A 288358-nucleotide genomic window follows, 5' to 3' on the forward strand; every position below is an offset into this window, starting at 1 on the left:
AGTTTGTTCAACCTCTCCCCTTGTCTCAGTCCTTCTATACCAGGCAACATCGTGGTAAACGATCCAAGACTCCAGATTCTTCCTGTGAGAGGGTGACCAGAATTGCACAGTGTATTCTAAAGTTGTATAAAGCAGCAACTTAGGCACTCACTACCCTGCCTAATGAAGACAAACATACCATACATCTTCTTTACCACCTTATATAATTGCGTGGCCACTTTCAATGAGCAATAAACAATGCTTTTAAGAATCCTGCCATTGACTATACATTCCCCTTTCATTTGACCTCCCAAAGTGCAATAGCTCACATCTGGATTTAACTCAATCTGCCATTTCTCTGCTCTTATAACCTATTGTACTCTTCGATGCACAGTTTACAATTCCATCGATCTGTGTCATCTGCAAACTTACTAACCCACCCATCTACCTTTTCAACTAAGTAATTTATATATTTCAAAACAAGGATCCCAACCAATCCCCACGGAATTCAACTGCTCACAAACCACCACCCACAGACCATTGATTGCTAACTTCAGGACGAGAAAACCAGAAGTGATCATTGGGGGATCAGAGGTGGAGGGGGTAAGCAAATTTAAATTCTTTGGAGTCACTATCTTGGAGGGGCTGCAGGTTGGTAGATATTGCAGGCACTGGAAGAACTTCAGGGCTGAAGACCAAATGCTCCAATCCTGAAAGAGCATATTAACTCCATGGAGCCTCTGTTACTCTGGGTCAGTGTGTCAGTAAACATGAGTGTTGTAAGACAGGTTGTCGTGACACTCTACAAACCCTTTGAATCCACAGTCATGATAAGAACGGTCTTATCACCAACAACAACCTTGCACTCGATGTCACCTAAACCAAGGAGCTGATTGTTAACATCAGGAAGGGAAAACCAGAGGTGTGCAATCCAGTGATCATTGGGGGATTAGAGGTGAAGGAGGTGAGCAAATTTAAATTCTTGGGAATCTCTCAGAGGACCATTCCTGTACCCAACAGTAATGGCATCGTGAAAAAGCATGTCAGTGCCTTTATTTTCTCAGGAGTGTGTGGGGGGTTTGGTATGACATCAGAAACCCTGGCAAATTTCTACAGATGCGTGATGGAAAGTGCTGACCAGCTGCATCACGATCTGGTATGGGGACACCAATGCCCCCAAGCATAAAGCCCTACAAAAGATAGAGGACACAACCCAGGCAAAACCCTCCCACCGTCAAGAACATCTACAGGGAACACTGCTGCCAGAGAGCAGCAGGGATTATCAAGGATCCACACCATCCAGCCCACTCTGTTAACACAGCTACCATCAGGAAATTCTAGAGTTGTTAACTATGCCAGCACCATCACAGGCACCAGTCCATTCCATCAGGGCATCTACAAGAAGCACCCTCTATCCTCAAGGACCCCCACCACCCGGGCTATGTCCTCTGCTACCGTTGGGAAGAAGGTACAGGAACCTGAAGACGAGCACTGAACGACACAAGGACAGCTTCTTCCCCTCTGCCATCAGATTCCTGAATGGACAATGAACCAGACACTCCCTCACTTTCTCTTATTTTCTCGCACTATTTATTTATTTACTTTGAAGTATAATTTATAGCAATATTTGCACTAATGTTGATGACGATCCTTTGAGATGAGTCCAAGAAAACACAGCGACAGGCCCTTTAGTCACGATGTCTGCACCAATCACAATGCCTAAATAAACTAAATCTCTTCTGCCAGTCCCTCCACTCATGTGGCTATCTAACGGCCTCTTAAACACTACTGTGGTGTCTGTTTTCGTCAGTAACCATGGCAGCGCATTGCACGCACTTAACACTGTAAACAAGAACTTGCCTCACGCATCATTAAACGTACCCCTTTCACCTCAAATGCATGCCCTCTAGTATTTGAAATTTTTATGCTGAGGATTCGATGAACCCCACGTGTTACTATGCATGAATAATAAAGAACTACATTTCCCCGTTAGCACTGCGCGCAGTTGGTGCGGGAACCAAGAGTAGACCACGACAGAAGTCGAGTGCGTTGGTTCAAGTAGCTCAAAAAATAAAGTTGTTACCCAAGCAAGGTTTAGTTCTTCAAGGAACAAGCGTAACATGGGGTCAGAAGTGTGTGAGTAAGGAAGAAAAGACAATAGTTCCCATCATGGACAAGTTGTATCCTGCCAATCTAAGTATTGATGTGGATTGAGAACTGGCTGGCAGGTAGAAGACAGAGAGTTGGGATAAATGGCTCGTTTTCTGAGTGGCAGGTGGTGACCAGTGGGGTACCACGGGGATCTGTACTGGGACCCCAGCTGTTCATAATTTACATTAATGAGGGGATTGGATGTAATATCTCCAAATTTGCAGATGACACTAAGCTAGGAGGGGTTGTGTGCACGGAAGAGGGGGTCAGGAAGCTCCAGTGTGATTTGGATAAATTGAGGGACTGGGCAGATACATGGCAAATGCACTACAATGTGGATAAATGTGAGGTTATCCACTTTGGTAATACAAACCGGAGGGCAGATTACTATTTGAATGGCAATAGATTAAGAGATGGGGAAGTGCAGAGAGACCTAGGGGTACTTGTACACCAGTCTCTGAAGGTGAGCATACAGGTACAGCAGGCGGTTAAAAAGACAAATGGTATGTTGACCTTCATATCAAGAGGGTTTGAGTATAGGAACAAGGATACCTTACTGCAGCTGTACAGGGCCTTGGCGAGACCCCACCTGGAGTATTGTGTGCAGTTTTGGTCACCTTATCTAAGGAAGGATGTTCTTGCAATGGAGGGAGTGCAGAGGCGATTCACCAGGCTGATACCTGGAATGGCAGGAATGACTTATGAGGAAAGATTGCGTAAATTGTGATTGTACTTGCTAGAGTTTAGAAGATTGAGAGGGGATCTCATAGAGACATATAAAATTCTGGCAGGACTGGACAGAATGGATGCAGATGGGATGTTTCCAATAATGGGAAAATCCAGAACCCAGGGCCATGGTTTGAGGATAATAGGCAAACCATTTAGGACCGAGATGAGGAGGAATTTCTTTACCCAGAGGGTGGTGGCTCTGTGGAATTCATTGCCACAGAGGGCAGTAGAGGCAGATTCATTGAATATATTTAAGAGGGAATTTGATATATTTCTTCAGTATAAGGGAATTATGGGTTACGGAGAGAAGGCGGGGACGGGGTACTGAACTTTAAAATCAGCCATGATCTCATTGAATGGCAGAGTAGGCTCGAAGGGCCGAATGACCTACTCCTGCTCAGATCTATGTTTCTAACCAATAATTGGAAATGCTTCAAAAACAGCAATTCAACATTTATTTCAAGGCTGGGGGAGTGGGAGATACTGATGAGAAATGGAAAGTATCTATGTTTCTGCACGTGATGGGTGAAGGTGCCTTTTTACATCTATTACAGCTTTCACATTGGACACTCTGATGACAAAATTTGAGGAGTATTTTTTCCAGGCTTTAAAAAAAAAGTCACGTTCGAGAGATTCAAATTTTTCTCCTGGGACCAGAAACAAGGTATGAGCTTCGACCAATACTTAGCCGAGCGTCATACACTCGAATGTGAAATGTGGAGGTTTGGAAAACTCACTCATTTGAGACAATTTGCAGATAACGGGCATAGAGAAAGATTGTTGCATGAGAAAGGTTTGACATATGTGTAGGGCAGCAGAGACCACATGAGCACAAGCTAAGGAGCTGCACAGGTGCATGCGATGAAAACAACCAGGAGTTTCCCAAAGCTACGGCAAAGTGGTAAGCTCAAGCAGCAAATGCAGCAGGTGCAGAGGTAAACATATTGCAAAAATGTGTCCTCCCTACTGAAAGTCCTGCTATAACTCTGGGAAGAAGAATCACTTTGTAAAGTGCTGCAAATTAGGGGATAGCAAGAGAAATGTGCACACTATGGATGAAGAAATGTAGGAATTCTTTGTGGATTCACTACAGACTGCTGCTGGTAAAATGGAATGGATTGTTCCAATGACTGAATGAGACAGTAATTCCATTTATAATCTCAACATCAAAGCTCAGTTGAATCTGTTATCTATGGATGATTGCAAGACTCTCACTGTAAAGAGCAAGATTTATCCAGAGAAATTAAAAGTAATAGTTCCGGTATGTTCCATAAAAGGGGGATGTTTGGTGACCTTCAAACACAAAGGACGGCATCTAAAGTCAGAGCTACTGATTGTGGAAATGAGGGTACAGCCAATATTAGGTCTGAGTGCATGTGAAGAGCTCGACCTGGTGAAAAGAGTTTTCATAGTGGCTTCACAGACAGAAGAGCACACGACACTCATGGGCAAGTACGCACGTACTTTGACAGGCTTGGATGTTTACCCGGTGTATACAAGATCCATGAGGATGAGACAGTGGCTCCTGTTGTCCATGCATGCAGGAAAGTTCCGTTTCCACTTAGAGACAAACTTAAACAAGAACTAGCACGCATGGAATGGATGAAAGTCATCCAGAAAATTGAAGAACCTACAGATTGGGTCAGCTCACTGGTCATTGCACAAAAGAAAAGTGGAGCATTGCCAAGAGATCGCAATAAAGCCATCAAGAGAAAGAACTTTAAATTGCCGACATGGGAGGAAATCATGTCCTGGTTTGCACATGCCAAGTGGTTTAGCGAGCTTGATGTGTCATCGGGGTTTTGGCAGATGAAGCTCAATGAGGCAAGTTCGAGAATACACACTACAAGGAAAATCCTGCTTTCTTCGGCTACCATATGGGATCTTGTCTGCACCAGGAGTCTACCATAAAACCATCCACATGATCTTTGAAAGGATACCTGAAGTTGAAACCATGAGGGATGACACCATTGTATGGGTGTCCACCAAGGATGAACATGATACATGACTAAGGCAAGTGCCTGACATGACACGGAATGTCAATTTGAAATGAAATAAAGAAAAATGTGAGTTTGGTGTAAAGACACTGACCTTAATAGGAGATATCAAATCTGAATGGGGAATGAAGCCTGATCTAAGAAAGACATCAGCCAGTGAGAATTTTGTGAAACCCCAAAACGAAGAGGAGGTGAGACGTTTCTTGCCTGGCTAAGTTCATCCCTCATTTATTGACTGTTTCAGCACCACTTAGGTCACTCCTTGAGCAGAAAAATTAGTGGATCTGGTCTCACAAGCAAAAAGAGTGCTTCCAGGCCTAACAGAAGACCTTGTACTATAATTTTACGATCTGGATAGACACATCAGGATCTCGGCTGATGCATCCTGACGTGGCTTTGGCGCAGTACTATGGGAGCAACATAAGGACATGTGGAAACCTGTGGCCTATGCATCAAGGGCTTTAACAAGTGCAGAAGCCAACTATGCACAGATAGAGAAAGGGCGCTTCTTGCCAGCATTTATGCATGTGAAAGGTTCCATCAATGCATTTAGGGACAAGCACTTGAAGTGGAGACAGACCATAAACCACTGGTCTCAATTATGTCTAAACCACTGAATGACTGTCCCATGAGAGTACAACGCATATTGATAAGGCTGAAAAAAAATGATGTGAAAATTATCACGCCAGGAAAATGCATGTTTGCAGCTGATGTACTGCTTCGAGCCGTTCACAAGAAAGAAGAGCGACCAAGAGGTTAATGCGGAGATACAGACTGCTGTTGACATGATTATCACCTCACTTCCAGTACCCCAGGACAGAATCGAGCAGATCAGGAAAGTAACAGAGATTGATGAAACAATGAAAGAGCTCAAAGATATAATACAGAAAGGATGGCCAGCAGGAAAGAATGACTGTCCAATGGGTATGAGGGATTACTGGGCATGCAGAGATGTACTGTCAGTTGTGAAAGATAAAGTCTTCAAAGGGAACAAGTGTGTGATTCCAGTGTTACTATGCAGGGAAATGCTCCAGAAGATACACGGAGCTCGAGATGTGATGTACTGGCCAAGAATGAAGCAAGACATAAGCCAGGTCGCTGCTTCATGCGAAATATGCCTTGCCTGTAGTCCAAAGCAGCAAGGAGAACCACTTACACCACACCCTGCACCGGACAGGCCGTACTTCAAAGTTGGAGTAGATTTGTTTGACTGTAATGAGAAGAGTCATATAGTAGTAACAGACTATTTTTCCAATTACCCAGAGGAAACAACACTACAGTCAACCTCCAGCAAAGCAGTCATAATTTTCATGAAAAGTGTGTTTGCGAAGCCTGGAGTTCCTTGTGAAGTTGTATCAGGCAATGGTCCACAATGTTCAAGCAGTGAATTTGAGTCCTTTCCCAATATTTGGAGGGGGGTGGCATGTTTGACATCAAGCCAACATCCCCCAAAGTCTAATGGCCAAGCAGAGAGTTCTGTCAAGGTGGTGAGCCTTATGAAGAAAGTACATGATGGATGAGAGGATTTCCACCAAAGGATTTCCACCAAAGTCTAATGATTCACTGAAGTATGGTACGACAGAATGGCCTTTCTCTTGCCAAAATGCTGATGGCTTGACGCATATGACCAACCTTCCAATACGTGAAAATCTGTGGACAAGGTCAAACAGGCTAAAATGGAAGAGAAAGTAAAATAGAAACAGTATCCTGATAAGACAGTGCAGTGAACTGGGATTCACTGGTAGGGTGTTGTGCTGATGGCTGGCCCTGCCTCCTAGCTCTGTCCTCAACTGTTCACATATAACCCTGGTTTCCCGCCAAAACCCAGAACCCTTCTGAAGACGACTGTGAGAATCTACCCTTAGTTATGAGCTAATAAAAGCGTTTGTTCTCCCTCCAGTCATGAGACCTTTTATTTACACTACAATTTTATTTGCCTATTCCCTCACGATGGAAGCGCTACTCATGCCAGGTATGCTACTGATAGACCCTCTGTCCCCCAATGTGGCTGTGGAGTTACATACTGGCTAGACTGCTTCCAGGCCTACTTGAACGTGATCACAGACGTCTTCCACACCAATGAACTCAGAAGGTCTGCACTCGTTGGGTAGGAACGAAAGGGTGTGCAGTCATCATGGACTGCTCTATGCATGACGCTGCTATCGAGGCGTTGAAGGCTAAGTACCTGAAGTCACAGAACGAAGTCTTAGTTGAGGCACTGACTCGCTCTATGTCTCCAACAGCCAGGAGAGACCATGGATGACTACCTGCTGGATCTGTGGGCACTTGCCAAGAAATACAGGTATGAAGCTGTTACGGGCCACATTTGTGAGGAAGAACAGATCCGGGACACTCTCGTGGTGGGGATCTGCTCAAGGTACGAGTCATCGACTGCTCGAGTCGGGTTAGAACAACCTGTCTAGTCATGCTGAATTTGCCAAATCATTGGAACAGGCCAAGCTTGAGAACGATGACCTCAAAGCCAGCGAGCTCGCTCACCCAGGTGACCCTTCCACGGCAAAAGACTCAGTGTGTTCCAGCTTTGGCAAGAAAGGGCACTGGACAGGGGTGGGGGGGGGGGGGGGGGCGTGCCACGTGATTGTTTAGATTTATAATCTCTGCTCACCTCAGAAGTTGAGAAAAAGTAACAAAATAAGTTATAAAAGTTATAATATATGAAAGAGTTGTCTGAAGACATTAACAATGCCACCAAAGAAGGACAAGGGACTTATTACTGTACAAGAAACTGAGCAAGAAACTGAACAAGAAAAGTAAGAGAGGACGACCTTGAGAAAGGATCCTGGAGCTGTTCATCAGGTAATATCCAAAGGAGAGAGGCCAGAAGCCGGGGAGACCTTGGACACTGCCAGTGATCAAGAAGAGGACCTGGAAAAGCAAAGGAAAGAACAAGAATGACCTACAATCAAGAAAAAAGGTGCAGAAGCTTCTTCTGGTGAATTAAAGCAAATGTTAGACATTTTTCGACAATCCATGGAAGTGTTAACTGATGAAGTCAGGAAGAATGGTGATAAGATGGAAAGATTAATGCAACAGGTGGACACTAGATTTGAAATAGTGGATGGAAAGATTAAAGGGAATGAATTTGAAATTCAAAATCAGAAAGATCAAATGAAGGAAGTACATGCAGAAGCAGCTGTAAAGCACGACCAGTTAATGCAAAAGATGGACGTTTTGGAAAGTTTCAGTAGATGGAACAATATCTCGATTGTTGGACTTAAAGAAGGGGACAAGGGTCAAGACTTGAAAAAAATTTCTGCAACAGTGGATACCGGAATCTTTGGGATAGGCTGCATTTCAAGGGGATTTGGAGATAGAACGACCCCATCGGGCACTGAGACCTAAACCTCAGCCTGGCCAAAGGTCCCGTCCAATACTTGTCAGATTCCTTTGATATGAAGTAAAAGAGGAGATATTGGAGCTGGCAGCAAAACCAGCTAAAGAGAGGCAATCATCTTTGATTTATAATGGAAATAAGATTTTTTTAAAAATTCCAGATATAAGTTTTGATTTGTTGAAAAAGTGAAAGGAGTTTAATCTGGTTAAAGATGTATTGATGGAAAAAAGGCTCAGCCTTTGTTTTCAGATATCAAGCTGTTCAGAAAGTATTCGTCCCGGGAGGGAGGAATAGATTTTTTTACTGAGCCTAATGAAGCAAAGGTATATGCCAATTCATTGCTTGCTAAAGATCAGTAGATGGTTGTAAACACCTGAATTTATTATATAACTGAGAGGTTTTGCTGTAACTGAAAATACATCGTTTTGAGAGGGTTAAAAAGGGAAGGAAGGTTTAATCTATACTGGGCATGATCTGATATACTGGATAAGATTAATAGATTAAAAGGTAGATTGTTAAGTTTATTGTAAGGGATGGTATGATGTTCTGAGTGAGTTAGTGGGGAATGTGATGCTGACCACTACACTGTCATGGACACTAATGTGACTAGTTTTGCATCCTGTATAGATCAGGGTGATAGAGGCACCTTAACATCACATGACTCTGCGGTTTTCCTTATCTTTCTTATCTTTTTTTTTTGGTTCCTAGCTTGGACTGTTTATAGATGGAAGATATGGAGAGGGTTGGGTTGGTTGGGGAGATGGAGGGGGATGCTGTATGGATAGGTTTTAAATTGGATGTGTCTTTTCTTCTTCGGCTTGGCTTCGCGGACGAAGATTTATGGAGGGGGTAAAGAGTCCACGTCAGCTGCAGGCTCGTTTGTGGCTGACAAGTCCGATGCGGGACAGGCAGACACGGTTGCAGGGGAAAATTGGTTGGTTGGGGTTGGGTGTTGGGTTTTTCCTCCTTTGCCTTTTGTCAGTGAGGTGGGCTCTGCGGTCTTCTTCAAAGGAGGTTGCTGCCCGCCAAACTGCGAGGCGCCAAGATGCACGGTTTGAGGCGTTATCAGCCCACTGGCGGTGGTCAATGTGGCAGGCACCAAGAGATTTCTTTAGGCAGTCCTTGTACCTTTTCTTTGGTGCACCTCTGTCACGGTGGCCAGTGGAGAGCTCGCCATATAACACGATCTTGGGAAGGCGATGGTCCTCCATTCTGGAGACGTGACCCATCCAGCGCAGCTGGATCTTCAGCAGCGTGGACTCGATGGTGTCGACCTCTGCCATCTCGAGTACTTCGACGTTAGGGATAAAAGCGCTCCACTGGATGTTGAGGATGGAGCGGAGACAACGCTGGTGGAAGCGTTCTAGGAGCCGTAGGTGGTGCCGGTAGAGGACCCATGATTCGGAGCCGAACAGGAGTGTGGGTATGACAACGGCTCTGTATACGCTTATCTTTGTGAGGTTTTTCAGTTGGTTGTTCTTCCAGACTCTTTTGTGTAGTCTTCCAAAGGCGCTATTTGCCTTGGCGAGTCTGTTGTCTATCTCATTGTCGATCCTTGCATCTGATGAAATGGCAGGGAAATTGTCATTTATTAGTATTAATGAAATTGAGAATCCAATAAAGAGAAAAAGGTTATTGAATTATATGAAAAAAATTAAAGTAGATGTGGCTTTTATACAGGAAACTCATTTAACAGAAATAGAGCATGCAAAATTAAAGAGAGATTGGGTAGGAGAGGTATTCTCTTCATTTAATTCTAAAGCTTGAGGAGGAGCAATATTAATAAATAAAAGTTTACAAAATGAAATACTGGAGGTAATAACTGAAAGAGGGGAGGTATATGATGATAAATTGTAAAATATAATCTGAATGTTGGACTTTGAATATATATGCACTGAATGTTGAGGATGAAAATTTATGCGTGAAGTTTTTATGCAGTTAGCTAATGCAAAAGGGAAAATAATTATGGGAGAAAACTTGAATTTTACTCTGGATTCCAAGTTCGAATGGATTTTAAGGAACATCTCCCCTCCTCAAATGGGAACACCTTCTTCCTCTCTATCATTGACGAGTGCTCCCATTTCCCGTTCACCATTCCATGTCCAGACATGTCCGCTTCTTCAGTCATAAAGGCCTTCGACTCCAATTTCGCCCTATTCAGGTATCCCAGCTATATTCATAGTGACTGGGGCTCATCCTTTATGAATGACGAGCTACGTCAGTACCTGCTGGTGAGGGGCATCACGTCCACTACTAGCTACAACCCCCAGGGAAACGGGCAGGTTGAAAAGGAGATCACCACGGTCTGGAAGGCTGTCAAACTGGCCCTGAAGTCAAAAGCCCTTCCAGACTCACTGGCAGGAAGTCCTCCCTATGGCGCTCCATTCTATCTGGTTGCTACTATGTACAGAGACCAATGTCTCTCCTCACGAGCACCTATTCATTGGGAACTACACTCCCAGCCTGGCTCACCACTCCTGGTCTGGTCCTTCTCAGGAAGCACGTGAGGAGAAGCAAGACCGACCCCCTGGTGGAAAGGGTGAAACTGCTCCACGCCAACCCCACGTACGCCTATGTGGAGTACCCGGATGCCAGAGAGGAGACCGTCTCCATCAGGGACCTGGCACCTGCTGGAACAGAGGGTCCATTGCCTCAGGTGCCCTGCGAGCCATGGAGCTCATTCTCACCACCCCCAGTCAGGGCCTCGGGGGATCCGGTTCAGGAGGAAAGTGCATCCCCCTCCACCTTTGATCCAGAGACCAAGTCCATCTCTCCTCCCTCACAAGGGGACCAGGAGACCCAAGGAGTCCAAGGACCTCCGATGCTAAGGCGCTCCACCAGGATCTCCAGACACCCAGACCACTTAAATCTGTAAATTTGTAAATAACTGTATATTTTTCAACTTTTTTTTTTCCTGAATCCATGTTCTCTGTCTTTTCGCAGACCTTAATTCTCCAGGAAGGGGTGAATGCAGTGAACTGGGATTCACTGGGAGTGTGTTGTGCTGATGGCTGGCCCCACCCCCATCTGCCCCCATATAAACCCGGTTTCCCGCCTAAACCCAGAACCCTTCTGAAGATGACTTAGAGAACGTACCCTTAGTTGTAAGCTAATAAAATAAGCTAATAAGAACCCACCTCACTGACAAAAGACAAAGGAGGAAAAACCCAACACCCAACCCCAACCAACCAATTTTCCCTTGCAACCGCTGCAACCATGCCTGCCTGTCCCGCATCGGACTTGTCAGTCACCGACAAGCCTGCAGCAGACGTGGACATACCTCTCCATAAATCTTTGTCCGTGAAGCCAAACCAAAGAAAAAAAAGAAAGAATAAAAGCATTTGTTCTCCCTCCAATCATGAGAGCTTTTATTCACGCCACAGACTGTGAAAAGCCGACCAGTCCTGAAGCCTGGAGATCGTGCGAATTTGACATCACAATTCTGGCGCGTGGTCCAAGCATGAACATGTGCAAGAGGAAACAGATCCACATTCCTACCAGATCCAGACAGAGGGAGGGACACCTCTGAAAAGGAACCGCGTGGATCTACAACATCAAACTCCAACCCATGATCATGACCTATCACCTCTCAATACACATGTAGAAAAGGAACATGTTGTTCAGAGGTCAGAGCAAACACAAATACTAATGCAGCAAATGCAAGCAGTACAGCAGTGGAAACACATTGCAGACCAAAAAGGACTGTGGAACTTTCTCAGAGACTGATTGAAAGCTACTGAGTGGAAAGAGATTGGCCATGTAGATACCCTTGTTATGTAGATATAGATTTGTGTTGGTGTTTTTTCTTTTCTTAAAAAAGGGGAAAGATGTGTTATTATGCCTGGATAATAAAGAACTAAATTTCCCAGAAGGCAATGCACGCAATTGGCTTAGGAACAAAAAGTTGACTATGACAGAAGTCGAGTGCGTTGTTCAAGCAGCTTGAAAAATAAAGTTGCTTGAGCGTTAAAACCATGCAAGGTTGTTTATCTTCAAAGAACAAACATAACAACCCATCTATACCTCTCATAATTTACTAACTAGCCCAACAATGGACTTCAAGGCCCATCTGTTCCGACTCCAGATTCATGCCAGACATCAGGTCATTGGAATCTACCGCAGACTAAGATACACGACAGTAAGTCTGAAGCCATGATCAGGTTTTTTAGTCATTCCCTTTGGAGTACGGGCTGTTAACAGCATGCTGAAAATGGTCTGCTCACAGTTGCAGTTTCTAGTATTTACCATCATTCATCAAGTGCCTTTGGATTTTAAGAAAAGACAACAAAACAGATCGATGTAAGTGTTCATCAAGGCTCGCAGCAGGATTGGAAAACGTCAGCAGAACATTGATGAAACTGAGATTTTCTCCAACCTGATAGCACTTCAAAAAATACTCAAGTTTCACTCTGAATGTCCACAATGTACAAGTTATCAGTACGGTTATTCTAATTTTTCAATAATCTCAAAATATTTAGCAAAATAAAATTGTCCAAAGCAGTACAGTGATTTGCAGAATAAGATCTGCATCCAAGAGTGCACCTGACATCTTCCCTGCACAGTGAGCTTCTGGGGCATCCATCTGCTCCACTTTAATTATACACTAGCTCCCAGCAGCAGACAGAAGTGGTGACTAAATATTTCTGCTCGTCATGCATCTTCCCAGATCCAGAAACCGCTAACAGTTCACCTCAGTCGGTACCCATTTTGTGATTTTTACTTCACCATGTGCTGTAGGGATTGTTTGATTTTGTTTTGGTTACTGAATTTTAAATGTTTCTATTTTCTCCTTGCTTCATAAACAGGTGATGCTCATGGGCTAGTAATTCTGAGACCAAGCCTAAATGATAGTTAAATTCCATTGCAGCTGTGGAAGTTGAACTACTTTTAAAAGTCTTGTGTGAATAGTAATGGTGACCATGATTTTCCAAGATTGCGGTGAAAAGAATCGTTGTGTTCATCTGTATACTTTGGAGGATGAAATCTGACTTGCTGACCTAGCCTGGCCTATAGTGAGTTTGTTTCTGAAATGGCTAAGAAGACACTCAATGGTTGGCAATAAATAGGGACTTCCAGTGACGTATTATAAGAATTATAAGAAAAAGCTTAATAAGAACAAGAACAGAGGAGCAGGAATTTGGCCTCTTGGGGATGTCAGAGACATATGTGGCTGATCTATGCTGATATCAGCTCCTCTCTCTTCTGGCTGAAACCCCTTAATCTTTAATTCTTTGATCTTCTAATTATTTATCTATCCTCATCTTAAATTTATCTAAATGGTTTGGCCTCTTATCACAAGCAGGGGCAGAAGGCCAAGAGATTCATTGCCCTCAAGAAGAAATTTCTGCACACCCCATTTTAAATGACCTATTGCTCCTTCAATACAATGTTGGTGGCACCTCTGCTCATTATAAGAAAGCTTTCCTCCTTTAATTTCCAGACTACACATAGGTTGTCCATGTTCATGGGACTGTATGGCCAACTCCTTTTTCCTCTACATTTTGCAATGTTTTGCTGACTATTTGATCCAATTTTTAAATGAGTAAATATTTGTGAAGAAAGATTTGAACGTTTGACAGATTGCCAGGGTTCAGTGAACCATATGTTACTGTATTGTTTAAATCCCAAGCCTAATTTGGGAAACTCTATTTCTCCTCCTTAATTAAGGTTTCTCTGATTAGCTGGTTTTATGTAACTTATTCCGTTTTGCAAAATCTTCAAAGATTTTAGTTCTTAAGGCACATGCTTTAACCATCTGAATTTTCACCAAATTTTGATTGTGCTTCAAGTGCTAAATATTGGGCATTGCTCTTTCCTTTCTCATGATTCAATTTAACTAGCTTTTCATTAACCATGATCTTCAGCGACAATGCACTAATGCTGTTTGTACCTGAGACTGATGTGGTTTTGTTGCTAGTTTAAAAATGGCTCAATTGAATCAAGAATTGGTAGCTTCTTAAACAACAAAGCAACAGAATTGGATAATTACGGATAAACCCAGTACAGACTGTTAAATCTATTGCATGTGTGTTCAGATCAGTGGATTAAATAAAGGTTGGATGATTCTTTGGAAGAAAAATTTGTTATTTAAGTAAGGAAAGTTTGTCAGGGGAGAAGTTGCATTATTCTTGCTGAAAAGTACACATGAGTGAGATGTTTGAATGTCGGCATAAAGAAGAAATGTTATTCAGTTGTCAGGTAGGACTCTATTCTCTTCCTTCTCGACAACTCATCCAGAATAACTGAAATATAAATCCCACATGATAAATAAAATCTTTAAATTTGCAATTGTACAGAAAATGGGATAGTGCAGCACCTTGTTCTTGTGTAGTTTCAATCAAGAACATTTGCAATGGAAAATCATAGCAAATTCCTTAACGCCTGTGATCTCCTCCTGCATCCACTACATCGTTTTATGGAATGTGCTACACACCCTTGGGTGGCACTTCTGGAATTTTATTAAAGCAAGTGTGACTTTGCTTCCTGCATAAAATATTCAAAAAACCTACCACAATGTTAATTAAAGAGGACCTCACCCAGTAGATCTTCAGACCCAGGCCAAGGAGTCCAAGGACAATATTAACTCCTCAGTTCTGTCCTCTTTACGTATTGTAGAAAATCTCCCTTGGGCTTCTCCACAAACCCCTTTCCTCCCATTCTCTGTTACGATTCACACTTCCAGATCAACTTATAACTCACGTTTGACCTCCTGATCGCACCCCATCCCCCTGAACACTTACTTGAACAACTGTTTAAAACACTGTATCTCTGTTATGAGTGAGAAACAGATTCAATGGGTCTCAAAAGCAAGGAGTCTGAATGCAGTTTTGTAGTAAATGATTTTATTTACAAAAGGCAAGTGTGGGGAAAATGATAACAGGGATCACACACACACACAGACTTTATAGCGAGTGTAGGAGAATCATACCGGCAATAAAACATGCGTACAATTTATAGATAAACATGGGAAAATCGCACCAGGATGAAATACACACACACACACACACACTGAAATGGCTACATTGAATAATCAAAGAAAAACCAATACAATACCCATCACCCCTTGACTCAGTGCAGGCATGTCTCTATGCTGCTTAGGGACGTTAATTAAATGCTCCCAACCCTTTAACAGTGCATAGCTTACCAACAATTTTTCCAGCGCTATTTCACGGTTTTAGGCCTGGAGTGAAGCAGAGTTGTCACAAGATGGTAAAGAGAAAGAACCAAGCACACGTGGTGCCCTTTATAGTGCTGGAGGGCTTGGTGGGGGGGGGGGGGGGGGTCCATCCCAGGTAATTTACATCGGATAATGGTTTGGTGCTAGCAAAGTTAAGTCAATTGCAAAGGCCAATGGCCCAAGGCCAAATACAAAGGAATTTAAATTAGCCAACAGCAAGGTGTGCATTAAATTGGTGGCAGGTGGTGTGTCTTCCGACCAGGTAATGGGCAGTGTTGGACTTACCCCACCTCACCATCTCCTGATCCATAAATGCCAATGCTAACTCCTCCAATAATTACAAAAGACGTGCTGGTTAAGATGACCAGGACCCCTTCAACCGAGTGCCTTTGGAATGCCTTTTAAACCATTTCAGCAAGAGACAAGCCGCATATGGGTCAAACTAAGAAAGAAAAGATCAGAGAGAGATTAATTTTGGTGCTGTGGATGTCGGAGAAGATCAGGGGCGCAGCAGATGATGGTGGGTGTGAGTGTGGTCATTGCCAGGTGGTGAATTAGGGCAATTACTGACACCAAACAATTCTAGAGGAAACCTATCTGGAGGAAGACTGATACCTTGGAACTCCTGGCAGCGGCCTGTGTATATGAGGGACATTTTAACCATTTGCAGACTGCTGTGTTTGAAAGTTTCATTGTCTGCGGGCCTGCAGGTGAGTAGAATTTTGCAAAAGTAATGCTAAATTATTTAGATAGAATAGGAGGATAGGGATATGGGCCCAAGGCAGGCAAATAGGAGCAGCATCAACGCCATGGTATGAAGTGAGCAGAATGGACCTCAGAAATTTGCAGAATCATATGATGAAAGAAAAACACCCCAAAAAAATGCAAAGGCTGGAAATCTGGAATAGAAAATTATCTTCATAGTTAACTCATAACAGGATTCCCCTTGTCCTCACCAGCCTCCCCATCCAACATGTTTTCCTCTATTTCTATCACCTACAACATGGTCCCATCATCAGCCAAAAGGTACCCTTTTAAACTGATATAATCCCCCATCAGTCTCAAAGGCTGTATAGGGTCATTCCTTTTTATTAATGGGGATTTGGTGGTAAGCTGCTTTGAGGTCGATAGTGGAGTACACTTTGTATTTCACTATCTGATTAATCATTTCATTGATGCGTGGCAGGGGGTAGGCATACAGGTTAGTGTAACGGTTAATTGTCTGGCTGTAGTCAATAGCCAGTCCTTTCTTGCTGTGATTTTTCATAAATTCCACCTGGGCTCGCCACATACTCTTACTGGGTTCATTTACTCCCCCTTTAAGCAATCTCTGGGTCTCAGCTTTGATAAACTCACGATCCTCTTTGCTGTAAGAATGGCTCTTAGTGGTAAACGGCCGACACTCGGGGGATAAATCACTGAAAAGGGAGGGAGCTTTGATCTTTAATGTGGACAGACCGCAGTAACTAGCGCAGGGGATGGTAAGTGTGGGTAGTGGCCCACCGAAATGTAACACTCCACGGTTCATCTGAGATTGAATATCTAACTCCAGTACCACAGGGGCGCAGAGCTCCGCCATAATAAAGAGCCACACATCAGCCAGGCAATGTCCCTGCAAATTTAAAGTAACTTTACACTTGTCCCATACAGTTTTTGTAAGTTCACTACAAGCCATCGATATCTTTCGGTTCGCTGGATATCTCCGCAAATTTAAGGCTCTGGCAACTCTCTCGTGGATGTAATTGTCAGCACTCCCCGAGTCTATTAGACAATCAAGAGTCTCACCATTCACCTCCCCCTTCATATTCGACCATTCCAGTCCGTAACATCCCCCAAGCTTTGGAGTCAATTGAGCTATCACAGGGGATCTCACCTCGTCGTCACTTGAAGTCGATTCAGCCTGCTCGTCTGAAGATTCCCCCTTTTTGCAGATGTCTTCCTTTCCTGCAGCTCCAGGATGCATTTTCTTGGAGTTTCTCTTCTTCTTCTCAGTGGGAGTACTTTTCGCCTTACATGCTTTAGCAAAGTGGCTGAGTTTCCCACAATCGGTGCAGGTAGCAAATCGAGCCAGGCACTTCTGTCTGGGGTGCCAGCTCTTATCACAGAAGTAGCATTTTTCAGGAGTTCACCCTTTTCTTTCCTTCAGGGTTCCAGCACTCCTGGATGTTTCCTTTTCAGTTTCTAGCATTTCACTGGACTGCATGGCACTTCTCAGTGTTTTGGCTAGAGTGACTGCCCGGTTGTAGGTTAAGGGCTCCGTCTCCAGCAGCCTCTGTCAGATGTAACTGGAGTCAATCTCGTTGACTAAAGCATCCAGCTTCAAGGCATTGCAGTGTTGTTGCACATTGACTGCCCTGACATCACATTCATTTGCCAGTGAGTTGAGAGCCAGTGCATAGGCAGCATCACTTTCCTCGAGTTTCTGGCATCTAGTCAGCAACTGGTGTCGAGCAAGCACCACATTCCGTGGTACTGCATAGTAAGTAGTCAGACGTTCCTGGGCTACAGCCAGAGTGGTAGCTCCTTGCGTTACAGCGTAAGGGGCTTCAACCAGCAAAGAGTTCAGATGGCCCCACTGTATCACCTCATCGACCACGTTGTTTCGAGCCATGTAGTAATCGAAACAAGCAATACCATGGTTGAAAATTTCTCTGGCTCTTGGAGCAGACTGGTTAATTGTCAGCTGCTCTGTCTTGAATGCTGCATCCATTTCTGCTAATAAAAATGAAATGCCAGTTGATGAAGAAGACAAAGACAATGTGGTCAAACAATAATCATGGCTTTTATTAGCAGAAATTCATGGTACCATAATGAAAGACAATAGATGCATATACAGTTATACCCAAGGGGTGTGTCCTTAACAGTAGAGATAATGCGCAGCCAATGTTAGTTCAGCAAGGCTCGCCAGTGGGAAGTCAGGCAGCTTGGCAGATATTCACCACACCTCCCCATCCAATATGTTATCCTCCTCCATTTCTGTCATCTACAACATGGTCCCACCATCAGAGATATTTTCCCTTCTCCTCCCCTCTCTGCCTTCCGCAGGGACCACTCCCTCCAAGACTCCCTCATCCCTTCCAACTCATCACCTCCTTGGCACCATCCCCTCCGACCACAGGATGGGCCACATTTGCGCCCACATCTTCTCCCATATCACCATTCAGGGCCCCAAGTCTTTCCAAATAAAGCAACACTTCAGACGTGAACCTGCATGAGTCATCTACTGCATCCAGTGCTCCCATTGTGGCCTTCTCTACATTGGAAAGACTGAGCGCAGACTGGGAACTTGCTTTGCCAAGCACCTTCGCTCTGTCTGCATCAGGATCTCCCAGTGGCCAACCATTTCAATTCCAAGCCCCACCCTTTACTGACATGTCTATTCATGGCCCCGGGCATTGCCAAACCAAGGCCACCTGTAAATTGGAAGAGCAACACCTAATATTCCATCTGGATACTGGATGGCATTAACATCCACATCTCCGGGTTCTGCCAGGCCACTCCCCATTCTCCCTCTCTTCCGTGTCCCTCTGTCTCCTTTCCTTCAGCTCTCCACCCATTTCCCTCTCCATTCACAGAGCAACCTACCCTGCCCCCCCCCCCCCCGTTTGCTGTTGTACCCTCCCTCCCTTATCCAGCTATTACACCCTGTGTGTGGGAGCTTGCTCCTCCCTCTGCCCATCCTCCCCCACCATTTTTTTCAAGTGCCTGCCGACCATTTGTTCATACCTTGATGAAGGGCTCAGGCCTGAAATGTGGGTTATGTATCTTGACCAGCTGATGTTACTTCTATTTCTCTTTCCACAGATACGTGCTGAGTGGTTCCATCCTTCTTTCATTTTCCTGATTTCCAAACATGCGCTTTTGTGTCTATATTTTGTCTACAGCTTCAGTCTACATGCATTGTACATGTGGACACCACTTGACCCCCCCTTAACTGTCTCCCAGCTCTGCTCTGATTTTTCACTCTTCCTACTCCAAACCCCATCCTGACCTATAATCTCCTCTCCCTCTCCACGCATTAGACCTTTCCCCTCGACCTGCCCTTGCATCATTTGTGTTATTTGAAAATCCAGACATGTTTTTCCCCATTAAAATAAATTCTATTATCTTGTGCGTAGATATGTAACAACGGAATCGAAATGTCTCCACTACAGTTCTGCTAGGGGGCAGAGCAAAAGGAGTGTCCATGGGAACAGGACTGTAGTCCAATCCATGTGATTCCCGAAGGATCCGGGCATTAGGAGTTGACTTACTCCACAGTTAGCAACATTTCTTTGGAGGTATGATTCCACATTCCACTCTTCAACTTGAATAGTTCCTTCAACTTCTCTTGTATTTATCCAATTCAGGACTGATTGTAAATGTAATTTTCTTCATTAATTGGATTTTTATTTTAATTGTGGCTCAGGGTCTTTAACTCCCCAGTGTAAAGAAATTTTAACATTTATTTTTCAGCAAAAACTTTTAAGCTGAGAATTCACTCTAGCTTTGAAAACATTGAAATAATCCATTGAAAAACAATAGCTTTGGGGTTATCAGCCTATTAATTATCCAGAGGGCAGCAGATATTTGAAGGCCTAAACTTGCATTCACCCAGTGGGAGAAAGGGAAAGTGGAACTTAGTCACGTCCGTGGGTGTGCCACCTGCTGGTTTGTCAGCAGAACACAGTGCATGTCAAGAGTCTTGTTTTTAAATCTTCATCAAATCACCATAATCATTTTAAATGGTCATAGTGTGCTTGCTTTGCTCTTAAAATTTCAAGAACAGTCTGCATATCAACATTTCAGCCAAAGATTGGCTGGCTAGCAGAAGACAATAAAGGGGCCTTTTCTGACTGGCTTCTGGTGTTCCGCAGAGGTCAGCACTGGGACCAGTACTCTTCACACTGTATGTAAATGATAGAGATTTTGCAAAGGGACCTGACAGGTTGGAAGAATGGGCAAAGAACTGGCAGATTTAATACAGTGTAGTGAAATGCATGGCCATATACTTTTGTGGAAGGAATAAAGAAGTAGACTATTTTCTAAATGGGGAGAGAATTCAGGGATCAGAGTCCAAAGGAATTTTGTAATGCAAGATTCATCTTGCATTCATCTCGAGGACCAGAATACAAAGCCAAAGATGTAATGCTGAGACTTTAGAAGGCATTGGTCAGACCACTTTTGGAGTCTTGTGAGTCATTTGGGTCCCATATAGAAGGAAGGATGTTGGAGAGAGCCCTGAGGAAATATACGAGAATGATCTGAGTTGAGAGGGTTAACAAATGAGGATCTCTGGATTTTAGAGGGATGAAAGTGATCTCAGTGAAACACACTGAATGTTGCAGGGGCTAAACAGAGAGGACATGGAAATGTTTCCAGTGATGGGAGAATCTAGACCAGAGGGCACACCTTCTGAAGGAAAGGATGTCCCTGTAGAACAGAGATGACAAGACATTTCATCAGTCAAAGGCAGTGACTCTGAAATTTATTGTTACGGAGAGGTGTAGGGGCAAAGTCAATGGGTGTTCAGGTACTCCCCAACTTGCTACCTGTGCGACTCATGTCCATCCACACATATGACCAAATTTTAAAAAATATATAAATGTGTGTTCCGAATTTTGGATTTTTCCAGATTTCAGAACAAGAGCCCCAGATTTAAGCCCACCCGAATGGTGCTGCCATATCCACCCCCTTTCAGTTGCGCTGGCATCTCTGCCTCCCCACCCACCAGAGTCGCACTGGCGTCTCTCCCCCACCCGCCCACCCGAGTCGCGCTGCCATCTCTCTCTCCTCCCCGTCCACCCAAGTCGCGCTGCTGTCTCTCTCTCCTCCCTGCCCACCCGAGTTGCACTGCCATCTCTCTCCCACCCCGCCCAACCTAGTTGTACTGCTGTCTCTCTTTCTCTCTCTCTCTCTCTCTCTCTCTCTCTCTCTCTCTCTCTCTCTCTCTCTCTCTCTCTCTCTCTCTCTCTCTCTCTCTCTCTCTCTCTCCCTCCCTCTCTCTCTCTTCCTCCACTGTACCAGCACCAGGAAAAAAAATGCCGGTTTTTTAGAACTTTCTGGATTTTAGATGTTCGGATAAAGGATTGTGTACCTATAGGGGAACAATCCTTCCCTTTTACAGGTCATTCTTTATCGAATCCTCTCTTCCCCCCCCCCCTCATTTTTCACCCTCCCTTCTGCTCCCACCAACAAAGACAAGTAAATCAAATTACTAAATGTAACAATACAGATACAAAAAAATGGCGAGACTATCTTGATTTCTTGCCACACACGAGTCTTCGGTTGGCGCATGTGCGGTGGGTCGCGTATTGGAGTTCAGTTGGTGTGTGCATGTACAAGAGTTAATGCACAAATTGAATATCTTCAGGGCATGCACGCACCAACCGAACTCCAGTACGTGACCCACCGTGCATGCACCAACTGAAGACTCGCGCATGCGCACAGGAATCAAGATGGTCGCACCCAGCCTACGGACCCCGGGACGCCGACGAACAAAGTATGTACGCACATTTTGGCTCTTACATGCCCTGTATCCCTGTTACAGCTTGTCAAATACAACATTTGATTAAAATGTTGGCTTTAAAATTTTGGTCCATCACGCCCGTGGGCAAAATGTCCATTTCAAGATATGACCTATCCTTCGGTCCCAATTATGGTCATAAGTCGGGGACGACCTGTAGTTGAAGCAGAGGTTGATGTGTTTTTGATTAGTGTGTGGTGGTAGGGGATTGCCCTATAGACGAGATTAAAAATAATTGATCTGTTCTCAATAGTTTAGAAGAATTCGAGGTGGTCTAATTGAAACAGGCAACGTTCTAACACATTGACAGGCTTTTATTTTGCACAGAGTAATGTTTCCTTTGAGATTCTAAAATCAGGGGTCACTGTTTCAAAATATAGAGATGAGAATGAGGGTTATTTTCACTCAGTGTGTGGTGAATCTTTGGAATTTATGTCAAAGAAGGCTATGGAGGATTAATCAATATTAATCAATGATTAATATTTTTGGATATTGAGGGGGATTAAGGGATACGGATTTGACACAGGAGAGTGGCAATGAAATAAGAGCGGGCTGAGAAGGGTATTCTTGGTTTAATTGTTTTGTTGTGGGGAACTAAATTGATAAATAATAGCCCCGCCAGGGAATGGATTGTAATGTGGTGGTTATGGTGAACAAATCTGGAAGGATTTGCCCATGATCAGCCAATCACCAGTAAAACCCAGACCTGCTGTATGTCTCCATGAGTCCAATGTGGAGTTTTGAATAGCTGAGATGCTCCAGCATAAGGTCCTTCACTTCCATCCCAGGTCAGTGAAATCTGTCTACAGTCCCCATTCAGTAGAATAGGGTCCCGTGGCTTGGATTTTAAGAGGGTGAAGGTAAGTTAAATCACTTTGAGAAGTCATTCTTTTTTAAATGAATGTAGGTACCAAATCTACGCTGGGTAACCAACTCAGGGGAGTCAAACTCCCACCGACTATTCAAGAAAATGGTCACCAGGGCAACAGAAGATGGTAAATAAGCACACCCGCATCTTGAGAACAAGTTTGATTAATTATTCTCCACTAGCAACTTATTTTTAAATCATCTGGTTCTCATTGTGCCATTTTGCCAGCATGGCTTGACATCAAATGTTTGATACATTAGATGAGGGATCAGGAAGAAGATATCCTTACCTCGACCACAAGCTTATTTTAAATCACTAACTGCATTTACTGGTTACAATTATGGCTGACAATAACAATGAACTCAATACCCTGCATTTCCTTAATGATAGATTTAAATGTAGAAACTTCGTCTATAATTTTGTAGTCGAATGCATATGCCCATTGTTCCCTTGCACCTGCTACATCACATTACTATTGTACATGCTGTCAATTGGAGCTCCAGCTGTGTATTCACTTTGCCCTGCTGAGTGCTTTACATAAACTGAAAGAAAAAAATGCTAAATGAACAGGTGACGTTGTCTGAAAGTGTGCCATTTCCCCGCAATGTTTTGAGGTTTGTTTACTTATTGAGGTGTCATTCCTCTTGCAGTTATTGCTGCAAAAGGCTATGGGTGCATTTACCCTGTTCAGTGCTGGTTTGATATTGGGTTTGGTACCACTGTGACAATCATCAAAGGGAATTCTTCACTAAATTCTTCATATCATCAAGGCCAGGCTGGGAGGATCTTGCATCTTTTGCAATTGATGGAATGTGGAAAAAATATCTAATATATGGAGATAGCACAAGAGCAGTGATAATCTAGAATGCTGGTTTCACAAGATTTTTAGACTGGTAATTACCTCTTCTATATGTGCCCGACATTCATTAATCCAATTCAAAGTGGTGCATCTTGTTTACACATCCAAAGATAAACTGGCTAGTATTTTTTCTAATATTAACCCTATTTGTAACAGATGCAAATGTGAAATTGCTACATTGATACATATGTTTTGGTCTTGTCCATCCTTAGAAATCTATTGGAATATAGTTGAATATCTTTTCAACTGTGTTCCAGGTGGAATTATGACCCAATCCAATAACTGTTCTTTTTGGAGTTATTGACCCAGATATAGGGTGTCTTTGTGTACCTGTTCAATGGGTTGTGGCCTTCTCTACATTGTTGGCTAGAAGAGCCATTCTATTCAAATGGAAAGACTCGAAACCTCCAACAGTATTTCAATGGTTTTCTCATATTATGTCTTGTTTAAGAATAGAAAAAATTAGATATCATGTATTTGATTCATCAGTGAAATTTTAAGATACACAGAGACCTTTTATGTCTTAATTTCATATGATGTAAATGTTTCTAATGTGATGAGATGTGCTCACTCTTCCAGATGAGATATGGCTTTACCTTTGTTTTTTATTTATTTACGGTGGGAACCAAAAACTACAAAGTATTTGTAACCCTCAGGCTGAGCTGCTCAGCTGTTTTTTTTTGTTAGTTGTTTTTAATTAGAGTTGTTGGGTGGTTTTTTTTACACAATATTTTTGATTTTTTTGATTTTCACCCAGTGCAGTGGAGGAGGGGAATCAAGTTTATACTGTTTGAAAATTTTTAAATAAATTATTTATGAACAGGTACACAAAGACACCCTAAATCTGGGTCAATAACCCCAAAAAGAACAGTTAATGGATTGGGTCATAGTTCCACCTGGAACACAGTTGAAAAGATATTCAACTATATTCCAATAGATTTCTAAGGATGGACAAGACCAAAACATAGTGTGTGTGTGTGTGTGTGTGTGTGTGTGCGTGTGTGTGTATAAATTATATGTATATATTATATATAATTATATGTATATATTTATACATCATACACACACACGCACGTGATAATGTATTTTCAATTTCATTCCCTCTTCTTCATTGTATTATATTTCCTATATAAACCAATAAAATAGCTTTAAAATGAAAAGAATGGTGAATTCAAAGGGAAATTGTCAGCTTTACCTTTTGAATAAGAGACAGAAAAATGTTTAAGGAAATGGCAGAAGAATTAGACAACTACTTCATGAAAGGAAACAAGAAACGTTTCAGAAACACTGTAAATCAAAGGTCTAATATAAATGAAGAAACGAGAAAATGGTTATTACTTTTTAAAATCTTCTAGAAAAATTATTAAGCTTAATAATCTTTATCCCAAGATTTGGAAGAGCAATTTTTTGACATGATGGATGCTCTGGTCATCATTTCGCACATTTTTGTTTCAACCTGGGGCAAGAGCCGAATGCTCGTTGTTTACCATTGTCGGTTTGGCTGCTGGCATTGGCAGTGTCCCGGGGTCTGGAGGCTGCGCGCGTTTTCTATCTTCCAGTGCACACCCACTATTGACTGGAATTGTTGCTGCATGTGGTTTGGGGGTGTGGCGGTTTGTTCGGTTAGTCCACCCACATTGACAAGTATGGCGGGATAGAGGATGGGTGAGTGAGGTGCCAATATTTTCTGTCGACCATGACACATCACGTTACTGAAGAGACTGGTCATTACCGTTATTCATGTTCGCAAGGACATCATCATTACCACATTACAATGGTCGTTACCACATGTATATCCTTTTGTGTTCACGAATAAACAGTATAAAGGCATCTGGACTTTGTTAAGAAATCATTTGAACGTGTCACAGGAAAGAGCCCAGTTGGCCTCCGAGAGGCTTTTTTTTATGGATATTTGTCACTATATTTTAGTCAATAGAAAGTATTGAGCAGGATTGAATTGGGCATTTTTGAACATCCCTCTTTGGTTTGGAGCGACATTGAAAGCAATAGGTTGGAAATGCCGAGCACAGGTCACTGACAGCAATCCACCTCCATCGGTCTGACCATTGTCTACAAAGGGGTCCAGGGCTTCTAATCCTAGAGCAGAACATCCTACAAACACGTTGGCACAGCCATTTGCTGATAATCACAGCAATATAATTGACTCTGCCATGGTGGAAACTCGCTCATTGACAGTAGCGCATCGCAGCCATCCGAAGCTGCGGGATTACACTTGTGGATTCCTTCTGTATATTTATTTAGTTTGAACAAAGTTTGGATGTGCTGCCGCTTGTCCATTGGAGACTGTTGATTTTGTGCTCATGTTGTGCATGCTTGGTGCTCAAGCTCGGCGGATGGTTGGATAGAGACACGTAAACTGGCCACCGCCGCTTCTGCCAACATCACCAATGAGGCACGATTAAAACCACTGCAGAAAATACGGACTAAATTTAAAGTCAGAAACGTTTTTTTGAATATTTTTGATTTTCGAAGACTCGTTTCAATCCAATAAAACAGCACATTCTTTTTCAACAGAGTCCACTTCATCCCTTACCCCTCTCCCCTCCCTCCCAGACACTAACATAATACAAAAAAAAGTTATATAAATTAAACGAATACAAGGAACAAAATATTGATAAAGCCAGAAATCTTTAAAGGAACTTAAGGAGAGCCCAAAGAGTCCTAATGAACAAAATAGAGCAGGTCGCCTGCGCCACAACCCCCTTCACTGATCTCAAGCATTCCACCACTGGAATGTTGTATTTACTTCATCTTAAAGGGGTAGAATTACATTTGTGTATAAATGTGTTCCAGATAGGTTTGTCACACCCTAACAAATGTGTCATATTTCCTTCTTAAATTGTACATGAATTTCTCCAACTCTGCATTTCCCTATTCCACTGTGTAATATTTAGTTGGGAGTCGGACGTCCACGTGACCACTATACACTTCCTGGCTACTGACAAGGCAACCTTCACAAACTGAATTTGGTATCTGGACCGTTTAAAACAATGTCCATGAGGTTTCCCAGAAAGTACAATTCCGGAAAATCCACCTTTGTAATTTTTTTTCAGAATGTCCCTCAGGTTTAAAGTCAGCAACTTGGAAATGGCTGCAGACGTGTCACAAAATGGTGGTGGTGAAGAAGATGAAGCTGCAAAGGATGTGTAATTCCAACTGGAGGAAGAGTCAGGTATTAAGGCAACATTGAATGTGCAGGATGCTCGACTAGACATAAAACATACTCAAGGATAGACCTATTCCTGTTATCAGCCCACATACAAGGGAGAGTTAGGAAAACGGAATATAAAGCTAGACTATTATCGGACCACTCACCCCTGTTATTGGCAATAGAGCTAGAAGACATCCCTCCAAGAATGTATAGATGGAGATTAAACCCCATGCTACTTAAAAGACAGGATTTTAGAGAATTTATTGAAAAACAATTAAAAATGTACTTTGAAGTAAATACGGAATCAGTGGAAGATAAGTTTATACTATGGGACGCAATGAAAGCATTCATTAGAGGGCAAATAATAAGTTATGCAACCAAGATGAAGAAGGACTATAATCAGGAAACAGAGCAGTTGGAAAGGGAAATAATAAACATAGAAAAAAAATTAGCAATAAAGGAAGATACAACCAAAAGAAGAGAATTGGCGGATAAAAAAATAAAATATGAAACATTACAAACATATAAGGTGGAGAAGAATATAATGAAGACAAAACAGAAATATTATGAACTAGGGGAAAAAACACACAAAATCCTAGCATGGCAGCTTAAGACAGAGCAAACTAAGAAAACGGTATTGGCAACAAGGAAAAAAGACAAACAAATTACATATAATCCAAAAGAAATTAAGGAAAACTTCAGAGAATTCTATGAACAATTATACCGAACCGAAAACGAAGGGAAAGAAGGGAAAATAGATGAATTTTTGACTAAAATTGAACTACCAAAACTACAAATAGAGGAACAAAATAAATTAACAGAACCATTTGGAACAGTAGAAATACAAGAGATAATAAAAAATTTACCAAATAATAAGACACCAGGAGAGGATGGACTCCCAATAGAATTCTACAAAACATTTAAAGACCTAATAATACCGCCCCTCCTGGATGTAATCAACCAGATTGATGAGACACAAAACTTACCAGATTCATGTAAAACAGCAATAATTACAGTGATACTAAAACAAGGGAAAGATCCACTCTCACCAGCGTCATATAGACCAATATCTTTGCTAAACACAGATTATAAGATAATAGCTAAACTATTAGCGAACAGATTGGCAGAACAGGTACCGAAAATGGTAAATTTAGACCAAACTGGATTTATCAAAAAAAGACGCACAACAGACAATATTTGTAAATTTATTAACTTAATTCATGCAGTAGAAGGAAATAAAGCACCGGCAGTAGCAGTTGCTTTAGACGCAGAGAAGGCCTTCGACAGAGTAGAATGGAATTACTTGTTCAAAGTATTGCAAAAATTCAGTTTACCGGAGAAGTATATTAATTGGATTAAAGCATTATATAAGGGACCGTTAGCGAAAGTGACAGTAAATGGACATGTATCAAAGCAATTTAACTTAAGCAGGTCAACGCGACAGGGATGCCCACTATCACCATTATTGTTTGCGCTAGCTATAGAACCACTAGCAGAATCGATAAGAAGAGATAATAATATAAAAGGAATAAAAATAAAAGACAGGGAATATAAAATCAGTCTGTTTGCGGATGATGTGATAGTGTACTTAACAGAACCAGAACTATCAATAAAAGAACTATATAAGAAATTGAAGGAATATGGAGAAGTGTCGGGATACAAGATAAACGTAAATAAAAGTGAAGCAATGCCTATGAATAACGCGGATTTCTCAAAATTTAAGGAGGAATCCCCATTCAGATGGCAAACGCAGGCAATAAGATACCTAGGTGTGCAAATAAACAAAAATCTAGGCCAATTATATAAACTCAATTACAATCCACTAATGAAAAAACTACAGGACGATTTAGAGCATTGGAAAGAGCTACCACTAACACTGATAGGAAGGATAAACTGTATTAAAATGAACATTTTTCCAAGGATACTATACTTATTTCAGGCATTGCCAATACAACTGACAGAAAAATTCTTCAAAGAGTTAAAGAAAATAATAAGGAGATTTTTATGGAGAGGGGGGAAACCGAGGATAGCACTAGACAAATTAACAGAATGGTATAAACAAGGAGGCTTACAATTGCCAAACTTCAAAAATTATTATAGAGCCGCACAATTAAGGTACCTATCAGATTTTTATCAAACAAGGGAAAAACCAGACTGGACGAGACTAGAATTAGATAAAATAGGGGAAAAGATACCTGAACACATATTATATAAATGGGACGAAAAATTGGTACAACATAGAACTTCTCCAGTATTACACCATCTCCTCAATATATGGAAGAAGATACATGTAGAAAGAAATAAAATAAATTACCAAATACCAAAACTAATATTGACGCAAAATAAGCTACTCCCTTTTACAATAGACAACCTTGCCTTTAGAAAATGGGAAAAAAAAGGGATTAAAAGAATAGAAAATTGTTTTTCAGGAAGTAGATTCTTATCCTTTGAACAAATGAGAGATAAGTACAATATAACGGGAGATACAGCGCTGGCATATTACCAACTGAGATCCTACTTGAAAGATAAATTAGGAAGCAACTTGAGTTTACCAGAGGGAAGTAACCTTGAATATGTGATTACAGATACAATGTTAATCAAAAGATTTATAAAAAATATGTATATTAAACTGCAAGAAAAGGAAAATGAGGAAACAAATGGTAAAACTAAACAAAAATGGGAACAAGATTTAAATATAAAGATAAAAAAGGAAACATGGGAGAAGTTATGCTCTGGAACGATGAGAAATACAATAAATACGAGGCTGCGTATGATACAATATAATTGGTTACACAGACTATACATTACACCGCAAAAGTTAAATAAATGGGACCCAACAGTATCTGATAGATGTTTTCGATGTAAAAAAGAAAGGGGAACAACAATTCATGCAATCTGGACATGTGAGAGAGTAGAAAAATTTTGGGATGATCTCAATCAGATATTAAATAAAATAACAGAAAACAATATACCAAAGAATCCAGAGATCTTTCTCCTAAGTAACATAAAAAATAAAGAATTTGGAATTGACTTGGAGGATGCACAAAAAAGATTTGTTAAGATAGCCCTAGCTGTAGCAAAAAAATGTATTATGTCAACCTGGAAATTGGAAGATAATTTGAAAATACAACAATGGTATATAGAAATGAATAAATGTATTCCATTAGAAAAAATAACATATAGTTTAAGAAATAATATTGAAATATTCGAACAAGTATGGGAGCCTTACATTAAATACAATAGCGAAAACCTACCGGGAACAAACATTACCTAAGTTGATGGAAGGAGAAGAGAAGAAAAAAATGGACTCAGTAGAATTTCTGGTGTATTTTTGTTGAATGACAACATTGTCTAACTGAATTAATGCAACCTAGATTGTATAACTAAAATGGATGAGAGGGGGGAGGGATGGGGGGGTGGCTTGGGAGGAGGGAGGGGGGAGGGAGAAAAAGTCACTGTAAATGTGTGGAAAAGAAAAAGTGTATATCATGGCTATTGTGATTTATGGTGTGAAAAATAAAAAATTTAAAAAAAAAAAAAAAAAAAAAAAAAAAAAAAAAAAAAAAAAAAAAAAAAAAAAAAAAAAGAATGTGCAGGATGAAATACAACCAGGTGAGACTGTCAAATGTTGGAAGCAGGAGAAGCAAAGGAAGTTCTTCTGTATCAAGCTCCAGAGTTTCCAGTACTGCATCCGCACGGATAAGGGCCAAGGCTGAAATGGCTGCTCTTGTTATGCAACAGAAATTGTTTAAGGATAAACATGCTTTGGAAGAGCAGGAGGAGCAGCTAAGGAGGAAAAAAGGGCAAACATTGCTGCTATGAGGGCCAAAGTGAGGGTAAGAGGAACCTTAAAGGGATCCAGTGTTCGAAGTAACTTATCTAAAGTGTCTGATGGTATGGAGTCATAATTTAAGAAAGGACAACAGGAAAAGAAAACATTTAATGTTAAGGCAGATTCTTTTGTACCACTTGCATACACATGGCCAAACCCTCCCAAAGCATGGTGTTACCAATCCACAAACAGCAATAACAACAATCGCAGACAGAGCTGTAGCTCAATTCCAATCTCTCCCCACAGCTCCCTTGATGCTCCAGTCAAGCATCAAAAATCCGAGTGGACGTGCACAGGTGACATCTCCAGCTACATTACCTGCTACAAGCCACGCTGAACAGAGCCAATTCTCAGCCACCGAAAGGCAAAATGAAATCACTGCATTAATAATCGAGCCACCGTGTCTCTCTTCCATGCCCAAGTTCGAGATTCAAGTTTTTCATGGTGACCCATTTCATTAACTCCTTTGATCACAGTAAGAAAGTAAGAACAAAAAAACCCCAGAGATTGTTTCTATCTGGAACAGTACACAAAAGGACAGCCAAGGGAACTTGTAAGGAGTTGCCTACATAACATAAAAACATAACATAACATAACAATTACAGCACGGAAACAGGCCATTAGGCCCTTCTAGTCTGCACCGAACCAAACACCCCTTTCTAGTCCCACCTCCCTGCACAATGCCCATAACCCTCCATCTTCTTCTCATCCATATACCTGTCCAACCTTTTCTTAAATAATACAATTGACTCCGCCGCCACTATTTCTCCCGGAAGATCATTCCACACGGCTACCACTCTCTGAGTAAAGAAGTTCCCCCTCATGTTACCTCTAAACCTCTGCCCCTTAATTCTTAACTCATGTCCTCTTGTTTTAATCTTTCCTCCTCTTAACGGAAATAGTCTATCCACATCCACTCTGTCTATCCCTTTCATAATCTTAAATACTTCTATCAAATCCCCTCTCAACCTTCTACCCTCCAAAGAATAAAGACCTAATCTGTCCAATCTCTCCCTATACTCTAGATGCTTAAACCCAGGTAACATTCTGGTAAACCTTCTCTGCACTCTCTCCACTCTGTTTATATCCTTCCTATAATTAGGTGACCAGAACTGCACACAGAACTCCAAATTAGGCCGCACCAACGTCTTATACAATCTCAACATCACCTCCCAACTCCTATATTCCATGCAATGATTGATAAAGGCCAGCATACTAAAAGCCTTCTTCACCACCCTATTCATGTGAGTTTCTACCTTCAGGGAACGATGTACCGTTACTCCTAAATCTTTCTGCTCTTCTGTATTCCTCAATGCTCTCCCATTTACCACGTATGTCCTATTCTGATTCTTCTTACCAAAATGAAGCACCTCACACTTATCAGCATTAAATTCCATCTGCCATTTTTCAGCCCACTTTTCTAAGCAGCCCAAATCCCTCTGCAATCCTTGAAAACCTTCTTCATTATCCACTATTCCACCTATCTTAGTATCGTCTGCATATTTACTAATCCAATTCACCACCCCATCATCTAGATCATTAATGTATATAACGAACAACAATGGGCCCAATACAGATCCTTGAGGCACACCACTGGTCACCGGCCTCCAACCTGACAGACAATTATCCACTACCACTCTCTGGCCTCTCCCTTTCAGCCAATGTTCAATCCATTTGACTATCTTAAAATTTATACCTAAAGACTGCACCTTCCTAACTAACCTTCCATGTGGTACCTTATCGAAGGCCTTACTGAAGTCCATATAGACAACATCCACTGCGCTTCCCTCATCCACATTCCTAGTCACCTCTTCAAAAAATTCAATCAGATTGGTCAAACATGACCTTCCTCCCACAAATCCATGTTGAGTGCTCCTGATCAGACCCTGTCTATCCAGATGTTTATAAGTACTATCTCTAAGAATTTTCTCCATTAATTTACCTACCACAGACATCAAACTTACAGGCCGATAGTTGCCAGGCTTCCTCCTTGAACCCTTTTTAACTAACGGAACCACATGCGCAATGCGCCAATCCTCCGGCACTATCCCCATATCTAATGACATTTGGAAAATTACCGCCAGAGCCTCTGCTATTTCCTCCTTCACTTCTCTCAATGTCCTGGGGAAGATCCCGTCTGGTCCCGGAGACTTATCCACCTTTATATTCTTCAAAAGCCTTAAAACTACACCTTTTGTCATCTCTATATTCCCCATATTTACCCAATTTGCTTTTTTTATCTCACATCTCCCAATATCCTTCTCCTTAGTGAATACCGAAGAAAAGAAACTGTTCAATATCTCCCCCATTTCTCTAGGCTCCACACACAGTTTTCCGCTCTGATTTTCTAAGGGACCAATTTTGTCTCTAGCTTTCCTCTTACCATTAACATATTTGTAGAACTCTTTTGGATTAGTTTTCACCCTGCTTGCCATAGTTTTCTCGTACCTTCTTTTAGCTTTCCTAATTCCTCTCTTAAGATACCTCTTACATTCAATGTATCTTTCAAACATCTCCTTAACTCCATGCTTCTTATATCTAATGTACGCCTCCCTTTTTCTTCAAACCAAGTTTCCAATATTCCTTGAAAACCACGGCTCTCTCAAACCTTTTGCCCCTCCTTTTAACCTAACAGGAACATAAAGCTTTATGGCCTCGGACAAAGGATTCAGGGAGGCTAAATCTTTACTACAGGGACATTTTGGCAATGAGCATAAAATTGAAACAACTTATTATGGAGAAGGTTCTTTCATGGTCTTCAATAAAACTCGTGGACACAAAGGCTCTACAGGCACACACTCTCTTTCTAAGAGGATGTGGTCGTGCCATGGAAGATATCAACTACATGCATGAGCTTGACATGCCTGCTAATATACTAGTCGTCATAAAGAATTTGCCCTACTGACAGAAGAATATATGGAGAATTGAGGCCTATAAATTTCAGGCAAAACACAGTCAGAGCTACCTTTAAGGATATAGTGGATTCCCTGGAAAGGCAAGTGAAGATTGCAACAGATCCAGTTTGTGGAGATATCAAAGAGACTCCAACAGTGACCAAAGATGTAAGGAGGTCCAAGTCCCTGCCTCATCCAAGAATAAAAGGAAGTTTGCCACCACTGTGACAGTTGCAGATAAGGAAAATGATAAAGGAAGTAAGGAAAAGTTTGCCTGCTGTGAAGAACTGTTTGTTCTGTGCAGGTAGACAAGCTTTGGAGAAGTGTCCACAGATGGAAAAGAGAGCACATAGAAAAATTGCTTTCCTAAAAGAGAAAGGAGTATGTTTGGGCTGTCTGCGTAAAGGACGCATCAGCAAAAACTGCAGGAAGCAACTCAGCTGTAGCGTGTGCGGTTTAAAGCAACCCAGAATGCTTCATATCCTCCAAAGAAAGGAGGAAATGAAAAAGGAGGAAGCAGAACGAAAGGAAGCAGCTGGAAACGGAGCTGTAGCCTCTATTCTGTCAAGTGGTCTTACTGGGGCCGGTGACGATAGCTGCAAACTCTCAATAGTGCCTGTAGAAACTGGGCCCGCTATTCCAAAGTCCAATTAGCTAAATTCTATTCTAATCTTTCTTCTAAATGTGATAAATGTATAACTGAAGAAGGTTCACTGTATCATATGTTCTGGTTATGTCCTTCTCTTTCCAATTTATAGGAAGGTATATTTCATACCTTGTCTTTAGTTCTCAACATTAATTTGACTCCAAATCCTTTTCTTGCTCTTTTTGGAATAAGTGGGCCAACACATCTTTTATTGATGGCTTCACAAACCCATGTAGTTGCTTTTGCCACCCTTTTTGCGAGAAGGGCCAAATTAATGAGATGGAAAGATGTTGTCCCTCCCACTCACACTCAATGGTTGTCTGATATGATGGCATGTCTGACTTTAGAAAAAATTACATGTCCATGACTGAAATGAATCTTAATTTTGTTTCTTTGTGGGGTCATTTCTTAATTATTTTCCAAATGTATAAGGTTAGTTAACTTTTCCCCAATGATCACCCTCCTTTATGTGATCAGGAAGCCATCTGTTAAGTTTAGCCAGTGGCCTCTTGTAGGGAGGGGCTTGATAATTAGGATAGTGTTTCTTTAGGTTTTTGTTTCTACTTCTCAATGTCAGTCTCAGCACCATTTTTATTATATGTGATTTATTAATATTTTATTATTATATAACATCTACTTGAAACCAATAAAAATATTGAAAGAGAAACATTTTAAAAAGTGCCTGTACAAGTCAAGGCCAGGAAGGGGAATGCAACAGAATGTATTTACGCATTTCTTGACCCAAGTAGCACTGCATCATTTTGCACAGTGGGGCTAATGAATAAGCTTAATGTTCAGGGAAGCAGATCAATGATTCTACTGAGAACTAAAGGTCAAATGAAGGTTATTGAAACTAGCATTGTTTCAGGCCTAGATGTCGCTGGACTGGACTTGGGATCTCCCAGGCATATACACTCAGAAGTCTATGCGTTTGCACAACGGAAACATCCTGCATCAAAATGATATTGATTGGTGGTCTCATCTAAGGAATGGTCAACTACCTGAAATTGGCTCTGAGTTAGAGCTGCTGATTGGCTCAGATGTATCAAAGGCTCTGGAACCACTAGATGTAATACGGAGTGTGGGAGACAGACCTTGCACTGTCAAAACCATGCTTGGTTGGATGATTAATGGACCATTAGGAGGAAAAAATGATAATGCTCGGGAGCCATCAGCGACAGGCATCAACAGGAGATCGGTTGTGACTTTTCTGAGGACCTCGGTGATGATCAAGAACCTTCAAGAGAAGACCAGCAGTTCCTGGATTTAGTCTCAAAATCTGCCAAACTAGTTGATGGCCATTATTGCATTGGAAAGTCCTGTGAAGGTGTTGGTTAATCCCTTGGATGCAAAGTCTGATCTGGAAGTTCCAACAACTAGAAACATTATGGATCTTGAAGCTGGATCTCTTCTTCCCATCCTAAACATTCAGCTGAATGCTCTTCATATAGATCAATATCTTTACTCAATATTGATACTAAAATTCTATCTAAAGTTTTGGCTCATAGTCTTGAAAATATTTCACCACTTATTATATCTGATAATCAAACTGGATTTATTAAAAATCAGTACTCCCATTTCTATATATGCTGTTTATTAAATATTATATACTCTCTTCTAAGGAAATTTAGCACTGTGTGATATCTCTCGATGTGAAGAAGGCTTTTGATCGGGTAGAATGGAATTATTTATCTAAGACTTTAATTTTGCAGCTGGCTTTATTCAATGGATTAAATTACTATATTTATCCCCTTCTCGCCTGTGTGCTTACTAATTTTTGGATTTCTAAACCTTTTAGACTTCAATTTGGAACCAGACAAGGATGCCCTTTACTGCTTTTTGACTTGGCTTTAAAATCCTTATTAGCTATTGCTTTCCGAGAATCTAATGATATTACTGGCATTTTAAGGAAGGGCACAGCCCATGAAGTTTTGCTGTATGCTAATGACATGGCTTTATATTTCTAATCTTCAAATTGACTTCAAAAAGTGCAGAGAAAGTTTGAAATACTTCGATCCAATATTTCTCAAGACGCTGACATGTCCATTTATTACAATGAGGAGAGACATCACATAAAAATCAGATAGTTTGACTCTGGACATGTGAGCCCTATGGACTATTTTAAATTGTAGGAGAGAGTGGTGAGCACATTAACTAATTTGAAAATTACATTCCAAGTAAGATGTAGGTCCTGTTCCAGGATTAAAAACAAATTTTATCTGAGGGAGTTTCTCTTACTCCCAACGGCATATCATAAATTTTAGATAATGCACCGTTATAGAAAGGTTGTAATTAAAAAAAAATACATCAATTAAATTCTTAACAGTTCTTCTTTTAAAATAATATAATATTAATACAATATAATCTATTTGATTAAAATGTGGGATGCAATGATATAGATGTAATGTATCTGTTTGAAATTTGACATATATCTGTATTTTTGGATGTGAAATTTCAATGTTAATAAAAACACTAAAAGTGAAAGAAAAACTTTATGGAGCAAAGATAAAGATATATAACCAGCGTTTCAGGCTTGAGCTCTCCATGAAAGTATAAAAGAATGTGGGCAAGTGCCTGAACAGTTAGGGGGGGGGGGGGGCAGGGGGAGGAACACAGATACTGAGAATGATTCTTAATCAACTCATAAAAATCTACAAGGAACTGTTAAATCTATCTTTTTTCTGAATTGTTCTCTTTTGTAGATTGCTGATAGCAGGGACTACATCCACCTTCTCATCTAACACTGAAGCAGGCCTAAGGCCTTTTCACACTGGCTAACTAGTAGATTGGCTATTCAGTGAACTAGTTAAGGAAACCATTTTTTGCCATTAACATTGGACCACTGTCAACCCGGTTCTCTGTATCCTTTCACACCTACCTCAAGGCATCCCCATGGATAGGGGAGTCTATCCTCCACCAGTGATGTCTGAGTGACACATTGAGTGATGGCGGACCTGCCCTAAACCCTGATCAATGTATTATGATCTTGTATTTAATCAAAATTAATCAGGCCTAATTATAACATAATTAAACTTTATGTACAGCACAGTATGAGCCTTTCAGCCCTTGTTGTTGCGACGACCTATATAAACCTTCATAATTTTATAAAATACCATGGGAAAGTATAGCCGCACAAGTTAAAAACAACACCATGGGCAAGTTCCAGTGGCAATAGTGCACCAATTTAAAGACCATGGGAAAGAGAGATGGTGCACCTGCCCTCCCAGAATTCTGTGCAGCAGGGAAAGGGCTGTATGCATGAAGCATTCATCGAGCACTCATGGAGGGGATTGTCTTCCGCACGGAATTCTGGGAGGGCAGATCTGCTATCTCTCTCCCCCCACTGCAACTTTCCCATGGTCCTTTAGACATTTATAATCTTTTTAATATTTTGTTTCCTTCACATCCCTGCACTCATGCAGAGACATAATCAACGTGCTACTAGTTTATCCCAGGATACCCAACGTACCTTTCACATTGGGCTAATTGAAACACAGGCATCATCAGATGCCTATTTACCAATTAAAGAGCTTTCACAATTGACTCTTAACTGGTTGACTGGCAGTCAATTACTGGGACAAGGTGCTAGTGTGAAAGGGGCTCAACAGTGGAATGAAATCTCTGGCACCCACATAATTTCTCACAAAGTTTACTCTTGGAATGCAGAAAAGTTATCCATTAGCCATGCAGTTTAAACCAAGATAAACCAGCATCAGGTCTGTGTTCGGTGACTTGAAGCCCCCATGTAAAAATATGTTGCAGAATTCTTTCTGATAATCTGCACCATCATTTTTTAAGCAACCCTATCAGGTAAACTACCCTGATCCTGAGATGAACATAATAAATGAACTGAAACTTCAGTCTAATGCTGAGGGACTGCTTCACCATTGGAGATCTTGTTTTATACACTTTGACTGTCCTCTAAATTGGAGCTAAAAATCCCACAACATATTTTTAAAAAGACCAAGATAGTTGAGGTTCAATCCATCCCTCAACCAATGTAACCAAGACATATTATAGGGCTATTATAAAAACACACTGAAATGCTGGAGGAACTCAGCCGGTCTCGGAGCAGCCATAGGAGGTAACGATATATTTCTGACATTTCAGGTCCGAGCCCTTTTTCAAGGCATAAGCAAAGAACAGGAAGGTGTCAGAATAAAGACTGAAGACTGGCAGGGGTTATTATTACTTTACTACATCTGAAAGCTTGGCCTGCACAAAATCTCTGGCATTTTGATGACACTTCAATGGGTCTTTTGCAATTTGTGAAGTTCTGAAAGGAACATGAAACATATATAAATTGAAGTCCTTCAGTTTTTAAAACAAATTCTCAAATAGGCTCTAAACCAGCATAAAATCTGAATATAATGTTATAATCAAGAGTTTTAATAATCCACAGGTATATCGAGTGTCTCCCAATCCAAAATGGCAAATGCCTGAAAAATTAGTGCAGCATAATAAAATTTCTATGCCTTGTATTTCACCCTACAGTTTACATCAGACCTGACGGTTGATGGGACTAATCAAGGGGTCAATAAATTCCTGGGGGTCAAAAGGAGGTCGATAATGTCGAAGGGGCGATTGAACTTTTGGGGTCAAAAGTTGACATTTGTTTGAGAAATAAAAATACATAAAAATCAACTTGCTGATACACATTTCTGATTTACCATATATTTTGGTGTATGATTCGATAAACAGATAGGTTGGCCCCTTTTTTTAAGCCTCATTTTAATGGTTTTATGTTATATCTGGTGTATAAGTTGACCCCAATTTTTTGGTCTCTCTGGGCCTTTCAGGAAAACCCAAAATTTTTAAAAACACCCCAACTGCAAGTAACAAAGCTGTAAACCAAGTAAGTAAAAGAAAAAAAACCTCAGCCTAACAGGCAGGAGCAGTGATAGCCCACAGAGCAGGAGCAGCGATGTCATGTTCCCGGTGGAGCAGGAACCTCCACCCACCAGGCAGCAGTGGTGATGGTGACCTCAGGGACCCAGGTAGGAGTGGTTATGGTGGAGCCCAGTGGTGGGGAGATGCCAGGGAACAGTGGTCGGGAGGTGCTTCCAGCATCAACTTATATGCCAAATCAATATCAATCTGGTTGTTTTGGTGAATTTAAGGTCTCAAAAGTATATCCGGTGTATAAACTGCCACACCCTCTTTTTGAACAATTTTAAGGATTTCACAATGCAAATTATACCACCAAAATATATGGTATATATAATTAGTTTTTATTGTCTATTTATTTTGTATTCTGTTTACTGAAATGTATAATAATTTATTATTAGTTGGAATCACAAGACAATGGACCATTGTAATACCTGTTTCCACATGGCTGAATTGACTTGGATTTTCTTTACTCGTATGGTTAATTTTTAAAAAAATACTCGATAAACTTATAAACTATATTATTCATCATGTGCATTCCAGTCTTGTAACATTTTAGCTTAGCCTTAGCTTAATTTTTATGTACGTAATGAAAATGTGGGTTGTAGCAATGCTAGGCTGAGTATCCCAGCCGTGTCATTTCCTGTCCAATGGCGCTGACCAGTCCAGAGACAGCCAGTGCATACTCAACACCCACAGCTATGGGAGAGGTATCGGTGAACCGTTAGCTGTGTATTTACTGTGTAAATTTGCCACATTTCTAGTAAGCACAATGGCGGCTGCGAATGCTAAGAATAAGTGCCAACAATATTCACAAGAGTATTTGAAGTTTGGATTCGTACCTTTGTTTACAAATGAAACAATACATAGGTGCATGTTATGTGAAAGTAATGATGCCATAGATCCTACGAAGACAAAAGACCACTCAAAAGGATTCACTCTGATAAGAAAAACACAGATCTTGATTTTTATTTCTTGAGGCGCTGAAAGAAAATAATTGAAAATCGACCAAATTTTTTTTTTTAAATTTTTTATTTTTCACACCATAAATCACATTAGCCATGATATACACGATTTCTTTTTCACACATATACAGTGACTTTTTCTCCCCCCCCCCCCTCCTCCAAAGCCACCCCCCCACCCCCCCTCTCATCCATTTTAGGTATACAATCTAGGTTGCATTAAGCCAGTCAGACAATGTTGTCATTCAACAAAAATACACCAGAAATTCTACTGAGTCCATTCTTTTCTTTCCTTCTCCTTCCATCAACTTAGGTAATGTTTGTCCCCGGTAGGTTTTCGCTATTGTATTTAATGTAAGGCTCCTATACTTGTTCGAATATTTCAATATTATTTCTTAACCTATATGTTATTTTTTCTAATGGAATACATTTATTCATTTAAATTTAGTAGTTTCTTCCTTTTAATTTGGTTATGTATTCCATTAATATTTAAAGTCATATAGTTCAGCGTAGCCCTTTTATATTTTGTTTATCTTCTCTTTCCGTTTTTCCATCATTACCTTTCCTCCTTTTCCATTTCTGTTTTCTTATTTTCAACTCTTTATAAGACAACATTCCTACAACATCCAACATTTTCCTTATTCTCCTATTTCTATCTTATTTATCCCCAATCTCCCCTTCCCCTCCTGAGTTGTCCTTTATCCCTTGTCGGACAACCACATCTCCCCTCTCCATTTGGATTTGCGAATCCACTCGCAAGCGTCAACTGATTTTGCAGTGACCGCTATTTCCCCTCACCCCGCCCCCCCCAGAAAAGATTTCACTTTTCATATGTCACAAAAGTCACTCTTTTAATTCCCTCCTTATTCTCTCTATTCCATTACCTTCCCTTATTAATTCTTGTCTATACTATCTATATTTTCCTCTAAGTACAGATACATTCACGTATGCACATTGTCTCTATTCACTCTTATACCTCTTTACCCGCATACATATCAATCGTGATCATTTTTACTCTCATTACCCGTCTTCATCCCTCAGTCTATTTTTGTCTTTACCCACATACATATCAATCGTGATCATTTTAACTCTCATTACCCGTCTTCCTCCCTCAGTCTATTTTTGTAATTGTTCTGCAAATTTTCGTGCTTCTTCTGGATCCGAGAATAGTCTGTTTTGTTGTCCTGGAATAAATATTTTCAATACCGCTGGATGCTTTAGTATAAATTTATACCCTTTCTTCCATAAAATCGCCTTTGCTGTATTGAACTCTTTTCTCTTCTTTAGGAGTTCAAAACTTATATCTGGATAAATGAAGATTTTTTGCCCTTTATACTCCAGTGGTTTGTTGCCCTCTCTTACTTTTTCCATTGTCTTCTCCAGTACCTTTTCTCTTGTAGTATATCTTAGGAATTTTACTACAATAGATCTTGGTTTTTGTTGTGGTTGTGGTTTAGAGGCCAATACTCTATGTGCCCTTTCTATTTCCATTTCTTGCTGTAGTTCTGGACATCCTAGGGTCTTAGGGATCCACTCTTTTATAAACTCCCTCATATTCTTGCCTTCTTCATCTTCCTTAAGGCCCACTATCTTTATGTTATTTCTTCTGTTATAATTTTCCATTGTATCTATTTTTTGAGCTAGTAGTTCTTGTGTCTCTTTAGTTTTTTTATTAGATTCCTCCAATTTCTTTTTTAAGTCTTCTACCTCCATTTCTGCTGCTACTGCCCGCTCTTCCATCTTGTCCATTTTCTTTCCCATTTCTGTTAAGGTCATCTCTATTTTATTCTTTTTCTTAAATCCTTAAATTCCTGTGTTTGCCATTCTTTAAATGACTCCATGTATCCTTTAATAAGAGAAAGTATATCCTTTATCTTGCCTTTCTTTTCTTCTTCTATTTCACTGTACTCTTCCTCTTCCTCTTCTTCTTCCTCTGGGTTGGCCATCTGTTGTTTCTTTGGTGCCCTTTCCTTCTCTTCTTTCTTGTTTCTATTGTCTTCTGTGGTCTCTTCTTGCTGCAGGTGTTCTGCAGCTGTCGTTGCCGGCTGTGGAGATCGACTCCCCAGCTGGTCCCCCCTCCCGTCGGTGTATTTTTTTTCATTCGCATCGCGCATGCGCGAAGTATCGCGCATGCGCGATTGCGCACTTTTACTCGGCTCTGCGAGCCATTTTTGTAGTCCATTATTTACCGACCTGAGGGAGCGGGTTTCTCTCTCCGCAGCGGGCCTCTTCGGACAGGTAAGGCCTTCACCTTTTTCCTCCTTTGTCTTCTCTTCCTCTCTTCTTACCGTTGCTTTCGATTTTTCTTTTTTTGTCACCATCTTCTTTCCACCTTTATACTCACTTTTCTGTAACCTTTATTTCTGTGCCTTTGTGTTTTCCTTTGTTTTTCCCGACTTTTCTGGAGAGGGCTGAAGTTCACCGTCCGGCCACTACTCCATCACGTGACTCCTCCAAAATCGACCAAATTTAAGGACATTTTTTAAAGCACTGCTGATAATGAAGGAGGACTGAAAGCATCATACAGTTTCTCCTTTAATACAGCAAAGAAAGGAAAATCATATACCATTGGTGAGGAGATTATAACAGCTGTAATCAAAGAAATGATTGAAAATGTATGAAGACTCTCAACCTGTTCTAAAATGCATGCCGATAAGTGCAAATACAGTGCAACAACATGTTGACGAGATGACCAATGATGTGGAGAAAACCTTGGCATCTGAGCTTCACTGTTGCAAGTTTCCCATCCAACTCGATAAAGCAACTTTCGGCAGTTCAGATATTCTCAGGGCCTATGTCAAGTATTATTGTCCCAGCCCAGAAGTGCATTGGTGACGAGTTTTTGTTTGCCAAGGACCTTGAAGGTAATGTGAAAGGTGAGACAATTTTTCGACATTTGGAGATTATTTGAAGAAACACTATGTTCCCCTTGGGAATATTACTACAGTGGTTACCAACAATGCACCAGCAATGGTTGGCCATTATAGAGGATTTTGTGCCTTACTCAAGGAAAATGTTCCCAATGTTTACCATGCACTACACAGACACCATCTTGTAGCCAAGAAACTGAGTGGTGAATTGCATGATGCATTAAAAATGTGTATCAGGTCCAGTCAATAAATTTAAAGTATATCTTCTCAATTCACGACTGTTTGCAATGATGTGTGGATAAAAAGATGAAACTTTGAATCAATTACTTTTGCACACTGAACTAAGATGGTTGTCAAGAGGTGATAGCTTGCAAGGACTTGTTGACTTGTATGAATCAACTGTAGAGTTTCTTACGGATGTGGACCCATCACTATATGACGAGTTGAAAAGTGTGAAAACCATCTGTTCTATTTGGCAAGAATCTAGATTCAAAATTTAGTGAAGTACAGAAATGTCTTCAAGGTAAAGATGTTACAATTATTCAAGCCTGAACCATCCTAATATGTTTCCAAGTCAAAATAGGCCTATTTAAATCTTCAATGGCATGAGGAGATTTTAAGAATTTTTTTTCAAAGTTACGTCAGTTGGAAGAAGATGAAAACATTTCAGACTATGATCTGGAGATCTACATAAAGCACCTTGAAAAATTAAGGGAAGGCTTTAAAGTACATTTCGAGGACCTGGAGAAAATGCATGTACCTGTCTGGATTGTTTCACCGTTTGATTTGCAAATGGAAAATGCAGACATTGAATCTCACTTAGAAAATGAACTCGTTGATATGTGTGTGGATCTCGAAGCTAAAAGCCTCTGTGACTATTGGAGCGATGTAAATACTGCTACTAAATACCCCAAGCTTAGTGGCCTGCGGTTGAGCATTCCCGAGCTCATACATGGTTGAAACTGGTTTTAGCCACGCAAATGTGATTACAGCAAAGCCGAGGAACAGACTGAACCTGGAGGAGCGTGGTGACTTATGACTAAAATTCACCAGTCTCCACCAAATATCAATTCCCTTGCTGATGCTCATCGAACACATCCTTCCAATTAATAATGTCAACCAATTCAATAAAAAGGTATATTAATTTTATTTTTTAATGTGTTTAATATTACCTATATTATTTATGATGTTTTTCTCATTATTATTGATGCTAGGTTTGGTTTAGAAACTGGTGGTGATGAAAATGTAGCATGCGTGCATAGCATAGGGATCTGGGAAGTTCAGTTTGTCTGACTATCTGGTCATGAAGCTCCTCTGACACTATGGGATCAATTGTTACCAAAATTGGAACATAGATTGATTATTATACCTATGTCAAATGACGGCTAACAGACTTTCTCTCTCTCTTTCTTTCAGTTTGCTAGGAGTGTTGGAGAGAAATTGGGCGTTGAATGATGTCATAGTTATGGCATCTGTGCCAAATGGCAGCAAACAGATTCTCCTCTCTGTGTATTTCCCTATATTTCATGCTGTATATTCATGATTCATGCTCTATGACCATCTATTTTGGTAAGTTTGAACACGTTTTTGTTGAATTCCAATTTTCTTTTCTTTGGCTTGGCTTCGTGGACGAAGATTTATGGAGGGGTAATGTCCAATATTCCAATATTATATTTCAATTATATTGTACCTGTACATTTCTCATAATTTGTACAATGACAAGATACAGTTTTTCCATCTGGTGTCCATATATTTCATGAGAGAGGGGAGAGGATACAGAACAACAGTCCCACAGTGCTTGGTATGCCGTTTCCCTCACTATCGTCCAGTATATAGAAAGCAGAGTTTGGTAAACTGCCCGTCTAATTTATTTGTACATGTCTGTGGGGGGGGGGGGGGGGCATGATGGAGTCGATTATCTAAAAAGTTTGGGGGGGGGCCTGGTTTACATAAACTTTTTTTTCTTTTGATATATTTATGTGAGACATTCCCTATCTGTGTCTCACTTTTTCAGTTACTCCAACATTTTCTGCGTTCATGTCAAGTAAAAGTACTTGATTACAAATATAAAATGACAACAAATCATGGTGACTTTGAAGTATTAAAAGAACCCCAGACCCAAATTAATGGAATATTCATACCACCAGCTTTAGGAAGCTTTCCTTTGAACAACATTTAAATTTTACTCTGCTCATGGGGTGCAATTCCAGAGTCAAATCTGATTTACAAAGTACCTTGCGGATCACAAATTAAATCTAACACAGTTCGTATTAAATCATTGAGGTGTGTGGGCGGGGGGGGGGGAGGGGGGGGTTATGTTAAAGTTCTTGAATCCAGCCAGACAGATATTTGGGAAGAGCTGCACACTTCCAGGTCGGCAGGGACTGGACCAGATCCCGACGCTTTGGCTTCGCTGAAAGTGGAATTGGAAACAGTTGTCAGCAACTATTTATTATTTATGACAAATGTTCCCTGAACATAGTTAACACTTGCGGAGTGCTTTGGAACCGGTGTTAGAGATCAACAAAAAGTTTAGCAAGGGTCATCTGCGAAGGAAAAAACCCCATCAATTCTCGCATTACAAATGAACGTTTAATCGTATGTATCTAAATTGCGTGACTTTATTATAACTATTTCCTGGGTCATCTAATTTTTAAATGTTTTGTTCAATATTTCCCCATCTCAAGTATTTCCTCCCCCCCCCCCCCTTTAAACAGCATCTTCTGATTGGAACTTCTCGCACTATTTTTCAAACGCGTAAGGCACGAGTCTTCCCCCCGGGTAAATCCATGATAAACAATAGCTTTGCGGAGCGGAGAAGGTCCTGGGGCTGGATGAGTTGAGTGTCTGTACAGTAACGCCTCCCACAACTGGGGCAAAAGATGGTGTTTCACCCCGCGCCCGCCCGCCGCTTTGAAGTTTGGAAGTGACAGCGCTACTGAACGAACAGGCCGCTGTTACACTGTAGCCAGGGCAGGCTGCGCTGCTGCCAATATGTAGCAAAGCTCGGCGCGAGCCGCTGACGTAATAATGCACTGAATGGATACAGTCCGCTCGGTACAGTAGCCAAGTGTCAGGCGGGCGGCGGGCGGGCGGCGGAGCGCATTGTGGCCGCAACCGAGAGACGATGCGAGCAACCTTCGGGAGCGGGGGCCGTGTGAGCGAGGGGTGCGCTGGGGAGAGGAGGAGGAGGAGCAGGCAGAAAGAAAGGACAGAACTCTCTCTCTCCCCCCCCCTTCCCCTCCCCACCCTCCCCCTCCCTCCCTCCCTCCTCCTTCACTGTCAACGCTCGGCCGACATCGCAGAAACACACAGAGGAAGAGGAAACCTTCGGGAGAATTTGGTGAGCAGGAAGAAGGCGCTCGCTCTCCCTCCCTCCCTCAAGCTGGAGCCAGCTAACATGGCGGCTGTACCAGTCTACTGCATCTGTCGGTTACCTTACGACGTAACTCGATTTATGATTGAATGCGACGCGTGCAAAAGACTGGTTCCACGGCAGGTAAAAGGGAGTTTTTGTCCCCCCCCCCCCCCCCGGTGTTTCTTCCCCTTTTTCCCTCCTGCTATTTGTTGACTTGACTGTTGGGGAGAGGGGAGGGGGGGGGGGAGGTTCCGAGTTTGGCGGGAGGACACAGGCTCTTCCGAGCGTTGTTTATTTTGATGAGGGAGGGAGGGGGTTTATTGAACGCGGGGGCTGCGGGCAGTGCGGGTGACAGGCGCCGCTTGTCATTGTGGAAGTGGTGGCCTTGTGCGAGCGCTGCCTGCCCCCTGGGCTCGGCGGGCGGGGAGGGGAGGGCTGCTCCTCCAGGCTTCCCGGGTTTTGTTTGTGACCAGTGATCCTTAAAGCAGGGAGCCACGGATTGACCATATGCTTCACAAGTAAGGAACCCCCCCCCCCCACACTTTCTTTCCCCCCCCCCCGCCTCTTTTTTTCTCCCCCGTCGAACTGCTGGACTATTTTTTTCCTTCAGTGTTTTATCTGCGCCCTTGGGGAGGAGGGGTTTCTCGCTTTTGTTTGTTAATCAAAGAAGCGGGGTCTATTGACGATTTTGCACGGGGTTTATTTCTCGTATTTGCACGTTGTAGCGGCCTGAAAAGTGTCAGAAAGCTCTTTCATTCTATCCTGCAGTTTATTCAAAAAAGAAACCGTTTCGCCGCTGACAAATGTCACCTGCTCGGTTTTCTGGAGTTTGCAAAAGGGGTTGATTTTGCTGCGACCCGTTTGAAAGGGAAGGTGGGCTTGCTCGTTGTGGCTCGGACCCCCGAACCGCCTTGACTTGCTCCGAGACCTTGGAGGACCACGAGGAAAGTTTCTCGGAAGTTTGCGGGTTTTTTTTGTGCGTCAGTGATGCCAATGGGAATGTTCTTCCTCCATTTCAAAATGTCATGTTGGTTTGAACCTCTTCTTCCCCCCCCCCCTCCCCGGCCATGAGAAACGGTGTGCCCGCTACTGATCGCTTCCAGTGTCTGGCCCCTTTAAGAGTGTCCACCGTGGACTTGCCGGGACGTTTGGTGGGGACAGCCCTTCCTCCCACTCACTCGCAGCCGCTCCCGAGTGAACTGACGGGTTGAGCAGGGTGTCCACTCTGACATTTCACTGTCCACCTGCAAGGAAACGTCATGTCGTGGGGGTTGGGTGGATTAAAAAAAATGAATCAGTGACATTCTTCATTTCTTCATTCAGGGGGCAAGAGATGTGGTTCAAGAGGGAGGGGGGAAGCACCCCCCCCCCCGCAGTCCCCCCCTGCAGTCCGCACCCCCCCCGCAGTCCGCACCCCCCCCCCCCGCAGTCCGCACACCCCCCGCAGTCCGCACACCCCCGCAGTCCGCACCCCCCCCGCAGTCCGCACCCCCCGCAGTCCGCACCCCCCCGCAGTCCGCACCCCCCCGCAGTCCGCACCCCCCCGCAGTCCGCACCCCCCCGCAGTCCGCACCCCCCCGCAGTCCGCACCCCCCCGCAGTCCGCACCCCCCCGCAGTCCGCACCCCCCCGCAGTCCGCACCCCCCCGCAGTCCGCACCCCCCCGCAGTCCGCACCCCCCCGCAGTCCGCACCCCCCCGCAGTCCGCACCCCCCCGCAGTCCGCACCCCCCCGCAGTCCGCACCCCCCCGCAGTCCGCACCCCCCCGCAGTCCGCACCCCCCCCGCAGTCCGCACCCCCCCGCAGTCCGCACCCCCCCGCAGTCCGCACCCCCCCGCAGTCCGCACCCCCCCGCAGTCCGCACCCCCCCGCAGTCCGCACCCCCCCGCAGTCCGCACCCCCCCGCAGTCCGCACCCCCCCGCAGTCCGCACCCCCCCGCAGTCCGCACCCCCCCGCAGTCCGCACCCCCCCGCAGTCCGCACCCCCCCGCAGTCCGCACCCCCCCGCAGTCCGCACCCCCCCGCAGTCCGCACCCCCCCGCAGTCCGCACCCCCCCGCAGTCCGCACCCCCCCGCAGTCCGCACCCCCCCGCAGTCCGCACCCCCCCGCAGTCCGCACCCCCCCGCAGTCCGCACCCCCCCGCAGTCCGCACCCCCCCGCAGTCCGCACCCCCCCGCAGTCCGCACCCCCCCGCAGTCCGCACCCCCCCGCAGTCCGCACCCCCCCGCAGTCCGCACCCCCCCGCAGTCCGCACCCCCCCGCAGTCCGCACCCCCCCGCAGTCCGCACCCCCCCGCAGTCCGCACCCCCCGCAGTCCGCACCCCCCCGCAGTCCGCACCCCCCCGCAGTCCGCACCCCCCCGCAGTCCGCACCCCCCCGCAGTCCGCACCCCCCCGCAGTCCGCACCCCCCCGCAGTCCGCACCCCCCCGCAGTCCGCACCCCCCCGCAGTCCGCACCCCCCCGCAGTCCGCACCCCCCCGCAGTCCGCACCCCCCCGCAGTCCGCACCCCCCCGCAGTCCGCACCCCCCCGCAGTCCGCACCCCCCCGCAGTCCGCACCCCCCCGCAGTCCGCACCCCCCCCGCAGTCCGCACCCCCCCGCAGTCCGCACCCCCCCGCAGTCCGCACCCCCCCGCAGTCCGCACCCCCCCGCAGTCCGCACCCCCCCGCAGTCCGCACCCCCCCGCAGTCCGCACCCCCCCGCAGTCCGCACCCCCCCGCAGTCCGCACCCCCCCGCAGTCCGCACCCCCCCGCAGTCCGCACCCCCCCGCAGTCCGCACCCCCCCGCAGTCCGCACCCCCCCGCAGTCCGCACCCCCCCGCAGTCCGCACCCCCCCGCAGTCCGCACCCCCCCGCAGTCCGCACCCCCCCGCAGTCCGCACCCCCCCGCAGTCCGCACCCCCCCGCAGTCCGCACCCCCCCGCAGTCCGCACCCCCCCGCAGTCCGCACCCCCCCGCAGTCCGCACCCCCCCGCAGTCCGCACCCCCCCGCAGTCCGCACCCCCCCGCAGTCCGCACCCCCCCGCAGTCCGCACCCCCCCGCAGTCCGCACCCCCCCGCAGTCCGCACCCCCCCGCAGTCCGCACCCCCCCGCAGTCCGCACCCCCCCCGCAGTCCGCACCCCCCCCGCAGTCCGCACCCCCCCCGCAGTCCGCACCCCCCCGCAGTCCGCACCCCCCCGCAGTCCGCACCCCCCCCGCAGTCCGCACCCCCCCGCAGTCCGCACCCCCCCGCAGTCCGCACCCCCCCGCAGTCCGCACCCCCCCGCAGTCCGCACCCCCCCGCAGTCCGCACCCCCCCGCAGTCCGCACCCCCCCGCAGTCCGCACCCCCCCGCAGTCCGCACCCCCCGCAGTCCGCACCCCCCCGCAGTCCGCACCCCCCCGCAGTCCGCACCCCCCCGCAGTCCGCACCCCCCCGCAGTCCGCACCCCCCCCGCAGTCCGCACCCCCCCGCAGTCCGCACCCCCCCGCAGTCCGCACCCCCCCGCAGTCCGCACCCCCCCCGCAGTCCGCACCCCCCCCGCAGTCCGCACCCCCCCCGCAGTCCGCACCCCCCCCGCAGTCCGCACCCCCCCCGCAGTCCGCACCCCCCCCGCAGTCCGCACCCCCCCCGCAGTCCGCACCCCCCCCGCAGTCCGCACCCCCCCCGCAGTCCGCACCCCCCCCGCAGTCCGCACCCCCCCCGCAGTCCGCACCCCCCCCGCAGTCCGCACCCCCCCCGCAGTCCGCACCCCCCCCGCAGTCCGCACCCCCCCCGCAGTCCGCACCCCCCCCGCAGTCCGCACCCCCCCCGCAGTCCGCACCCCCCCCGCAGTCCGCACCCCCCCCGCAGTCCGCACCCCCCCCGCAGTCCGCACCCCCCCCGCAGTCCGCACCCCCCCCGCAGTCCGCACCCCCCCCGCAGTCCGCACCCCCCCCGCAGTCCGCACCCCCCCCGCAGTCCGCACCCCCCCCGCAGTCCGCACCCCCCCCGCAGTCCGCACCCCCCCCGCAGTCCGCACCCCCCCCGCAGTCCGCACCCCCCCCGCAGTCCGCACCCCCCCCGCAGTCCGCACCCCCCCCGCAGTCCGCACCCCCCCCGCAGTCCGCACCCCCCCCGCAGTCCGCACCCCCCCCGCAGTCCGCACCCCCCCCGCAGTCCGCACCCCCCCCGCAGTCCGCACCCCCCCCGCAGTCCGCACCCCCCCCGCAGTCCGCAACCCAATCCCGATAAACACACACTCTCCTACACACATGTTTTAATATTGAAATCAACTCTGCATAGATATTTTGAATCCAGGGTTACAGTAATTTGGTGCATGCTAAGAATGGTCAAATGATGGTTTATTTCACGGACAAAATTTTAATCATCTTTTTTAATGAACTTGTTAATCTGCTGTGGGTGCATCTCTTCATAATTGGGTATTATGAATGTAACAATGGGTATTTGCCAAGCAGAGTTACTGTTTTATGTCTTTGGCTACAGCCAATATATTTAAAAATAAATGCAGTAATTTGCCAGACCACTTAAGGTAAGCAGAACAAGGTCCAGCATTACTTTGCAAAAGAGTATTTGAATTTATCATAACTAACTTTATTAATGCAGTAGTTTTCTTTGACAGTTAAATGTTTAGTGAATTTGCCTTAATCCTTTTTTCCCCCTTAAGGATGATGTAGGATGCTGCAAGTATACTTGGCAAAATAGCCTGGAATTTGTGCTTGGTTGCCTTGATTTATTTAACACAGTACCAAAAGATTTTTTTTACTGGTTTTAAAGATTCCATAATTTTTAGAGAGAGATTATTATATGTTCAGTATCATTATGTTCAGGAAATTGTTTTAAAGGTTGCTTTCAGTAAATTAACATTTCCTTACCATAATGTGGTGAATTAATTTGATTGACCAATCCTTATTTTTATGGTTGATTAATTTTAGCAAAATTAATGCATGAAGAATATTTTAAGTTTCTATGATCCGATCTTGCACGTTATATATTTTGGAGATGGTGGTTATTGAATAAGCTTTGGCAGAAACACACAAATAATTTTAAATTTGGGGCACAAACTTTTGCCTGTGAGGCCCAAAACAGAAGCTCAAATGTTTTTGATCAAGCAAAACTATAATGAACGATGACTTTTCCATTAGCTAATATTGATTATGTGTTTTCCTCTAGTATCAAAATGAAAATTCTTTGAACATAATATTGAATTTGGGGGGAATGCTAGACTTGCCACACATGCAAAACACTTTCCTGATTTGGTTTTATGTAAATTTAAAAATGCTCTCAGATGAATAAGAATTATTATAGAAACAACATATTAATTTTGATAATATACATGAAGTATAGGTAATAAAATTGTTGTGGATGATTGAAATCCTTCCCTCAGCAATATTTTTAATGGTGGTGAATTATTACCATCTTCCCAATCAAAACGAAGCTTCTTTTATTCTACAAAGATCTATCAGACTTTTAAAATGGCAACTAGTTTTCTATGGGAATTAAATTGACTGTGTCAAGCCTTGTGTGACCATCGTTGGATCCACACTACACTGATTGTGGAATGTTTTATTCCACCCATGTTCACCGAACTCATATACACACTTGGATAGCAGCAAATAGATCCACCAACTTTAACTCTTGATAAGTGAGGCCTTGTGCAGTAGAAGGACTTTCTCATGAACCTGTAAGGCACCTCTCAGAGAACTTTTGACAACCAGCCCCTAATTTGTTTGTCAATCTGGCCTCTCTTTGAAACAATTGAAATTGATAAATTGAATTAGTTGCCGAATCTTTATCCTAGTCCAACCGGCCTAATTACAGCCTTTTGGAAAATGTACCTTCTTCTTCTGTTATTTTTTTAAACACTGGGAAGGCTATTAAACCCCTTTGCAACTTGCCTGTGCCTGAAATGATTCAGTATTATGTATTTGAACCTTTTGCACTTTCTGTTCACCCATATGTTCTGGTCTTTTTCGGCTGCCATTTCATTAACTCTCCCCTTTCAAAAGTCACATTTCCTCACACCTCTGAAGATTTAATTTTAGATGTCATATGACTTTTATAATTCGAAACTTTGATAGTTTACTTCACCGCAGAACTATAATGTCAAATTCAGATCAGCTATATCTAGAAAAAGAAGTTCGGCACTGAACTCTAGGCCAAACGGCATCCAGTGTTCTCCAACTTGAGCTGCATCCATGAACGTAAACTGTAGATACTGAAAATTTGAAATGAAAATAGGAAATACTCAGTCGGCCAGGCAACATCTGTGCAGACAGAATAAATTTCTTGACCAGCAATACACTTCATTATTTTTGTACCTTGCACCTGGATTTCTGTCCTTCCAAATTTGTATGTCAACAAATTCACATTTTCTATATTATCAGTCACTTTAAATAAAAAAAACTTTAAGTTTATCTTCTGTAAGAATGGATTTTGATTTCAACGTTGCTTTGAAATGAACGTTAAAAACTTTCAGATTTGGAATTCTGAAATAAAAATCAATAAAAGCTGGTAACATCTGTAGGTTAGACTAAAACAAGAAACATTTGATCTTTTTAGGTTGCCCTTTGTCAGAAGAGGGAAGGAAAGAAAACAATTTCATCTTAAATTGTCAAGGCAGGATCTCAGCAAGGGTCGGGCCTTTCTTGAACCCTTGATCTGATCACTCCCTGGAATTGATACTCGAACCCTATGTTGGTCCATGTCTGCTTCTGATCTTTCTCTGCAATAATCTCTGGTGCTCACTTTATTCCCCAGCAAACTCCTTATTTGTTGGGTCATTCTTTATAGTTTCTTTCATCTTTGCGATGAAACGCCCAACAGACCTTCTTTTCCCCTGAGGTTTCACCATCCTACCAACCATTCCCTTCTCACACGTTTCCATGCTTTGAAGGAAAGGAAAGCGCATGCTCTTCTAATTCATTCTTTCCCTTCTGGTGGGAACCCACCAAATAGTACATGTGAAGCATTCGCAGTTTAAATCTATTCTACTCCATTCAGAGCTACAATGTGGTCTTCGCAGCCCTGGAGGAATCAAATACACGTTGCTGAGCTCTGTGGTTCAGTTTGCAGAGGTGACCCTGAACCTCCAGCTGCCTGTCACTTTGCTGTTGTGCTCTCACCCATCTGTCTGTGGCTTCTTGCACTGCTCCGGTGTCACCCAAGATAAGCTGAGAAGCAACGTCTCATCTTCCAGCTGCACACCTTGCATTGTATATTGGGTACATTGACTGTTTTTGCTCTTGGTCACCTGTTTTAGAACATACAATAGAAGAAATCTACAGCACAGTACAGATCCTGTGGCCTATAGCATTATGCTGACCTAATAACCTACTATAACAACTGTCTAGAATTTCCTCACTGCATAACACCCCATTTTCCTCAGTTCCATGTACCCGTCTAACAGTCTCTTAAAAGTTCCAATTGTACTTGCCACACAACCATTGCCATGCATCAACCACACTCTGTGTGAAAACACCTTAAAACTATGCCCCCTTGTGTTAACCAATACAACCCTGGGAAAAAGCCTCTGGCCATCCACACAATCAATGCCTCTTGTCACGTCGTACTCCTCGGTCGGGTCACTCCTCATCCTCCATTGCTCCAAAGAGAAAAGGGCCAAGTTCACTCAACCTAGCCTTACAAGGCATGCTCTCCAATCCATGCAGCATCCTTGTAAATTTCCTCTCTCTGGCATCCACATCCTTCCTGCAGTGAGGTGACCAGAACTGAGCACCATATTCCAAGTGGTTTCTATCCAAGGTCTCGTATAGCTCCAATGTTCCCTCACAGCCAAGACACCACACAATATTATTTAAAGTTTTTCCTTTTTGCTTTGGCCAATGTTCACAGCATTTCCTACATTTTGCAGCTTTTACATGTCTTTTTTTTCTCTTCTTTCAATTGCACTTGATAATCTAATAACCATCTGCCTTCTTCAGAGCCCATTATCATGAGCTATCGTGGCTTCACCTTGTCAGAGATGCTTCTTTTGACCTATAAATCCCTTCTTTATATTCTCTGCAACTTGAAACTAACTCGCGTTTGGTTTGACAAGAGGATGAAATGCAAACTAACTTTATTCTTCCCACCACTGCTGCCTGACTAACTGAGTGCTGCCAGAATTTGCTTTTTTTAAAAATATGCATTTTGAACTAATGCTCACATTAGCTGTTGTGATGAAACAGCCTTTTAATTCAGGCTCCTGCCTGCTTTTACTAATAACTTGATGAAGGGCTCAGGCATGAAACATTAATTATACAGTGCCCTTTGGGACAAAGACGCTTTTTTTTCCTTTGTTTGCCCCTGTGCTCCACAGTTTTAAATTTACAATCAAAACATTCCCATGTAATTAAAGTGCACATTCCAGATTTTATTTAAGGTTATTTGTTTCAAGTGCACATTCCAGATTTTATTTAAGGTTATTTGCATGCATTTTGGTTTGACCATGTCAAAATTAGAGCACTTTTTATACATACCGATAGTTCTACCATTTCAGGGTACCATAATATTTGGGACATAGCAATGGCAGATATATTAAATAAAGTAGCCTAGTTTAGTAATTTGTTGCATTCCCTGCATGAACTCTGTGATTCATAGACATTGGCAGGTATCTTCTCTGGTGATGTTCTGCCAGGCCTCTACTGCAGCCATCTTCAGCTCCTGCTTGTTTCAGGGTCTTGGCCCCCCTAAGTTTATTCTTCAGCATGTGGAATAAATGTCTAATTGGATTTAGATCAGGTGACTTGGCCATTCAAGAATTTTCCTGTTTTTAGCTTTGAAAAACGTTGTTGTTTTAGCAGTGTGTTTGGGATCATTGGACGGTGCTTCATCCTACATTAAGACAATGATTTTGGAGGCATTTAGTTGTTTAGAGTGGAATCGTGAGAGTTTTGATTCGTCTGGTATTGCGACTCATCGCTTATCGCCCGTGCCATGTGCAGTCATCTCCCCTTTTTTCCCACTGGACCCTTTGGCTTCTGAATCCACGTTCTACTGCACTCCTCAGTATCTTGCATGTTCACTTCATCAGTCTTGGGGACAATGGAGTTGCCAGGTGGAGTGAGAATTGGGAACCCCTTTGCCCAGTGGGGTGTGAATATAACTGTTCTACTACCTGATGGGGCACACTGAGCTACCCCTGCAGACCATTAACCCAGATGCCTGTGGGTGGTCGGGGATGCGCAGCAGGCCATGAGATACCAGCCTCCACTCCCCCATTCTGTGCTTTGGCCCCAGTGAAGTGTGAGCCTTGGTCAGATTGTACCTCCATTGAGATTCCATAAATGGAGGAGAGGTTCTATAATCCCCTGATGGTGTTGTCCAGGTTGGCCCTCTCACAGGTCACTGCCACCAGGACACCCAAGTAGGTGTCCACCATCATCAACAATAGCACTTTTTATTTTGGCGTGGGAGAGGCCCGATGTTGCCAATCTGCCTGATCTGCTCCCGTGCCATGGTGAATGTGATCCGGTGGATCCATTGTCTACCCCCGTGGTTTGACCTGCTGGCAGGTGGGGCAATTGTACACCGCCATTTTAGCCTCATCATTAGTGAGAGCCACCCCTAAATTGCTCACTGTCATGTGCCATCAGACCCCAGTTGCCCGCTCTTGTGGGGCACTTGTATTGCCAGTGCACTAAGGTCAGTGTGATCAAGGTGCAGGGTAGATGAGCTGATTTGTGCTGCACGGTCCATGTCAGTATTGTGGTCAGCCTTCACCGTGTCTCGCTTAGTGTGCATGTCCACATGGTGGACTGTGAGCACACTCTGCACAGCCTGCGCCCAGATAAACCACTAGTTCTGCTGGCACTAGAGCTGGTGACTGAGTTTGCCACCCTGTGTCATGCCACTGGGCCATCCATACAGCCATGCCCCGGGGTGAGGGATGGGGGTGGGAAGGTGTCAGTGTATATACAGATAGGCCTGTAGTTTCTCGGAAATGCCACAAAGTACTAAACATGACGACTTTAATATACATGTCATTGCTACATCCCAAATGAGGGGACTATGTATAAAAAGTGCTGTCATTTCTACATGGTCAAACCAAAATGTATAGAAATAACCTTGAATATAATCTGCAATGTGCACTTTAATTACATGTGAATTTAAAACTGGAGCACTAGGGGAAATACAGGGAAAAGGTGTCTTGGTCCCAAACATTATTGAGGGCACTGTACACCTTTACCTCCGATGGACACTGTGAGATCTGCTAAATTGCTCCAGCATTTCTGTATTTTTATAACATTAAACATGAATCTTGTGAGTGTAGAATGTGACATAATGAATTTAACAAAATGCCAGTAATTTGTTGATTTAGAAGTGTATTAGTGTAAAATTGTCTATATTGACATGAAAAATATTGGCCTGAATTTTGTTCCTCAGGGGTGGAAGATGAAGCACTGATATCTTTGACATTCACTCATTCTTTCTGCGTGTGCTGTTAAACTTGGAAATCAGGAACTTGGTGGAAGATATCCAGTTCCATGAAATGTGCTCTATGGCTATCACTGAGTGATAAAAGAAAAGTGTGATATTCTGGTGGTACATACTAATTCATCAGAAAAAGTTAAGATTTGCCTGTTGCCATAAATCTTTGGCGTGGCAGTGTTATGTCACAGACTGGCAGCAATCGAAATTCACCAAGAGACTTGATGTTTTTCTTTTAAAACAGTATATTTATTAGTAACTAATAATAATATTACAACTTAGCTCACTTAACCACAACTGTACACGCACGCTTGTGTGTATGTGTGGAATAACCAAACCATTACAGCTTAGGCATAATTCTGAAAAGTCAATTCCAAAGTTCAATCTTAGAAATCCTGCGGATTTTAAACTGATGCCAGAAGTAATTACAAAGAGGTGAGAGACTGTCAGTTCTATATCTTTACTGTTGCTACATAAATGACCCTGTTTGAACTGCTGAGCTTTACCAGCATTTTGTGTTTTTACTTCAACCACAGTGTCTGCAGATTTTTGTAATTTACCAGGTGAGAGACTGAGTGATCAGACTGCTGAAAACTCACGAATACTTGTCAAGTTGCTTCCAGAGAAATGTCCTTTTATACGAATGGTTGCCACAACTCCCCTCTTCCTTGTGTTGGGGAAATGAAATGTGATTTCCACAATGCTTCCAAAACCCAGGCATGGGTCAGATGAAATGACCATCACAATGGTCACGATCCAATAAAGCTTGCTTGCTTTTACCCAAATATGGGTTAATCAAAATGACCATTCCAGTGGTCACAGTGGTTCAGTTATTTCCCTGACAAGGAGAATCATCAGAATTGTCCATTTCACACAGGGTAATTCCACTTCTGTGTTCATTAGATGACTGGCTGATCAATAATGAAATCTGTTTCTTTAGATCTCCCAATCACATGACTCTCTCACCATCTGATTTTCCTGAATAAACAACCATTGTTCTTTTCTGTTTCTAGAGTATCAACTTCTGTTTATAGTCAATACTTGCTGGTGCCTCTCCATCTCAACACAAGCTGCGAATGGTTGCAGCTTGCACAAATCCTTAAAATGACAGTCACACTAAATAAAATGTGAGCTTGTAACTGCTGCCAGGCCATATCATTGGAGAGGTTGTAGATCATTTTGGGCACAGGTCACACACTCCTCCTCTCCCTCCCATCGAGCAGAAGATAGAGTTTAGAGTCGTGCACCTCCAGATTCAAGGAACTTCATTCCTGCAGTTATTGGACCATTGACAGACCTTCCTTTAGTGTAAGATGATGCCTTGAACTGTTTGTGTGCTTTTTTTTAACGTAGTATCCTGCACTTTTGTTTCACATGGCACTAAATGTTCTTTTGTTTTTAATCTTGTGCCACTTGCTGTACTCTGTAAAGGTTCAATATGAAAAACATAAGTATTCACTGTATCTCCATGCACTTGACCAGAAACAATTCAATTCAATAATACTTCAATTAAACTAGCCAATTAAGAATTTCCAACACTGCCTGAAGCCATTTTCTTCATCCAACGTTCATGTCCTCCGATTGGATGCAATTCTTTCCTTAAACAGGATTTTTAAGATAATTGGGTGACATTTGTGAACAAAGTCCTGGCATATGTTTCCCCTAAATTCTCTCATGATTTTACTACACAGTTAAGTAGTGAACTGGATTCAATAATGGCTGGACGAGAGAAGCCAGACGGTAATGGTGGGGGTGCAGATTGGGAGATCACTTCGCTGAGCAGCTCCTCTCCATTCGCAACAACAGCGACTTCCCCAATAGCCAACCATTTTAATTCCGGGTCACAGTCACATGCTCGTGTGTCTGTGCATGGCCCTGTGTACACTATCCCACCCAGACCACCCACAAATTGGAGGAACAACACCTGATTTTCTTTCTGGGCACTGTCCAGCCGGATAGCATTAACATTGACTTTACTGCTTTCCACTTAACCTGCTCGCCTTTGCCCCTCCCTTCCCTTCCTCTTGTCTTCTTTCCCTCAGCTCTCCACTCCCTTCCCTCTCTATTCACCTCGCTCCCCTTGCTTGCTACCATGCATTACCTCCCTTCTCCACCTATTACCTCCTACATTGACAGCTCACCTCTCCCCTTACTTTTTTATTTGGATACCTACTGACATTCTTCCATACCCAAAAAAGTTGATTATGTATTTTTACCTTTGATACATAAAAGATGCTGTTTAAACTGCTTAGTTTCTCCAGCATTTTACAGTAATGGTGGATGATTGCTTCTCATACTGGAGGCCTGTGACTGGTGGTGGGCCTCGAGGATCGGTGCTGAAACCATGGTTGTTTGTCATCTATGTCAATGATCTGGATCATAATGTGGTCAATTGGATCAGCAAGTTTGCAGATGACACTAAGATTGGATGTGTTGTGAACAGTGAAGAAGGGTTTCAAAGCTTGCAGGGGGATCTGAACCAGCTGGAAAAATGGGCTGAAAAATGGCAGATGGAATTTAATGCAGACAAGTGCAAGGTGTTGCACTTTGAAAGGACAAACCAAGAAAGGACATTCATGGTAAATGGTAGAGGACTGAGGAGTGCGGTAGAACAGAGGAATACAGATGCATAATTCCCTGAAAGTGGTGTCACAGGTGAATAGGGTCTTAAAGAGAGCTTTTGGCATATTGGCCTTCATTAATCTGAGTATAGGAGTGGGATGTTATAGTAAGGTTTTATAAGACATTGGTGAGGCCAAATTTGGTGTATTGTGTGCAGTTTTGGTCACCTAACTACAGGAAAGATATCAATAAGATAGAAAGAGTGCAGAGAAAATTTACTAGGATGTTGCTTGGATTTCAGGAACTGAGTTACAGGGAAAGGTTAAACAGGTTGGGACTTTAATCCCTGGAGTGTAGAAGAATGAGGGGAGATTTGATATACATATGTAAAATTATGAGGGGTATAGACATAGTAAATGTGGATAGACTTTATCCATTGACAGTAGGTGAGATACTAACCAGAGGTCATGGGTTAAGAGTGAAAAGGGAAAAGTTAGGGGGAACATTTTCACACAGCGAGTGGTGGGAGTCTGGAACGAGCTGCCAGCTGAAGTAGTGAATTTGGGCTCAATTTTAACATTTAAGAGGAATTTGGACACATAATGGATGGGAGAGGTATGGAGGGCTATGGACTGGGTGCAGGTCATTGGGACTTGGCAACAAACATGGTTCGACACAGACGAGAAGGGCCGAAGGGGCCTGGTTCTGTGCTGTAATGTTCGAAGGTTCTATGGTTCTTTGGGAGAGTAGCATAGCACTAATTCATTGCTTTAGTGTCATCGAGGAAGGTCAGTCCATGTGTCACTTGTCAGGGCCTTCATCTTTGCATGAGGACTGGGAGGAGGAAATGAAGGTCAACTTGCTGCAGGGGAGAAGGAGAGGAAGGTGTGGAGAACTCTCTTCACGTGACATTTAGTGATATTCCTAATGCACGTGACCCCAGACAAGGTACCTGAAAAAGCTTCACTTGTTAGAGTCTTTCAGACTTTGATAAGAGCATTTGACGTCTTGGCCAATTCGGAGATGACCTTCAGTACGAGCCGAGGAGATTTAATTGTTACTGCATACTCCGTGGTTTTGTGATTACCAGAGGCAGTTGTGTCAGAACATCAAGTTAAAGAAACAGGAGGAAGGGAAGGAAAAAGAGAAAGAATGGTAAGAGTAATTTGGCAGACACTTTCAATGACTGATGATCCACCAAGATGTTCACCAATTGCAATTGATCCTTTGAAACCCTTCACAGCCTCTGAAGTACAAAATAAAAGGTTTAGCTCTTCTACTAGTATATAATTACCATCGTCAATTTGTTTAATATAACAAAGGCAAACAGTGGAAATGAAACAGAAGTAACAGTTATGTTTTTTTTACATACAAGTAACATTATTTTTCTGTTGTCAGTTTTCATGCTTACCTTCCGGATTGGTCATTCACACAGATCAACTTGAATACAGATATCACTGCGTTGTTTAGACTAAGTACCATCTTGCGGTACCGATGTAGGCTGGACGTGGGTTGACGTCGCCTGTTACATTGTATTCATTACCCCATTGTTGTGGACTGCAATAATGCCTTGGGGCGGCACAGGTAAAATTCCGGAACGGGAATAATTTTCCAGAATGCAATGGATGTGTAAAAAAAAAAAAAAAAAATTATAAATCTCCTTACCCTTGAGTTAATCCCTAAGTGGCTATCCTTCAGGAGACTTGCCCTGATGCTGAGGCAGATATGAAGTAGGCAGTTCAGCCACCCCAGTGATGTGATGAATGACAGATCCATGAACATTTGGGACTTTAGTCACTATGGGAAAGCTTTGAACCTATGGTGTCGCACATTCTAACTTCATGGGAGTGGTTCAACATTTACTCTGAAAGAACTGTTATTACAATTAAAATTGTAGCTCAGTGGTGGAATGCTGCATATTGTCAGGCTGGATAAGTCACTGGCCAGGACTAGCTAACCTCTTCGTGGGTGGGTCTAAATCAAGATGGAGACAGACTCCCCAGTCTGCGTCACTGCCTTTGCAGCCTGTCTCAGAACTTTTATCCTGCAGCTATTTATCGGCCTCATCCAAAACACACCCCACAGGACAGATACAATGGTGTAAGTAATTCAGTAAATTTGTGACAGCGTAAACACAAAACAATTCAGCTCCAGTTAATTTCCAGAGTTAAAGATGCATACTGGCATCAAAAAGTACATCTTCACATTTGGCATTCCAGCACCCTTTCGAAGCAACTTTATTGGTTTGGCACACATGCTCTATAACCCCATTGATGATGCGGAGGGAGCTGGCTGGGAATCAAATGAACCTTTCAGAAAGGCTGACAGACGGAAAACAGACGAAAAAGCTACAGTTTGATACATTTCACTTGGATAGTTTTTCAAAGCATTTTGATTGTTTAATTATTTGTATCAATTTGAATGGTGATGAAATGCACCTGAATGTTAGGCATGTAACAAGATTTGAACTATCACACACCTTGGGCAAAAATCTGTCCCCATCTTTAACTTCTGCCAAGACTGGGGAATGGGCCTCCGCTCTATGCCATTCAAGGTTTACTCATCTCTCTGCATTTCAAATGTAGAGTCAGTGGGATTGGGTGAAGGAGCATCCAACTCACTTAATTAAAAGTTGCACGCCAAATCAGACTTTGAATAATATTGTTCATGATATTGAGTGCTGGTCTTTTCTCTTCACTGTAGTTGCTTCTAACTTCACCTCTGCTCCAGTATTGATTCTTCACTTAGATTGATGACTGACTGCTGCTCCTCTAGTTCAACATGGTACCAGATCTCCTGTTGAGGCTGAAGGTTTGATAGAACTTTCAGACTGCAGCAAAATTCAGTGCAAAATGGACATAAATACCTGTGGGTGAAGAGAATGTAATGCTTAGTATTATTTATATGCTGTTGACTGCAAAACCCAGTCTAATCAGCTTGATCCCTTAACTAATTGACCCCAGCTGAGGCTAAGTTCAATCTTAATATTTTGTCAAAATATTGTGAAAGCAAAATCTTCTGAACACTGGCGTGAAGTGATGTCATTTCATGCTGGGGATAGACGGCCTTGACCCCTACTGCCGTCCCTGGCGTCTCCCGAGGCTGATGTGCAGATTAGCCCAGCGTGAAAGTGAGAATTGCATTCTGGGATAGAAATGATGCACGTTTTTGTGTGAGTGAAGGAAAGAAAAGATTAAAATGAAGGTCATAGTGGGAGAGAGGAAAATGCAAGCAATAAATAGCGATAGTGGACAATTTATAAAGACTGTGGGGGGAAAAAGCGATGGTGGACCTGCCCTCCGAGAATATGTGTTTGCCACTGATTTGAGGGGCGGGCAGGTTTAAATTAAACACAGTGGGGGCTCTGTGCCTTCTAGCAGGAGGCACAGCAAACCAACGTGCTTGTTACTCAGCACGCAACACAGCGCATGCGGTGCATTAACCAGTAGAGTACCCAGCAGTCTGACTTATGGATCCACACGCTGGCGATGGTTTGTGATACTGCACTGTGTAACGACTCGGCCCGCTACACCATCATAATGCATTGATCAGGATTTAGGGCAGATCCACCATCATTCGATGTGTCATGATGTCACGATAGAAAGTAGAGGACTCCTATACCAGGGGATGGCTCGTGGCGAGTATGAAAGCGTGCGGTGTCCTGGTTAAGAGTGGCCAAGTGTGAACAGCAAAAACACCATACCTAACCTGGACAATGAATGGTTGATTTACTGGGACACAAGTGTAGAAAGGGTGAGTGATAATATTTTTACTCACCCAACCTTGCTAACCTCATTTATTACCTCTTCAAAACAATTGAACTTATTCTGAACAAACTAATACTAGCTTTCTCAGATAACTATATATTCAGTGATTACATCCTTGAGGTTGCTGCAACCTCCTTTGAAGAAGACCGCAGAGCCCACCTCACTGACAAAAGGCAAAGGAGGAAAAACCCAACACCCAACCCCAACCAACCAATTTTCCCTTGCAACCGCTGCAATCGTGTCTGCCTGTCCCGCATCGGACTTGTCAGCCACAAACGAGCCTGCAGCTGACGTGGACTTTTTACCCCCTCCATAAATCTTCGTCCGCGAAGCCAAGCCAAAGAGAAAGAACATCCTTGAGGAAAGGGGTGTACCACCCCTTTAAGCTCTCATATTTCCCACCAATCTCTCCCCCCACAAACCCAAACAGCCATTACATAACACTAGCCACTTTCAGGTGGCCATATTACCCCCAACATAAAGCCGCCTAAAATATCCAAATGCGGCTGTTGGGAGGGCACCTGAAAGCAGAGAACCCTGACCCGAGGCGTACTTACCCAACCCTCCTTGGGTAGGTGTATTCTCCGCTTTCGAGTGCTCCCCCTAGGCACCTGAAAGCGGGCGGGACTACGGCCACAGTCGACAGGAGCCAGCGTTTGCTCCACGGCCCCTCTCCCCGCTGCGGACCTTTCAGGTGCCAGAGCAGCGCCTTCAGCGCTGCCACCTGAATGTCGCTTCACCCACACCTACAGCGGGCTCCGGAGCTGCCTTCTCCCAGCTATTCCACCTGAAAGTGGTTAGTGATAATATTACTGCTTATAGTTACCAATTTTAGCCAATTGCCACATTTATTTGGGATTATTAACACAGTAATTAATGGGGGTGTGGTATCTCATAGCCGCTACACAAAGATGAAAACTAAAAGGTTTTAAGTTAAACGTAGTTGTTCATAAAAGTTGAAGGCAGTGCAGTACATATAGTAAATAGAGCAAGTCAGTAATAGAGAAATAGAGCAAGCATTTAGCGCGGGGCCCGTAGCAATGCTACTTAATCTGGCACTGGAGGAGGGGCACACGGTGGGGGGGGGGGGAGAGGATTGCTCTGTGAATGGAGAGGGAAAGGGAGGAAAGAAGGCAGAGGGATGGAGAAGAGAGGGAGAATGGGGAGTAGGTTATCAAAAGCCGGAGAGTCGATGGTAATGCTATCTGGTTGGCGAGCGTGCAGATGGAATATTAGGCGTTGCTGCTCCAATCTGTGGGTGGTGGCCTTTGTTTGACAGTAAATGAGGCCGTGAACAGACATATCAGTGTGGGAGTGGGGCCCTGAATTGAAATGCTTGGCCACTGGGAGATCCCTGTTATTGATGCGGACAGACTGAACGTGCTCAGCGAAGCGATCTCCCAGTCTGCTTCCAGTCTGTTACAAGTCCAGAGCATCCCAAAACCCAGCAGTAATAGAAATTCACCAAGACAAATGGTTACTTAAATAAAAGTTGCTTTTAATTTTCTTTAAACATAAAAACAGGATCAAACTTTATTTTTTTTTGTATGTCCACTTTCTTTTTTAAATTAAAAAAAATTTTTCACACTGTGAACCATTTCAATCAAAATACATACAAACATTTCCCTCTTAAATATACACAGTGTCATTTCCTCCCCTTTCCCCCCCCCACCTTCCCTCCCCCCTCCAAACCCACTAAACGTTCAACATATACAATACAATAAACCCATTAAACAATGTCATCGCACAATGAAAATAAACAAGAAAATTGTGTCATCTACTTTTACACACTGGGTCAGTTCATTTTGTCTTCTTCTCATTCTATCATTTTAGGGGGTGGAGGTCCACGGTAGGCCCTCTCTGTTGTGTTCCATGTACGGTTCCCAAATTTGTTCAAATAATGTGACTTTATATTTTAAATTATATGTTTTTTTTTCCAATGGAATACATTTATTCATTTCTATGTACCATTGCTGTACTCTCAGGCTCTCTTCTGATTTCCAAGTTGACATTAGACATTTTTTTGCTACAGCTAAGGCTATCATAATAAATCTTTTTTGCGCTTCATCCAGTTTGAGGCCTAATTCTTTTCTTCTTATATTACTTAGAAGAAAGATCTCTGGATTTTTTGGTATGTTGCTTTTTGTGATTTTATTTAATACCTGATTTAGATCTTCCCAAAACTTTTTCACTTTCTCACATGACCAAATTGCATGTACTGTTGTTCCCATTTCCTTCTTACAGTGAAAACATCTATCTGATAATGTTGGATCCCATTTTTTTTAATTTTGGGGTGTGATATTTAACCTGTAACCAATTATATTGTACTGTGCGTAACCTTGTGTTTATTATATTCTTCATAGTTCCAGAGCATAACTTTTCCCATATTTCATTTTTTATCTTTATGTTTAAATATTTTTCCCACTTTTGTTTGGGTTTATAGCTTATTTCATCATTTTCCTTCTCTTGCAGCTTGATGTACATGTTTGTTATAAATCTTTTTATTATCATTGTTTCTGAGGATCAAACTTTATTACTATTAATTTAACAACCTAATTAAATGCCCTTCTAATTTTAAGTGCACATGTATGTAATATTTGTATGTTCAGGTGTGACAGAATATACATATGTTATTGGGAGATAAATTGGGGCAGGGTTTTTAGTGTAGGTCACATACAAACACTTTAAAACAGATCTTATTTAAAATTCTGAAGCTCTGCTAATGGTGGACATATCGGCCCCAGAAACTTTGCAGAAGCTTTGGAGAGTGCCCTTGAGACTTCACTAATGAATAGTTGTTTACAAAAAGGCAACAGATGAAAGACTTGTCAGAGCTGCATTCTGTCTGGAGTGGAACTTGCTGTTCTAGGAGGGTCATGTGGTTTTGCAAGCAGGGAGAGTCAAACAGGCTTTTTCTCTCAGAGGGATCAATTCTACAGTTTTACAGTCAACAGCAGCAACTGGGACTGGAACAGGACAAGCTGGCAAGCTTGTGGAAAAAACTCAATTTGGAAGATAGATTGTGAATGCTTAGTTCAGCCTGGTCAAAGCCCTTGTGGTACATGCAAGAGGAGAGGACTGGCTGTCTAATGTTTCACTTGGAATAAGAAAAACAAAAAGGCACTCTGTGGTGACCTGAAAGAAAGAGGTTATCATCTGGAGAACCCTGAGGGGGCAAGTTTCTTTGGCAAGACACTGAAGTGGCTGATTTAAAAAGGAATTAGTTGTGGCTGTCGGCATACAACAAATCTCTCTCTGAAAACCGACAAGAACTTTCCTGAGTTGTAACCATTTACCTTTTGAGCACCAAAGCCTGGTGAACTTTATAAATGTTAAATTCTGTGCACAGTATAAGAATTGCCTGAAACCAGTGAACTTGGAGGAATGAGAAGTGAGATTGGACTGTGAATCAGAACTTTTCTGAACTTACACACACATTACATACACGTGCGCTTAGAATTAGAAGGGGAGTTAAGTTAGGTTAAGTAAATCAACAGAGTTAAGTTAAAGTGTGATTCTGTTTTCATGTTTAAAGATAATTAAAAGCAACTTTTGTTTAAGTAACCATTTGTCTTGGTGAATATCTATTGCTGCTGGGTTTTGGGGTCCTCTGGGCTCATAACAAAGGAAAGATATTTGATTCACAGTCCAATCTCACTTCTCCAAGTTCACTGGTATCTGGCAATTCTTATACTGTGCACAGAATTTAACATTTATGAATCTTCATCAGGCTTTGGTGCTCAAAAGGTAAATGGTTACTGCTCAGGAAGGTTCTATTTGATTTCAGAGATAAATTTTCCCCATCGTGGGTTTTCCAAATGATATCCTCTTCTTCCAGGTCACCACAGAGTTCCTCTTGTTTCCCTTATTTCAGGAGAAACACTCCAGCCAGCCATTTCCTCTTGTAAGAGCTACAAGGGTTTTCAACAGGCTGAACTCAGAACTCACATCCCATCTTCAAAATGGGTTTTTTAACAAGCCTGCCAACTTGTCATGTTACAGCTCCCAAAAGTCACTGCAGAACTGTTTTCTCTCTTTCTCTTTGTTTGCTAAACCACATGACCCCTCCTTGAACAACAACTGCAACCAGACAGACTGCTGGCACCGGAATCAGTTTCTGCCTGGGCATCAGATGCTTTGAAGACAATAGTCAATTTACTCCACAACACAATCCAATTAACATCTACTTGTGAAGTCTCCATAGGCATTCTTCAAAGTATCTGTAAAGTCACTGTGGACATGAAGTCTCTCAGCAAACCTCTTGCATTTTAAATGAGATGTCTTTTGTGAAATGATAATGTCTGTTTGTGAAGTGACCTACACGAAACTCCCACAATCTATCACTTTTAAAGACATATTAATATAAAATACAAAATATAATAAACCCTGTTACACTCTCCAATGTAGAGAAGGCCACAACAGGAGAACCAATTGCAATAGGTGACTCCCACAGATTCACAATCAAAGTGTTGGGGCTCCAAACGGTGGTGAGGGAGGAGGTGTGGCCTCTACTGTGGCTTCTTCTGTGGCCGCAGAGAATGGTATCAAGAGGGCGATTAATGGGAAGGGATGAGTGGGTGAGGGAGTCATAGGGGGAGTGGTCCCTGTGGAATACGGAGAGGGGAGGAAAAGCGAAGGTGTGTCTGGTGATGGGAATCGTGGATGGTGACAGAATTATGGGGGATCATGTGCTGGATGCGGAGTCTTGTGGGGTGGTAGGTAGGACAAGGGGAATCCTGTTTTTGTTGGGTCTGGGGGTAGAAGGGGCCAAGGCAGATGAGTGGGAAATGCAGGAGGTGCGGGTAAGGATGAGTTGGCGGTGGTGGAGGGGAAGCCACATTTGTGGAAGAAGGGAAGCAATGCTGAGTATGCGTTTCTCTTGTCACCTTTGCCATAGTTCAGGCTTACAGATGACACTTTCCAGGTTTCATTATGACCTAATTTCAAAACGTGTCATCTTCAAGGAAAATTGGGGATGATATTCCGAATTACCATCTTATTAATCCAATGAACCAGACTTTGTAAATGCAACTTTATGTAGCTTTAATTCGTTGATAAAATGGATAAACATTTTGCATAACATTGCATTAAGATTTTTATAACGATGAATAAACAAAGCATTTACTGCATAATGATAGAGATATAAGGATATTCAACTTTGAAGAGATATACAAGATGAAATAGGATGACATAAGACAAACTCAAAGAAAATTATCTAAAGCTTATGTCTCCTTCATAGTTTGTCGAAGAATGCGATGCAAGCTTTAAGTCTGCGCGGATATTACAGCATATTACGTCATAGTCTCTATGATAACACTGCAAACATTTATTTTTCTTAAAGAGATGGGCACAGAATTAACTAAGAATCAAAAACACAAGGTTTTAACCTTTACATTCCAGCCCTTAATTATTATAATAGACATTGATGTATAATAATTACTATTACAGATACAAAAGAAAATATGGTAAACATAAGATAAGAAGTGAAAACTTTTTGCTTCTTGTAAAAGACAGACTTTAGTAATAGGTCAATTTTAATTACCAGTCTTGGTTTTAATCCACACTTGCTGAACGAAACCTTTCTTGTCCGGAACCGTATCTACGATTTTCCCCAGCAACCAAGCAGAATCGTCCTTGATAATTACAATGTCTTTGCATACAAAATTGCATTTAGCTTTAGAACATTTTTGTCTTTCTTCTAATAATATAAGATATTCTTTAATCTATCTTTTTCAAACTAAATCTGCAATAAACTGCACTTGTTTCCATTTTCTTCTTTCTGAAATTGACCCGGAGGCATTAAAGGTTTAGATTTAAGAAGTAAGAGATGATTGGGTGTTAGTGCCTTGATGTCATTTGAATTGATAGAATTTTTAGTTATTGGACAACTAATTTCCTTTTGAAGGAATGCATCATGAATTTGATGTTGATTCCAATTTTGAATTACTTTTCATAACTCCAGTTGAGCTTCTGTAAAGTTAGACCCATTATCAGAGCACAATTCCTTTACCTGACCACATCTGGGGATAAAATGTCGAAGAACATCGATAAGATTCTTCAGTGATGACACTACTTCAATATGAATTGCTCTTGTAGTCAAACAGGTAAAAATAGCTCCATATCATTTTTTAACCTTTTACTTGCAAAGGACCAAAATAACCACTCCCATGTATGTAAATGGTGGCGGGGGGGGGTCGTCAGGTGAAACCCTGTCATGTGGTATATCCACCATTTGTTGTTCAGGTTTAGCATTTGCACGTCAACAATTAATCATTTTGATATAATTCTTTTGATCAATGTTGAAGCACCAAGTATCCAATATTTCTGGCGTAATTCTATTAACACATGATTAGAATCATCATGACCTGTTTTTTCATGTGCATGTCCAACAATCAAATCAGAAATATGAAATTGTGGCAGCTCACCACGAGGCAGGTGAACCGGCCCCGCTTGTAAGCCACATGGTGGGGCAGCCGGCCAAAATTGCACTGTTGGGGATTTCCCTTCCTTCCAGCACGGGGCTTAGAAACACGTTCTGGGGACCACGTGACGCCCAGGTGATGTCAGCGCCCTCCAGTGTGGTTCTCAGCCAGGTCCGGGCTGGGAGTATAAATGCAGCCCAGCAGCCTGCAATAAACGAGCCTGCTCACTGAGCTCAACCTGTCTGGTTATGTGTGTTATTGCAGGAGCAGTGTAACCGCCGCTACAATTGGTGACCCCGACTGGTTCAAACGTCTTTGAACCCATCATGAGCGAGCCTGGGATCGTGCTTTAGCCGTAAAACTCTCTGAATTCTGGGTTCAGGAGCCGGAGACCTGATTCGGCCACGTGGAGGCCCAGTTTCACTTCCATCAGATTTTGTCCGACATGACCAAATTCTTCCATGTGGTCGCTACCCTGGACCAGGCCAGCGCCAGACACGTGCTGCACCTTGTTCAGCACCCACCCGCCGAGGACAAATACGAGACCATCAAGCGAGTGCTTACCGGGTCCCTCGGACTATCCAGACACCAGCGTGCCGCTCAGATGCTGCACCTCAATGCCCTAGGGTCAGGCCCCTGATGGAGCTGATGGACGAGATGCTCGTGCTCATGGGTGAGCACACCAACTGCCTACTCTTCGAGCGCATCTTCCTCGACAATATGCCTGGGGACATCCGGCCGCTGCTGGTCCAGGAGAGCTTCACCGAGCCAAGGAAGGTCACCCAGAAGGCCCAAGAGCTATGGCTCACACGATTCCCAGAGGGCTCAGTGGTCCAGCAGGTCACGAGGCACAGGCACGACCACACCAAGACCTCCCCTAGTGCTGTGGTAGAGCATCCGGCCCCTACAGGGGACCCCACGAGCATATCCAAGGCCACAGCACCCACTTCAGGCCTCTGCTTCTACCACCAGCGTTGGGGAACCAAGGCTCGGAAGTGCCGTCAGCCCTGCTCGTTCCAGGGAAACGACCAGGCTGGCTGCTGTTAATGGCTGCGGCGGCTGGCCAAGAACACAGCCTCCTCCTCTACCTGCGGGACTTAGTCAGTGGCCGGCAGTTCCTCATTGACACTGGAGCCCAGATCAGCGTCATCCCGGCCACGGCAGTCGAGTCCAGGAACCGACCTCGTGGACCTCCCCTCTGTGCGGCCAAAGCAATGGCAATCCGGACGTATGGAGACAAGACGGTCCACTTCCAGATCGGCCAACGGAATTTCGCGTGGAGGTTCACCGTCTCGTCCCTCCTGAATGCCATCCTCGGTGCAGACTTCCTCCTCGCACACGGGCTTCTGGTGGACATTCGAGTTAGCCGCCTGGTGGATGCCCATACCTTCCAGGCCATTCGCCTCGACGCTTCCCGCTCGGAGCAGCCGCAGATGGCCACGATCAGCACGCCCAGAGACGAGTTCCAGCGAATCCTGGATGAGTTCCCAACACACCTCAAGCCACAGTTCTCCGCTGCCTTGCCGCGCCACGGGGTGTTCCACCACATCCCCACCGGTTCACGTCAAGGCATGCTGGCTCCCGTCTGACAAGCTCCAGTTAGCAAAGGAGGAGTTTTCGTATCTGTTGGAGTTGGGGATCATTTGGCGGTCCGACAGCCCATGGGCCTCGCCGCTCCACCTGGTCCCGAAAGCATCCAGCGGCTGGCATCCCTGCGGAGACTATCGACGGCTCAATGAGGCAACCGTTCCTGACCGTTACCCATCCCTCACATCGATGAGAGGGTTTTCTCCAAGGTTGACCTGGTGTGCGGATATCACCAGCTCCCGGTGCACCCTGAGGACATACCCAAGATGACCATCATCACCCCCTTTGGCTTGTTTGAATTCCTGCGCATGCCGTTCGGGCTCAAGAACGCTGCTCAGATCTTCCAGCGCCTCATGGACTCTGTGGGCAGGGACTTGGATTTCATCTTTATTTATTTGGATGAGATCCTTGTCGCCAGCAAGGACCAGGCGCAACACAAGGCCCACCTACGTGCCCTTTACTCCCAGCTGGCCGACTTCGGCCTTACCATCAACCCGGCCAAATGCTAGTTTGGGAAAGAGTCCATGCAGTTCCTGGTCCATACCATCACAGCCGAAGGAGCCACGCCTGCCGCTGCAGAGCTCGCCGCTATCAGCGAGTTCCCACACCCGGACAGCCTCAAGGGGCTGCAGGAGTTCGCGGGTATGGTCAACTTTTACAACCGCTTCATCCCAGGAGCTGCGCGCATCATGCAGCAGCTGTTTGCCCTCATCACAGCCAAGCACAAGACGTTCGCTTGGAACCCAGAATCCTGCACCGCCTTCGAGGCCACCAAAGACGCCCTCACGAAGGCCGCCATGCTTGCCCACCCGCACACTGACCTGCATATGGCACTCTCTGTCGATGCCTCTGCCACAGCTGTCAGTGCCGTTCTGGAGCAGCAGGTGAATGGACATTGGAAGCCGCTGGCATTCTTCAGCTGCCTGCTCCGCCCGCCGGAACGCAAGTATAGTGCCTTCAACCGCGAATTACTGTCATGTACCTGGCGGTGCGGCATTTCCGCTTCTTTTTGGAGGGGAGGACTTTTACCATTTTCTCCAACCACAAACCCCTCACCCAGGTGCTTGCAATGGCAAGGGATCCCTGGTCGGCCTGCCAGCAGTGTCACCTCTCCTTCGTGTCGGAGTTTACCACCGACATTCGGCACAAGGGGGGGAAGGACAATGAGGTTGCCGATGCACTGTCGCGACCGGCCTTCTGTGCGCTGACGCCTGGCCTTGACTTCAACTAGCTCACTCGTGACCAAGAACCTAATGAGGAGATGAAGGCCTTCAAGACCGCCATCACAGGCCTGCAGTTCCGAGACCTACTGATTGAGCGGCGAAGGCACCATCCTGTGCGATATCTCCTTGGGCACCCCACGGCCAGTGGTTCCCCAGCAGTGGCGCAGGCAGTTCTTCCATCACATCCACGACCTTTCACATACGTCCATCAGATCCACGGTCTGGATGGTGGCAGAATGGTTCATATGGCATGGGCTGTGGAAGCAGATTGTGAGGTGGGCCAGAACATGCACCCATTGCCAAACGTCCAAGATGCACAGGCACCCCAGGGCGCCCGTACAGGAGTTTAAGCATATCCGGGAGCGGTTCAGCCACATTCACGTGGACATCGTCGGGCCCTTACCCTTTTCCCGGGGCAACCGTTACCTGTATACGGTGGTGGACTGCACCACTCACTGGCCCGAGGCGATCCCGATGCCAGACGCCTTCACCGACCTGCTCCCGAGCACTGTTGCATGGTTGGGTCACGCGGTTCGGCGTCCCGGCTCATCTCACCAACCATCGCGGCGCCCAGTTCACATCTGCGCTCTGGGCACAGCTCACCAACAGGTTGGGGATCCAGCTACACTGCACCACAGCCTACCACCCCCAGGCCAATGGACTGGTCGAACATCTGCACCGCCACCTTAAATCGGCGCTCGTGGCCGGCCTCACCGGTCCCGACTGGGCGGACAAACTGCCTTGGGTGCTCCTGGGCATCCGCTCCACTCCCAAGGAAGATCTGCAGGTGTCATCAGCTGAGCTGGTCTACGGTGTGCCGCTGGCACTATCTGGTGAGTTTGTCAACGCACCTCACGATCCCCAATGGTCGCCGCACGAAATACTTGCTCACCTCAAGGCGCGCTTGGACTCGTTCGAACCCCCATCGCCGCCCAGGCATGGCACCTTTTCAGCGAACTGCTTTCCGTGGAGTAAGTTTTCGTTCAGCGGGTCCTAACCGCGGCACCTCTGGAGCAACTGTACGAGGGGGCGTACAGGGTTGTATAGCGTTCCGGCTTGACGTTCACGCTGGACATGAGTGGCAGGCGGGAACTGTTTACCATGGACAGGCTGAAGCCAGTGCACCTCGATCCCACTGAGCCCGTGGTCGTTGCCCAGCCCAAGAAATGAGGCCGTCCGGCAAAGAAGGATATTGGCGTCGGTTCTGGGGGGGGGGGTGCTGTGTGGCAGCTCACCACGAGGCAGGCGTACTGGCCCCGCTTGTAAGGCACACGGCGGGGCAGCCGCCCAAAATGGTGACTTCGGGGGGCTTTCCCTTTCTTCCAGCACAGGGCTCAGAAACCCGCACTGGGGGACCACGTGACGCCCAGATGACGTCAGCGCCCTGCAGCGCGGTTCTCAGCCAGGTCCGGGCTGGGAGTATAAGTGCAACCCAGCAGCTTGCAATAAACTAGTCTGCTCACTGAGCTCAACCCGTCTGGTTGTGTGTGTTATTGTAGGAGCAGTGTAGCCACCGTCTCAAAATACCTTATCTAAGATAAATGGATGTTTCATTTCCTTCTGGCATTATTGCTTTTTCCAATTTTCCTCTAACTCTCAATACATCATTTACAAGGATAGGATTTAGCTTGTAAAAACAACTTGCTTTTGTTATATTCAGATTCTTCTTCACTTTTGATATCTCATTATCAAACCTCTTTTTTTGACAAAAATGAATGATCTGCAATTCAGGATTCATTAAGTAACGGCTCTTTCTAGACTTTAAATTCTCTTTCTTGATACGATTTAAAAGGATAGTTTTTAATCTAAGAATCCATGCTACTGCCTTTTTCAAATGAAACCATGAAGAATAATAGCAAATTAATTGGATGATTGGATCATTCTCCTTAGATATTTGTATAGTATTCACGTTAGTGTCTTGGATTTCTGGATCCTCCATTGAAAATTCTTTTAACTCTTCAGGATTTTGAGGCCAATCTTCTTGACATTGCAAAAGAAATTAAGGATTGAACACGCAAATGTTGGCTCTTTTCAGAAACGATTGAACTTTTGTTCCTTGTGAAGCCATGTCAGCTGGATTATCCACTGTTTTAACATAGCTCCATTAATTAGAATGAGAAACCTACTTGATCTCATTAATTCTGTTAGTCACAAAGGTATGAAACCTTATGGTTTTGTTATTGATGCATTTAAGCACTGATGTACTATCAGTCTAAAACACAGAATCTGCTAACTCCATCTGTAATTCTCTTCTTAACACAGTGTCCATTTTTCTAGCCATAGTAGTGGCAGTCAATTCCATTCGAGGTATGGTGACTGGCTTTAATGGAGGCACTCAGACTTTTCCCATTACAAATCCATAATGTACTCACTCTTGGTTATTTCGCAGTACTAAATAACTGACAGTACCATAACTATCTTCGCTTGCATCAGCAGAATGGTTTAACTGAGCAAATGGGGCAATTCCAAAGTCTGTTGGTTTAAAACATCTGTTGACTTCAAACTTTTGAAAAATTTAAAGATTTTCAATCCAATCTTGTGTGATGGAATCTGGTATAGTTTCATCCCATCCAAATAGTTTTCTGCACAATTCTTGCAGTATTTATTTTCTTGGCTATTAATAATACTTGTGCCAATATTCCCAAAGGATCATCTATTGAGCTTACAATCAAAATAATACCTCTTCTTGTTAAAGGCTGTTCTTTTAAAACAATTTTGAATTTGAAAACATCAGATTGAACCCACCATTGCACTCCTAGAATCCTTTCAACAGGTAGAACGTCACAATTCTTTGGTCTTTCTGCCTTATGAATAACAGCCAACACATCTCGACTATTGCTAATTCATTTTGTAAGGAAGAAACCTCCTTTATTACAGATTTCTTTTAACTCATGATAAAGATCTATTGCTGGTTTTTCTGAAACCACTGAAATGAGATGATCAACATAGAAATTATTTCTGATGATGTTTATAGTTTGAGAACTAAATTACTCTTCATTATCTTCAGCACTTTTCCTGAGAGCAAAATTTGCACAACTCGGTGATGAAGTTGCTCCAAATAATTGAACTATCATTCTGTGTTCAATCATATCTTTAATGTAATTGCCATTTAGCCACTACAACAATCGTAGAAGATCATGATCTTCTGATGGAACTTTGATGAAACATTGGTTCAATATTTGCAGCAATTAAAATAGGCTCTTTACAAAACCTTATCACAACACCTATTAAAGACACTGGTTAAGTCTGGACCTTGTAAAAGTTGAGAATTCAATGAAACTCCTTGCAATGGTGCTCCACAATCAAATACTATGCGTAGTTTCTCCTTTTGTGGATGTGTAACTTCGTGATGAGGTAAATACCATTTTCTACCATCTTTACGTTCCAAGATATCTTCTGTTATCTCGGTTATCACCTCCATCATAACATTGGAATATTCGAAATGAAAAGAAGAATTTCTCTTGAATTTTCTCTTCAAAGTCGTATACGCTGTTCTGTAATTATTTTATTGTCTGGCATAGAAATTTCCCTTTTCTTCAAAGGTAATACTATACAGTAATAACCATCAACATATTTAACGGAATTTGAAACTAAATCCAGAAACTGTTTATCTTCCTTTGGAGGTTCTTGAATATCTTTGAGACATTCAGGGAAATCAATTTTAAACTGTTGTTCCCACAGATCATTAAGTTTGACAACTGAAATTCTGTTGACATTTACATTTGACGACTCCTGATGATTATTCACTTTTCCTCCTAATGGTCGGGTAATTGTCCATCCAAGGAATGTTCTTACGGCATAAGGTCTGTCATTTTGACTCCTTATTACTTCTCGAGGTTCAATAGCTTTTGGTACATCTAATCCAATTAGCAACTTGATTTTTGGCATCAATCTTGGGTAAGCAAACGTCTTTTTGATGATCCCACTATTTGATATCATCCTGATAGGGAATATTCTCATTCACAGCCATAGTCTTCTGAGTATATACACTTGGAAGATCGCAAAATTCATTGCTATTCAATCCAGCAATCTGTCAAACTGAAACTACGTTAGTTTCAATGTTCCTTTCATTATTCATTGTGTTCAACAAGATCTGTGATCTTTTACCATGAAGGTTAAGTTTATTCATTAATTCAGCAGTACAAAATGATGCGGTACTTCCTGGAGCAAGAAATGCGCAGGTCTTCAGTATGAAGCTTCCCTTTTTAGCTTTAACCTGTACAGGAACTATTGAGAGGGCTTTGTCACCGGTCCCAATGAGACTGTTTGTCTGAACTGAAGCTGAGGCATTCTCTCTGACTGTGGCTTTAATCTTGGATTCAGGTTGTTTGACATCCTTCTCAACTTTACTTCATTGAGTATGCAGTAACTTGGGATGTTTTAAACTGCATATATCACAACTGAGTTGTGTATTACGGGTTTTGCTGATGTGTCCTCTACACAAGCAACCAAGATGTATTCCGTTCTTTAAAAAGGTTAATTTCTCATCTTACGACTTTTTCTCCAATCACTCCAGAGGGTTGTTAACTCAACCTATGACATCACGGGCACCAGACTTCACTCCATTGAGGACATTTACAAGAGGTGGTGTCTTAAGAAAGCAACCTCTATCCTCAAGGACCTCAACCACTCAGGCAATGCTCTCTTCACTCTATGGCCATTAGAAAAAAGGTACAGGAGCCTGAAGGTGAACACTCAGCGGCACAACAACTTCTTCCCCTCTGCCATCACAAAACAAAAGACTCCATTGTTTAACACCAACCAACTACAATAGAAGACAGCAGGAAAACCAAGATCATTTCCGAATGTGCAATTGTGCTCACCTACTGATGTCTTCAGACTGTTCTGCAGATAACTATGTTTAGCTGGATTTTTCTGAAGAAATATTAGAGGTGGCTTTTTCACTCAGCGAGTGGTGGCAGAATGGAATGAGCTTCCGAGTGAGATAGTTGCGGCAGGGTCCCTTCTGTCATTTAAGAAAAGGTTGAATGTGTACATGGAGGTGAGGGGGTTGGGGGGTTATTGGCAGAGAGCGGGAGGTTTGAGCTAGTGGAGCTGTTCTAGTGAACCGGTGCGGACTTGAAAGGCCAACATGGCTCCGTAAATGGTTATATGGTTATGAACATCTTTCTAAAGCATGCCTATCTTTGCAATACAAACAGTTTTCCTGAACAGTGTGATCTTCTTTTTCCATTGCTTCCTTGTTCTTGTTTCTGACACAGCAGTAACAAAGGTACTTCCCTTTGGTTTCTGTTGAGACGATGATTTAGACTTCTTTACATCTTTAGGAACTATTAAAGTGTCCTTAATATTTTCAAATGCTGGTATGGTGTAAACATGCCATTCAAGAATTGCACAACATCCACAAAAGTGGCGTCCCTTCCAGGAATCATCTTAAACTCTGCAAATCTGGTTCTCCAGAAGTCCCTCAGCTTATAAGGTAATTTATTGACAATATTCGACAAATTAGCAAGAAAATTCAGCTCTTGCTTCCCATTGCGTTACGACATCCTCTCAGAAAGAGTGCATATGCTTGTTAAAGTCTTTGTATCCTCTGATTTTATTGCTGACCAAGAAATAATCTTGTCTCTGTGGGCCCTTGAGATTTTATACGCATTGCCATAATGATAATGCAATCATTCTTTTGCCCTTTTAAAACCTTGGTCTGGATCCATATATTGGCAACATTTGACTAACTCCTTCACCTGTCCTCCAGTAGACTGTTCCAGGTAATACAGACGATCCTTGGCGTTTTTAGTATTACTTTCAAGTGATGTTCAAAGGATTTCATGAACATCAGATATTGTAATGACTCTCCATTTACAAACTGGAATTTCCTTCTTGGGTAAACCATATGAACCTTGCTGCTGAGCTAACATAGCTGAAACTTCATTTTGTTTTGTTATGAGTGATATTATATTGTCTTGTCCACCATGGCTTGTGACTGGTTGTCTTGTGAATGGAGTATACGGAACTTGAACTGGTGCCATAGGTGTAGGACCTTGACTTATAAGTGATGGCATTGGTGGGGATCCTTGACTTGTCGCTGGTTCTTCAGCAACACGGAGAGACATCAGTTGTTGAGTATGATCAACTCGCATGGTTGAACCTTTTTGACATGCTCTCCTTTTGGGAAGATTCATATATTGTGCGCTCTGAAGAGATAGAATGTCACTAGCCCTCTCCACGGGTTTGGTGATTGACATTTGAACACTAGCAGCACCACCTGTAGCTCCTTGCTCAAATATACTTGTTTCTTGTGGCTGCGGGACCCATTGATCTGCTGGAATGTTGGGTCCGAGCCCTTTGGGTTTTCACTTTGGGTGATAGATCTTGCAGAAGCCTGAGCCAGTGCTTTGACTTTGTTCCTCAAGCTCTAGTCTTTTCTCTATTCAATAATCTATTTTGTTCTTGCTGAATCTTGATATCAGCTTCCTTATCCTCAAAAGGATCTCTTTTCTCCAACCAGTCACATTCTGCAGATAGTAGCCAAGTCTGCTTGCACCTTAGCATGCACAGTTGATATGTTTGAAGCAGGCAAAGTTGTACTTGCTCGAGATGCTTTTGAACCCTAATCCTACGCTCATAACCTTGGAAATACTATCATCAAGATTCACATCTGACTTTCAGATATCGCTGATTGAGTTTCTATCTTCTGCATTTTGCTTGATGCAGCACCAGTGGGACTTCGCAGCATACATTTATCTGTTCCAGTTCCACTAACCTTTAAGTCAGCTAAGGAGGCCTGTAGTGCCTTGATTGTGTCCTCTTCTTGCTTGGTAGTTGAAGCCGATTGTTCTTTGGTGGCTGGTTCCAACCTCCTGCCAAGCGCTGTTGGTCCGCTTTGCTAGCTCAACTCACAACAAAACAGTTCTTTGAGAGGAGCTGTTTGCTTGAGATCTTTAGTCCAATGAATTTTTTTCTTATCCATCTTGGGTTCTTCACACTACAGCCTTCCTTCTCCTGGCTTATCCTGGTTCCTTGGATCTGTAAACAAATTTGTTTCTTGTTGGTCCCATTAAGAGAATTTCTCTGAATTGTCTTTGTGTGGTTCTCCACACAAATTTTCGTATCAGTTGTTTATAATAACTTTTCGAACACATTCTTCTGGGTTTCCTGCCAGATTCTGCTAACCAGAGTTATATCTTATCTTTCCAAGGTCACAGGTGTCTTCCATGTATTTAGCTTTATTCAGAGCCAGCTCTTCAGCGCTTGACGTCCTGCTTTGCGGAAACTGCCAAAATGTTTGGCCTGGAAGTCAGCCTGAAGAAAACTGAGGTCCTCCATCAGCCAGCTCCCCACCATGACTACCAGCCCCCCCACATCTCCATTGGGCACACAAAACTCAAAACGGTCAACCAGTTTACCTATCTCGGCTGCACCATTTCATCAGATGCAAGGATCGACAATGAGATAGACAACAGACTCGCCAAGGCAAATAGCGCCTTTGGAAGACTACACAAAAGAGTCTGGAAAAACAACCAACTGAAAAACCTCACAAAGATAAGCGTATACAGAGCCGTTGTCATACCCACACTCCTGTTCGGCTCCGAATCATGGGTCCTCTACCGGCACCACCTACGGCTCCTAGAACGCTTCCACCAGCGTTGTCTCCGCTCCATCCTCAACATCCATTGGAGCGCTCACACCCCTAACGTCGAGGTACTCGAGAGGGCAGAGGTCGACAGCATCGAGTCCACGCTGCTGAAGATCCAGCTGCGCTGGATGGGTCACGTCTCCAGAATGGAGGACCATCGCCTTCCCAAGATCGTATTATATGGCGAGCTTTCCACTGGCCACCGTGACAGAGGTGCACCAAAGAAAAGGTACAAGGACTGCCTAAAGAAATCTCTTGGTGCCTGCCACATTGACCACCGCCAGTGGGCTGATAACGCCTCAAACCGTGCATCTTGGCGCCTCACAGTTTGGCGGGCAGCAGCCTCCTTTGAAGAAGACCGCAGAGCCCACCTCACTGACAAAAGGCAAAGGAGGAAAAACCCAACACCCAACCCCAACCAACCAATTTTCCCTTGCAACCGCTGCAATCGTGTCTGCCTGTCCCGCATCGGACTGGTCAGCCACAAACGAGCCTGCAGCTGACGTGGACTTTTTACCCCCTCCATAAATCTTCGTCCGCGAAGCCAAGCCAAAGAAAAAAAAAGAAAACTGCGCAATTCAGCTACATCTTCTTATAGAGGCTTCTGGAATATTCTATTTTTACAGTGAGAATGTCTCTTTGCTTTTTACAAGTTGAATTCTTTCAAACAAATTTTACGAGCCTTTCTTCCAAACAAAGTTCACAATTATAATTTTCTTTGAATCAAAATATAGACGACACTTTCCAGGTTCTAGTATTTCCTAATTTCAAAACATGTCATCTTCAAGGAAACGTGGGGATGATATTCCAAATTACTATCTTATTAATCCAATAAACCAAACTTTGTAGATGCAGCTATATGTAGTCTTAATTTGTTGATAAAACAGACAAACATTTTGCATAACTTTGTGTATTAAGATTTTTTTCTGTATAATTATAGAGATATAATGATATTCAACTTTAAAGCGATATGCAAGAAGAAATGAGATGAAATAAGATGAGACAAATTCAAAGAAAACGGTCTTGAGCTCACATCACCTTCATAGTTCGTTGAAGAAAGAGGTACAAGCTCTTTGTGTGGAAATTACGACACATTACATCATAGCCACTATGGTAACACTACAAACAATACTTTTTCTTAATTAGATAGGCACAAAATTAACTAAGAATCAAAAACACAAGGTTTTAACCTTTACAAGGCTGGATCTCTTTTGTTCCACTGCTCTGACTCTCTTCTGACTGAAGCCACAGGCCAAATTATTTTCTCAAATTCCAAGCAGTCTTGAAGCCTGTTTGCAATTCCTTCCCTTGTGCCTCTCCCTTGATTCGAGACTTCTGGCTCCTTGGTCCATTAAACCTGATCTGAGGCCTGATTGCTTTGAACATAATGCATACTGCCCATTTAGATTTTGGACATATGAACAAGTGATATTTCAAGTTGAAGACCTATCGTCAAGTCTTAGATGTGAAACGTTAATGCTATATCTCATTGCCAATCCTGCCTGACCTGCCGAGTGTTTCCAGTACTTCTCATTTGTGGTGTTATTTTAGATTTTCAGCATGTGCAGTTTATTCGGTCCCAAAGGGCTGTCGAAGATGAGGATAAACATCAACTTGTTGGACCACATCCTTATTTTTAATACTTATTTTATAAATTGGTGTTTGTTTGCTTTGTTCACATCCTTGGACTCTTGTATTAATCCCATTTTCTGAAAACTATGCATCGGCCAAATAGTTTCATTTGTTATTTTTTCCTCTAATTTGGACCAAATGCCCTTTATCCTTTCAAAGTGGGGCCTGTCTTGGTCAATATTCCTCCCTTAATTCATTTGTCATCTTATTACTGTCCTTGATTTCTTCCTGTGTGCACAATTACTGCCATGTTTGTTTGCATAATACTGATTGAAGGATAATTAATTATGTAGAAAATATTTTGGAACATTGTGAGAAACTGGAGCAATGTACAATTATAGGTTCTTGCTTGTGAAGCCTTTAATTTCTATGTATCATGAGGGCAGGTGTCTGTAACTTCATAATTTCAGCGTATAACAGCAGGTGCGAGTTGATCAAGGCTCCTTGTGGCTGACAAAAACAGATGAAACCCAATGACAAAACAGTCTTAATGCATTTGGCGTGGTTAAAATGTTAACCGTATTAACACCTGTGAATTCAGGCATAAGTATGAATTTTAAAAGAGAATAACTTGTTTGCATAAAACTGAGTTATTTTGTTTGTAGAATGTTGTTTTTGATATATAACCATATATGGCGTGGAAACAGGCCATGTCGGCCCTTCAAGTCCACGCCGGTTCACTTGCCAATGCCCCGGGGCAGAGTTAGTCCCAACAGTGTTTACATAGGATGGCGGTCACTTCCGTGAGGCCTTGGCAGGCTGCAGGAGTCTTCGTGGAGTGCCCAGCGACGGGGGTCTGTGTGGCGGCTTTGGTGCTGGTTGATCCTGCAACACCCCACCCTTACTCTTTGCCCTTGTTTCTCCAAACAGAATGAATGATTTAAATGGATTTAATTTTGAGAGTAGTTTATGAGATGGAGAAGATACAAAATGGTCAAATTTATCTTATGTCCCCAAGATCCTGTATTTTGATTAAGACTTGTTGTATAGCTCTGTACATACTGATGGCCTGAAAGTAAATAAAATGCTGTTATACTTGCACAGAAATAAAACAGCAGAAAACATGACCATAAAAATGAATATACTCTACTCTTTACCATGCAGGCAGGGAAATCCCAATTTTCTTTTTTAGCAAAAGAAGAAGTTAGTCTACTAATAAGAACAGTTGAAGTAATTATTCCACTGATGCAATTGCAGTGTGAACCTATCCCCTGCAGGATCTGAGAATTCACCTAAAATAGGTTATATCAGCTTTCCTTAGGCCCGTGTGCACACTCTGGCTGGATCACTTGATTTTTGTTGTCATATTTTGTTAGACTTTGTCCCATGATAAATCTTAACTGCAAGCAAAAGAGCTGCACATGTCGGAAATATAAAAAAAAACCCCACCAAAAATACTGACTTAGCAGCTCAGACAATATCTGTGGAGGGAGAAAACAGTGCTAAGGTTTCAGGTGGACGCTTTTCATCAGAACTGGGAGAGTGAGAAAGCATGCATGCTAAGTAATTGAGAAGGGGAAATGGTGGAGAGATCAAATGAAATGTCCTTGATAAGAAATGGACAATGGGAATCCATACAGCACAAATGCTGGTGGTCCTGTCCAACAGGGGTGTGGTGAATCTGACTGGAGGAGGTAGAGGGAAAAAAAATTATTGTGGAACTGATGGAAACCTGAAATTTCACTCTTTAAACCAACCATATATATGTGAGGAACAGCACTTTTCTCCTGAGGTACATTATTGTTCTTGGGTCCTTTTATTGAATTGAATAATTTTGGATCACTGACCTTTCCTTTGTCATCTATTTATTTATTTTATTTTGCAAGGTAGCGGGCCCTTTCGGCCACGAGTCCATGCTGGACAATTTACACCCAGTTAACCTACACCCTGGCACGATTTGAATGGTGAGAGGAAACCGCAGCCCCCCCAGAAAATCCCACGTAGACACGTGGAGAACGCACAAACACCTGACAGACAGCGCAGGATTTGAATCCTGGTCCCGATCGCTGGTGTTGTAAAGGCGTTGTGCTAACTGCTAAACCAACTGTGCCACCTTATGGTGGAACTGGCCAGTTATTGGATTCGACCGTTGATCTGTGAGGTCAACTCAGTGTTTTTTTTTTAAAAATTGCTGCTCATACCAGTTGATCTGGTGAGATCTGTATTCCTTGGAGTTTCAATGAATGAATTGTTATTAAAAGATGCAACAAGATCATAAGGAGGCTTGATGGGGTTGATATTTGTGATCATGGTTGCCAGATAAGGGACTGGTCTTTTCAAACTAAGATTCATCAAAATGTCTTCCCTCGGAGGATGGTGAATCAGGAATTCTCTCTCCCAGTGGTGAAAGACGCCTGATCAATAGAAATACTTCAGAAAGTGATAGATACAGATTTGAAAAATCGAGGAACTGATGGTTATCAACAACGGAATTATCGCAGGAAAGGGGCGGAGGCTCAGCATAGATCAGTGGAGATCCTATTGAATGGTGCAGCAGGCTTGAAGTCCAGTGGTAGACTCCTGCTCTTTTTGAGGCGATTTTCTGCTGACACTTCTACTTTTGACCTTCATTTCAGCTTTCTAACATTCACCTCATTCTAAATTGCTTTTATAACTTCCTTTTCTACCTTTGGCAACGCTTTTTTTCTCTTAACAATGAGCTTCCTTTTCAAGGAAGCTTCACTTCTAGCTATTATTTATTACAGGTACTTTTTAAACATCTTCATTTCGATTGGTAAATATTATATTCCTTTTATTTACATTTACATTGCTGCCACAGTGGCATAGAAATAAAAGTCTGTGTGAAATCTTTTCAAGTGCGTGTTTTACAAGTGATGCCTTTGCTTCATCAATTGCTCTTTGCCAGGGGCGACATCCACTTGATCTACCCGCCACATGGCTTCTGAAAATCGGTTCTTCTACCCTGCAGGTCTGAACACCTGCGGCATGTTCTGTTGTATCTTTATTTTCTTGCAGTTGGTGATTTTCCTGCTGGTTGTCAATGTGATGTGTCTCTGCCCTCAATTCTTGTCCCTCTTGGTTGGTCACTAAGGAAATGCCATTCTCATATTATAATTTTCCAAGCAATACTGAAAGTCCATCTGAATTTTCCTTGTATCCTAACAGAAAGCAGTTCAACCTACTTAAATGGAGTGCAGGAGGTTCCAATGAAATTAATCCATGCTTTTCAGTTGGGCTGGGCCAAAGACTTTATTTTAAAAATGGTTAATAAATAAAGCTGATCTTAAATATCCTATTAGAGCAAAACACAAAAGTCTGCAGTCGCTGTGATTGTAGTCAAAATGCAGAGATGTCAGAGGAATTCAGCCGGTCTCTCAGCGTCCATTGGAGATAAAGCTATATTACCGATGTTTCAGGCCTGAGCCCTTCCTTAAGGTATGTGCAAAAAAATGACAAGCTGGGGTTTAAAAACAAAAGGGAAGAATGAGAGGGGGAAGAGTACAGACCGATAGACAAAAGGTGTTAATTGCATATCAGAGGACAGGAGAGAAGAAAGGTGAGAATTTAATTTGAAAAGAGATGGGGAAAATGGAAGGTGATTCCTTTGCATGTTTGGCCTCTAAGAGATTGGGAGGCTCAGTTTATATATATTGCTTGCTGTCTGTATTTGTCTATATATTAACCGTTGTTAATGTAATCCCGATCTCTTATGTTTATTAAACGGAAACTTAATAAAAAGACTAGAAAAGAATGGAAGATAGAGATTGAACTGGAGGAAAAGAGATGAGCCCTTTTGTGGGGCAACGCTACATTGCAGCCGGCTGAATGAAGGGGGAAAGAAAAGGTGGATTTCCTTTTTATGGAGAAGGCCTATAAAACTGCTCCAGCGTTCCTTTTATGGAGAGCGGTGTCTGGAGCTGAGGGAGGCAAAGCGCAGTAGCGCCACCCTTTGACGTGAGGTCAGACATACGCGCCGAGCTGTGGTTGTCTTCGTCACCCATAATCCCCCACGCAGCTCAAACCTCTCTGGGAAATGTAGAGCGGTTCCAGCTGCCTGGGGGATTATGGGTAACGAAGGCGGTCATTGATCCCGCACTAAAACAAATAGAGACTCATCCTGTCAGGCTTCGCTGCACCTTTTTCTGCCTTCCTCAGCCCGGCTCAGTTGAAGGAGCGAGGGAGGAAGGGGAACAGTGATAGTACAGATTCTATCACCAATGTGTACATGTACAGATTGTAGTGTAGGATGACTGTGATTGGCTGAGAGTGTAGCCACACCTACTGGCAGGTCTTAAAGGGTTTCTCCTAGCCAGACCAGGTCATTCTGGACTGGTCGACCTACTTGTGATATGCTCCAGTCTTTTAGTTAATAAAATTGTTGAGCGCGTCGAAAGAACCAAAGACTTGTTGATCCAAACGAAAGCTGTAGCTGACTGTGGGTCGATGTCGAGGCATTTCAGCTGGAGCATACACTCATTTTATTAACTAAAAGACTGGAGCATATCACATGTAGGTCAACCAGTCCAGAATGACCTGGTCTGGTTGGGAGCAACCCTTTAAGACCTGCCAGTAGGTGTGGCTACAGTCTCAGACAATCACAGTCATCCTACACTACAATCTGTATATATATACACATTGGTGATAGAATCTGTACTGTCACACGGGAAGAAGAGGACATTTCCGGGTGGCAGGAGGGAGACCTAACCCCAGCACCAGTCTCCTTGGGAGCCCTGGGTCACAGGCTGATGATGTCTTCAGCCGAGCCCAAAGCAACCACCTTCAGTGGCATTGCCTTTATATGAAGCGAGGCGAAGTGACTCACTCCACCTCTGGGAATACCCCCCTCCCCGGGAAGGATTGGAATCTGCATACAGCTGCATCTGCTGTTGTTTTATGAAAGGTAGGTACAGCGATGTGAAGGGGGAGAATATCTGCCTTTCATTTCTTTTAACCACTACAAAAAAGGCCTATGGTGAAAGAGATGGGGGAAGTCGATGTTAATGTCATCTGGTTGGAGGGTGCGCAGGTGGAGTCTTAGGTGTTGTTCCTCCAATTTCTGAGTGGTGCGTGACATGAGAGCAAGGGAATGAGACAGGGCAACGAAACAGGTTGCCACTAGGAAACACGCTATTGAGGTAGTAATAGCCGAGGCGCTCCATGAAGTGATAGTGATCTCCCAGTCTGCATCCAATCGCTGATGTCGAAGAGGCCACAATGGGAGCACCGGATGCAGTCGATGACCCCTGCAGGTTCACAAGTGAACTGCTTGAGACTCCGAACGGTGGTGGAGGCGTGGGCGCAAGTGTGACACTTCTTGTGTCCACTGGGGAAGGTGCCAAGGGGGGGAAATTAATGGGAAGGGATGAGTGGACGAGGGTGTCCTGGAGGGATTGATCCGTTCAGAAGGTGGAGAGGGGAAGATGCGTCTCGTTTTGGGGGAGGAGGTGTGAGCTCAAGTTCGGACTTTTAAAAAGGGCTTTAACGAGGCCCATCAGACTGCTTCACAAAATGAGAGCCCATGGAATTACAGGAAAGAAACCAGCAAGGGTAGAGCATTGGCTGATTGGCAGGAAACAGAGAGGGAGAATAAAGGGATCCTCTTCTGGTTGCTACTGATACCAGTGGTGTACCGCAGGGTTCAGTGTGGGAGCCACTTCTTTTTACGTTGTATGTTAATGATTTGAATTGTGGAATAAATGGCTTTGTGGCTAAATTTGCAGATGATACAAAAGATAAGTCGTGAGGAGGAAACAGTGATTGCAGAGAGATAGATAGATTAGGAGATTGGGCAGTGTACGGTCATGCACTTCGGTAGAAGGAATAAAAGGGCAGATTATTATTTGAATGGGGAGAAAATTCAAAATTCTGAGGTGCAAAGGGATTTGGGATCCTTGGGCAGGTCACCCTAAATGTTGACCATTAGGGTGAGTCAGTGGTGAAGAAGGAAATGCAAATTTTGTATTCTTATCGAGAGGAGCAGGACATGGGGTGTCATGTTGAGGGTCTCTAAGGTACAGGCAAGGCCTCACTGGAGAATTTTGGGCTCCTTATTTAAGAAAGGATGTGCTGGCATTGGAGAGAGATTCACAAGGATGATTGCTGGAATGAAGGGATTAGCATTTGAGGAATGTTTGATGACTCGGACTGTACACCTTGGGAGTTCAAATTCCAAATTTTAAAGGTTCACCACTCTCTGGCTAAAGACATTTCTCCACATCTCTGTTTTAAATGGGTACTCTTCAGTCGACTCTTGGACTCCACTTCCTGGGAGTTCAAAAGATTGATGGTCAATCTCATAGAAGCATTTTGAATGTTGAAAGACCTGGATAGGGATGACTAAGTCAAGAGGGCACAACGTCAAGGTGGAAGGGCATCCATTTAAAACAGAGATAGGGAGCAATTTCTTTAGCCAGAGAGTGGTGAACCCTTAAAATTTGCTGCAATTGGCAGCTGTGGAGGCCAATTATTTAAGGCAGTATTTAAAGGTGTATTTAAGGCAGAGACTACCCAACTATCGCAATAGTTAGGATATCAATGGTTATCGGCAGAAGGCAGGGGATTGTCTGAGTCGAAGAATAGATCAGCTCATGATGGAATGGTGGAGCAGACTTGATGGGCCGAATGGCCTACTTATGCTCTATATCTTGTAGTTTTGTGGTCTCCTGCCATACATTGTTTGCTCCAGAGTGACTCACATCACTGGCCACTGTGCCTATGAATACTGTATTTGTCAGCAATGGGTCTGGAAATACACCCCACAGAAAATAACTATTAAAATTTTGCTGTCAGGTTTTAGAGGGAAGGCCATTTTGTGGTGCAGAGTGAATGCTATTGTATTTGAGCTATGTATTCAATTTTCCAGGCCAGTTGTTCCACCAAGATTAGATTCATTATAAGTGTTGTAATGGAAAATACGTAAATTTGATTGGGGAGAAAAAGCTGAAGAACTCGTCAGGCTTCAGGACAACTGCAAAGGCAAAGGGATAGTTGATGAATGTTGAGGGAAGATTGCCAGCAAATACATGTGAGATGCAGGTGTTACGAGCCCAGAGGACCCCAAAACCCAGCAGCAATAGTTATTCACCAAGACAAATGGTTACTTAAACAAAAGTTGCTTTTAATTATCTTTAAAAATGAAAACAGAATCACACTTTAACTTATCACTATTGACTTAACTAACTTAACTTAACCCCCTTCTAATTCTAAGCGCATGTGTAATGTCATGTGTGTGTAAGTTCAGAAAAGTTCTTTGATTCACAGTCCAATCTCACTTCTCATTCCTCCAAGTTCACTGGCTGCAGGCACTTATACTGTGCACAGAATTTAACATGCATAAAGTTCACCAGGCTTTGGTTACCGCTCAGGAAGGTTCTTGTCAGTTTTCAGAGAGAGAGATTTGTTGTTCCAGGACATCCACAACTGACTCCTTGTTAATCAGCCACTTCAGTGTCTTGTTGACAAAACTTGTCCCTTCAAGGTTCTCCAGAAGATAACCTCATTCTTTCAGGTAACCACAGAGTTCCTTTTTGTTTCCCTTATTCCAAGTGAAGCATTAGACAGCCAGTCCTCTCCTCTTGCATGAACCACAAGGACTTTGACCGGGCTGAACCAAGAACTTAGATCCTGTCTTCCAAATGAGGCTTTCCACAAGCTTGCCAGCTTGTCCTGTTCCAGTCCCAGCTGCTGTTGCTGTCTGTAACCCTGCAGAAGTGATCTCTCTGAGTGTGTCTCTCTTTTGAGAGAAAGCCTGTTTGACTCTTTCTGCTTGCAAAACCACATGACCCTCTTGCAACTGCAAGTTCCTCTTCAGATTGTCTGTGGCTCCGACAAGCTCTTTCATCTGTCGCCTTTTTGTAAACAACAATCTTGGGCACTCTCGAAAGCTCTTGCAAAGGCTGTGGGGCTAATATGCCTAGCATTAGCAGAGCTCCAGTATTTCAAATGAGATCTGTTTTAAAGTGTCTGTATGTGACCCACTCTAACAAATCTTTCCCAATTTATCTCCCAAAAACAAGTATATACTCAATCACACAGGGAAAGGACAGAGGCAGATAGGTGGAATCAGAAGTGGGGGAACAGGGGTAATGGGCCAGGTTGTGAAGGAAAGAGGGTAAGGTGGAGACAGGCTGGTTGAGCCATTTAAGGGAAGGATCTGTAATCAGGTGGATCTAAAAGGTGGGGGAGAGCATAGGTGATAGGAAAGGTTTCCCATCTCCTTTCTTACCTGGTTCCAAATGCTTACCATCTCTCCCTTGTTTGGTTCCATCTACTGGAGCTTTATGACTATGGACTAGAAATATTTCAGGGAGGCAGCCACCTACAATGGTCATGTAAGCATTGAAGAGCTCAGTGACTGGCTACATCAGCAATTGCATTGAGGATGACACTGAGATCAAATGCTTCGCAACCAGGGCGAACCAGAAACCATGGTTGGATGCAGAGGTCTGGTCCTTTCTCTGAGCTCATGATGTTGCCTTCAGGACAGGGTGTAGGACGGGACTAAAATCAGCCAGGGCTGAACTCTCCTGTCCAGTCCAGAAGGCAAAGTGTGGGTATGCATGGAAGATCCACAAACAGTTGTGTGACACCAGTGACGAGGCGCATATAGCAAGGGATGAAGGCTGTAATGGCTCACAAATCAACCTTGTGAGTTAAGGACAATGGCGTCTCTTCCAGACAGACTGAGCATCACCTATGCATGACGCCAAGGAAAGCTCTGTGTTCTCCTGATGAATGGACCCCCCTGCATGGTCACGGCTGAGGTGCAGGACCAGACAACATTCCTGGTCAGGTACAGATGACTATGCAGACCAATAGACAGGGATCTTCATGGACATCTTCAGGACAGTCAATAGGATGACAATAACAGGCCTCAATGCCCTCCACCATTTGTGAAATGTTTAAGGCATCTGAAAATGGATCGCATCAAAGCGCTCCTCCGAGAGATGCTGGATCCATTTCAATTTGCCTGTAGAGGAAACCATTCTACAGATGATGCCATAGCCTCGTCCCTTCACTCCGTCCTGGCCCAACTGAAGAATGACACCTCATATGCCGGGCTGCTTTTCATTGACTTCAGCTTGGGATTTAATACGATCAGTCCCAGAGGCTGGTGGAGAAGCTGTCCGTGCTGGGACTCAACATCTCTCTCTGTAACTGGATCCTGGACTTCCTATCGGAAAGACAACAGTCTGTCTGGATAGGTCGCAGAATGTCAAGCACCGTCACGCTGAGCACTGGTGCACCCCAGGGATGTCTGTTCAGCCTGCTCCTGTTCACACTACTGACCCACACACAACTGCATCCCCAGATCCAGCTCCAACAGAGTCATCAAGTTTACAGTTGGCCCCATCAGCAACAACGATGAGTCGCACTACAGAGAAGAGGTGGAAAACCTCATGAAATGGTGTGATCGTGGACTTCAGGAGGACTGGAAATGACCACCCTCTGCTGCACATCAACAACTCTGTTGAAGAAGAGTAGAGAGCACCAGGTTCCTTTAATTTGTGTCCTATTGTGGACACTCAACATCTCCTCACTTGTCAGGAAGGCACAACACCGACTGCACCACCTGAGAAGACTGAACCAGGCAAGGACGCTGGCCACCATTATGCCAATCTTCTGTCGGAGCACTATCGAGAGTGTTCTGGCCGGCTTTATCACAGTGTGGTTTGGTTGCTGCAGGGAAATGGACCGGAGGTCAACCCACAAGTCTCCCTCCCTCCAATCAACGTGATCTACTGGGATTGTTGTCCGAAGAGGGCGCGCAAAATCATTGAGGACCCCCTTCCACCCTGCAAACAGTGTCTTTCAGCTGCTCCTGAGATACAGGAGGATCAGAGCCAGCGCCACCAGGCTGAGGAACAGCTTCTTTGCACGGGCAGTGAGAACACTGAACGACCGAAGGAGCTACTCACACTGACCATCCGAGACTCTAATTTGCACAAAGCTACATCTATTTATTTATTTATTTATATTGATAAAATACTTGTCCTGCATATGTCAGATACAGCAATGAGCTCTCCGAACCCTTCTCCATTGACAACGGCGTGAAGCAAGGCTGCGTCCTCGCACCAACCCTCTTTTCTATCTTCTTCAGCATGATGCTGAAACAAGCCATGAAAGACCTCAACAATGAAGACGCTGTTTACATCCGGTACCGCACGGATGGCAGTCTCTTCAATCTGAGGCACCTTCAAGCTCACACCAAGACACAAGAGCAACTTGTCCGTGAACTACTCTTTGCAGATGATGCCGCTTTAGTTGCCCATTCAGAGCCAGCTCTCCAGTGCATGACGTCCTGTTTTGCGGAAACTGCCAAAATGTTTGGCCTGGAAGTCAGCCTGAAGAAAACTGAGGTCCTCCATCACCCAGCTCCCCACCATGACTACCAGCCCCCCCACATCTCCATCGGGCACACAGAACTCAAAACGGTCAACCAGTTTACCTACCTCGGCTGCACCATTTCATTTGATGTAAGGATCGACAAAGAGATAGACAAGAGACTCGCCGAGGCAAATAGCGCCTTTGGAAGACTACACAAAAGAGTCTGGAAAAACAACCACCTGAAGAAACACACAAAGATCAGCGTGTACAGAGCCATTGTCATACCCATGCTCCTGTTCGGCTCCGAATCATGGGTCTTCTACTGCATCAACTACGGCTCCTAGAACGCTTCCATCAGCGCTGTCTCCGCTCCATCCTCAACATTCATTGGAATGACTTCACCAACATCGAAGTACTCAAGCTGGCAGAGTCCGCAAGCATCGAATCCACGCTGCTGAAGACCCAACTGCGCTGGGTGGGTCACGTCTCCAGAATGGAGGACCATCGCCTTCCCAAGATCATGTTCTATGGCGAGCTCTCCACTGGCCACCGAGACAGAGGTGCACCAAAGAAGAGGTACAAGGACTGCTTAAAGAAATCTCTTGGTACCTGCCACATTGACCACCGCCAGTGGGCTGATCTCGCCTCCAACCGTGCATCTTGGCGCCTCACAGTTCGGCGGGCAGCAACCTCCTTTGAAGAAGACTGCAGAACCCACCTCACTGACAAAAGACAAAGGAGGAAAAACCCAACCCCAACCAACCAATTTTCCCTTGCAACCGCACCTGCCTGTCCCGCATCGGACTTGTCAGTCACCAACGAGCCTGCAGCAGACATGGACATACCCCTCCATAAATCTTCGTCTGTGAAGCCAAGCCAAATAAGAAAAGAAAAAAAAATGTATTTTTTTGACTGCATGTGTGTTATGTCTGGTTGTATATCTGCATGTTTTGCACTGAGGACCAGAGAAAGCTATTTTGTCGGGTGGTACTTGTAAAATCAGATGACAATAAACTTGACTTGACCTATCCCCTATCATTCTTTGTCCCACTTCTACACGTGGCTCCACCTGTCCATCATTCTTCCACTCCCCAATCAGATTTCACTTATTGATTGTCAGCCTCTGCCTCACCCCTCCTTTTCACATGCTATATTTGCTGCATACTCTTAGACCTGGTGGATGATTTTGACTCGAAATGTCCGTTACCCAGTTTCCCCTGCAGATACGGCTCCACCTGCTAAGTTCTTCATACAGTTTTTTATTGGTTCCAAATTTCACCATTTGCAGTCTCTTGTGTTTTGGAATGCAGTTATCTCAAAATGGATGATCCGACAAAAGGCTGAAAGCATAGATGATTTAAGAGTCTAGTTTTGTTTTGACTGAAATGATGCTTTTTTTGGAAAAGAAAATTCTATTCTATCATTTACAATAATTTATCTGGTTTCTTGTGTACAAACAGTAAGGATGGCACAAAATGAACACCATGAAACATAACAGTTAATCAAGAAATGCCCAATGATCTGGATGTGGAAAAGCGGGAGATGGAGTTCAATCTGGATACATTTTGGAAGGTTGAACTCGAAGATTGTTTAATGGCAGGATTCTTAACAGAGGGGAAGATCTGAGAAACCTTGACGTCCAATCCATGGATCTCTCAAGGTTACCGTGCAGGTTGATAGGATAGTTAAGAAGGCTTATGGTGAGTTGGGGGACTGATTTCAAGAGTCGTGAAGAAATGTTGCAGCTCACTAAAACCGTGGTTAGATCACATTTGGGATGTTGTGCTCAGTTCTGGTTGCCTCTTTACAGGAAGGTTGTGGAAGCTTTTGAGAGAGTGCAGCGGAGATTGACCAGTACGTTGGCTGGATTGTAGAACTGGTCTTATGAGGCAAGGATAACAGAGTTTGGGCTTTTCTCTTTGGGATGAAGAAGGATGAGAAGCATCTTAATAGAGATCTACAAAATTATGAGAGGCAAAGATAGGATGGCAGCCAGCTCCTCTTTCCCAGGGCACCAGGAGCAAATACCAGAGGCTATTCTGTTTCAGTTCAGGGGAGAAGTCAAGGGTAAGTTTTTTAAACAGGGAGTAGTGGGTGCCTGGAATGCATTTTCAAGGGTGGTGCTGGAGGTTGGTAAAATAAGGGCACTTAAAAGACTCTCAGACAGGCACGTGAATGCAAAAAGATTAGGTCATGGGTGTGAGGTAGGAAAGGTTGAGATTGTTTAGTAGGTTTACATAGGCCAGTGCCACATCTTGGGTTGAAGGGCCTGCACTGCACTGTTCCATGTTCAGTATTCTAACAATGTGTGGTTTAAGTGGAGGGGATTTTCCGCAGGAAGATATTTTATTTGTATCTCCTGTTTTTTAAAGCCTGTACAACGATATGTAAATGTTTTTAAATAATACATTTTGTTATGTGATTCTACAATGACTCACTTTGCAATTTTTGATCGAATGCTGCCAAGTAATTTCATTTTCTGTGGCCAATAGTTTTATTTTAAAAAAAAAAGCAGCTGCTGAAGGAACTTCATTGTCGGGAAAAGGAATTGACCTGAAATTTACAATTCTTTATTTCCAAGGCTGCAAGACCTTCTGAGTTCCTTCAGCAGTTTGTTTTTTTTTACTCCAAATTCCTGCATTTTCTTTGACCAATATATTTTTCAAATTTATTCAACGTGGAGAATATTCAAAGATCAAAGCCTGTGTTTATTGTCCAGTTTCAATTTTGCCTAGATTGAGCACGTCATTAAAAACTGAACGGTGGGGATAGATATGTATGTATGGAGAGGTGAGGATGGCATATTTCCTTTCATGACGGAGATTGGTGAGCAATCCAGCACCTTCAGAGATGGGATTTAATTCTGCATTCATTTAATTACTTGAATTTAAATTCCTCTGGTGCTGTGGTGTGATTTGAATTTGCGCTTCTTGGATAATGCTCCAGCCTTCTGCTTTTCCAGGAGCTGAACTGTTACACTATCATAGCCTGTACATTGCAGAACATGTTTAGAAATTATATAATCCTTGTTGTCAGTTCTCCAATCATCCTTCTTCTGAAGGAGGAACTTTATTATGGCCCTCTTTGAGCAGTAAGCTAGTTTTACTCATTAAAAAAAGACCATTTGTAAAATTTTGTGCTTTTAAAATTTTGTTATGAATTCCTTTGCGCTTTATAAAGAATTTCTATGCAGGCTTAGATGATCATGAAGTACAGATGTTTCAGTGCTATAAGTTATGAAAGGTCTAATTCCAGTATAACAAGTTGACAAAGGCAGATGTCGAAGGAATTAAATGTGGAAATACAGATTATCTCTGAACTGAATGCAATGACAGAATAGAGCGTGTGCATGCTAGCCCCATTACTGTCAACTCGCTGGCCCCCTTTTTGGATTTTGCAGTGAAAGACTTTAAAGAGTCATACAATTGTGCAGTGCAGATCTGGGTCCTTTGTCCACCACATTCACACTGATCAAAAGAGGAGAGAAAATTATTTTGAGATTCTGGCTACAATCTAGCCATCTCTTGCCGTAATAGCTTTTCATCAGTGATAGGACTTGAGACTGTGGGTAAATTAGTGAATTGGGGGTGGGGGAAATATCACTGGATAAGAATTGAAGTAAAACCTTTTAATCTAATTGAATCTATTATCAATCTGAGGCAATTCAAATATAGTTTAGAGAGGTTAAACAACAATTATTCAATCACAGGCAAATAATTGTTTTGATGTAATTGCATTTTTTTCATATTTAACATTGCTTTGTGTTTGGAATGTTTACAGCTGTGTTGGCGTGGAAGAGGATGAGGCCCCAGACATTGATGTCTATCACTGCCCAAACTGTGAGAAAACTCATGGCCAGTCAACGAGTAAGTGTTGTGCTCTTGGATTTTGTTATTAGAGTATACCTTAGCAATGGTGTTTTTATGTTTATATGCGAAGAGTTACAAAACTTTTAACAACATGCTTGCCATTTCCTCTGTCTATAACAAATGTCGGAGCTCAACTCCAGTTCCAGACATGGGCCAAGAAAAGTTGACCATGCAAATGATTTGACTATTTTGTCTGGGTCTATGATTATACCACAGTAGGGATTTTTCAGTAAAGGGGTTACTACTGTTCCGAGTGCTAATAATGTGCGAGAATATGAGTCACAGGGCATACTCAACCCTCACACGTTCATTGACCTGTAGTCATTGGAACCAGAGACTAAAAGTGACTGATATTCTTGTATGTATTTAGCACTGGCAACCAAAGCAAAGTGTTTCCCAGTTTCTTGCAATGAAAAGACAACATGAATTTCTTGCAATGAATTTAACCATAATAGAGTAATAAAAGATCTATCTAAATCACAAATAAACTTTGTCTCAAAAGAATTGCAAAGCCTGATAAAATGACAAGAAAATAATATTAAGTTTTATTAGTAGCAGTAATTTGCAAATTTAATTTGACAATTTTTAGGAAAGGAAGGATCAATTACATAAATCTAAAAGGAATTAAAAATTTAAATCGTGCCATTAATTCATGTTGCTTATGTGTTCTGCTTGAGCAAATGTCTTTTTCCTGTGAACACACGTCATTGTGCACTGCTCCAATCCAGAGATGACATTAGTTTGATTTCCAGGGTCTGCCATTGAAGTGGATGAATCTAGAGCTGCAATTGGTTGGCAGATAGCAAGCTGTAGGAATGCCTGAATGTGGTTAGAGGCTCCAGGTAAAAGCAAGATCATAAATAGATTCTGAAGGGGGGGGTGGAGTGGGTGTGTGTGTGAATATGTAGAAAGAGAGGGAAGATGAGAAGACCTGGAGACACAGGAAACAAGACATCGGAGTGGAATTAGGCCCATTGAGTCTTACGCAACACTCCATCATGACTGTTTCAAGAGTGGATGTTTCTGAACAAAGGGTCTCAGTGGGCATCATCTACGGGTAGAAATAGTCAGTGTTTCCGGTCGAGACCATTATCAAGTGGCACATTTTGTTTCTCTTATGTCCTTTGATCTAGCCTGCTGTGACCCAGGAACATTGCAATTGATGTGCAATTTCTGCAATATTAACATTTTAGAAAAGTGTCAGATGGAGAATAATTTCAACTGACAGAGCTCTCTATAATGCATGGGGCAAAGGCACAATTTCTTTTCCTTTATTTGCCCCCGTGGTCCACAGTTTTAAATTTGTAATGAAGCAATTCACGAGATTAAAATGCACATTCCAGATTATATTCAAGGTTAATTGTATTCATTTTGGTTTGACCATGTAGAAATTATAGCACTTTTTATACATAGTTCTCCCATTTTGGGGTACCATAATGTTCGGAACATTTGGCTTCACGGTGTTTGTGAGTACTCAGGTATGTTTAATTGCTTCATTGGTGCAGGTATGAGAGAGCTAGGCTTGCGTCTAAGCTTTTGATCATCTTTGCCATCAGTAGTTGCCATTTTTTCAACAAGAGGACCAGAGTTGTGCCCAATGAAAGTCAAAGAAGCTGTTATGAGGATGAAAGACAAGTAACAGACGTTGCCGAAACCTTAGGATTACTAAAGTCAACTGTTTGCAACATTATTAAGAAGTAAGAGTGTACCTAAGTGGATGTGTCAATGACTGCAGAAGAACAGAAATACCTTGGCTACATGGAAAGATGCAAACCACCAGTTACCTACAGTAACAGGATGGCCAGATTGCAGTTTGCCAAGAATTATTTAAAGGAGCCTGCAGAATTCTGGAAAAACGGTGTTGTGGACAGATGAGACCAAGATTAACGTGAATCAGTGATGGTGAGCAAAATGTGGAGGTGTGAAGGAACTTCCTAAGATCCAAAGCATACCACCTCATCTGTGAAACATGGTAGTGGGCGTGTTATGACCTGGACATGTATGGCTGCCACAGGTACTGACCCACATCTCTTTATTGATGATGGAATTGCTGATGGCAGTAGCAAAATTAATTTTGAGGTGTATAGAAGCATCTTATCTGCTCAAGTTTGAGCAAATGGCTCCAAACTCATTGGATTGTGCTTCATCCTTCAGCAAGACAATGATCCCAAACATCCTGCTAAAGCAACAAAGGAGTTTTTCTAAGCTTAAAACTGGAAATTCCTTGAATGGCCAAGTCAGTCACCCGATCTAAATCCAATTGAGAATGTCTTCCGTCTGCTGAAGAGAAAATGTAAAGGGACAAAACAAGATGGCTGTAGTAGAGGCCTGGGAGAGCATCACTGGAGAAGATACTCAGCACTTGGTGATGTCTATGAATCACAGACATCATTGCAAGGGATTTGCAACTAAGTATTAAACATAACTACTTTAATATACATAACATTGCTATGTCCAAAATATTATGGTGCCCTGAAATGAGGGGACTATGCATAAAGAGTGCTGTAATTTTGACATGGTCAATCCAAAATTTACACTAATAACCTTGAATAAAATCTGGAATGTGCACATTAATCAGATGTGAATTGTTTCATTACAAATTTAAAACTGTGGGGCAGAGGGACAAATAATGGGGAAAAAAAATGTCTTTGTCCCAAACATTATGGAGGGCCCTGTATATGACCTCACGGAACAGACCTCTTTGAGGCCACTGCATATTGGCCATCCCTAATTGTCCTAGAACTGAGTAGCTTGTTAAGAAGTTGAGATTTACTAAGCGATATAAACTCTTTGCAAGAATGATTTTGAAAATACTGGACTGGCGAAACGTAATTATTTCTTTGTAGGCTTTCATGTTTATGAAAAGGAAGGAAAATTTTGAATCAGGCTGTGTGAAGTTTGTTGAATGAAAGCCAGCTTTGAGATGATGTTATTTGACTGTTCCTTGTTACCCAGGGTCTAGCTTCAATGCCATCTGAATCATCGAAAAAGATTTGGCCTTTGGCTTTAGGATAGAAGTAAAGTTAGGGGATCTCGTCCTTCAGAGACTCTCTTAACTGAAGAAGAATCAACACTCAATTCCCTCATAATAAATGTAACATTTGTGACAATTTTGGCTATGTTTGAAGGATGATTTAAGATAATTTTTGAACTTTCAAAATAAATTTCATTTGTCTGTATCACTTTATTATTGAATTTGGCATCCTTCAGTCTGAATCTGGGATAATATATAGAGTCTGTTTTTTCAGGTGTTGATGTAATATGTTGCAAATTTCTTGACATGCAACCTGGCATTCCAATGAACGTTGAGTCAGTTAGAGGTGGGAAAAAGTTATTGTGATTCATTGCACCAAAATCATTTATTACAGTAACTGTAAATTTACAGTTAAAATATTAGTTATATTCAATTGTACTTGAGATATTTATTTTGTATATGTTCCAGGAAATGTAATCTTATGGCCTTGAGAAATAATTTTTTTCCCTGATAATAGACTGCTTAAAAATCCACATTTAATGAAATAATTAATTGATTAACATGTTAGAAATTGGGATGGGGTCACTGGTTGTTAAAGGTTAATGAGGAGTTATTGCTCCTTTCTTTCAAATAATGGTAATCAAAAATGCAGTTTGAAGAACCATTTGTTTGGCAAGCTTGCAGAGTATAATGATGCATGTTCAAGAAGACCACCTGCTTCTGAGGTTTCCTTCTTCAGCAGGCTCGAGGTGCTGAGTATATCCTAGAGGAAAGAGTCAAGAGTCAGGATGACATTAAAAGGCTGGACATTAACAGGTGACAGTCACGGAAATCAAGCGACCTGAACATTTTAATATGTCTGGCCAGTCTGTTTTACAGATTCATGTCCTGGTTTCAGCGCCAAAATAAACTGTGTTGTGACATTCTGTGGTTTAAGGAAATACAGAGTAAGGATAAGATCAAATATAATTTTAAAAGAATATTAATAGAACATTATAGCACAGTATAGGCCCTTCAGCCTACCCGAAAAAATAAATTGAAACCCTCCCTACATTATAACCTTCTATTTTTCTTTCATCCATGTCCCTGCCTATTATTCCAGCCTCTGCCACCACAGTAGACAAAAGTTAAAGAATTTCGCGCATGTTGCATTCTAAATATAGTAATCTGCGACAATAATGGAACCTTTACCTTTACCTCTGACAATGCTTTCCAGCCACCCACCGCTCTCTATGTGTTTCAAAAAAACGCGTACCCCTTAAGTCTCCCCTGAACTTTCCTCCCTTCACTTTGAACGGACGTCCTCAGGTGTTTGCTCTACTTGCCTTGAGAAAAAGGTGCTGACTGTCCACCTTATCCATGCCTCTCATAATCTTGTAGACCTCTATTAAGTCACCTCTCATCCTTCTTCACTCCAAGGAGAAAAGACTGAGCTCTGCTAATCTTGCGTCATGAAATGTATTTTCCAATCCAGGCAACATCCTGGTAAATCTCCTCTGCACCCTCTCCATAGCTTCTACATCCTTCCTGTAATTAGGTGACCAGAACTGAACACAATGTTATAAGTGTGGTCTCACCAGGGATTTATGCATAGGTTCTCAGAGTTCCATGTTTGCAGGTTCTACTTGTTGAGATGCTTGACTAATATTGGTTCTTGCTCCAAAACATTTTAAAAATTCTTTTTTTTTTCAATGCAAGTTGCCGTTTGATCATGTGTTTTGACAGTCGTAAATTGCAGTGCGTATTTCCGTTAATATTAATTGTGTGACTGTACATGTATGAGTAAGTGTTCAATTCTGCTATCTGGAGAATCAGATTGCAAGCCATTGCCCACAGCTGTAGCATGTACCAGATTAAGAATATCATAGCCAGTGAAAAGTTTACACCTTTTTTTTGGCTGATTTAATTGTTACTTTCTTCACCTGCATGTTAGTCAAAATGGAGTGTCAAATTTGGCAAATTACTATTAATTCTGGGGCAGTTCAGAACCATACCTCATCAGTGAGTTGTAAACAACTCCTGACATACTTCTTGGTTCACATTTGCTGGCCATTTTTTTGCTGGGAGAAGCATGTAACCCTCTCTTGTCCTGTTGCAGTGCTCTTTGATACCTCTTGGAAAGGTTTTAGCATAATCACTTCAGCGTTGCATGTAATTTGCCCGTTAAAATCACAAATTTTATCTTGTTTGATTAAGGCAAAGAGGAATATTTGCTTTCTGAGGTTGAATATGTGGTGAAGGCTTTCTTCAGATCAAGTACTGATCAAGTCAAAGCCTAGAATTTTATTAACTAATAGCAATAATTATTCATGTGTATAACACGCATTGGATTTTAGAAGTATATCTTCAGACTAAAATCGCATAGTTCATGCACATAAATTACATGATCAATCGCAGAGACTGACTTATAAGGGGTCACTTTCTGTTTGCGAGAGAGGCTGCAGAGCTTGTGTTACACTTAAAAAGTGCCATAACCGATCAACTGAATGATCAGTTTAAATATCAGTGTTTCAAGTTTTATTTGAAATGTTTGCTGTTTTAAAATAAAATTGTTAGCTTCAGTTAGCATGCTCAAGTATTTATTTGAATAGTTTATCTCCAGTGTAATGACTCGAGGTTATGAAGTATTTGCGCGCACTGTTATTGCAACCAATAATTTTGAAGCTGTTGCCTCTTGGTCATGCATTTAAAAATGATGTGTAAGAATATTCAGACTATCTGTCTTCATCATCATTTGCTTTGTCACTGGTAATAACACCCTTAACTGGAACATGCTGTGCATAGTTAAGGCAAATGAAGAGAAGATAGTTCAGAATATTTAAATCGTAAAGGTTATCACCATTCTCATGGAATTTCTAAATTGAATCTAAATTGACAATTTAATGGAAAATTCTTGTATTTTGGTGCCCACAGTGCTCCACATTATTTTCTGCTTTTGTTTCCAACCCCTCACTTATCAAAAGTTAGAGCGCGGTGCATTTGTCTGGGTGGTGTTAGCAAGGGACGCAATAATCACAAGATCTGATAACAGATAAACTGATCAGTGTAATTGCTGTCAAGGTTCAAAATAACAAATTCTGCCTCTTTTTCTGCTGCTGGGAATCTGAAACCCATGTATTACATCAGTGTCTGTAATAAAATGAAACATTGAATTGCCTAATAAAATGAAATGGTCTGTTTCTGTCATCAGACCAAATAACAGTTCAGGTGCACAAGAAATGGATGAAACACTGAAATTTGGCTCACTTGCCTTTTCAAATCTCCCAGAATGGAATCAGGATCAGGTTGGGTAGGTATTCTCAATGTCAAAAGTTATTTCAAGCTGTGCAGAGATATAAAGAGTCTTTTGCAAAAGAAGTCCCAATAGGAAAAAAAAAGTTACAGAGCCTGAGAAGAGGTGAATAATCACAAAGTAAAGCAAACACCAAGTGAAAAAGGGCTTCAGACATTTGCCAAATTGGTTCATGCAGTGTGTGTCTGTGAGACAAAAGCGATTGAATGCAAGATAATCAATTCTTAACATAAAAGGAATTCTAATAATATAACAGTTGATCTCTTCATAGCATGGTTGAGCTTTCTTCATCTAATTAGGGAGTCATACTTGAGTTGAAGGTCAGTTATTAGTCTTCGCCTTAGTAATTATAATTAGTAATGACACCCTTAACCTCTTTGTCCAGCAACTTTGGCAGTTTGTTGTGATTGCTGTTTTAAAATCGGGCTGGGAGTCTGAGGAGGAGGTAGCTGGAGTTTGAGCTGTGAGTCAGAGGAGCAGGAGCTTGGAGAGAGTGACTGGGTTAATTGGTCAAAGGTTAATTGGTCAAGGGGCCAGTAAAAGGGGAGGGAGTGGCCAGTGAGGAGCGGCGCACTGAGTGAGTGGGGCACTGAAGGAGTGGGACTTGCAGCCTTTGGCTCAACAGGCTTAGGCAAAAGCAAGCGAGGAGAAAGGTAAGTGGCATTATTTTAGCTCAGTCATGCCTACGGGGTCAGTGCTTTGTACAGGATGTCAGATGTGGGACCATGGGTGAGTCCCACCCTCCCAAATAGCCACATCTGCGTCAGGTGCACCGAGATGCAGTTCCTTAAGGACTGAGTTGGGGAACTGGAGCTGCAACTTGAGGACCTACGGCTGGTAAGGGAGAGTGAGGAGTTGATAGATTCAACTTTCAGGGACATAGTTACCCCAAGACCAGATGTGTCAGGTAAGTGGGTAACTGTCACGGGAGGGAAGAAAAAAACCAGGAAAATGGAGAGCACACCTATGAGTATCCCTCTCAGTAACAGGTTTATTTTGTTGGATGCTGTTGAGGGAGATGACCTGACAGAAGCTGGCAGCAGTGACCAGGTCGCTGGCACTGAGCCTGGCATGGTGGACCAAAAGGTAAAGAGGAATGCAGTGGTCATTGGGGACTCCATTGTCAGAAATACAGACAGGAGATTCTGTGAGCCAGATAGGTATGCCGCATGGTGTGCTGCCTCCCTGGTGCAAGGGTGCGGGATATCTCAAATCGGGTCCAGGGTATTCTAAAAGGGGAAGGCGAACAGCCTGATGTCTTGGTACATGTGGGTACCAATGACATAGATAAAAAGGAGGAAGTACTGAAAAAGGATTACAGAGAGCTAGGACAGAAACTAAGAAATAGGACAGCCAGGGTGGTGGTCTCTGGTTTGCTACCTGTGCCAAGTGCAACTGAGGACAAAAATGGAAGGTTAAGAAAAATGAATGTGTGGCTGAGGGGCTGGTGTAAATGACAGGGTTTTGGCTTCTTGGATCATTGGGATCTCTTTTGGGGAAGGCATGACCTCTACAAGAAGGATGGGTTACACCTAAACCCAAAAGGGGTCAATATATTGGCAGCTAGGTTTGGTACAGCAGTCGGGTGCGGTTTAAACTAATTTGGCAGGGGGGTGGTAACCTGTATGATAGGGCAAAGGACAGAAAAGATAAAACAGGAAAAGTTAGGTTAGGCAGTGAAAGTAAAAAATCAGAAAGAGCAAGGAGGGTGAAAAAAACAAATCTGAAGGCTTTATATTTTAATGCAAGAAGCATTCGGAACAAGGTAGATGAATTAGCTGTGGAAATTGAGATAAACAAATATGATTTGATTGGGATTACAGAAACATGGCTGCAGGGTGGGCAAGCCTGGGAACTTAACATCCCGGGGTATACGATATTTAGGAGGGGATCGGCAAGAAAGAAAAGGGGGTGGGGTAGTATTGATGGTGAGAGAAGGGACCGACACGATTGACAGAAAGGATATCAACTCGGAAGATGCGGAATTTATATGGGTAGAACTGAGGAATAGCAAGGGGCGGAAAATGTTAGTGGGGGTGGTATATAGGCCTCCAAATAGTAGTGTAGAGGTGAGGGAAGGCATTAAAAGAGAAATTAGAAAAGCGTGCAATAAGGGAACAGCTGTCATCATGGGAGACTTTAATTTGCTTATAGATTGGACTAGCCAAATTAGTAAAAATACTGAGGAGGAGGAATTCCTTGAATGTTTACGGGACGGTTATCTAGACCAATATGTCGAGGACCCAACTCAGGAGCAGGCCATTTTAGATTGGGTATTATGCATTGATAAGGGGTTAATCAACAATCTTGTTGTACAAGGCCCTTTGGGTAGGAGCGATCACAATATGATCGAATTCTCACTCAACATGGAGAGTGATGAAATTAAAACCGAGACTGAGGTCCTGAATTTAAATAAAGGGAATTATGATGGTATGAGACGGGAGTTAAGTAAGATTGATTGGGTGATGTTTAAGGGGGAGTTGACTGTGGATAGACAATGGAAAGCATTCACAGATCTAATGGAGAAATTGCAAAAATCGTTTATATCGGTTTGACATAAAAATAAACCAAAAAAGGTGACTCAACCGTGGATAACAAGGGAAATTAGAGACAGCATTAGGTCCAAAGAGAGAGCATATCAATTGGCCAAAAAAAGTACCACAACCGAAGGCTGGGAGCAGTTCAAGATGCACCAAAGGAGGACAAAGGGATTAATCAAGAGAGCAAAAATAAATTACGAAAGTAAGCTTGCGGCAAATATAAAAACCAACTGCAAAAGCTTTTATAAATATGTCAAGAGGAAAAGATTGGTGAAATCCAGAGTAGGTCCTTTGTAGTCGGAATCAGGGGAATATATAATGGGGAATAAGGAAATGGCAGACCAATTAAATTCTTACTTTAGTTCTGTTTTTACAAGAGAGGATACAAATAACCTCCCAAGGATGTTGGGAAACATAGAGACTAATGCAAGGGAGGAACTGAAAGAAATCAGTATCTCTAAGGACATGGTCTTGGGGAAATTGATGGGATTGAAGGCAGATAAATCCCAAGGGCCTGATAATCTACATCCTAGGGTACTTAAGGAAGTGGACATTCAGATAGCAGATGCTTTAAGAATTATTTTCCAGAACTCGATAGACTCAGGATCAGTACCCACGGATTGGAGGGTAGCTAATGTTACCCCACTATTTAAAAAGGGGGGTAGAGAAAAAGCGGGGATTATGGGCCGGTGAGCCTTACATCAGTAGTGGGCAAAATGATGGAATCCATTATTAAGGATGTAATAGCGGAGCATATGACTAGCAGAGAAGGGATCGGACGGAGTCGACATGGATTTACAAGAGGTAAATCGTGCTTGACAAATCTATTGGAATTTTTTGAGATGGTGACAGGTAAAATAGATGGGGGAGAGCCAGTGGATATGGTGTACCTGGACTTCCAAGAGGCCTTCGATAAGGTCCCGCATAAACGACTGGCTTACAAAATCAAGGCTCATGGAATTGGGGGAAAAGTATTGATGTGGATTGAGAACTGGCTGGCAGGTAGAAGACAGAGAGTTGGGATAAATGGCTCATTTTCTGAGTGGCAGGTGGTGACCAGTGGGGTACCACAGGGATCTGTACTGGGACCCCAGCTGTTCATAATTTACATTAATGAGGGGATTGGATGTAATATCTCCAAATTTGCAGATGTCACTAAGCTAGGAGGGGTTGTGTGCACGGAAGAGGGGGTCAGGAAGCTCCAGTGTGATTTGGATAAATTGAGGGACTGGGCAGATACATGGCAAATGCACTACAATGTGGATAAATGTGAGGTTATCCACTTTGGTAATACAAACCGGAGGGCAGATTACTATTTGAATGGCAATAGATTAAGAGATGGGGAAGTGCAGAGAAACCTAGGGGTACTTGTACACCAGTCTCTGAAGACAAGCATGCAGGTACAGCAGGCGGTTAAAAAGGCAAATGGTATGTTGGCCTTCATATCAAGAGGGTTTGAGTATAGGAACAAGGATACCTTACTGCAGCTGTACAGAGCCTTGGTGAGACCACACCTGGAGTATTGTGTGCAGTTTTGGTCACCTTATCTAAGGAAGGATGTTCTTGCAATGGAGGGAGTGCAGAGGCGATTCACCAGGCTGATACCTGGAATGGTAGGAATGACTTATGAGGAAAGATTGCGCAAATTGGGATTGTACTCGCTGGAGTTTAGAAGATTGAGAGGGGATCTCATAGAGACATATAAAATTCTGGCAGGACTGAACAGAATGGATGCAGATGGGATGTTTACAATGAAGGGAAAATCCAGAGCCCGGGGCCATGGTTTGAGGATAATAGGCAAACCATTTAGGACCGAGATGAGGAGGAATTTCTTTACCCAGAGGGTGGTGAATCTGTGGAATTCATTGCCACAGAGGGCAGTAGAGGCAGGTTCATTAAATATATTTAAGAGGGAATTAGATCTATTCCTTCAGTATAAGGGTATTAAAGGTTACGGAGAGAAGGCGGGGACGGGGTACTGAACTTTAAGATCAGCCATGATCTCGTTGAATGGCGGAGCAGGCTCGAAGGGTCGAATGACCTTCTCCTGCTCCTATCTTCTATGTTTCTATATTTAAAAAACCATTCCACACAGTTGCTTTTCAGACGGGACAGCACACCTGAATTGCCTATCTCCCTCTCAGGTGGACACAAATGATTCCAAGGCGATGTTGGTGGTGATGAATTTTCATGCATCAGTCAACAAAGCCTAAAAGAGAGATTCTGCTCATTTCTTTAGCTGTTGGTGGGATCTTCATCTGTAATACATTTCCAACACGACAACAGCGACTCGCATCTGCCTTGGCTGTAGGCGCTTTGGAACATTCTAAGGGCAGAAGAGGCGGATTCTTTCTTTTAGATTGCATTCCAAGTAAAAGACTGTGAGAATGGTGTAAATATTTTGATTTGCTAATCTGTGTCAAGTGCAGCATCTTTGTCTTTTATAATTTCTAGTGAAAAAGAAGAGACAGAAATATGAGCCCATACATATGGTGGATATTATACGACCAGTGCAGAACGGAAGTCAGCTGTTCATCAAAGAGCTCCGAAGTCGGACCTTCCCCAGGTAAGCAGTTTCTGTTGAGACATTAGGGAATTTACAATTTGTTAAATCCTTTTTTTCTATAGGTGTCTACTCATTGATTAAACTATGAAGTTTGAGTCATTAACATTCAAGAAAAAAAAAATTCAACATCAATTAATTTCTTCTCCTGTTCTTTGATTATTATAAATTTGTACCAATGAATGATGACCAAATTGTCACAATTATTGTAAATGTATGAATTTAAATTGTTAATTTTCATGACGTATATGTAGTTTAGTTGAAAATAATGAAGTCACATCTGAAAATTGTGTCTATTGAAAGTTATTTTTATGTTATTTAAACTTTTTCTTTTTAAAATATTTATATTCAGTTTAACATTTGAGGATATTGGCTGAAGGGGGGTTCTTTTCTTTTCTCTTTTTTAAAATAAATATAAAAAATAACGTTCATGTTTATGGTTAATTGTCGTATATGTCATATATTGTTTTTTGAACGAATAAATAAAGTTTAAAAAAAAACAAAAAAACATTTGAGGATATATAATGAATGATGATTACATTATATAGATGGGATAGTCCTTGACATCAACGTGAAGATCCCGATGTGATTAATTTACAATTCTTGATGTCGCACATCATGCGGCCTTCTCCATATAATCATTGCTGGATCCAGCTTGTTATATTCACCCTGCTGATTGGCTGCAAGCGTCAATAATAAGGTTCAGTTTTGTAATGTTTTAAGCTCTTGTTATAACTAGAGGGCACTGCTGTAAGAAAAATGTGTTTATACCTGGAAGTACCTTGTTGCTGGAACAGGTATGTCAGAAGTGAAGAATGCAGCGTGGAAGAAAACAAGAATATGTAATCTGTATTGGAGACCATGGGGGAGTAGGCTAGCATTAGGCCTATTTTTGGATGGTGCCAGAAACCTTCCAGATAAATGCTGGAAAAGATTTGGGAACATGGCTGTGGAACTCGTTATCAGGTTTGAGATCTGAGGATGGATCTGGTCAGAACACTCGTGGAATTTCAGTTATTTCACAGCACAAGTCAAGGTCACTGAATGAATTCCCAAATAGTATTCCAACTAGCTTTTACCACCTCTCCATTTATCAACCTTTGTTCCTCATTCATCAAAATCTGAGTCAGGATTCCTGCCAACATTCATATTTTTCACTTCACCTTCTCACTGTAACTGCTGCAAACAGCACACACAACATGTTACAGCTTACACATAAATCAACAATGCCTCCATGACAGTTTCATCACCCAAACATATTGAATGACATTTACGTTTTAAAAAAAACTTTAGAAACTAAACTGGGATGAGGCCTTGTGGTCCTTTGAGTCAGATCATAGGAGACATTTCTACTTTCTTCATAATCCTGGACTTGCCAACAGACAACAAACTGCCTATCTTAGCTTTTAATGATTCAGCTTTAGTAGGTCTCTGGAGCAAAGATTCCTAAACTTTTGAGAGAATAAATTTATCATCTTCATCTCAAATGGCAAATTTTTATTCTGAAATGTTTTCCCCCTTTTTTTTTTAGATTCTTCCATAAAAGGACGTATCTTTCAGCATCAACTTTGTCTATACGAGTGGAGAGAAAAGGGTTGAGAATACTCTTCAGTGTTGCCGTCAGGGACACCTGGAAGCTGCGGGAAATCTTCGCAGAGTTCAGGCGTGCCCTCGTGCTAAACTTTGTGGTGAAAGGACAGCTGGTCCTTTTTTTGGAATGGCTATTAGTGAGGGTGTGGCTGGCTTTGGGTTGAATTGAATGACGGTGTCCGTTATCCTCTTAACTAATCATCCTTTTTGCATCCATTCCAGACACTCCTTTGGTGATGCAAGCTCAGTTTCCAGATTTATTATCAGAGTACATACACTGCATCACATACAACACTGAGATTCTTTTTTTCTGTGGGCGAGGTTGAATTGCCACTTATTGGTAGTTCAAAAAAAAACTGTACGTAGCGTAAACATGTAAACAAATAACAAAATGTAAACAAACTGACTGCAATACAGAAAGAATTTTTAAAAAATCACTGAAATGCACAAGAGTCGTTAAATGAGTTCCTGATTGAGTTTGTTGTTGAGGAGCTGGAGCTGTGAAGATAATACATGGGGATTCGGAGTCATCTACTTGGTCTCTCAAGCCTGCTTTGTTTTTCCAGGGGATCACAGCAATGCTGATTGGGACCTCACCTTTACATGCGACCCCAATGACCTTTCACACCTTGCTTATCAATGGGTATCAACACAGGATCTTTGCTTTGCTCCATGCTCAGCACATTATTACTTTTCAGGTTCTCCAGTAGGCTGAGCAGTAGATGTTGTCACTCGAAGCAGAGTACAAATTAGGGGATAGCAGAGGGATCTGCATATGGTGAGATATTGGACAAATGGCCAAAAGCCAGGCCAGGGGACAAAGCTGTTTCAGGTGCCACCTTTCCAGAGGGCTTCGGAAAGGCACCTGAGAAAGGGCAACTGGTGGGCATGCATGGCAGAGTGTTTAGTGAAGAAGGCTGCAGGAGAAGTCCAGCACTACTTTGGCATAGGGATTCGCTTAGAACTTGGAGATTATTCATTCTAATGTAGAAAGAGTATCAATTTCCACGTGTAATTATAGACCTAACACTACAACATCGCTGTTAAAATACTTCCGCTTCCATTGCAGCTGGCCACCCTACTGCCGCGCAACTTCAGTGACCTAGATTCAGTCCTGATCTCTGGTTCAGTCTGTGTGAAGTTTTCAGTGACTATGTGGATTTCACCAGTGGGTGCTCCAGTTTCATCCCATGCTGCAAAGACATGGGTTGGAGAGTTATTGGGAATGCAAGGAGAATAAAATGGGATTATTGTAAAGGATTGCTTGGTCATTGTGTGTGACTAGAGTCTGTTTTGATCCCATGGTCTCAATGGAAGGTCAGATTTCTGGTCTATTGTCAAGAGTACATACAACCCTGAGCTCCTTTTCCTGTAGGTTATTCAGAATGTAGTGCAAAAAGAAAAAAACTGGACACAATGTACCCAGGCAGTGATGAAACCACCAGAATGCTCTCCACGGTGCACCTGGAGAAGCTTACGAGAGTGTTTCGTGACATAAAGGATCTCCTCAGACACCTCACGAAGTATAGCCGCTGGTGATTGCATCAATGCAGATTCTGAGATGCTGACACCCAGGATTTTGAAGTTCTTGACCTTCTCCATCACTGAGCCCTCAATGAGGAGTGGGTCGTGTTCCCCTCACTTTCTCCTTGGTTTTGCTGACGTTGTTGTCTTTACACCATTCAACGAGCTGCTCGACCTCCCTCCTGTTTGCTTCCCCATTGCCGTTTGTGATTCGGCCGATAACTATGGCTTGAAGGTGGCATTAGAACTGACGTGCCTGGCAGCAGCACAGTCGTGGGTGTACAGTGGATAGAGCAGTGGGCTAAGCACGCATCCTTGGGTACTCCTGTGTTGATAATCAGTGAGGAGGAGACGTTTCCAATTCATGCTGACTGGTTTTCTGATGAGAAAGTCAAGGATTTAATTGCAGATTTTATAGCTTCTTTCTGTTAAAATTATTTTTATTGAGTTCTCAGGATATTTCTATTTAAAAAAAAATCGCAAGAATGCCAGGCTCGCTAAAAAAGGAGGTAATTTCTCTTCTCAGAATTATTTAGTTGTGACATAAGTTGTGGAGAGAATACTCTGCCTCATTGAGAGGTTGAAAACGTCTGTGAACTCTCCAGCTAGTCGATTGTCACTGATTTTCAGTACCCTGTCAGGTTCACCGTCAGGGCCTGACACCTTGCGAGGGTTCACCCTCTTGAATGATGTTCTGACGTCACCCTCAGAGATAAATAAAGAAATGTTTAAAAAAAAACTGTGCAATACAGAGAGGAGAAAAAACAATAAAGTGTGCAAGTAAGAGTCCTTAAATGAGTCCCTGATTGAGGAGTCTGATGGTAGAAGGATAGCAGCTGTTCCTGAACCTGGTGGTGAGAGTCTTGTGACACCGCCTTTTTTTTTATGGTAGCAGCGAGAACAGAGTGTATGCTGGGTTGTGTGGTTCCTTGATAATTGCTGCTGCTCTCTGACGGCAGCGTTCTCCATGGATGTTCTTGATAGCGGGGAGGGTTTTACATGTGTTGTCCATGACCTTTTGCAGTGCTTTACGCACAGGGGTATTGGTGTCCCCATACCAGACCGTGATGCAGCCGGTCAGCACACTTTCCACCACACCTCTGTAGAAATTTACCAGGGTTTTTGGTGTCATACCAAACCTCCACAAACTCCTGTGGAAGTAGAGGCGCAGATGTGCTTTCTTCAAGATGTCATTTGTGTATTGGGTCCAGGAAAGATCGTCTGAGATAGTGACTCCCAAGAACTTAAATTTGCTCACCCTCTCCACCTCTAATCCCCCAATTATCACTGGATTGTACACCTCTGGTTTTACCTTCCTGATGTTAACAATCAGCTCCTTGGTTTTGGTGACATTGAGTGCGAGGTTGTTGTTGGTGATAAAACCGTTCTTATCATGGCCATAGATTCAAAGGGTTTGTAGAGTGTCACGACAACCTGTCTTACAACACACATGTTTACTGACACACTGACCCAGAGTAACGGAGGGTCCATGGAGTTATTATGCTCTCTCAGGATTGGAGCATTTGGTCTTCAGCCCTGAAGTTCTGCAATATCTGCCAACCTGCAGCTCAGGTTGGTATTGCACATGCAGAAACATTTCCATCTTCCAGGCTTGAAGTTGCCCTGGAGAATGGCTACAGACATGTATACTGAAAATCAGTTGCCTTCCACTACCCACACCTGCAGAGGAATATCAGGAAACAAAGGCATATGGATGGCCTATACAAAGCAAACATGCACCATCATTAGTTGATACTTATAAACACTATTTTATAATTTAATTCATAATTTTTTTTCCAAACTTTTTTGTGGCAGCTTTTCCTTTTGCATTATGGTCAAATAGGTGCAATAGTAAATAGGCCACAAAGGTAAAGTAAGGTCTGGAGTTGATGAATGAGGAAATAAGTTCTGGATTATTATTGAATTTGAATTAGCTCTTAATGGAGAATTCACACAAGAACAGACAATCTAAGTTGATGCAGAGTTGGTTTGCCTGCAGAACGCAGAGGGTAGTCGGAGATGGAAATTATTCTGCCTGGAGGTTAGTGACTAATGGAGTTCATCAGGGATCTGTTCTAAGACCTCTGCTCTTTGTGATTTTTTTATAAATGACCTGGACAAAGAAGTAGAGGATTGGGTCTGTAAGTTTGCAGGTGATGAGAAGGTTGGAGTGTTGTGGATAGTGTGGAAGATTGTCATAGGTTAGAGGCATGATGCAGAGTTGGGTGGTGTCACATTTGTGGCCCGAAATGTGAAGTTAATGAAACATTAAACACAAGTTTTATCAGGTAAACCTCTCAGTGGCTTTTATTCTCCCGTTTCCTTTGTTCTCCTGCTTGTGTTCTTATCTCTCTCATACCACGTGACTTCCGGTACATCTCATACATATTCATTATCATGACATCCCTCCTTTAATCAGAAATAAACTTTACCTTCACTTATCAATATCCCTCGGAAACCTACAAACATCGTAACTAATGGTAATACTATAACTCAACTACATAAAATTTACTTCCTACAGCACTCATACATGCACTTTATGATATAAGATTAAATACTGTCCCAAAGTTCTTATTAAAACTATGGCACAAAGTCTTCGTATCGTTTGGGCACTTTCCGGTTTCGTTTCGGCCTGCCTGCGATATTGTCGTCGCTTCTCGGTTGTTCACTCTCAGCGTCGGCAATACTGCTCGCCAGGGCTTCAGGTGTTTCTGGCGCTCTAGTCACTTCATCAGGAGTGCTGGTAACTGCCTCTGGAACATCATCAGGTCTCTCAGTTTCAGCATCTCGTATTGGCCTTTCAACCTCTTCGCTTGATGTATCTCTGGACTGGTACCTTTTTACACCTGATACATTTCTCTTATATAGGACTCCAGTCGGAGACTTGACTGTCACCGTACTGCCACTTCTGGATACGACAGTATAGGGTTGATGGTAATAAGGTGTGTCTAGCTTACCACCAGTTTCATGCCTCACTAGACCATTATCTCCAGTTTCATGCCTCACTAGACCAAGTATTCAGACATGATGTCTGAATACTTGGCTCCACGTTTCGAATCTGTGTACAGCTTTGCTGCACCTTTCTTTTCTGCATCGTGGTCCCTCATCTGGTCGTCTCAGATTTCCTTTATTTCTGGCATTTTTGTGCGGATTTTTCTCCCAAAAAATGCTTCTGCAGGACTTTTTCCAGTGGTTGCATGAGGCGTTGCTCGATAGACAGCCACATAAGATAGCAATGCTTCTCGCCAATTTTGTCCTTCTGCGTGTGCAATTCTCAATCGTTTTTCAATGGACTGATTTTGTCTCTCTACTTCTCCGTTGGCTTGCGGCCATTTCGGAGTTACTTTATGATGGTGGATACCTGTGGCCCTCATGTATTCCGCAAATGTCTCTGAAATGAATTGTGGACCATTGTCAGAGTATAATGTAACAGGTAATCCATATCTTGCGAATATCTCTGCTAACACTTGTATTGTTTTTTCAGTGGTTGTGGACTTCAACACCACGTACTCATAGCATTTGCTGTAGTAATCTATCACTACCATAATTGATTCACCTGTCGGTAAAGGTCCAAGAAAATCAACAGCTACGTCGATCCATGGTCCTGTCGGGAGTTGCGTACTCCGGATCGGTTCTGGCGGATTACTCCTACTTGTGATTTGACATCCATGACAAGCTTTAACAAATCTCTCTGCGTCTTTATCACAACCTGGCCACCATACCTTGGTTCTGAGGTTTTGCTTGGTACCAACAATACCTAGGTGTCCTTCATGCGCTAAGGATACGATCTTCGGTCTCAATCTTTGTGGTATCACCAATCTGCAACCTCTCAATACACACTGTCCGATGCAACAAAGTTCGTCTCTAATGGGAATGTAAGCCTTGTGAGTACACTTGTCCCATTGTCCACTCTGTATGCATTCTCTTACTTCCATGAGTTCTGGGTCACGTTCGGATTCTCTCTCGACTTCCCTCGTAGTCACAGCTTTCAGTGTCGACTGAATAGCTACGAAGCGTACAAAGCTCTCTGTTTCTGTTCCCAATTCTGACTTGGATTGTGGACCTCCATCCTTCACCAATCTGGACAGCGGATCTGCAATGTTTGTTTTCCCTGCAATGTGGATTACTTTATATTTGTAGGGTTGTAGTCTGAGTACCCATCTCTCTATTCTGGCACATGGTTTGGATCTAGGTGCATAGATCACCTCTAATGGCTTATGATCTGTGATGAGTTCAAATTCAATGCCGTATAAATATGCATGGAACCTCTCACAGGCCCATACAAGTCCGAGTGCTTCTTTCTCTGTCTGAGAGTATCTTCTTTCCACATCAGATAACGATCTGCTGGCATAGGCAATGATTCTTGGTCCTCCATCATGCAGCTGGACCAACACGGCTCCTAAACCAACCGGACTGGCATCTGCTATGACTTTGGTTGATGCCGCCGGATCGTAATATCCAAGAGTTTTTGCATCTGTCAGGCTTTGCTTCAGCGCTGTGAACGCTTTCTTCTGCTCAGATCCAAAATGAAATGGTACACCTTTCCTGGTTAGTTTCCTTAGTGGTTTTGCCACTGTAGCGAAATTAGGAATGAACTTTGCACAAAAATTGACCAATCCCAGGAAACTCCTCACCTCTGTTGCGTTCTGAGGTGCACGTGCATCTGCAATAGCTTTCACCTTGGCCTCTGCAGGGTTTAGTCCTTCCCGTGTAAGTCTGTGTCCCATGAAGTCCATTTCTGACACACCGAACAGGCACTTGTTTCCATTCACGGTAAGGCCTGCCTCCTGTAATCTAGATAGTACATGCCTCAACCGTTTGTCATGCTCTTCCTTCGTTGGTGCATGGACTATGATGTCGTCAGAAATGTTGGCAACTCCAGGAATGCCTTGAATCACTCGATGGATTTCATACTGGTAGATCTCCGAAGCTGCACTAATTCCAAATGATAGTCTCTTGTAACGATACAATCCACAGTGAGTCACAAATGTTGTCACATCTCGGGAACCTGGATCCAGCTCTAATTGATGATAGCCCCATTTCAGATCAATTTTTGAGAATATCTTACTGGTAGTTAGTTCTTGAAGTATTTCCTCCACTGTTGGTATAGGGTGTCGTTCTCTAATTATAGCTTCATTGGCCATTCTCATGTCAACACATAGTCTTATGTCACCCTTTGGTTTGGGCACAATCACTACGGACGGGACTGACCCATTGTGTCGAATGTTCCACCGGTTCAATAATGTCTTGTTCGATCAATTCTTTAATTTTGGCTTCGACTTTCCCACGAAGTCCAAACGGAGTTTGGCGCATTGGTTGTGCCTTGGGTTTGACCGTTTCATCTACCGCTAGCTTCAATTGTCGACCTTTCAGCTTTCCTACTCCTTGGAAGACTGCGGGGAATTCTTGCTTCATATCCTCGTATGACTGAATTGAATTGACACAAGCTCCAATATGAAGTATTGCCAGGTCTTGCGCTGTGCTTCTACTCAGCAATGGTTCTCCCCTCTCTTCTCTGACCATAAACTCTGCTTCGGTGTACTTATCTCCAGCTTCAACAGTTGCAGTAAAACATCCAATGGTCTGCAATGGCTTGGTTGCTGTGTATGGATACAGTTTCTTGGAACACTTCTTTGAGGTACAGATGATCTTTTTCCTTTTCAACTTCTCCCATAAATGTCGATCAATCACATTACTGTCACTGCCTGAGTCTACAATGACCTGAACTGTCACTCCACCAATGATCACTGGGACCTTCTCATGATGTACTTCATTCAACGTAAATTGGTAACAACTCTGTTCCTCCTGGGTATCATCTTACTTTCCAGGATACTTTCCTTTCCCCCAGGCTTTGCCTTTGGAAGTTGTACTCTTCGTCTTCTGGTCTGCATTGGACTTGCTTTTGCACTTCTTTGCAAAGTGGTCCTTACCTCCACACTTTCTGCAAACTTTGCCTTTGGCCGGGCAATATGGGTCTTTTCCAAAGTGACCTCGGTTTCCACATCGATAACACTCCACGTCCTGTGTCGACGAATACCTTGGCTGGTTATGGCGATGTGAGAGCCTCTTAATTTGCTGGCTTGAGTTGTCTTTCAGGGTCATGGTATGAAATTGCCCTTCAACAGCCTCTAATGCAGCAGCAATGGTTAAAGCATCGGTGAGTTCCAACTCACTCCCTCTTTCCAGTAGACGTCTTCTGAGTTTATCTGATCTACAGTGCTGTACGACTTGATCCAATAATTGGTTGTCCAAATCAGCTGGCATGTAATTGCATCCAACAGCTAGCTGGCGTAGTCTCGTCACGTACTGAGCAATTGTCTGGCCATCTTCTTGCCTCGTTCTCCGAAACAAATGGCGTTGAAATGTAGCATTCGGTGTCACTACATAGTGTGCATTTAATGCATCTACCGCTTTCCGGTATTCATCCTTTCTTCCAGTATTCAAAAGTGTCTTAAATGTTTCCCGAACTGAGGGTCCTGCAGTGAAAAGAAGTAATGCCCTCCTCTGCGCTTTTTGTTCAACTGTACCGGTATCTAGAAATAGGCCACGACTGTCGGCGTAGGATTCAAATTCTTCCAGCCATGCCTTCCACTTCACACTTACAATGCTTGCATCACCCGTTGGTCAAAATGAGCAATTCCACTATGTGTTAGAAAGTCACTGTTTGCACCAGCCATGAGGAAATATTTCAGCCCAAAAGTACTGAGTCACAGAGAAAATTCTTATCACCTTGAAGTTGTCTGTAATCCTCTGTAATCTTGTTTAGTCTTTAATTTTCTTCAAGCTTCTTTCATCCTCGTCGCCAATGTCACATTTGTGGCCCGAAATGTGAAGTTAATGAAACATTAAACACAAGTTTTATCAGGTAAACCTCTCAGTGGCTTTTATTCTCCCGTTTCCTTTGTTCTCCTGCTTGTGTTCTTATCTCTCTCATACCACGTGACTTCCGGTACATCTCATACATATTCATTATCATGACAGGTGGAAAAGTGGTAGATTGAGTTCAATCTGGATAAGTGTGAAGTGATGCATTTTGGAGGGTCAAATTTGAAGGCAGAATATGTGATTAATAGCAGGATTCTTAACAGTGTGGAAGAACAGAGGGTCCAAATCCATAGATCTCTCGAGGTTGTCACACAGGTTGATAGGGTAGTTAAGAAGGGTTATGGAATGCAGGCCTTCATTTGTCGGGAGAATGAGTTCAAGCATTGTGAGGTAATGTTGCAGCTCTACAAAACTCTGGTAGACCACATAATATTATGCTCAGTTCTGATCACTTCATTAAGGGAAGGATGTGGAAGCTATGTAGAGGGTGCAGAGGAGATTTACCAGGATATTGCCTGGATTGGAGAACATGTCTAATAAGGCAAGTTTAACAGAGCTAGGGCTTTTCTTTTTGAAGTGAAGAAGGTTGAGAGGTGACTTAATAGAAGTCTACAAGATTATGAGAAGCAAAGATAGGGTGGACAGCCAGCACATTTTTCTCAGGGTGACACCAGCAAATGCCAGAGGACATCTCTTTCAGGTGGGAGGGAGGAGTCTTCAGGGGTATTTATTTTTACACAGAATGTTGTGGGTGTCTGGAATGTATTGCCAGAGGGGTGGTGAAGATTGGTACAATCGGGATATTTATATATATATCTAAAAAATTATTGGACATGCACATGGTTGCAAGAAAATTAGAGGGTGATGGGTGTGAGGTTGTGAATGTTTAGTTTGTTGAATAGGTTGGCACAACATCATGAGCCAAAGGGCCTGGTCTGTGCTATAATGTTCTAGTTCTCCCTTCTGTTGCTGCCCTATGTTGCAGTTAGAGGATCATTGGGAAGATTGAAGACATAACTCAACTGAAGTGTCACTGATAATTTTGCTAATTTCCACAGTCAAAATTTTTTAAATTTAATTAAAGAAATTGAAGAAAGGCCTTAAAGAAAATGAATTCCAATTATATATTCTTCTAACTGTCAGTCACATTGGGAAGGATGTCCTTGAGACTGATGTCACTGGAGTTTGTGAAGATTGACCCTGTGGTCTCCCACAAGTGGTGATAAGTCTAGGGCTATATAAGATTTGTCAATGAGGACTGCTGAATCCCATTGAGGGTTTGGCATCAAGGGTGAGTGGTGCAGCTGAGCCCTGCCTGTTGAAGAAAATCTAGCCAATTACGTCAACTATCTAAGAACACTGTCAATTAATATGAAAAGTTGGTGTGGCTGATCATTTCAAAGTGGACATGGGAAAATAGCTGATTGATGCAGAAATTCACCACCATATTTAAACTTTACATTTCCAAAATTTTTTTGCGAGAGCTTTTTGTTTTAGTTGAAGTAGAATTGTTAGTAAGGCCACAGCAGAAGAGACTTCTGCAGGACTGCCTTGTCCTCTGAGATGTAGCAAATTGGGTCGAGTCAACACATCTGATAGATTCACAAATTCATTCAGTACGGTGTTGACAACATGGATCTTCTAAGGTTCAAATTTCAACTTCTTTGGGCACTTTTTAAACAAAATGCATTTGTACTATTCAGTAGGTTGGATATAATAAACCCTTTTTTAAAGACAAAATGTCATTTTGAAGGAAGTTATTGACTATTTCTTCCACTTTGATGTTAAATTCACTGAAAGCAAAAAAAAAAAAAAAAAATCCATTGAGCCCAAAATCCAGGAACCAGCAAGATTGATTACAACTAAAGTCCGAACTTTGCTGTTGAGAATGACTTGATTTCAGGACAGGCTGACTTTATAGTGTTGTCTCTTCTATGTGAATAATACTTTTTCTACACTCTCAAAATTCAAGAAACATTATGTTGTAAATCTGTAGGACTTGGAGAAGTACATATTTGGCCCAATGAATCTTACAAATAATACCAGGGATGGAAAGACTTGCATATGAAGAAAGGTTGGATAGACTAGGCTTGTATTCTCTGGGATTTAGAAGATTGAGGGGGAAACATATAAAATTCTTAAGGGTTTAGACAGACTATATGCAGGTAGGTTGATTCCAATGCTGGGAAAAACCAGAACCAGGGGTCACAGTTTAAGGATAAAGAGGAAGTTTTTTTAGGACTGAGATGAGGAAAAATTTCTTCTCTCAGAGAGTGGTGCATCTGTGGAATTCTTTGCCACAGGAAGTAGTTCAGGCCAGTTCCTTGTCAATATTTAAGATTAGATTAGATTTGGCCCTTGTGGCTAAGGGGATTAGGGGGTATGGGGAGAAGGCAGGAACCGGGTACCGTTCAGCCATATTGAATGGTGGTGTAGGATTGAAGGGCCAAATAGCCCTCCTGCACCTATTTTCTATGTTTTCTATGATACCAATGCTGTAAAATGACAAGGCAAGTTCATTTCAGATGGACAGACAGCTTCCTATATGCTTGTGCAGGGATCGTAATTGAGTGTCTGGTCCAAGTTGCTGTTTGGCATTGGTCTTTAGGGCACTAAAACTGGAGGACTGGGCAATAAGAGTGCTGCTGCTTATCAAGGAGAAATGTTTGGACATCCCTTAACAGAGATGGCCAGATTCTTCTCTAAGTTAATGGAAGTTGATATCCAAATGTTGACAAGGTATGCTGGATGCTGCTTGAAGGCATTCCTCAACAGAACGACACGGAGGTCTGGTAAACTCTGAAAGCACAGAGGGAGAGGACACCTAACTATCCATAACAGCTTTGTTCTTCCTCAAGCAACCTCTTCTGAGGAGATAAAGGGCAAAGACTACCTGCACGTTCTTTGGTAGGCTATGGGTGGAGTGTGAGCAGATGTGGGCCTGGATCAGTCAGACAGTTGCACTGTCTCCACTGGAACAGGAGCAGATTAGGTTATGAGGCGGTGGTAGGGAGATGAACATTATCAACTTAGAAAGAGGGACACAGAGCTGAGCTCCATGAAGTCACTCTTCCTCCCCTAGAGTGGGCTGTCAGTAATTTTATGGATCTGGTGATTGGAGAACAAACTTCTGGAGAAACAACGTACTTTGAATGTAAGACTGCGATGTTGTGAAACTCTGCACGATATTTCTCTCTACCTTCTGTTTTTATTACTGTACCATGTTTTTAATTGGTGCACAGGTTGACTCGTTGAATTGCATGCAAAATGAACTTTCTCCCTGTACCTCCACACACACGGCAATGAACTTGTAGGCCATACAGTGGAAGATAAGTTGTATGTTGTGCGGCTTCATCTTGTACTGCAGTGGAAGCTCTCTCAGCCAGTAGATCCTGCACCCTGTGAGTGATGAGGAGTTGAAGTTGTCTAGATCTTGAGGCACAGAAGATATGAGCATATCATGATCTGTGCTGTTCTGATCACAGTCTCAGTGGTAGTGGATCCATGAAGATCAGAATTACCGTAATGGGCATGGTGGTGGTGGCCACTGCAAGGCTGTTGTTAGCAGTGGTAATTATATGCCATTTTTCTGTGAAAGGAGAGGTGTTGGACTTGTATTTGTCCAATATGTCCTTCGTGGTTGTCCAGCTCAGCTTGGGGATAGGATGTAAAATATGTTAGAAACTGTTTGAAATGGGGTGAGTGTACATGTGTCGCTGGTGCTGGTACAGGGAAGAATATAGGTGGTGGTGGTTCATCGTCCGTGTCTCCCTCCCCCAGGTGCTGGGGCTGCTTCCCCGCCTGGGCCAGATCCTGGGCCAGGGAGACTGTGTCCTGTTGCCCATCTGGGAATCTGACGAAAGCATAAGATGGGTTCGCATGTAGCAGGTGGACCTCATCGACTAGCGGGTCCGTCTTATGGGATTGGACGTGCCTGCTGGCCCCGGGCTGACAGCCAGACCAGCAACGTGGTCCCCGACGTCAACCTCTGAGGGAATAATAAAAAAAATTTTGGTGGGGGGGGGAAGTTGCGTTGGTTGCTGGGAACAGGTGGCATGCAGGGCTCCAGGAGGACCTCCCGGTGGCGAGACAGACAGCCCTTTTTGATTTGAGAGCCAAGAGGACTGTCCTCCATCCCATGGGGGTTATAGGTGGTGGCTACCCCCTGGTCAGGAGGTACTGTTCCAACTTTTCACTCATGAAAGAGGGGTCCCTGTCACTGAATATAAGCAGGGTATCCAAACAAGGTGAAGAGATTCTGTGCCCGAGCGACGAGAACAGCAGTCTAAATTTCTCGAGGTCGCTTGATGTCTCATGCATTAGCGTGTAGTCCAGCAAGCCGCTCTGCCGTCTTTTGAATCGGAGGGAGGCCTCAGGGTCCTTTGGGTCGAAGTCCAACTTCTCCACCCTGATTGCTTGTTGCTTGGCGACCAAAAGTAAGCTCATAAAATTGATGGGCAATCAAGTGACTCCACGAGGCAGTAGATAGGAGTCAAAAGGCTTTTATTAGCTTAGACGTTAGCTGGGGCTCAGTGAGTATTTGCCTGGATCCGAGCAGTAAGTGATCTGGGGCCAAGGTCTTGGGTCGGGACATTTATTAGGAATCTCCTGGGAAGGGTCGGAGGGAAGGAAGGGGTGGTCCAGGCCAGTACAGACAATTATTACAGTGGTTTAATACCTCATGCCACCATAATATGCCCAACATTTTTGGGTCTGAATAAAATGAAACCAGTCTCTTGTGCATTTGTGTATTAGGAATGTGTATTCCTAAATTTCCCAATGTAATTACTGTTTTGAATTAAGTGGGTGGTGTGGATTTCACAGCCATGGTCACAAAATAGCTGTTGCCTTTTTGTTATGAAGCAAGATCAATGGCTGCCCTATGTCTGGCCTTTTTTTGTTCATGCTCCTGCGAGAATGAATAAATTCAATTTTTGAATTTTGTGGATGATTAATTACTTTATTCCATTTTAGTATTCTTTTTTTTTTCTTTGGCTTGGCTTCACGGATGAAGATTTATGGAGGGGGTAAAAAGTCCACGTCAGCTGCAGGCTCGTTTGTGGCTGACAAGTCCGATGCGGGACAGGCAGACACGATTGCAGCGGTTGCAAGGGAAAATTGGTTGGTTGGGGTTGGGTGTTGGGTTTTTCCTCCTTTGCCTATTGTCAGTGAGGTGGGCTCTGCGGTCTTCTTCAAAGGAGGTTGCTGCCCGCCAAACTGTGAGGCGCCAAGATGCACGGTTTGAGGCGTTATCAGCCCACTGGCGGTGGTCAATGTGGCAGGCACCAAGAGATTTCTTTAGGCAGTCCTTGTACCTTTTCTTTGGGGCACCTCTGTCACGGTGGCCAGTGGAGAGCTCGCCATATAACACGATCTTGGGAAGGCGATGGTCCTCCATTCTGGAGACGTGACCCATCCAGCGCAGCTGGATCTTCAGCAGCGTGGACTCGATGCTGTCGACCTCTGCCATCTCGAGTACTTCGACGTTAGGGGTGTAAGCGCTCCAATGGATGTTGAGGATGGAGCGGAGACAACGCTGGTGGAAGCGTTCTAGGAGCCGTAGGTGGTGCCGGTAGAGGACCCATGATTCGGAGCCGAACAGGAGTGTGGGTATGACAACGGCTCTGTATACGCTTATCTTTGTGAGGTTTTTCAGTTGGTTGTTTTTCCAGACTATTTTGTGTAGTCTTCCAAAGGCGCTATTTGCCTTGGCGAGTCTGTTGTCTATCTCATTGTCGATCCTTGCATCTGATGAAATGGTGCAGCCGAGATAGGTAAACTGGTTGACCGTTTTGAGTTTTGTGTGCCCGATGGAGATGTGGGGGGGCTGGTAGTCATGGTGGGGAGCTGGCTGATGGAGGACCTCAGTTTTCTTCAGGCTGACTTCCAGGCCAAACATTTTGGCAGTTTCCGCAAAGCAGGACATCAAGCGCTAAAGAGCTGGCTCTGAATGGGCAACTAAAGCGGCATCATCTGCAAAGAGTAGTTCACGGACAAGTTTCTCTTGTGTCTTGGTGTGAGCTTGCAGGCGCCTCAGACTGAAGAGACTGCCATCCGTGCGGTACCGGATGTAAACAGCGTCTTCATTGTTGGGGTCTTTCATGGCTTGGTATATTGTACCAAGGAATGATGCATTTAATACATAAAAAGTTGGAACAGTACCTCCTGACCAGGGGGTAGGGTTAAGTCTGTTGGTTGGTACTCCTCCCCTGCCTTTAATTCAGGGATCTGCCCACGTTTTACTTATACCTTGAAGAAGGGCTCAGCCCAAACTGTCGGTTATCTTTACCTCCAATGGACACTGTGAGACTTGCCTAGTTCCTCCAGCATTCAAGTGCTTTCGCTACAATCACAGCATCTGCAGACTTTTGTGTTTCACTTGACTGTTTCTCTTTCCACAGATGTGGCCCGACCTACTGAGTCTTTCTAGTGTTTTCTGTCTTGTTTCAGATTTCTAGCATCCACAGTTTTAAAATGTTATAATTAATTCTTATTTGATACGCCCAATGTCACCTGCTGCCGTGCTTTTTAACCAAAGAAATTCTTTGACTTTATTCATGTAAACCTTTATTGCGCCATTTTAAATCCTCCTTAAATTAGCATGCAGAGCCGTTGTCATACCCACACTCCTGTTCGGCTCCGAATCATGGGTCCTCTACCGGCATCACCTACGGCTCCTAGAACGCTTCCACCAGCGTTGTCTCCACTCCATCCTCAACATTCATTGGAGCGACTTCATCCCTAACATCGAAGTACTCGAGATGGCGGAGGCCGACAGCATCGAATCCACGCTGCTGAAGATCCAACTGCGCTGGGTAGGTCACGTCTCCAGAATGGAGGACCATCACCTTCCCAAGATCGTGTTATAAGGCGAGCTCTCCACTGGCCACCGTGACAGAGGTGCACCAAAGAAGAGGTACAAGGACTGCCTAAAGAAATCTCTTGGAGCCTGCCACATTGACCACTGCCAGTGGGCTAATATCGCCTCAAACCGTGCATCTTGGCGCCTCACAGTTTGGCGGGCAGCAACCTCCTTTGAAGAAGACCGCAGAGCCCACCTCACTGACAAAAGACAAAGGAGGAAAAACCCAACACCCAACCCCAACCAACCAATTTTCCCTTGCAACCGCTGCAACTGTGTCTGCTTGTCCCGCATCGGACTTGTCAGCCACAAACGAGCCTGCAGCTGACGTGGACATTACCCCTCCATAAATCTTCATCCGCGAAGCCAAGCCAAAGAAAAGAAGAATATCATTACATGGTTAAAAATTCTCAATCTTCTCACTGATGCTTTGTGTCCTCACTTTTCCTTTTCAATTGCATTGGTATTTTCATTATTCTGAATCTTTATGCACTGACAATTCTTCAGCTGGATTGGAAACGATGCTATTTGTGCATTATAATTTGTTGAGAACACAGTACAGTAGAAGTCCGAAAATTCAGACTGCTCGGGGATTGGATTGGGTTGGTCCGGATTTTCCAGATTCTCGGGTAGTGCTTCTATAATACAAATTTAAAAAGAGAATAAAGAAATGAACAGGTCAATTTTGATGGTTTATTTGTCAGCGAATACAGCTTGCCTCATTTATCAAAATGAGCAGTTTGAAAGAAAGATAGAGCACCAAACATGCACATGGTATGTAGATAAAATGAAGTAATCTAATTCATAAAAATGTCATAATTGTTGATATCATTGCAATGATGTAAATGTACATTTTTTTTTAATAGTGCAGAGGAAGTTATCCAGAGACTGACAGGAACTCAACTCTCTTTGGGATATCTGGAAGAAAATGGATTTACAGGGCCTATTTTGGTTGCAAAGAAGGACGGTTTGGGGTTAAGTTTACCACCACTTACATTTTCTGTTAGTGACCTGGAAAATTATGTTGGTAAGTAAATAAATAAAGAGTTAACTTTTACAGAAAGATAGAAATGTACAAACAGTTACTTTTTGTATAATTTCTTTCCATGATACATTTCAATTTCATTTATTTTATAATATTTAGCTTAATTGTATATTCTATATAATTAATGTTTTCTCTGAAATGTGTCTTAATATGAAAACTATTAGTATTTAATAAAAGATGTATCACTGGCCAAATTTAGACTGTACCTTATTGCAGATATTTGGAGAAGATGCTCATTAATGGGGACTTGTTTATGGAAAATATTTTGCACAATAACCTTGTTTTTAAAAAAACCCAGTGACATGAGTTAACCTTGACTTCTCCTGTTTCCACGAGGCCTGTCCCATGTTTCTCTCTCTTACCCTCTTGTCTCCTATCCTCCTCTCCCAACCCCCTTTCCTTCTCCATTCAGAGAACTACCCCCTCCTCCTATCACTTCTCAGTCAGCTTTTTACTCTTTCACCCTCCCACCCATATCCACCCATGTCCTCCTTTCTGTGGGCCTGTGTCCCACCCTGTCCCTCTTCCATAACTGTTTTATGCAGGTGCCTGCTTGGTTTTTGCTGATAGGCCCGAAACGATGATGTATCTTTGCTATAATGAGTGGTGATGACTTTCTTCAGCACTTTTATGTATTAAGTGACATGAATTGTGGTTTAGTTTGAATGGGTATTTTATTGAATGGGTATCTCTGTTTGTAATACAGGTACCAGGTTTATTATGCTTTTCAAATCAGCGTTATGCAAATAACTGTTGTGAAAAGCCAAACATAATCATGGAATACCAGACTAGAAGCGTAAAGTAATTAGGGACATCTGATTACATCAATCAAAGTAAAATCCTACTATTTGTAATCTTTGTGTTCTTATTGACAAAATGTTACCTTCAATGTTAGTTTCTTTTTATAGCGAGTAGTTGGATTGGAGTCCAATCCATGGATCAATCATATTGTACTAATTCAGCCAGCTGTTTTTTTTTTTAATTTTTTATTTTTCACACTATAAACCACATTGATCAAGATAAATACATTTTCCTTTTCCAATATATACAGTGTCGTTTTCTCCCCCCCCCGCCTCTTCCCATCCCACCCTCCCTACCTCCCCTCCCATTCATTTAAAGTTCAGAATCTAAGATACATTAAACCCGTCAAACAATGTTGTCACTCAATAAAAATAAGCAAGAAATTCCACTGAGTCAGTTCTTTTCATTCTCCTTCTGTCATTTTAGGTGGTAGATGTCCCCGGTAGGTTTTCTCTATTATGTTTCATGTATGGCTCCCATATTTGTTCAAATATTGTAATATTATTTCTCAGCCTGGAAATGAGAAGATAACTTGAGAATACAACAATGGTATATAGAAATGAATAAATGTATTCCATTAGAAAAAATAACATACAATTCAGCCAGCTGCTTCATGGTGTTGGAAGGCCTACCTTTGTTGGCTGATCAGGGAAGCCAACCCTCAGCAAGCAATGTCTCGCGGGACATGGATGAGTGGCATATGTAGATGAGTGGACAATAGGAATGCGGGATCGTTCGGGTGGGATGGGCGGAGAACTTTAATAAACATTACTTTTGAAGAGCTCTATACCATTGCTGCAGGATTAAGATGTTGTAGGCAAAATTCCCCCAACAGGTCCAGGGGAACAAAATGATTGTTTGCTTTCTTGATGGAAGTGTCCCGTTAGATTTAACAGTTCACCACATGCACTCGTGTAATAGTTGAATATTGTGGATCAATTTTAGAAGGTCGACAACTTTAGACCTTGGTAAGTACCTGTGTCATTCAAGGCTTCAGGAGGATGGGTGGCCGGGGCCAGGTAAGAAGTCTGCGTTCGGCGTGTCGGGAGCTCAGATGGCCGGGTGGATGGTAACGAGGCAAGTGTCGGCGTCCAGGAACCTTGGAGGGTGGATGGGCGTGGCCAAAAATAGTGGGGTCAACTTTTACATGTGATATATGGAAAATACCAGACTTTTGGGTCAAAAATAGTTTGGGGGGGGGGGGGGGGCTGTTGACTTTTACATGGCTTTGACTATTACACAGGTATATACGGGATATCAGAAATAAGAGCAAGAGTTGGCCAATTGACATGAATTAACCTGAAAAATGCAATCTTCTATTAGTAAGATTAATTATCAGTTACATCACTGAAAAAATACATTTAAATTTCTCACAAGAAAGACTGGAAATGAAACTGGAGCTGAGGTTGCAGGTGCGGAGAAAAGATTGGTTTTCTGACGGAAGTTGTAGCTGGCTGGAGATAAGGGCTGGTGGTTGGATGGGGGACAGAGATCAGAATCTGGCCAGAGAGGAGGATTAATGGCTAGCAATTAGGGTATTGGCTAACAATAGTGTATTGGTGGCAGGCTTGTAAGATTAAAGCCTGGGCCTGGAAGTCAGGGTAAGGAGATGCTTATTGGAAGGCCGGTCATGTTTAGAGCTTGAAGAGAACAAGTAAAATTTTAAAAATTAAAGTGGATTGGATTGGTTGAGGTCAACCATTGTGCTAAGATTTATTCATTAAAAAGTGCTGCTGCAGGTTGAGTAGTTGTACAAGTGCCTAGATCTATGAAAGCATTCTACAAGTGGGCAATATGATCCAGTCTCCCCAGGCAGTGTTCCAAGTTGGTGCAGGGGTGATTTATGAATTGAAGTGCCTGGCAGAATTTCCACAATATTGTGATTCAACCCGGAAATTGTTACAATTGTGTCCACTCTTTGAAAAGAACCAGTACTGGGGAATGTAGTTTCTAGGTTCCCATTATACACAAGAAAATGGGACCTGGAGTTGGTCACCCAGCTTCATGAGCTCCTCTCTGTGCTGGTTTCCATGTAGCCCGCAATTCTGCAATTTTTAAAAAATAAGATGTATTATGAATGCCCCCTTATCTCGGAACTATGTTGCCTCGCTCGAGTCTCTATGTTGTCATGCCCCCTTTAAATTTTATCCATTTAAATAAGATCACCCTTCATTATTTTAGATTCCAACGGATATAGACTATTTTGTTTTAAAGTTATTTGTATTAGGACAACACTGTTGTCCAGGAACTGACCTTGTTAATATTTTCTGGCGTGCCTCCAGTGGTAGTATTTTTTTTTACAAATGAAAACGAAGACTCTTCATGGTTCTGTTGATGTTACTTTACCAATACCCTGTGTCAATGTACGAACACTGTATTTTTAAAATGTTAGTCCCCAGCAATATGCCTTTTGGCTTCTTAATTACTTGCCATCACTTTGTGCTTCTTGCACAAGATTTCCTGGACCCCTGTAAGGCCCACTCACTTGCAGGCTCTCTTCATTTTGAAAACTGTCTTCTTTTTGATTCCAGCATTAAGTTGCATTTTTGAAGTGTCTGCCCATTCACTCAACCTGTCCTGTCGCAGAGGTTAAATATCCTTATCAAATCCTCCCACCTATCCTAACTTGGATACCTTACACGCTACTTCCCTCCTCTATGTCATTAATATAGAAAGTTAATAATTGAGGGCCAAGGATTAATTCTTGGATACTACATTTGTTATTAACTGGCATAAATGAACTACTTGAAACAGCTGGCATAGGAGAAGCTGCTGATCAGTATGACCTACTTTAAAGGAAAACGAAACGGTTGCCTGGCTATTATGATGTTCTCCTGATATACTAATCAGGCTGGGTCCCTGTCCAATGTTATAATTTCACATTACACACAAAGAGATCAATTAAACTTCCTTCAGAACTTTATCAGCTTTGTTGGATGAAAGCTGTTCCCTCTGCTGTATTTACATCTGCTTTTGGAATACTGTTGAAATCGTTGCATAAACAATATTTTGATTGGCGTTTTCATTATTCACAAAAGATTTCCGCCAGCAAATTTTATAACAAATTTTGAAATAATTTAATATTTTGTCTATCTTCAGTTGATACTTTAAATTCCTGAGAGACTATTCTGTTGAGGTTTTAATGACATCACCTTAAGTTATGGCTTTCAGTTCTTTGACAGCTTAATCGTATTCTGTCTTTATTTTCCAGGCCCAGACAGAGTTATTGATGCTGTAGATGTCACCAAACAGAAGACCTGCAAGTTGACCATAAAGGAGTTTGTTGACTATTTCTATAGTGCAAACCGGAAGAGAGTTCTTAATGTGATTAATTTTGAATTTTCAGATACCAAGTATGTTTTTAATATTTCTTTATAATTTTATAGTATTGGCTCTAATATTTTAAACCTGTCATGATTATTGACTGAAATTATGAAGGGACAATGATATATTGCTGCTCAAATATTATTTCAGATGACACAAACCCTTTCCGACTGGTAATGTTAAAGGTGTAACCACATTGACCCATTGAACGTTGTCCTTAAAGTAAATTTCAGAGCCAAAAGGTGGAGCAATGATAATCTACTATAATTTATTTAATAATTGCTTTGAAGAAATGCTTAACACAGCCTTCAGCTCTACTGGAAAAGAGATGCAATGTAATTGCAATATGTCAAGAATAACATTTAGTTAAGCCAAATACTGCCATTTTAGTCAAATTCAAAAATGTAGACTAAAAGATTTTCTAATTGGGGAGATGACATGGCAAAGTAGTCAGTTTTCTTAGTTATCTTACCTATATTTTCTTTTTACAGAAACTAGAATTACATTTTCTTTTTGTTTGCAGAATGTCTAGTTTGGTGGAAGCCCCTGAAGTTGTTAAGAAATTATCCTGGATCGATAATTATTGGCAAGATGATTCACTTTTTGATAAGCCGAAAGTTACAAAGTATTGCCAGATAGGTGTAAAGGACAGCTATACGGACTTCCACATAGGCTCAGGGGGATCTTCTGTTTGGTATCATCTCCTACGAGTAAGTTGCCCTTGAATTTTTTTTAACACGAAATTAGCTGATGTTTATATTATTAGCTTGTAAGTTGTACAGTAGAAAAGCTTTATGATAAACTTCTCCATGTGATCCATGACATTAGAGCAGCCATTCTCAACCTTTTTTTGGCGATGGCCCCTTCAGGACTCTGTTTAAAGTTTATGGGCCCCCTTTGCTGTGAAACAGTCAAGTTCAGTTGGTTTTTTCCGTAATTCTCTCCTACTGAGTGCATTAAAAAAATATAATTCTTATTGAATTACACAATTAGAGAATCTTGGACGTAAACTCGAGGATGTGAAGCTTAATAAAAAGAACTTTTAAAAAATGATTCTTACTAAATTAAAATTTTAGTGAGATCCTTGAGTGTGATATTCCTGCGCAAGTTTTTTTGATGGCAAGTCCATGTTGGATATTGATAGTCGAAGATCACCTCTTGTTGTGATATCAAGTCTGTTCCTGGATTTTGCTGAATCGACATTCAACTAAGTATGATAATGGATAGGCAATGAAAAATAGTTTGGGCTTTTCCAATAGTTTTGGAATTCTATTCAGCAGATCACTCTTAAGCCAAAAATCTTTAAAAAAAATTTAAATGGATTGAATTATGTCACACTGAAGATCATCAACCTCTCTTGAATTTCTGTGTCAACGTCGAGGGGTTCTTCCCCAAAAGGATCTAATATGGGTTATTGAGGTTTAACAGGTCATTAAATCTTTCCTGCGAGGTCCTTGTCCGTGAACTACTCTTTGCAGACGATGCCGCTTTAGTTGCCCATTCAGAGCCAGCTCTCCAGTGCACGACGTCCTGTTTTGCGAAAACTGCCAAAATGTTTGGCCTGGAAGTCAGCCTGAAGAAAACTGAGGTCCTCCATCAGCCAGTTCCCCACCATGACTACCAGCCCCCCTCACATCTCCATCGGGCACACAGAACTCAAAACGGTCAACCAGTTTACCTACCTTGGCTGCACCATTTCATCTGATGCAAGGATTGACAACGAGATAGACAACAGACTTGCCAAGGCAAATAGCGCCTTTGGAAGACTACACAAAAGAGTCTGGAAAAACAACCACCTGAAGAAACACACAAAGATCAGTGTGTACAGAGCTGTTGTCATACCCACGCTCCTGTTCGGCTCCGAATCATGGGTCCTCTACCGGCATCATCTACGGCTCCTAGAACGCTTCCATCAGCGCTGTCTCCGCTCCATCCTCAACATTCATTGGAGTGACTTCATCACCAACATCGAAGTACTCGAGCTGGCAGAGTCTGCAAGCATCGAATCCACGCTGCTGAAGATCCAACTACGCTGGGTAGGTCACGTCTCCAGAATGGAGGACCATCGCCTTCCCAAGATCGTGTTATATGGCGAGCTCTCCACTGGCCACCGAGACAGAGGTGCACCAAAGAAGAGGTACAAGGACTGCTTAAAGAAATCTCTTGGTACCTGCCACATTGACCACCGCCAGTGGGCTGATCTCGCCTCCAACCGTGCATCTTGGCGCCTCACAGTTCGGCGGGCAGCAACCTCCTTTGAAGAAGACCGCAGAGCCCATCTCACTGACAAAAGACAAAGGAGGAAAAACCCAACCCCAACCAACCAATTTTCCCTTGCAACCGCGCCTGCCTGTCCCGCATTGGACTTGTCAGTCACCAACGAGCCTGCAGCAGACGTGGATATACCCCTCCATAAATCTTCGTCCGCGAAGCCAAGCCAAAGAAAAGAAATCTTTCCTGCAGATCTGTCTGTATTTGCTTTAGATGTTCCACATAAATAGTTATGTCTTCAGTGCCTCTGCATTCGTGTTCAGATTTGGAATTTGTGAAAGTTCCCGATGTCTGATATTGCTTCTACAGACTTTGAGCTTTTTAAAGAAACAAACAATGTCTTCCTTACCATCAATGAGGGTATTGTGCTTACCCTGCTAGGTACTGTTCAAAAACAAAGTTTGGTTATGATATCTTCCAGGTAGAATATGTCCACCTTTGGATCAGTGAGTTTTTCTCTATGCTTGTTTTGAGAAAGAAAGGAAACAATTGTCCCAGACGAAGATCATTTCCTTTGGACAGCCACCTCACTTCGGTATGCAGCAGAAGAACTTGGAAATGTTTGTCATTTTCTTCACACAGCTATGGGAACAGATGGTCTTTAAGTGATTTTATAAAATTTACAGTCTTAATGACAATTGAGCATGAAGCATTTAAATGTTCTCCTCTGAATCATCCATTCATTTTAATAGCAGCATCAGATGCACAGACAACTATGTTCTCAAATGGAATACTGTTCTTGTTGATGTAATTCTTAACTTCTTCGAAAATAGTCCCTTCGTATATGCTTTAATCCTCTGTCAAGCAACATCTTTTCCATCAGCTCATTCCCATTCCAGAATCTGGCATTAGAAGAGGTTCATTGTCTTGCAGAGTAGATTTGTCTAATTGGAAAGACAATTTTGAGGATTGTAATGAAATGACTAATTGTCTTTCACTGTCCCTTGCCATCTCATCAATTCTAGAAACAGTGGAATTACTCAAAGGAATTGCCTGAATAGTTTCTTGGCATTGAAGTTCATGACGTCAGATATCATTATGGACACTGAAGGCCAAATAAATGACTCAGTGACTGTTGTTTTCAAGAGTAGGTTCAATGGGTTCAGAGAATCAAGGCTGGACACATATTATCAACAAACAGTGGTCTTTACCCACACACAGGGAAACTCACAAAAGCACACACATTCAGAGACTAAACTGGAATAATACATAAATAAATCACTGCTAAAACATTCTCAACTCCCGATTGAGAATACAGGTACACAATCCGGACATCTAAAATCCGGAAACCTCCAAAAACCGGCAAGGGGAGGGGGGGAAGAGACGGCAGATCAACTTGAGCAGGTGAGGGGAGAGTGACTCGAGCAGGCGAGGGGTGCAGACGGCAGTGCGACTTGGGAAGGCAAGGAGGGGGAGACGGCAGCGTGACTCGGGCGGGCGAAGGGGGTGGCAGCGCGACTTGGGCGGGCGATGGGGGGAGACGGCAGCATGACTGGAAGGTGCTGGGCTTAAATCTGGGGCAGCTGGCTTTTCTGAAATCTGGAAAAATCCAAAATTCGGAACACACTACCCCCCAAGGGTTCCGGATAAAGGATTGTGTACCTGTTCAAGGGTTAAACACACAATGCCCATCCAGCCACAGGTTCAGTGCACTAATGAACAGTAAATGAGCAGGTATATCAATTGAACATGGTTTCCATCATCAACTACCATTCGGGATCTGGGATGGGCCCACTGCAGTCGGCCCTCCGCTGCCCGCCCGTGGCCAGCAGCCTAGACTTCAGTGATATGGTCTCGAGGCAGGAGCAAAAGAGGATAAGCAGGCTCTACATATGATTTTTCAATGCATGGCCCGAACACGTGACCACTTTGGACCAATCGCACATTAGCCTCACAGGTGGGCAGATCTAACCCTTGATTGGCAGGTGAAGTCACTTCTGATGAGGTTCCAGACAAAGAGGTCACATGACCCTTCACAATCCACACGACATTTGTGACATTATGAGCATTTCCATTTTGGGTAATAAGTTCACATCTTTATGACGCAAGAAGACCCTTTTCTAATTTCTGTGATGTTTCAGTAGTTATCTGAGCGTTGGTCTTCTGTCAAAATTATCTCAAAGGGTTTTGAAGTAATTGAAGAGTTTATCTTTCTTTATGTTTGGTCTCTAAATGTTATTTCAGCATGCTTTCATTTGAAAATGTATTCTAACAAATCAAGCACATGGGCAGAGAAGTGTTTTGCAGAGATTTAATGAAACCATACAGTAATTATTCCACCAAATACTGCTACACTCCTTTCTTGCAGAGGAACTCATGGGTAAAATTTATCTGAAAGTAACAAAAATTAGCTATTACAAACAGAAAATACATTTTCAAGGGTTAGCTTAAAAATCAGCTTAAAATTTATGGAAAATAATGAACAATACGTACTTTCTTCAATAAAAGCTCACAGAAGGAGACATTAATTCACTATCTGTCACGAAAACTTGAAGCAAATTGAGGGTGATTTTGGGTGTGAGAAATATGGAGCAAATATTTGGGCGTGAGAAATATGGAGCAAATATTTGGCCTGTACACTTATTTCCTGGAAATAAAGGCAATAAATCAAAAGAGGAAAACTACGTGGAAGTCTATTTGCAGCCAAAGTCGGTCCCACATCAGTCAAGCACAATCACGATGAAGCAAGGAATGCTCTGAAAACATTGATAATTTTCCACATTTATCTAGGTCATTCAACTCTTCAAATGCCTCCAACCTTAAAAAAAATCTTGCGTTGCTTGGCAACTATACAGGAAAGCCCAGCAGCAAAGTTCTTCCCTTCTCCCCCCCAAAAGATGGTTAATCTATTCAATTTCCATCCTCCCCCGTACACCTCGGACCCCCTTATTAAGGATTTCAGTCCATATGGCGCCTGTTGAGAATGGCTGAATTAGAGGAACAGAATAAATAGACAAGGAAATATTTTCCCCAACTACTCAAAGACGCATGTTTTGTTTGGAAGTGATTTATGCTAAAATGATCAGTTTTAGTTAAAAAAATCTTCTGCTCCAATCTAAACTGAGAGCTTCAGTCTATTTCGGTAATTCTGAGAAGGCAATGTTTGGAAAACCATTGGGGTGATAAATATTTGCTTTTTTTATTTAGTTATTGGTTTAATTTATTAATTGAATTATTTAATTCAAATATTTCACTCTGTTTGTACGTGTTAGTTTATTTTAAATGATGAATATTTGCAGCAATAACTGACATATCATCTCTTCCAGGGAGAGAAAATTTTTTACCTGATTAAGTCAACTTCTGCAAACCTTGCTTTATATGAAAGGTGGAGTTCATCATCCAATCAGAGTGAAATGTTTTTTGCTGATCAAGTTGACAAGTGCTACAAATGTATCCTGAAACAAGGGCAGAGCCTGTTCATCCCTTCAGGTATAGTGTTTCACTGCACAAATTTCATTTCTAAAATGTACATTTTTAAACAGGCACTTGATAATTATGATTGTGTGTCACGTTTATCACAGTTGCTTCTTATGTAAGAGTTCTGATGCTATTAGTTATTTATGCTTTTGCACATTTTTATTTTTAGTAAATGTGTTGACGTGATTCTATCAAAACTGATCAGCAAACTCCAAGACCTGGGACTCAACACCCCACTGTGTAATTGGAACATGGATTTCCTCACCTCTAGACCACAGTCAGTGAGGATTGCTAAGAGCATCTCCTCCATAATCTCCATCAGTACCGCAGCTGCGTTCTTAGTCCCCAGCTCTGCTCCCTTTACACCTATGACTGTGCGGCCGGTACGACAAAAACACCATCTACAAATTTACCAATGATTCCATGGTAATCGGTTGTATAAAGGTGGTGAGTTAGCATACAGGAGGGAGATTGAAAACTTGGCCGAATAGTGCACCAACAACAATATTACCAAGGTCAAGGAGCTGATTGTTGACTTCAGGAAGGAGAAAACCAGAGGTATTCAATCCAGTGATCATTGGGGGGAATCAGAGATGGAGAGGGTTCTTGGGAGTCACTATCTTGGAGGATCTTTCCTGACCCAACACACTACTGGAATCATGAAGCAAGCACGTCAGTGCCTTTACTTCCTCAGGAGTTTGTGGAGATTTATGACACCAGAAATCCTGGAAAATTTCTCCAGATGAGTAAAGGAAAGTGTGCCGACTGGCTACATCACCGTATGGTATGGGGTTACCAATACTCCTGACCGGAAAGCCCTCCAGAGTTAATGGACACAGTCCAGGACACCACAGGCAAACCCCACCCCAACATTGAAAACATCTATGGAGAACACTGCCGTCGGAGAGTAGAAGCAATCATCAAGGATCCACACGATCCAGCACACACTACCTCTTTCCATCAGGAAAGAGGTAGAGGTGCCACAAGACTCACACCACCAGGTTCAAAGACACCTGCTACCCCTCCACCATCAGGAAGTAAAACATGAAAATCTGTAGACACCGTGGTTGAAGTAAAACCACAATGCTGGAGAAACTGAGCAGGTCATGCAGTGGCCTTTATATAGGATGATATAATACCTTGAAGAAGGGCTCAAGCCCGAAATATTGGTTATGCATTTTTATCTTTGCTATATAAAGGACTCATTTAAGGACTCTTACTTGTGCATTTTCTTTTTATTCTCTCTGTATTGCACAGTGCTTTTTTTGCACCACCAATAAGTGGCAATTCTTCTCACCCGCAGGTAAAAGGAATCTCAGGGTTGTATGTGATGTCATGTATATACTCTGACAATAAATCTGAAATGCAAAAAAAAATCTTTCCATCAAGTGTAACCATTGAAAGAACATTAATGCTTAACTGATCTGAATAGTGCAGTGCTGTTATATGATAAGTGGATAACTAATGATAACATTTGGAAATGAATTTGGGTATGACATAGATTAGACTAATTGAAATAATTAGAACAATTTGGATAAATACTGATCTTTTCATTGCAACTAAAAATATATGTTGCCAGTTTAGCTGCAGTGAAATATTTATAAACTACAAGAAGGTTTTTAACAGATAAATGTTTGTGTGATTTTAAAAATTAGTGATATGCTTGAATAAAAATGTGTATTTCAAAAGTTAAATGCTGTGTTTCTAATAGGAGGGAGAGGACAGCAGGGAAAGAACAGGAGTTCACCATCTCATTTTTTAAATTGAAATTTAAAATTAGCTGTAAACATCTGTTGTATTTACTAAACTACTGCAAGGGAAATTTGATTTCAGTGCTAATTATGTTCAGGAGAATGAAAAACAGTAAACCCCTGTTATCTGGAATTCAAGCTACTGGCAAAACAAATCAAGGAAAGTAAATGAATTAAAATAAATTAAAACAACTAAGATGAAATTAACATTTAAATAAAAGTTTAAAATTGTAAAGGTAAATGTTCTTTGAAGTAACACTGGTGAAATAAAGTTGTGTTTGAATAAAATGGTGTCGCCCGCGATGAAGAGTTGGTTGATTCTGCTTGTCAGTAGGGTGACTCCCTTAAAGTGACTCCTTATCCTTGCCTAGTAAAAGTCTTTATTAGTATATTATTAAGTATATTCATAAGGCTTGATCTGTAAACTTGGGGGGGGGGGGGAGAGGGTCAATTATGATGGCGGAATGATTAGCGTAGCAGTTAGCACAATACTGTTACAGCGAATTACCTGATTAAAGTGAACTTTACTTAATTAAGGACTACAATACTGATTTTTTTTTCCAAATTACTCGACATTTTGCATTGTCTTTTGTCTTTTAAACTGTTTATTCTTACAGATGTATTACTTCAGCATTGTAAAAGTGAGTCTCAAGCAAATGGAAATCTCTGATCTGGCATCTACCGATCACCGTAGGTGCTGGATGCCAGGGGGTTTAACTCTATGATGATGTGAATTTTACTGATGGCTGGTGCTCTTGCACATATTTAGTACTTGTGACCAAAGGCACTTTTCTGTTCCCCTGTATGTTAGGACCTAAAAGTTGATGTCTGTCCTGTTTATCCGACAGTTGCAGATAACTTAGATTTGGCAAGTTGTTTAGCCCCTTTGCAAAGAGGGCCAGGTTTTCAATTACCGGTATGTGGGAAAAAAAACAGGATTGTACAGAGTTACAATAGTCTTGATGCCTAGAGCAACACAAAACTTACAAATTTGTGCTTCCAGGGAGATGGTAACAGATTTCCGTTATTTTGTTATTTAGGTTGGATTTACGCAACACTAACTCCAGTGGATTGCTTGGCTTTTGGAGGTCACTTTTTGCACAGCCTAAACATTGAAATGCAATTGAGGTATGATATTCTTCAATATAACCGTGTTCTAAACCTTGCTCGGGCAGGCTATTGCATTCTGGGGAAGAAAATGATAACAGGGTATATTCAAATGCGACTGTGTTCAAAGACAAAAGAAACCAAAAGATTCTAATGTAAGGAAACTGTGTATATTCAAGAATGGCAATGTGGATTTTTGGACAGCAAGGGAAGAGAAGGATGAAGGAATCTGGCTGGAGAGTGGACAAGGCACAAATTTAACCAGAAATGGGGAACTTTGAGGGGACATATCCACGTGTTCAACACTTAATTAATCAGGATTGATATCTTGCTGTTGAATGTCGATGGGGCTGAGGAAAGCTGTTGATCTGCTTATATGGAGGCAAGTCTTGGGCTTCCTTACATGCCTTATCAAACGTCGAAGTATTGAACTCACTGATGGGTTTGGAATGTTGAATTTGTCAATTAGTTCTGTGGCTGGACTCCACATTCAACAGTGGACTATAACTTGCTGAGTTTCCTGAGAATTTTAATGACCGAGGTGGCTCCCAGGTCATGTGACAGATCAGATGTGACAGGCTCTGGGACTTGATTTTGGTGAGTTGTTTCAACTGTAGAGTTAAAGCAAGTTCCTCTCTAAAATAAACATTTTAATTTAAATTATTTGCCTTTATCTATCTGTGTTTTTGTTTTAATATCTTAGAACTTTTATTCTGAATTGAAATTTTTAATATCGATTTAAACAGAAAAATTTAAAAGCTACTTCATGATCCTGATGCATTTGATAACTGGCAAAGCTTGAGTCAGAGCTATGCTGTGAAAGCTTCATATTATAGTGGAAGCAGAGAACACTGTCAAAACTGCTCCCATCACCCATCTACTCATTTTAAAAGTACACCCAGCGACGTTGCCCTCTGCTCTGTCCTTCCCAATTCTTACAGACTTTATTCCCTTTACATGCCAATGCCCTATATTATTCCACATTCAATAATTCATCTTCCTTTCAAAATTGTTTTCCTTCAGTTGTATTCTTTGTGGTCTCAAATGGCCGTAATATCTTCCCTCGCTTGCTTGGCACGGGCCTCCTGTTTCGCCTGGCATCTCACATCAAGCATGCTTCCCACTGAAGGATCATACAATTAAATTTTCCTCAGTTATCAGTGACCCTGTGGCGGCTCACCCGCGCAGCAGGTGAACTGACACCAGCAGTCGCGTTGGAGACCACAGTCAGTGACATACTCAGGAGCTCTCAGTGCGGGGTGGAAGTTGACGTCGCTTCCGCCCTACATGAGTGCTCAGACCGCTGGGACCAGCGTGGAGCTGTTAAGCGTGAGTTTGAATCAATAAATCAGTTGGTTTTAAAGTCTCCTTGACTCAGCGTGTTTCTTCCACATCCAATTGCCACATTGGTGACCCCGATGGTCCAACGGCATTTGGACCCGACACAAGCGACTCCAGCAACATGGACAGTGAAAGCGACTTGACTTTTCGAAATGCAATTTTGCTTAAACTGCCAACTTTCTGGACCGTTCACAACCCCTCGTCTGGTTTCAACAAACAGAGGCCTGGTTCCGGGTCAGGAACATGCTCTCCGATGAGAGCAGGTAGTACTACGTGGTAGCGGCGCTTGACCAAGAGACGGCAGGCCAAATAATGGACTTTCTGCAGCAGCCCCCGGAGGCCGGCAGGTATGAGGCACTCGAAGCCTTGTTGGCCTCACACGTCATGCGGTTACTGCGTATGGACGGCCTAGGTGACCATACACTCTCGGCCCTATTGAGTGACCTGGTGCTGGCAGATGGCCATAAGCCGTGTCTACTCTTCGAACAAATCTTTTTGTAGCAGATGCCAGAGGACGTCCGCCTCCTACCTTCTCCGACATGCGGAAGGTGGCCGCGCATGTTCTGTGGAACGCAAAAAAATTAGCAGAACAAGTATTGGAACACATGCTACGTCATGATTGAAGGCCCAGCCACACTGTGCCCCAGCAGCAAAGTCAGCATGCCCACACCAAGAGACGACAACAGCTCCAAGTCTTGGTGCTTCTACCATCAGAGGTGGGGATCTGGGGCCTGCAGGTGCCAACCGCCATGCTTGTTCCAGGGAAACGACGGGGCCAGCCGTAGCTGATGGCTATGGCAGCTGGCCAGTGGGCAACCTCCTGTATGTCTGGGACAGACACTTTGGACACAGGTTCCTAGTAGACACGGGAGAAGAAATCAGCGTCTTTCCCCCCTTGAGCCAAGATACCAGGACCAGAAGGACTGGACTGGAACTCACGGCAGCAAATGGCAGCACTATCGGCGCCTATGGCACATGCACTACCCCCTCACAATTCGTTTCCAGCCGATTTACATGGACGTTCATGCTGGCTGCGGTGTCACAACCATTGTTGGGTGCAGACTTCCTCCGCGCATGCTGTTTGCTGGTGGACCTGAAGGCACAATGGCTAGTCAACGCAAAGACATTTCAAACCATTTCCGCCGGCGAGGCAAGATTACACTCAATCACGTGATCATACAACAAATTCGCCAGGGTATTGTCGGAGTTCCAACCATCATCACTCTGCAGCCCCCAAACATGGCGTGATCCACCACATTTCCACTCAGGGACATCCCCTGCAAGCCCGAGCACCAAGGCCACCACCAGATAAGCTCCAATTAGCGAGCGAGGAGTTTAACAAGATGAAGGAGATGGGTATTGTATGGCGTTCATACAGCCCATGGGCCTCTCCACTCCAAGTTCACAGAAGATATCCCCAATATCCTGCATGGGGCATGCATCTTTTCAAAGATAGACTGATGTGAAGATATCATCGTCCCTGTCCACCCAGATGATATCCCAAAGACAGCTCTGTTCAGCCTTTTCAAATTCCTTAGAACGCTGTTCCGTCTCAAGTACCACCTCTCAACAACTCATGGACGCAGTAGGGCAGGACTTGGACGTTCTGTTCATCTACTTGGATGACATCCTGACAGCCAACCACTCATGCCAGGAACATCTAGCACACCTCCACCTACTTTGCCGCCGTTTCAATGACTACAGCCTGGTGGTCAACCTCACCAAGTGCCAGTTTGGCCTTACCCACCATTTACTTCTTGGGGCACCGGATCGACCATCACGGAGTTGTTACAGGGAAAGTGGAGGCCATTCACAAATTCACCAGGCCCAACATAGTTAAGGGCCTGCAAGAATTTGTCGGGATGGTTAATTTTTACCACCATTTCATCCCCTCAGTGGCCTGGATCATGGACCCCCTGTTCAGTCTGATGTCTAACAAAAACCAAAGAGGTAGCTTGGACAGAAGAAGCGATGCCAGCTTTTGACCAGTCCAAGGACATTCTCGCAAACACCACACTCCTGGTCCACCCCCCAGTGGACATCCCTATGGCCCTCACCGTAGACACCTCTGAAGCAGCAGTCAGGGGCATACTTGAATAGTTAATCGAAGGCCAATGGAAGCCGCTCACCTTCTTCAGACGACACCTGCAGCCCCCAAAGATCAAGTACGATGTGTTCAACAGAGAGCTGTTGGGCCTATATCTGGCCATTGGACACTTCAGTATTTCCTGTAAGGGAGGGAGTTCACGATCTTCACCAATCATAAGCCCCTCACCTTCACGTTCACCAAGGTGTCCGACCCTTGGTCAGCCCGCCAGCAGCGACACCTGCCGTTCATATCTGAATTCACCACCACGATCAAGCATATCACGGGGAAGAGCAATGGGATGGCTGACACGCTGTCCTGGACAACCATCCAGTCAGTGCTCACTTGGTTCCGGAAGTTGAGTACATACACTGTCAACGGTCTCATCCTCAAGGACGTACCAATTGGGCCCAGAGCTATCAAACTCCTGTGCGACACTTCCACTGGGTAACCTCTGCCCTTCGTACTGGTCGCTTGGATGCGCCACATCTTGGACACTTTTCACAGGTTAGCCACCCGGGCGACCATCCAGTACGTTGCCGATCGCTTCAGGTGGCATGGCCTACACAAGCAGGTCGACCACTGGGCCAGGATGTGCGCACACTGCCAGACCTCCAAGGTCCAGAGTCACGTATAGGCACCGCTGCAACCTTTCCAGCCAACACACAAGAGGTTCGAGCATGTGCACATGGACATCGTCAGCCCACCACCCGTCTTGAGAGGAGCAAGGTACCTATTTACAATGGTGTGCAGGTTTGCGAGGTGGCCGGAAGCCATCCGAATCACCGACACTATGGCAGAGACGTGCAAGAGGACGTTGATCACAAACTGGGTGGCAAGGTTCAGGCTCCCCACCCACATCACCTCAGACAGAAGGGCACAGTTCACCTCGGATCTGTGGTCAGTGGCAGCAAGGACCCCAGCTCCCCCAAATGACTGTGTACCACCTTCATTCGAATGGCCTGGTGGAACATTTCCACAGGCACTTGGAGTCAGTCCTGATGGCATGCCTCTAAGGGTCCAGCTGGGTAGATGAACTCCCCTGGGTGCTACTGGGCATCCGTACAGCTCCCAAGAAAGACCTGGCAGGGTCATCTGCCAAACTAGTTTACGATGCACCACTCACAGTACCTGGCAAATTTGTGCCTGCACCCCATGGCCAAAAGGATATTCCAGCAGAGGGGCTGACCAGACTTTGGGAGAGACTCAGAACCCTGCCTCTTGTTGCCGACATCCCGCCACGGGGCAAGGTCCTCCTTGTACCCAGAGACCCGCAGCAAAGTGAGTACATGTTCGTCCGCCAAGGAGCACATAGATCACCCCTGCAGCGGCAGTACGAAGGACCCTCCAAAGTGGTATGTCATAATGGGCAACGTGTTTTGGATGTATATGGCCAGGAGGAGACATTTACCATACATAGACTGTCTCAAGTCAGCACACCTGGACATTGAGCACCCAGTCATGGTCCCACTAGTTAAGAGGCGAGGGCGGCCACGTAAAGCAGACAGTGTACGGAGTATGGTTTCAGTGCCTCTTCTCGCCGGTTCTGGGGGTGGGCAAACCGGTGCCAGCAGTCGAGGTTGAGTCAGCAGGTCAGCGACATACTCGGGAGCTCTCAGTATGGGGCAAAACAATGGACAGGAAGTGGATATCAGTTCCACCCCACACGAGCGCTGGGACCAGCATAGACCTTGTAAGCGCGCGAGTTTGAATCAGTAAATCAGTTGGTTTTAAACTCTACTCGACTCAGCTTTAGGTGTTCCTTCCACTCATGGTGGCCGATCGCCACACCCCAGAATAAAGAAATACATTGTCTAACTCAGTAGGAGAAAACGGTACAAGAGGGTGAACCATTGTGAAAAAATTTAAATATATTTCCCGACAATGATTATTGTCATATTGAAAATGGAAACTGTAATGTAAACTTTTATTCTACTGTGACATTCCCCCATCTGTGTTAGTCCAATGTATTTTCAGTTTTAAATCTCCAATTTTAACCTGCTAATGCAGTCCATAGGAAAAACCTCCATTCCTAAAAACTTGTCCCAAGGACTCCACTGAAACCAAATTTTGATGAACCTAATGTACAACTGAGGTTAAGATGTGTATTTAGCCTGTGAAAATAGGACTAATCATTTTCAACATCTTTATCTCCTCAGTTGACATGTTTTGATACTTAACTGTAAATAATATATCAAGGGGCACAATTATGTGACAAGCTTATGCATGTATCCTACCCAATTACTCAGCTTTACCACTTCACATAAGGTTTGAGATCCCTTCCATGTGACACCATTGCTTGTTTTTTTTAACAATCTTCATAGCTCATTCTAAGTTGTAAGCACGATATTTAAAGTTCAAAATGCTTATTTTAATGTGAAGTCTCAACACAAACGGCTTCTAGAAATGCATTAACTGAGTGAACTCCAGAGCAAATTTACTGGGGATCTCTTTGAACACAGTTCATACAGTAAAACCTCTGTTATCTGGAATTAAAGCAACCGGCAGCCTCAAGCAACCGGCAAAGGAATCACGGAAAATAAATAGGTAAAAAATATGGAAGTTTAAAATTGATGCCGATCATGCAACCAGAAAATTCACTTCTATAGCATCTACTAATCCCCGAGGTGCCAGATACCAGGGGTTTAACTGTATTTTGTTTATGGAGAAGCTCGTTTTCATCAGTTAATGTAAGCATGCCTCAGGAAATTTATTGACCTCTGAAAATAAATGGTTTTTGAAATCAGACATGATGGAAATCCTTCAATAATAAACAGCCAATTGTGGAACAGGATATACTGCAGAACCATATGAATTTTAAAACTATTCAATTTGATTAAAAAGCTTAATTAGAGGAATATTGATTATACAATTTGAGCTGGTTATTCTTGTGACTCGCTAATTTGATTTCATTACAGAGCCTATGAAGTGGAAAAGAGACTGAAAATTGGCAGTCTTGTTAAATTTTCAAACTTTGAAGTTGTCTGTTGGTATGTCGGCAAATATCTGCTTGAGGCGTTCAAAGGTAAAGTGAAAATGGAAACCATCTTTCTCAGCGTGGTGGCATATCTGATTAAGTGCGCTTATCTAATTGTAAACTAATGCCATTATTTGTTTCTTGAATTGCCGTAGGTTTGCACAAATCTGGGAAGCAGCCCCCCTCTTACCTGGTACAAGGAGCAAAAGCTTTGAATGGGGCTTTCAGGTCATGGACTAAGAAACAGGTAACAAGAGTTGCATCTTTCCAAATAATACCAAATAGTCTTTGGTATTATGGTGAGGTCATCTGGTGGCAAAAATGTGGCAAAAAAAAAAAAAGTTTTTCATTCCTACCCGTGGACAAACTTTGGATATGAAGCAGTAAGTAGAAGGTCCTTGAGCTCTTTCTTTTTAATGAATCTTCCTTGTCTGGCTGCCTTTTGATGAGCATGTGGAGGCTTCACAAAAGTTAAGTGAACAATTTTGTAATTGTTTTCACTTAGAGTGGGGGAGAGAGAAGTGGTGTTCTCCAAGATTCACAGCACCTCTTCCAGCCATTGGCAAGTGCACCTTGACCCTCCCTCACCTCAACTTGACTGAAATTGTTGCTGGCCTAAAATTCATTGCATCTATGCAGAATCTCCACCCGAAGGCGATCCATGTCTTCTTTACACCACGTCTGCGCCTCGAAGGGCACATTTGAAATTCTACTGTTTGCTTTTGCAAATTCCTCTCACCCTCTCCTCTTCTTCCAAATGTTTCATGACTGGTATGCAGGCTACTCACTTTTGAAAGTTACTTAGAGAGGTAACCTTGGAGGTTACATTCTCAAATGAGCAAGCAGTAAACCTGCAAAATCTTGGCTCTGTGGACATGACCATTTCACAAATTATAAACAATTATTATTCCATGGCATTCTGGAGCTCCCTGCAGAAGACTTCTTCATTACCTGCTGTGAAATATTTACCTGTTATTGATCTATTGCATCACTTCCTTTTCCAGGTTATAGCTGATCATGAGGATGAAATTCCAGAAACCATTAAAACTGCACAACTTATTAAAGAATTTGCCAAAGAAATACGATTAGCAGAGGTGAGTTTCATCATCTGACTGCAATATTTATCTTTTTTTAAAATAAAGTTTCTGACGATTTTTATTTAATTATCATTAAGACTATTGTTAATCAGTATAAATAATTGGAGACCTTTTAATCAATATAGAACCATAAAACCATAGAATATTACAGCACAGAAACAACCTCCTTCTAGTCTGTTCCAAATCATTTTTGTTTGCCTCATCCCACTGACCTGTACCCATACCTCTCCCATCCATGTATCTGACCAAATTCTTCTTCAATGTTAAAATCGAGCCTGCACTCACCACCACAGCTGGCAGCTCATTCCACACACCCTCCACTCTCTTAAGAAATTCCCTCTCATGTTCCTTTTAAACTTTTCCCCTTTCACCTTTAACCTATGCCCTCTGCTTTGTCTCTCACCTACCCTCATAGGAAAAAGCCAATCTACATTTGCTCTGTCTATCCCCCTCAATTTTAAATATCTCTATGAAATCTCCCCTCAATCTTCTGCACTCCAAGGAATAAAGTCCTGACCTGTTGAACCTTTCCCTGTAACTCAGTTCCTGAAGTCCAGGCGACACCCTAGTAAATCTTCTCTGCACTCTTTCTATCTTATTTATTTCTTTTCTGTTGTTAGGTGACCAAAAACACACTCAATACTCCAAATTTGACTTCACCAATGACTTATACAATTTTGCCATAACATCCCAACTCCTGCACTCAATACTTTAATGATTTATGAAGGCCAATATTCCATAACCTCTCTTTACAACCCTATCCACCTGTGACACCACCTTCTGTATTCCCAGATCCCTCTATTCTACCGCACTCCTCAGTGCCTTACCATTCACTGTGTACGTCCTTTCTTGGTTTATCCTTCCAAAATGCAATACCTCACAATTGTCTGCATTAAATTCCAACCTCCATTTTTTAGCCCATTTTGCCAGCTGGTCCAGATCCCCCTGCAAATGTTGAAAACATTCTTCACTGTCCACAATACCTCCAATCTTAGTGTTTCTGAAAATTTGCTAATCAAATTTGCCACATTATCATCCAGATCATTGATATAGGCAACAAACAACAATGGTCCCAGCACCGATCCCTGAGGCACACCGTTAGTCACAGGCCTCCAATCTGAGAAGCAATCGTCCACCACTACTACTCATGGCTTCTCCCATCCAGCAATTGTCAAATCCAGTTCGTTACTTCACCATGAATACCTAGTGTCTGAATCTTCCTGACTAACCTCCCATGTGGGACCTTGTCAAAGGCCTTACTAAAGTCCATGTAGACAACATCTACAGCCTTTCTTTCATCAACTTTCCTGGTGACTTTCTTGAAAATGCTATCAGATTGGTTAAACATGACCTACCACGCACAAAACCATGTTGACTACCCCTTATCAGTTTCTGGCAATCTAAATAATTGTATATCTGATCTATTAAAATACCTTCCAATAATCTGTCTACTACTGATGTCAGGCTCATCACCCTATAATTTCCAGAGTTATTTTTGGAACCTTTTTTAAGCAATGGGAACATGAGGTACCCACCAATCCTCCGGAACCACATCTGTGGCTAAGGACATTTTAAATATTTTTCCAGAGTTCCTGCAATTTCTACACTAGCACCCCTCAACATCTAAGGGAATGTCTTGTCATGCCCAGAGTTTTATTCACCGTTATTTGTTTTAAGACAGCAAGCACATTCTCTTTAATCTGTATAGGTTCCACGACCTCACTGCTTATTTTCCTTACACCCACGACTCTGCCAGTTTCCTGAGTGAATACTGATGGGGTTAAAAAAAAAGCATTTAAGACCTCCCCCATCTCTTTTGGCTCCATACAAAACCGACCACTCTGATCCTTTTGCTCTTAATATACCTGTGGAAACTCTTAGGATTTTCCTTCACGTTGTCTGTGAAAGCAACCTCATGTCTTCTTTGAGCCTTCCTGATTTCTTTCTTGAGGTTTTTCTTCCATTTTTTTTATACACCTCAAGTACCTCATTTGCTCCATGTTGTCTATACATCTCTCTCTTCTTCCAAACCAGATCCCCAATATCCTCCGAAAATGAAGTTCCCTCATCCTGCCAACCTGGCGTTGAATCCTGACAGGAACATACAAACTCTATACTCTCAAAATTTCACCTTTGAAGGTCCTCCACTTACCTCGCACATCCTTGCCCGAAAACAGCTTACCCCAATCCACGCATTCTAGATTCTTTCTCATTTCCTCAAAATTGGCCTTTCTCCAGTTTCGAATTTCAGCCCCTGGCCAAGATCAATCCTTCTTTGTGATTAACTTGAAACTAATGGCGTTATGATCACTGGACCCAAAATGTTCCCCTTCGCATACTTCTGTCACCTGTCCTGTTCCAGTCGCTAATAGGAGATCTGCTATTGAACTCTCTCTAGTTGGTACCTCTATACATTGATTTAGATAACTTTTCTGAACACATTTAATTAATTCCAAGCCATCCAACACTTTTACAGTATGGGAGTCCCAGTCAATATGTGGAAAGTTGATTCTCCTACTGTCACAACCTTATGTTTCCTGTAGCTGCATATTTGCTCCTCCAATTCTCGTTGACTATTGGGTGGTCTCTAATATAACACCATGAATATGGTCAAACCTTTCCTGTTCCTCAGCTCCACCCATATTGTCTCAGTGGACGAGCCCTCTGGTCTATCCTGCCTGAGCACAGCTGTGATATTTTCCCAGATGAGCAATGCCACTCCTCCCAACCCCCCATCCCACCATTCATTTGTGTGTGAAGCAACAAAAGCACTGAACATTGACCTGCCAGTCCTGCCCCTCCTTGCAACCAAGTTTACTAATGGCTGTAATGTCACAATTCCATGTACCAATCCATGCTCTAAGCTCATCTGCCTTTCCTACAATAGTCCTTGCATTGAAATAGATGAACCTGAGAACATTTCCACCACATTCAATCTGTTGACTCCTAATGGTGCATACAATTTTCACAACATCTTTTCCCTCCTCCACTCCTCTAACTGCTCTGACACTGGTTTTCATCCCTCTGCACATCTAATTTAAACTCCCCAGAGCAGCACTAGCAAATCTTCCTGCAAGGATATTAACTTCCCTTCAGTTTAGATGCAAACTGTCCCATTGGAATCATGTCCCACCTTCTCTGGAAGAGAGCCCAATGATCCAGAAACCTGAAGCCCTCCTTCCAGCATCATGCCTTTAGCCATGTGTTAAGCTGCATTATCCTCCTATTTCTAACCTCTCACTAGCATGTGACATAGGTTGAAATCTGAGATCACAACCCTGGAGGTCCTGTCCTTTAACCTAGCACCTAATTCCCTGAACTCTCTTTGCAGAACCTCTTCACCCTTCCTTCCCACGTCATTGGTCCCTACATGGATCACCATATCTGGCTGCTCACCCTCCCTCCTGAGAATGCCATGAAATCAATCTGAGATATCTTGGACTTGGGCACCAGGGAGGCAACATACCATCTGGGATACTTGATCTCTTCCATAGAACCTCTTATCTGTCCCCCTAAATATGGAATCCCCTATCACTACAGCTCAGCTCTTCTCCTCCCTTCCCTTCTTTGCCACAGGACCAGACTCCATGCCAGAGACCTGATTGGCATGGCTTGTCCCTGGTAAGGCCCCCCCTCCCCGCCCCCAAACAGTATCCAAAATGGTATACTTGTTATTGAGGGAAACGACCACAGGGATGCCCTTTCCCTCTCCTGATTGTCACCCTTCTCCTGCCTCCTTGGTGTGATAGCGTCCCCATAACTCTTGTCTCTCACCCTCTCTGCCTCTTGAATGATCCAGAGTTTATACAACTCCAGCTCCAATTCCTTACCTCTGTTTGTCAGGAACTGCACCTGGATGCAGTTCTTGCAGTTGAAGTCATCAGGGATAATTAACGCCCTCTCCCAAGTTTACTGCTCAAGCCTCTAACCACGATGACTCTTACCAAGCAGGGATAAGGAGACACTTTAAGACAATTACCCCATCAGCGAGCGGCATCAACCAACTCTTTGTCCTGGGCGACGCCATTGCTGTTTCACATGACTTTATTCAAACAACTATTATGAGCAAAGGTCGACCAAGGCGCTCCACTCACTGAATATTTGCTCCCATCTTCACCAAAGATTTACGTGTTACTTCAGAGAACATTTACTTTTACAATTTTAAACTTAAGGTTTTTTTTAAACCTATTTTATTCTTATTTATTTTAATTTTTTTTGCTGGTTGATCGAGACTGCTGGTTGCTTGCATTCCAGATACACGGGGTTAAAAATAACGGTATGAAATTCATGATTGAAACACAGCAAAAAAGCTTGTTGCCAGATGTTCAATAATGAAAGATTTAAAAATGTTTTGGAGCACAGTAATTATCTCTCCTGTTGAATTACAGGGCTGTTATATTCTCTCATCTTCATCCCTTCACAGAATGCACTTAAAACAAATGACAGTGAAATAAATGATACCTGTACAGGCAAAAGCCCCACTGTACCCGTCCAAACGTCAGCACAGACAGGTACAGCATCATTTGAAAAACCAGAGAGGAAAAAAGCTGCACAAGCCAAAGAAGGAGGAAAGAAAAAAGGAAAGAAAAAGAAAGAAAGTAGCACAGTCGTTCCAAACCTTGACATTCTCGAGGCACATACGAAGGAGGCTTTGATTAAAACTGAAGTGCCAAAGAAAGGGGGAAAGGTGGGTTTTTTTTTACTAGATTATGCCTTTATATCTTACTCATTTAATGTGATAATATTTGCAACTAAAAATAAATGAGTTAATGTAAATCCCCTTAGCTGTTGTGTCAGCAAAAATAAACGCTGCAGGTTTATGTGCTTCAGGTTAGAGAAATATTTGCTTTATCATCTCTGCCATGCAGGGTATTAGCTTTGAGGGGGATATCATTCAAGAAATGTGTTTCCCAGTGTCGGTCGGCGATCCACTTGAGTCAGTCACACAGAAAGTAAGAAATGGTCAAGGAGATCCAACTGCGCTGAGTGCCTTGAGAATTTTCTGTTGGAATGTCGAGCACCCATCCTGTTTTTCTCTCTGTCCTCTCTTTTGCCATGATATCCTTTAAAGAGTAGCATCCCACAGGTGTGATTGAGTAGTATGAAAATAACCTAACCCTGCTCTCTGTGCCTTGCCATTCCTCTGGTAAGTGCTGATGGGCTTTTTTCTCCACCCTGTCCCCACCCACCCACTATTGATTGAACGCCTGTATGTTTCCTTATCTATTTCACCTCTCCTGTATCATTAACTGTTTGGACCCAAAGATTCATTTTGTTTTCATATTTACTCTCAGCAAATTATTTCCCCCTGGCTGCCGGGCACTTTGTTTCCTCTCCTTGGTTTGGAAAACTATGTCCTCTATTAATTATTGCCTGCGGGTAGAAACTCCCATTTGTCAGTGTTATTGGCCTAATCATTGATTAGCACCTCCAAAGTGGCTTCAAGTGCTGCTTAATTGCCCTTTTTTGTGGGTAACCAGCTATGCTGGTGGAAGGTTGCAGAGATCTCAGTCCTGACGCAGAATCTTGATATGAAATGTCAACTATCACTTTGCTGTTTGACCCATTGAGATCTTCCACCAGCTTGTATGCTTTTGGAACTGATTGTAAGATTTTTTTGAGGAAGAGAATCTTTGAATGTTTTGATGAAAAGGTAGAAAGATGCCATATCCAAGATTACAATGGATGAATGTTGAATTGAGGAGACCGCCAGAATATGAAGAGTTTAAGGAGCCAAGAGGCTAATAATTTGTATGTTTGTTATTCTGTGCCTGTTTAACACATGAGTGAGAGCAAATTTCTATTCCCAGCCTCGTGCAGAACCACTAACTGCAGAATAGTGTGTTAATATTCCTCTTATGTAACATTTTATGGCACTTAAAAATCTCTTTCTTTATTTCTTAGGCTTCAAAGAACGTGTTGAGTGTGGCTGACCAGGAATGTGCAAATAATCAAAATGATGTAATGAAGTTTAGAATGCATGAGCAGAACAAAAGCAAAGTTGAGGTGAAATGGAAATACAAGGTAGGTTGGTTCTGCAAAAATGGAAATGTATACAGGTTGTTTTATTATATTTTGTAATGAGTTATAATCATGTTGGTTGGCAAATATTTTGGGCTGAAAAGTGATTTTCACATAAATATGTTAAAATGGTGCCATTTACTGTGGAGTCTTCTGTGCATGCACCTTGTGGAAGACAAGTTTAACTTTTGTGGGTCTTTCACATTACTGTATATGTTAAACCCAAGTTCATGAGTGAACTGCAAGCAATCCTGCATGAAACGGTGTGTAGTTCTCACCTCGATCACTACATTGTGCAGAGTGAACTTCTATGTGGGGTAGAGAAGTATCCATGGGAGCAAGCCCCATCCTACTGTCACGGTGGATGAGAACAGTTGGGGCAGAGATGGACACTAGATAATGGAGAATTAGAGTGCTTGATTCTCCTCCTCCACACTCAGTTCAAAATTTGTAAAAAGCTTCCTTGATTTTAAGAAAAAACCCTCAAAGATCTGGCCCTTCATCACATCTTAGCTGTAACTTTTTTTTGCAACATTTGTCCAACAATATTACAGATGACATCCATGGGTGACTTGCTTTCTTCTGTTAGGACCTGCTTTTCGACTGATAAAACTTTATGGTATCATATACACAAGGTCCAATTCAACAAAGGTGCCATCAGACCAAGGACATCAGTCGTTGTGCAGTGGCAGAGCTGTTGACTTGGACTTGGGTACAGATAGACCCCGACTTACTATGTTCCGACTTACAGTATTTCGAAGTTACAATGATCAGATTCAATTTTGAATAAAGGTAGGGGGGGGGGGTGTCTACCTCTATCAAAGTGGTTGCTTTCCTTTCTCTAAAGGAAATGCTTCCGTCCCATCAATGTATGCAGATCGTTTCCCACCGCCCCACTCCCCCCAAAGTCATCATTTTGGTGTTCCTCTTGTCGTGACATCAAGGAAACGTGCTTTGTTGGGCCCAACGGCCTTTATTTTTAAAAAAAGGTGATTTGGAACACATGCGCAGATTGCTATCACTGGGGAGGGGAAGAGAGAGATTGATGAGGGCGAGAGAGTGATGGCAATCTGCGCATGCATTCCAAATCACAGCATAGGTTACAAGATGGCAGCTCCTAATTACCCAACGTCACCTTGGGCTCCCGGCAGCACCGGGGGTGGCAGCCTCTCGGGCAGTAGCGGGGACATCGGCCTCTCGGGCAGCAGCAGGAATGTTAGCATCCTGGCTGAGACAGGGCAGATAACTACCTGTACAGGTGGACCCCAACAGGATCATTTCTACTTACAATGGGAGTCCTGGAACCGAACCCTGTCGGAAGTCGGTGTCTACCTGTATATGATGTGATGAAGGACCAGATGAATTATTTTTTTTTTGTTGACAAGCTAGTGTTGTGGACATGAATAAATACAAACAAAGGAATCAATGAGTCCTGTAACTTGCCGATCATAATCACTATTCACAATTAAATTATGCTGTATTTAAAAAATATGTGTGAGATGTTTTGATTTCCTTATGTTGATCATGCACTTTAATTTGTGCAGTATGTTTAGTGATGCTATTAATATTCTGGACCAGTCACTTAAATCCTGCAAGTAGGTCAGAGGAAAGATGTTCCTTTCCACTGACAACACATGAGCTAAGAGTGTGCTGGAATATTATCCATGTGGCAAGACAATCGAGAACAATACAGAACTGCCAACTGAACAAAACATGCTGGAGGAACTCAGTGGGTCCAAACAACATCAGCGGCAGAAAAAAGAATGGTTGACACTTTGATCTCTAAAAATTCGGCCATGCTTTTGCGTCAACTGATGCCACTTGATTCATTGAGTTCCTCCAGCAAATTGTGTGGGGCTTCAGATTCCAGCAACTGCGTGCTGTTTGATTGGCACCTTATTCGCTTGCGGAAAAAGACACTCTCTCCACTGCCGGCATTCTATATAGGAGTGCTGTGTCGAATTCACTCGAGCAACTCTGCAACGTTTCTCAAATGTAGCTCAAGAAAGGTCAAACAGCAGATGTATGGGAATGTAATGACATTTATGGTAAAGATAGCACAATGTTTAGTGGCTTCTTCATCAAAGGAAATAAATTGATTAAATAAGCCTGGAATTAAAATCGGTGCATGGCCAATTGCTTCCAGAATTATGTACTCCTTGTTTATTGAGAGCCAATAACAAACGTCAGAGATCATGAACTTTTGATCCAATTTGTATTGATAAGTAATTAATAGTGCATTTTAATGATGTAATTGCATGCACAGAGAAATAACTTCTGCGATGTATTTGGGTTTTGGTGCCAAACCTTTTTTTTCTTTGCACAAGAAACACTTCCAAAAAAAAGTGCATATTAATCTGATTTCCAGTCAAAATTCCTTTGTCTGAAGCGGCCAAATCCTAATGCTCTTAAGGATTTGATTCTGTGGGAGAGTATTTACTTGCGGATTGCAACAATTCCAGGAGAGGGTTCACTGTCTGTAATCTTCTCAAGGTCACTAAGTGAGCTGGTGATTTTAATACTAAGATGTTGTTTCTTGATGAAAATTTATTCAAGTTGTCAAATTCTCATGGTTTGTGTGTTATTTACATTATATTTTAGTTATGAAGAGAAAAATAAATGACAAAAAGGGCTCTTTTTATTTTGAAAAAGGGCTCTTTTTGATAGATTTTCAATTAATTTTGCTTGATTAGTAAAACGAGCACAGCAAACTAGAAAACTCCGCAGAGCTTTTTTCTCTTATACTCTCCCAACTGTAACGTCTGACGTGTTGGCTTATGCTCTCCACCCCCCTCCCCCCCACCACCATTTTCTTCAAGCGCTTGCCTGCTTTTTTCTCATCGCTGGATGAAGGGTTCAGGCCCGACACGTCGGTTAACCTTGAACTTCCTATCGATGTCACGTGACCTGCTGAGTTTCTCCAGCATGTTTGTCCATTGCACCCGACCCCAGCATCTTGCAAACTTTCCTGTTTAACTCCAAAGAGATTCACTACACCAAGGTTTCACCTGATTAGTGATCAGGATTTCTACCTATGTCAGATACACATACCAGCTTACGTTGGTAGAATATTCTATCATCGACGTTTAATAAGGCTCGTTCCATTTTGAAACCACCCCTGCATTTTTTCTGAGATTAGATCACTTACGTGGACCAAACTTGCTTTGTGGACAACACAATGGCAGCACCACATGCCAGGAAATAAAAGTGGAAGAACAGACATTTTCTTTACTTCATGACTGATTCAGCCATAGACTAATTGAGTGGGTTTGTTATAATTAAACATGGTGGTTTAATTCTTTATTCCAGTGTTGTGCATCAGCCAGACGGTTAATCAGCAAACTAATTGGACTTTGGTTGTCCTGTTCTGTGTGTAGTAGTTGATAAGTTTTGATAAGGATGATTGGCATCAGGTTTAAGAAAAGGTTGGATGTGTACAAGGAGGTGAGGGGGTTGGAGGGTTATTGGCAGAGAGCGGGAGGTTTGAGCTCGTGGAGCTGTTCTAGTGAACCTGTGCGGACTCGAAAGGCCAACATGGCCTGTTTCCGCTCCGTAAATGGTTATATGGTTATGGTTAATGATGATTACTGACATCCTTTGGTTTGTAAATGCCCTGACTTTGGGGGGGAGGGGGTGGATGCGGTTACCATGGTTTCCATCACTGGTTGGCCAAGTGCTCCCTTGTTGCAGGGAGTGAGGCAGGGTTTTTAAAATTAATGACTCTTCGGCATGGGGAGTGCGGGAGCTGGGGATTTGCTCTTTGCGTCCAAGAGAGAAATTTCCTTTGGACATAAAACACAGGAAGAATAGCTCTTATTTTATTTTTAAAACAAATAATCAGCGCATAGTTGAACTTTATGGACCCATTAAATTTCATGTTTTCTCTTTTAGTTGTCCAAATACAAAGGTTCAGAATGTATTGTGAATAGTTTGGCCTGATTAAAGGAATTGTTGCATGCAAAGGTATCAACTCCGCAAAAATCTCAGCCTGCTGCCAGCATTGTTGCGTTCAGCATGAATGTTTAGGTAAAGTCAGTGACCTTAAAAAGTGAAATGTATATCCATGGAACCATAGAATGCTACAGCACAGAGAACAGGTTATTCAGCCCTTCCAGTCTGTGCCAACCACTATTTCACTTGTCCCACTGACCTGCTTCAACTCCAGACCTCTTTAATATTGGTTGATCAATATTAACCATAACTTCTGAGCGCACTGTATTGTCAAATTTAGAACAGCCGTCCAAATTGCAGTCTGGCACTTGATAATGACCTATTTTCCTTTAATTTTTGGTAAGCCATCCAAAGAAGAGATGAAATGTTGGCTAATTTCAAGGACCTTGCTGTATATCTCCACATGTCAGTAGACAAAGTGATGCAGAATAAAATATTAAAGGTATATAAATAGAAGATTCAGGTTTATCTCTTTTATGAGCTCATCAGGTTAGCATTAAATGAAAAAAAAATACAGATGATATAAATCTGAAACAAAAGTGAAAATTCCCAGAAGCATTTGACAGTTCTCTGGGGAAAGATGGTGAAAGATCACCCCACCTTGGGGGAGACCCCAGGAACAAGAAGAGCTCCATGTTTGTGTGTGGCATTTGAAGTGCCATGAGTACCATTTGTTACTATAAAAATCTTTGGAGGAAAATAAAAACCTCTAAGTGCCTGTGCCCAAGGTGATTTCTCTGTTTCCTGGTTCATTGAGCTGGGTGCTGGAGTATGATTCCAATAACGTTTTTGGCATTGGGGTCTTCTAGATTCAAGTTTCTTTTATTGCCATAATAATAGTGCAGAATATTTAATATCGTACAAAATTGTCTTCTGTTTGCCATAAGGCAGACAAAAACTCATCATTAATGTGCTTGGTGGCCCTTACAGAGAAAGAAAAGTGAAAGAGAATCCCTTCAGAGTCTCTGAGTGTCTGTGAATTCACCTCCAGCGTTCCTGCAGCTGCGGGTTCCAGTTTGATCCATCAGCAACCCAAGCTCCAGATCCAAACCTCCGACATGATCAGGGAAGCCTACAGCGCCTTCAGGAGCCCTTCTTGTCCTCGGCACACTCTTCAGTCTCGGATCCAATACCTAGTTCCCATGAGCCAGTCTCCAGCAGCCCACTGCCCATGCAGGCCCACAGCCTGTGTGGGTCCCTCAGCCCCGCTGAGCCCCCCCCCCCCACCCCGGCTTGCTGCCATAGTCGCCTTCCCTCAAGGGTTGTCTCCTCTGCTTCTTTTCAACAGGGGGCGCTCTTCCTGTTTCGGGTGTTGTGCGCCAGCCTGCTGCTCCCTGATGTTGGCAACCCCTCATGGCGTTGCAGGGCACAAGCACTGTCATTTTGGGTACAGACCTGCGCGGCTGCATGATTTTCCTTATAAACCTGTACGAACAGCGTTACACCAGTTCCAGCAGTGTCGCCATTTTTTCTCACTTCCTCATCTTCAGGCTTCTTTGCCAAATAGTTTCCCTGAAGCCCATCTCTTGGAGTTCCTGATTATCCTTGAGGCCCATTTAATATTCACAAAAAAACACAATAAAAGGCTTCCATGATGCCAAGCTTTTATGATACAACTCCAGCCTTCTTCCTTCAGCTCTGTGTAGTGATGAGCCCCCTTCCAACTCCATCCTCCATGGATTTTACCCTTTTAAATAACACCGATGAATGATCAATCTCTGACATAAAAACTTGTTTTGCTGTGTGGCCTGGCACAATTCCAATGCCATCTTACAAGTTTGCTGACGACAGATGTCGGCAGAATCACACACGGCGATGAGGAAGCAAACAGGAGGGAGGTAGATCAGCTCATTGAATGGCGTAACAACAACAACCTTGCGCTCAACATCAGCAAAACCAAGGAGATGCTTGTGGAATTCAGGAGGAAGTCAGGGGAACACGACCTCGATGAGGACTCAGTAGCGGAGAGGGTCAAGAAATTCAAATTCCCAGTTGTCAACATCTCCAAGGATCTGTCCTGCAGCCTCCACGTTGATGCAATTACAAAGTGAGGTGTCTGAGGAAATTCATTACATCATCGAAGACTCTCATAAACTTCTACGGGTGTAACGTTGAGAACATTCTGGTGACAAATTTCAGGACAGGAATAAATTCCTGAGGGTTGTTAACTCGACCTGCGACATTACAGGCATCAGAATTCACTCCATCGAGGACATCGACATGAGGTTGTGTCTTAAAAAAACAGCATCTATCCTCACCACCCAGGCCATGCTCTCTTCACACTGCTACCATCAGGAAAATGGTACAGGAGCCCAAAAATGAGCACTTAATGGCACAAGGACAGCTTCTTCCCCGCTGCCATCAGATTCCTGAATAATCAATGAGCTAAAGACACTGCCTTACTTTTCATGCGCTAGTACTTTGATTTTTATAGTAGTATTGTAAGATGGTTATAATATGAATGTTTGCTCTATGATGCAAAACACTGAATTTCATGACTTGTTCAAGACAACACATTCTGATTCTGGTAAGTAATGTCGGCAGCGTATCCATGAATCAACTTCTGTGTGGATCTGTCTATTAGGGACTCGCGTGGCCTGACATCATCTCTTGGTATGCAGATGTGCCACGTGCACCACAATGCTTGATTGAAAGTCTCATTACGCAGTGAGGAGACTATGGATTTAAATGATCACATGATGCACTGATTTTATTCTCTAAATTAATTGCATAATGCTGAAACACATGCAATTTGAGATTAAATTTGTAGGCTAACATCTCAATTTATGGAACACTTTCTCTGGAATGTTCTGAAATACCAATCTGGAACTATGAAACTAAATTCTAGGGCATAGTCCAGTAGTATGAAAATATTACATGCTTGGTTGTATTTAAATATTTGCGTATGTTTGGAAAATAATACAGCAGCAATTAGAAAGCTAGATTAAATAATGCAACTCGTACCGAGTTCATCCGTCAGAGAACCTGATGACTGTTCAGAAATGAAAAACTCACAGCTCCACTTTCTTTACTTCCTAGAACAGTAAACCAGATTCTCTGTTAAAAATGGAAGAAACAAAATCGGAAAAATCATTTTTGACAGGAAGCAAAGATAACAACAAGCTGAAGTTGGTCTTCACTAATAAAAAATTGCTCAGGTTGGTGCTTAAAGTAACAAATTACAAATATTCCCATTTTTATCTGATTTATGGAAGGATTTTGAAGCTTTATTGAAGAACGACAATATTATTAGTAAAACAAACAAATGTAACATATGGACACAAGATTGATGTTTTTGTAGTTTGTAAATGCTCCCATGCCAATAAGAGGGGCACATTTTAAATCTAAACCTTGAAATTTCATGATGGAATTAATGCTATGCTTGAAGCTGGGTCATGTAACACTGGGTGCAATGCAGTTGAAAATTAATCAATAATTAGTTCTTTTTGCAAAGTGGCATAAGGAAAATGCAAACCTGACAAATCCAAGACCCAAGATGCCAGCTATGTTTCCAGATTTGACCATGACTCCAGGAGAAGTTTGACTGGGCACATCCAGTGTGAGCTGCTCTGGTGACATCGACACAATTTCCACCAGATAAATTTTTGTCTATCAGAATGACATGCACATGGTAAAGATTGTTATTCATTTTGTAATGCTGAGAGGAAATGGAGACCGTGCTCTTGTGAGGGGACTTCCAGGTCTAGCCTGGGATACTTGCACTTTGCTTCGGCACTCAGCAACATTTCTCTTCCTCCCACACACACAGTGATAATCCAAACGACTGGCCCCCTGATCTGAACCCCTCCAATCTTCACTGCTGTTGTACCTCTCAGTCACTTCTTCAGCTTAGCATCTCCATGCTTGCTTTGCTTTGTTCTCCCTGACCTCCCTAATCCCAATGCCATCCCTCTTTTCCCCCATCCCAAGTACTGAGATCCCAGCCTCATCACACATGCTGATCTTATTCCATTACTCCCCACCAAACAAGCACTGGCCTGGGCCCTTCTGTCACCACCACCAATACTACATTAAACGAAAGAACTTCCAAATTTCCAAAGCATGCTTAAAATTTGTATCTGATCAAAGACCCTCCCACCTCTCTGTCACGGTCACTGGTTAATTGAGCCTGCGGGTGATCTCTTGAGTCCAGTTTTGGGAGAGAAGGATCCAGTGCCACATTATCAACTGTGAAAATATGAAGGCCTGCGGCCACATTAATTTAAGTGGCAGTATTGCAGCAAACTCTTGAGAGCCGCACTTTTCCAGTTGATTTCACCTCAAGCCTTGACATCCTTAGCAGGAGTTCGAAAGTTTTTTTTAAATGATCTGGAGCAACTGGGGAAAATGGAGGTAGTTCTTAAAACTGAGAAAGGTGATCAAAATCTTGACAGGGTAAAAAGTTTCCAGTGGCAGAGAGGCTGGTAATCCAGAGGTGAAAGCAAATGAGTCTTGATAAAGGGTCCTGACACAAAAACGCTGACTGATCATTTCTTCCCGTTGATAACTTGCTCAAAATTCCAGCATCTGGCAGAGTTTGTGTACCTCCTTTCTGTAGCAGAAATTTGTTTGTTAAAATTATGAACTAATTCTGTCATTAAAGAGCTTGCAAAGTCAACCTTAGCACTGATTGATAATGGAGAATTCTATATTCCAACCACCAATTTTTAAAACTTGCTGTAGGAGAAGGGGAATGATAGATCACTGGGTTGATTGCTGGATGGGTAGGTTTGTCACGGGGAGAAATTAAGAGGCATTTTGACAAATTTGGCAACAGGCAAAATTGGGGGATGTAGACCATGTGCAGTTTAAATTGGCACCATTGTCATCACAGAGGATATGGGTCAAAGGGCATGTTCTGTACTATTGATCCATTCATCTGCAGCAGAAATTCTCTAATTATGTTCCTTCTCTAGCTCAACAACTCTTCATACTTTCACATTCCTTTCATCATTCCCGTAAGGCAGCGGTTCCCAACCTTTTACTTTCCACTCACGTCCCACTTTAAGTAATCCCTATGCCATCAGTGTTCTGTGATTAGTAAGGGATTGCTTAAGGTGGGATGTGAGTCGGAAGGGAAGGTTGAGAATCACTGCTCTAGACCCAATTATTACTGAAATATTTTGGTTGAGAGAAATTGTCGTTGGCCCATTTCCTTTGGAGTTATGAAACAGTGCACATAACGAGTCAATGAGGTACGATTAAAAGAGTGGTTTTCAAACTTTTTCTTTCCACCCATGTACCACCTTAAGCAATCCCTTATTAATTACAGAATACTTATGGCATAGGGAATACTTGTGAGTGGGAAGTAAAAGGTTGGCAAGCACTGGGTTAATGGGATCCATTAAACTTTTCATATGGGAGGTGATCTCTGCTGTAAATTTTGTAGAAGTATAGGGGTGTTCCCTCAATCTTATGATCAAAACTACCAGATAAAACAGCAAATTTTTATTTCTTTTTCTTTTTATTTGTCACTTAATCTACAGCATTATTATGGCTAAATTTCAAACTTTCTTCCTCTTGATTTCTGCCCAGGTATTGGTCATTGCCCAGCTGCTAAATCAGAGTGCTGGGCCATAACCAATATTGTGAGACAGCAGGTAGGGTCTCTTGGGGGGGAGTTGGGGGGGGGGGGAAGAGAACATCAGGAGGATTCAGGTGATTAGAGATTGGAGTTTGAGAAGTTGTCTATTGCAGAAGTTTAGGAATTACAGATGGGAACTGGGCAGTTTGGAGATTGTCAAAAAACAGGGAGGAAGACCAAGTAAAACGAAAAGTAGAACATACAGAAGGGTCGATGAGAAACAAAAACAGGCTCTATGAGCTTCCTTGATCTCTAAAATCATTCCTGAAGACTGGAAGTTGAGAAATACAGCTCCAGTACATGAGAGAAGGAAAGCAGAATCATAAATCAGACTTATACCGTCAATCTGTCGTAAAGGAAGCGACGTCAGGTCACTGAGAAAGTTATAAAAACATTGGGCAGAGCTGTCATGGGTTCATTAAAAGAAAATTGTGTTCAACAAATCTATATAGAATTTTTGGAGTTGTACCAAGCAGAATCGATATGGGCAAATTGATTTGTTGGCAAATTTGGACTTTGAGAACACCTTTGAAGTAACAAATTTTACACAAAACTAGAGCACATAAATTTGGAGATATGTATTGAGGATTATTCAAAGGGCAGAAATGGAGAATGGGTAATTTGTTACAAGGCTGTGACCTATAGGATGCCTCAGGGATCATCTTCGAAGCCCCAGCTGTTTAGAATCTATATCTATAGTGATTTGGTGAAAGGGTGCCAAGTTTCCTGATGATACAGAGTCTTCAGATGGATAAGTGAGTAGAGAAAGACATGGCCGATGAAAAGAGAATATCACAGAAATGGTGGAGGACATCAGCAGGTCTTGAGTTCCTCCAGCATTTCTTTGTTTTTATGACAATTACAGCGTCTGCAGACTTTCATGTTTCACTGGAAAAAAAGAAATCATCCCCTTCGGGAGAATATGTGATGAGAATTCAGAAGTTGCTGGTGTTCAGGGGGGCCTGGATATCCATGTACAGGAATTTTTGGCCTTCAAAAGATACCATTAAAAACTTTCTCAGCAGATCACAATTCCTTTTTTTTAATACCTTGAATGTTCCTTTTTTACACCTCAGATAGCTACAGTTACAGTTAGTACTGATTGCATGAGAATTATGTAAGTAAGAATGTAGCACAAGTTTGTTATTCTACCTACGACTGATAACTAGAGATAGGGTTCAATATGGATTACGATGATCGGGCTTGTCCAATGTAGACAACATAATATTTCTTTGTAAATAAGCACAGATAATTGATTTGACAATATATTGCTTTGCAATGTTAATACAGGATTTTTTTTCTTTGATTCCAAAACATTTTGTTTCAACAGTTGTAAAGGAGTGAAAACACAGCCTAAATCTGTGAAATCTGATAATGTATTCAGTTGTTTGCAAAATATGAAAGAAGACAAACCCAAACCAGTAAGAGATGAATATGAGTATGTTTCAGATGATGGTGAATTGCAGATTGATGAGTTTCCGATAAGAAGAAAGAAGACTGCACCTAAAAGAAGCTTAACATGTAAGGAGTATTTTTTTTAATCGTTTTATATATGCACCGACTGAAATGTTGATCATTATATTTGCAGTCTGTGGACAGGAAACTGACCAACAAAACATTGGCATAGTTGAGCTTAGACATGTCAGAGGCATTGATAGTGGTTCAGCAGTGCTTGTCCCAGAACAGGAGTGGAAATGGTTTGCAGGGCGCTCTTTGCAATGGAAATAAAATGAAGTTAGAACTGTCCTTGGGGCCAAATAGAGGGGTGAGAATGATTTTTTTTGAACAGAATAAAAAGCAGTGCAGGTGAACATTTTGTTCCAGCAACATATAGCCTTCAATTAACCATAAATGTTTCTTATTTAACAAATAGAGTCTTAAATAAAATGCATTTTAATCTCTCTCTGCTGGAACAATCAGATGTGCGTCAATTTCAACTTCTGAAAGAATCTGAAATGTCCAGATCAGATTTCAGATTTATTGTTGGAGTGCATGCATGTCATCACATACAACCCTGAGATTCTTTTACCTGTGGGCACAGCAGAATTACCACTTATTGGTAGTGCAAAAAAAAACTGTATTGTGTAAACATGTAAACACAACAAAGAACTGTAAACAGATAACAAATGTAAACAAACTGACTGTGCAATACAGAGAGAATAAAAAAAGAATATCAATAAAGTGTGCAAGTAAGAGTCCTTAATCCCTGATTGAGTTTGTTGTTGAGAAGTCTGATGGTGGAGGGGGAACAACTGTTCTTGAACCTGGTGGTGCGAGTCTTGAGGCACCTAGACCTCTTTTCTGATGGTAGCAGCAAGAAAAGAGCATGTGTTGGGTAGTGATGGTCTTTGATGATAGCTGCTGCTCTCCGACGGCAGCATTCTCTGTAGATGTATTCAATAGTGGGGAAGGTTTTGCCTGTGATGTCCTGGGCTGTGTCCACAACCTTTTGGAGGCTTTACGCTCAGGGGTATTGATGTCCCCATACCAGACTGTATGCAGCTGGTCAGTACACTTTCTACCACGTATCTGTAGAAACTTACCAGGGTTTCTGGTGTCATACCAAACCTCCGCAAACTCCTGAGGAAGTAGAGGCACTGACGTGCTTTCTTCACGATGCCATCAGTGTGTTGGGTTGAGGGAAGATCCCCAAAGATAGTGATTCTCAAGAACTTAAATGTGTTCACCCTCTCTGGCTCTGATCCCCCAATGATCATTGGATTGTAAACCTCTGGTTTTCTCTTCCTTTTTTAATTTTTTAAAATTTTTCACACTATGAACTAGATGAACCAAAATACACACAAACATTTCCCTCTTGAATATACATAGTGTCATTTTCTCCCCTTTTCCCCCCCTCCCTTCCCTCCCTCCTTCCCACCCCCCTCCAAACCAATTAAACGTTCAACATATGCAATACAATAAACCCATTAAACAATGTCATCACACAATGAAAATAAACAAGAAAATTGTGTCATCTACTTTTACACACTGGGTCAGTTCATTTCGTCTTCTTCTCCTTCTATCATTTTAGGGGGTGGAGGTCCACGGTAGGCCCTCTCTGTTGTGTTCCATGTATGGTTCCCAAATTTGTTTGAATACTGTGACTTTATTTTTTAAATTATATGGTTTTTATTTCCAATGGAATACATTTATTCATTTCTGTGTACCATTGCTGTACTCTCAGGTTCTCTTCTGATTTCCAGGTTGACATTATACATTTTTTTGCTACAGCTAAGGCTATCATAATAAATCTTTTTTGTGCTTCATCCAATTTGAGGCCTAATTCTTTACTTCTTATATTACTTAAAATCCAGAGATCTTTCTTCTTTGGTATGTTGCTTTTTGTGATTTTATTTAATTCCTGATTTAGATCTTCCCAAAACTTTTCCACTTTCTCACATGCCCAAATTGCATGTACTGTAGTTCCCGTTTCCTTCTTACAGCGAAAACATCTATCTGATACTGTTGGGTCCCATTTATTTAACTTTTGGGGCGTGATATATATAGCCTGTGTAACCAATTATATTGTATCATGCGTAACCTCGTGTTTATTGTATTTCTCATAGTTCCGGAGCATAGCTTTTCCCAATTTTCATTTTTTATCTTTATGTTTAGATCTTGTTCCCACTTTTGTTTGGGTTTACAGCTTATTTCATCGTTCTCTTTCTCTTGCAGCTTGATGCACATGTTTGTTATAAATCTTTTAATTATCATTGTGTCTGTAATCACATATTCAAAGCTGCTTCCTTCTGGTAACCTCAGCCTACTCCCCAATTTCTCCTTTAAGTAGGTTTTCAGTTGGTGGTATGCAAACATTGTACCGTGAGTTATATCATATTTGTACTTTATTTGTTCAAAAGATAATAAATTATTTCCCAAAAAAAAATTTCTATTCTTTTGATCCTTTTTCTCTCCCATTCTCTGAAGGAAAGGTTATTTATTGTGAAAGGGATTAGTTGATTTTATGTCAATAATAATTTTGGTAGTTGGTAATTTGTTTTTTTCCTTTCTACGTGAATCTTCTTCCAAATGTTGAGCAGATGGTGGAGTACTGGTGAACTTCTATGTCGCACTAGTTTTTCATCCCACTTATAAAGTATATGTTCTGGCATCTTCTTCCCTATTTTATCTAGCTCTAACCTGGTCCAATCTGGTTTTTCCCTTGTTTGATAAAAATCGGATAGATATCTTAATTGTGCTGCTCTATAATAATTCTTAAAGTTTGGTAGCTGTAAGCTACCATTCTGTTAATTTATTCTGCTATCCTCGGTTTCCCCCCACCTTTCCATAAGAATTTCCTTATTATTTTCTTTAGCTCATTGAAGAATTTCTCTGTTAAGGGAATTGGTAACGATTGAAATAGGTATTATATCCTTGGGAAGATATTCATTTCAATGCAATTTACCCTTCCTATCAGTGTTAGTGGTAAATCTTTCCAATGTTCTTAGTCATCTTGTAATTTCTTCATTAATGGCTGATAATTTAATTTGTTTCGATGGCCTAGATTATTATCTAGTCTAATACCTAGGTATCGGATTGCTTGTGTTTGCCATTTAAATGGTGATTCTTTCTTAAACTTTGTGAAATCCACATTATTCATTGGCATCACTTCACTTTTATTTGCGTTGATCTTGTACCTCGATAATTCTCCATATTCCTTCAATTTCCTATGTAATTCTTTTATTGATAATTCTGGTTCTGTTAAGTATACTATGATGACATCTGCAAATAGACTGATTTTATATTCCTTCTCTTTTATTTTTATCCCTTTTATTATGTTTTCTGTTCTTATCAGTTCTACCAAGGGTTCTATAGCTAAAGCGAATAGCGAGGGAGATAGTGGACATCCCTGCCTAGTTGACCTGCTTAATTTAAATTGGTTTGATATATATCCATTTACTGTCACCTTATATAATGCTTTAATCCAATTAATATATTTCTCTGGTAGGTTGAACCTCTGTAGTACTTTGAATAAATAATTCCATTCTACCCTGTCAAAGGCTTTCTCTGTGTCTAAATCAACTGCCACTATTTCCTTGAACTGCATGGATTAAGTTATTGTCTATTGTTCATCTTTTCTTAATAAATCCAGTTTGATCTAGTTTTACTATTTTTGGTACACAGTCGTCCAATCTGTTTGCTAATAATTTTGCTATTATCTTATAATCTGAGTTAAGTAGAGATATTGGTCTATACGATGCTGATGTTAGTGGATCTTTCCCCATCTTTGGTATTACTGTAATTATTGCTGTTTTACTTGAATCTGGCATGTTTTGTGTTTCTTCAATCTGGTTCATTACTTCCAGGAGAGGAGGAATTAATAAGTCTTTAAATGTTTTATAGGATTCTATTGGGAGTCCGTCCTCTCCAAGCATTTTAATAATTCGGTAGCTTTTTTAACATATCCTGTATTTCCTCTATTTCAAATAGTTTTATCAATTTGTTTTGCTCCTCTTCTTGCAATTTCGGTAGTTCAATTTTAGCTAGAAACTCATCTATTTTGTCTTCTTTCCCTTCGTTCTCAGTTCAGTATAATTGCTTGTAGAATTCCTTGAAGTTTTCATTGATCTCTGTTGGGTTATATGTAATCTGTTTGTCCTTTTTCCTTGATGCCAATACCATTCTTTTAGCTTGTTCTGTTTTAAGCTGCCAAGCTAGTATTTTGTGCGCTTTTTTTCTCCTAGCTCATAATACTTCTGCTTTATTTTCATTATGTTCTTCTCCACCTTAAACATTTGTAGTGTTTCGTATTTTATTTTTTTGTCCGCCAATTCTCTTCTTTTTGTTGTATCTTCCCTTGTTGCTAGTTCTTTTTCTGTACTTACTATTTCCCTTTCCAGCTGCTCTATTTCCCGATTGTAGTCCTTCTTCATCTTATTCTGTCCTCTGATGAAGGCTTTCATTGCATCCCATAATATTAATTTATCTTTCACTGATTCTGTATTTATTTCAAAGTACATTTTAATTTGGCGCTCAATAATTTGGCTGCCCCGGGTTAACTATTTTAAGCACCGCTGGATTATATAGCCTTTCTTCCATAGGATCAATTTTGCTGCGTTAAACTCCTTCCTCTTCTTCAGGAGCTCAAAACATATGTCTGGGTAGAAAAAATTTTTTTGACCTTTGGACTCCAGTGGTTTTTTGTCTTCTCTCATTTTATTAATTGCCTTCTCCAATATATTTTTTCTTGTCGGGTATCTCAGAAATTTTACTAAAACGGATCTTGGTTTTTGTTGTGACTGTGGTTTCGGGGCCAATGTTCTGTGTGCCTTTTCTATTTCCATTCCTTCCTGCATTTCTGGCATTCCCAGGACTTTTGGGATCCATTCTTTTATAAATTCTTTCATATCTTTGCCTTTTTCATCTTCCTTGAGGCCTACTATCTTTATATTGTTTCGCCTACTATAGTTTTCCATTATATCCATCTTCTGAGCTAACAACTCCTGTATTTCTTTAACTTTTTTGTCACTTGCTTCCAATTTTCTTTTTAAGTCATTCACTTCAATATCTACCGCCATTACACATTCTTCCACATTTTCTAATCTTTTCCCTACATCTGTTATGACCAGCTCTATTCTACTCACTTTTTCTTCTGTACTTTTCATTTTTCTTTTCATTTCACTAAATTCTAGTGTCAGCCATTCTTTTAATGCTTTCATTTGTTCTTGAAATATTTGTTTATCTATGTACTGTCCATTCATTTTACCTCTTATTCCTCTGTGAAGAGCTTGGTGTTCTTCTTCTTCTTCTTCTGTGTCTGCTCTTGGGTTTGTGTCTTCTATTTCTCTTCCTTGTATCTGTGTCATAGAAACATAGAAGATAGGAGCAGGAGTAGGTCATTCGACCCTTTGAGCCTGCTCCGCCATTCAACGAGATCATGGCTGATCTTAAAGTTCAGTACCCCGTCCCCGCCTTCTCTACGTAACCTTTAATATCCTTATACTGAAGAAATATATCTAATTCCCTCTTAAATATATTTAATGAACCTGCCTCTACTGCCCTCTGTGGCAATGAATTCCACAGATTCACCACCCTCTGGGTAAAGAAATTCCTCCTCATCTCGGTCCTAAATGGTTTGCCTATTATCCTCAAACCATGGCCCCGGGTTCTGGATTTTCCCATTATTGGAAACATCCCATCTGCATCCATTCTGTCCAGTCCTGCCAGAATTTTATATGTCTCTATGAGATCCCCTCTCAATCTTCTAAACTCCAGCGAGTACAATCCCAATTTGCGCAATCTTTCCTCATAAGTCATTCCTGCCATTCCAGGTATCAGCCTGGTGAATCGCCTCTGCACTCCCTCCATTGCAAGAACATCCTTCCTTAGATAAGGTGACCAAAACTGCACACAATACTCCAGGTGTGGTCTCACCAAGGCCCTGTACAGCTGCAGTAAGGTATCCTTGTTCCTATACTCAAACCCTCTTGATATGAAGGCCAACGTACCATTTGCCTTTATAACCGCCTGCTGTACCTGCATGCTCGCCTTCAGAGACTGATGTACAAGTACCCCTAGGTCTCTATGCACTTCCCCATCTCTTAATCTATTGCCATTCAAATAGTAATCTGCCCTCCGGTTTGTATTACCAAAGTGGATAACCTCACATTTATCCACATTGTAGTGGATTTGCAATATATCTGCCCAGTCCCTCAATTTATCCAAATCACACTGGAGCTTCCTGACCCCCTCTTCCGTGCACACAACCCCTCCTAGCTTAGTGTCATCTGCAAATTTGGAGATATTACATCCAATCCCCTCATCCAGATCATTAATGTAAATTGTGAACAGCTGGGGTCCCAGTACAGATCCCTGTAGCACCCCACTGGTCACCGCCTGCCACTCAGAAAACGAGCCATTTATCCCAACTCTCTGTCTTCTACCTGCCAGCCAGTTCTCAATCCACATCAATACTTTGCCCCCAATCCCATGAGCCTTGATTTTGGAAGCCAGTCGTTTATGCGGGACCTTATCAAAGGCCTTTTGGAAGTCCAGGTATACCACATCCACTGGCTCTCCCCCATCTATTTTACCTGTCACCATCACAAAGAATTCCAATAGATTTGTCAAGCACGATTTACCTTTTATAAATCCATGTTGACTCCGTCCGATCCCTTCTCTGCTAGTCATATGCTCCGCTATTACATCCTTAATAATGGATTCCATCATTGTGCCCACTACTGATGTAAGGCTCACCGGCCGATAATTCCCCGCTTTTTCTCTACCCCCCTTTTTAAATAGTGGGGTAACATTAGCTACCCTCCAATCCATGGGTACTGATCCTGAGTTTATCGAGTTCTGGAAAATAATTCTTAAAGCATCTGCTATCTGAATGGCCACTTCCTTGAGTACCCTAGGATGTAGATTATCAGGCCCTTGGGATTTATCTGCCTTCAATCCCATCAATTTCCCCAAGACCATGTCCTTAGAGATACTGATTTCTTTCAGTTCCTCCCTTGCATTAGTCTCAATGTTTCTCAACATTCTTGGGAGGTTATTTGTATCCTCTCTTGTAAAAACAGAACTAAAGTAAGAATTTAATTGGTCTGCCATTTCCTTATTCCCCATTATATATTCCACTGATTCCGACTGCAAAGGACCTACTCTTCTGTCTCTTCTGACTTTCTTGTTGAGCTGCTTGTCTTAGTTTGTTGGGTATTTTTTTTCCATGGTGTCTTGATGTTGGTCCTCTTCTTCTGGGTTGCTTGTCTGTTGTGTCTCTAGTTTCCTTTTTTCTTTCTCACCCCTCCCGTTCCCGTTGTTTTCTTTATCTTCCAGCTTGGAGCCCTGCTGTCGGGTCTCTCTCAGCTCTTTGTGCTGTGGAGTTTCACTCCACAGCTGGTCCCCCCTCCCGTCGGTGTTGTCCTTGTCGTGTGCATGCTGTTTGGCTCCATGAGCCATTTTTTCAGTCCTGCGGTTAGTGGGTCGCGACCCTGCGGGGCCTCCACTAACCTCGGGGAGTGGGCTCCTCTTTCCATGGCGGGTCCCTGCTTTTTCGTGCAGGTAAGGCCTTCACCTTTCTCTTCTGGCGTCTTTCTTCTTTTCTTCCTGTTATTTTTGGCTTTTCTTTATATCCACACCTTTATCTTTTATTTGTTGTGATTTGTGTGTCTGGGGCTTTGCTTTTTCTTCACATTTTTACTTCTTTTCTGGAGAGGGCTGGTATTCTCCAACTGGCCACTACTCCATCACGTGACTCTTCCTGGTTTTCCCTTCCTGAAGTCAACAATCAGCTCCTCAGTTTTGGTGATATTGAATGCAAGGTTGTTGTTTAGTCTCCATCCTTTATGTTGACTCATCCCCTTCCTTTATACAACCCACTACTTTGGTATTGTTGGCAAATTTGTAGATGGTGTTGTTGTTGCACCAAGCCACACAGTTGTAGATGTAAAGTGAGTAGAACTGGGGGCTAAGAACACATCCCTGTGGTGCTCCGGTACTGATGGAGATTGTGTGGGAGAAGTTCTTATTAATCTCACTGATCATTCTGGCATTAAAGAGAAGAAGGCCACATAGGGAGACAGGATGGTGAAGGAGGTATTTGCCTTCATCAGTCAGGGCATTAAGTGCGGGACCAGGGATATATTGTTACAACGCCACAAGCAGGCCATTGATGAGACCACACGGAGTATTCCAGTCACTCTGCGAAAGAAAAGATTTAATTAAAGGTGGAAAAGATGCAGGAAAGATTCATGAGAATGTTAACAGGACTGACTGGTCTGAATTATAAGAACGGCTGGATAGCCTTGGTCTCTTCTCCCTTGAATGTTAGGAGTCTGTGGGAGACCTTAATAGAGGTTTATGAAAATAACAAGGGCATAGATAAAGTAAATAGTCATCATCCCATTTCCTGGGTCAGGGATCTAAAATGAGTGGGCACAGATTTACCATGGGGGGGGGGGGAATGTTTAAAGTGGACATAGGGTATCTTTTTTTCATATAGAGGGTGATCGATATATGGAACAAGCTGCCAGAGAAGTTGAAGTGGTTACATTTGTAATATTTGAAGGACAATTATAATTTGTACATAGGAAATGTTTAGAGGGATATAGGCTGAACACAGTCGAATGTGACTAAATTAGGTAGTCAACTTGGTTGACATGGAGAAATTGGTCTGAAATATGGCTTTAATGGAATTGGTGGCCTTGTGGGCACAGAAGACTGACTGTACATTTTGTTTTTTTTTAGTTTTAACAAAGACCAAAGAGAGTGTTGGAGTTGCAGAAATAAAGGAACCTCTAGTTCAGCACTGCTCTAACCAGGTAAGTTCACATCTACTTCACCAAACAGCATTACCAGTACTCGGGGGCCAACCATTGGCATCAAAAGCTTTACAGACAATAATATTGCTTCCAAATCATTCAAATCACCTACTGTAAAATAGATTTGACAACTCCCAAAGAATATGATAACATTTTTTTCAGCTATATTATTTCAAATTCAGCAGATTTAGCTTCACCAGCAGATTTAGCTTCACTTGGGGAATCAACAGGGGGCAGAGTTGATTCTTCTGTAGCTCACAAAATTATAAAACGAATGCACCATTTGCTGTCTTCCAACCTGCCAGGACCTGCCCAGAATCCACCGAATTTTGGTATATGACTACCAACGTATCAACTATCACTCCCACCATTTCTTTCAGTGCCCTGGGATGCATCCCATCAGTACCAGGGGATTTGTCCGTCTTCAGTCCCATTAGAGATGTTAACTGGCAGTTGCATCAATTTCTTACTTTTTTTTGTGCAGTTCTTTTAATTTTCTTTAAAATCGAGATTTGGTTCCCATTTGCAAGGCGAACATTTATTGCCATCATATCTTGCTCCAGAGAAGGAGGCAGTGGACTCCCAACACCATCTTGGCTGGCCATTTCTTTTTCATTTTCATTTCTGCAGGATGACAACTCAACTGATGAAGATTCACTTCATATTGACACCGAGGCGAAGCCAGATCCCAGTACTGAAAAAACAACTGAAACAGGTAGTTCTGCTGGGATACTGGATCTGTTGCAGGCCAGCAAACAGGTTGGGGGCCTTGAGTACAGTGGAAACAGGTATGAATCAAGGCTTTAAAAAAAATCTAAGAAGAAAAATTAAAACATTTAATAGTTACGTTTCAGTAGTAAATCATGATGGTGTTTTTTAATTAAATGAGCTATTATTTCTTTCTTAAGTTTTTACTGCACTCCTACTAACTATTTAATAAATTTGCTTTGTTACAATGAGATTTGTTCATTTATGTTTAGTTGTTTTATGGAAATCAAATTGAAGCGCTTACCTGAAAAATCTAACCTAATGTTTTTTGTTTGCAGCAAAATCATTAAAGTAGCCAAAGCTACCAACTACGACATCACTGAATTCAGGTACAAATGATATCATAACAGGGTTAAGTTCACTAACTGTAAACAAGCAGAAAGCAATTTAGATGTGATCAAAACATAATTTTCATTAAAAAAAATAAGAGCTTACAAGGGCTGATGTGATACTTCTGTCCACTAGACACTAGAAATCTGAAATGAATAATGTTGAAAGTACTCAGCAGGCAGACAGCATTTGGGCAGAGAATGATAGAAGTGCAGAGTTAACCAGCTAAAGCATCAACTCTTCTCTCAGTGGTGATGCTTTCATAATACTTCGATTTTTTATTTTTTAATCTTGGTTCAATTGAATCTCAGATGTTTAATTACTTATTGCTTGCATATTTACATAAGAAACAGGAGCAGGAGTCGGCCATCTGGCCCGTCGAGCCTGCTCAGCCAGGAATGGCAGATCATTGAACTCAACTCCACCGACCTGCCTTTTCCCCATATCCTTTAATTCCATTTTTTATGTAAAAATCTATCTCACTGAACCTTAAATATGTTTAATGAAGTCGCCTCAACCGCTTCCCTGGGTAGAGAATTCCACAGATTCACTACTCTCGGGGAAAAACAGCTTTTCCTCATCTCTGACAAATCGATGGCCCTGAATATTGAGGCTCTGTCCTCTAGTTCTGGTCTCACCTACTAGTGAAAACAATTTTCCTGCCTCTATCTTATCTATCCCTTTCATAATTTTATATGTTTCTATAAGATCTTCTCTTATTCTTCTGAATTCAAGTGAGTATAATCCCAGCCGATTTAGTCTCTCCTCGTAGGTCAGCCCCCTCATCTCCGGGATCAACCTCCTCTGGACTGACTCCAAGGCCAGTATATCCTTCCTCAAGTATGGGGACCAGAACTGTACACAGTTCTCCAGTTCCGGCCTCACCATTACCTTGTACTGTTGCAGCATGACCTCCCTGCTCTTGAATTCAATTCCTCCAGCGAAGAAGGCATTTGCCTTCTTAATAACCTGTTGTACCTGCAACCCAACTTTTTGCGATTCATTCATAAGCACTCCCAAGTCCTTCTGCACTACAGCATGCTGCAGTTTTTCACCATTTAAATAATAATCTGCTCTTTTATTTTTCCTACCAAAGAGGGTGACCTCCATTTACCAACGTTGTATTCCATCTCCCAAACCTTTGCCCACTCTCCTAACTGAACTATATCCTTCTGCAGCCTTTCCACATCCTCTGTACAATTTGCTTTTCAACTTAATTTAGTATCATCCGCAAACTTGGCCACGCTACACTCTGTCCCCTCTTCCAAATTATCGATGTAAATGGTGAACAGCTGACCCCTGCGGCACCCCACTTCCCACTGGCTGTCAATCAGAAAAACACCAATTTATCCTGACTCTCTGCCATCTGTCAGTTAACCCAATCCTCAATCCATGTCAATATACTTCCCCCGACTCCATTCATCTGTATGTTATGGATAAGTCTCTTGTGCAGCACCTTATCAAACGCCTTCTGGAAATCCAAATATACAACATCAACCTGTTCCCCTCTATCTACCCCACCCATTATATCCTCAAAGAACTCCAGCAAGTTTGTCAAACAAGGCCTGCCCTTTCCGAATCCATGCTGCGTCTGCCTGATGGAATAACTAAATGTCTTGCTATTTCATCTTTAATGACAGTTTGAAGCATTTTCCTGACTACAGACGTTAAGCTAACTGGCCGACAGTTACCCGTCTTCTGCCTACATCCCTTTTTAAAAAAATGGTGTGACATTTGCTGTCTTCCAACCTGCCCAGAATCCACCGAATTTTGGTATATGACTACCAACGTATCAACTATCACTCCCACCATTTCTTTCAGTGCCCTGGGATGCATCCCATCAGTACCAGGGGATTTGTCCGTCTTCAGTCCCATTAGTTTGCTCATCACTATCTCTTTTGTAACAATTATTTTTTCGAGGCCCTCACCTCCCTTTGCATCCCTATCTTTGGCATGCTAGATCTGACTTCCACCATGAAGACTGACACAAAATATCTGTTCAATGCCTCAGCCATTTCTTCATTACTCAATATTAATTTCCCCTTCTCGTCTTCCAAGGGACTTGTGTTGTCTCTTGCCACCCTCTTCCATTTGATATATTTATAAAATTTTTTGCTATCTTTTTATACTTTGTGCTAATTTACCTTCATAATCTTTCTTCCCTTTCTCTGTTTCCCATTTAATTGCCCTTTGTTGCTTTTTAAAGTTTTCCCAATCTTTCAGTTTCCCACTACTCTTGGCTTCTTTGTACAGATGAGCTTTTAATTTTAATACTTTCCATTATATCTTTAGTTAACCAAGGTTGATTCTTCCCTCTCTTACTGCCCTTATTTTTAACGGGAATATATTTTTGTTGAGCACTGTGAAAAATCTCTTTGAAAGTCTTCCACTGTTCCTCAACTGTTCTGCCAACTAGCCTGTGCTCCCAGTCCACGCTGACCAATTCCGCCCTCATCCTGCTGTAGTCTCCCCTGTTCAAGCATAATAAACTAGTTTTTGATCTGACAATTGTGCTTTATTTTGACAATTACCGATAATTGATTTTTTTGTGTTTGTTTAATTTGTATAATCTTTTTCTTGTGGTATTAGGGTTTGGGAGAGGGGTGTAGGGAATAAACAGACTGAAAGTTATATGCCATTGTTGAGAGAGGTTGTGTTGTTTGTTTGGATTTGTTTGAGTCTTTGAAAATCAAAAATAAAATATTTAAATAAAAAGTAACATATAAAACTTTGGTGAAGATGGGAGCAAATATTCAGCCAGTGGAGTGCCTTGGCCGTGCTTTGCTCGTAGCAGCTGTTTGAATAAATTGTGTTTGAATAAAATGGCATCACCTGGTTGATGCCGCTCGCCCTTTGGGTGACTCCCTTAAAATGACTCCTTATCCCTGCTTTAGTAAGAGTCTATATTAGCAACACCGTTAGTATAGCAGCTAGATCAACATTGTTATCGAACCGGGATTTTTTAAGTTATGGAAATTACTTGATTTAAGTGAACTTTACTTAAATGAAGACTGCAGACTAATTTTATTTTTCAAATTACTTTACATTTTGCACTGTCTTTAAATGGTGTATTCTTAATGAAGTTGTATTAGTTAGGCATTGTAAGAGGGAGTCTCAGTTAACCGTAAAATTCACATTTCCAGCATCTGTGACGCCTGTTGGTGCTGGATAATGGGGATTTTACTGGTGCTGTTGCAGTGCTGCGCTAATTGTTCCACCATTGTAATTAATCCTGCACTCCCCCAAGTTTACGAAGTACTCGAGATGGCAGAGGTCGACAGCATCGAGTCCACGCTGCTGAAGATCCAGCTGCGCTGGATGGGTCACGTCTCCAGAATGGAGGACCATCGCCTTCCCAAGATCGTGTTATATGGCGAGCTCTCCACTGGCCACCGTGACAGAGGTGCACCAAAGAAAAGGTACAAGGACTGCCTAAAGAAATCTCATGGTGCCTGCCACATTGACCACCGCCAGTGGGCTGATATCGCCTCAAACCGTGCATCTTGGCGCCTCACAGTTTGGCGGGCAGCAACCTCCTTTGAAGAAGACCGCAGAGCCCACCTCACTGACAAAAGGCAAAAGAGGAAAAACCCAACCCCAACCAACCAATTTTCCCCTGCAACCGCTGCAACCGTGTCTGCCTGTCCCGCATCGGACTTGTCAGCCACAAACGAGCCTGCAGCTGACGTGGACTTCTTACCCCCTCCATAAATCTTCGTCCGCGAAGCCAAGCCAAAGATATTAGTAAACCCAACACCCAACCAACCAATTTTCCCTTGCAACCGCTGCAACCGTGTCTGCCTGTCCCGCATCGGACTTGTCAGCCACAAACGAGCCTGCACCTGACGTGGACATTACCCCTCCATAAATCTTCGTCCGCGAAGCCAAGCCAAAGAAAGAAATATTAGTATATTATTAAGTATATTAGTAAGGCTTGATATGTAAACTTGGGGGAGTGCAGGATTAATTACAATGGTGGAACAATTAGCGCAGCACTGCAACAGCACCAGTAAAATCCCCATTATCCAGCACCAACAGGCATCACAGATGCTGGAAATGTGAATTTTACGGTTAACTGAGACTCCCTCTTACAATGCCTAACTAATACAACTTCATTAAGAATACACCATTTAAAGACAGTGCAAAATGTAAAGTAATTTGAAAAATAAAATTAGTCTGCAGTCTTCATTTAAGTAAAGTTCACTTAAATCAAGTAATTTCCATAACTTAAAAAATCCCGGTTCGATAACAATGTTGTGCTAGCTGCTATGCTAACGGTGTTGCCATCATAATTAATTCCCTCACTCCAAGTTTATAGATGAAACCTTACTAATACACCTAATGCTAATAAAGATATGGCCTCTTACTAGGCAGGAATAGGGAGACGCTTTGGGAGATTCGCCCTAGCGGTGAGCAGCATCGACCCGATCTTGAATCTGGTGTCTTGGTCATGCCCTTGGGGTTATCAGACTCATCTCCACCAAAGTAAGTGTCGCAGTCAGGCCCTCAACACAACCTGACTCACCTCCACGCAAGTATCCCGGTCAGGCCCTCGACTCAACCCGACTCACCTCCTCGCAAGTGTCCCGCTCAGGCCCTTGACACAACCTGACTCACCTCCACGCAAGTGTCCCGGTCAGGCCCTCGACACAACCCGACTCACCTCCACGCCAGTGTCCCAGTCAGGCCCTCGACACAACCCGACTCACCTCCACGCAAGTTTCCCGCTCAGGCCCTGAGTGCACCTTTCTTATTCTGGCAACCTGACACTTCCACACCAGTGTCCTGGCAGGCCCTTGGTGTATTCTCCTTTAAATTCGAACCCTGATCACAAGCGCTGTAACAATGTTGCACTAACCACTGTGCTAACTGTGGTGCCATCATAATTAACCCACCCCCAAGTTTACAGATAAAGCCTTACAAATATACTTAATAATATACAAATAAAGACTTTTTATCCGGTAGGGATAGGGAATCATTTTGGGAATTTCGCCCCAATGGCAAGCGGCACCAACTGGCTCTTCATCCTAGGCGCTACCATTTTATTCAAGCACAACTTTATTGAAACTTTATTCAAACAACTGCTGCAGGCGGGGCACGACCAGGGCGCTCCGCTGGCTGAATTTTTGTTTCGGAGAACATTTACTTTTACAATTTAAATCTTATATTTAAACTTTTATTTAAAACTTTATTTGTTCTTCTTTATCTAAAGGAAAAATCTATTTATTTATTTATGTCCTCAAAATTTTTTGCCATTTATTTGAGTTTCTGGTTGATTGAATATCCGGATAAAGGGGATTTTACTGTTTTAACTATATTCGTAGGTTTCATCTGTAAACTTGGGGAGGGGTTTTAATTATGATTATATTGTTAGTCTTTCGAGCAGCCCTGTGGAGGGGGAGGAACCTGCAGATGCAGCAACGGTTAAATGTTTTCAAAGAATGTGACTGAAAATAAAGCAAAATGCTTCAAGGTTTATATATTCATGCAAGTGGAGTTTGTTCAATCTAAAAACAATATAGTAATTTTGTTTTTTAAACTGTTTATTCTTAATACAGGTGTATTAATTAGGCATTTGTAAGAGTGAGTCTCAAGCATCCGGAAAACTCACTTATCTGTCATCTACCTATCCCTGTAGGTGTCAGATAACAGGAGTTTTACTATTTTACTATAATATTATCTTCTGTGAAGATATAAGTATCATCTATAAGTTTCATTTAGATTTAAATTTCAGTGTGTTTTGAGTTAAGATGTTGATATATAATCCCCATTATTGGCTTATGATTTTATCATTAGATCACTCACATAATTTGTCTGGTTCCCTTTCATGGGCTTGGATACTTCTCCAAATCTTAAGTTGCTTTTTATTTAATATTTGGTGGTCCACTTGAATGTTTTGGGGTTATATATGAATGAAATGAATATGGATTTAAAGAAATGTTAATTTGGACAAAATGTGCAGGCTGTAGCGTGAATAAAAGCTCTCGTGACTGGAGGGAGAATGCACGCCTTTAGTAGCATATAACTGAGGGTAGGATCTTACAGTGGTCTTCAGAGGGGCTCAAGGTTTAGGCAAGAAACCAGGGTTATATATGGAGAGATGGGGGCAGAGCCGGGAGGCGGAGCCAGCCATCAGTACAACACACCACCAGTGAATCTCAGTTCACTGCATTCACCCCTTCCTGCAGAATTTTGGGTCTCTGAATGAAGGCAGAGAACATAGATCCTGAGCAAAAAAATCAAAAATGATACAGATATTTTCAGATTTAAATGGTTTGAGGGGGGGTCTGGAGATTCTGGTGGAGTGCCTCAGCACTGGAGGACCTTGGGCTCCGTGGGTCTCCTCCTTCCCTTGTGAGGGAGGTGTGGTGGGCTGGGTTTCCAGCTCAAAGGTGGAGGGGGATGCAATTTCCTCCTGAGCCAGATCCCCTGAGGCCCTGACTGGGGGTGGCGAGAATGAGCTCCGTGGCTAACAGGGCACCTGAGGCAACAGATTCTGTTCCGGCGGGTGCCAGGTCCCTGATGGAGACGGTGTCATGGGATTGGTGTGGAGTAGTTTCACCCTTTTCACCCTTTTTGTCTTGCTTCTCCTCACCTGCTTCCTGAGAAGGGCTGGACCAGGAGTGGTGAGCCAGATTGGGAGTGTAGTTCCCGATTCCGACCTTCTTTCAAAATTGAATACGAGCTCATAAGGAGTTGCGTTGGTCACAGTACATAGTAGCGACCAGATGGAATGAAGCGCCATAGGGAGCACTTCCTGCCAGTGTGAGTCTGGAAGGCCTTTTGACTTCAGGGCCATTTTGACAGCCTTCCAGATGTGGCGTTCTCCTTTTCAACCTGCCCGTTCCCCTGGGGGTTGTAGCTAGTAGTCCTGCTGGATGTGATGCCCCTCACCAGCAGGTACTGATGTAGCTCGTCACTCATATAGGATGAGCCCCGGTCACTATGAATATAGCTGGGAACCCCGAACAGGGCGAAAATGGAGTCTAGGACCTTTATGACTGACAAAGTGGACATGTCTGGACATGGAATGGTGAACGGAAAGCGGGAGTACTCATCTATTATAGAGAGGAAGAAAGTGTTCCTGTTTGTGGAGGGGAGAGGTCCCTTAACATCGACACTGATCCGTTCGAAAGGCCTGGATCAGGTGCACCTTTGCAGGGCGGTGGATGTGCGCTTGCACTCTGCGCAGACCTGGCAAGACCTGGTCATTTCCCTGGCGTCTTCCATGAAGTAGGGCAGATTGTGCACCTTGACAAAATGATCCTTGCAGGTAGCCCCTGGATGGCAGAACTCATTATGCAGAGACCGCAGTTGACCGGTGTGTGCAGAGGCACAGCTTCCTCTGGATGAAACATCTGGAGGGTCATTAAGGGCTCCTGGCTGATAGGCGATGTCATAATTGTAGATGGAGAGCTCGATCCTCCACCTAGGAATCTTGTCATTCTTGATTTTTCCCCTCTTGACATTACTGAACATGAATGCGACCGAGCGCTGGTCAGTGAGGAGTGTAAATCTTAAACCAGCCAGGTAGTGTCTCCAGTGCCTCACAGCTTCTACAATGGCTTGACCCTCCTTTTCCACAGATGTGTTCCGGAGCTTGTAATGTCATAGGAAAAAGCCAATCTACATTTGCTCTGTCTATTCCCCTCAATTTTAAATATCTCTATGAAATCTTCCCTCAATCTTCTGCACTCCAGAGAATAAAGTCCCGACCTGTTCAACCTTTCCCTGAAACTCAGTTCCTGAAGTCCAGGCAACATCCTCGTAAATCTTCTCTGCATACTTTCTATCTTATTTCTTTCTTTCCTGTAGTTTGGTGACCAAAATCACACACATTGCTCCAAATTTGACCTCATCAATGTCCTATACAATTTTGCCATTACATCCCAACTCCTGCACTCAATATTTTGATGATTTATGAAGTATGCCAAAATCTCTCTTTAGAACCCTATCCACCTGTGACACCACTTTCAGGGAATTCTGTATTCCCAGATCTCTCTGTTCTACCCCACTCCTTAGTGCCCTACCATTCACTGTGTACGTCCTTTCTTGGTTTATCCTTCCAAAATGCCTCACACTTGTCTGCATTAAATTCTACCTTCCAAATCCCCCTGCAAATGTTGAAAAACTTCTTCGCTGTCCACAACAACTCCAATCTTAGTGTTTCTGCAAACTTGCTAATCCAATTGACCACATTATCATCTAGATCATTGATATAGATGACAAGCAACTATGGTCCCAGCACTGATTCCTGAGGCACACCACTAGTCACAGACTTTCAGTCTGAGAAGCCATTGTTGAATCCTGTTCACTACTTCACCATGAACACCTAGCGTCTGAACCTTCCTGACTAAACTCCCATGTGGGACCTTGTCAAAGGCCTTATTAAATTTCATGTAGACAACATCCATAGCTTTTCCTTCATCAATTTTCCTGGTAACTTCTTTGAAAACGTTATCAGATTGGTTAAGCATGACCTACCACGCACAAAGCCATGTTGACTACCCCTAATCAGTTTCTAGTTATGCAATTAATTTGTATCCGATCTCTAAAATCATCTTCCAATGATTTGTATATTACTAACGTCAGGCTCACCAGCCTATAATTTCCAGGGTTACTCTTGGAGCCTTTTTTAAACAACCGAGCAACATGAACTACCCTCCAATTTTCCATGGCCAAGACCATTTTAACTATTTCTGCCAGACCCTCTGCAATTTCTACACTAGTCTCCCTCAAGGTCAGAGGGAATATCTTTTCAGACCCTGGGGATTTATTTACTGTAAGACAGCAAACACTTCCTCCTCTTTAATCTGTATAGTTTCCATGACCTCCCTACTTGTTTTCCTTACGTCCCATGACTCTGCCTGTTTCCTGAATGAATACTGATGAAAAAAAAAATCAAGATCTCTCCCATCTCCTTTGGCTCCATATAAAGCTGACCACTCTGGTCTTCAAGGGAACAAATTATACCCCTTATTATCCTTTTGCTCTTAATATACCTTTAGAAACCCTTAGGGTTTTCCTTCACATTGTCTGCCAAAGCAACCTCATGTCTTTTTTTTTTGCCTTCCTGATTTCTTCCTTGAGGTTTCTTATTGCATTTTTTTTATAGTCCTCAAGTACCTAATTTGCTTCATGTTGCCTATATTTGCTATACACCTCTATTTCTATACCAGATCCCCACTATTCCTCAAAAGGTTCCTTCTGCCTTCTGTCCTTGGATTTAATCCTGACAGGAACACTATACTCTCAAAACTTTACCTTTGAAGATCCTCCTCTTACCTTGCATATCCTTTCCTGTAAAAAACATCCCAATCCACGCATTCTAAATCCTTTCTCATTTCCTCAAAATTAGCCTTTCTCCAATTTAGAATCTCAACCCGAGGCCTAGACCAATCCTTCTCCATAATTAACTTGAAACTAATGGCATTATGATCACTGGACTCAAAATGTTTCCCTACACATACTTCTGTCACCTGTCCTGTCTTATTCCTTAAAAGGAGATCCAGTATTGCACTCTCTCTAGTTGTTATCTCTATATATTGATTTGGAAAACTTTCCTGAACATATTTTACAAACTGCAAGCCATCCAGCCCTTGTGTTTCCTGCAGCTGTCTGTTATCTCTACAGATTTGCCCCTCCAACTCTCGTTTACTATTGGGCGGTCTGTAATACAGCCCTATGAGCGTGGTTATACCTTTCCTATTCCTCAACTCCACCCATATTGCCTCAGTAGACAAGATCTCTGGTCTGCCCTGCCTGAGCACAGCTGTAATATTTTCCCTGACGAGCAATACCACTCCTCCCCCTTTCACTGTCTTACAGTAAATATTCTATCGCATCTGATGCAACAGAAGCCCAGAACATTGAGCTGCCAGTCCTGGTCTTCCTGCAACCAGGTTTCATTAATGGCCACACGTCATAATTCCAAGTGCCAATCCATGCTCTAAGCTTGTCTGCCTTTCCTACAATATTCCTTGCATTGAAATAGATGCACTTTAGAAAATTTCCACTGCATAGAACCCGTTGATATTTAACGGTGCATGTGATTTTCAGTTCATCTTTACCCTCCTCCATTTCTCTATCTGCTCTGACACTCTGGTTCCCACCCCCACCCTAAAAATCTGCTTTAAACTCATCAGAGTAGCACTAGCTACTCCCCCCTCCTGTTCAGATGCAAACCGTTCTGTCAGAACAGGTTCCACCTTCCCTGGAAGAGAGGCCAATAATCCAGAAACCTGAAGCCCTCCCTCCTGCACCACGTCTTTAGCCACATGTTAAGCTGCATTATCCCCCCATTTTTAACCTGTCTCGCACTTGGCACGGGTAACAATTCTGAGATCACAACCTTGAGATCCTCTCCTTCAACCTAGTGCTTAACTCTCAGAACTCTCCTCAAAGAACCACTTCACCTTTCCTAGTCACTTCATTGGTCCCTATGTGGACCATGACATCTGGCTGCTCACCCACCCTCCTGAGAATGCCATGAACTCGATCTGAGATATCTCGGTCTTTGGCACCAGGGAGGCAACATGCCATCTGGGATACTCGATCTCTTCCACAGATCTGTCCCCCTAACTATGGAATTCCCTATCACTATAACTCGGCTCTTCTCCCTTCCCTTCTTGGCTACAGGACCAGACTCCGTGCCAGGGTCCTGATCTCCGCGATTTGTGCCTTACAGCTCTTTTGTGATTTCTGAGCAATGGATAAGCAGGACAATGTTTGCAGGTGACCATCCAGTATAAATGATGAACACTCCATGAGGAGGCCATTGTAGGCCTACAAAGAGTGTCCAGTAAGTTCATAATTCTTTGCAAAGCTGGAACTTACAATTATGTAAGTACTGGTCATTCTAAATGTCTTCCTTAACAACTTCCATGCATTCCCCAGCAGAATCTGACCAATTAGGCCATTTGTATTCATTTTGTTCCATTTTTTGTACAAATGATCATTCAAGCTGTAATATGAGATAAGGAGGTTCCATGATCAGCCATGATCATATTGAGTAACCTACTACACATCTCCATTCTATGATTCTTATGAATGCAAATATCTGCATTTGCTGTGTCTTATTAGTTTAGTTTTGATAAGAAAGAACATTAATTCTTTTGTTTCTCTTTCAGTCAACCTCCAGCCTCACCGAGCACACAAGAAGCCATCCAGGGCATGTTGTCAATGGCGAATCTTCAATCCTCAGAGTCTTGCTTGCAGACTTCATGGACCAGTAACCAAGTTAAAAATAGCTCTTCGATAGTTCAAGGATCAAAGAAAACTAATAGCAACGTTAATAAGCACACAGGGAAACGGTTGGTCAAAAGTACTATACAGAGCACTATTGACATCAATGATTATGAAGACCAGGACAGCCTTGGAGCATGTTTCAAAGATTCTGATTATGGTAAGAATATTTGATAAATAACAGTGACACAAGCATACAAATCAAGTAAAATAGTGAGTGCAGAATGCTGTCAACCAACAATTGTTATTCAAAGTTGTTTTGCATTTTTTCTTAAGGTTAACCAATTGTGAAGTAAAGTATTTGCACTACGTAGAGTGATTTGAGTTTATGTAAATGTTTTTAAATGTGTTTTGCTTGTCTTTTTTAAAGAAGTTAAATTAGGAAATGCAGAACTTTGAAGTTTATTGCTAAAATATTTGACAGTCGTTGTTGGTCCTTAAATGAATATTCTTTTCACCGCCTTCAGGATGTATGGCTACGTCAGGTGTTTGTTTGGCACTGACCTGCATTCTTTCTGGGCTTTCGTTATTCTTACAAAATAGCAACAAAGCCCACCAAAAGAAACACAGAACTATTTTTAGGTTTATCTTTAGTCTTTAGTTAATTTTTGTACATGATAGAAGACATCAAGTTGGTTCATTTCCCCTCTCCTCTTTCCCCTCTCCTCTTTCCCACTCCTCTTTCCCACTCCTCTTTCCCACTCCTCTTTCCCACTCCTCTTTCCCCTCTCCTCTTTCCCACTCCTCTTTCCCACTCCTCTTTCCCCACTCCTCTTTCCCCACTCCTCTTTCCCCTCTCCTCTTTCCCCTCTCCTCTTTCCCCTCTCCTCTTTCCCCTCTCCTCTTTCCCCTCTCCTCTTTCCCCTCTCCTCTTTCCCCTCTCCTCTTTCCCCTCTCCTCTTTCCCCTCTCCTCTTTCCCCTCTCCTCTTTCCCTCTCCTCTTTCCCATCTCCTCTTTCCCACTCCTCTTTCCCCTCTCCTCTTTCCCCTCTCCTCTTTCCCCTCTCCTCTTTCCCCTCTCCTCTTTCCCCTCTCCTCTTTCCCCTCTCCTCTTTCCCTCTCCTCTTTCCCCTCTCCTCTTTCCCTCTCCTCTTTCCCATCTCCTCTTTCCCACTCCTCTTTCCCACTCCTCTTTCCCCTCTCCTCTTTCCCCTCTCCTCTTTCCCCTCTCCTCTTTCCCCTCTCCTCTTTCCCCTCTCCTCTTTCCCCTCAAATTGATATTACAAAATTAGAATTGAAGGAAAATGCAAAGTGACAGAACACTTCCCTCGTATCTAAACAATGTTGTGCAGTAACTGATTTCCTGGACTTAAAGTTTGGGGTCTTTTGAGATTTGACTTTCCATGTTATCTCAGTTTAATTCATTCATTATTGTGATGGCAACTGAATTAGTTGATTTTGGGAAGATGTAAGGAAATATGTGAATTACAAAGTTCTTACTATCAAGTACAAACCACTAATTCTCCACTTGCAAGTCAAGTCTTGTGGTGAAAGGAAGAATATACCTTGAAAATAACTAATTTTATTGCATTTTAGAGATAAGCTGGATAGATCATGTTAAACCAATGATTTCCTTAGAAATTGCTTCAAACCATCAAAATATTAATGCAATTTTAATAGTTGAGTTGCTGAAGATAACTACTGATATTTAATGTGTTGAATATTTTGTTGAATTAAATAGGCTTAACATAAATATAATAAAGATAAAAGAACTGTTTCTAAGTGTAATTGCTTGATAGTATTGTTGAACATAGCCAAACTAAGAAAAGGATAATTAAAAAAATTTAAGTTAGTAATTGTACAGATACTTCTCAACTTGTGATCTATGTGACTTATGACCATCTGCACATACAACTGAATTTTAAAAAAATATATAACAGAAAAAATATAAAATTTGTGTGGTTCATGTTTTATTTGACAAACTATAATAGGGACACAGGGCATGAAAGAACCAAACTATAACAGGGAAACAGGGCATCTAAGAGCCAAAGTGTGCATACTTACTTTGTTAGTCGGCGTCCCAGGTTCCATAGGCAGAGTGTGGCCATCTTGATTCCTGTGCACATGCGCAAGTCTTCAGTTGGCTCGTGCACGGTGGTTTTGCGTATTGGAGTTCGGTCGGCACATGCATGAGAGTTAAGGGCGAGAATTCAATATCGTCAGGGCACTTAACTCTTGCACATGCGTCAGCTGAATTTCACTAGATGAAACCACCGAGCATGCACCAACTGAAGACTCGTGCATGCACACAGGAATCAAGATGGCCACACTCAGCCGATGGAACCCTGGGTGCCGACTAACAAAGTAAGTATGCACACTTTGGCTCTTCTGCCCTGTTTCCCTGTTATAGTTTGTCAAATACAACATTTGATTAAAAAATTTGCTTTAAGACTTTGGTACTCCATGCACATGGGCGAAATTCTGACTTGTGTCCATTTTGAGATATGACCGATCCTTCGGTCCCAATTACAGTCATAAGTTGGGCAGTACCTGTACTAGGCTGTGTAGCTCTCCATTCTGCAAGAACAATTATTATGGGAAAGCTTGCAAATAGTATTCTTTAAGGCCCTTTTAAATATTGCGCCGAGTGCTAGTAAATGGGATTGGTGCAGATAAATACTTGACAATCAATAAGGATGTGCTGAACTGAAGGGCCTGTTTCTAAGCTGCATATTTCGAAATTACATATTGGAATTCTCCTGCTGCTCTAGTGTATTATTCTTTATAATCCTAGCCCTATAAATGTAATTATCAACATCATCGAGGGCATTGGTCTCCAACAGCAAACTACCTTTGTAGCCAACAGAGCAAAGGCTCAATGCTGTATGCCAGAGCTCACGTATTCCTTCTAAATTTGTGCTTGGATCTTTAGTTAGCCATTGGAATAAAATAAGTTTCTCTTCAGGTGTCAGCTCTGCAGAGTGTTTCAGATTATCACCTACTCCCTCTTCTCCTTTGAGAAGGAACGATTGGAGGGGGTGGGGGGGGGGGAGGAGACAGGGGTGAGACTGGTGGCATTGCGTAGAGCAGGGAACATTGAGCAGATTTCCTGTCCCTGCTCCCTCTCCCATCACAGCTCTTCCTGTGATCTTCTCACATGCACTATTTTTGTTCCTTAATGACTTACAAACAATTCTCAGGTATGTGGTAGAATTTAGATATCATGGAAATGAAGAAATGGGGTTAGTGCAAAAAACGAAAGATCAGTGATTATTTTGTTGGAGCAGCATGAAAGGATTGACTGGCCTAGTCCTGCTTCCATCTCTTAAATTTTTATGTTAGGCTACTCAAATAAATTTACCACTGTTGAAAGGCTCCTCCACAGCCAGATGTCTGTCTCATCCGTGAATAGCAGATTTGCCTTTGGCCAACATGCCGTGTGAACCAGTATAGGACAGGATTTTGTATCGGTATCTAACTAGTCCACTTTCCCAGCAGCTGTAAAATCATCAATCCAAGTCTCTCTGCCACAGGGCAATTGCATTGCATATCCGACATAGAAACCTCTCTCGTGTGGCTATAGTTGCACACTCAAAGGGGAATCTATAAACAGCTCTTAATTATATCTCTGAAACCTGCACCTCTGAAGCTTACAATAGCCTACTGCTACAGATGATCACAAATGAAATAAACATTCTCCTCAAAGCTGCTCCCATTTCCACAGTAAATAGTACCTGCATGATTAATGTGGACCACTTCACCCCCCACCCCCGTTCTCCCCCACCCACGCGGATGTCAGACTGGACCACCGGTGGTTCAAGATGTGCAATGAACTGCTACATCCAAGACTACCCCAATTCTTCTGCAGTTGAGTGACAGAGACAAAACACCAAAAAACATCTGAAATTGCAGCAGGGGCGCTTGCTTTGAAAGATGAGTGGGGAAACGTGAGGTGTTGCATTTTGGTGGGAAAATGGAGATAAGGTGATAATAACAAGGCAGAATTCTAAAAGAGGCACAAAAATAGAGAGCACTGGGAATATCTGTATGAAATTTGTTATAACTGGCAGGATGGGTTGAGAAAATGTGTATTTTTAAAAAAAGCACACCGTGCCTTATAGATGGAGGTTAAGCATACAAGAAGTTATGATGAACCTTTCCTAAAACATTGGCTTGTGCATTATATCCATTTCTGAGCAACTCATTTAGAACAATGGTTAAAAGATTTGGAAAAGGTGCAGAAGGGATTTACTAAAATGATTCAGAGGTTGAGGGGGCTTTAGTTATCGAGACGGACTGGAAAATCAGGGATGTTTTTATTGCAAAGTTTGAGAGGAGATCTAATTCAGTATTTGTACTCATGAAGAATACCTTACAAAATGTGGAATCAGATCTTGGTTGGTGTCAGTGACCATAAAATTAACATTATATATTTGCATAATATAATCAATGAATATCTATAGATTTCTCTTATGTGTCCAGTTTATCCATCACTTGAATCTGATGACGATGATCCAGTTTTCAAATCCAGATCCAAAAAGAGAAGAAGTGCAGATGATACACCTTGGAATCCTACAGGTACTTATGCAACAAGGAAGAGGATTTAATATTTGGTGTCATTGAAGATCACTTCACACAACATATGTTATTTGGGGAAAATTAAGTATTGTTACATCAGCTGGGTGGATAGGGACACATCTTTTAGTCTCTGCATTTAATTCATGCAACCAGTAATATTTTCCTACAATGTAAATGTTTATCATTAGTCATGATAAAATAACAGTGGGACAATTTAAATGATGTAGTGATTTTAATTTCTTTTATAGAGCTGAGTGTCTATGTGTGGTATTGGTGAAATATGAGGTTTGCATAATAAGTTGTACTAGATTTAAAAAAAAGCCTGTTGAAATGTATGAATGAAATTAAGAGACAGGGAAAAATTTATTTCTCACATGAGATTTGTTATCTGCAAATGTGTTTAGCAATACATTTTCTGGTAAGGTGATGAATTTTCCAGATTGAACAAAAATGAAATGAAGTACATATTTAGTCAATTTTGCATTATGCTCATGAATCCAGATATTTATTTGCACAATTCCAAAAAACGTCGGTGCTTGTTACATATCTGGCCCTTCAGTTGTCCCAGGAACATACAACATCATTTTTAAAAAATGTTAAATATTTGATCTGGAAAGTCATTCCTCTAGCTCCAGAGCAGTGGAACTGAAAGTGGGCTTCACTGGGGCAGAGCAATTTTGTTCCCATTTCTGGGTTTCTTGGTGCTTCTGGGAAATTCAGCTCCTGACTTTGAGTGTGTTTTTTTTTCGACTAGAACTACTTTTCCAGTATAAAACTCATCCAGATTACACAAACAATCGTGTATCATTACCGTTCGTCTCCAGCATCAAACAAACTCAGCTTTACTTTGTTCACAAAAAAAACAAAGTTTCAGTAATAAAGGATTCTCGACCTCCAGAGGTAAAAGACAGGATTCGGTTGACACTGTGGTTAAGTGGAAAAAAAAACCACGCAAATGCCTTTATGTAGCAAGGGTGAAGATGTATCACTGACGTTTAAACTTTTGCTACATAAAGGCACTGTTTGACCTGCTGAGTTTCTCCAGCATTTGTGTGGTTTTTTTATCTGCATCCAAATCATTTAAAAGGTCAGCACTGAAACTGGAGATACGCTCCTCACCATGACCTCCTGCCACCTGGAGCACAGCCTCACAAATGTTCCTGGACTGTTGCTGTATGAATGTTCGAGACAACATCTCACTGTGATGTGCTTCGGAATCTCCTCAGACTCTTTTCTGGCGGAGAGACATCTTCATTTTCTTTTCCTCCAGTTCACACAAACAGGCAAAGCTGGGTACTGTTGATTTACCTTACCATTGTTAGACTGGACCACTGCTGGTTCAAGACCTACAATGGGCTGCTACATTCGAGACTTCCCCAAATCTTCTACAGTTTCAAGGCTTGAGTGACAGACAGAAAACACCAAAAACATCTGAAATTGCAGCATGGGCGCTTGCTTTGAAAGATGAGTTGGGAAACGTGAAGTGTTGCATTTTGGTGGGAAAAAGGAGATGGGGTAATGTTATTCTCAAAGGGGCTTCCCTAAAGTAAGCATCCATTTGGGTACTACAGCACCACCCTGTTGCTGGAAGAATGCTGCTTCTAATATGGTTCTAATATCCCTTTACAAATTAGCTGAGGGATTCCAAATGAGTAGTTAAATGGTAGTTTGAGTATCAGTATCTAACTAGTCCACATGGGAAAGTGCAATAGATTGATATTCTAGACGCATTCTTAAAATTATACCACCTAGCATCTCACAGGGAAACTTTACAATGCTATTCTAGGAGCCTCTCAATTGAAGATCTCAATAAGTGCACCTTAACTGTCAGGACAAGAAGATAATCGTGGACTTCAGGAGGACCAGGAATGACTACCTTCCCCTACACCATCAACAACTCTGTAGTAGAGAGAGTGGAGGGCACCAAGTTCCTTAGAGTTCACTTACCTAGTGTGGACACACAACATTGTCTCACTTGTCAGGAGGGTGTAACAGTGACTGCACTACCTGAGAAGTCTGGAGCGGGCAAGGCTACTTGCCACCGTTATGTCAACCTTCTACAGGAGCTCTATCAAGAGCATCCTGGCCGGTTGCATCACTGTGTGGTACGGTTGCAGCCTAGAAGTGGATCAGAGGTCAATCCACAGGACCATAAGAGTGGCAGAGGGGATCACTGGACTCTACGTCCCTCTCATTGACGTGATCGTCCGGGGTCGTTGTCTGAAGAAGGCGCGCAAAATCATTGAGGACCCCTTCCACCCTGCATAGCATCTTTCAGCTGCTTCCATCGGGGAAGAGATAGAGGAGTATCAGAGCCAGTGCCACCAGACTGAGAAGCTGCTTCTTCCTGTGAGCAGTGAGAATGCTGAACGACCAAAGGAACTTCTCACACTGACCATCCATATTCATTGAACAATATCTTTATTTATTTGTATAGCTGAATACCTGTCCTGAATATGTGTTGTTTGTCTGTATGCGTTATGTCTGGTTGTATGTCTGTGTTTTGCACTGAGGACCGGAGGATGCTGTTTGGTCACGTTGGCTTCGTTCAATCATGGCAATAAACTTGACTTGCGATGAAGCTACTGATTCACGGAGCGGATTTATTAAGGAGAATTTCCCCATCTGAACTGATTGTTCTCTCGACCTCCAAACAAAAATGACTCATGAAGACTTGAATATTTGTATTTTCAATTTGAGAGGTTTTCTGCTGTTTTAGCCTTTTTCATATTATTTTCTTGTAATATATATATTCCCCCCCCCAAATTTCAAGGGCTTTTAGGTGATTTTTAATCATATTTCAATACACCAAACCAAATATATGACTCGAAATATATGGTACAGATATGCATTTTAAAATTGTTTTATGGATTCATCTCATTAACAGAGATCAATTCAATTCATCTTAATATGAGTGAGAAAACTTTTAAGGATCATGAAGCTCCTATTCAATAAACAAAACTCAATTAAGCACATACTCTGGGGGAAAAACATTGCTCTTATTATCTAAATTAGACAAATGAACTTACAATTATAAATAGCTTAATGTCCCTTATTCACCATGAAACAATTACAAATCAATATGTATTTATTTAGCCAGAGTTACGCCATCTGTCCCGAGGCATGACAGACCAACACGAGAAGGGGCAAGAGTTGCCTCGATAGAAACTGGATTAGCAGCAGCTGCTGCAAGATTATCTCAACAGGTGAGATGCTGAACAGAGTCTTTAAATGGTCTTCATGGATAGATATTATTGCGTGCATCTGGTCACAGGCATCCAATAGTTTGTTCAGAATTTCAAATACAAATTATATCATGCATGTTGAATATATACCTTTGAAAATGTCATATTATAAATTGCCAAGATAAATTCTGTCTCAGAATTGGATAACACTGTGCCATGTTTTTGTACACAACATAATCCATTTTCATTTTTAAATCTAACCCACTCATTTTTATACTGGGATCCTCTAAGTATCTGTTGCATAATATATGGAGGACACTAACCTGCAGATTAACGCCCAGTGGCATTGAATGGATATTTAGGTGCCACTTCCAGGTTTTCCACTCATGACTTTCCAGGTTTTCCAAGGGCCTGAGAAGATGGTTTTCTATGAGGCCCGTGAGCAGTTTCCTGTGCTCTGCTGGGAATATGACCGAAGTACTTTCCTTGGGTCTGTCTCCTCCAACCTTGTGATCCTTGTCCAACTGGTCCAACCCATGGATGGACAGCCCCCAAGCAAGGAACCTTTTCTCCCTGATGAGGGAGTGGTAGTGTATCTACAAGACATAATTGTGTGTGACTTGAAGGGCCTTGCTGCTGACGGCATTCACATTTGCCAGCTGCCCTAATCACTCTGGGTGATATAAGTCATGGGACTTTGACGCTCTTCTCAGAATTACAGCAAACAAGAGATCTTGCTGCATGGGATATTATATCAAGTTGTATCAATTAAAATTTTATACATTATTAATTATCAGATGAATAAAGATACACATTTTCACAAACATTTATTTCATGTTAATAACATTTTATTTGTAGGAACAACAGAAAGTACAGAAGAGAAAGTATACCAAAAGGAAAGTGTTACCAGATGAATCAATCAAAATCCCTCTGGAAAGTGCTTCGACTGAAATTAAGACTGATAGCCATGCAGGTACCTTAGTATAGCACACGTTAATGGGAGAAGTCATAATCTATAAAAACATTATTTAATTTCAAGAGTTTAAGGGAACAGCTTAGGCTGAGATAAGCAACAGCGGACAGTGAACAGACAATAACCAGAGGAATTATTGGTGAAATTGGCTGACAAACATTGTAGGATTACTGCACTTGTGTGGCAGGTGGAAAACGGAGCCACCATGTTTACAGGACCTCCCACATCTGAACACCAATAGAATCAGGCTGGTTTGGATTGTGTCCACAGAAAAAAAGTAGATACAAGAGATCTACCATTGTTGGCGATTCAGTCTTTGAGCCCATCCTGCCACTTAATAATTAATCTTTATTCCCTCATCGGCTGACCTCGTCAAGGACGGCCTGGAATCTCATCCTTGAAAATGTAGTAGCCTTTTAACCAAAGAAATTCCACCGGTGCTGGACTCGTATTCATCTCTCCAATGAGCAGGCAGTTCAAGCTCAAAGCTGAGTTTTGCTGCCGAGCACCCAGTATACTTTGTTCCCTGCACTTTTTTGAAGCAGCTGTAGTTATTTTGAAATTAAGATAATCTGGTGGAAAAACAAACAAATTTTCAAATTTTTTCTGTTGCATTATTTTTTTGTTAATTGTCTTTGCAACTTTAGGAGATTAAGGTTCTTCAGTTGGTAGGGGAACGGTGCTATCATTTCTGGAGAATGCATGTAGCTTAAATTATCAGGTAAATAATGTAGAAATAATTCCCCCCCCCCCCCTTTTTGCACCACTATATTTCCGTGGGAAGTTAGAGATGGACAATAAATGGTGCCTTGCCAATAATGGCCAGGTTCTGAAAACCAAAGAATACTGTTCAGACACACAAAATTTTGATTAAATAGTATGACGCTTGTCCCAAATTAATTTCCAATTGATATCTGTAATTTTAATTTTTTTTTTCACACTATGAACCATACTGACCAAAGTACACAAAAACATTTCCCACTTGAATATACACAGTGTCGTTTTCTCCCCTTTTCCCTTGAGGACAACAAAATGGTCATGCAAATGCAAGTCAATCTGAATCCATAGTGAAGCAGTCTACAGTTAACAGATGAAGCAGAAATCCACTGAAGAGCCAACCTATTTTGCAAATTACAAATGCATTTTTGTGCAATATGCAATCCAATTACAATGGGGGGGGAAAAATGACAGAATATTGAGAACTTGCTATGAGTTGCACAAAATTCACTCATTATTTCATCTTATTTTTCAAGATCATGGCAACACTAGTAAGTTGAGCATTGATCAGCCATTCCTAATTGCCCTTGAAGTGAAGGTGAACCACCTTTCCTGAATTCTTCAATCTTCTTGATGGCAGGGCAATCACAGTGTTGTTGGGTAGAGAATTCTAGGATTCCGACCCAGTGATATTTTACCAAGTTAAGGTTTTATGTCACTTGCATGGGAACTAGACCATGTGATAGTCTTGTGCTTCTGATGTCCTTGGCAGTTAATGTTATGCACTTTGGAGATGCTGCCAGAGTAACGTACCCTGTAATTGCAATAGGCTTTGTAGGTGGCACCCACTGAAGTTATGGAGCATCAGTGCTCCCTTAATCAAAAGCTTCTATATGCAATCTTGATTTCCTGTTCCTGGCCATCCTGTGGATAAGAATTGGAGGAAATCTGGGAGCAGATTGGGAAATCGGGGCCAGAGAAAGGATTGGAAAGGGCACCTTTACCTTCAGCTCCTTTAAGAGATGGTGATCATAATATGATAGAATTTGCCCTGCAGTTTGAGATGGAGAACTAAAATCAGTGATGTCAGTATACCAATGGAATAAAGGGGACCACTGAGGTATGAGAGAGGAACTGGCCAAAGTTGATTAGAAAGCCACACTGGATGGCAAACCAGCAATGGCTGGAGTTTCTGGATGAAGTAAGGAAGGAGTAAGACAGGTATATTCCAAAAAAAGTAAAAGCATAAAGCATAATACAAGGAATCAAAAATGAGTGGGAAGATAGAGGACTGAGAAGATTTTAAAAGATTACAGAAGGCAACCAACAAGGCCATTGGAAAGGAAAAGATTAACTTTGAAAGGAAGGTAGCAAATAATATCAAAAAGGATACTAAAATCGTTAAGTACATTAAGAGGAAAAATTAGGTGAGAGTAGATAAAGCACTGATAGAAAATGATGTTGGAGAAATTGTAATGGGAGATCAGGAGAATGCAGAGGAACCAAATGAGTATTTTACATGAGTCTTCACTATGGAAGATTTTGGCAGTATACCTGACTTTCAAGGGTGTCAAGGAAGAGAAGTGAGTGCAGGCACAATCTCCAGAGAGAAGGTGCTAAGGAAGTTGAATAAGTTGAGGAATTTCAGGGTAGGTAAGTCTCCTGGACCAGATGGAATGCACCCTCAGGTTCTGAAAGAGGGAGGCATTATTAATGATACTCCATAAATCAATAGATTCAGGCATGGTTCTGGAAGACTAGAAAATTGCAAAGTTCACTCCTCTATTTAAAAAGGGTAGGAAGCAGCAGAAAGGAAATTATGGACCTGTTGGCCTAACATCAGTGGTTGGGAAGTTGATGGAGTCATTGTCAAGATACAGAGTACATGGTGGTACATGACAAGATAGTTCAAAGTCAGCATGGTTTCCTTCAGGGAAAGATTTGCCTGACAAACCTACTGCAATTTTTTGAGGAAACTGCAAGCAGGTTCATCAAAGGAAATGCAGTGAATGTTGTATATTTGGATTTTCAAAAGGCCTTTGACATGGTGCCACACATGAGGTTGCTTAACAAGATGAAAGCCCATGGAATTACAGAAACGACACTAGCATGGGTAGAGCATTGGCTGATCAGTATGAAATAAAGACTGGATTCCATTCTGGTTGCCTACTGGATACCAGCGAGTTCAGCAGAGGTCGGTGTTGGGGCCGTTTCTTTTTACATTGTATGTAAATTTTGATTGCAGAATAAACGGCTTTGTGGCTACGATTGCAGATGATGCCAAGAAATGTGGAGGGGAGCAAGTAATGATGAAGAAACGGAAATGCTGCAGAGAGACTTGGATAGATAAGGAGAATTAGCAATTGAAATATAATATTGGAAAGTGTATGGTCATGAAATTGCTAGAAGGAATAAAAGAGCAGACCATTTTTTGGATGGGGAGAAAATTCAAAATTTGGTGGTGCAAAGGGACTCGGGAGTCCTCGTGCAGGATAACCTCTGGAATGAGTCGATGGTGAAAAGGCGAATGCAGTGTTGGCATTCATATCTAGAGGAATAGGATACAAGTGCAGATATGTGATGTTGAGGCTTTATAAGTACTGGTGAGTCCTCACCTGGAGTTATGGGGTACAGATTTGGGCACCTTATTTAAGAAATTATGTACTGGCATTGAGGAAGGTTCAAAGAAGATTCACAAGAATGATTCCCGGAATGAAAGGATTAATATGTGAGGAACGTTTGATGACTCTTGGACTTTACTCCTTGGAGTTCAGAAGAATGAGAGGTAATCCCATAGACACACTTTGAATGATGAAAGGCCCGGACAGAGTAGATGTGGCAAAGTTGTTTCCCATGGTAGGGGTGTCCAGGAAAAGAGGGCACAAATTCAGGATTGAACGGCACCCATTTAAAACATTTAGCCTTAGAGAGGTGGACCTCTGGAATTCACTACCATGGGCAGCTGGGAATGCCAAGTTGTTGGGTATATTTAAGTTAGAGATTGATAGGTGTTTGAAGAGTCAGGGTATCAAAGGTTAAGAGGGTATGTTCTAAACCTACTGGGGATGTAGGTTAATTGGGCGGCACGAGCTCGTGGGCCGAAATGACCTGTTACCATGCTGTAGGTTGAAATCTAAAAAATAAATTAAATTAAAAAAACAAGGGAGTGGGGCTGAATGGGAGAATGGATCAGCTTATGGATGAAATGGCAGAGCACGCCAAGGACCATATGGCCTACTTCTGCTCCCATTTCTTATGATTGGATGAGAGCATGAGGGTTGGGGATAGGATGAAGCTATAATTATCAGAACAAAAGAAAAATTAGGAGCATGCGTAGGCCATCTGGTCTGTCAAGCTCACTCCACAGTTCACTGCTCTGGCAGTGAACTCAACTCCACCTTCTTGCCTTTTCTCCATAATTCTTAATTCCCTCACTGTCTGAAAAATCAAACTATAGATATTTAATGAAGCAGCTTCTGTTGATTCCTTGGGCAGAGAATTCACAGGTTAGATTAGATGAGATTTCGTATTAATTGTCAGAGTTCATGCATGATTCAGATTATTTTTCCTGCAGACAGGAAGAATGACCCCTTCTTGGTACTGCCAAAAAAAACTGTACACAATGTGCGCATGTAAGCAAATAAACAACTGTAAACAGATAATGAAATGTCAACAAATTGTGCCATACAGAGAGAATTTCTAAACCACTTATAACGTGCAAAAGTAAGAATCCTGATTGAGTTTGTTTTGGAGGATTCAGATGGTGGAAGGGTGGCAGCTGTTCCTGAACCTGGTGGTGTGAAACCTTCTGGGAGAAAAGCAGTTCCTTCTCAGTTCAATCCTAAATCTACTCCCCACAATAGGGAATATTGAGCAGGAATCTATTGGGGTGTTGGTCAAATCATCGAGAATTTGATGGGGGATTGGAGACATGGATGGGGTGGGAGTGCTGTGGAAGCGAAGATTAGGTGGGACAGCCAGGGATAGTCAGCAGGCCATAATGGAGGGGGTTTGCAACGAGAGGCCTTTGTGAGTTGGAGACATGATGAAGGAGGGCTTGGCTCTGGAGAGCTGTTGGTGATGGTGAGCAGAAGTGATGTAATAAAATGGCAAGTGGCTGGCAGAGGCAGTAGATTTGTCAGCAGTGGCCCAGGTAACGTGAAAAGAGACTTCAGCCCCTCAGTTTTGGCCTGCTTTGATGCATTGAGCACAATGTTCACGGGCCTTGTACGCAGAAATGAACGTTGTCCCAATTATACCTGCTCGATGCCATCATATTGAACAACAGCCTCCTTCCATATGCTCCACTTCCACTCATTGACTTTAACTTCTGTCTATGAATCCGCCCCAATCAGACAGTTTCAAACAATTCTGATTTTTCTATGGTTTAATAAACGACTCTTCAGGCTGTACCAATCTATAAAGCCTCCCTCTTTTGAATTCATCTGTAATTTTCCATAATAGGTGGTAGATGTGAAATAAAGCTTCATGTTAAGACATGTTAATATTTAAAAATTATTAATTTTATACTTATTATTTTTTCAGGAAAGCGATTAAAGAAGGGTATGGCAACAGCTAAACAGAGGCTTGGGAAGATACTAAAAATACATAGGAATGGAAAGCTTCTTCTGTAAAGTTAGGAATGAAAAATATTTTCATTTAAATGTATTGGCCAGACACTAATGTGTGACATAAAGTTAATACATTTAGGATCATTCCAGGTTAGAAACAGTATCCATTTAAAATGATTTTGCAGTCCTTTTGCAGTGGGAGTACAGTGTTGGCGTGGCTCTTTGAGAGATTATCTCCGATTGGTCTCTAGCTCAATATTCAATTTGGCAAGTTTTGTCAGTGGTACAGTTTTTAACGTCCATCAAAGAAGCTACAGTTGTCCTTGTAATCTGACTGAATCTTTTGCTGAAACATTCTCTCGCATTAAATGACAGATGGTGAAAGAATGAATGGATATGGGGAAAAAAAACACTTTTTAAAGAATATCTAAATCCAAATTTTAAAAACGGCTGCCTATATTTATGGGGAAGAGTGCTACAGAGTTCAGTAATGGACTACTGAGTAAATGGATACTGTTTCTATAAGTTTGTTTCTCAGGCAATTCCACATTTCAAATTTAAAGAAACATGCAAGGAGCTTTTTCATAATATACAAATCCTGTAAATATGGTCAAAATACTAATTTTTATTGCAAAGTACCTTTGAGTTATAGTTCTATGTACCCATGGTTCGATGCATCTTTTTTACATTTTCATCTTTTTTGATAAAATTGTATTTCTTTTCAGTCCTTATAATGATGGAACTTATTTTTTATAAAAGGCATTGCCTGAAAAACAAAAACATTGTGTGGCCTTGCAAAAATAAGTAGTCACGGTACATCAGTAAAAGTATAAAAGAGAAGCTTTGTAAATAAGATTACACTTTTGTTCTATTTGAGGTTATTATTTCCAATTTTGCATTCTAATGCAATATGAAGTATTTTTGGTCTTAAATGGTGAAGTGTATGTGTCTAAGTCTATGTGACTTATCTGTAATTTATTAATATTTGTAGCTTTTTATATTTGTACATTTCTTACACACTTTTTAATTTTTTCAACTACTTGTGATGTCTGCTTTTTTCCTGAATTTGTTACATAAAATCTGGTCTTAGAGGGTCGTTTTTTTTTGTCTCTAAATCATTAATGAAACAAAGTTAAGCAATTTTGGCCTTTCATGTAGTACAATACGACTGCCATCCAATCTCTCCTTTTTCCTCCAATGTACTGTACGTTTATAATTTATATAGATCATTAGGTTGTTCCTTATGAAATTCATCTTTTTTTTTTGCTTTGTTTAGAAGAGTTATAGCGTTACTGACATTTTTTTTAATCTCTAAACTTTATTTTTAAAAAAAAAAGTTTCTGTATAGGATTAGTTAAACATTAGAGTTTACTTCATTTTAGTCGCAGATGTGTTAACTATTTTAATTTTAACATGTCATTTTAACATTATGGCATTTTTTTCATGCTGCACTTCTAAATCCATCAGCTACACTGATGTCTATGTTGTAGAAAATAAGCTCTCAAAGAAATTTATATCAGTGAATTAAACACTGGGCGAGGAAGGCTGCAGTTAAAATAAACAGTGAACCTCAGGAATAAAATGAAACAGGTTCCAGCCGACAGTGCACCTTTTGAGCCTCACAATATCTTGTATATGGATTTTCATGGATACTTTGCGTTTTTGATAAATACATCTTTCAATTTTAAAACAGAAGTCTGAAGCTTTTAGTAAAAGACATGGAAATATATATTAATCATCTCAACCTTTTTTAACAGTTTTAAAGCTGAAATGTGTATTGCATTGATATTTGAAACATTTTAGACTCAAGACAAATTTGCTTTTTCAAAGTCTCTAAACAAGTGAAAATTTCATTGAAAAATCCTTTATAGTTTCTTAACAAAATAAGGTATTTATGTTATAAAGTAGTTCTTGTGGCTCTAGGGACAAGGGAATTGTGATATAATAAAATAAAAATGCTTCTAACCACTGTCTTTGTGACATCAACTGGTCTGCTGAAGTTGCCATTTCCTGTTCTAGCATCACGAGAAAGTTTCATAAATTTTGCTTCCAGGTCAAACTTTATCCTTGGTCCATCTCTGACCTGCAGTTCCCTTCCTTTTCAGGGATATATTGCTGAGTAATGTCCTTCATAATTCCAGCCACTTTCATAATTAGCTATTCTCTTATTTCATTTCTTCAAAGAACTCTGTTTTCCTTTCTCTGCATATGGAGATTCCTGCCCATTCTGAAGGCAATGTCTTTAACCTTGCTGATCCCTTTTCACACACTTCTGCTCGCAACCCCCTTCATCACAGAAGATCACCTTCCATCCCAACACCACCAACAATTATCCACACTTTCACACCTCCAGTTTGCTGCCACCAGTTAACGCATCCTCTCCACCCCTCTGATGAAGCTGTTCCTTCTCTGATGCACTGGGCCGCCTCCCAAAATCTTTGTCGCCAATGCCCTTCCCAGGCAAACAAAGAAGATACCAACCTTTTCACTGCTTCCTTTCCCACATTCCAGGATTCAAACCTTTCCAGGTGAAGCAGCGATTTTCTTCTACTTTCAATTTAAAAGAACAATGCTCACTGTTCATAATCCTATCTCTAAAGCTAAAAAGAATAAATGCATGGTAAATGATCACTTCGTAAACCAGCTTCATTCAATCCACTTGCTCACAAATTTGAATTCCCTTCCCCATTCCCATGCCAAAAAATGTTGGTCCATGGTCTTATGCACTGCCAAATTGAGATCACCTACAAATAGGAGGAACAATGCCTCTATTCCATTTGGCACCCTTCAACCAGATAACATCAACATTGACTTCTGGTCTCTGTCAGTCACCTACCCCCCACCCCCTTCCCACCCGTGTCTGTCTGTCTGTCTCTTCTTCCCCCCCCCCCCCCACTTTCCTCCAACTTTGCATACACAGAGTGTCCCCACCAATTCTCAGCTTTTCTCTCCTCCCCTCCTATCCATGTCCATCTCTAGCCTTTTGGCTGTTGACCTGTGCTCCTTTCCCTGCCCCTTCTTCTCTCCTCCCCACCCCCTCATCCACCTTTTTTATTCAGGTGCCTGCCTGTTTTTCACTGATATCTTGATAAAGAAATCAGACCTGAAACATTGGTTATGTATCTTTGCTACATAAAGATGTTGCCCTGCTGAGTTTCTGCAGCACTTTTGTTTATTAACTGCAATCGCAGCGCCTGCAGACTTTGTTGTTGCACTTTAATTCTCCATCTCACTTTCTCTGGTCTTGATTTTGTAGACTCCACTGTTTCATTTTTTTCATTTATTTGGGTATTTCTCCTTCCTTCCATTCTATCAAGGTCGATTTATTTATTTTCTTCTTTCACCACCTCCTCGCTTCACCCTTCTCGGTATTTTTTTAAAAACTGTTGCAAATCTAATTTTCTGCGATTTTTGAGGAAGAATTATTGGCCTGAAGTGTTAATTTAATTTTCTCTCCACAGCCTTTTTGTTCATCTTCAGCATTTGCTGTTTTTATTTCAGTTTTACAGTGTTTAGCTTTTGTAGATGTTATTGACGGGGTTTCCCAACCTCCTGAAAAGAAAAGCTAATGGCACGAGGAACAACAAAAATAGCAAAACAAATGATTGGTTGATGAGTGGTGACTAAACCCATTGGATACACACTGCTTAAATTCTGCGTGCATCGTGTGAAGTTCCATCGGTCGATTACATTGGTCCAATGTCAAAAATAAGTCTGGGAAGCTTCAACCTAATTCATATTGGGTTTGGGCCACCAACAAATAAAAACAGCCTTTAATTTGGGTTTTATTGATTAACCTCAACTTATTTTCAGAAAAGCATTCTTTATTGTCAGAGTCTTGCAGAATAATTGATTTATTTTTTAATTTGCAGGCAGGGAGCTGAGAACTTTTAAAATGTTTAAATTCATTTCCCTTACTTTGATAAAGGTAAAAATGTTGTGATGAAAATTGTAAATTTTCAATTCATGCGAATTACATTGCAGGAGGAGCAGAGGAATTAAACTAAGAAATATATATAGATAAACAATGATTTATTTTAATTCAGTTCATGTGAGCCAGAATAAAGAAATATTGTTGAACAAAAATGTATATGGAATTAACTACACTTTAGTAATTCAACCTAAAGTGCAAAACTAGAGCTATGATGGTCTCTATAAAAGTTGATAAAGGAAGATTATTTCTCTGAATTAACAATAACCTGCCATCATTTATGTAGCCTCCACACTATCGACTTAGAAAACCTGTCACAAGTGACATTTTGTCTTACTATTACAGGTTATTTTATCTCTTTGTAATGTCTTATCAATTTTCACTTGGCATAATGTGCAATTAACTGGAATAGGTGATACAAAGGAAAGAAAGCTTTCTTCTGAACTTGCTAAGTACCCTTGTTATTACTGTGTCATGGAGAAGGGAACATTTGTTGGCTGATTAAGGACAAATCAGTGATAGCTCGTCTATACTTTGCACCGTAGTTCATGTTTTGTATTCAATTTTGTAAGTTCCACTGCACTATAAATTACAACAGAAACACTTTTTACATTTTATTTTAGCTATTATTATTAATGTGTACATTGTCTATAAAGTAAATGACCTGTATAGAATGTGTTTTAAAACTGTTAAAAATAAAATCTACATACTCTTCCGATTCACAAGCCCCTTGCCTTTTCACTTCCAGGCATCTTTATAAATAACTACCAATTGCAGTTCTGTTCTACTGAGTTGATGCTGAAGTTGCCTTGATCTTGACAGAAGACGACATTATGGGAAATGTGGAGATGCGACTTGTGACCTCTGAATTTCAACCAAGCATGTAATTCTTTGCCTGTCCAATACACATAAACTCTCTTCATATGGGAGTACCTTCCTGTCGATATCATAAATTATTAACATTCAATCTTGAGTAGTATCATGCATCATTTTAATTAGGCTATGAAATTGTACAGGGTAAATTCATTTCCACTACATGGCCAGTGTACATTGTTCAAAATTGGTGGGGAGGAGAAGTTTATGGGTATATTGCAAGTGGCCAATTCCAACTGTTACTTTTCCATCTAATAGTAAAATTGAATTCAGTTTCCATATAATTCTGGGTTTCATGATTTGTTGCCTTGTTAAAATATTTGCCATTATGTTGGCATATTTGTGTCTCGAACCAGAGAGCCATGGAACGTTACAGCACAGAAACAGATCCTTTGGCACATCCAGCCTGTGCCAACCTATTTACTCTATTCCCATCGATTTGCACCCAGACCATTGTCCTCTATACTCCTCCCATTCATGCACCTAGGTAATTCTCTCTTAAATGGTGAAATCAAACCCATAATCCACTGCCTCTGCTAGCAGCCTGTTCCCCACTCTCACCGCCCTCCGAACAAAGAAGTTCCCTCTAATGTTCCCCTTAAACAGTTCACTTTTCACCCTTAACCCATATCTTTCTGTTCTTGTCTCCCTCAACCTCAATACTCTGATGCTCCAAAGAATAAAGTCCTATTCAACTTTTTCTATAACTCAGCACTCCACATCCTAGCAACATCCTTGTAAACTTTCTCTGCGCTCTTTCAATCTTATTGATATTTTTCCTGCAATTAGGTGACCAAAACTACACACATTTCAAATTTGGCCTCATCAATGTCTTAAAAAACTTCACCATAGCATCCCGACTCTTATACTCTATACTTTGATTCATGAAGGCCAATGTGTCAAAACCTCTCTTGACAACCTTATCTACCTTGGCTCTCCAAGTAGGGAACCACCTGGACTTGAAAGTTACTCCTCACATGAGGATTTTGCAAATCTACTGTGCCTGCTCCAATAAGTTGAACAACCTGAAGCTTTTTGGTCCAGGTGAAGGTAGACTGGAAAGATTTGTTTCCCCATTTGTTCATGTAGGTATTACTGCCATTGTCTGAATTTATAGTTCATTTTTGATTGTCCTTGACAATATGATGAGCTGGTGCCTTTAACCAAGGTGGTTTGTGTGGACAAGAACTCCTGCCATGCTCTTTAATTTGACATTCCAGGATAGTGGCCCAATGACATCAGTATTGGAATGAATGGAGCTAAGGTCATGACCTCACCATGATCCTAACATCAGCAGAAAATCTCCCAGTAAACCTCAAAGTTCTATCCTTGAAACTGATCACTATCACCTACTTCCTGCTCCTTTCCTCTCTCACTTTGCTTCCCCAGCCCACTGCCCCCCCCCCTCCACCAGAGAGACCAGCAGTGACCTGTCATCTCTCAGATCTGTCCTGCCTTTCTCAACCCTTCCCATTCAACAGGCATCCAAGTAAACATCTAGTCACTGGTTGTAGCTGTTGGGCAGGATGTGACACGAAACTTTTTTAAAAAATGTCTGTGGTTAAAAGTGCAATGCAATCAGAGATGCTTGCATTTCTAAATTTTCTTTTTTATAATTCATTACCACTTCTATTGCTTTAAAATGCCCTCTTCCTCCGATCTGCTCCCCATCACATCCTTCCCCTGCCCTCATCCCTCTTTATTTTCTACATTTAGTTAATTGCCTTGCAGTGCACAAAATTAACTACAAGAATATCAAAAGATTTGAATCGGTTTGACACATCCCAAGGATGTAAAAGGTGCAATTTAAATGGATATTCTTTCTTGATGCAGATTAACTAGCAAGTGAGAACATTGATTCGCCTACACTTTGCAGATCCCATCTTTTCATTGTCTGCTTTTACAACACCGATGTTTACGCAAGTAGATTAAAACAGGTACTGTGCGAATATGCCATTTGCATCAAATACATATTTTAGGTTTAAAGATTGAAAATTATTGAAAACATTGAATAGGATGCTTTTATTGACAGAGCAGTTGATTTTTTTCAGGCACCCTATCACAAATATTTTAAAGCAATTTGAAATCTATTTCTCTTGCTTGTATTCCTACTTCATCTTTCCTCTCAGAGAATCAGATTATTTGTTTTCGCCTAGTTCTGTAAATTCTGAGGTGGTAGACAAGACCAGGGTGGGGCTAGAAATACTTGATGATGTGGGTAATTTGGAAAGTGGTGCACACCTTCCACTAGAATTCTGTGTGCCCTCAATAAATGGACGAGATTCTCAAAGTGATCTCAAATGCTTCTCCATTTTGAAGGTCAGATGATCCAGTCCAATTTCTGAGATGACTGGACCAATTCTGTGGGCATTTTTTTTTCGGATTTATTGTCGGAGTATATACATGACATCACATACAACCCTGAGATTCCTTTTTCCTGCGGGCACAGCAGAATTACCATTAATTGGTTGTACAAAAAAAATGTACACAGCGTAAATGTAAACAAATAACGAATGTAAGCAAACTGAACAGTGAGAACAAAAAGAAAACCAATAAAGTGCACAAGTAAGAGTCCTAAAATGAGTCTCTGAATTTGTCGTTGAGGTGTCTGATGGTGGAGGGTAGCAGCTGTTCTTGAACCTGATGGTGCGAGTCTTGTGGCATCTATACCTCTTTCCTAATGGCAGCAGCGAGAAAGCTTTGATGATTGCTACTGCTCTCCAACAGCAGTGTTTCCTGTAGATGTACCCAATAGTGGGGAGAGATTTGCCTGTGACCACTATCTTTTGCAGGGCTTTACGCTCAGGGGTAATAGTGTTCCCAAACCAGACCATGATGCAGCCGGTCAGTACACTTTCCATCACACCTTCAGAAAATTTCCAGGGTTTCTGGTGTCATACCAAACCTCCACAAACTCCTGAGGAAGTAGAGGCACTGATATGTTTTCTTCATGATGCCATTAGCTTGTTGGGTCCAGGAAAGATCCTCCGAGACAGTGATTCTCAGGAACTTATATTTGCTCACCCTCTCCACTTCTGATTTCCCCCCAGTGATCACTGGATTGTACACCTCTGGTTTTCCCTTCCTGAAGTCAACAATCTGTAGTTTTAGTGACATTGAGTGATTTTATGGTATCTTATTGTTATTCAGCCAAGTTTTCAATCTCCACCCCCTTCCTTTATATAACCCACTACCATGATATTGGCAAATTTGCAGATGGTGTTAGTGTCACACCGAGCTACACAGTCGTCGGTGTAAATAAGAATTAATTTCAGCTGAGATAAGCTGCTGAAGTGGCTCTACCACTGTCTTATGCCCATTTCAAATTCAAAATGGACCCATTTTCTTATACATATGGAAATAGTAAAGAATTTCAAGTGACAAGGTAAGAAATGAACCAAGAGTTCAAAGACAACATCAAAGTAATGTAGTTCTTGGCACTTCAGTAATTGCCATGCTGGAGGGATGCATCCAACGTAAATGTTCAGCAGCTATTCAAGGTTCCATCTTTGGAGTCTTTGTAACACGCTTAATAACCAATCATGCTCTTCATTCCTCCTCTGATTCCTGCTGCGTTACTTCCCAAACCTGCCATCAGCAGGAACATCATCAGACTACACTTAAGCTCATCTTGAGACCACTAATGTTAAGGTCAAGTTGGATTGACTTTTAAAGTATCATTTATTTGATCTGATACGTTAAAAAGATAAGAAAAAAAAAGCAATGATTTGAAGTGCACTCGACTCCTTTTGTTTCAATACAATGAATGCCGTGTTAAATCCTTATGGGTGATTTTGTGGTATCTTATCGGTTGTGCGTATATAAAGTCAAATTTGCTTTCGAGTTCATGTTTATTGTCTCATGTATCCAAGTAAAAAGGTTTGTTTTGCATGTGATCCACTAAGTGCAACAGAAGAAAACACAGTAGTGAACAGGGAGGGATACAGTGAAAGATCAGTTGAAATGCGGGAAGGGCAACATGATTTCTCTCGCGTGAAGCACATTCAGCCGTCCTGATATGAGCAGAGAAGCACGTTCAGCTGTCCTGATATGAGCAGAGAAGAAGCTGCTCTTCCTTCTGGTGGTGAGTCCAAGCCTCATCTTGAGTTTATAGATCATCTCACTTTTTGTTGGATTATGCTTTGCCAAAGACCAATGATCTTGGTCATTCTTACATTGGTTCTTACCTGTACCATTAATGATTCCTTATCAATAATACTAGGTCCTCCATCAGCCAGCTCCCCACCATGACTACCAGCCGACCCCCACATCGCCATCAGGCACACAAAACTCAAAACAGTCAACCAGTTTACCTATCAGCTGCACCATTTCATCGGATGCAAGGATCGACAACGAGATAGACAACAGACAATAGACAAGGCAAATAGCACCTTTGGAAGACAACACAAAAGAGTCTGGAAAAACAACCAACTGAAAAACCTCACAAAGATTAGCGTATACAGAGCCATTGTCATACCCACACTCCTGTTCGGCTCCAAATCATGGGTCCTCTACCGGGATCACCTACGGCTCCTAGAACGCTTCCAACAGCGTTGTCTCTGCTCCATCCTCAACATTCATTGGAGCGAATTCATCCCTAACATCGAAGTACTCGAGATGGCAGAGGCCGACAGCATCGAATCCATGCTGCTGAAGATCCAACTGCGCTGGGTAGGTCACGTCTCCAGAATGGAGGACCATCACCTTCCCAAGATCGTGTTATATGGCGAGTTCTCCACTGGCCACCGTGACAGAGGTGCACCAAAGAAGAGGTACAAGGACTGCCTAAAGAAAGCTCTTGGTGCCTGCCACAGTGGGCTGATCTCGCCTCCAACCGTGCATCTTGGCGCCTCACAGTTCGGCGGGCAGCAACCTCCTTGGAAGAAGACCGCAGAGCCCACCTCACTGACAAAAGACAAAGGAGGAAAAACCCAACACCCAACCCCAACCCACCAATTTTCCCTTGCAACCGCTGCAACCGTGTCTGCCTGTCCCGCATCGGACTTGTCAGCCACAAACGAGCCTGCAGCTGACGTGGACATTTACCCCTCCATAAATCTTCGTCCGCGAAGCCAAGCCAAAGAAGAATCAATAATACTTAGTTCCACTAGATGGAACCAAAGTGACGGAATTCAACGAAACCCAACAAAAAGATTAATACATTACAAAACTATAGTTCCATTCAGTGTTAAAAAGCTTTTCACTCAGACCTTTGCTGTTAATATTATTTGGTCCTTTTGAACTGGTCCTTTACTGTGATATTACAGATGGTTTTCTGTGGTTCTTTTCACTTTTAAAAGTATGCACATGTTTTCTATCATACTGTAAGCCATCTGCAAAACGTCCAAAGTTACCATGATTTCATATTTTTACTAATTTCCAGAAATATGTTCAATCATTCGTGTTTGAAAATTTCAAACATCCTGCTTTCAACGCACCCTCTTTCACACTTGTCACTTGCACAGAGCTGCCATGATGATGATCATGTCTTCAGTGTAAAACTGAATTAGGAGTCAATGTTACCTTCGCCTCTTTATCATTTCTATTCTCAATAGTTAAAGATTGGAGTGCACCAGGTCCTCTAATTCAGTAATTGACTGTGTGAGTCAAATCCGTTAAGTCAATTCATGAGAGGTTTTAATTTTTTGCATTGGTCAGTACCATTGTGCTGTCAAATTCACAAGTCGGTACTTTTTAACGTCTGCATGTTCTCGCTGGCGCCTGATGAAGGGCTCAGGCCAGAAATGTTGGTTCCCCTTCACTTCCGAAAGATGCTGAGTTTCTCCAGCACGTTTGTGTATCGCGATCGACCCCAACATCTGTGGACTTTCATCCTGAACAATGCTTTTGGGGGTCTGTTTCTTTGCCCTCCTCTTTGCATTGAGAAGATTATGAACATTGGACCCAACACCTTTTCTCCAAAAAAATAATTGTCCATGGATTATACATTCGTCATTCCAATTGCTATGCCCTTTGCAGCTCTCAAGTCTGTTGTGTGCTGCTGTTCTTTCAGCTGGAGCCAGTGTTTATAAAATGTGTAATGGAGCTATGAATTGAGCCATCATGAACAACTTAACACAACTAAATGCCACAATGATGAGGTTGTATATATATTTCCTGTAGTGTACTTGTTGAAAATATGGCTCGTTAAAATTTATAGGACTGGGAAAATAAATGTGCATGCGATCTACATTTATAGAAAACAGCAAGCAGGAACACTTAATAAATAAGGGATGTCTTTATTGAGAAGGTAATTTCTGTGAGGATTATACAGTGTAAAACTGTCAGGCCAAAGCAACAAATGAATAATGATAGATTCTGGAAACTAAAATGTCTCTGAGAATGTTGTCCAGCAGAACTGTTTTGAAAGACATACGGCCTAATCTCATACAATTCGCATGTAAATTACACTCATCTCAAATTGTTTTGTCGTCCACACATATTAAAGAAATTGTGTTTGTTTTCAGTTTAAACCATGGCACTTTGCCACTCAGACACAAAATGTTGTTTTTCCATTAACATCTGACATTTGTGCAGTGAATTGGACTAAACCTTGTTTTATTTTGTATATTGAGGAGCATTAGTGACTTTTGAAGAGTAGGATGGGGGAATTTAAATATTTTTCATGGCATTTTAAAATGTATTTAACCTGTCAGATAATTTTAACAGCTGTTTTGTATTGAAATAACAAAGCAAAGATAATATATACAAATTAATTTAATTCACAGTTTTTAAAAATTCAGCATAGTTTTAATCAATCTATTGTCGATTATTATGATAATCTTTTCTGAAAGCACATCAGCTCTCTAAAAAAATATCAGTTCGTCCAAGCTCAGTGCTGGGGTTATTTACTTTGGGCTCCAGGGCACATGAACAATTTGCTCTGGTCAATTGGCAGAAGAGGGTCAGGGGTCAAAAATGTAAAACCACGTCACGTGACTCCCTAATTCGCAATGTGCTGACAGGTTGCTTGGCGTGTCAGTATTTTGCTCGCTGAGCAGTGAGACATTTTATAATAACATCAGAATTGGTCGCATCTCCTGTCTTTGGATGTTTGCTTTCAACCTAACATTGGATGATTGTTGGCTGGAGCTTTGAAGACCCCACAGCTAAGTAGAGATGGGATCAAGCAATTAAGTGCATCTAATAGGCTGCACGTGAGACAGGAAGGTCATTGTGTTAAGATGCCAAAAAAATTGATCTGATTTCTTAAAAACATTTCTGAGAAAAGGGAAAAATCATAGATTTAATTTCACAGATTGCTGTTGCATTTGGAATGGATTTTCCATTTACAGAACATTTATGGTTTCTTTATGTGAGCAAAGGAAAGTAAACTGGTCCAAAACGAGATTAATTGTGATTATTTTCATTTTGTAAATTTCATTGTTTACTCCGAGAGCTTTGTAATTAACATTTCAACAGAAACTCCCGAGGACTTTTATGTGTAAAAGATATGTGGCAAAAGCATTTAATAAAATGCGTCGAGCATTGAATTATTTGGGTTTCTTCAGCAAAAATTATAATGCTGTACATTAAATAGATCCTTCCCCTTTCCTAGTCTTTAAAAGACAAAGTTGATAATCAGCCACTTAAGTTGGAAGTCTTGCTAAAGCCATTACTGTTGGAGCGTTAGTTAATATTTATGAAGTTGCTTTGGAAAAGCTTTGCTTAAATATGGTATTGCTTTGCTAAAGTATTCTGTTTCAAAGGAATCCTTTGACAGAATGAAGGTAGTTCCTTTAAGAATCCAACACATTTATAGGGTTCTAAATGCAGCAAAAATATACATTCATTACTTTTTCCTTTAGAAATTTGACATCAAACAAAAAAACAAGATTTGACAGCAAGCTTGTGGGTGGGTAGGGAGTGGTGCGGCTAATTTATAGAAGGAACACATTAATAAACTTGCAGAATGCGCACAAAATAGGCAAATGGACTTTTCTGGAGAGAAGTGTGAGATATACTTTGGAAGAGAGATATGATGCCACTTTGGATGGAAGAATAAATAGACCTACTTTGGAAACCAACTATCCAAATAGTGTTGAAGGACAGGGCAGAATTTGTGGGTATTGGTAAACAAGTCAGTGAAAGGTAGAAATGTTGGTGATCAAGTAATAAAAGAGCAAAGCTCAGCCCTCTCCTGTTCACTGCCCCAACCCATGATTGCATCATCAGATCCAGCTCCAATGGCGTCATCAAGTTTCGCAGATGGCACGACAGTCGTTGGCCTCATCAGCAACAACGATGAGTGGCACTGCGGAGAAGAGGTGGGAAATCTCGTGAAATGGTGCGAGAGCAACAACCTGAATCTCAACGTGGACAAGTCAAAGGAGATAGTTGTGGTCTTCAGGAGGACCAGGAATGGCCACCTTCCACTACACATCAACAATTCTTGGAAGAGAGAGCGGAGAGCGCCATGTTCCTTGGAGTTCACTTAACTAATGGCCTATCACGGATGCACAGTTTCTCCCACTTTATCAGGAGGGCAGGCACAACAGCAACTGCACCTCCTGAGAAGACTGAAGCAGGCAAGGCTTCTGGTCACCATTGTGTCAACCTATAAGAGCTCTTGCATGTCCGGCTGCATCACAGTGTGGGTCAGTTGCTGCAGAGAAATGGATTGGAGGTCAATCCACAGGACCATAAGAGATGCAGAGAGGATCACTGGAGTATTCACTCCCCCCCCCCCCCCCCCCACATTGACGTGATCTACCAGGATAGTTGTCTGAAGAGGGCGCTCAAAATCATTGAAGATCCTTTCTTTTAGCTGCTCTCCTTGGGGAAGAGATGCAGGAGTATCCGAGCCAGGAACATCAGGCTGAGGAAGAGCTTCTTCCCATGAGCAGTGAGAATGCAGAACGACCAAAGGAACTGCACACACCAACCACCCGAGACTCTCATGTTGACGAATCAATATTTATTTATTTTTATAGATCTAATACGTGTCCTACATATGTATTGTTTGTATGTGTTATGTCTAGTCATATGTCTGCTTTTGTTTTGCACTGAGGACTAGAGAACACTGTTTCATTGGGTTGTTCTTGTACAATCAGATGACAAACTTGAAAGTCTGCAGACATCGTAGCTGAAGTAAAAACAACGCCGGTGAAACTCAGCAGGTCAAAGGGTGTCCTTTATAAGCAAAGATAAAGATACATCACCAATGTATCAGGCTTGAGCCCTTCATTGAGGTGTGAGCAAAATGTGGGCAGGTGCCCGAACAAAATGGTGGACAGAAGTTCTGTGAACAGTTTTGGCCTTCAAATTCTAAATAGCATATCAAGGTTCTGGAGAAGCTGCTACAGATTTACAAGAATGATAATTGAATCCAGAAGCTGCAACAATCAGAAAAGATACATTAAAATTCTCAGGAATAACCTACTAGAAGCCTTTAAGGGTAGGAAAGGATTTGAGAGGGTAAAAATGATGAAAATGAGATCAAACTGAGCTTGGAATCACTTCATTGTGTGGATGATACAGGCACTACTGAGGAACCAAAACAGAGCTTGATGCATGCTCAGGCGTTTTGAAGGTGGCTTCAACCCTGCCTGTGTGCAGACTGGACAGGCCACTGCCAGTCAATAAACACTCTCATTCTGGAGTTTAATTCACCATCTTAGGTTTTTTTTAAAATTAAGTCTCACTTGGCCAGCCACTTTTTATGTAGTAATGTGAATTTATGGGATAAACCAAGAAATTAAACACCAAACAGAAATTTGCTGCATAGGCAAATCATACATTGTCATTCTGGAATTCCCTCTCTTCCTTACGCTAAATGAATCATTACCAAGGGTGTTTTAAGGAATCATCAAGAACATACAGGTTAGTTTGCAGTTAATTTCTTTTGGATATTTTACATTGTAGTTTCAAATGTAACTAAGAGGTGGTTGCAAGCAGGCCAATTTTGTCATTTAAGAGAAGTTTGGATGAGTGCATGGATGTGAGGGAATTGGAGGGTGATGGACAGGGAGCAGGTAGGTGGGACTAGAGGGGCCAAGATGGCGGGTTTCCTTACTGTAATTGTTGCATGCCCCCCAAGAGTGGTGCTGAGGGAGCCTTTGCTTATTTGAAGGTTTCAGTCAATCATTTGGCACTCTCATATGAGAGTGGATAATCATTTCCCTTTGAATCCAGCACATCTGAGAGCATATGGAACACAAATTTGGACTAGCTGCCGAAAGAAGGAAGAGAAGGGCTCTCTTACCTATCAAGCATAACACACTACATTATTTCCTCCTGTACACCCATCAGTTTGACTTGCTGCGTTGAAGTGCTCCAATTCACAAGAATGCTACAAGCTACCCAAGTGGATTTGTACACCTGGATCTCACTTCTTCTATTTGTATCCTTAGTGTCAGTGTCTAAGCTAGGGATTAAGATTATGAGATACAGCCCCTGCCTATTTCATCCTCATATCCTGTCAGACCAGATGGAATGGAGATTACAGAAGGTAGGAAAGTCAAAGATAAGAATGGGGCATAAGGTAGGTTTACAATAACTCCAGGTTGTGTATCAGAAGAACTTGTATGAATGAGGAGAATGCGGACTGGGAGGAGGATTAGGTATGAAAATAACTTCATTATCAATTATTTCATGGCTTCAGCTATGGCCATCTCAGGGCTATCCCTGCCTCCTTGAAGGGGGATAAGAGATAGATAGCCTGTCCATTGATTGCCTCTTGAGTGACCCATAGTTGAATTGTTGACACCATCAGATATGGGTGCGAAACCGACAGTAGTGCTAATTGTATGAGGATGCTTTGATCCATCCAAGGTGCCATGTGAATGGTGAGTTGAGACAGGAGTGCTGAACTGAAAAATGGTTGAACTATGGTTAGACCTGGTATTTGAAGATTCATTCGCTGATCAGCTGGGAGAGAATATTAAACAATGGAATCCAAGATCTCTCTGCATGCAAAAATCATCAATAATAATCTTCCCGAGACATTCATTCCTTGCAACCTCTTGGCCTGTTTTCAACTTGGTCTCCACCATGTCAACTTAAATGCAAGATCGTGGATTAATAAAAAAGTCACCCAAAAAATCTGATAAGAAATTCCTTAGAAGCTCTAATTAAAATGGTTAGAATGTGGAACTGTCACCAACAAGGAGTAGTTGAGGCGAGCAGATGAAATCCATTCAAAGGAAAATGGAATAAGAACTTGAAAGTGGGTGTGTTTATTGGGTTATATGAAGAATATCTTGGCTAATTTGTGTTTGGAAAAACCTCAGATTGCATTTATACGATTAGGATTGGCGGTGGCTAGAAAATGTATTGCTATAACTTAGAAAAATTATGTTGAATTGAGTATCTAAAGATGGCATAAAGAAATTCAAACATGTTTGTATTTAGAGAAGATAATGTGTAGTTTGCGAAATAACTATACTTCTTTTGTTAAAATGTGGACTTTATATCTGTTAAGTAAATATTTTATTTGTGTTTAAAGATGCAAACAGTTGACATACCACACAACAGACTGTAATGATTTTATGTGTGTGTTTTTTTTTAATAAGCTCCAAGGGGGAAGGGTTGTAAGGGGTGGGGTAGTTAGGAGGGGGGAGGGGGTAGTATGGGGTAGTTTTCGATTTATTTTGTATTTTACATACATTTTTCAAAAAAAACGAAGGAATAGAAGGATATTGGAGATAAGATTAATAAATAAGAATGAAAGTGGATTTTATCTGTGGTGAAAATAGGTTACAATTACTTCAAAGGCAAAATAAAAGATGAACAGGTGGTGGAATATAAATTACATTTATATAGGTAATGTAAAAATTATCATACGTAAACATATGTTATTTGATAAAACTAAATTTAAGAGCACTAAATCAAATATCGATTTTCAAATCTATTTAAAGTGCAGCATTCTGGTAGGCAAGGAAAGCACAAGATGAGTCACTGAGGCAGATCGGATTTTCCTTTCCAATGATTTTGGGTGGCAGGTTTGTGATCTCGTATTTCACCTGCACATGTTCTGCTTTTTTACTTCTTTGGCACTTCATCTATTTTAATACATGCTTAGATGTACAAAAATCCATAGGTTTATTTTCAATATTTCCAGATGCAGTCAAGGTGAAAATGAAGATTGACACATGAAGAGTGGCCAAGTTCCGCACAGGCTAAGTGGTAAACGCTAAATCAAATATGTAACTATTGCTTAATTAGATGAAAATTAGACCATTTGTTTATTTTCACTAAAAAAAAATTGGCTTTCATAGAAAGGAAATTTGTGTGGCAAGAAATAAACGACTGCAGAAATAATGGACGACTCCAAACAGAGTCACCACTCAGAAAGAGTTTGAATTTTTAATTTCTCTGTAATTTAAGTAAAGCAATATTTTTTAAGCAAACTACCCTGCATTTGGGAATAATTTGAATATCTACCCTTAAGCATTGTTATTTGAATAGTTGATATTTATGGTTAATAAATTTTGGAATGCAGCTTATGTATATAGTCTTTATTGCTGTCCCAATAACGTGCAATAAACTGATGTGTTTTGGTGAATGTGTTCAATTTCTCAAAGCCTTCAATATATTTTAAAATATTCTGTATTTTTTTTGTGACCATTGGGAATGTTGGTCAGCAACTGCCCCAAAAGATGGCTGTCATGGTCAAATGTAGTACAGCCACTGGATCCAATCTTTAAGCTGTTTTAAAGCAAGCGTAACAGTTTTTAATTGTAGCTACACCTCATTCAATATTCAATATGAGCAGTGATGAAAAGATTTCAGCAGATGCTTTGAAATGCTGTGACATTTGACCAGCTGCATAGATTAACTCCCTGAGAAATGGAGAAACATTTTTTTTACACTCAGGCACCATACATAACAAGATTAGTTTGTTTCAGTCTTTCATCTCTTTGTCAACACGCTGAATTGCGCATGCTTACTTTATGTATATTATCTTTAAAATATTATGCTGTTGCAGGATTTAAATGCTAATTTAATTTGCATTTTTTTTAGGATGTAATTAAGTTGATTGTTGAAGGTAAGGGGGTAAATATTGGCTCTAGTGAAGTACGTGTGGTAGGCTGGTCTAGAAGGTTAAGGCACCTGGGATCCAAGGAGTGTTGGATCCAAATTTGATTTGATGATGGGAGTCAGACGTGGTGGTGGAAGGATTTTTTTCCTGATTGGAAGTCTACGACTGCTGGGACCCTTGTTATTTGTACATGAGTAGAGGTGGTATGATTAGCAAATTTGCAGAAGGCATGAAAGTTGGTCGTGTTGTGGAGAGCAAGGAAGGTTGTTTAAGACAGAAAAAGAATATCGATCAGATTGGGTGGAGCATAGGCAGATGGAATGCTATCAAATAGAAAAAGGGGCCACGCAGTAAAAATGGTATGATGTTGATGATTTAAGCGCATTGTCTCTTGAAAGTGGCGACACTGTAGATAGGGTAGTGACAAAGGCATATGGTATGCTTGTTTTCATATGACAGGGCTTAGAATATAGAAGTTTGGACATTATGTTGCAACCTTACAAAATATTGGTTACAATGCGCTTGGAGTATTGTGTGCATTTCTGGTCACCGCTCCACAGGAATGAGGCAGTTGTACTGGAGAAAGTATGGAGGAGATTCTGTTAACTGGATTGGAAAATTGTAGTTATGGGAAGAGATTGGATTAGATTTGCTGGAGCTAAGGAGGCTGAGGATGGTGGGGGGGGGGGGGGCGGAGGGGCAGGGTGACAGGTATAGATATAATAAGAAGCAGAGATGGGGTAGATAGAATTTTTCCCCCATAGTAGATCTAACAAAAATGAGGAGATAGTTTTGTGAGAGGAAGGGCGTTTGAAGGGTAAGGTTTTTTTTATACACTGAGGATCATTGATATCTGGACCTTACTGCCAGAGGAAGAGGTGGTGCAGTCAAAGACAATTGCTACATTGAAAACATATTTATGAAGGCACTTAAATAGACAAGGTATAGAAGGATACAGATCTGATGCATACAAATTGAATCCATGTGAATGTGCCACAAAGTTGGCAGGGATGTGATGGGCTAAAGGGCCTGTTTCTTGCTGAGCAACTGATTTACAAAGATTATTAATTGAATTCAATTGTTAACTTATAATAATTGAATTCAATTGTGAAGTGGGGATGATGTTTTCTCCATGCATAAGAAGATTACCTTTTCTAAGTGTGGGAGTTTCTATTGCTTTCAGTTATTAAAGATGTACCTTTTTTTAAAATTTGAATGAATGAATGAGCTCCCTTTTGTTGTGGCAGTCTTTGCACGGCCCCAGGGTATTTGGGAGAGGTGACTCAGGACATTTTTATAGCAAACCATCTGTATCAACATTAAGCTTCTTTCCTGTATCTTGGAAGTACTGTCAAGGTGAAGTAACTGCTCAATGTGACTTTCTATTTCCCAGACTGTGTCATTTTCCAAATCTTTAAATGCTCATGTATTGTTTATTGTGCATGTTTATTGATGTGACAATTAATAAGAATATGATACAAGTCTAGGGATGATAAACAAAATATTGTGACAATAAATTATATTTAGATTAAAAACATAATAATATTCTGAATCATTCCTTGCACATTGCCATTATGTGTCACTCAATATTGAGCCAACATCCACTCAGCACAGCTGCAATAACAGTGCCATCTGGCATCATTCTGGGTACAGGATTTTAGCTCAGATGATGCCAGATCACATACTTTAGTAGTGAATGAGTTAATGTTATTCTTTGTATGTTATAGTACTTAGGGCATAGAAACCAATTTTTTATGATACAATCTATCAAACAAAGTAAAAACAGAAAGATTAAAATATTATTCTTTAAAGCTGAAAAGGGCTTCTCAGATAACAACATTTAGCAACACATTTTCTTGACAGAGCAATTTATTGACACCACTCATCTCTGTTTGGCCAGAGTCCTATTTTTGAATCATGTCCTGAAATTGTCACGATTACAACGTTCAGCAGAAGGACCTGTGAGATCTCCATCAAGGAACCATGAGGTAAACAGTGCTTTGTGTAAAACTTGCCATTGGAAGTTGTCAAACCTGTGTAAACGTGCCTGGTCGTTTTTTTTTCTAGAATGCACTTCCTTGCTGCAATTATTTTGTCATCTGTCACTTGGTAATTTCAACGCCAATTGCTTTAGGTGTTTTTCTCTGCCTAACAATTTGTAGGGGAGCAGTCGTATTCTGAATGCATCCATCCAATCTGTCTGCTCACAGGATTAAATTTGTTCTGTACTTTTGGGAGAATTATATTTGGGTTTTGAAAAGCTGTTGGTATTACAATGTTTTCTTATGAAGTGTGCATTTAACATGAAAAACGCAAAGTTGTTTCCACAGCTATCTAAAGAAAGGTTACATTCTTAGTAAATTAGATGAAATTTCACTGCACATTGGGGTGGCTTCCTTTGGTCAGTGGCTGAATGAAGAGCTTTTATACAAATAGATGTTATTCCTCTCCCATTGAGACTGAATTTATTCCATGTGGCCTACTCTTGCAAAGCTGGACCTTGAAAAAAAAATTAAAACATACTTTTTTTTTGTTGGTCCTTGTTGTTTAAATGCATCCTTTAGCAGCCCTGGGCCAAGACGTATCGTGCCAGTTAGTAATCGTGAATAAAATAGATTTGTTCAGAGGTTTGCACAAAGATTCACTACTGTTCATGTGTACTTGTCAAAGTAGCATTGTTGTGAGTTAGATCAGTGGTGGAATGGCTTGTTACTGGACAAGCAGAGTCCTTGAAAATGGATTTGAATCCCAACTGCAAATTTTAAATTCAAATGATTGAATAAGTCTGGAATTAGAACCAAAATCTAGTTTCTTCAGTGGTAAGATGAAAATTATGAGTTTGTTCGAAAAACTGATCTGGGCTCACCGATATCCTTCATGGAAAGAAATTATGGTTCTTGGCCCATTAAGCCTGCATTAGGCAGACCCTAAGATGAGTGGAAAATATGAAGCAGATGGAGATAGAGGAAGGGAGGGTGAAAAACAGGAACATGCAGGGTACCAATGCTGGGATCTGGTGATAATGTGAATCACCGAGGAGAGGTGAAGACATTGGGGGGGGGGGGGGTGGATTCTGATGAATTAAATGTGTGCGGTGCAGGTGGATAGAACCATAGTGGGGAGGGAGGGATGAGAATGGGTGATGGGGGAATTGGAGAAAATAAGGGAAAGAGGTTAAAAAAAAAGGGAGAATCAGAAAAATTCAATTGAGTTGTCGATTACCTGGACAGAATAAGGAATGTAAAAGTTAGAAGGCAGAACTTGAGAATGCGAGAGAGATATTCATCTTAATTGATGCATACTTTTTAATAACAGGACAATGGTATTTTTTTTGTAATTAAGTTGACGGAAACATCTTTGGGATGTTGCAGTTTTCAAAGCTGTGGTTGAGCATTGACTTGTTTCTAGCTCAATTATCATTTTAATCCCTGGCAGGTGTCCTTGATTCAACGCAGCTTTCACCTTTCAGGACCCGACGTTCAATCTGTGGAAGGATTATTTTTAATGAGATTATGTTTTCTGAACATCAGACACGTATGTTTGTCTGATGTTCGTTCATCACCCCATATCACTGTCTTCCAGCAATGCAGATTCACAGGTTGCGAAGTAGCATGTCAGACTCTTACAGTTGCTATGTTAGGACTTGTAACGGATTTGTTACTGAGGATATAACACAGGACTACTTCAGGTCCAAAAATGGCAGATTATAGTAATCGTAGTTTAAATTTTTTCAAGATGTGAGGAGTTGAGCTCGTTGTATGAGGGTAACATTCCTTTTCATGCAGTCAAACCTTGCTCTAATTCACTTACCCAAAGGTCGATGTGCAAACTGTGTCTCCAGTGATGCCATTTTGATTAATTTATTTGTCAGTCCTGTTTTCACATCCAAATCACCATCTGCAAAGTAAAATGGAGAAAGTTGGAATTGTTTGCCTGTGTGCCATAGGAAATGAGACTAATCCTGCACATTTGTTAAAGGTCAGGAACCCTTCCATCATTAGTGAATAAAAACCCTTCACATATTGAGAATGTGGAAGGTGATGCTATTTTATTTACATATAAACATTATTAACAGTTCCTGAGCTGACCAACTAAGTGTTACACTACGTAGTGATTTTGAAGGGTCTCAACTTTCCCTTGTGATGGATTCAAGATATTTGTTTTTAGTCTAAGTTGCTGAACCTTTTAAAGAAATAGTAAACCACTTAATCAGGCCGGGGCTCTGCAACCTGATACTATTTGAGGGCAGAATGTTTTATAATGAACAAGCTCCAAAATACAGACAGCTACACTTAAGTGAACAGCTCAAAGAAATAATGTTTTAATATGTCGTTTTTGGATGAAGAGACTAAAATTGTACTTTGAGTTTTCACTCAGTGTCCAAGAACGTTCCACAAACAAATAAATTAATATCTAAGATTTCAACGATGGGAGAAAAGTGTTTGATTTTATTTGAAATTTTCACTTGGATTTGGTTTGAAGTTTTTTAAGGTGCGGAGAATGAAAATAACTGAAAAAATATTGGCAATTTTTTTTTAACAGGATCTTTCTTGGGGAAAGATTAAAGGGATAAATCCCTGGACAAATTATTAGAAAATATTGCAGGTAAGAATAAGACTTGTACCCTGATGCTTTACAAATGTCTTAATGGTTGCAAATTTTGGACAAGCTGTTTGCACTGATATATTGTTCATATCCAGAGATTATTATGATCCATAGCAGTATCAACTTAAAATGTCAGTTCCTTTGTTTTAATCAGGTGTGGAGAAGACCCAGCAGTGGTATCAGGCTGGAGAATCACCAGTGACTTTGTTTTCAATTCTTTCCCAAAAGACCATCTCGCTGGGTACTGTATTTGATGGCATATAAGACTCACTTTTTTCCTAAAAATTGGATCAAAAATATCTCTGGGTCTGAAATGCCAAGTTGAAATTGAGGAGGTCACTGGCTACTCGCCCAGCTTCAAGAAGCCCATGGAGGTGCTGCGGCCATCCAGGAAACTTCGCGGGCCTCATTCCCTCAGGTGGCCTGTGGTTTCACTACCCCTGGTGAGGAGGCCAACCATGGCGGCCCCAGCCAGCACGACAATGGGACGATTGATCGCTTGCTTTGAGGGGAGCGCTGGACCTCGGTGATCAGGTTCCACTTTGAGCCCCAAGCAAATTGAATAAGGCGCGGTGGCTGCTGGCAGTGAGCGAACGGCTGCTGAAGCTGAGGGCTCAGCCTGCTTCCCGCAACGGTCTGTTGCCCTGGTGATTGACCTCCACTCCTCCCTCACGTGCGAACGTGCATGTCCTGGTGGGCCTGTCAATCAAATGGCAGGACCTGCTCCCCACAGTGGTGGGCCCTGCCTGTTGCCTTGGTGACTGACTTCACTCCCTTCACCTCCCCCTCCCTCGCGTGTACAGGTCCCGGCACGCAGGTCAACTGATCGGCATTTACGCAGTGGAAAGCAGCCTGAGCCTCGTCATGCAGCAGGCAGGAGGACATGTTGTTGCTGCTGCTCATGTCTGAGGAGGCTGGCGGCAGGCCACAAGCTCGCATCGGTGCCTATCTATCTCAGCCCAACACAGTGAGGACTCGGCCATCTAAGGCAGGAGGGCTTCCGTGGAGGTGAGTGAAGGTACAAAAACATGTGTTATCTACAAGCGGCCTTGCAGGAGTAACCCGTTCACCGACTTTACCTGTAAATACACTAAAAAAATTCTTAATATCCCCAGCTGAAAATGGGGAGGTCGGGGAGGGAAAACTTGTATGCCGTGGGTCCTGTATGCCATCAAATATGGTAACTATACAGGATCACATAAATTAATGTTTGTAAAAGACTGAAAATATTGTGTGAGTGTTGTAAATTTTGATCCCATTCTGTGGCTGTGATAGTACAGGTCTATCACCATTGTACATAGTGTATATAGTAACTGTATCTAGACTGTGCTTACAGCGATTGGCTGAGAGCTAAGCCACACCTATTGTCTGGGCCTTAAAGGGTTGTGTCCCTAGCCAGGTCGGATCATTCCGGACTGGTCGGCCACCTGTGAAGAGCTCCGGACTTTTGCTAATAAAAGCCTTGGTTTGGATCAACAAGTCTTTGGTTCTTTCGACGAGCTCTACAGTGGCCATACCTTTCATTTCGAGTGATGAAATGTTTTGATTTCAGTTTATTGTCAGAGTACATACATGACATCGCATACAACCCTGAGATTCTTTTTTCTGCGGTGAAGTAGAATGACCATTTAATAGGAGTGCAAAAAAAATGGACGCATGTAAACAAATAAACAAATGCAAACAAACTGCAATTCAGAGAGAAAAAAAATCAATAAAGTGCAAAGTAAGACTCCTTAAATAAGTCCTTGATTGAGTTTGTTGTTGAGGAGTCCAGTGGTGGAGGGGGAGCAGCTGTTCCTGAACCTGGCGATGTGAGTCTTGTGGCACCTTGACCTCTTTCCTGATGGCAGCAGTGGTCTGGATCCTTGATAATTGCAGCTGCTCCCCGGTGGCAGTGTTTTTCCTGTGATGACCTTTGCTGTGCCCACAACCTTTACGTTGAGAGGCTGGTGTTGAAGCATATCAGCTCCTGTCTGAGCAGCGATGTGGATCTGTTCCAATTTGCCTACCACAGTAGCAGGTTGATGCCACCTCACTGGCTTGGCACAAAGCCCTGGAGCACCTGGAAGGCAAGCATCAGGATGCTCTTTATTACATTTTGGTACTCAACACCATCATCCCCTCAGAACTAATCCGTAAACACCAAGACCTGGGTTGAAAACTAAGTAAATGGATCCTGAATTTCCTTGACTCCAGACCCCAATCAGGGGTAGTGTATCCAGGGCAGTGTATCCAGCTCCCTGCTCTCCTCGCTTTACACCTATGGCTCTGAATGACAACAACGTCATCTACAAATTTGCTGATGTTGCCACAGTCGTGGGCTGTACAAAAATGAGGGATAAGTCAGCAGACAGGAGGGAGATTGAAAGCTTGGCTTAATAGTACATTAACAACAATCTTTCACTCAACGTCACCTAGACCAAGGAGCTGATTGTAGACTTTAGGAAGGGAAAACCAGCGGTGTACGATCCAATGTGGGAAATAAGAGGGGGAACGGGTGAGAAAATTTAAATTCCCAGGAGTCAGTCTCTCTGAAGACCTTTCCTGGACCCAACATACTCATGTCATTGTGACAAAAGCATTGAGACGAGTTCATGGAGGTTCGGTATGACATCAGAAACTCTATGGAACCTCTGCAGATGTGTCGTGGAAAGTGTGCTCATCGTGGCCTGGTATGGGGGCATGATTACCTCTGGGTGGAGAGCACTGCAAAAGTTAATGGACACAGCCCAAGACATCAAGGCAAAATTCTCACCCACCATCAAGAAGACGTGGGACACTGCCATTGGAGGGTAACAGCAAAGATCAAGGATGCACACCAACCAGAACATGCTCTGTTCTCACTGCTGCCATCAGGAAAGAAGAAGAGGTGCCACAAAGCTCATACCAACAAGTTCATAACAGGAACAGGTTCCCATCAGTCTCTAAACCACAGACTCAATTAGAGACTCCTTTAAGGACTCTAACCTTGCACATTATTTATTACTGAATATTTCTTTTTACTCTTATTGCACAGTCAATTTATTTACATTTATTTCTTTGCTTGCGTTTTTCTCTTTTGTATCTCTTGAGTAGAGTTTATGGATACCGAGGAGTATAAATTCTGCCTGGCTCACAGGAAAGAGAATCTCAGGGTTTTGTGTGTTGCCAATAATGGATTCTGATGACAAATTTGAACTTTCAGCACTTTGTAATACAGATTCCGTGGCAGAAAGCAAGCCAACCTCGTGTCTGAACGTTCCCCACGCACCATTATACCCCACCAAATATAACTCCACTCCAATAGCTTTCACATAGTTTTTTTTTTAACCATTAAACCTATTTGTAGACGAGTGAACGTCTCTACTTTCTCTCTGGGATATGAAATCAAAATTGGGATTAGTCTAGAGAAAGCCTTCTGGGGAAAGTAGTCAGCCATTAAACCATTTGGTATAACACCATGCATTGAAACAACTAACTGGATGAATGACAAAAGCAAACTAAGAGAATTAATTTGTCATAATGAATATCAGTGGAGTACATTTACAGCCCATTTAGTTGGTCATGGTAACCAGATTTAATGAAGGAATGTAACAGCTATGTTTTCGAGGGAGTATTGGTGCCAGAAGATGCAGTGCAAAAAGCACAGGCATTTGGTAGAAATGTGACAATCCACTTCACCTTCTACTGCTTGATTGTCTTCATGTCACTGGAACCATTTATGCCTTTTCTAGACCAAGCCTTTCTTTACTTAACAACATTACTACAGATTATTTGTCATTTAATCTCACATCAATCACAACAGTGCCCTTAAATTCTTTCCATCTCGGAACCAAATGTTCCCTTTAATGTAGGTTTTCTGTTTAAATGCACTCAATCCCTAACCTAGTTGTCAGGGCCAAAAGGGGGTTACTTACCTCTCCTGGGTTGGTTGTGGATGTCAGTGGCGTCCCATTGACCAGCTGCGGGCTTTGGTGACATCCTTGGAGTTGACCCTGCCGTCTGCGCCATGTTGCATTTGCACACGCGCTTTTCCTCTTATCATTTTGGAGCATGCGCAGGGGTTTGGGCGTGCGAGAGACTCAGAGTTTGTTAGCCCATCAACTGAGGTGGTGGGTCGTATAGGAAGGGTGAGTGAGGCTCGCCTATTTTCTGTTGACTGTTACTACCGTTATTTCTAGTCATTTCATAGAATGTTAAAGAAGGTTCTTACAAGAGTCCTTATTTATTGTCACTATTACTGGAATGTTATGTTATTCGAGATCACTACAAGTCTTTTGTGTGTTAATAAACAAACCACTTAAAACTTATCTGGACTTCGTGGATAATGACTCGAAATGTGTCACAAACCAGAGCCCGACCTAGACTCCAAGAGGCCTTTATGGATAGTAATCACTCCACTAGCCTTGTTCTGATAAAAAGAAATTGACCTGAAATATTATCATGTAAGCTCTGTTTATCTGTTCACAAGAACTTGCATGACCAGCAGAGCATTCTACGGCAACTTCTGTTCTTATTCTATGTACTTCGATGTACAGAGAGATCTATTGGGGTGGATATTTTGGCATGCTTTATTATTTCTCTTCAGCAGCTACTGGTTTTACATCTGGAAGAAAAGTTTCACTTTGGATTGTCAATGCTGCTCAAAGATGTCTGGGAACACTTGCTTTCTTTAGAAAAGGAAAAACTCTTGAGCTCTCCAATAATCACCGAAAGTCAAATTTGCTATCTGCTCCGAATATTTTAACGTCTTATCTATTCGTGAAGGGGTGCCTTCTGTGGAGCACTCTACATTTCCCCAGAGGTGCTCTCCACTTCCTCAAGCATCCTTGTCTTTGTTTTCCCTCCACTAGTTCTCATCATAGTTTCCATTGGTCACGCTTTGGAATATTTCTTAATTTTGGAAATACCGTGGGGTGAAAGCTGTTGATTGATAGTTTATATGAAAACCCTAGTGTAATACAACAGGAAAAAGGTTCACATTAAAAACTGGCAAAGACTAGCTTAATCTTTCTTTTTGTTTTTGCATTAGACAAGTCACCATTTTCTACCTGTTGAACAGGAATCTATCCATTTCCTTTTGAATTCTCAGTTGTGTGCATTTTGTGCAACGTGACTGGTGGGTTTGATCAGTAACACACAGTGTTAATAAGTTGTTCCCTTGCAAGCTGGTTGAGGATTGCATAGTTTACAAGGAGAAACCTGACATTAGAGCCTCTTAGTGTAAGAATTCGCACTGTTTGGTGTTGACACTGCATGGACTTTGTATCCAACGTGTCAAACCTGATTTAAAAGCTGCTTGAGTAAGGTACCCTGGGTCTCATTGAACAATTTAAAATTATCCGCAGTTGATTTAAATGTTCTGAGAGTGTGGACACTCAATGCCTGTTTTTAATGATTTAAATTTTGATAGACTCTTGGGGAGTTCTATGCAGACCACTCTGTGGATACGCTTCATATTTTTTTGGCAATGTGGAGTGATTTAGGACTTCTGCTCATCTTTGTCACTCATTCTTTGCAGGTTTTAAAATTGCTTGTTTTCATCTGTCAATAATAGGTGTCAGTAAGATGGGAAGAGTGCCTAGAAAATTTACAAGGATGTTGCTGGGGCTTGAGGGACTGAGAAAATTTGCAAGGATGTTGCTGGGGCTTGAGGGACTGAGAACATTTACAAGGATGTTGCTGGGGCTTGAGGGACTGAGAACATTTACAAGGATGTTGCTGGGGTTTGAGGGACTGAGAAAATTTACAAGGATGTTGCTGGGGCTTGATGGACTGAGTATTAGATTAGATTCAACTTTATTATCTCTGTGCCAAGACAAATACAATGCCAATTAAATAAAATTAGCATCCAACCAGAAGTTTATAAAATAGTGCTATATACAAATAACTCCATGCAAATAAAAACCAGTGCTTTCAGCAGGCAAAACGATTACAGAAGCACTGACTGTACAATGTGAGTGCTGAACCACTCAGCGCTGTGATTAAAGGTTCAGTAAAGTCACAACTTCCTGAGCCTGCTGGTTCGAAAGCGGAGGCTCCTGTAGCACCTACCGGATGGAAGGCGAATAAAAAGTCCAAAGGATGAGATGCATCCTTGATGACCCTCTTTGCCCTGCATTCCTGATAGATGTTCTCCATGGTGGGCAATTGGGTGCCGATAATCCACTGGGCAGTTTTCACCACCTGCTGAAGTGCTGTCCAGTCCAATCCAATTGCCAAACCACACTGAGATGCTGTAGGTAATTATGCACTTAATGTTAACAGCAGTAACAATCCATCAGTATCCTGAGACAGAGGTAAACTTTCTTTATGCTCCACAGGAAATAAAGGCGCTGTTGTTGCCTTTTGATCAGGATGGAGGAGTTCAGGTACCAGGTGAGATCATCAGAAATGTGGACACCAAAGAATTTAACGCTTGATACACGTCCCACCACAACTCCACTGATGTAAATAGGGGCATGAGTGTGGCTTCCAGCACCCTTGAATTCCACAAAGATCTCCTTGTTCTTCTGAGTGTTAAGTGCCAAGTTGTCATCAGCACACCACACAGCCAGGTGCTGGACCTCATCCCAATAGGCCATCTCATCATCCCGTCTGATCAGGCCAACCACCGTGGGGTCACCTGTGAACTTGATTATGGAATTAGAACCATATGCAGGACCGCAGTCATAGGTGAAAAGGGAGTACAGAGAGGGCTCAGCACACAGCCCAGTGGCACGACGGTGCTCAGGGTGTGAATGGAAGAGAAGAGACTGTCTAACTTAACAGATTGGGGTCTGTGAGTCAGAAAGTCCCAGGTCCATTTGCAGAGGGATGAGCTGATACCAAGCTGATGAAGTTTGGTGTTCAGTTTGGAGTGAATCACAGTATTGAATGTTGAACTAAAGTCAATGAACAGCATTCTGACATAAGTCTTGGAGCTGTCCAAGTGGGTCAAGGCAGAGTGAAGTGCCATGGAGATGGCATCCTCAGTTGACCTGTTGATACGATAGGCAAATTGATGAGAGCCCAGGGTGATGGGCAAACAGGATTTTAAATGTGATAGAACCAGTCTCTCAAAGCACATTGCGAAGGTGGGGGTGAGTGCAACTACATGGAAGTCGTTCAGACTCATGGCGGTGGGACGTTTCGGCACTGGCATGATGGTGACAATCTTCAAGCTTATGGGAAGAACTGCCTGGGCCAGGGATAGATAGAAAATGTCCGTGAAGACGTCGGCCATCTGTTCTGCACAGACTCGAAACACATGGCAAGGTATACCATCTGTATATTCACCCTACTCAGGGTGGCCCTAAACATCAGAGACAGAAAGTGAGAGTTCATCTGGTGGAAGATTCACATTGAATCCTGATCAAAAGGAGCGTAGAATTAATTAAGTTCCTCAGAGAGGAAGGCACAGCTGGAAGGGGCACAGAACCAGGTGATTTATAGTCTGCAATGATCTGTGTGCCATGCCACATGCACCGGGAGTCCAAGAAGTTGAAATGCTCCTTGATCTTTTATAGGTCTGCTGAGCTGAATAGAAGAGGACTTTATTTCCTTGAGCAGCAAAGAATGAGGGTAGATTTAACAGAGGTATACCACATTATGAGGAGTGTAGATAGGGTAGATGCAAGCAGGTTTTTTCCATGGAGGTGAACTAGAGGACATGGGTTAAGGGTGAAAGGAGAAATATTTAAGGGGAACTTCTTGACTCAGAGGGTGGTGAGAGTGTGGAATGAGCTATCAGCAGTGGTGGAGGATAGCAGTTTGATTTTGTCATTGAAGAGAAGATTAGATAGTTACATGGATAGGAGGGGTGTGCAGGGCTATGGTCTGGGTTTAGGTTGATGGGACCAAGGGTAATAAAGAGTTTGGCAAGGACCAGATGGGCCAAAGTTTGTGTCTGTGCTGTAGTGTTCGAGTGTTTGATTGGAATCAACCTCCTGACCTTTGGAAACATACCTAAAGATTCAGGTCCAAGTTGCAGTGATCGCCTTGGACACAAATGACAGTGTTTTGTTCACGGAAACTATACTACCTGAAAACGATGCTTGGTTTTGGGTCTGGAGTATTATTGCAAGGGGTGTGGCATATAAAGGCAAGGATGTTTTAATGTAACTTTCAAGAAGACTAATACAATTGCACCAGAAGTACTATGTCTGGTTTTAGTGTCCATATTGAAGGAAGGATGAATTTTCATTGGAGATTGTACAGAAAGATTGAAGGGATTTGAGGTATAAATGTGAACATTTTTTGCTGTTTTGTCAATGGAGTTTAGAAGAATATCTAATGGAGTTTATGGAAAAAATAACAGGAGTCTTAGCAGAGATATTTGTACGATCACTAGCCATGGGCAAAATGCCAGGAAGATTGGAGGATGGCCAATATTGTGCTTTTATTTTAGAAAAGCTGAAAGCAAAAGCCTGGGAGCGACTACAAACTGATGAGCCCAAGGTGGGTGGCGGGTAAGTGAATGGTGGGAAATCTGAGAGAAATACTGGGAAAAACAAAGACTGATTAGGGGCAGTCAACATGTGTAGAAAATTTGGCCTCATGAATTTGATTGAGTTTGCTTTTTGAAGAGGTGACCAAGAAAGGATCCATTAGGTAAAATGTGTGGGAAGGATGTGAATGAGACCCGACAGGGAGAAGGATGGGCGTTAGAAGGGAATATGGGAAAGGGAACAAAATTGAAAAGACTGGAAGTGGATTGGAAAGAGAGCGAGGGGGGTCATAAGAAGTAAGGATTGCCAGAAGTTCAGTGTTCATGTCATTGGTTTGTAGCGTACCCAGGGGGAATAGGAGATGCAGTTTGTGTGCTCTGTTGTCTGGTTGCCTCATTTGCGCTTGTTCTCACTCATGTGGAGGAGGCCACATCGTGAACACCGAAGACTGGGGGAGGTGCACGTGAATTCTTTACCTCATCTGGAAAGGTTGTTTCAGTCCTTGGATGAGAGGGAGAGAGGAGGTTTAAGAACAGATGTTGCAATGCCTACAGTTACAGATTTTCCTGATGTTGTCACTTTGATTTGTTCTGCGATTGATCAAAATTAATCATAACTCGAGATGTTCAGAATTAAGATCAAACTCCATATGAAGGTGAGTATTATCTGTAACAAGACACCACATTATTGTCAGCACCGATCATTTACTCTGACTGATTGGGATGTCATCAATACAAGGAAGGATGTATAATCAGAAAAAAGAGTTTTGCCTTGAAAAAAGATGGACGTAAGATAATGCTGACAGCTTTCAATGAATAAAGAAAGAAATTGGAAGTGAGTCAAGAAGCCATCCTAAAGAATCCCTTGGTTTGAGGCCAAGAAGTATTTCCTTGAAGGAAATCATAAAATCAGTTCACCAGATTTTCCACAAGAGGTCAGTTTCTTAATGCAGTCTGTTGTACTAAAGGACTGAAAATATCAAAGTTACTGTCAAACTTTTGTACAGAAAATTTAAAAAACTACCAGTGGCAGTAGTGTGATGTGTAAACCTAGAAATTCTGGTGCCCTCTGAAGTGTATGCTGGAGCGGTGTTGATATAGTTTGGTCGTTGGCCCACAGGGTCAATATATCACTGGACAATAAATGTTTTCAAAAGGTTTGCTTCCTGAAAAAAAATTGGGAATTATGATTGACAAATTCTAGCTGAACACAAAGATCATTTCAGATGTGCTGCAGCACGTAGGAGGCTAGAGAAACATTAAATGAACTTTGATTGAATTTAGCACGCTTAATCACATAATGATGCTGGCACATTGCGTTAGTTCAATTGATCGAAAATTTTTTCGCTGCTGATTTTGTCTTGGTCACCAATTTTACCACCGAAGTAGAGCTCATAGGCTTTCTTAATAAGTGCAGTCACGTTGCATCTTTGTGCCTTCAGTATATAATTGCCACAAATGTAACAGAATGTATCGCAGCTTTTGCAACATTGTTGAAACATTTCTGCTGTACTGAATCTTCCCGAAGCAATAAATGGTATTGTTAAGTACATTCACTATGCTGCTGTCTGAAAAACATGCATCAAAGTGCGTTCAATCGGTCAGTGGTTTTCAAACTGCCCCCTCCCCACTAAACTCACATTCCACCTGAAGCAATCCCTATGCCATAAGTGCTGTGATTATTTAAGGGATTGCTTCAGGTGGGATGTGAGTGGGAAGGGAAGGTTGAGAACCATTGCTCTAGACGTTATTGTTATTGAAATATTTTGCCTGAGAAAAATTGTCATTGGCCCATTTCCTTTGGAGTTATGAAACCGTGCACATAACGAGTCAATTAGGGATGATTCAAACAGTAGTTTTCAAACTCACATACCACCTTAAGTAATCCCTTACTTAATCACAGAGCCCTTCCAGCATAGGGTTTGCCTTAAGGTGGAATGTGAGTTTAGGGGGGCAATTTGAAAACCACTGATCTATAATCAATGTGATGTACAGCATCTGTAAATGTGAGTTGCTTTTATAGCCGGTCTGCATCTATCTTATTAAGTATGCTCAGGCCTAAGACAATATTTGCATAGCATTGGCACTACTATTTGACTTAAAATATCACAGGAAATAAAAAAAAATAGGTTGTATCTTAAAAATGGTACGTGATATATATAAAACAAAATTAAGGACATTTTCACGATCAGCAGCCCAAAATCTATAAAATACACCCAAAAGTGTTCAGGAAGCAAAATCTTAGTTGTCCAGTGTAATCAGTTGGAAGGTATGGCACCTGCTCCTCTGCTGACTGGGCCTGTGGACATGAATGGATGCTTAAGAATCCCACATTTGGCCCAGGGAGGTACATTCAGTGTCCCAGACTGGAATGGGATCTTGCTCATGTGGGATCCTGGCTGACAATTTTCTGGGAGCATAGATTTTGCTGTGGTAGGGAGGAAACAACAAAAGGCTCTCTGATGGTAGAGAATGCGGGGATGGGTGTTCGGGGACAGAACTTTATTAATTAGCTGAAGATTGGTGCTGTGTTTGGGGTAGAAGAGGAAATGTTGGCATCCCAGCTGGAAGATGTCTGGAAAACCAGAAGAAACTAGCAAATGTTCGTGCACAGAGAGTAGCAAATCTTGGGGGGCTGCGGGTACTCAGTCTTGAGGGTGTTCAAATCAATGGGTTCTTTGTAGACCCAGGGAATCAATTGGACATACAGATTGACTGGTGTAATTTGAAGTATGGAATCAGCTACAATCTTATTGAATGGAAGAACAGCCTTGAGAAGCTTACCTGTATTTCTTAGGTTATTATATTAAATTTCCTGAGATGTTTTGGAAGCAAATTTGACAAACTTTCCTCCTTCATTGTTGCCACAGATTTCATAATTTCTCACTGGCCATTTTACTTGATTGATATTGACTGTGAATTTCCTGGCTATTTTGTCACAGGCTTAGTTTTGAGATTGATACTCTGACAACAGATCATTTATTTTCCCCTCTGGCTTTATCTTCCTCTCCAATCAACCCTCTTCTCACATCACACTCATCTCCTCAAACTCTCTCCTGGTCGGCCTTGCAGACTCTGAATTTTAGCCTATTGTAAACTCTAATTATGTCCTCGTGACGAGGACCATTCACACACTACCTTCTGATTGCTGACCCATTTAATCACCTCTGGTTAAAACTATATTTACTCAGGTTTAAATATCTTCGTCCTGACTGCTTCGTAATTCTCATTTTCCAGTTTTTGAACTCTTCAAGATTTCTGAATTCCACCAGTTCTGAGCATGAACTAATTCACACCTAATTAGTTGCCCTGCCTTTAACCTCTGGCCCAACTCCATTCCTCAGCACATGCATCTCCTTGACATTGTTTAAGATGTTCCTTAAATTTAATCTTTTTTTTGGAATAAACACTTTAAACGCTCCTTGTTTACTACAGTAAACCTTCACCTTGGAAATTTGTTGACTGTAAAGGTATCCCTTTAAAGCACTTTGCTGATGTGTTCTGAGGGCTGTTTTGGTCTGATCGCCAAGGTCCATGGGGGTATGAATGGTCTAGAGACCATTGTTTAATAATGACGAGTTGGAGAACTAAAAATAAACTTGTATAATCATTGCCTGAAATATTCTTTGGTTCTGTTTATCTAAAGTGATTAATAATGGGTTAAAAATGTATATAATCTTTTAGTGTTCTTTCTGAAAAGGTGTAAATGCAAGCAAAATGTCCCAGCATTATCTGAAGCAAAACAGAGCCAGGCAAGAAATGACTGCCGTGATTGTTTAATTTATTACGTATTATCACAGTTTTCAAAAAAAAGGCAACTGATGTAAATTATAAAATAACTTTGTGTAAAAAGACCAATTGACCCCAGCAGAATATAGCAGGCAATTTAAACATACAAAGAGAAAGGAAAAAAATGTCGTCTGGATGGATTTGTGTTACAGATTGAAAGAATTTGATGTAGTGCATAATTCAAATCCAATTTTGATTGTCCGACGCAGGATAGATTAATTCCATTTGTGTTCGAGGGTGGAAACATTTCTTTACACTGCTAGAAAGAATGGTTGTGTGGAATTTCAATTGGACATAACTTCTCACCAAAATATTTGAACTGCTTTTGACCAAAAAAAATCTATGCACTAGAAATCACACTGTAATATGAAAGTGTGCTGTTCAATTCAATTTCAATTGAAAAACAAGAGTAGAAGAAAAGAGGAGGCCTGGTGTGACGTCCATAATTTTTCCTTCAGGCTCACTGAGCACATGAGCAGCGAATGCGTGGAGGAGCTTGCACATGTGCAGGATTCTATGGGTTTGCCAATGCCAACATGCGATGCAGATGTTGCAGGCCTTTATGATGCTTTAGAGTGCCTTCAAACCAAGACTCAGCCCATGTAATCAGGCCCCAGGTAGGTTCCCAGAAAGGAAAATACTATGCCCTGCGCCAATTCAATCTGCTTTTGATTTTTCATAACGGAATTTTTTTTGTTTATTACTTTTAATCAGCAAATTAATTATGTTTTTTTAGATAGAATTTGTGTGATTTTCCCACTCTGAAGAATGTCGGAGGCCTTAGCACTGGTCATTAACACACGAATGACCAAAACTCAAAATCTCCATTTCCTTGCGTGAGTTTGGACAGCGTACCGGAGGTGCGGTGATTAAAGAGGTGGGGCTTGCAATGAGCGTCATCGATACATGATATTCATTAGCCCGTTGTTCACGGAATGCCTGCAGTTAACTTTAGACAGAAGGCATTCCTGGGAAATTTACTTGGGGTCGAGGAGGTGAAATATTGGAATGGGAATGGCACCCTCTTTCCTGTTCCGACCTTTATACATGTGCTTCGGGAAAATGGCAACAATTTCCTGGAATGCAGTGGCTGTGTAAAAAAAAAACAGAAATGTGTCTTTCCCTTGCTCCAGAATATCATGAACAACTGTTTTCTAACTTCCAGCCAGAAGAGCCAGCTCTGATTTTAAGTTGAAATTCCTTGCCTTAAACTCATCCATTAATGGGAGTATCTTCTTTAAAACCTTATCGGTTCCTTTTCTGGGTTACACATGAACCTTCTATATACCCAGGAATGTTAATTGAATTACATGGGGCAGAATCCAGTGGCGTAACTAGGGGGGTGCAGGGGGAAGCAACACACGTGGGCACATTTCTCAAAAGTGGCCCCTTCTGGGGCTGTCCCTGACGAAGTACCAGGGCTTCAGCAGCGCATGGCAGGGTTTATACCAATGTCCATCTTGTCCATCTCCTTCTGTAGTCAATCCCAGAAGTTATCAAATGCAGTGGGGCCTGCGGACATGAGAATGTTGCTGTAAATGTCGCCTTTGAGGTGCCTGTCACACATTTCCAGGCTGTGTGAATCCAGGGAGTGGACTCCATGCTCCTTGGAGCCCATCTTGGAGGGTTTGAAGAGCACCTCTGGGCAGTGGAATCTCTTCTTGCCCAGTGTGATGATGTAGTCATTGGGGAGCTCATACTCTGCCAGGTACCGGTTCATGTCCAGGCCAAGATCCTCCTTGAAGTTGACCGAGGTGCAGCAGCATTTCTTTTTGATGTCCTCCATGATGTCTCGGTGAACCGGTGACCCACCTCAGTGAGCAGCTTCAGGAGGTAGTCATTGAGGTCACCGCCGCCATAGTTGGACCTGGCCATCATATGGGGCATGATGTAGCCTTCATGCACAGGCACCATGTGGGCAACTCCCTGGTCACACATGACCACACAGCTGGTGGTATGTCTGTAGGAGTAGGCTAAGAGGACAAACTAGTAGGTGAAGCACATAGTAGGGGTGCTGAAAGTCAAACATAATTATGCTAGCACATTGCATTAGTTCAATGGCCATCTTCTCCATGCTGCTGGCTGGGCTGAGGGGAGGGTCGGCCACCATCATGGCATGCTCCTCGAGGAGGATCTTCATGACCCTATGGAAGATGTGAGCCAAGAGAGTTCTGCCCTGTCCCACGATGCTGTGCCTCAGCAGGCTGACCAGCTTCATCGTGGGCTTTGGTATGGCTAGGTCTTCGCTCATGAAGTTCTCCTGGTGGTTGTCATCTGATTCACTACCATCTGCATGAGTCTGCCCTCCACCGAGGGGAGATGCATCAAGGGCAGGGAGGCCAGTCTTGCAGTAACCCGTGGCCAAGTTGATCATCACTGCCTTGATCTTCTTTATCACCCTGCCTACCTTGACTTCCATGGACGCTGCTCTGCAACAGCCTGGAGTCAGATTTCTGGACTTTGGAGGGCGATGGCAGGGTTCCCTCCTTCATGGACGTGTGTGCTGTTGGTTGGATCTCCATCCTGTGCCCTTCAGCATTGTCTGAAGCCCTGGTAAGTCTATTTATGTCACTTTTGGGCCATGATAACTTAGAAAATCATGGAGTCTTACAGTAAATGAAAACTCTCTCCATCTTTGTTTACATTTCTTAAAAAAAATTTGATTTTTCATAATTAAACAGGAAAGCACATCATTGGTTGTTACAGACCATGTAAATGTCATCCAGTATATGATGCCTCTCCTTCCCCACCCCCCCCCCCCCACCACTGTGAGAAAGGGAAAGGTAGAAATGACATGAAGAAAGAAAGTTAGGAGAAAAAAAAGGAAAAAAAGAAGAAACGAGAGTCTCTTCCTCATAGAACTCAGGGGGGAAGCCGTCCTCTCCAAGAGACTTGTTTGTTTGCAAAGTTCCCAAGACCTGTTCAATTTCCTCATTAGAGGGTGGGGCATCTAATTCTGTCTGGTCCTCTTTGGTCATTCTCGGGAACTCAGTCCTCGCCAGGAACTTCCCAATTTTATTCAGACCTCTTGGCACCTCAGATTTATACAATTTCTCATTATAGATTTTAAAGGTGTAATTAATTTCTCTTAGATTGTGTGTTATCGGGTCTGGCATTAATCTTCTTTGGAGTTTCCTCTGCTCTCAGTTGCCATGCCAATATTTTATGTGTTTTTTCACCTAATTAATAATATCTTTGCTTGGATCGCAAGAGCATTTTTTCCACTCTGTACTTAAGTTTCTTATTTTCTAATTCCTGATATTTCTCATTTGACCCCAAATTTTGGTATTATTTTTTCCAATTTTGTGATCTCCTGTTCCAGTGTCTCCAGCTTATTTCGGTCTTTTGTTTATATGATATTGGTGTATGAGATTATTTTCCCCCTGAGTGTATCCCAAAGTAAAGATTTGTTATCTGTTGAGGGGCAGTTCATTTCACAGAACAGGGCAATTTGTCCTCTTCCAAAGGAGCAAAAGTCTGGATTTCTCAACAATGTAGCATTAAAATACCATCTAGATGCTTTTCAGGCATTGTTATCTTAGCAGTGAGTGATCTGATATGAGCCTTGCTAAGATTTCAGATTCAAGGACTCTACTCTTCAACTGGGCAGACCTCAAAACGTAATCATTTCTGGTTTGAGAATCATGGGGTTTCCAGTAAAAGGAATAGCCCCTGGCCTGTGTGTCCCTCTGTCTCCATATGTCTATCAAGTTTAATTCTTTCATGAAGGACAGAGTTGTTTTCACCACTTTTGACCTTACCAGTGTCTTTGTTGTCTTATTTAGAATGGGGTCCAGGAGAAAAAATTCAGATTTCTACCCATTAATGTATTCTGTGTCTGTAACCTCACCGCCCACCAACACCACCACCGGAACCCTTTTGTGTATTAAAATGGCTACTCCCCCCCCCCCCCCCGATTTGGAACCAATGGAGGTGGAGTACCTTCCCCATCCAGTCACTTTTTTGCCAAACGTGTTTCCTGTAAAAATATAATATCTGCTTTCAGTTTTTTTAAGGGGAGCCAGGATCTTTCTTCTTTTTATGGGGCTGTTTAAGCCATTTACATTAATACTGATAAATTTGATCCACCTATTCATTGGTGTTTCTATATCTTTTCACCTTCACAGCCCCCTCGTATGAATGTCTTTAATGCCTTTCTGTCACTCGTGTCATTGTCCACACCAGCCAGAAAAAAATAAAGACTGAAGATAGACTTAAGAAAAGCACAATCCCCTCCCCTTCTCCCCATAAACTAGTCCAAATAAAATAAAATAAAACTTAAAAATCCCCTGTATAACAAACAAAACATTAAAAATATTCCCATCTTCTGCTTTGGCCCTTCTCCTCCTTACTCCTGCACCATTTTCCCTCCTACTCCGAGTCTTCTAGTGTACCATCTTAGTTCTTGCTCGATCTGCACTGCAGCCTCGTGCAGTCTCTTCCGCCTCAAGCTCCCATTATTTTTCCCATTTACAAATTAAAAAATAAACAAGGAAAAGTAAAAAAAATATGATTCCCCCTTCCCTCCAATCATTACAGGACTTTATCAAACCCCCGGTTACTCTGTCCAGCCATGTCCACATTTGTTTTATAAGTCATTAGTTGTCGAACTGTAGTGGCTTCCTCTTGTAGTTACTTAGCCATTCAGTCCATAGTTCCTTCAGAGGGCTCAATTTAGCCTGTGATTTTCAGGCTTATACATTTTCTAGCTCCTAGGCACATCGTATAGCTTCCTGTGGCTCCTTGAAATGCCTCCTCTCCCCTCCAGCCAGCATGACTTTTAGGATGGCCAGGAACAGCATTGTGTATTCAACTTTTTTGTCTCTCAGTATTTTCTTGACCTTGTCGAATCTTTTCTTTGTTTTAGCAGCACAGAGTTTGGGTCAGGGAAGAGCATCAATCTCTCTTCCCCTCCTCCTGAAGTTCCACCAGTTCCCCTGTCTCCCTTGATTGGGTCATCATTGCCCTTAGAACTGTTTCCCGGTCCTGGCTACTGATAAACTGTATTAGAACCAGTCTCGGTCGTTGATTTAGGGTGAGGCGGGGGCCGAATATCCGAAGGGTCCTTTCTATGGATAGGGGGCCTCTGAATTGTTCCTTCCTCAACACTTCGGGGATCCAATGTTGGAAGAACTCTACCTCTTTCAGGCCCAGTAGTCTAATTTTGTGCTGATTATTATTTTCCAGATATTCCAATTAATCTTTCAGTCTTTTTTGACGATCCACGCGTTGGCTGTGTCCTCCAGTCTTTCTTGTCTGTCCTGGACATCCTCCATCTTGTCTTCCAAGACCCCGACTTAAATCGTCAGGGTCCCGATTGAGGTTTGCAGGTTGAGCAGGCCCTCTGAGACTTCTTTTAGTCTGGTGTCCAGTCGTTGTTCCAGACCTCCGATCTGAGTCACCAGTGACCGGACCACTGCCAGGATATCTTGGTCGGGCGAGCCTGACATCGCAGGCTTCGCCTTCCGCGCTTGGCCCCACTGGTAGCATAGGAGCTTGCAGGTCACCAGCGTCGAGTGAATTTTCACTCATGTTTCCCTCATTTCTGGCTGGCCTCAATCTTCAGTTGCCTTCTCCTTGCTCTTCCTGTCCGGATTGCTTCAGTGTGGGTGTTGGTTTTCTTTTGTGGGTGATATTTTCCTTGTTTTAGAGGCTTATAAATGGGAGTTCTCTGGGCACATCTTTTCAGCTTCACAGCATCACGTGACTCCCCCCATCTTCGTTTACATTTACTTAAATCACTCTTGCTCACTTAAGGTGCATAGCCAGTAACCCCCTGAAAATGCAACTGTTTTCCAGATGTTCCTTGAATAAACTGAGAGTTCCTGCTTCCATCATCTCCTCAGGCAGCACATATCGGATTACAACCAAAAGAAGCTCTCTCCCAGATCTCTTCTAAACATTTGCTTCTAATCTTCAGCATCGCCTCTCTTCTCTGGGACACTCAAATCACGAGAGAATCCTCTTAATGTCCATTTCTATGTGTCGACAGCTTTGTTACCAATAACTGCTCCAATTCGCACTCCACATCTCTACCATTAACTTGCGTGTCCTACATTGTCTGTGCACCCAAAATGCACCACAACACACGTAGCAGGATGAAAATCAATTTACATTGTTCTGCCCCACTTTAATGCTTTCAAACTTAACTATATAACACTGTAGCCTGAATCATCCTACCCCAACACAATTATTTTCTTCTTATTTGTCATGCCACCTCTGTTCACTTCTGAGTCGTTAATTATATATCAGAAGCATCAGGGGTCCCAGCACTGACCCTGAAGGACACTTTACTGGTCACAGACCACCAAGCAGAAAACCAGCCCTCCATGACTATACTTGAAGACCTATTAGCCAACACATAGTTGGTCTATTTTATCTGTAAAATGAGATTATCACTGTAAGGGATAGTATAGACAGGAGGGACTAAATGGTCACAGTTAATATTTAACATATCACACAAGCACAACACAAGTCACAGTCCAGCGATAATTCGATACTTTGGAAAGAACTGAGGGAAGGTTTGACACAGTCTGTTCCAGATTTGATATATTTGCAGACATTGTGATTTTGCAAGGGAGAACCTTTCTGGATCCTGAAGAGAAAATAACTTTTTGAAGCAGCTCTTGTGGCCAGCCATTTCTGTGGAATTCAGAGCAAAGCCTGCTCTGTGAATGACTGGGCCTTTTTGGTGGATTCACCTGTGCTAGGAGGGTCTTTAGTGAAGGTCACTCGGAGAGCTGGCTTCATTTTAAGTGTAACTTGCAGTGAAGTTGCTCAGAGAGACTGGTGCCAGAGTCTTGGAAGCTTCGTGGAGGCCGCCCAGTTCGAGTCCTGTCTACAAAAGGACCAGGGGTGTTCTGACCACAGCACGTGTGGATGGACATTTCTTCAAAGGCAACGCGAAGAGAATTCGTGAATCTGTAGCAGCTACAACTCCAGTCTTCCTATCAGTTCATCATTAATTCTGGGCATCAATTTTCAAACATCTATGCTTCAACACTAAATTTAAAAGACTAAACTGTTGGGTATAAGCCCGCCCTCTGCTGGACATCATGACGGTCACGTCATAATGTCACCCTTCCATATATGTAACCCTGTATGTCAGTTGCCATGTTAGTTTAATAGAAGTAAAGGATGAGAAAGCATCATGTCTCTGAGTGTTAATTGTGTGAGTGCATACACAACAGTGGTAACGAGGAATGAAACGAATCCTACACATACTCCATGCACCAACTTTGAAAAGGAAAACAACAGAAGAAAGGTAGAAAATTACTACCTAACAACCCCAGCAAATTCCTGCCAAAAGATCAATGCGAAAACATGCCAAGATGGCAGAGAGAAAGTTCGGGGAATTCAACGAAGTGGAAGAAAGTAGAACGGTTTAATCACTACTGCGTAACTCACAATATTGTGGAAGGTCCAGTAAACTGCAAATGTGCCCTCTTCCTCAGTATAATGGGCAGCAAAACATTTGACCTCCTTAAGACCTTGCTGGCCCCTGAGGATCCAGGGACGAAGACATTCAACGAATTATGCGCAGCTCTAAGGATCCATTTAAGTCCCAAATCACCAGTTATGGCAGAAAGGCAACAATTCTATGAAAGGAGACAAGGACCAGGAGAAATAGTAAGTGAATGCCTGGCATAATTGCGCAAACTGGCGGAGCATTTTGAGCAGTTTCTAAATCAGGCACTGTGAGACAGATTAGTGATAGGGCTGGCAAATCGCCAAGCAAGGCAAAAATTATTAGTGATGGATGAAGACGTTACATTACAGATTGTATACAGGGTTGCCTGCAGCTCTGAAATGGCAAATAAAAACTTGGATGTGGGTCAAGCAGACCTACTGGTTGGGAGGTCTTCCCGCGAAGAATGCTTCCGTTGTGGGAAATACAACCACTGACCAGAAAACTGTTTCTTCAAAATATCTAAATGCAACCAAAAACAGAGGGACATATCAAAACTAAATGTCTGCTTCTAAAGCGCAGGTGGCCTGCAAATAAGCAGGCAGCTAAAGTCAAAACAATTGCAGGGAGAGAGAGGGAAACCTCGCAATGATGATGATATGAGCCCAACGGCTGACCTTCAAGCTCCTGAAATTTCAGCTCCTGAGATATTACACATCCGAGGAAACACAGCAATATTTATCCAGCTAAAAATAAATGGACACCCCTGAAGATGGAGTTAGACATTGGGGCAGAGGTGTCCCTAATGCCGTTACACGTAAAGGTACACATGCTTCCCGATTAAAAACAACTGATAGAACTCTAAGATCTGTTCCAAGAGACAGAGTCAAAGTATTTGGAAAATGTTAGGTCCAACTCCAATACAAACAACAGCAACCAAAAACATTCTCTCTAAATCGTAGATATCAAGGGACTTGCACTCTTCAGAAGAAATTGGCTGCAACACATTCCCCTAAACTGACCGGAAATTGGTTCAATACTAAATGTAAACCACCCGGTCACCACCCAGCCAGAACGTGACCAAATACTCAACAACCACGCAGTGGTTTTCCAAAAAGAATTGGGGAAAATCAAAGGTGTTCAAGCCAAACTGCAATTAAAAGATAATGCCGAACCAAAATCTTCAAAGCCAGAACAATCTCATTTACTATGAAAGGGAAAAATGAGGCTGAATTAAACAAACTAAAACATGAAGGCATATTAGAACCAATACAATACAGCGATTGGGCAGCGCCCATTGAACCCATACGAAAAGCAAACGATGAGATCCGCATTTGCGGCGATTACAAAGTCACCATCGTCTCATTCACTGCAGTCTGAGACGAAGCAATGTGGTGCAAAAGATGCATGCACTTACTATTCAGGCATTTATTTTGAACCCTTCTCCTTCACTGACTTTGCCAATAATCCAGGCTTGCGCTAAGAGCAGCAAAATATCGGCACAAGAATGCATGCACATTGTGTAGACCATCTTGAGGTAGTTGCTTTGAATTTTCACATCCTCAATCAAACCAGAATGTCTCCAGGCCTGACTAACGACATCTATCTGAAGCAGACACCAACCATCAATATCAGCCTCCAATTTAGATTGATTCCCTCCCCTGGTCAATCCATTCCCTTCCTTCTCCTGCCAGAACTGCCCTTCTTACCTTCCACTCTCTCCCCCATCACTGCTCAACTTCACCCTCCCACCTGGATCCACCTGCTAGCATTTGTACCTTCCCACACCCCTCTCACCCCCCCCTTCCACCTTTTTATTCAGGCATCTCTCATTTTTGGCACTCCTGAAGAAGGACTCGGGTCCACAATGTTGACAGCCTCTTGAACGCTGCGCGACTTGCTGAATTTCTCCAGCATTTTTGGGTACTGCATACATGTTTGCAGATGACATGCCATCTGTATCCTGCTCCTGCTTAACCCCCTGTTTAGGGACGGCAGCTTTGTGCGCCCTTGATATGTCAGAAAGGGAACTGTTTATGATTCCCCTTTCTCTTCAGAATCTTGCAGACAGTGCACAAGGCTGGGCCACCAGAGATGGTTGTCTGCTGAGCTGTCGCAGAGGAACAGCTAGAGGCGGGCTATCTCCCTCTTCCTGCAAACCTGAGGAAGAGGGAGGGCCCACAATCCCCGCCAGTATTTTTGTGTCCTCAAACCCACCTTTTCCAATCTTTCCCTGGTATTTAGAGTTGAGACATAATTCATTGTGATTACACTTTCATCAAATAACTCTGCTCTACAGGAATTCAACATATCCAGAGCATTATCACAGGCACCTTAAAACTATCCATTTAAATGTTACAAAATGTTATTCAAACATTGAGGAATAAGAAAAAAAAGCATTAAAGCAGTAAGTAATTAAAAATGTTTAAAAAGAGTTAAATAAGCAAAGCACTTCCTGCAGTTACCTTTTTCCAAAGGGTTGATGACCCCTTTCAGATGAATGGAGCTGCTATTCATACACTGGAGCTCCCAAGTGTAAAGTTAGGGGACAGACTGAGAAGTGGGTCAACCCCTCTCCTCAGAGTCCTTGCCCTGCTGTTGGGTTCAATTGTGGGTTCCACAATGGAGTGGACTGTTCGATGTGCCTTCCCCAATGAGCTTCGTGGTTTTTTTAGGAGCTGGAGGGCACCAGGAACAGGTAGGACTTCTCGAACCTCATGACCATCTTGCACCTCCTCCACGCACCCTGGGCAAGATGCCTAATTACTAATACAATTCAGCTGTTCATGAAGTGTTTTTGTTCACAGTGACTCCTAATCAACACGGGATAAACCTTTCCAACTTTCACTTGGGGAATAATTACAATTATTACAAGATGTAAATTCATATAGTTTAATAAAGTAATTATTTCAGATACCGAGGGGTGGCACGGTTAACATGGCAGTTAGTGCAAGCCAGTTACAGCGCCGGTAACAGGAGTTTGAATCCTGCGCTCTCTGTAAGAAGTTTACCCATTCTCCCCATGTCTGTGTGGGTTTCCTCCGGGTGCTCCTGTTTGCTTCCACCATTTAGGGAAAAAAAAAGTACCAGCGTTGTAGGTCAATTGGGTGGCATGGACTTGTAGGCCAAAAGGGCCTACGATGCACTGATGGTGATGAACGGCATTTAATGGCACTGTATGTTCAAAAAATGAGCATTGCAGGAAGAGCCGGGCACTTCTGTGATCGCAGGCAAAATGTTGCTAGGCTCTCTGCCAGTTGGCAAAACTGAATGGGGATCCTGGTCGTCAAACTGCCAGGCGGTTTCATCAGATTTCCTCTCCAAATTAAATAGGCAGGAATGTGGAAGAAATCCCAAAAATGTGATCACTTTTAACACTGGAGAAAGACATCTGGCAAAAGAGAGCACTGATGGAACGAACCTCCCAGGAACACACCTGAAAGGCTCTGTGTGGTGGTACACCACCGTCCTACTGCTGGGGGCAACATCTGTACCTGCAGGAGTGTAAGGGGATGGGACAACACCTGGGTGGCTATCAATCGGTCGGCCTGAATGGATCAACCCCCACCCAGTCGGGTATCAATCACCCTCCGGGATATAAGCTTGCGCCGGCCTCCTCAGGGTTACTGCAACTACAGCCAGCCTGGCTCTGTGCAAGTCTTTGTGGATTAAAGCCTGTTGTACAGTTTTTACCTTGTGTGTGTCTGATTCTGGCTAACAGCGCACCACAATTTAATCCACAAAATTTTCCCACGGCTGCCATGGAAAAGCTCCTGAGCGCAGGGAGCCTCGAAGTCGACCCACGCCACCCTGAAGCCCTGACACACTTCGAGATCTGGCGGCACATGGTCAAAGCAGTCATCGAGGCGCACACAGGCGGCATCCTGGACTCAGACCGGAAGAGGCTGGTCCTACTCCAGTCAAAGCTGGGTCCGCATGCCTTCCAGGCAAGCAACGGCTGCTCCATGTACAATAGTGCAATGGACACTCTCGAGAACTTGTACAAGCCCCCCATGAATGTGGTCTGTGCGAGGTACCTTCTCCACACCAGAGCCCAGCAACCCAGGGAGATGTCTGAGTCTTACCTGGGACACCTGTGAGAATTGGCCCAATCATGTCTGGCTGAACCCGGGGTAGGCGCAGAGGAGGTCAAGAGGCTGATCCAAGATGCCTTCGTCTGAGGGCTACACTCGAGGGCCATCCGGCAGAAGCTGCTGAAAGATAATATCTACGCCCTGACCAAGACAGTGGAAGTGGTCCGAACCCTGAAAGCTGCAGCCCTGCACATCGAAGCCTTCGATTCCAGGTTCCCCCATGCTCCCTCATGGCCCTCTCACGCTGCAGCCCCAGACTGAGCTGGGGAGGAGAATGTCGCTGCGGCAGGCACCCAGCGCCCCTGTAAGTACTATGGGTCCTGGTGTGGATCAGTCCGACGATTGCACTGAAGCTGCCCAGCTAGGAACCAGTACTGTTCCCAATGCGGCGAGAAAGGCCACTTTACTAAAGTGTGCCTCTCAAAACCAGCCAGCAGCTCAGCGGCCCTCTATGACCTCCCCACCTCCCCCAAGGACCCCTCCACATGCACGTGCCGGGCGGCACCATTGTCCCCGCTACAACTTTCGCCTTCCCCGACTCCGACGGTGCAGCATCCGGCTCCGCCAGCAATGATCACAGCATGTGCCCCGAGCACCTGGACCAACCCCTCCCCTCGCCAGCACCGCTCGTCAAGAACTTCAGCGACGCCACTTCTGGCTCACGGCATGAGGTCACTTCCGGCTGACGTAATGACATCACTGCTGCCAGCTGCAATGATGTCACTTCCCCTGGTGCATCGAACACGGCTGGGGAAGGAGGCCAGCCACGCAGCGGGCCCCCATGTGCCGCCGACATCTTGGGCCAGGCAGCGGCCAACATGGAGGGCCTCCGACGACGATGAGAATGAAATGAGGTGGGTGGTGCTAAACACACACTTCTCCTTGTTGAACCAGGAGAATGACCAGGCCGCCCTACCGATGCTCTCCACGCCACCGGACACCATAAATTGGCGCGCGCAAATGGAGAGTGATGACTCTGACCCCGAGATGGTCCTGCCTGCCACCACGCTGACCAGGGACATCCCTCATGACATCGGGTGCTCTATGATGGACGTGCAAGTCAACGGGCAGGTAACAAAGTGCCTGTTCGACAGTGGCAGCACTGAGAGCTTAATTCACCCGAGCGTGGCCCACTCCCTAAGGTTAAAGGTCCACCCCATCACCTGCTCGATCGCCCTCGCCGCCAAGGAAAAGACTGTTGGTATCCTCGGGCACTCCTCGGCCAATATAACTGTGGGAGGGGAGACATACACAGTGTTCAGGCTCCTGGTAATGCCCAAACTCTGCATCCCAGTCCTCCTGGGCCTAGGTTTCCAGTGCCACGTGCAGAGTGTCATCTTTGCATTTGGGGGGCCCCAACCTCCACTCACGTTACACAGCATGCCAGCCTATCAACCCTGGCCAACTTGCGGCCTCTCCACACTACGCATCACCCCACTGGTGCTCTTCCCACATCTTATGCTAGGCTGCAAGCTGATCGCTGCCAGAAGTAGGCGCTTTTGCGCCGCAGACAGAGACTTCATGAAGGCGGAGGTGCGGCGACTCCTGGCAAAAGGTGTCATAGAGCCCAGTAACAGCCCTTGGAGAGCCCAAGTCCTGGTGGTCAAAGGGGTAAGTAAGTTGAGGATGGTCATGGATTACAGCCAGACCATTAACCAGTACACCCAACTGGACTCCTACCTCCTACCGAGGATCAACGACATGGTCAACGAGATAGCCCGCTACCGGGTTTTCTTCATGATTGACCTGAAGTCGGTGTATCACCAAATCCCCATCCACCTGAAGGACAAGCCCTACACCGCCTTCAAGGCAGACGGGTGCCTGTACCAGTTCCGCCGAGTTCCCTTTGGGATCACGAACAGGGTCTTTGTCTTCCAGCGGGAGATGGATCGCATGGTAGACCTGCACAACCTAAAGGCGACATTCCCGTATCTGGATAACGTCGCTATCTGTGGCCGTGACCAGCAGGACCACGATGCTAACCTGGAAAAATTCCTCCAGATGGACGGGGAGCTGAACCTCACTTACAACAAGGAGAAGTGTGTGTTTAGCACCACCCACCTCACCATCCTGTGGTACATCATGGCCGGCCCAGATCCAGAAAAGTTGCGCCCATTAATGGAATTACCTCTCCTCCCCATGCTAAAGGCCCTCCACAGGTGCCTTGGCCTATTCTCCTATTACTTGCAGTGGTTCTCTCGCTTCTTGGACAAGGTCTGCCCACTGGCCGAAGCTACAACTTTTCCCCTCCAACCCGAGGCGCAGGCTGCCTTCATCCACATCAGGCAGGACATCGAGGACTCCCCCTTCCAGGTGGAGAGCGATGCCTCTGATCCCTCACCACTACCCTCAACCAAGGGAGGCCCAAGCGATTGTGGAAGCGGTCCTCCACTGGCGCCACTACCTGGCCAGCAGGAGATTTACCCTCCTCACAGACCAGTGGGCCATGGCATTTATGTTTAACACTACCCATAAGAGCAAGATCAAGAACAACAAGATCCTGCGCTGGAGAGTTGAGCTGGCAACCTACAGCTATGACATCCAGTACTGCCCTGGGAAGTTTAATGACTCCCCCGATGCCCTCTCTCGGACATGCACATCTATGCACGATGACAGGCTGCAGGCATTGCATGAGTCCCTCTTCCATCCGGGTGTCACCAGGTTGTACCACTCCATTAAGTCCCAGAACCTGCCGTATACCATCAGGGGCATGACCGAGGCCTGCTGGGTCTGTGCAGAGTGTAAACCCCATTTCTTCTGCTCACCCCAGGCCCAAGTTGTAAATCCCACTCGGTGGCTTTTGTAGTCCATGCCAAGACTACAGTGAAGTCTTGGCATGGACTTCAAAGGGCCCCTACCTTCCATGAACCGAAACGTCTACTTCCTCACTGTAGTGGATGAATACTCACGCTTCCCTTTCACTATGCCTTGCCCAGACACCTCCACGGCCACAGTCATCAGGGCCCTGGGGCAGATCTTCACCATGTTTGGCTACCCCACTTTCATCCACAGCAACCGAGGGTCTAGTTTCATGAGTGACGAGCTGTGCCAGCACCTGACAGCGAGGGGCATCGCGACCAATTGCATGACGAGTTATAACCCGAGAGACAATGGGCAAGTGGAACACGAAAACAGGGTGGTCTGGAAGGCAATCCTCCTGGCTCTCAAGTTGAAAGGGAGGGCTGTTGAATACTGGCAGGATGCCCTGCCCGAGGCGTTCCATGCCATTCAGTCATTGCTGTGTACGGCTACCAATCAGACCCATCATGAACGTCTGTTCTCATTCCACAGGAAGTTGGCAACTGGAATGTCCCTCCCATCATGGCTCACAGGACCGTTGTAAGCACGTACGGACACACAAAGCCGAAGCCCTGGTCAAGCAGGTCTTCCTCCTACATGCGAACCACAACTGCGCCTATGTTAGGTTCGGCAGTGGCAGGGAGGACACCGTCTCAACCAGGGAGCTGGCACCAGCAGGAGCACCCACCACCCCACGGCATCCTTCAGCCCAGGACGCCGCCGACCAGGCATACATCCCTGTCCCCAGGCAACTATGGGGCGCGCAGGACCTCCTTGACCACCAGGGGCCCGCTTCAGCCCTGGTGGATGAAACTACCCCCCCAACCCATCCAATATGAGTCTCATACGTCGACCCTGGCCCCCTCGGCCACCCAGACGCCTGCCGCCAGGCCCCCCCCCCACTTCCCCTCCGACCAGGGAACCAAGAACCAGTCCTATGACGGTCACAGAGACCCCGGCGGCTGCCGAATCATCTCAATCTGTAAATATTGTATGTTGCATAGTGGGTACGATTCCTTGTTACTCCCCCCCCCTCACCCCACCCGGGACAATTTTAAAGAAGGGGATGAATGTGGTGGTACACCATCAGCCTACTGCAGGGGGCAACCTCTGTACCTGCAGGAGTGTAAGGGGACGGGACAACACCTGGCCAGCTGTCAATCAGTCGGCCTGAATGGATCAAGCCCCACCCAGTCGGGTATTGATCACCCTCCGGGATACAAGCCTGCGCCAGCCTCCCGAAGCCTCACTCAGAGCCAGCCTGGCTCTGTGGAAGTCTTTGAGGATTAAAGCCTTGTCTTTACCTTGTGTGTGTCTGATTCTGGCTAACAGCGCACCACACTCTCTATAAATAGTTGCTGCTTGGGAACCCTGCTCTATAACCAGGGAGGCAGGGCTAATATTTTAGGTCCTAGAGCCCACCAAAATTGGTGACAAGGAGCTGCCCATGAGGTGCCTGGAGCGGCCACTGCACCCCAGTCTATTACAGTAAGCAACAGCGTGTCATGTTTGGTTTTAATGAGCAGAATTTAAAATTGAATTGCTTTATTGTCCATGTGAATTGAGATACAATTAAAAGCCTCCAGGCAAATCAAGTTGTACCACAGGTAGTGCAATAATTACAAATAAACCAAACAACAGTGAGTGTTATAATGGTGCAGGGTATAGAGAAATGTACTAAAACATGATGCAGAGCATAGAGAAAAGCACCATTAGGTTGAATCATCTGTAGAATAGCGCCTGCAGTGTTTTTATGATGTAGGAGAGCCCATGGAGAGAAGAAGGAAGTATGATCGGAGAGAAATTCAGTGCATTCCCAAGACATTGGGGAATAAAGACAGAGGTGATAGGGCTGTGTTTACAACCTTGCCATTTCCTTGTTCCTGTATCAAACGGTGATGCACCAGGACAGGATACTTTCTATTGTACCATCAGAGGGAACTGAAGATACTAGCAGAAAAAAAACACAACACATCTGGTGGAGGTACTTAGAAGGTGAAGCAGCGTCAGTGGCGTGGGGGGGGGGGGGGGTCAAAATGGTCAACATTTTGGGCCAGAGCGCCCTTCAATCAGTGATGAAGTCTTCATCATCAAGCCAATCCTTCCTCGGGTACGAATAAGGAATTCTGGGCCCAAATGTTGACCATTCTTTTACTCCCACTAATGCTGCTCGACCTGTTGAGTTCCTCCCGCAGAATTCTTTTCTTACTTTCCATGATGTGTCTGTAAACGGGAGAAAGAGACCTCGGGTTATCTCAGACTTCTGAGAAAGCAGCCTTTGGGGTGCCTTCTTGGTTGTAACATTGACGTGGTTGGATCAGGGCAGGTTTTTGGTTATGATTACTCCCGATATCCAGAAGCTCTTCGTCATCTCCACCTGATGATACGCAGAGATATGTTTTTATCTCCATTTTGTGAATTCAATGTATCAGCTCTTTTGTTTTGAGGGTAAGGTAGTTGAAACATCCTGCATAGATCCTGAGGCAAGGTTTGCGTCAGCTGGCACATTGCCACAAATGACATTTTACTGCTCTATGTACATAGCAAGAACCATGAATATCTCCATGATTTAAAGCGTGGAACCTTCTACCTTTGATGAAAGTGACTTTTAAGTCATAAGAGGAAGGCCTATTTGGGCTGCGAAGTAGGACTTCCAAAAATGCAAGTGTTCAATACCTTTTCAGAATTTTCCACGGCAACTTAAATGTCCTCTGCACAAAGAAACTGAGGTTCCTCTGCACCTTGGGAGAACTGTGCCACCTCCCATCCCATTACTGTAGAATGTAATCATTCTATGCACAAGCTTCCTAGCAGCTGAAACCATGACCTTTCCAGGGCTACTTCCTGAGGTCAAAAGTGTGAGGAAAGGTGCTACGAAGGCAGGAAACTCACCCCTAAAACTTGCCGTGTCTGAAACAAGTTCGCATTACATAATAGAATCAGTTGGCAGCACTTTTTGAACAGGCCAAGCATACTTTTACAATACATTTTGAGAGCTTTTTGGAGCAGCATAAAGAACAAAGAAACAGTTCTGCATTGTTGTATCAAGCAAAAAAATGTATTACGTCAACCTGGAAATTAGAAGAGAGCCTGAGAATACAGCAAAGGTACATAGAAATGAATAAATGTATATCATTGGAAAAAATAACATATAATTTAAGAAATAACATCACAGTATTCGAACAAATTTGGGAACCATACATGGAACACAACAGAGAAATCCTACTGCGGACCTTCACTGCCTAAAATGACAGAAGGAGAAGAAGACGAAATGAACTGACCCAGTGTGTAAAAGTAGATGACACAATTTTCTTGTTTATTTTCATTGTGTGATGACATTGTTTAATGGGTTTAATGTATCATATATGTTGAACATTGAGTGGGTGGGGAGGGGAGTGAAGGAGGGAGGGAAAGGAGGGGGGACAAAGGGGAGAAAATGACACTGTATATTCAAGAGGGAATTGTTTGTGTGTAATTTGGTCAATATGGTTCATAGTGTGAAAAATTTTTAAAAATTAAAAAAAAAGAAATCATTTACACCCACCAAAATTTCTATCTACAGATTTTTATTTTTAGATTTCATTTGGCAATCGATATAAAGATCAGAAACTCCAGTTTAGAAATACAGCACGGTAACAGGCCATTTTGGCCCACAAGTCTGTGCCGCCCAATTAACCTACACCCCTGGTACATTTCGAACGGTGGGAGGAAACCAGAGCACCCGGGAAAACCCACGCAGACATGGGGAGAACGTACAAACTTCTGACAGTGTGGGATTTGGATCCCGACCCCAATCGCTGGCACTGTGAAGAAGTTGCCCTAACTGCTGCGCCAACGGTGCTGCCCATTGAAACCATTTTGGAAAGGTATGTCCCAACTGGAAACTCATTAATGGGAAATAGATCCCATCAAAAGCATTTGAATGCATTTACTCACATGTGCCACCTCTTAGACTAATTTAATCATAATGAATTGGGAGCACATATTTAAACCCTCTTTGAACTAAAGCTTTTCTTTGAAATAATGGCAAGGTGTTAAAATCCTTCAATTAAGTTTAGGAAAAATGCATCATTATAAATTCATAATCAACTAACCACAAGTCTTATGTGACATGATCATTAATTAGGAATCACCAGTGCATCATTAACCTTGCATAATCTAAGTGGATTCCATATGTTTGTTGTCAGTTTCCTCTTCTAACCTTGGACCATGCAGGGCGAACATTATTTGCGAGCAAAATGCAGGTTGCAGCAGTTAAAACCCCCAGGGAGCTCCTGTCCACAGTACCGCTGCCCTGCTGCCCTTTCCTTCTGAAGATTAGATCTTGTACCAACAGTTAGTGTGTGGGAAAAATAAAATATGTCAATAGCTCCTCTGAGGACTTTGCAAAATGCTATGTGCCCACTCACTGATGCCACATATTTGACACTTGACCTCTCTAAGTATTATTAATTGCTGTCCATTTCTTTCCTAATTGCTTCAAGCAATATTTACCATCATTAGTCAGCCAGCAAGTTTTTATAATAATCATTTGCATGCTAAAATCAGAAATGAAGGATAGAGATCAGAGTTTTGAGTCATCGAGAGTTGTTGCATTCGCCCTACATTAAGCATAGCATTTGCATGACAGTTTAAACTTAATGCTGTCTGCCTCTTAATAACCGGAGCTATGATTAGGCAATATGTAATCCTTTTCAATATTCTGAGGAACTTTTCACTTTTTGTATCTTTGCCAAATTTTCTTTCTGCAAATTGCTCTCAGCCAGATCTAAAGCTTTTTTAAAAGGATTAATAGTTTGATTTTTATCAAGTTATGCCTCAGGATCTTTAATTCTTGCACACACAGAATCAAACTTGTAATCCAACTTTCAAAGCTTTTCTCTAAAAATGCTGCTCATCGTCTCATTGAATTGCAGCACCTTTCGGGACATCGAATCTGAGCCGGGACTCTGCAATTCCTTTCATCACCAACCCACACCACGCATTGTCCCCTACATCCTTGATTTATTAAACATTTTTGCATATTTATTCACTTTTTGACAGAATTATGGATTCTGGATTCAACTTTGCTTCTAATAATGCAATGAAGTCTTCACCACATTTTGGCCTTGAGATTGTGGTGTGCTCTCTAATAGATGCAGTGAAAACATATTGTACATCGTGATAGCAACTCTTTTGGTTATCGAGTTTCAGCCCCAAATCATTTCTGAATGACAATGTCAGTGGATCAGTCGATGATCAACATGGGCTTGGCCATCAGAGAATGTGCACCTTGTGTACAAATAGTGAGGAATAGAGTGGCTAGCACTGGTGACTGGGCAAAAAAGATCAGGGCCATTGAAGGATGGGTGCCATGCAGGAGGTAAGGGGTTGGAAATTGTTGCCACTGGGGAGTCAATAGAATTAGGTAAAGGTGAGAGTTTTAAATTATTGGGGAAATGGAAGTCAAGATGTCAGGTGATGCAAATATTGCATCCATTTGGTTGGGAATGGATTGGATGAGAGATCAATGGGTTGGGGTTGAGTACCAAGGTGGGGTGAACAACGTTGGTCTAATTTCCTCAGCAATGCAGAAATTGCAAAATGGTGGCATACGGCTCAAAGAGCCCAATCAAACTTTGAGAATACCCTCAAACACCCTGGAATTAATGTTATAGTGCTTCAGGAACATAACAATTTCATTCAGTAACTGAACTGTACGCCATGACTCAATCAAATTTGCATGTAAAATAAATCTTCAAACCCATCTTTTATTCATCTAGCTAAGATCAGTGGCGCAAACTTGTTTTGAAAGCTCGATCCAGATTGGTTTACAATGTTGAAATATGCAAAATAAATGCAAATTGCTGTTCACGTGATTTTATAGTTATCCCACGGAGGCAATCAACACCTTCACTCAATGTGGCAAATGAAATGTTCTCCATTGTTTACATAATCAACACTTCTGATGAAACTCTATTTCTAGGGAACAGGGATAAAACTGCCCCTGCTGGGACATTTTCATTTTCAGTGTGAAAGTTTCAATTTTGTTTTGCAAGAAACACAAAAACTGTAGATTTTGAGTCTTGAGCTGGAGGAACTCGGCAGGTCAGTCAGAATCCATGGGTAGAAATGGTTAGTCAATGTTTTGGGTTGGAATCCTTTATCAAGATGGCAGAAATGGTGAAATGTGAGGACCAAGGGAATTTTGTGTCTGGGGAACGGGGAGTAAGAGTAGATGATAGGGAGTGATCTATTGTCTGCTTATTCATTTTTCTCAGAGAGTTTAAAGGTAAAATGGTACGAGCTCAAATTAATTGCTTTTATCATTAATCTATTTTGCAGATTATCCCAATATCGTTAGTCGTATTTCGGGTTTATTTCTAATTTCCCTTTCAGTGTGTGTTTGTTGATCTTTCTGGTGGATTGATTAGAAAAACACGTAGGCTGTTTTGGATGAAAATAGATAAAGGAAACGGAAGTTATGTCATAATCTCCCAAGTTGATGTTACCTTAGCAGGAAATTGGCAGCACCCTTGAGAAATGACACAATCAGCAATTTTTGATACATTAAGCAATTTATCTGTGGGCTCTGTGGATCTCCTGCCAAAGTCATTGCAAAGGATTGGAATAATTAGTGCAGAAATTAAGAGCCTTTTTTTTTAATAGGTTGCATTTTTAATTCCCGCCTCCATCACAATGACTTAATGATTTCTGATGGATAGAGATTAACAAATGAACAAAACATCGTCATCATTCATTAAAATATTGATTTGTTAAATGGTTGTTTCTTCAATAATTTTAATTTGGCAAGCAAGATGGATCTTATTTTAATGAAATTGATCACTTCATCACCTAATGAGCTCTGGTGGTGAAAAAAATAACAGGTTTAGTTAGCTTGCAGAAGCCAAAAAGTAATTAGATTGCCAAAAAGCCAGAACTAAGTGCCAAACCACAGATTGCACAATCATTCTAATTTAGCCAAAGAATTCATTTTATTATTTCAGATCAGTTAATTATCATAGGGAATCAACAGTCTACACCTGTAGTTAGATTTTTTTCCTCGATTTTTTTTTTGCCTGTTTTTTATGTTAAAAAGTGCAAGCTGATTATGTTGTTCTAAGGGAACCAGACTATTTGGAAGCACAGTAAATGGAGAAAACAGCTGTGCATCATGAATACCAATTTGAAGGATTGTTTAACCGTGCAGTATGGAGAAAGAAACTTAAATAATTCTCAAATGCAGAAGAAGAAACAGAAAAAGAAGGATTAGGTTAAGAGAGGGAAAGGTTAAAAAAAATGTAATTCATAATTTTGAAGATCTCCACAAACCATAAATACTGCAGGAATGGGATTTACAGTTCGTACAAGTGGTTCTGTTCAATGTCAGTGCCAAAGATGGTGACATCACACAAAGTTTACTTGGAAAAAAAAATGGCCAAGTCCTTCTGTGGTTAGTTTGATTCAGTCCTATCTCTGCAAATCCAACCATGCCAATACATGCCAATGGTCTTTGAGACTACAATGTTCGACTTGTGAAGCTAATGGCAGAGTGTGGTAGCCTGTATAGCAAAACCTGCTCCTCCACTGTACCCTTTGCTCATCAAAAACTTTTTGCAATGGAAATGCAAGTCCAAAAGGAAGACTAAGGTCAATTCTCTCCTACCCATTTTACAAAGTCAATACATTTAAAATGACACAGAATAAATTTTAGGCAAATTATGTTCAAAGATAATTGTCGAATAATTTGCCTGGTGATCAATTTCTTGTTCATTGCTTCAGAATTTCTAAATTATTATGCTTTAAACTTAATTGAGGCCAAATATTTTAAATTGAAGGGAGAGTAAAAGCAGAACAAATTGCTTTCTGTTGGACATCTTTCACCAGAAAGCTGTTTACATACGCAATATTCAACCTGTTGTGTTTGGCAATGATAAATGTGTCATTTTATTAATCTACTCTTCTGCCTTTGGTATAAAAATAGTCTTAATCTATTGGCCCAATTTCAATTTGCTTTTGACTTTTGGAGTGCGGCACTGCATTGCATCAATATCAGTGGCTGGCAACTTCTTTGACATCTCCATGACAGTCATTCGACTGTGTAATGGAAAGTACTGAGCTGCACATAAAAGCACCTACACTGGAAAAGTTACCAGACCGTCTTGTGCTAGAGGAATAGGGTCTCCATGTATTTTAGTGGAAAAGTATGGCTGGGAGGAGTAATGGTTTTACACATATTTTCTGAATTGTTTGAGTTTATTTTTCTTTCCTTAATTATTATTTTTTGATTTATTAAAAAAGTATTTTTTCTCATTGTTTAACATTGACTAATATATTTTTATTAGTTTTAAATGTTTTGGATTCTTGACAGCTGGCTAAGATAGGTTGGAAGAAACTTATTCTAGTCCAGGTTTTTTCTGCTTTTTATGGGTGGAATTTATCCTGACCTTTTCCTTGTGAGTGATTTATATCGCGGAAAACCTTGTCCTTTTTCAGAACTCGCTTCTGGAAAAATCACTGGGAAACCCATACAGTGTCAGTGCAGAGAGACTCAGGATGACCATGACTTTGCAACAGTACTGTTGCAGGGAGCCATTCATTGGAGCCAAGAATATTTTTGGATGCAATGCAGTGCCGCACTCGAAAAGTCAAAAGCACAAATGATCAACGTTATCCACAATAAAGTTCATTCAAGAGAATAAAATGCATAATAAACTGGAGTTCATCTTCATAAGTTTCTTATTTATTTATTTGTACAGATGAAATACTTGTCCTGCATATGTATTGTTTGTATGTATGTGTGTTATGTCTGGTTGTGTATCTGTCTGCTTTGCACTGAGGACTGGAGAACACTGTTTCATTTGGTTGTTCTTGTACAATCAGATGACAATAAACTTAACTTCATTGGCACATCCAGCAAGATGACCTCTCCACTATAATAATCTTTACTGGTGATTCCAAAAGGGTCTGTGAGTTAGGTTCAACAGTGTTCCCAGCCAGAATTTTGTCTATTGCACAGCTTACGTTTGCCTTTCTTATGTTGTTAGTAGTAAAACCATACTTGTGGGAGGTTTGAGAATTTATTAACTATTCAATCAAATTCCATTTCTTCCCCTTGGCATTAGTTTATTCAGTCATTTTTGTGGCTGATTAGTTCAGATATTCTGTTTCTTTGCAAGTTCTTAAGTACACCAAATTGCCTTAAATGTGGTATAATTATCTGAAATATACTTAAATATATACTTGTGACATCAACTTTGAGTTCAAGTATTGCATTTTAAAAGATTTTCTTTTTAAAAACAAAAACGTGGACCCCAATTTAAAATTCTGGTGACTCGACAGAGTTGCATTTCACTTTGAATGTCTTTCTCCTTTTTATAAAAAAAAACAATTAAGGTTACAAAACAGAAAATTGATCTTACAACTTACTTGACATTTAATTATTTGGAGAAATGTTTTCAGGTTATTTGCTTCACACTGCACTGAAAGAACTGAAATTTAAATGAGGTTAGTGCTTTAATAGTGTTTTATTAATTTGTGATTTGCTCTCTTTGGGAGCCAGCGGTGAATGAATACAAACTGTCTGCAGTAGTTTTCTGTTTACGCTGGATCTTATTAATTACAGAATTGGAAATAAAAGTGGAGTAAAACAAGAACTGCCAATGCTTGAGCAAACAACATGAAGCTGGAAGGATTCAGCAGGTCAGGAAAAATTCAAAGAGAACATTTTGGGTCCAGACTCTTTTTTTGAGTCAGTGCTCACCTGATGAACTTCTCCGATTGGGTGGTATGCACTGCTCATCTGATCTTAAAAAAACTACACAAGCAAACTTGTATCATTTGTGTTTGAATTAAGCTTGATGTTCAATTCTGTAATCGCACCATTCACTCACAGGTCAGCTGTACTGACAGATTTCATTGGATTCCAGGGCTATTCTGTGTAACGCGGACAATGGTAAGAATGCTCTTTGTTATTCCCATTAATTCATGGCATGGTTATGGAAATCTCAGCATCCTGATAGAGAAACAGCAAGCAGAACTCAGTATGTACTGGTAAATCCAGGGAGATATCAGAAAAATAATAAAGAGGAACATAACAGAATAAAATGTGAAGACATCCTTGTAACGTTAAGTGCGGGGAAGCTTAAAAGGCTATTCCATTTTTAAAGATATTTTTATTGAGGTTTACAGTAATACAGAAATTAAACAGGACAATTATGTCAGGAATACAAATTGTTAAAAAAAAGGGAAAAAACCCCTACCACTACAGAACGTGTGGAAAAAAACTGATGTGTGGATATGCTCTTCCATTTCCATTCAGTCCCTCAGCAACAATATTTTCACTTGATTCATAAATCTGCAGGTCTGACTTTTAAATTTAAAACCCAATGAAACAGCTGCAATATTTTCTTCAAACTTATAATTTTAACTTTTGAAATCAGGTGACAATGTACATATATTTTGGAAAATGATTTTTTTTTCCTTAAAAAGTCTTTATAAGCTCATTTTGTGCCCACGGTCATTACAGGGCAATTTAGTGACCAGTGAATGATCCGCACATCTGATTAATTTTTGGTACCCTGCCCCCAATCAAGAAAACATCCTTAGAGGTTACTTGGGTTTAAATAGACCAAAGGCATTTGCACCCATGCTCTCCTGGCTGTAATGGGTAATGCCTCTCCCGACATGACTTTCACCACAGTATTTAATTGGAGAGATGTTATCAAGCTGTGACAGCAGGAAGATGTTTGTTGCTGAGGATGCTGAGATTTCCATAACCATGCCTGTTTGTTGATGATAGAATAAACAAAACTATGTCAGCATTAGGTTTTAACAACATCTGCTAATCTGATTTCTCCTTTTCGATTTTGAATCAATAGCGCAATTATAATTTCAACAAGAACAAGGCTTTTATTGCTGGGTTACATTGCACCAAGCGGACGTGCTAAAGTTGCTTCCATTGATCCATCACTGCTGACACCATGGAGGATCCTTCATCTGGGCTGGGCTCTGGTCAGCAATAAGGTTGCTAAGAATGGAAAGTTGAAAGTAGGTCAGTGTCAGACCTGGAATATTCACAGAAAATGCACCCTCTAGATGATTAGCCTGACAAGGGTCATGGTACCATGATGTCAACCTTGAATAGGGGCTCTATCGATGGCATCCTGGCCGGCTGCATCACACTGTGGCATGATTGCTGCCAAAAAAAATGAATTGGATGTCACATGATCTTAAGAGCAGCAGAGAGGATCACTGGAGTCTCCCTCCTTCATGGAAGTGATCTACTGGGTTCGTTGTCTGAAGAGGGCATACAAAATTATTGAGGACCCCTTCTACCCTGCACATGGCATCCTCCAGCTGCTCCCGTCGGGGAAGAGGTACAGGTGTATCAGAGCCGGCACCACCAGGCTGAACACCATTTCCATGGGCAGTGAGAATGCAAAACAACCAAAGGAAGTGCTCAAGACTCTTGTATGTACAAAACAAAATCTATATTGATTTGTACAGATTAAATACTTGTCCTGCATATCTGTTGTTTGTATATGTGCTATGTCTAGCCATGTGCTTGCATGTTTTGCACTGAAGGTTGGAAAAATGATGTTTTGATGGGTTGTATGTATAATCAGATGGTTAAAGTTCATAAATGAAGACTAGTTATGAAGGCAGAATTTCATGGTCTTAAAGATAGTTTCCTTGGCATTCATCATGTCACATGACAATCAATGGACATACGAGAGAGAGAGAGAGAGAGGAAAGGAAAATAAAACTGTAATATCTGGAAATCTAAAGTAAAGACAGGAGGAAAAGACTTGGTGGTTCAGGAGGCACTGGTGGAAAGAGAAACAGCTAATACTTGAGCCTTGAAACTGAAATGTTAACAGACAGGAGATATTTGCCTTTGACCTGTTTAAATGACAAATCAATACCATTCCAAGAGAGTAGATTCAGGCACATGTGACGCAGCATCAAATCCGTGAGATCACTACCACCTCCCGCCACCCTTGCCTTCACTTCCCCACCAAATCTTTACTATGGCCATGTTCCAATTAATAGCCTGCCTGAAAAATGTTGAAATCACCCAATGAAGCAGAGCTCAAGTTACACTGAAACTGCAATCTGAACTTGCAAGCCCACTACAACTGTATGGCCGAGCTTATTAAAACCATTTTGGTAATGGGTAGTAATATTCTTGGGACTATACAAGGAGTTGAGTATTCATTGAGGTACTCCATTATTTAATAAGTCAAGTCAATATGCTGGGGACAGTTATTACATCTTATTAAAGCTAAATACATTAAAGCAATGTGCTTTGTTCCAGGAAACGTGCATGTATAAACAATTATACTCTGTTATAAAAATACTCAGGTTGTGCTAATTCACATGAAAGATGTTTTTATAGCATCGAGGAAGAAACCTATGCTGGTTTCATTGCACAGCAAACTTTTTTTTTGGATTTATTTCACAAAGGAATCACTGATTGCTTCTATTTGCTGGTAGGTAATGCTTTTTCAGGCATTTGTGGTTAAGTTCTTGAGCAAGCATTACCCACTGGGACAATACTTGGGTGACAGAAAAGGAATTATTTGCTAGAGGCAAAAGAATTTAAAATAAACAGACCATTACTTGTCACAGAAGAAATTGGGAAGCTAAGCAATTTAGTGAGTCTGATTCAGGTGAATTGTTGACACATTTTGGCCTGTTGGCAGAAACCCAGCTGCGATAGCATACTCCACATAAAGAGATATTTACCAGGTGGGACTAGAAAGAATAGATTCAAATGTAGTGTGATGTAGCCTGACAAATGTATATTTACTCATTTCATGTCCTTTTTTACGTGTTATGCCGTAAGAACTGTCCAAACTGGTTTTCTGAAAGGCATTCACAAAATAACTGCTGATTCTGTACGTCGTGTTTTCATTACCAGAAGCAGTGTTTATTTTTCATTGCTTCAATTTCAAAGTCTGGGCAACAGACTCAAAAAAGGAAACCAGAATAATTAAACTGCTCACATTTAATTTTTTTTATGCCACATGGCTAAGTCTAGGTCTCATTTTCTGACCTCACCAGTAAGCTATTCAATTTTGTTAGACCTGAAATTATATGACTATTTTGCAAAAGGGTCCTCTGGAAAAAAAAGCTGCTTTGTGAGATGGTGTAGAGGAGGCTTTGTACTTCTTTTTGTGTATCATTGGAAGGACGATTAGAGCCACACTGAAGTATTTTGGTTTCCAATCTGGTTATGGTTGTCCCTTCCTCTCAGCTGGGCTGGGCCGTCATCAGTATGTCCTTGAAGCAGCATTCAAGCAGATTCGTTAAATCTGAAAAGATCTACTTCCAGTCAGAATATCTGGAGGGGCAGCTGCCTCATTGGAAAATCTCCAATGAATGAAATTGGTCATAAATCCACAACACAATGACGAAACGTCCTGCTTAAAGCCTTGCACTTTTTTTTTGCTACAAATATCATGAAATATTTTGCACTGCTGACATGAAAGCCAGTGTCGAAAATTAATGGGGCAAGTCTACTGAGCTGATCGCGCGCCATTGGTTTCCATCTTCAACTTCCTTCCAACAACTGAGTGTGAATGAAGGCCTCCATCCCGAAATGTTGACTATTCTTTTTTCTCCCACAGATGCCTGCTCAACCCTCTGAGCTCTTCCAGCAGATTTATTTTTGCTCTATATTCCAGTATCTGCAGTCCCCTTGTGTCTTCTTACAACAATACCTTGTTTTCTTAACCAGCTCAGCTTCAGTGCAGTGCACACCTTACCCATGACACTTCCAGTGATGTCTACAGTTGGCGTGGAGCGATGTCTGAGGCTTGGGCCGCGAGGCAGAGAGAAAGAATGTGCCATGCATTGAGTTTTGAACTGGGCGCCTAGCCAATAATGGCCCTGGGTGATTTAAAGGAGCCAATGGCAAGGTGCACACTAATGGGTGGGCAGAGTCCAACCTTGATTGATAGGAGATGTGACTTCCAAATAAGTTTCAGAGAGGGAGGACACGTGATTACCTGCAATCCACAATATTCCAGATAGACTGGGGGGGGCGGGGGGGAGCACGCGTTTCTCTGCAATCCACATATAACAGATGATATGAGCGTCTGCTTTCATCTTGTCTGGTCATGGGGAAGAAATAATTAAAATATAAAGTAAAATTAATTATAAAAATCTGAGAATTAAATCAAGGTTATTAATGTATGAAAGTAAATCTTTGCAGGGGATAATATATTTCAACAGTTGACTCAATAGCAGTTTGCACAAAGAAGATACCTCTCAGGATGTGGCCATCAAGCTGTCCCTCCATCTCTGGCGTTCACATCTAACAACTCAGCATGTTGAATTCCAGTTTGGGTCCCTTCAATAAACTGCAGCAAAGATTGTCCAAAATTCTGTTCTGTTCCTATTGGTTATTTTTGTAAAATTTGCACTTGTTTGTGGTTTTATCATTACTGCCTGATAAATTAGGGAAAATGTCAAGTTTAGCTGAACAGCCAGTGTTATCAGCAGATGGGGGAAATATAGTGGAATGCTTTTACATTTACAATTAACAATATATATATGAGAATATTTGGCATAGGGGCAAGAGAGAAATTTGTCTTAAGGGCAGGAGACACAATTAGTCCAGAGCATAGAAAACATACCAAAATTTAAAGAAAAGTGTTCCAATTAATCTGTATAAATTTGAAGAGGATATGAAGAATAATATCTCCAAGTAATCAATAAATCTGAAATCTTATCAAATTTGCATCCGGAAAAACAATTCAATAGGTTAGGAAATGTTTGACTAGTAGATTGCAAATACAGTTGTATCTTAAAACATAAACTTTTAGATAAGCACAGATCAAAGACTAGATATTCTGATACCCCGAAACATTTCTGTTATCTACAAGACAAAAGCAAGTGGATAGTATTATCCTGTCCTCCTTGTTGAAAGTGAGCAGTGCACTTGATTGGCAGCCTATACACCAATTTAAACATTTATTCCATTGGACGGGGATTATGGGGGAGTTATTGAAATCATCACCCCACCACATGACTTTAATGACAAATAGGGATAAAAATGAAACATTGTCCTCGAATTAGACTGATGTCGACCTGATTATTTCATGGCATCTCAAAAAAAAAATTGTGGTTCATCCACTGAACAAGGTGGCATGGTTGGCGTAACATTTAGAGCAACACCTTAACAGCACCAGCGATCAAGACCAGTCCGAGGTTCAAATCCCACACTGTCTGTAAGGAGCTCGTACGCTCTCCCCGTGTCTGCTCCGGTTTTCTCCCACCGTTCAAAAATGTACCGGGGTGTAGGTTAATTGGTGGAAAATAGGGGAGCATGGGCTGAAATGGCCTGTTATCATGCTGTAAATTAAAACAGGATATGTAAATTTTGGTAGGTGAGAAAATCAAAGCAAATTTCAACTGAATTTTCTTTTTTTAATTATTTTTTATTTTTCACACTATAAACCATACTGACCAAAATACATACATTTTTCTCTTGAATATATAGTGTCATTTTCTCCCCTTTTTCCCCCTCCCTTCCCTCCCTCCCTCTCCCCCTTCCCATTTATTCAAAGTTTAATCTATAAGATACATTAAACCCGTTAAACAATGTCGTCACTTAATAAAAATAAACAAGAAATTTTTGTCTTTTACTTTTATATATACTGAGTCAGTTCATTTCATTGTCTTCTCCTTCTGTCATTTTAGGTGGTGGAGGTCCGTGGTAGGATTTCTCTATTGTATTTCATGTATGGTTCCCATATTTGTTCAAATATTGTGATGTTATTTCTTAAATTATGTTATTTTTTCTCATGGAATACATTTATTTATTTCTATGTACCATTGTTGTATTCTCAAGTTGTCTTCTAATTTCCAGGTTGACATAATACATTTTTTTGCTACAGCTAGGGCTATCATAATAAATCTTTTTTGTGCTCCAACCAAATCAAGTCCAAATTCTTTATTTCTTATATACTTAGAAGGAAGATCTCTGGGTTTTTTGGTATATTGCTTTTTGTGATTTTATTTAATATCTGGTTTAGATCTTCCCAAAATTTTTTCACTTTCTCACATGTCCAAATTGCATGTATTGTTGTTCCCGTTTCCTTTTTACAGCGAAAACATCTATCTGATACTGTTGGGTCCCATTTATTTAACTTTTGGGGTGTGATGTATAGCCTGTGTAACCAATTATATTGTATCATGCGTAACCTCGTGTTTATTGTATTTCTCATAGTTCCGGAGCATAGCTTTTCCCATGTTTCATTCTTTATCTTTATGTTTAGATCTTGTTCCCATTTTTGTTTAGGTTTACAGTTTGTTTCCTCATTCGCCTTTTCTTGCAGTTTGATGTACATGTTTGTTATAAATTTTTAAATTATCATTGTGTCTGTAATCACATATTCAAAATTGCTTCCTTCTGGTAACCCCAGACTGTTTCCCAATTTGTCCTTCAAGTAAGTTTTCAGTTGGTGGTATGCAAACCTTGTATCGTGAGATATTATATTTGTCCTTCATTTGTTCAAAAGATAATAATTTATTTCCCGAAAAACAATTTTCTATTCTTTTGATCCCTTTTCTCTCCCATTCTCTGAAGGGAAGGTCATTTATTGTGAAAGGGATTAGTTGATTTTGTGTCAATAATAATTTTGGTAGTTGATAATTTATTTTATTCCATTCTACGTGAATCTTCTTCCAAATGTTGAGCAGATGGTGGAATACTGGTGAATTCCTACGTTGCATCAATTTTTCATCCCACTTATATAGTATATGTTCAGGTATCTTCTCCCCTATTTTATCTAGCTCTAATCTGGTCCAATCTGGTTTTTCCCTTGTTTGATAAAAATCTGATAGGTATCTTAATTGTGCTGCTCTATAATAATTCTTAAAGTTTGGTAGTTGTAAGCTTCCTTGTTTGTAGCATTCTGTTAATTTATCTAGTGCTATCCTCGGTTTCCCCCCCTTTCCATAAGAATTTCCTGATTATTTTCTTGAGCTCCTTGAAGAATTTCTCTGTTAGGTGAATTGGTAATGATTGAAATAGGTATTGTATCCTTGGGAAGATGTTCATTTTAATACAGTTTATCCTTCCTATCAGTGTTAGTGGTAAGTCTTTCCAGTGCTCTAAGTCGTCATGTAACTTTTTTCATTAATGGCTAATAATTTAGTTTATATAGATGGCTGAGATTATTATTTAGTTGTACACCTAGGTATCGAATTGCTTGTGTTTGCCATCTAAATGGTGATTCTTTCTTAAACTTTGTGAAATCCGCATTATTCATTGGCATTGCTTCACTTTTATTTGCGTTGATCTTGTATCCCGATACTTCTCCATATTCCTTCAATTTCTTATGTAATTCTTTTATTGATATTTCTGGTTCTGTTAAGTATATTATAACATCATCTGCAAATAGACTGATTTTATATTCCTTCTCTTTTATTTTTATCCCTCGTATTTTGTTTTCTGTTGTTATCAGTTCTGCTAGTGGTTCTATAGCTAATGCAAACAGTGAGGGAGATAATGGACATCCCTGCCTTGTTGATCTGCTTAATTTAAATTGGTTTAATATATTTCCATTTACTGTCACTTTCGCCAATGGTCCCTTATATAATGCTTTAATCCAATTAATATATTTGTCTGGTAGGTTGAATTTTTGTATTACTTTGAATAAATAATTCCATTCTACTCTGTCAAAAACTTTCTCTGCGTCTAAAGCAACCGCTACTGTTGGAGTTTTGTTTCCTTGTACTGCATGGATTAAGTTAATGAATTTACAGATATTTATCCGTTGTTTGTCTTTTTTTAATAAATCCTGTTGGTCTAGTTTTACTATTTTTGGTACACAGTCGGCCAATCTGTTTGCTAATAGTTTAGCTATTATCTTATAATCTGTGTTAAGTAGAGATATTGGTCTATACGATTCTGGTGTTAGTGGATCTTTCCCCATCTTTGGTATTACTGTAATTATTGCTGTTTTGTATGAATCTGGTATGCTTTGTGTTTTATCAATCTGGTTCATTACTTCCAGGAGAGGAGGAATTAATAAGTCTTTAAATGTTTTATAGAATTCTATTGGGAGTCCATCCTCTCCCGATGTTTTATTGTTCGGTAATTTTTTTAATATCTCCTGTATTTCTTCTATTTCAAATGGTTTTATTAATTTATTTTGCTCTTCTGTTTGTAATTTCGGTAGTTCAATTTTAGTTAGAAAATCATCTACTTTGTCTTCTTTCCCTTCATTTTCAGTTTGATATAGTTGTTCGTAGAATTCCCTGAAGTTTTCATTGATCTCCGTTGGGTTATATGTAATTTGTTTGTCCTTTTTCCTTGATGCCAATACCGTTCTTTTAGTTTGTTCTGTCTTAAGCTGCCACGTTAGTATTTTGTGCATTTTTCTCCTAGCTCATAATATTTCTGTTTTGACTTCATTATGTTCTTCTCCACCTTATATGTTTGTAGTGTTTCATATTTTATTTTCTTGTCTGTCAATTCTCTTCTTTTAGTTGTATCTTCCTTTATTGCTAATTATTTTTCTGTATTTGTTATTTCCCTTTCCAACTGTTCTATTTCTCGATTGTAGTCCTTCTTCATCTTAGTTACATAACTTATTATCTGTCCTCTGATGAATGCTTTCATTGCGTCCCATATTATAAATTTATTTTTCACTGATTCCGTATTTATTTCAAAGTACATTTTAATTTGGTGCTCAATGAATTCTCCAAAATCCTGTCTTTTAAGTAGCATGGAGTTTAATCTCCATCTATACATTCTTGGTGGGATGTCCTCCAGCTCTATTGCCAGTAACATGGGTGAGTGATCTGATAACAATCTAGCTTTATATTCCATTTTCTTAACTCTTCCTTGAATGTGGGCTGATAACAGGAATAGGTCTATCCTTGAGTATGTTTTATGTCTACCTGAATAATATGAATATTCCTTTTCCTTTGGGTGTTGTTTCCTCCATATATCCAAAAGTTGCATTTCCTTCATCGATTTAATTATAAATTTGGTTACTTTGTTCTTTCTGTTAGTCTTTTTTCCAGTTTTATCCATATTTGAGTCCAAATTAAGATTAAAATCCCCTCCTATTAGTATATTCCCTTGCGTATCTGCGATCTTCAAAAAGATATCTTGCATAAATTTTTGATCTTCTTCATTAGGTGCATATACATTGAGTAAATTCCAAATTCCAATTCCATGCAATAACTTTCTGAAAAATCATGTGCTGTGAGAAATGGAATTGAAGCGAGTTAATTAAAGATATATTTCTCATACCAATCGTACTTATTGTCATTTAAAGTGGCTTGTTTTCTAAATGCTGAATTCTTTTGGGTGGTCATAACTTTAACAAAAAAACACTTCACTTTTAAAGCTGTGTTTCCTGGTTTTAAAAGTTTGTGTGCAATCATAACCATCGCAACCAGCCATGTTATTGGACAATATTTATGACTAATTAATAACTGCTATATATTTGAAATTTTCTGTCTTTTAAACTGCCAATAGGAAATTTGAAGTAGTAGTGACTGCTGTGGCCATGCTACCGAATAATGAGATGTCCACACAGCGTGAGGGTGAACCAAAGAAGGACTTCATTGGTTTGAATTTGCCGCGTCCCCGCGCTGGCCCGCCTACTCCTGGTGATGTACCCGGCGGTTTCTGGATGTGATGTCATCACGTCGCGGTGTTACACTCTGGCTGGTGGGCCGCAACGTGGAATTGGATGGCAGCTTAGCCTGCACGTGGCGCTCGGCGCGATCTCCTCGGCAGTGAAGGGGAACCCGTGCCATCTTGGACTGGCCACGTGTTGCGGTGATTCAGGCCATTTACTTGCACGATCACTTGGCCTGCTACAATCCCCACCCCCCCACCCCCAGTATCGCTGCTACATTCTGAGCAGTCTGACTTACAGTCTCTGAGTGATCAACCTCTGTGCTTGACCGTGGGGTCCAGAGCCAGCAGGTTGGAGTCCAGGTGCATGACTTTGAGGCAGTCAACTGTGAATCTGTCCGGGGGGCGTGGCAAGATGGCGTAGGGAGCGGACGTGCATTCCCGGTCTCCCCCAGGCAGTTATATAAATACCCGTTTTAAGAATATTTCTTTTCTGTTAAAAGTCTTTGTTTTGTTTATCAATTGTTTTTAGTTTAACATGGCAACAAAGATTAAGGAAAATAGAGTTCAAATACAGAACAAGACTACACTCTCCGACTTTGGAAGAAACTCGGCCTACTTGCCCAGACAGAACCATGGAGTCAAGGCTGGAATTTTCTTAAGAACGGAGCTCATTAATTGGACTGTCGGATAAGCTGGCCTTGGACACCCCTCTGAAAGATGTTTAAAATGGCAACAAAGATTAAGGAAAGTAGTGTTCAAATACAGAACAAAACTACACTCTCCGACTTTGGAAGAAACTCGGCCTACTTGCCCAGGCAGAACCACGGAGTCAAGGCTGGAATTTTCTTAAGAACGGAGCTCATTAATTGGACTGTCGGATAAGCTGGCCTTGGACACCCCTCTGAAAGATGGTGATGAATATTGATTTGAAATGTTTTATGAAGATAAATTGCAGTAATTGGCATTGGTTGCCCGTGAGTTTTAAAAATCCAGATAACATTAAAGTTTATTAGTGATTTTTTTTTGGATGGAATATCGGAAGGATGAATTTATTATCTATAAATACAGAACAAAATTACATTCTTTGACTTTGGAAGAAATTTGACCTATTTGCCCAGACAGAGCCGGAGTTGGTGCTGGAATTTTCTCAAGAACAGAACTTATTAAAGTTGATTTCGGACTCCTTTTTGAAAGATGGCGACGAATGTTGATTTGAAATATTTGAAATATTTTCTGAAGATAAACATATATATGGAACTCCTTGACCTGCAATAAGGTTTATCAGTGATTTTTTTTTTGGATGGAATATTGGAAGAGTGAATTTATTATCTGTGAGTATGCATACATTGCAAACAGATTTTAATAGTTTTGAAAAGGTTTTTTTTAAACTAAACAACAAGATCAGTTTAATATTGAGAAAATTAGAAAAAATGGAAACTTTATTATTAAATTTGGAAATTCAGTAGAAAGAAACTATGAACAAGATTGATGATTTATAAAATTAAAGTCGAAGGAGCAATGTCCAAGAAGAGTTAAAAATTTTGAATAAGTTTTTCTTGAAAATAAACAATAATTTCAACTTAACATTGAGAAGATTGACAAAGTGGAAAATTTGGTATTAAATTGGGAAACACAGAAGAAAGAACTTATGAATAACATTGATGCTTTAGAAGAACAAGACCGAAGGAATTATGTTCAAGAAAATTTTAAAAGATTTGAAAAAAACTTTTTTTGAAAGTAAGCTACAAATTCAACTTGAGACTGAGAAGAATGGAAGATTCGGTGTTGAACTGGGATGTTCAGAGGTGTTTTAATTCAGTGGATGAAATTCAGGAAGACTTGAAAAAAAAATTTAAAAAAAGCTTTTATTGATTGTAAACAATGTTTAACTCAGTGTTGGGAGGGTGGAAAGGGTGCAAAATTTAATATCAAGTTTGGATTTTCAAAAAAAAAGTTTATGAATAAGATTGGTTAAATTGATGGACCGGGGTTTTATGGATATAAGAAATTATGATTTTTCGGTTTATACGTGTATTTTGTCTGCCTGGGCGGGGCGGGGGGGGGGAGGGAGTGGTACTTCTCCTCCCGAAAGTCATATGCCACTTGTGGTTTATACCACACCCATTTGGGTTTATGGGAATTAACCACCACAAGGTGGTTTCCTAAGGGGTTAGGGGAGGGTGAAAATTAGAAAATTATTTAGTATCTATTATGTAATATTATACTAAGTCAATTTGAAATGAATGTATGGAGATACTATAAATAAATTTCGAAAAAAAAAAACCTGTGAATCTGTCCTGTTGGCCACCAATGTCCAATGTGAACACTACGCTGTCTCTCTGCAGTACTTTGTATGGGCTCTGTTGGGGATGTCCCTTGCTGTCCTCTGCATACAAAAATGTAGTGGGCGAACTGCAGATCCGCTGGAACGTGTCTGGATGGTGAGCTGTGTCTGGACAGTGGCGGGGGGGGGGCGGGGTGGGTGGGTTGTCCACCCACTTGCTCTCTCAGCCTGTGCAGGATGTCTAACGTGCTGGTCTGTGAGCCGAGAGGTTGAAATGTAGGTTCCCTGGGATGGAGAGCAGCGCACCGTACACCATCTCTGCGGATGATCCTGGCAGGCCCTCCTTCCATACGGCCCTCCGTATGGATCCCAAGCAGTACCCACGAGAGCTCGTCCATCCAGTTCTGGCTGGTCAGTCAGACTTTCAATGTGGCCTTCAGGTGGTGGTGGAACAGTTCGACCAGTCCGTTTGCTTGGGGTTGCTAGGCTGTCATACGGTAGACCTGGCTGCTGCAGAAGTTCACCAGGTTGGGCCAGAGGGAGGAAGCAAACTGCTCTCCTCGGTCCAATTTAATGTGGGTTGAGACTCCGAAAACCACGCCCAGGTGGCAAGGAAAGCCCGGTTGCACGTCTCTGTGTCACACACAGCCATGGCCAGCGGGTGAATCTCTGAATCTCTGAACTGCCAACGGGTGAATTTGTTGATGGTCGTGAACAGGTACCTCATACCCTAGCTCACTGGAAGGGGACTGATGATGTCAATATGGACATGTTCGAACCTGTGTTGCACCTGCTTGAAAGTCTGTTTGGGGGTCTTGGTGTGATGGTGCACCTTGGCGCGCTAGCACTGTAAGCAGGATTGAACCCACAGGGTAACATCTCAGCGGAGTCCATGCCACACGAACGTGTCCAAGAGCAGGCAGACCGTGGACCTTTTGGAGGGGTGCTATATCTTGTCGAAAATCCGCTGTGGCCAGGTCACGTGTAGGATTGGCCTTGGGGACTCAGTGGAGATGTTGCACAGTAAGGTTGGTTCTCCTGTTATGGGGCAGAAATCTCTGACCTTCAGGCTGGTGATGGCCATCCAGTACGCCTGAACGTCTGCGTCATCCCTCTGGTCCCTGGCAAGCTGGGCGTCATTGAGCCCTCAGCAGGTTGTGGTGACAGTGGGATGGGTCAGTGTATCGATTACTATGTTGGCCTTGCCGGCGATGAGGCGGATATCCACGGTAAATTCCGATATGTAGGAGAGGTGCATTCATGGTTGAATGCGCTGTATTTGAGCTCTGATGTTTGGAGGTGCTTACTGAAGAAGGTGAGGGGTTGCCAGTACTCATCAATCCATTGTTCTAGTACCGCGTCCTCTGCTCTATCTGAAGCGTCCGTTATAAGAGCCAGGGGGAGGTGAGATCCAGGTGTACCAGTACCATGGCCTTTGCCAGTGCTGACTTGGTGGTGTGGAAAGCCTCCAGTGTCCATTGCAATGTCTTGTCACCGAGTTTGATGAGGCCAAACAGAGGCTGCATGAGGGATGAAGCGATGGTAGAAGTTGGCCATCCCCAGGAGCTCCTGTAGTCCTTTGGTCGTGCTCAGCTTTGGGAAGTTCTGGATGGCCTCGACCTTGTCAGATGGTGGGGTGATGTGATGCCCCAGGTAGTCTATTGCAGGTTGAACTGGCACTAGGCTGGGTTCACTGTGAGCTCAAACTGTTGCGGTCTGTTGAACAGCTGGGTGAGGTGCGTCCTGTGGGTGCTGGCATTGAGGCTGGAGATGACAATGTCATCTAAATAGATGAAAATGAAGTAGAGGTCCCTGCCGACGATGTTCATTAGCTGCTGGAATGTCTGGGCCATGTTTTTGGGTCCGAAGGGCATTCTTAGGGATTCAAAGAGGCCAAAGGGTGTGATTATGGCCGTCACTGGGATCCACCTTGGAGAATACCCTGCAACCCTGTAATCTCTGGTGAAATCCTGGACATGTGGGGTGGGGTACCTGTCTGAGACCATCGCCTCGTTTAGACATCGGTAGTCGCTGCATGGACGCCAACTTCCGGAGCTCTTTTTCACCATGTGGAGCAGGGAGGCCCACGGGCTGTTGGAATGGTGGACGATCCCCAGCTCCTCCATGGCGGCAAACTCGACCTTAGCTTATTGGAGCTTGTCTGGCAGGAGGTGCTGTGCTCATGCATGCATTTGGGGGGCCGGTGGTCTCTTGGTGGTGCTCCATGCCATGTGGCGGTATTTGGCCAGTAAGGAGGTGTACACATCTTGGTCCAGGGCATGGATTCCCAGTGGCAGGAAAGAGAGTCTCCACAGGGTGAGGGGGGAAAGACTGGACCGTTGTGGGATTTACTAACCAGCATCTTGTCATGTCTACCAACAGTTCATGAGCCCAAAGGAAATCTGCTCTGAGAAGTGCCTGGTGCTCCCCCACTGGAAAGCAGCATCTGCAATGTGGATGGTGACCAGGTGGGAGCTATATCTGGGAATGGAAGACCTGTTGACTACAAGCAGGGGAAGGCCTTTGGTGTTGTGTCTCACCTCAAAGTATGTTGGAGGGATGAGGCTAATCTCTGTGCCCGTGTTGACGAGAAAATCCCTCTTGGTCCTCTGGTCTCTGAGGTAGAGTAGGCCTTTCTGTGTGCCAATGCCGAGGCCACTAATGGTGGTTGGCCTGCCCGCTTCCCATCGCCGTGTTAATTTGGGGGGGGGGGTGGTGCACCACCAGGCATTCTAGCCCCATCAGCAGTGATAGAAACAGTATTCACTGTCCTGCTCCGCACACCCTTCGCGTTGCCGCTGTACTACAGCTATCACTGGTGTTTCTGGGGACTGGACAGGGTGACGGCACCGATCACGTAGACTGGTTGCATGTGGAAGGAACTCTGCTATGGCGCGCAGAACAGCCTGTCTGCCTCCTTGGTTACAGGGTGCGGGGACTGAAATCCATATCCAAAACTGCCGAGGATACGTGCACTGATAGTTTGGAGAGGAATTGGGCCTCGAACAGGAAGCAGTCTGTGTGCCTGTCTGCCAGGGCCACCATCTCGTGCATTAGCTCGGAGGGGTTTCTGTCACCCAGGCCCTGCATGTTGAGGATTCTAATGGCGCGCTCATGCTGGCTGAACTCTAGGGTGTCCAGGAGGAAACGTCAGAACTGCTCGTTCCATTGGTAGGTTTTCTATGAAGGAGCTTACTTGACAGCTGTGTTGGCATCCAGGGCACTGACAATGTGTCAGAACTTGGTTTTCTCTGAAACGATTTCCCTGATGTGGAACTGGGACTCAGCCAGATGTAGGTGGGAGATGTATGCCCACCGCTTTGGTTGCGGGCGCTGAGACTGTGGATTCAGCCGGTTGTTGTATTCTCGTGTGATTGATGCTGATTCCAAAACGTTGGAACTGTCAGGGTCACCACCATAGCGACTGCTGTGGCCATGTTACCGAGTAAAGGGACGTCCACACAGTGTGAGGGTGAACTAAAGAATGACTTTATTGGTTTGAATTTGATACATCTCCATGCTGGTCCGCCCACTTCTGGTGATGTACCTGCCGGCTTCCAGAAGTTACATCATCATGTTGTGGTGTCACTCTCCAGCTAGCGGGCAGCTAAACAGAAGTGGAGGTCTCCTTAGCCCACACGTGGCATTAGGGGTGGGCTCCTTCTCGGCAGTGAAGGGGAGCCCACGTCATCTTGGACCAGCTGCGTGTTGCGGAAATTCACCCCGTTTACTCATGAGGTCACTCGGCCCACTACTAAGTCTTGTGGTTAGGGATCCTCTTGGATAAAGTGATTGCAGAATGAGTGATCACAGTTTATCATACAAATGGAGGGTACAATAGTTCGGTCTGAAAGAAGTGTGTCTAAACAAGGGAAACTACAAAGGGGTGGGGGAGGGGTTGGCCAGGGGACACTGGGACACAGGCTATATGGCTCCTTTTGCTCCCTTTTTCATTGCTGTTTGAGCCACTATATTTATGTGATTGGTTCAGTTGAATGTCAAATCAACATTCAAGCTCAGAATATTGATAGCCCAGAGTTCAAATTTCAAAGTTCAAATTTATTTTCAGAAGTACAGTAAAAAAAATCCCCGGTGTTTGGCACCTACAGAGATTGCAGGTGTCAGATATGCAAATTTTCCAGTTGCTTGGGACACACTTTTACAATGCCTAACTGCATTAAGAATAAACACTTTAAAAGACAAAAGGCAACGCACAATGTAAAGTAATTTGAAGAAAATCAGCATTGTTGACCTTAACTATGTAAACTTCACTTTAATCAGGTAATGCCTGTAAATTACCAAATTCAAATTTAAATTTGAACCCCGGTCACTGGTGCTGTAACTGCACGAACCACTATGCTAACCGTTACAAGATCAAACCAGCAACCATAAAGAAGGCTTATCTCACAGGGCTAAAGATGAACAATTACTTTATTAACAAAAAAATTCACCTTCAAACTTTAATTCAAAATCTCCCCCCTTTTATAACAATGCCCACTGGCTGCTATGCAAATCTCTATAACAGTGTAAAACTAATAAATTCCCCAGCCTAAATATAACATATGCAATTAAAGTCTAAGTTATATTTCCAACCAGCCCACAGAAAAACTTAGACACAAAACCAACACAAAGCACACAAGACTCACAAAACTTTGATCTCAACTGAAGCAAAGATCATAAACAAAATTCAGTTTGTTTGGTAAACTGAAGCCAAAAGATCTTAGAGAGAGAGAGAGAGAGAGAGAGAGAGAGAGAGAGAGAGAGCGCAAAATTTGAAGTTGTCTTGTGTTGCTTGCAGAGAGAGGAACAATGGCTTGGTCTGGATCCTTCTGGCTGTCTTCGGAATGTTCATCCCTTTTAAAATGCCCAACATTCTAAACCGACTCATGCTCTGGGCCATCTTCCACTCCATAGAACCACCCAGTGGTGGTTTATCGTCCAAGTCCAGAAATTTTTAGATCATTTTCTGCACATGCTCAATCCGTCTCCCACTCTCTCAGCAGTCCACCTTCACCTTGCCTCTCTAAGGCAAACTGTCACTTTTCAACACAAAACCACACAACATATTGCCCAATACACATCTCAGAACTCTGTAACACATCCCCTGCTATAAATTTGGTCCACAAGAAAAATTTTTTAAAGATTAATGGAAGTATTACATAAATAAAATAAAATAAACACTCCATTTTTTTTTACAGTAAGTCGGTCATTAGATTCATATCTACTCAGATTAACATCTTGACAAACAATCTGCTATTATGTTATCCACCCCCTATATGTGTGTAATAATTAAATCATACTCATGTAACATTAAGCTCCAGTTCAATAACTGTCTGTTCTTATTTTTCATTTTAGACAGAAAAACTAATGGATTATGATGAGTATATATTATTAATGGTTTTTGAGCAGTACAAATATGCACATCAAAATGTTGCAACACTAAAACAAGCGCTAATAACTCCTTCTCAATGGTTGAATAATTTTGTTGATGGTTGTTAAACTTTTTTGAGAAGTACAAAATATGATGTTCTACTCCATCACCATCTTTCTTCAATAACAGTACAGCACCAACTGCTTAGTCACTGGCATCCAAAGCTAAAAATATGGCTTTTCAAAGTTAGGGGACACAAGTGCAGGCTGATGGCATAAAATGGCCTTTAACTTCAGAAATGCTTCCTGGCATGCATCTGACCAGATAAATTTTTCTTTCTTTCCAAGTAGTTTTGTTAATGGGAGTGCAATTTCTGCAAAGTTTTTACAAAATCTATGATAGTAGCCAATCATACCTAGAAATCTCAGAAGAGCTTTCTTATTACCGAGAATGGGGAACACAGTGATAGCCAATAATTTTGCTCTAACTGGTGCCACCTGTCCCTGTCCTACCACATAACCCAGATAAATTACAGTGGTATGTCCAAACTCACTCTTGTGGAAATTCTCTGAGGTGTGCTTCCACCAGTCTCTGAAATAACTGGTCTAATTCAAGCATGTGTTCTTCCCATGTATCAGTACTAATTACTAAATCATCGATATTGCCTCCTGTGTGCTCTAAACCCTGAATTACTGCATTAATAATTCTCTGAAATGTGCCAGGTGCATTTTTCATCCCAAAAGGGATAACATACTCATACAATCCCAAAGGTGCAACAAATAAAGAAATCTCCCTGCCTTTCTCTGTCAAAGGAACACACCAGTATCCTTTGTAAGAAACTTAGCCTTCCCCACCTTATCTATACAATCATCTATTCTGGGGATAGGGAATGCATCAGTTTTTGTCACCATCTTTACCTTTCGATAATCTATACAAAACCTAATTGAGCCATTTGTCTTAGGCACCAGAACACAGGGTGAACTCCAATTTGAACTTAATTTTCAGATAATGTCATTTTTGAGCATATAATCCACCTCTTGATCCACAATATGCTCTTTTCCTGATTAACTCGGAAAGGACGTTGCTTAATAGGCTTGGCATCACCGACATCCACATCATGACAAACCACAGTAGTTCTTCTTGGAACATCTGGGAATATATCCTTAAATTTCATAAGTAATGTCTTCATTTCTTCCCTTTCTGACTTAGTCAAATGCATTAACTTGGTTTCTAAGTTTTGCAAAACTATGGAATTTTCCAGCCTGGGGCTTATCACTTTCTGTGCTCCATGACCTTCCACAAAACTTATCTCCTCCTTACTTTCCTCTATAACTAGCATCTTGGTTGGAATCCTAGTCTCCTCCTCAGTCATTTTCTCAAAGTAAGGTTTAAACATGTTCACGTGACAGACCTGTGTCTCTCTTCGACGATCAGGCATCTCAATGACATAGGTGAGCTAGTTAATTTTTGATTTCACCTTATATGGACCTGCAAACTGAGCTCTCAAGTGTTTGACAGGATTAGGAACAAAACCAATACTTTGTCACCAAGTTTAATGTCCCTAATTTTGGATTTTAGATCATACCGTATTTTCATTTTTCCCTGAGCAGTTTTAAAATCTTTCCTTGCCACCTTACAAGCCTGATGTAAACTGTTTTTTAAATTTGAAAACATAATCCAACAGATTTGATTGTATATCATTATGTATCCACTGTTCCTTCAACAATAGGAATGGACCTGGACCCCTGACTTCATGACCAAACGCCAACTCAAATGGACTAAAGCCAAGAAACTCCTCAGTTGCCTCTCTAACAACAAACAATAAAAAATGGATTCCTTCATCCCAATCCTTTTTATTTTCCATGCAATAAACCCTCATCATATTTTTCACAGTTAAATGGAACCTTTCCAAGGCCCCTTGACTTTCAGGATGATAGGCAGACGACACAATTTGATGGGCTCCCAATTCATACATCACGTGTTGAAATATTCCAGACATAAAATTACTCCCTTGGTCCTATTGAATTTACCTTGGTAGGCCAAACAGTGTGAAAAATTTTAGCATAGCCTTCACAATCGTCTTTGCTTTAATGTTTCTCAGAGGAATAGCCTCTGGAAACCTTGAAGTTGTGCACATGAGTGTTAACAAATATTCATTTCCACTTTGGTTTTTGGCAATGGGCCAACACAATCCACTATCACTTTTGAGCAGGGCTCCTTGAAAGCAGGGATGGGTTGTAAAGGTGCCACTGGTGGTCCTTGATTAGGCTTGCCCACCAGTTGACAAGTGTGACAGGTTCTACAAAAGTTCACAACATCCTTTCTTAATTTCAGCCAATAAAACTATTTCCTTATCTTTTCTACCATCTTCTTCACTCCAAGATGACCTCCCAAAGGTGTACTATGAGTCAACTTTAATATTTCATTCCTGTAAGTTTTGGGAATTACAACTTGCCTTATTACCGCCCAGTTTTCACTGGCAGATATCACTTGTGGACTCCACTTTCCCATCAATATTCCACCTTGAACAAAGTAACCTACTGCACAGTTTCAATTTCCTGGTTAGACAGATTCTTATCTCTTATCCCAACAAGATCAGGATCATGCTTTTTTGGCTATTAATTCTTCGCTTGACAACAGCAAAACTGGATCCTTAGGTTTGTCCTCAATGCTTGCCTCCACTACAGGATTATCACAGACTTTCTCTACCTCTACCTTTTTTCTAGACATAGCTCTAGTAATGGCACATGCAGGGTAGATTTCCAAATCCTTTTCAGACTCATAAACCAATGGCTTACTTGTGATTTTCACTGCAGTTATGTCTTTACCCTCTGCTAAATAATTTCCTAACAAAAGAGAAACTCCATCCACTGGCAGACTTGATCTTATCCCTATCGTAACTGGGCCATTAACTAAGTCTGATTTCCTCACTATTCTATGTAAAGGTCTAGGCTCTGCTTCACCACCAATGCCTTTAATTAAATTCACATCTCCAGTATCGGTCTCCTCACCAAAATTCAAAAGGTTGCTTAATACAAGCGATTGGGCTGCTCCAGCATCCCACAGGATTTTAACTGACACCTGATTGGATCCTTCTTTAACCAAAATGAAACCTTCAGTCATGAATGGTTTAAAAATATCCCTAACTTTCTCACTCTGAACACAGGCAGTATAGGACAATTTGCCCTGGCTTCTTAAAATAGTGGCAAATAACACTCAAAATTTTTTCCTTCACCCATTTCTCTTCCTCTCTTCCTTTAACCTCACTTCTAGATTTTCTTTCTACTCTACTTGGATTATCAACAGTATTCCTTTGAAAGGTTTTCTCTGGCGTCCACTTAGGCTTGTGGGTTAGAGCATATTCCTCTGCGAATTTACCCAATTCTTGCCAAGTTTTTATATTTTTCTCTGCCAAGTACACTTGAATATCGTCAGGAACATAATTTTTAATCTCCTCAATCAGAATGATTTCCCTCAATCAATCAAAGTTATTTTCTACTTTTATTGTGGCATACCACCGATCAAAACTCACAACCTTCCTATAAACAAAATCTAGTTAAGATTGGATTGCTGCTTTTTTAAAACTCCTGAACTTTTGACTATAAACCTCTGGAATTAGTTCATAAGATCAGAGTATAGCCTGCTTTGCAAATTCGTAATCAGCTGCTTGTTGTACCATGAGACACGAATACACCTGTTGGGCTTTCCCTTTAAGAACACTTTGTAGCAGGAGTGACCACTGGTCTGGTGGCCATTTTATATTTACAGCTACTTTCTCAAAATGCTGAAAATTATCTATTATCTATTTCAGCTTCCTCAAATGGAGGAACCAACCTCACTTCCTTACTGACCAGAAACCTCTCCTCCTGACCAGCTTATGGGTTTTGGGCTTCTCCCTCATTGTGTTAGGGTCAGCTTTAATTTAGCTAGTTCCAGCTCATGCTTCTGTTCTTTCTCTCTCTCCCCTCTATTTCTGCCTGCCTTACTGCTTCCCGTTTGGCTTTGGTGAAGAAGGCTTTTAGTATGCTGGCCTTCATAAATCAAAGCATAGAATACAGGAGTTGGGAAATGATGTTGAAACTTTTCAAGGTGTTGGTGAGACCAAATTTGGAATATTGTGTGCAGTTCTGGTCACTGAATTATAGGAAAGATATCAACAAGGTAGAGAGAGTGCAGAAAAGATTTACGAAAACGTTACCTGGGTTTCAGAATCTTGATTAAAAAGAAAGATCAAGCAGATTCGTCTCCAGCACTCCTGCAGCCACACAGACTCCAGTCCAAACCATCGGCGATCCAAACTCCAGACCCAAACCTCCGACACAATCAAGCCTTCAGCGCCCAAAGCCCGTCGGGAGCTCTTTCCACCCTGAGCACCCTCTCACAACTCAGTTTCTATACCCCTTCAGCCAGTCTCGAGCCAGTCCGCAACCTGGCTTGTGTCCTTTAACCGCAAGTCACCAGCAGTCCACAGCCTGCATGGTTTCCTCGCCTCAAGTTGCCAGCACCTCGCTGCCTCTCGATTCTTAGCACCTATCAAAATGCAAAAATTGCAATCACTATCTACCAGGGCTGGCCAACCTTTTAATTTAATTTAGACATACAGCACGGTAACAGGCCATTTCGGCCCATGTGTCCGTGCCGCCACATTAACCTACACCCTCGATGCGTATTCGTGGGCTGAAATGGCCTGTAACCGTGCAGAATGTCTAAATTAAAAATTAAAAGATTGGCCACCTGTAGAGCCCTACCAGTAACTACAGAGACAAGCTGAGGGAACGATAGGCTTTAATACACAGAAGAACCTTGCTGGCCCGGATCCCAGGATCGGAATGATGGCAAGGGGAAGATGGCTCGACTTTTATGGCCCAGGACCATGGGGGAGGAGTCATAGGGTATGAGTCATCCGTGGGCGGGCCAGCTCCATATATACAACCGACAATGATAACAATATACAATGGAGGAAACATATCACCACACCACCCTTGATCGGGACTATCCAAAAATGTTATATGTTATCCAAATGGTTTAAGGATGTGTGCAAAATAAGGCAAGCTAATTTTTCCAGAGATGAACCCAGTTAATGCAGCGAGGCAGCGTTCTTCCAGTCAAAATCCACTCAACTTCGAGAAATTCATCATTTGAGTAAATGCGGCTCAGAAAAGCAGCATTTGGGCAAAGCAGCAATTCAATCTATTGCGGCATTTTTAAAAAGCTAGCAGTTGGAAAATGTAGCTCTTTAGGAATGGAGTGTGCAATTTCTGAGGCCCTATACTCTTGCTCGCAGTCAGTGAGCCCCGTGCCACCTGTGGGGCCTCAGAAGATCATGGCTCGAGAGTTATTCAGGATCATTGACTTTCCCTTGAGACAATAGGTCACCTGTAGTGGCTTAATTGGCTTCTCCTGTACATGTGAGGCCCATTATGTTTTTGCAGTTCTTATTAGTGAGCTTGCTGCAATGAATACACATTAATCAGTCATTTGCTGTATGTCATTATGTTTGTGTGTTTAGCTGATAAATTATTGTAAAACAAGATGGAATTTAAATGGATAATCAAATGAGTCCGGACTTTTATAGAGCAGTGATTATTTAAACTGAGTTGATTTGAGTTGAAGTTGGTGGATTTTGTTATTCTGTTCTTAAAATATTGCCAATTATTGTTAGACTATATGAATTTTCTTTGTTTCTGTTTTCAAGCATTGCATCACAACATGCATGTTTTGGAAATGGTACTGGTTTTACATCACTGGCCTTGACATGTGGTGCAGACGACAGAGAATCAAGTGAAGCATTTCTTCTTTGAGAGACGCCAAGGTTCACCGGAGAGCTAATTAGGTCTGTAATGCAAAGTGTGGCTGGTGGCTTTTAATTTAAATTAACGCTTTTCTCAAAGTGTGTGGCCTGAACTTTCTTCCACTTTTTACATCCCGAACGTGAATCTAAGATTGTTCCCAAAGTTGTGTCCATTGTCCTGGTGTCAGAATTTGCTCAAATATCCCTCAATCCCAGAAGCATAAGCCCAAACATCAAAAAAAAGGGTGGAAATCAGTATAAACAATGGCCTAAGAAAATTGCAAACCTTGAACGCTCTTAGATTACATTTCAATTTGTTTAACCCGCATTTGTGAGCTATGTATTGAAGAAGCTGCAATCAGGGCAGGATTCTGTTTTGGAAATACCTTGCACTTGTGTCGAAAACATGCTCTCAAAGAAACTAAAAATATAAAGTGATGTTGAAAACGTTTTAAACTCAAGATACTGCAATTAAAAGATTAGGCAAACGGACTGCCTTTGTTGCAATCCAGAACAAAACCAGTTTGACTGACTGCCATTTGAGAGCCAAGACATCTCTAATTAATTTGCTAATTTACTGATCAGAAATTAATTCATTGAGTTAAAAAAAGTGAAGAAATATGTGTAATTTGTGCTCCTGTGTACAAGTCAAGTCCAAAGATTCTACAATCTGATTGATGATGGATGCTTCTTGGCTCAAATTCTAGGGTCCAATACTGATACACTTTTAGATATAGGTGTTAAGAGATATGGATTGATGTAGTGAAGTGACAATGAGTAAAAGACACAACCATAATCTTATTGGGAGGGCATGACAGCTAAATCACCTGCTCTTGCTTCGACTGCTTGTGCCCTTAATGGTTTAATAACTATAACAAACAATTAAAAAACAAACTATATTTCTGTAAATAGGTGTTTCTTTTTCATTTTACTCATCACTAGTCTCAGGATATAAAATAAGCTATTTATTTACAGTATATTTTGTAATGAATGAACAGTTATGATAATGCTCAATGTTATAATCCAAATGTACCCTGACTTGGTGTATGGAGAAAGTACGGAGTCTCTGAAAAATCATGTTAATACGTAGAAATAAGCTAAATGAAGGCTTTTGTGTTCAGAAATTATTCATTATTACAGCAAAGTTTGACTTGACACCAAATGAAATGCAAATTATCCTCAAGGATGTGTGCTTAGCCCACTGCTCTACTTTTTGTACAACCATGACTGTGTGGTCAGGCACAATTCCAATACAGTGTACAAATTTGCCAATGACACCACAGTGGTTGGCAGAATCACAAACGACAATGAGGAACCAAACAGGAGGGAGATAGAGCTGCTCGCTGAGTGGTGTCACACCAACAAAACCAAGGAGGAAGTCAAGGGAACATGACCCAGACCTCATCAAGGGCCCAGAAGTGGAGAGGGTCAAGAACTTCAAATTCCTGGGTGTCAACATCTCCGAGGATATGTCCTGGAGCATCACCTAGAAGGCTCATCAGTGGCTATGCTTTGTGAGGAGATTCAGTAGGTCACTGAAGACTCTCAAAAGCTTCTACAGGTGCACCATGGAGAGCATTCTGGCTGGTTTCATCACTGCTTGGTATGGAGATGCCAACTCTCAGGACAAGAATAAACTCCAGAGGGTTGTTAACTCGGCCTGCCACATCACAGGCACCAGACATCTACTTGAGGTGGTTTCTTAAAGTAGCATCCTCTATCCTCAAAGACCCCCACCACCCAGCCCATACCTTCTGTACTCTGCTACCATCGGGGAAAGGTACAGGAGCCTAAAGACGAGCACTCAGCGGCACAAGGACAGCTCCTTCCCCGCAGGCATCAGATTCCTGAATGATCAATGAAGCAAAGACACTGCCTCACTTTTCACGCACTATTATTTTTATTTATTGTTTGCTCAACGCTGCTGCAAAACAAGGAATTTCGTGACTTGTTCATGACAATGAATTCTGATTCTGCTAATAATCCATAAAAGGGAAATATCTGGATGGGAAATGTATGAAGAACAAGGAGATGGGGAAAAGATTTATTATTAAATATTTAATTTCCCTATTAGTAAAATAATTTCTATGTTGATAATATATCAGAATATTATAATGAGGAGCTTCATTTTAATGGCTAATGAGGATCCTAGAACAAGTACCAGTCTGAAGGTGCCTGTTCATTCAGTAACCCCCATGTCAGCTTTTGTCAGAGCGAGGCATGCGTCCTGTTCTCTGATTTATTCCCCATTGCCCAACAATTATTCTTCTTCATTTACATATCCTTATAAAGTACCAGAATGGTTTTGCTTCCACCCCACCCTTTACGAGAGTGTGCTCCAAATCACGAGACTTCATCACTCCTATTGACAAACGGTAACCACTGGTTCATGACCTTTTGCCAATGGGAATGATTTTTTTTCAACTTTTTTTTGCTTAGACCTTTCATAATGTTGGAATCCCAATGTTGAAATCTTCTCTCAACCTTAGTTGCTTTCAGAAGAATACTCCCAACTTCCCTGGTCTATCATATAATGGATATTATCCTGCAATGTATTAGTGCTGTGGTTAGTATAACGTTATTACACCACCAATGACTTGGGTTTGAATCTGGCGCTGTCCGTTAGGAGCTTCTACATTCTCCCTGTGACCTGTGGGGGGTTTCCCCAGGTGCTTGGATTTTCTCCCACCCTACAGAAATGTCTGGTATTGGTAGGTTAACTGGGTGTAATTGGTGTTAATGGCCAGAATCATCTTCTACTGCGTTGTAAATAGATTCAAATAACTGAGGTTCCATATCCCAGGAACGATTTAACCAAATTTTATCTGCACCGTCACATTCTTCCCAGTGACCAATTTCTATCACATTCCCACTTTGAACTTGCTGCCTTTGGGCATTTATACTTCTCCCCAAAAAAAAACCCGATGTCAGTTTGTGCAACAGTAACTCGGCCTCCGACGAGGCACATTATAGCTCCATGGGCTCGATAACAAATTCAACAATTTTAGATTACTAACCTACCGAGTTTCCAGAACTGGCAAATCTCTGATGAAAGTCATAAACCTCAAAATTCCCTTTTTTTAAATCTCCAAACAGATGGCTGCCTGATACGCTAAGCAGTTCCAGCATTTTACAGCAAGACATGAGAACTAGAAGCAGGAGCAGGCCTTCAGCCCCTTGTGCTTGCACCACCATCAGTAAAATTACAGTCCACCTTTTACCTCGGTCTCGCTTTTCTTTTAACCCAAAATGTATCCATTCTGTTAATAACATTTGTTTTTATTGCAGAATTTAACTGCCCCTTCACTGATCCCACACTGTCCACTGATAGTGTTCTGCCAAAGGTTCACTTTAAGTATTGATCAATTAACATTAGGGAAAACCAAGTCATGAATACTGAGGTCATTGAAGTGATAAAACTTGACTGTGTCCTTTTTCTATTCCATTTAATTGATCATCTTGACTATTTCCTTCAGATGATTCTCTGAGCTGCTTCCTTTTAAGGCTAAAAATACCAATTTTCTCCCTTTTATTTAACTCAAATCACAGACTCTTCAGCGGTTGTTGGCATTGCTTCCAATGCCTGCCCAGTTTTTAAATGGTCAGAACATCGGATGGTTTAATCCCAATGTATTCTCTTGGTTTTTGCATGTAGTTGGATTCTGTATTAGTTTCATTTATTTTTTTCATCGATGAGAAAACTTCTCTCTTTGCAATTTGCAGAAGCTGCATCTGTCCTTTCTGTAGTGCAAAATCTGAATGGACGGGATATTTCTGCTTTTCTTCCTTTTGAACATATTTTTATACAAGTCATTCTACAGTTCATTTGTTTCTGATTCCCTCTTTCCTTGCGCCTGTGATCAAATGAACATGAAACTATTTTATGGCATTTCTGATATAAATTAGAAACATTCACTGAGTTCTACGGACGTCACCCAACCCACCTTTGCCCTTATTTTCTTCATCCACAGATTTCACTTTAAATAATGACCTTACAAGCTGTTTGTCGAGTGCCTTTCTACCTGGTCTCAATTCGTAGAGCAGTGGAATCAAGTGCAGGACAGCTCAAATTGAAAATCTAAAAGCGACAGATGCTGGAAATTCTAAATGTTGGTTCTCTTTTGTCACACTTGCTTCTTGACCTTCTGAGTAGTTCCAGCGATTTCCGAGTTTAATCAAAGAACAATCCATTCTGAAAACTTGACAGTAAAACAACAAAATTGGGAATTATATTTTACGTTGGTCAGCATCTAAATATTAGAATCCTCACATTTAAAATGATGGTTGAAAAATGCAGTAAGGACAGGATGTTTAGTGTCAATGCTGTTACAGCGGCAGTGACCCAGTTTCAGATTCAGCACTGTCTGCGAGGAATTTGTATGTTCTCCCCGTGACCGCACAAGGTTCCTCTGGGTGTTCCGGTTTACTCACGCCCTTCAAGAATGTACAGGCTTTCCAGATTGATTGGGATGTATTTGGCGGCACCGGCTTGTGGCTGTTACCATGCTGAGTAACTAAAACATTTTTAAAATATAAAATGATCTCAGTTGTGGCTCTTTGAAGAGCTCCATCTGAAATGTTAACCTATCATTATTGTTTTGATGCTATTTAAGTTGAGATCATTTACAATATTGGTACTTAAACATGACTGTGTAATTTGACATTTGAACCCAAAGAACCCAAGGAAATCTCTATAATAACTGGATGATACATTAATAAATGAAGAAATTTTTTCAATGTGCACCCACTTAATCCATTTACATCGTGCAAAATAAAACACTTTTTTTAATAAGTAAGTTCTTCGTCTAAGAATGTCTTTAGCCCAAATGACAAATTGTTCTTGTTTGGTGGATATAAAGCAAGAATTGTACATGGAAGTGTGGAAAGAGATAAAATAAAGTATATGAAAGACAGAAATCTTTATCATACATGAAATGACATCAGAACATCGTAAAGTAGTTTACAGGCAATTAAGTACTTTTTTTCTCTGTGTATTCACTATACTGTAATATGAGTGTTTACTAAGACTATAATCACAGAACCAAACAAATGAAGTAGGTAGCTTCTGCACACACAGGGAACTTCCAAAGGAAGTATCCCATGCATTTAATCAAGGAAACAAAATAGCTGAAGGGAGTTGCAATATTTTCATCTCCAAAATCAAGTGATTTATTAGCTTTCGTGGCTTGCGCAACACTCTTACAGCACCAGTGGTCGGGACCAGGGATTGAATCCCGCGCTGTTTATAAGGAGTTTGTATGTTCTTCCTGTGTCTGCATAGGTTTCCTCTAGGTGCTCTGGCTTCCTCCCACCCTTCAGAATGTACTGGGGGGGGTGGGGTTATAGGTCATTTGGGTGTAATTGGGTGGCATGGATTCGTGGACTGAAAGAGCCTGTTACCGTGCTTTATGTCTCAAAAAACACATTCTGAAACCTCAGCTCTTTGAAAATAGTTGCAATGAGATGTTGAGCTCCTCTGGGGCTTACAAATATAATTCAACACGTAACTTTGGTCAACTTTTACGACACTTGCCCGTAGAAGTAGTCAGAGTGTAAATAGGACGGTCTCCAAACATTTCTCATCAGAATCACCAATCCAGGGATTGCTTGTACTGATTTCCAAGTTAGAATGGATGTTATAGCTGGGCTGACAATTGAAGACACCAAGCCATGGGCCCCCTCAGAGACATGTCATTGTGTAATGCAGTAAGGTTTCTGAACCCATTCTAAGGCCATTAATACTGAGCAAAGACAGTGAAAGTCAGATTAAAGAAGAAGGACAAAGTAAAACGTGTAGCTGCAGCGTTTACAAAATGTGATGGGCAAAGAACATTGACATCTGACCTTTCCCCTGAAAAATCTGTTTTGAGAACAACAGAGGTTATATTTAGATTTCTAGTGCAGTTCGTGTATAAGGTTGGCGTGTTTTTAAATGGCTGAAAATGCTCATAAGAAGCGACAGAAATCTCTAGCAGGTGTGTGGCTGTGTACTGCTGCAGATAGTTAAACCCTCATTCCAAGAGGGCTTGCCCTGTTTGTAAACAGTCTGTACTTTCTCAAAACTGTCCCTCAGGGTTTCATGGAGGAAGTCAAATTGCTCAAGTCTACCCAATTTGGCACGATATATTGAGTGTACGCTTCAATGATCATAATTGCAGTGGGACTGATTTCATTTAGCAATCTCTAGACATACCCTTCTTCAATAACAACTGCAGGCTATAGGAACTGAATCCTGTTTATTTTTCTCAGAATGATTAGTTTGAGAAATTTTGAATCTGAAACATTTGTCCTTTGTATTACCCAATAACATTTATTACTAAAGTTTGAGCATTATGTTTAATGGTATCCCTTGTAATAAGTGCTTCAGCACTTTGTGTACAAAGAAATACTTTTACTTTTGCACAAATACAAAAACGATTGCATAGAAGTTACTTAGAAATTATGAACTCTCTGAATTGGGATAGTTCATGTCCAATAGTACAAACTGATCTATTCAAAAGCCTAATAAATGCACTTCCAATTCTGTATTCAGATATGACCCACTGAAAGATTGCTAGATTTTTTACTGAAAAATCTACACAAACAAAAAAAAACTAAATGAACCAGAGTTTAGTTCCCAGTGGTTCAGAAATTCAGCTATTGGCTTGTTGGTTTAGAGCAGTGGTTTTCAAACTGCCCCCCAAACTCACATTCCACCTTAAGCAATCCCTGTACTATGTGTTCTGTTATTGGTAAGGAATTGCTTAAGGTGGTGTGTGAATGGAAAGAAAATGTTTGAAAACCACTCTTTTAATCGTACCTAATTGTGCACGGTTTCAGAACTCCAAAGGAAATGGGCTAATGATCATTTTTCTGAAACAAAATATTTCAATAACAACTGGGTCTGGAGCACTTGTTCTCAACCTTTCCTTCCCACTCACACCACCTTAAGCAATCCCTTACTAATCACAGAGCACTTATGGCATAGGGAATACTTAGGATGGAATGTGAGTTTAGGGGGGGCAGTTTGAAAATCACTGGTCTAGAGGTATGTTTCTCACATTGGATGCAAGAGGTTCCAGGTTCAAATTCCAGATGAGCCCATTTTGGCACGGTTAGTGTAGCAGTCAGCGCAACGCCATTAGAGTGCCAGTGACCTGGGTTAAAATCTGGCACTGTCTGATAGGAATTTGTACGTTCTCTGTGTGTCTGTGTGGGTTTCCTCTGGTTGTTCCGGTTTCCTCCCACCCTTCAAAATGTCCAGGGGTTTAAGTCAGTTGGGTGTAATTGTGAGGCATGGGGTTCATGGGCCAGAAGTGCCTGTTACTGTGCTGTATGTCTAAATTTAATTTTTTTTAAAGCATGGGGGATCTGTAGCAGTTACCCACAGAAAGCAGGTGCTTTTTACAGGAAGAGAGAGAGAAAAAAAATCAGAAGGTGAATGACCCCAGGCACTTTTCAATCACCTCAACGGTGTGTTGAGAAAGGCCTGAGAGGAGATTACTTTGGCCTCTTGATCACAAGTAGTCCATGATCCCTACTGCAAGGGCAAAAACAATATTCATTTGTTTTGAAAAACACTGGGCTTGGGATAAAGTGTGCATATGTATATTTATAAATATATATATATAAAAAAAATAGATATACAGGAAGAAACAACCATTAACTTGCCAATATTAATGCTAATTCAGAAAATTAATTCATCGCTACCCCCATATTATCACCGTATTTTTGAATCTACAGTGCATAGGGGCCAAATTATAGAATATTAATTCCCATTTTCTGCAGCCCAAGTGTAACTAATTGTAGAGTGAATTGGGAAAATTGGGCCTTTCAGGAAAGTGTTGTTTCTGAAATTTATGAGCCAAAAATTAACTATACACAATAAAAGTTAATTTGTCCCTGGTTGAATTTCTCCAATTATTTTACTTATGTCGTTTAGCTCTTACAAATTGGCAATGGCTTATTTGCTCTGATCAATTTATGAACAGCTCTACTTCCAACTTAAAGTAAACTGACACATTAATTGTTGTAAGGAGATGTTCCAGGTTTCCATTCATCTTTTTTGTCTCTTGTTATGTTTTCATTTCTGTGATTCATAGCTGTGCCATGTCAGTTCTCTGACCAGGTACTGGGAGACACCTTGGCTGAGATGACACAATTAAGTATTTCACCGATGTATATTTATGGTAATGTCATGGTGAAAGAATCAAAACAGGGATCCACATTCTTACAGTTGCAAAATGCGCAAGCAATCTGGAGGGCCACCATGAGAAGTCTTATCTTAAAATGTATCACTTATATCTTCATTGTAATTTTCTTAGGCAACAGTAGAATCAGAAAATCACCACTTAATATTTTTTAACAATTAAAAAATATATATTTTTAAAATCAAGATACTTTGCAGATCTAAGTTCCATTTTTACTTGCTGAAATACGTTTCATTCTTCAAGCAGCGAAGTAGATAATTTCTCTAAAATAATTATTCATTTCTGATTAATTACTACATTTCTTTTGGATGCAGTGTCAGGTCAAAGGAATTCTTCTGAAACTTTGAACCAATATTTATCCCTCAATCTCTTTGTTCATCTAGTTTTCCTTGCTTTTCATGGACCCTGTAAAGCACAAGTTGTTTGCAAAAACAATTCATAATTTGGGACATCTTGAAATTGACAAAGATGGTATGAACTATCCATTTTTGAAGAGTTAAGGTTATTATAATTTTTTTTGAAAATCACAGTTTAGATTCAGAAAGTAGATTATTTGACTCCATGCGAATGCACACTTGATGTGAAACGATTCAAAGTATGTGTCCCAGTTTGAAAATTGATGTTGCAATTCACTTCTGCTCGGACAAAGCATTTGAATGAATATTATCGATGAAATGTGGAGTCCTTAATTATTTCCGTTTTCTTTGCTCACCAAATTGAATATCTTCATGTACAAGTTTTTTCTTTGGGTTAAAGTTATGACACTCCTGATTAAAAAGGCTGAAGTACAAATATTACAAATTAGCCATTTTGTAACCCATGATAAATAAAATCTTTATTCAAGCCTAACATTTTCTGACAATTTAATAACAAATTTGTTATGATTCCACAGTGTTTTGTGCAAAATGGGAGAGTTGTGGTAATTTCGTCTTTTCTGCGTTCTAAGGGTTATATGGTCAAACTAATAAAACCAAATCTGCAGCGTGTTCCTATATAACATATTACAACCTTCTGATAAACTCCACTGAGCTTTTAATTCATTTTTTTAAAAGCCGTCTGTCTCCATGAAAATGCTGCAGTGGTGTTTGGCCGTAATGTTAATTTATGGTCTTGTAATAGTACTTGAGAAC

The 288358-nt window shown here is 42.0% G+C and overlaps 1 protein-coding gene and 2 long non-coding RNA genes across 3 annotated transcripts; all 3 read left to right on the top strand.

Moving 5' to 3' along the window:
* Nucleotides 1-19154: 19154 nt before the first annotated feature.
* On the top strand, nucleotides 19155-44696 carry LOC138764194 (uncharacterized). Its single transcript, XR_011358047.1, has 3 exons — nucleotides 19155-19668; nucleotides 26695-26813; nucleotides 44300-44696. It is a non-coding gene; the product is annotated as an uncharacterized lncRNA (long non-coding RNA).
* A 1025-nt stretch (nucleotides 44697-45721) lies between these two features.
* phf2 (PHD finger protein 2) lies at nucleotides 45722-201761 on the top strand. Its single transcript, XM_069939768.1, is given in 24 exon segments — nucleotides 45722-46361; nucleotides 46363-46382; nucleotides 95512-95597; nucleotides 106861-106972; nucleotides 124637-124797; nucleotides 128828-128969; nucleotides 129464-129650; nucleotides 134478-134640; nucleotides 137420-137507; nucleotides 143832-143938; nucleotides 144046-144137; nucleotides 144895-144984; nucleotides 149411-149674; nucleotides 150892-151011; nucleotides 157999-158117; nucleotides 161874-162064; nucleotides 170732-170805; nucleotides 171436-171593; nucleotides 171852-171902; nucleotides 183033-183307; nucleotides 187570-187665; nucleotides 190762-190871; nucleotides 191709-191823; nucleotides 197086-201761. Coding segments are annotated over 24 exon segments (3261 nt in total). The 5' UTR covers nucleotides 45722-46010; the 3' UTR covers nucleotides 197175-201761.
* A 3551-nt stretch (nucleotides 201762-205312) lies between these two features.
* Nucleotides 205313-257861, top strand: LOC138764193 (uncharacterized). The gene is made up of 7 exons (XR_011358046.1): nucleotides 205313-205999; nucleotides 213774-213857; nucleotides 213977-214041; nucleotides 216798-216885; nucleotides 219440-219502; nucleotides 255604-255933; nucleotides 256859-257861. It is a non-coding gene; the product is annotated as an uncharacterized lncRNA (long non-coding RNA).
* The last annotated feature ends 30497 nt before the right edge of the window (nucleotides 257862-288358 follow it).

Source organism: Narcine bancroftii, chromosome 5 (genome assembly GCF_036971445.1).
Source record: "Narcine bancroftii isolate sNarBan1 chromosome 5, sNarBan1.hap1, whole genome shotgun sequence".
In the NCBI taxonomy this organism is placed as follows: domain Eukaryota; kingdom Metazoa; phylum Chordata; class Chondrichthyes; order Torpediniformes; family Narcinidae; genus Narcine; species Narcine bancroftii.